At 37.8% G+C, this 285,189-nt stretch overlaps 3 protein-coding genes and 1 non-coding gene across 7 annotated transcripts; 3 read left to right on the top strand and 1 right to left on the bottom strand.

Moving 5' to 3' along the window:
- Nucleotides 1-16,940: 16,940 nt before the first annotated feature.
- On the top strand, nucleotides 16,941-19,026 carry LOC106668871. 2 transcript variants are annotated; one of them, XM_014398022.2, is made up of 2 exons: nucleotides 16,941-17,217; nucleotides 18,683-19,026. In XM_014398022.2, exons 1-2 carry the CDS (start codon nucleotides 17,210-17,212, stop codon nucleotides 18,978-18,980), a joined length of 306 nt encoding a protein of 101 aa, XP_014253508.1. In that variant the 5' UTR covers nucleotides 16,941-17,209; the 3' UTR covers nucleotides 18,981-19,026. The 2 variants fall into 2 exon arrangements, with proteins under 2 accessions (XP_014253508.1, XP_024081898.1); XM_024226130.1 differs by lacking the exon at nucleotides 16,941-17,217 and adding an exon at nucleotides 17,226-17,480.
- A 34,737-nt stretch (nucleotides 19,027-53,763) lies between these two features.
- LOC106668889 (paired box protein Pax-6-like) lies at nucleotides 53,764-264,957 on the top strand. Of its 3 annotated transcripts, none has more exons than XM_024226155.1 (11): nucleotides 53,764-53,798; nucleotides 144,996-145,127; nucleotides 182,409-182,574; nucleotides 187,591-187,771; nucleotides 219,682-219,830; nucleotides 219,990-220,090; nucleotides 262,284-262,457; nucleotides 262,623-262,705; nucleotides 262,771-262,955; nucleotides 263,016-263,227; nucleotides 263,285-264,957. In XM_024226155.1, exons 2-11 carry the CDS (start codon nucleotides 144,998-145,000, stop codon nucleotides 263,371-263,373), a joined length of 1,470 nt encoding a protein of 489 aa, XP_024081923.1. In that variant the 5' UTR covers nucleotides 53,764-53,798; nucleotides 144,996-144,997; the 3' UTR covers nucleotides 263,374-264,957. The 3 variants fall into 3 exon arrangements, with proteins under 3 accessions (XP_024081923.1, XP_014253529.1, XP_024081922.1); XM_014398043.2 differs by lacking the exon at nucleotides 53,764-53,798 and adding an exon at nucleotides 137,821-137,951; XM_024226154.1 differs by lacking the exon at nucleotides 53,764-53,798 and adding an exon at nucleotides 144,723-144,746.
- Nucleotides 115,181-115,253, bottom strand: Trnak-uuu. Its single transcript has one exon. It is a non-coding gene; the product is annotated as a tRNA-Lys (tRNA).
- Nucleotides 264,958-276,630: 11,673 nt separating the features above from the next.
- Nucleotides 276,631-277,632, top strand: LOC106668870. Its single transcript, XM_014398021.1, has one exon. The coding sequence runs from the start codon at nucleotides 276,631-276,633 to the stop codon at nucleotides 277,630-277,632; it is 1,002 nt and encodes a 333-aa protein (XP_014253507.1).
- Nucleotides 277,633-285,189: the final 7,557 nt, after the last annotated feature.

The following is a 285,189-nucleotide window of genomic DNA, read 5'->3' as shown; positions in this document are numbered from 1 at the left end:
TGTGTCTAGTGCCCATAGAGTTTATCCACTTCTCTCTTTCTTTTTTATTTATTTTTATCCATTCTGTGATGGAGCAGATTCTCTATTTGTTTCTGTTATCTCAAGTACCCAAGTATAGGTTCAGGGCCTTAATATGTTCCTCTGGCCAATATGTTTACTTTTTGTTACCCATAATTCCTTTGTGTCCTGGAACACAAAATACCATCATATTATTTTCTCTAGGTTTTGGAGATTTTGGATGCATTCACTGACTAGTTTTGATGTGATTGTTTTACACGCTAATGCTTTATTAGTTGCTTGACTATCCGATCTTATAAGGATTTTTTTTGCCAGTGTAACCTCTTTTAAGATTTTCTAGGACACCAGCAGTAATGCATGTGTTTCTGTTTGAAAGACCGAAGTGTACTTCCCTGATGAATTTGATGCTCATATTTTGGGATTGTACAAAAAACACCTGATCTGGTTCCTTTGTTTGTTTTGGAATCATTTGTATGTCATATTGTATCTGACACTCTCCTAAGTTCTTTGCCTCCTATATAGCCTGTTGAGACTTTATAAGCTGTTATATATAACGTTTCTGGGATCATGTAGTCAGTCTCCATTTCTAAGAATGGGTGTCTGATTTTAATTATTATGGTTGTGTGCCTGTATTGTTTAGTTCCCATCCAATCTGATTGTTTCTGAAGCCTAAATGAGTTTTTCCTGGCTTCTCCTTGTACGAATGTTTTTGGGATCATATATGTTCCTGTATTAAGGACGAGTTAAGAAGAAAACTTTCTTTTCTCTTATTTAAGTGTTTTAATGTTCCTACCCCAAATAGCAGTACATAGCTCCTAGTCATAAGCATTACATGCACTGCACAAAATTATGTCATTTTTTAAATATTTTGTTAATACATTTCACAAACAATTTTCATATTCTCATATAACTCAATAAATTTCAATGTAATAACAATAATATCATCTACATTGGGTAAATTCTCCTCAGAAAGACATAAAAAAAGGGTTGTTGAAGTAGAGGAGAATAGAAAAAACAAACTAGGATATAGGAGGAGAATAATATCAAAACAAGAAGAGGAAAAAAGAATTTTACTGTTTGCACCATAAACCTTGCATCTTTTGTTGTAGTATTGAATGCCACAATTTAAGTGCCGAAGCAGAAATTCATGGCCTGTGAGAATGGTTCAATTCAAAACACAACTGACCTAATTATGCAGATAAAATAGATACCCAAAAAATTATGGTAAAATGTGGTTAATCATCAAACAACTCACAGATTAATTAACAATGATTCATTAACAATCATTCATCATCTTTCAGAATTCATGACTGGAGACTTAGTTCCCATCAAGGTAGAGATACCAATCGATGGGAAGAGAAAAGAAGCAGTAGTAGCATCGGCATACTTCCCAGGAGAAGAGGAACACCCTCCCCCTGATGAGCTACGAAGTCTAGCCAGCCACTGCAGCAAGAAGAATCTCCCCTTGCTGGTGGGATGTGATGCCAATGCACATCATCAAATTTGGGGAAGCACCAACAATAACAAAAGAGGTGAAGCACTCATAGAATTTTTGGTGAAGGAAAAATAAGATATACTTAATATAGGATCAATCCCTACCTTTGTCACCAAAGTGAGACAAGAAGTACTGGATATCACCACTTGCAGCCAAGCCCTACATAAAGTGATAAAAAATTGGAGGGTTTCAAGTGAAGAGTCGATGTTGGACCACAGAATAAATAATAAGGTTCGACATCGAATCAGATAGGACAGACCCTACATCGTTCAGAAACCCCTGGAACACAAATTGGGCAAGGTTCACTGAGATGGTAACACACAGTTTAAACCATGCAACAGTGAAAAGAGTACCGAAGACCTGCAATGAATTGGAACTTGCAGTTAGGGAACTTACAGGGAATAAAATTGATGCATATGAAACAAGCTGCCCTGTAAAGGTCCCAAAAAGTAGACAAGAACCACCTTGGTGGAATGCAGAACTGGGCAAATTAAGAAAATAAACCAGGAAAGCGTTTAACAAGGCTAGACTAGGAAGTAACTGGGGAGAATATAAAAGGTTACTCACTTCATATAACCATGCCATCCGCAGGGCGAAAAGAGAGAATTTTCGCAAATTCTGCGGAGAAATCTCCACAGTATCCGCAGCTAGATTGCACAAGGCACTAGCAAAGGACAGATCAGACATAAACACTGCCTTAAGAAATGCAGAAGGCAAATACACAGAAGACATGCAACAAAAAGCAATGCTCCTTCTAAGTACACATTTTCCAGGTAGTACCTATGACATTTACCCAGAAAATGTGAGAGCAAATAATCCCAAGAAAGAAAATTGGAAGAAAGCAGCTGAAATAATCACAGCGAAGAAAATCCTCTGGGCGATTAACACTTTCAGCCCATACAAAGCACCAGGAACGGATGGAATCTTTCCTATCCTGCTACAAAAAGGAATGGATATAATCACTCCAATATTGCTACGATTATATAGAAGTAGTTTAGCACTAGGTTACATACCACAGATTGTATGGCAAGGGTGGTTTTTATACCAAAAGTGGGGAAAAAAGACCCTACATCACCTAAATCCTACAGACCAATCAGCTTAACATCCTTTCTATTAAAGACCCTTGAAAAGCTGATAGACAACTATATAAGAACGACAGCGCTGGTAAACAAGCCTCTCCATTACTGTCAGCATGCATACAGAGCAGGAAGGTCAACACAAACTGCACTGTACCAACTTACCAGTGACCTAAAGGAAACAATGGAAACAAAGGAAATAGCAATCTGCGCGTTTCTCAATATTGAGGGAGCTTTCGACAATGCATCTCATGTATCAATGGAAGCCTCCCTGGGGAAAAACATGTAGGCCAAACATTTAGATGGATTGGAGAACTGCTAAGAACCAGAATGGCTGAAACTGTGAAAATGTAGGAACAGACACTATAGAAATTAGCACAACAAAAGGATGTCCTCAAGGAGGGATATTATCACCTCTTCTATGGAGCCTAACAGTTGATGAACTGCTCGAAACCCTGGACCGCTCAGGAATAAAATGTCAGGGATATGCGGATGACATAGTCCTGACAGCCAGAGGAAAATTTGAGGAAACCCTCTGCGATGTATTCCAAGAGGGACTGAAAATCACAGAAGAATGGTGTAAAAGCGCAGGCTTAGGGATCAATCCAAATAAAACAACTATAGTCACTTTTACACGGAAAAGGAAACTTGATCACATGGGGAAATAACACTCAATAACACTGAGATAGAAATCAAAAATGAAGTCAAATATCTGGGCATCACACTAGATAAAACACTAACATTTAAGAAACACATCGGCTCTATCATCACAAAGGCGACACAGGCTTTGATGGTGTGCAGAAGAATAGCAGGAAGAAACTGGGGATGCAGACCAGAAACCCTGTTATGGATGTACACCATGATAGTAAGACCTTTACTTACATACGGAGCTATAGCCTGGGCTGATAAAGCAGTACAAATAACCAAAATGAAAGAACTCACAAAAATACAGACTTGCATGCATCTGCATAACGGGAGCAATGAGAACATGTCCTACAATTAGCATGGAAAAGATACTAGGAGTAATCCCCCTACATCACATGGTAGAAAGGACAGCGCAGAAAACCATCATCAACTTTATCAGAGAGAAACCTCCAACAGGAATAAAACTGAAATGGAGAAACAGCAACAAACTATGGAAAGGCCATCCGCCATTCATGGCTCCAAGAGACGTCATGAACAGGATGTTTAAATTTAACCAAAAATTCCGAATATATCTGGGTACCAAAAAAGAATGGGAAAGAAAGGGAAATAACTCCTTTAAAAATGGCACCATCCTCTGGTACACAGATGGATCTAGAACACAAGAAGGTACGGGGGCAGGAGTATTTGGACCCGGAACCAAATACTCAGAACCCATGGGAAAACACACCAGTATCTTCCAAGCTGAGATTCATGCATTTGAAAGATGTACCCAATTCAATCTAAATAAAGGGTACAAAAACAAGAAAATAGCTATCATGTCAGATAGCCAAGCAGCCATCAAAGCACTAAGCTCAAATATCATTAGTTCAAGGATGGTGCTGAACTGCAAAAGCAACCTAAATATACTAGGTACGCAGAATAAAGTCAGCCTCTGCTGGGTCCCAGGACACATGGGAGTAGAAGGCAATGAGAAAGCGGACACCCTTGCAAGGAAAGGGGCTGCTACACCGCTGATAGGACCTGAGCCCTACTGTGGCATAGGAATCCACACTATTAACAAATATCTCAGATAGAAGGACAAAAAGAAAATGAAGTAACAATGGAATTCATTCATTGGACATAGACAATCCAAGAACCTTCTAACCAATTTTGGTAAGAAAGAAATCACAGAATGTGTCAAAGGAAGCAGGAACAGACTGCGAATCCTAACAGGATTCCTAACAGGACACTGCAGATTAAATGGACCTTAAAGAAAATTGGAACAATCAAAGATGGCACATGTAGATTCTGCAAGGAGGCAGAAGAGACCCCAACACATTTACTAACAAACTGCGGAGCTACATTAGCCGCAGGAGTAAATGTTTTGGGATGTATAATGTGACCATAGAAGAGCTTCAACCACTGAAACTGGGCCTATTAACCAAGTTTCTTGATGAAATAGGACTCACCGATGTGCTTTAGGCAGAGAACGGGGGATACAATAGCTCTTAAAGGGCGCAGTATACCATACCCTGAAAAATTACATCTACATCTATGTATATACACATATATATTTAATATTGATTTTTAAACACTTGAAAGACATGCATTAACTAAAAAAATTCCTCTTAATTACCATATTATCACCATTCTTGATATTATTTCTACAGGGCCAATTCTTTAAAATTACTGTTTATTATATTAATTAAACAAAAATTGAAAATGCAATGGCCATTTTTGGAATTTGATATATCATCTTGAAATGTATAACACCCCAAACAATCAATTACCAAATGACCAATGAATATAAATGAAAAAATTTAATGGTAAACAAAACTGTGATAACCCCACTGTTGAGAAAATTCCCCTCTGTTAAGTGCATCAGTTTTCGTCTTTGTACTAGGAAACCTCGGTAGAGGATGTACTGGCAAAACAGTCATCAACAGCCAAAATCCTTCTAACTTGGATGCCCGTGCATAAAACATTGGATAGTAATGAAAAAATCGGTTAAATGAGAATCATCTACCCAAAATTAGATTTAGTGAATTTGCTTTTGAACAAAATAATAGTGATGATATGAGCCAGTCAAGACAGTCCAAGACCAGGCATTGTAAACCTGTCAAATGATGTCTTCTTTCATCCAAACTGGCTAGTAAATTATTCAAAAGAAACCATCTTTGGTTAACATGGCATTGTTCACTATCTAAGTGAACATATTTCAGCATTAACGATCTGCGCGTAAAAAGACGCATCTATTCACATATATACTAAACTGTGAAAAAAAATTAAAAGACTCAAGACAATATACAAACAAAATGCTTTCATAATGTCATAATGATAACTAGTGCTCTTATGGACCTTGTAAAATATTGTACACACTCTAGAACCAATTGACACTTGACCATCCATTTTTTATAAAAATAAATAGGATATTATTAATTTCAGAATAAATTTAATCAACATTCTGCTTAATTTTCATTATTGTTAAATCGCTACGTATTTTGGAAAGTTTTATGAACTGCCATGTATTCAAAAATCTTGTTAAATAAACTGTAGTTAATTTTGTAATTTGGTCATTACCGGTCATTTCGGGCTGCCGATTCTATATCTGTAACGATCAAATTACAAGTTCATCGAACCACAGAACATACAAAGAAATGCCAAAATAATACTTTTATGTTATTAATCAACACTTTCAATATAACAAGGGTTTTGTCAGTTATACATGGATCGAATGAACGTGGTTATGTAAGCTGTCATCTTGATTGTTTTTGGCCTGAGCAAAAATTGTAATTGACACATCAAGTCAATTTTTGCTTTTCGTATACAAGGATGATTCTTCAGTGATATAATGATGCTGCTGATGGCTGTAAGGAAAAAGAATGAAATAAAACGGGAGTAGTTTTTTCACCCGTTTTACAAATATCAAATTGGTTTTCTTCTGTTGCTGGATACCCCACAAGAAAAAAGAAACGCACCACTAACAAAGTAATAACTGTAATTAAAAAAATTGAAATTAATTACACAAATAGTGGCATAGGTGACATTTTAAAATAAACCACAGTTTCATGTAAGTGTGATAGTAATTTATACTTGGTTTAACTGTGTTTCGTATGTGATTTTGGTATACAAGGAATGCAAGGATGCTTGCTTCAATCGATTGATCTGCTGAGGGCTAAAAGGATGGATGGATGGCATCATGAGGCTAATAGGAGGTGTAGGTTTGGTGTTCCCTATGCACTGCAGCATGGTGGCTTATTGTAATTTTCCTAGGTCCTTAGTTCAATTGTAAGATGTAAAATATAAAACAGCTGCAACAAAGGAAGCAGGAAAAAACTCCGAATGCTGCACGGAAAAAGAATGGTATAACCCAACATGGCACATGCAGATTCTACAAAGAAGCAAAGGAGAAACCAACACACACTAACCAACTGTGGCACCACATTTACTTGCTGGAGAAATTGTTTTGGGATGTACATCATAGAAGAAATACAACCTCTGAAACCGTACGAATGATGTTTCTTGATCCGTTGGTGTGTTAAAGTACAGAACGAGGGATAAAATAGTTCTCAAAGTGGCTCAGTATATTGCACACGTCAAACATTATTGCATCTAGCTCAAATAATGCAATCCTTCTTTTAAGAAAGTCATTGACTGTTGCTTCAACCCTCAGGGTGTCGGTGTTTTAGGCAAAAAGCTCATTAATAAGTAAGTACATTGGGTTCGAATGCAGGGCCGCTGCATTCGAACCCGGGACGCCCTCATACTCAAAGATATGGATGGCTGTTTTTTCCTCCTCATTGCATAACGTACAATAGGGTCATTGTTGTGTAGGTGTTTCCTTAGATGACAGTGGCCTGTTCCATTTCCATGTTTGGCCCTGCTAGAACACCCATTCTGAAATAAAGGATTTTATATTTGACTTTGTTATAATAATTGATGAACATTCGTGCAGATTGCCTCTGCCCAGGTTGTTACACATCACGAAAATTCTCTTGTGTCATGACATCCATGATATTGTCAGATATGTTTTGCCAGGTTTTGGATACCTTCATCGACTTCATCTTTATTGGGTAATGTTTTTAAGGCTGATTAGCTTTCTGATCTTATAAGGATTTTTTTGTCAGTGATCTTGTGAGATTTTCTATGGCCAATTGCATGAATTTGAGCGTGAAAAACTGAGGTGCGATTTTCAAGTGAGTTATACTATCCTGACCCGGTTCCTTCCTTGGTTTTGGGACCATTAGTATATCACATAATTGATCACATTTGATTTTCTCCTGATACCTTCTGATGGCTAAAAAGGGGCTTAGCTCATAAATTAGCTTTATGCATCCGTTTTTCAATTACAAAATTTTAAATGTTTGAATTTATTTGAAAAAAATGTTGAAGGAGAGTTGTAGTTTGCCAGTTCAGGGAAAAGTGAAGTACTCGAGGGATTTATCTACCCCAGGGTAAAAATGTCAACAACTATTTCTACATTTCAATAACAAAAACATTTGCAACTTCTATAAATAGGCCGTAAATGAAATAAACGTTCAATTACAGAATCTTAATAATTGCTCTAATTGGTTAGGTCTAGAGGGTGTGAATGAATGTGGCGTAAAGAGATCCACCCCCGGCTCTTTGTGTCTATCTCTTTGATCAGATTACAAGCCAGCCAAGTTACGGCTCATTAGTCTTCTTCACACTCACGTGACCACAGCGCAACAAACTTTGTGCATGATTATCCCCTGCAAAAATAAATATCCTTATGTAGCTCCTCTGCCACTTAACGAAAAACACTTTCAGAACAATGGCGGCTTTTATTCAAACTAATATTGGAACAACAAATTTTTGCATAGAATCGATGGTAACGAAGAATTTTGATGTGTGAGGCGTTGGACGAAGGCAAAACTATTTTCAGCGTAGCCGAAGATAATAAAACGTTACTGGGTTTTTAACATCCCTCCTATTTACTTTCGAGCAATATTTTTTTTACCCGTGGTTGGCTATCACTTTTGCATAATTTCTAATTAAAAAAGCCTTAAACTGAGATAGAATTTATTTGGACACCGCGATGGCCGAGGGGTTAAGGCGTCGGACCAGTATTTGCCAAGCTTGTAGCTCTGGGTTCGATTCCCGTTATAGCCCATCGATTTTTGATTGATCATAATACGATTATGATAATATTAAAAACGTTTTGGCTGACGTGTGTGTAGAGAAAGTGAGAAGGATACGATTTTAATGGTGTAGCAAGAGAAAAAGATATGGGGAAGGGAAAAGTAACGCTTTAATAGAAATTTTCAATTCTTTCAGTATTTACTCAGTTTAAACTTTAAGAAACCATTAAACATCGTTGGAAAGAGGAATATTTTCCTACAAAATAAGCCTAATTTGAAACCAATTAATAATTAGCCCCAATTAACCAATTCTAACTTCTAATTAACCCTTTTTAATTTCAAAGTTTCACTTTTTCAAATTAACCCTTTTAACTTAAATTTCAAATTTACCCTTTCTTTAAAACGTTAAAAAACTAGGGAGAAGTTATATAGTATAAGCAAGTATAGTAAAATTTCTGTATATTTGCGACTTTTTAAAATGTAAAGCAATTGGACTCTTAGAAGACGATAGGGAAATTATTTACATTAAAATTAAAAATTATATAAAAATAAATCCTTCTCCTTTTCATTTATACAGGAATTTTATCTTATACCATTATATTTTCATACGATCTACTTTTTTTAGTACTTAAAGAAAAGGTTGATTTGGATTTAAAAAATGTTAATTTGAAGTTAAAAAGGGTTAATTTGACGGCAGTTCAATTTATTTTCCTCAATACAATGATACGATTTTTTTATAATAATGTTAATAATAATACTTATTTTATAGACCAATAATTTTTTATATTTTTTACTAAATATTTGACAATGGAAATTTAAAAAAATTCACAGGGGATCATCTAGAAAGCAACAGCATAATCCCTGAAAATTTCAAAAGACTCCGGCAATTTTTTTTGTATGTGTGTACATGCGTATGTGTTTTTATTCATTGGGGATCATCTAGAAAACAATCTGTGAAAATTTCATAAAAATTGTTCTCATGTTTTCGGAGTTTTGCCGGTTACAAGGAATTGACCACAAACAGACAGACAGACACGGATCCAAATTTGTACAGAAAGGTCTGAAACGCAAAATGCGAGAGGAAATTTTGATTTTGGAGGACAACATTTTTGTCGACTTCCCGCATGAATTCAAGGCTTTCCTTTGTAGGCCTTAGCATGCATGGTTTGACTTCCTAGCTCATCTGCAACCATTCTGAGATATATTCCCTTAACAGCAGACCGAATATCATCTTTTTCAAGACATGTCCAAATTGCAGCATTAAAGTCTGAAAAATGAAGCTTCTGCCGTTTCTTCAACAATTTAAGTTTTATGAGGTCATCAATACAAACAGGTTGTCAGAATGTCTAATAACCTCGTCATCAATGTACTGTTACTATGTATGCCATTAATAGCGATTATCCCTTGAGCGGATTAACGTTGAATGTTTTATTTTACAAATATAAAGAAACAGTTCACCGTTTATTGGGGTGGATTATATTATTAATGTTAACATTAAATGAATAGGAAGGTAGGCAGCATTTGGTCTCATAGCGGGTGGTCGAGTTACAAAGTGTTCAATCACTCATCAAAGTTGTGTCATTGTTAAGAGCAGGTATCACGGACGGACGACTACATTGACTAGTAACTAGCATGGGCTAAGGAATGGGGCAGATGGAGCGATCGGCCCCACAATATTCGACCATGGACCGGAATAATTTAACAACTGACGACCTGCTGAGCTGACCCCGCAGCCACAGCTCTCCGCCGTCCTCCGCCACAGCCGGAATAATTTCTTTAATCGGAATTCTAAAAAAAAATTGTGATAAAATCGAACGGGGCACGCGTCCTAGCTTCGCTCCATTGATTTTTCAAGCCCCATTTAGTTTTGTTTTTCACTCAAACTAGGCGGACAGTGCACAAAACTTCAATTGAGCCTCTAGATAACTTTAAACTGCTCTCAAGACTGTGTAATACCTGAACATGAAACGAAAAATAGTTGTATAGCGAGCGATGAGTTAGAGCAGTTAAGAGGATTCTATAGATTGTGGCTAGTATTGACTGTTCGCTCCATTAGCGATGAGAACTCGTCGACGAGTCTAGTCGAAAAAGTAAATCCCTATTTATACAAATATATAAAGGGCTGCTGCAGCTTGTTGGTTGCTATTTGGAAGTCCGAAGCATTGTTAAAACATTGGTGACACCTGATCGAATGCTAGCAAGCCACAGGTAGTCAGTTATCACAATAACATATTCTAATATGTGCGATGGCATGTTCTTTTGTTTTATATTCTCATGCAATCTGGCAGTTCTTAATTGTCCTGTCAGTTATACTCAAAATAAAACAATGACACTGAAATAACAGGTGGTGATGGTTTGGCAGCACAGGTCAAAAATAAACTACAAAAACTTTGAATGAAATTTTTTTGATCTGCTAGAAGCACCTTTTATTGATGAGTTCTTTTCATCGTCATACTGGCAAAAATTGCGTGTTTGCCCTACTCGGCCTTGACCTATAAGTATAAACTATTTGGTAGTGACCTTCTTTTGATGGATAAAGCCTTTTTCTGTTATTTGCCTGGTAAAAATTAAAATAACGCAGACTGACCACTGAAGATGGTGAAAAGTCGAAACGCGTCTGATAGACCAAAACAGCGAATGTAGGCCTACCAGAATCAATCAAGATACATCAACCAGGAGAACTCAAGAAGGAACCACACATTCATACATTCGTATGAAGCTTCGACCCCGAAAAGCTTTAATGCTATTTCTCGTTCAACCAATATGTGAATCTTCGTGGCAGTCCTACGTAAATAAAAAATAATCAACAATTGTGGTAATTTAGCTAAAAATGAAAAATGGTACATTGATAGGGGAAAAGAATAGAAGTAATAAATTAATGTTCCTTGCATATCTCCTTAACCGAAACCCTAACTTAACCCTACACCCACCTACTTAACCTAATCTTACATTACACGCCCCTAACCCTAACTCAAAACCTTATTCATCCAACACCCTATCCCTAACTGTAAACATACCTAATCTAGCTTAAGCCTCCCTCACCTTAACTCTAAGCATGCCAAGATATGTTTACTAGTTATATTTAATAACCTCGCTTAACCCATCCCTCACCCTTACCCTAACTCTAAACCTAACCTGTTCCTACGCCTAAACGTATTTAACCTAACCTAACCATAAACCTACATAAGCTAACCCGTTCCTAACTATATACATAACTTACCTAACTTTAACACTATATCTACTTAACCTAACAAAACCCTTCCGTAACCATACACCTACCAAATTTAACCCGTTTTAACCCTACACCTACCTAACCTAACTCGTTCATACGAGAATGGCAGTCATGTGGTCTCTCAAATCAATTTACTGTCAAGATGAATTCCTAGGATGCGTACGTATGTGCATAATTATAGTCTCTCCCAAAAGACAACAACTCTTGATTTGAGCTGGTTGATTTTCATCCTCTGTCAATGAACCAATCTTCTATTTGGTTGGGAAATTGCAGCAGGTTAGTTTGTTTGCAGAATTGCAAGTGGTTACGGAATTGGTGATTTTGGGAGGTCTTTGGCATAAACTGGATTGCATTGGGCAGCACTAGCTTTAATAATTTTGAAACAAGATTGGTGGTACTCTTTTTAGAGATATTTCAAGTGGGTATTTCACTACGAGGTTATGTGAACCATAGAGGTGCCGGTGTTTTTTTGTTGTTGTTGTTGTGATAGTATGTGGTAATAGTGTGTGAATGGGTTGAAATTGTCTCGCGTCGGATTGAGTTTTCTCCTGGGAATCCGCTATTTGGAGATCCGTCCGAAGAGATGGATCTACTTTTAAAGAAGGTAAAGGCGGCCGCCAAGCGTGAACTAAGGAGTCTGGGGTAATCCGTTGAAGCGTTCTGAGCTTACACCGGCTACTGGCATTAAAGCACACATATGTTTGAATCACAGCGGGCGTCGGGGGGGGGAGCCCTGCCACGGGTTAATTCCACTTTTGAGGCGATCCATTCAGGCAGATCCGCCCTCACAAACGCTCGTCTCGCACCCTCTCAAGAAAGGAAAACCCTTCCAGACGCGTGAGAAGTTCCTGGATTTCCCAGATATCTGTATTTTCAGGCTCGGATTAGTCGCAGTCCGTCAGCCACGTTCGATGGACGGGGGGGGGGGTTGCCCATCGGTTTAAAAATTCTTGGGTTGATCAGAAAGTAGAGGCAAAAATTCAAATTCGCTCTATTGTCAAAAAGCAAAGCTCTAATTAACCACAAAGGAAAATATCTGACAATTTATAGATATTTTTAATGGGCCTCTGGACTTTTTCAAATTTACCTTTGGGAGAAGATACAGGAAGGAAATACGACCTCCCACATTGATTCCGTTTGAAGAATCGGTTTTGGACTTTAAGACTCATTATATTTTCCCATTTCCTCGACCATTTCGAGAAGAATTATACTTTAATAGTGTGTGGATGGGTTGAACTTATGTCGTCACAACTCCTAGTTGTCACTTTCTGTGTATCAATTTGGCTTAGAAAAAACCTTTCCTAAACATGAAAAACATGAAAAAGTTCCGATGTTTGTTCGAGCAGGATTTTATCAAAGGTTATTATTGTAAATAACGCGGAACGTTGCATGTGAATGGACAAACGTGCAGTTTGATAAAGAGGGAAGGTATCGGATCGTTTCGCTTCGTTGCAAAATAATAATTTTTTTTTCAAAATTATCTCTGGATCGATTTTCATGCATATCCTAATCTGCATGAAGTCTGGTTATACGGGCTCCCCTGCAATACCCTGCATCACCAGCAAGAATAAACATAGTACGGTCTCCCTGTTTCACGTCCTCCAAACACGTTGTTTTCTGCCGGCGGAATTGCCGCAAAGGCCGATGGCGTCGACGATAATTTCGCTACAGCTGGTGAAACTGTAGATTTCTGTAGATTGCAGATCGTCCGGTGCAGAAACACACGCCAGCGGTTTGGACAAGGAAGACGTACGATTCAAAAATATTCAAGCGCTGTGTTTGCTCTTACATAGTTGTACAGTGTTGGCCAATCCATCCAAGACTCGCTAACTGCCATTTAGTCGGAATATTTGACTATGCTATTTTCATATCTCCCGTTTGAGACGCCAAACTTTGTGCACTGAAAGCAGTCTATCAAAAGTCGTAACGCTGCAAGATAGACCAAACCGACTGGCTTCGAATTGAAGCGTTCGTCGACGTTCAGTTCTAGATAATATATTTCATTCTTTATGCATTCATTCTTCTCATAATATATTCAGTGTGATTTTATAGTCGTTTCACGTCAAAAATCTTTTTGCTGTCGTGCCTAGTTAGTCTGCCCACTTAACTAGTCATTTTTCTACCGTTAGTATCTCAATGTAATTATTGATATTACATTGTACTTTTTGCTCTATCTAACTATATGCAAACGGTTAATAGGTATACGAATTAATCGTTAAAACATATTAATTTATTAAAGAAACAAGGATTTTCAAAGTGTATCCGTAAAAGTATGTTTAGTCGGGTCGTTACCGATAATTTTTTATCGGCTTATTTTCACTGCTCCTGCTTTTTGATATCAGTGCTAACCTAGCACTGAGGATGATGTGAAGCCAAGGAAACGACCAAGTACAGGTTCATTCCCCGCAAACCCCACAAAGAAATCTTACGAAAGTATTTTTGTATTGGTGACCCACTGTCGTCGGGTTTTTTCTAACCCTTACCCGGCCTATAAACTATTCCTAACTCTAGCCTAATATAACCTGGCCCGAACCCTAACCTAATACCCTTAATATAACCCATCTCCAACTTTAACCTCACATATCTAACCTTAATCTAACATCGCATAACGCCTCCCTAGCCCTATTATTACACAACATAACCCGTTCCTAACACTGCCTAACCTGAACCTTAAATCTACTGAAACTAATTCAAACCTTAACCTAATATAACCCATCCCTAACTTTAACTTTACCTAAACTATCTGTAACATAACGAAACCTAACCCATCTCTAACCGTAAACTTACCTACACAGAATCCAACCCGTCCCTAACCCTAATCCCTCCTAAGCCTTACCCTGCCGCAATCCTATTTATTCTTCTAACTCTGTCACTACACAACTTAACCAGTCCATAATCCTAACTGCCTATATGCTTCGAAGAAGGCACAACTTGTACCTTCCTCCATTTTGAAACCATCAGTGAAAATCAGTTGGTGTTTTGGCCATTTCTCAATGATTTCATTGTGGAATAAACAGTTTGCTGTGGAGTATCAAAATCAATGTGTAGCAGACATGTATTGATAGCCGTACACGAGGCTTAAACTTCGACCAACAGAATGCTTATCCTGAATTTCAGGTACTGAGACAACTTTTCCGTATGATTTTTGGTTTATTCATTGTTTTTGCACCATTGTACGATAAGTTTTCTATCGATATTTTTTTTTAAATTCTGCGTATTCCCCTTTTGTGTAAGCATGTGTAGGCACTGTCAAAGTTTATCGCAGTTTTCTCTTTCATGTGGGCCTGAGCAAACCACACATCTTAATGTGTCCTTGCATTGGTCTTTAATGTGCTAATATCGCAGGTATTTGTCAGTTTGAAGCACATTCTTATATTAATTCCCTAATTTACTCCTCTATTAGTGTGTAAGCCCTCACAATTATTCCTTCTCTCACAAGCAGCAAACCAGGGAGCTGTTATAGTTTTACTACCTAGGAAGTTAGAGCTCATCAGAATATTGGCCTCCTGACGTGATTTAAGTAAAATGTAATTCTATACTGATGACAAATTTAATGCACCGCTCGATTTATTTAGTTTAAAATTAAATCCATTATCTTTCTACATTACAGGTCATTAGGAGCTATCGCAGTCAAAATAAACAGTAAATAATGCTTTGTTTACTTCATTTAATTACTTTTGTACTGATTAATCTCATTTGCATAAAAAGTAGCATATGCCCTTCCATTCTGGTACGCATAAAGTTCGCTTTCAGTTAATATTTTTTCCTTTGTTGATTTCATTTGCTATTCCTATTTGTTATTATTCTTATTCCTAAACCTTTTTCAATGGCTCCAGTCAGGCATTTGAGTGATTATGACTAAGTCAGGGCAGTAATTAGAGGAAGGATAGAGCCAGCGCGAAGTCACCAAGAGACAGAGCGTAAATCACTCTACAATAGGAAGAGTTCTTCGGCGCTTCAGAGCTTCACACTAGAAGGCCAGGACAGGGTCGACCTAGGTCTATAGACGAGAGAGACGATAGATTCATCCATTATCAGGCCCTACGAAACCGCAACATTACGGGAAATGAGGTAAGAAATCTGATAAGACAAGTCCGACATGTTTCGTTTACCTCCAGGACTGTAAGAAGAAGGCTCACTGAAAATAACCTCAGGGCCTGGCACCCGGCTCGTGGACATCTCTTTACCACAACTCAGAAAATGGCCACACGTTAACACGTGAATTGGACAATCAATGATTGGGGACAAGTTCTCTTTAAAGGTGAGGTGAGAGTTGGCCCCAAATCTTCCGATCATTGGTGTTCTCGGGTGGCATTTCCTTGGACGCCCGCACCGAATTGGTTGTTGTGCGAGGAAGATCTCTAACTTCACTGAGGTACTTACAAGACATAATCGATGAACATGAAGTGCACTTGCTAATGCAGGATAATATTGGCCCCATAGAGCACGTTTTGTGGATATCCAATGAAGTTGGAATTGAGTGCTTGGTATGGCCACCTCAAAGTCCAGATTTAAACCCAATCGAACACATTTGGGACCAACTTAATCGACGAGAACGATGGCAAAACCCAAGTCCTGACACCCTAGAAGAGTTGGAACTGGCTGTTCTTGATCAATGGGAAAGAATTCCTCAGGATTTTGTCAGAAATCTTTTCCACTGAATGCAAAAGCGTTTAACGAACGTGATTCGTGCCAGAGGTGGAAATACTCGTTATTAAAAGGGACTAAAAACTTTGTTTGTAACATTTTGTAGAATATTTTGTTTTTTGTTCTTTACTAATTGTAATTAGAATTAGGTAGGAAATAAAAAATAATAATAAAAAATAATTTTTTTTTTAAATGTCTTGAACAACGAAACCTATTTTTGGTATGCAAAGAATGAATAAACCTAAATACATTATAATTTAATGATGGTGCGTTAATTTTGCCCATCAACTTATTTTGACCTGCTTTATCTATATTAAGGATTTTGTCTCTACTCAAATCTAAGTTCCCCTATGCTTATAGGATGTAATCTAGGTATGGAACGGATCTTTATCGTTTCGATGGAAAACATGTTGAGACGTGCGATTTGTTACAACAAAATTTAATTTTAGCGTTCTCTCTAAATGCTCGTTTTTATTGATGTTTCTATCGTTAAATTCTTATTTGAAGAAGAATCTTGATCAATTTGGATTGATACCCTATTAGATTTCTCTGAAGGTCGCCCTCCACTTTCAGATGGCATATTTGATTAGTTGTAATTAAATACAACTTACAAAATAAACCGACTTATTTAAATAAATATTGTTAAAATAAAAGTAAACGGATACTTGAGCAAACGTATCGGTGTTTTGTAGCCGTAACACTAGCTTTGGACGCCTTGGCAGTACGAAGGTCAGTATGTGTGAGACAGTAAACTCTCTCAATGAACTACGAGGCTTTTTAGAAAACAATACTCTCTTTAGTTGATCATACAAGTCAATTTACAATTTTGATCAGGACGACGATCCACAGCGTTTTGTATTTTTTTTAATTGACAAAATCCAAATTGTCTAAGAAGCTTGAGATACTACAGAATGAAAGACTGGGTTTAATGTATGTTGTGTGTCAGACTGAGTGTATAGAGGAGAGGGTTGGGATGAGAGAAAGGGTCTAAACATGAGACACATTTTCAAGCGGAATGAGCAGGTAATCAGCCGTTGTTCCTCCTCTGTATTTTCACTCCCGTCGTCCTACCTCGCCCGACCACATCGTGTTAACATAAGTTGCTATATATAACTTCAACATTTGATTGTGCGACTGGCAAACACAACACGAGTTTGGGCGGACGTCGAATCACTTTCATCCATGCCCCGTTTCTTTGAACCGTAAACCGTAAACTGTCTTTGCCATATTCAGGTTGGCGAAATGCCGAAACTCGTCCGACGGACGAGACAGACCAAAATGATCCGGTAACGACCAAATTACACATTTATATATTGATATAAAAACTTCAGGTGGAGAGTAAGAGATTGATTAATTGATTAAAGTTTTAATGATTAAATATAATTAACACTGTTTTTAAAGGGAAGTTTTGAGTAACACTTAAGATATTTGTAAAACCTATTCTGTTAACGGACTAAATTATGGTAGCTAGATAGATGAAATAAAAAAAATACTTCAAAAAGTAGGATCAGCCCAATTGATTTAACAAACCTTTAAAAAGGAACCGAACAAAAATCAGGAGCTGTTTTATAGAGACAGTGGTAGGGAGAGAAAGAAAGAGCAGGAGAGAGAGTGAAAGAGAGACAGTGGTAGAGAGAGAGAGAGAGAGAGAGAGAGTGAGTGAGAGAGAAAGAGAGAGAGAGCGAGAGAGAGAGAGAGAGAGAGAGAGAGAGTGTGAGAGAGATTTGCTACAAATGGTATCTCACCATTTTAAACTATTCAAATGTATAAACCGAATAAATTCTTGTTATCAGTTAAAATAGAATTAGTAATATATAAACAAAAGCAGTATATTTACGCAGTAACACCGTCTTGAATGTTTAACGTGCAAAAATTCATATTTATTTTTAAAAGGGAAATTTGAATTTTTTCTAAAAGTAAAATTAAGCCCTACATAAAAGTATTGTAGTAAATCCTTTTTGAGAAAAAAGAAGGTCAACGTGTAGTATATCCTGTGCGTAGGGCGTCCATAAAACACGGCATTTCTTTGTATGTTCGTTTTGCCTAATGTACTGGACTTTAGAAAACAACTGAAATGTACTAATAGATGCGACACACGAATACTTCGGACCTTCTGACGGTAACCGAACACAGGTGGGTGTTGGGCGACGTGGAGGCCGTTTTCCAAGACATCGGGAAGAACTATTTTGTCACTCGATAATGACACTAAATCGTGATTATGAAGGAAAATCTGAACCACCTTAGCCGTCGTCTGTTATTAGTCAGCTGAATTTCAAATAAAATTATGCTATTCTATGAAATTCTGATGTCTAAATAAAGCGATTAAAATCTTCCTAGGATCTGTGGTAAGAGTTGGAACTGATAACTCATGCCCTCTGGTGTTTTTTATGACAAATACTATCCTTACAAATGATTTACTTTTTATTTTTGAAAACTCTTGGCAGGATTCCTTCAGGTTTGAACTAATTAAGTGTTGTTTTTTAAACAGAAATATGAAGCATCTCAAGAGAACGGGGATGTACGGGACTTTGTCCGATATGCATCCCGCACTTCCAGTCCGTCCCGGGGAAATACAAAAGGGCCCACGTCAGGACGAGGACATATCTCAGGTCAATGTCTTCAGGAAGGCTCAGTTTAAAATCAAACTCGGTGAGAAAGTCCGACTGGCGAAGTTAAAACTGGCAGTCATATCCTTGGTGAATTCGCCTCAGAACACTCCAGATTGCTCGGACCTGGTCGAAAAAATGTCAACGATAAATATCGGATGCGATACTGATGTGGATTAAATTCCTTATAGTTTTCAAAATTTAAAATTAAAATTTTTATTTTAAATTGTTGCATTCCATTTCTTTACACATTCCCATTAGTATACTGTTTTGTGAAAAGTTAATTACTTAATTGATTAAATATAATTTTAATCTTGTCACAATGACATGACTTATCAATCAGTTTCAGCCGAAGAAGATGCCCAGATGGATATTCGGTGACTATGTTCTATTGATGCTAAAAGATCTGTAGTCTAGTGATCCCTGATTGAAAGTTCTCTCTAGTAACTTTTTTCTTTATTACACAGCTGGTAGGATATTTGTCAAAGGCTAGGGGTTATTATCTGCCTTGTCATTTCCCTCAATATTTTAACTATGCTAATTTTGTGTCCTTTCGTGAAGTTCGTCGACAATCAAGCCAGTAGCGTTAAGCATTTGGTTTTTTGAGTTCTCAACTAGTATTGCTACCTTTGAGTCTGCGTATTTAATACTACAAATACAGAAACATTTTCTCATTTATTTTGCTGTCATCATTTGTAAAAGATATCACAAAGTTCAAAAAATGTTGAGGTCATTTCCTAAGTGTGATTAGAACGTCCCATTTTTCCTTTTCTCTAGATTTTCATTGTGAATTATCTAGTTAACTGGGTTAATGAGCGACCTCTTTTATTTATGTATGTAAAAAGGAGGATTCTAAACAGGATTATTCTTAGCAGGATGCTAAGTTGAACTATTTTCATTCAACAGGTCCATTTTCTTATCCTACATCTTTGGACAAGTCTCTTCTGCAATTCCTATCTTATCTGACAAATTTTTGAAAATGCTTTTTGAGCATTTATTATATCATATTATCATTAGTAAAGTCGATGTGTGAGTTACACAGAAATTTTTCTTATATTATGAAACATTTTCGTGTTGAGCTGGAATACAAATGTCTGGAAAAATTTAAAAACAGCTATTATTGGTGATTTATAGTTTCACTGAATATTGATGATAAAGATAAACCTTTGTTTGAAAAAAATAAGCCCTGAACTTACTTTAGTAGTATAGTCAAACAAATAGCACCTACCCAAGGATGTTCCGTCGGTGATCTGGTAACATTCATAAAGGGAAATTCAAGGACACTGTGTCAAACGACATTCAAAACGCACTAAATATCCTAAATGTAGGAAGATGGTATGAGAAAAAGTGTTTAAATAAAAACCCTAAGAAAATATATATTTACAAAAAGAAGGAAGCTCAATCTAAAAAATCCCAATACAAAGAGTATCTTAACTTTCTCCATAGAAACAAAATACCTAGGGTATAACATTTGACCAAGGCTCAAATGGAAAAACACTTAGGCAACGTTTTGCATAGAAGCCAAAGCTTTACAAAGCATTGGCCACAGGTTATGCAGTAAAAACTGGGGAATAAACTCCAGGATGGCGTACTGATTTATACCACAGCGGTCAGGCACATGGCCAGGTATGGGGCTCTAGCATGGTAGCCAAAATCACTGAACAAGGAGACGCAGACCAAACTATAAAATCTACAAAAACTAGCCTCTCTCAATGTAACAGGGGCAACACATACCTGCTCCATTACAACAATGGAAACTGCACTCGACCTTCCATCTCCTTATATATTTATGTACAGAAGGAGAGAGTGTAACCAGACGCCTGAGATACAAGGAAATAAAGCCAGAACTAAGGAAGAGCACCCGGAAAGAATTAAAATAATGAGAATATCATAACGATATTTGACAAAATGAGAGAAAAACTCAACTTTGACAGACCCTCCCAAGTGGACATAAATAATAGAGACCATTGGAAGAGAGGCAGTCTCAAGTTCAGAAATAGGTTCTGGTATGGTACACAGATGGATGGAAGATGGAACAGGGAGTGTAGGGGTTAAAGGACCGAACTTCACCCTAGCAAAGCCCTTGGACTAATCCCAACAATTTTCCAAGGTGAGATCCATGCAATACAACTCTGTGTACAGGATTTAATAAAGAAAAATATGAAAGGTGCTCAGATTTACATACTCTCAGACAGCCAGGCAGCCATAAAGGCAATAAATGCGTACGCTCTAACTCCAAACTGGACTGGGATGGCTAAATTTCCTAAGGCTCAAGGAAAACACAACAAGATTACCTTAATGGGTTCTGAGGCATGAAGGTCTAGAAGGGAATGAACAGGCTGACCAATTAGGAGGAACGAAAAACATCGGCACATGTCCTTTGTGAATGTGAAGCATTAGACTGGTTACGGCAAAAAAGTGCACTTTCACTTTTACAGGGGTTCGTTAGATCTACATTGGTCACAGTAGAAGAAAGGATTTTTATAATTCCTAATCAACCCTCCAAACTAATAAAAAAAGTTTTATTTATTTTAAATAAACGATTCCACTCAGTGATTCACAAGCTGCAAAAGACGCTGGTGATCGTTCACCAGCCAAAAAAGGCCAAAACCTCCTATTATGAACACAACAGCTGGGAAAATGATGAAAAATTGCAAAATTTGTTTTGCAATAAAAAATTGATAAATTTAATTGCAGAATTAGAAGTATTCATAGGGAAACTAGAATCTATGTTTTATTCTGTTTCAAAATTGTCCAGATCTGGTGACGTTGTGGTAAGGGATTCGTTATCTATCGGTTTGTTGAAATTGAAATTGCTAGAATGGAAATATCAACAGAGTGAGCTTTCCACGAAATATTTACAAACAAAATACGTAAAAACACCCAATAATCACACCGGTCGCCGATCAGTTGACGTCAATTTAGAAGAGTTAACAAACACAAACAAAGCTGAGATTAACAAATATGTAACATGCTATTTGAACTGTTGTATATATTATATATCATATACCCAATTTTTTTTAATAGACAAAAGAGGGAAGTATAAAGAAAATACTTTCACTCATTAGTAGTCAATTAAATCAAGTCAATAAATTGTCCACTGATATTAAATTAACATAATTAATTCCAATAAAGTTAATTATATTTGAAAGAGTAGATCAGCTCCTCTCCCGTTGGACCCCGATCAAATCTAGACATTTTGGCAGCAGGAAGAAGACGTAAATTAGAATCTGTGAAAATATTTTTGAACAAACAAATTTTTTCTACTAAAAATGTCTCATAAAGAAAAAACTAAATCAATTCTTTTTACAAAATTCGGATAAGAATTATTTTAGTCTTCAAACCAGAAACATTATATGAAATAATACTTAAGTTTTGCAATGTACAAACACTTTTAGAGACTGCAACTTGGGGCCGGCTGACTGGTGTGTATCAGACTTAAAGAAAAAGCTAACTGTTTTGATTTGGAGCAGGTATTTTGCAAAAAAAGAAAAAAAATCCTAGTTCATTAATTCATTTAGTTTGATGATCCCGTCGTAACTTCCGTATTCCAGGTCTTCCTTTTCATTCCATTTGAATTTGTTGTTCATTAATTTGAGACGTCTGCATCAACTACCGCTTTGACATTTTTGTTCACCCGAAGGATCTCAGAAGCAGCTTAGACCTGTTCTTCCTCATGCTGATGGGAAGGTCGTTTGTACAAGGAATCCTGCGTTGTTGAGTTTTCTGGTTGCCCGTCAGATCGTCTGCTCCGAGGAAAAAGAGACTAGTAAAGTTGAAGAATTATCTTTTTACAGTTTTTTGTTCAGTGGAAAGACATGCAAACTTATCTCGTACTATAATACCCTTGGATATTAAATTTTTGGAGCGGTATTTGAAGTCCAAATTTTCCAAGCAACTTGTCTCGTTGCCGTCTCCTTTATCTTTAACATTTCCTTTTTTAAGGTTTACTTTTCATCACGAAGAATCCTGTTATCTTTTCTCAAAACAAAGGAAATCCTTTCTCAAAATCCGTTTTAGAGTTATTCGCGATTTTTGGGAAAAAAACTTGTTTTTTACATGCACATGGAAAAAACAAAGCGTTGCTGTTTCATACATTTCCGGCTAGGTTATTTCGAACTTCTCCAGGAGAATGTTTCATAGCTGTTGTTTGCAATAATTCGGTCTTTCCTCACTGGTTTTCTCAATACAGTACACCCCCAGTATCAGTGCTGACCCACCATTGAATATGGCTCATTAAGAAAAAAATTCACGAGCTGCTTCATCGGCGGCAAATCGTTTGTTTAAAAATGTGATAGATGTAGGTGTACCACAAGGAAGCATCTTAGGACCCATTCTTTGCACAACATATACCACAGACATATCTATCCTCCCTGTAACGATTCTACCTATGCGGATGACAAAGCCATCCTTTGTCTCATAAAGATCTCAAAAAGATCAGAAAACTACAAAACTTGAGGATTGGTATACAGGGTGGAAGATGACAATAAAAAGACAAAAATGTGAACATGTAACTTTCACCTCACAGTCGCGTTTGAACAGTGATCGAGGAAGGATCAAGACGTTACCTTTTGTTTTTGTTCCACTCGCAATTACTTCAATACGGATTTCAGAGAGTAAAATTGCATGAAATTTTATTTTATTTATTTTTCATTGTTTCTTCTGATTAGATTATTGCATGAATATGTAAATTATATATATGTATTAAATTATTTATTATTTATTGTCACTTATTTATTTTGTTAGGATAAGATTGTTGCTTCTCCTTTTTTACTGTCCAGTTTAACGAGATATTACCTCAAATATATTAGTCCTTAATTCAATATGTCCGAATTAAGTGGGGGGAATGACCCACCTGATATTACCAAAAAAGAATTGAGTTACAATTCGAAAACCGACGTTGACATGGTGGACTCTAAGGTAAATAATTTAAAGAGGCCAGCTAACAGCTAACAAACATTAATGGTCCTTCATTTGGCCCGTATACTACATATCAGGGCCTTCCGCAGGGAGGGATTTTGAGTCCTGTATTGTTTCTAATTTATGTACATGATCTCGCTAATACAATCTCCCCAAGCATTAAAGTTATACAATACGACGACATATGTCTTTATACGACTCGTCGATCGATTGAAGACGGGATTTGGCACTGGATGAGGAAATGGTCGCTTTTGCTAAATGGGCTATAAAGAATAATTTGTCAATATCAGCCTCTAAATCGTGTGTATGCCCCTTTACTAGAGGAAGGACGAATCCTTTGGGAGATTCGGTGTCCTAGGTGGTTTAAATTTTTCCGTCTGTACGTCAGGTAAATTTCTAGGACTCACTATTGACCGAAAATTATTATGGAAAAACCATATCGATATTAATAAAAGGGGAAAAGTATTTCAATTTACTGAGGTGTTTTTCAGCAACAAGACGGGGGCAGACCCCAATATATCTTTGATGTTCTTTACGGCGTGTATGCGGAGCACGTTGGATTTTGGTTCTATCTTTTATGGTAGTGCGAGTAACGTTCACATCAATAAATTAAAGGTGTTTAGAAACAAGTGTCTACGGAGATGTTTGGGCTGTTTGTCTGACACCCCAATAAAATTTTTGGACATAGAAAGTTGTGAATCTCCTCTTGAAATTCGGATCGGAAAGCTGGCAGCAAACTTTGTAGTAAAATTGATGGCAACAAATAGCACATTGTACAACAAAATAGCATTCCTAAATATAAGTGTCTTGACTAAAACATTCTGGGTAAAGAAAAAACTCCCCCCCCCTTAATACAGGCGTACCTAGAGACTGCTAAACTTAACTTTTCCCTGTAAAAAAATAACATCTGGCCAAGTTTTGTATTGGAATATGAAGGTTCACTACACCAAATTGTTCGTTGCATTACTTAGGGATTATTCCGAAATTCCTCTGGTGGCGGTGAATTCGGTCTTCCTCAGTGACATCTATGCTATATGTCCTTCAAACCCCTATTTTATTTTTACTGATGGTTCAAAGACTAGAGACGGTGTGGGATGTGCCTGGTTTGACCCACAGAAAAACAAAAACGCTATGATAAGGCTTCCTCCAGGGTTTAGCATATATTCAGCTGAACTTTATGCAATTTTTAAAGCAGTAGAATATGTAGGCGCTAATGAAGTCAATGGTGAGACCATAATAATTTTGTCAGATTCAATGAGTGCGTTCCAAAGCTTAGGGAACCTTAACTTAAAATCTGATATAAATCATTTAGTAATATGGCTAGCCCAAAAAGTATTATTAAAGTATTAAGTTAAACAAACGAAAAACATTGACATCCGCTTTCTTTGGGTTCGGGGCCATTCAGGCATAGAGGGTAATTCAGTGGTTGATAGTCTAACGAAACGAGCCATCAATGAAGGGACAGAGGCATTGACTCCTATACCCCTACAGGATGCAAGGAGTAAAATTAGATCCCAAATGATAGAAAAATGGCGTATATATAACACTGACACTCCCACGGGGGCTTTCTTTACTTCCATTAATCCCAATATAAACGAGAAACCCTGGTTTCACAACGTCAAATGGTCAAAGAAGGATTGTACTATTATGATTAGGTTAAGATCAAATCATGGGATCTATGGAGTATATTTAGAAAGGATCAAACAACGCAACAACGTGAAAAATGTAAGGTAACTGAGGATCTTGAACACATCATTATGATTTGTAAAAGATATTACAAGGAAAGGAGTTTGCTGTTCGATAGCTTGTATTTAATGAAAGAATTAGATAAACCGTTCACATGCAGATCGTTGTTACAAATGAAAGAAGAAAAGGTTTACATGTATATAGTGAATTTTGTGCATCAATGCAATCTACTTATATGACAAGATCGTTAAACGGCCTTCACTAAAAATGTAAAATTTAGAGAGATATTGGGAGGGAGTGTTGGGTGAGGTCTATGGGGAGGCGGTTGCTGCGGACGGGCGGAGGGTGGAGGAGGGATGTTCAATTTTACATTTTTTAATTTCAAATTTCTCAAACCAATCTACGTACTGTTATTCCCGTTTTTCGCACGTTCAAATTGAGCGCCATTAAAAAACCAGCTTCTCATCGGAACGTCGCGTTGGCGGGGGTATCGGCGCACTTCATGTGTTCACTTTAGCAATTCATGTCGGGAGACGTGGTTGTAGAAATCCTTCAACCTGATGATGAGCTAAGGGCTCGAAATCCGGATCGTTAAAAACAGCTTACTGTGAGTAGGAACTATCTTTAAAAAAAAAAAAAAAAAAGATTGAACACCGCACTCACTCCATCATTCATCATTTCTATTGAAAGCACTTTTCAAAGTTTTTTGTATTTCCCCAAAACTCAATAGTTCAAGAGCTAGTAGAGAGTAGTTTTATGACAAAAACCGTAGATAATTGTATTTTTTCCAAAAAATAAAATAAAATCTCGAACATCCGCGAAAGGGTTGATAATCGGACCACACCTCTACGAACGCATTTGCATTTGAGGTGTACCTATCGAACTCTGTCGTACGAGTAGTGAAAAGATCATTCTGATGATTAATTGCTGAGGAAAATTATCACTCTAATTATTAAGTGATGAATTTTGTACTTTGCAAATCGATACGGCTAATTAAAACCAATGAGATAATTTGAAAGGCCGACTTATCGAAAAGAAACATCTTAAACAGTTAGACGCGTAATGTACACTGGGCGCTGCGATTCATCATATTTGAATATGGATTATAAGACAATTTATGGAAATTTCCCTCGGAACTTTTTTTCCGTGCTGGCTTATTCTTTGAAGAAACCCTGAGGGGGCGGATGAGGAGAGTGAGGAAGAGGTCATCAATCAATCACCCCTCTGCACTCCATCGAGAGGATAATTATTATTGGCAAAGAATTTCCTTAACTCGGCTCCTTCGTTTTTTTCTTGACTATCACATTTACGTCATTCATATTATTTACGTCTGGTCAAATCATTTATTTTTCTTTCCTCGGTTCCTAGGTCAAAAATAAACTGCGAGATCAAGTGGGGTTTGAGACGTGATGGTCATGTCGTCGTTTCAGGTCATTTCGGTCTGCCTATTTTGACTGTTTTGGCCTCTCAGGTGCGTTTCACCTTATCGTCATCCTCAATTTTGGGCCTGTTTAAATTTTCCGTTGGCCCTTGTGATTTTCGGTTCTTTTCCATCTCCTTTCTTCGAGAGAAGGCCTTGGGCAAGTAGAGGTGAGACTAGACGGATCCAAAGTTGTTTTTTCCTTCCCATTTGGAATCGTAAGGATTTCTCCCCCTTGCACTTAAACTTTCGTCTAATTATTTTTTTTAAACAAATAATGGATTGGCGATTTACTTTTCAAACTCTAGCATGGTATGGTGTAAATATCTTGGTGCTGAACGGTGATTCTAATCTCATCACAGGTTGTAATTTTGTCGATGCATAAAGATAACGTGAATGTAATTCAATACCTTCTGTGATCTCATCGAAACTTGGACTTTCTTCTACAATTAACATTTCCATTGTGATTTCGGTAAAATTTTATATCCGGCTCAAAAATTGAACGTTTTCTTTCGATACGAGAGGTTTTTCTCGTTGACTTCCTGAGGAGCACTGGACCTAGGATTATCCATCCCCTTTTTATATACTTTTTTGACGTCCAATACCTCAAAGAAAATATTGAACTTTTTTTTTTAGTAAAAAAACGTCAATTTTACAAGGTTTAACAAAAACAATAAACGAAGAGGGCCGCAAAGATTAGTATTGGGAGTCTGATATCTCTTTTTGTTCTCAGTTATGCGACATTTTTCAGAAACCTTACGAGCTGAGGAAGAGGTTTTCCTTTAGCAGTGTTATCAAAATATCTCGCCCTTTTTCCAATTTTTTTTATAACACACCCAACGTGAACCGGAAATTTTGTTCAAATTCAATAGTGCCCAACGCACTCACCCTAGCGGTACTGAAAAACTTTGACCACGTCCTAGCAGTTCGATCGTTCCAGGATCACTCCTTAACTTAAAACCATTGTTCCATACGCGGAGAAGAAAAATAAAACACTAATACCAATATGTGTCCTTTATTCACAAAAAAAGCTTTCGTTTATCCACATTGACGCCTTAAAACGGCAGAATTTAAGTAGACAAAGTACTTCATGCTATTATGACTACGGACTGGAACTACACGGGACGGCTAAAAAATCATACCATAACATCTTCGTTCGACTCCTAGAACCTCCTAATACTGACCTAGCCAAATGTCGATGCCTTGAATTCCCCTCCAAATTAGCATATGTCAACTCCTTCAAGCGTTACCTTCGCCAAGAGGTTGACATTTAGCTTTCTTCACGACCAGCTGCGCAGATAAAACAATCCTTCGTGTTTATGTCATGCAACAATCAAACTGGATGGGAACTAAACACTTCAGGCACACACAATAATCATTAAAATACACCCATTAGAAATGGAGGCTGCCTACATGATCCCAGAAACACTTTTTACAACATCCTACAAAGTCTCAACAGACTACAAAGGAGAAGTAAAATTCAGGAGGAGTGTGTGGTGATTAGTGACCGTTTGTCGATGATTATTCAGAAATTGTGAGATGCGGTCTGGTGTGATGTAGGTTTCAGAAAAACATTTTCTTTATCGTGCCAACGTTTCGATCTTTATTGAGATCATCTTCAGGGCCTGGGATTTACAAACATTATTTAAATTTGACATAAACATGTAGGATGTGGAAAAAAATGAATTAATACAATGCAAACACACACATCCACGTAACGAAAAGCAGACGCACTGGATAGAGGAGGCTCTGCAAGATTGTAGGCCCTAAATCTATTCTTCGTATAACAAAAACAAAAAAAGAATTCTCCATCACTGAATGGATACGAAAAAGACAAAAGGAGAAGTGGATAATACTCTAGGGAAGCTGGAACAGTCCTTGTTTATCCTAAAACAACCCTCGTCAAGACAGGCAAACTTTAGAGGCTACAATCAGAGAGGACTAAACTCAGAGGAATGATAGTACTATCAAACGGTCACTGGCATGTGAGAAATCACACACAGATGACCTGGCATATGAGAAACTACATCTAACATGGCTACCTTCAATGATGACCCCCATTTGTAGGTTATGCAAAGAAGAGAAAAAAGCAGCCACTCATATCATCTTCGAATATGAAGGAACCGCTCAATGGAGAAATACCTGGAATGAAAAGAAAACTCAAGGAAAGGAATTTCAGCAACTACAGTCAACAATGTAGTACTTCTTACAAGAAGGATCGAGTCAATTGCACTGAACTAAGGAACTAGGAAATTACAATCCTCATTTCGAGTATACATCATCATCATCGCATGCAGTTGAAGAGCAATGACATCGATGGGTGGCTCACAGTGACGTTCAACAGGCCAATATCGTTTTTCATGTCACTTAACTGTATAGTGCATGAATTGATGCTGTTGTAGATTAATATTTACAATTAAATATGCAATTTTGGCCAAATGAGATAAGTGCAGATAGCAATAATTCTTTGAACCTGACGGTGTATAGTTGATAAAATCGAAACTAGTTAATTTTTAAGTGCAAAGGTAATTTAAAACTGCAATCTTGAAACGTTGTTTATTGACTTATCCAGAATTGACACCCCGAGGGTGTAGAAATAAATCAGCGTATTGCTTCAATCGATCACAAAGATGAAGGAGTAGGTCTGGAAAGTAGAGAAAAACACAACCGTTTAGGTTCACACAGTAAAGATGTTCACAAGTCGGAGTTGGGGAAAGGCGATTAAGACGATTATTTAGTATGTAATTAGTCGGTGCTTGATGTCCCGGGGCAGTAATCACAGGGTGTGGGACACAAGTAAACGTTATAAATCTACGGGGTTCCTCCTAAACAGTTTTCTTCTTCAATATTCGATTGTTTTCTTTGTTGTTAGCCGGAGACAATGGGAGAAGGCAAGGAGCGTCTAAAGCCGGCTGCCTCCTGGGAGCTTCAGACCTAAGGGCGGTACCGTACCCGGTCATGAGAACTGAGTATACAATTATTGCAATAGAAGCTGCAATTTGTAAGTTGGGCCTAGCGCCCTGCTGCTGAGAAAAGTCTCTTATTGTTCTAGGGCATGCCCTCTATTCAAGAGAGTTGACTATTGACGGATGTTTTGATTAGGGGAGTACAACAGCGCGCCGTACCCCAAAGGGCGTTTCCACGATGACCGCTTTCCCTCCTCCTTCAACGACACATATTATTAAATAATATTGTATTCGACAAAAGAACGGTTGAAGATAAAGGAAACGATCAAAATCAAACAATCCGTTCTCCTTTTTCAGGGCGCTTTTATTCCTCAGAAGGGCTGCCGTTTTAAATATTGAATTTCCTTTTTTCATAAAAAAAAGCCTTTACAATTTATTAGTTCAGTTTCAACTGCGACGTGTCGAGGGGGTCGTTTTATTACCTTTTTGAAACTTCCCACGTGTTGCACTTTGTTGTTTTACCCAACGAAAAATTATTATTACAATATAGGCATTATAGCAACATACTGAAACGGCATAGGGTCACTTATTGGATTCGCCTTTATTCAGTTCTTTTTCCAGTTGAACAGTTCCTCACTGAAGACGCGCTCTGCCGAAACGCTTTTGGGTAATTCAAGAAACCCGCGAGTGAAGACCAATAAATGACCCAATGCCGGTTCAGCGTGAGTTCACCGACACGCAGACCAACACGATCATCAAAAGCGAGGAACCCACCACTTGACGCAATGCAACGCGACGTGATGTACCACCACATGCCAATCCGATGTCTAATATTCCATAAGAATATATTATCTACGTTCACATTTGCCTAACGTGACGGAACTCCACTCTTCGCAACGTGTCGCAAACAAGATCCCGTTGTCCTGATTTTCGGCGGGTAGACGAGATAAATTTTGTAGTAGTTTTCTTGATCCGTTCCTTTATTGATCCATGCAGGTAATAAAATGATTGTTTCCAAGTTCGATCAGCATTTTTTTTTCTACTATAGAAATGAACGTACATTCGCCTTATACTTCTCTAGTGAGGTTCACTTCACGTACCCAGGTTTTTCGCTGCTGCTGATATTTCTTACATCTTCCTCAGAGCTATCCTTTTCGCGAATACTACTGTGATATATACTGTATCGTCTGTCGCGTGGCGTGTGCTTGCGTCGGGTGTAAGTGTAATCCTAACCTTGCCAAAGACTGTAACAGTATTAAATCATCATACCTTGATCCCCAGTGGTCGTGAGTACTTTTAACATTGAAAACAGAAACTTTATATACAGTGGATATCGTTTACAATACACCGGATATAACTTACAACCGGTTGTAGAATACATAATCCCCGGCACCGTGAAATGGTATGGGAAAAAATATATTAACACCGTTTAGAGCATACACTTTTCTGGGTCGGTGGGGGGGGGGGCAGAAATATCGGTTACAGCATACAACGCACGCAAATTCTGGCTCTGGGTCGTTGTGTCACCTTCACTTCGGCACTGTTTATATGCAATGTACGTATTCTTCAGAGATTGGCGGTATTTACTCGGAGCTGACAAAAGCCGTCTCTGTCATCAGTACTAATTGCCCCATCGACGATTTCGTTGAGGCGGACATGGATGTCGTGACATGTGAGGAATTGACGGATGAAGCTATAATACAGAACACTCCGGTCGTCGAAGAGCAACCCTCAGTATCCATACCCGAAACAGAAGACGACGAGGGCGATTTCGGCAAAATCCCATCGACTGCTGAAGCGTATGCAGCGTGCTCGACACTCAGAGCATACATACACACCAACGCGACCTCTCAGGCCGTCAGAGATCGTGTCGTCTCGTGAGGACTTTTGTACAGAATGTAAAAATAAATCTCAGAAGAAAATCACAGAAATCTTTACAAATGAAGAAAATATGTATAAAATTATGAAAATATACCCTACCTAAGTGAAAGAATGTGAATGTAGATTGAATATTGTATACATTGAAGGAGGTTTTTTGTTTCATTTTTTCATATGTATGTACATTCTATTTGGGTTATTATTCCCCCATCTTCCGCAACACATCCACTCGTATTACTACATATCGGACACAGCGTACGAAGACTTACGGTCCCTTCATGTACGTTGTAAATGATATCCACTGTATTATGAAATGAACGTGGCTAGGCTAAAGCCACACCAGGCACACAAAGTGAGTCGCCTGGTTATTTGGTGGTAGGTTACAAGTGGCCACACCGGGATGACGTTAGTAGTGCTTTGTGCTTTGTGTAAGGAAGTGCCCGAAATATCTCTCTCTAAATTAACTAGAAAACTATTGCTTTTCGAAAATACGAAATTGAATTATGATTTATTAGGGTATAAATCAAGGAGCTGGGTGCATGACACCAATCGGCGAAGAATGTTGGAAGGTGAATTCAAAATGTTGTATGGAAAATTACGTAGTTACGATTTTTGTGAAGATTCTCATTTGGATTCCATAGAGCAGGTCTTTTAAAAACTGCGGAAATAATAACCTCGTCCATCTTGAAATAATCAGAAATCACTACCCACCAGGTAAAAAAATCAGACCCGCTCGTTTTCTAGGTGACCCGCCTGGTGAAAAATCCGCCCAACCCGAACAAGCCACATATACAGCGGAAATGAACGGAATAAATAAACGACTGCTTGGATATGAAGTTGATAACGTGACTCTGTTGATCGTGTACGGTACAATGAAACAACTTTTCATTTTGTGTTACATTCCGTTACAAGGCAATGGAGGAGCAGAAGAGAAAGAGAGAACATTGGATTCATCCATTGAATACGAAAAGGGTAGCACTTGGTCAATTACACTGACGTATGGGGAACTTCGAAGCTACCCTGTCAAGTTCTTCCAATAGTATGGGATGACTAGAACTTCCACAATAAATTGGTCCGTCCATCCTAGATTAGCTTCACTTGCAGTTTGCGCGTCCGACTGCCTCTTCCGTTCTACGCTTGTCCGTCGTCAGTGTGGTGCACCCCACCTACTTTGCACTGTTTTGATCTGTTTAGACGGAACCCAGCGGAACATTCCGTCGACGGAGGCTGGTGCACCAATGGAGCTGGACGGAGACATTACGACGGAAATTTCGCTGGCTGTGTGTTTTGAATGTAAGCTTGTGCAGCGGAAATTTCCGTCGCGAAAACTTTCGTCGCATTCCGTCTAGTGTGGCGCCGGCTGGTTATATCGACGGGCTTAAACCTTAACGGATCCGCAGAAGGCAAAAAGCACGTCTACAGTGTGCGTTCGCCCTTCAATCCGACCACCTTATCTGCCAAGAACATTTACGGCCGGTTATTGTTTTATTTCAAGCGCAGATGATCCGTTCGGGAGTAAATGCGAAAAAAGAAAGGGTTTTGCGGGGATGCGCGATGAGGATCCGGCGAGATAGGATATAGGGAGTGAGGAGCGGCGGTATAAAAGTGTCGGCTGTAAGAGAGCTTCGGAAAAGCCGCTTCCCGGACCACTGGCTTTGTCAAACAAGCGGAAAATGAATTTTCATCCGAAGTTAATTTACGAGTGGTGGGGGGATGAATGGTGGAAGGCAGGGTGAGGGAGACACAAAGGAGCGGGGGCGTCTAATACGGAATCAATCACGGCGGATAGAATTAGCGCAGCCTTGCAGACAGTAGATAAGAGTGTTCATGGCCTCGCAACCCACCAAAGTTATTTATCCATTTAACTATATAGGTAGTAACCTCTTACACTAACATTGTACTCTCCACCCTTCTTTCCTAGCTTTTTCTTTTTTTTGTGTAATTTTATTTCGCCATACCCACTTCCTAACCACTCCCCGGCGAAAATGGGCGATAACGTCTTAGCTACTTGCATTTTCAATCGTTCTTACAAAGCTTAGGTAGTCAGGGCGGTGGACGCATCTTTATTTATTGTATTCACTAGTTTTCGTGGTCCGCTTGACCAATTAATTTAATTTATTTATTGTTTTGAGCTTTATTCTTGTAAGCTTGTAAGCGGGTTTGACTAATTATTAATGTGTAGGATTTACTGACCGTTAATTAATGATTATTTAGAGATCGTGAGATGCGGTCTGGTGTGACGTAGGTTTTAGAAAAACATTTTCTTTATCGTGCCAACGTTTCGATCTTTATTGACATCATCTTACTTGGCTTGGGATTTACAAACATTGTTTAAATTTAACAAATGCATGCAAGATCTGAAATTTTAACATGTTTTAACAATGTTTATAAATCCCAGGTCCTGAAGATGATCTCAATAAAGATCGAAACGTTGGCAAGATAAAGAAAATGTGTTTCTAAACCTACATCACACCAGACCGCACCTCACGATCTCTAAATAACCAATAAGTATTAATCTGTTGGTAAAAAGGAGGTTCTCGGATTGTATTGTAGCAATAGTTTATTAGAAAAAAAGTCGATAGTCGTATTTCGCACCCCAAAAAAACCCGAATACAAAGTTTTGTTAAAAACAAAAAAATCGTGTTTTTAGCCCAATCGTCCCTAGTTTATTCGAAAAACACAAAAATGGGGATAAATTTGACACAACTCCACCCGTTATGACAAAAACGTTGCCTTCTTAAATAAATTGGAACCGGAAATATAAAATAAAACGTTCGATGAGGTTCGCATTATATCATGTTTTGGATTTTGGATAAAATCTTGGGGAGTAATGAATTTTTAAGTAGGACAACGGACGAGAAAAAATTGTCCAAATTCCAATCAAGACCAGAATTTTTGTTTGATATAAAAATTGGTATTTAGGAACTTTAAAGCGTACTTAGAACGATTCTGAATGAACAAATTTTAACATAATTCTACTTTATTGAATGCGTTTACATGTGCTTTTTTAGAAATTTTATGTTACACTAATAATTCAATATGTAGACCTGGCAAAAATTTATTTCCCAAATTTAACTTAATGAAAAAAGCACAAAAAGAAAGATAAATGAAATAAGACACATTAAAAAAAGAAGAACATTAAAAGAAGAAAAATTAAAAAATTAAACTTTGGTGTTGTTCACGATGTTTAGTGTCTCTTTTTTGTTTGATTTTATCATTTTTAGTTTTAAATTTAGCAGTTTTGAAAGATTTTGCATTTCGTTTTTTTATCAAAAATTAAATTGAAAGTTTTAGATTAGGAATTTTTAGTATTAGAATTAGGTTAGAATTAAGTTTTAGAATTAGGTTCTTCTTAAACCTGCGAAAATGATCTCAATACAGAGCCGATTTTAACACGATGGCATACGGCAGTCAATCTTCTTTTTTACAAATTTTAAATTTATCAGTTTTTGAAAGATTTAGGTTTTTTAAATCAAAATTAAACTGGAAGTTCCAGAAGGACGCCTACTGAAAGGCAATTTAACACTCTTTTCAACGCTTTTTTTGGATTTCCGCAAAAACGAATAGTTCAAGAGCTACGAGTAGATTTATGACGAAAACCATACTTGGTTGAAAAAATAAATAATATATGAAATAAAATTCCAATTAATAATTCTTTTTATCTAAGGTTTTTGGTCGAGATGAAAAACCTTAGATAAAAAGAACAGTTATGACCACTAAGCAAATATAGATTAATAAAATAAAATGTCCAACTTTTGCTAAAGGGTTGAGAATCGGACATGGTTCATACGAACACTTTGCATTTGCATTTGACATGTAAAAGCACCTGATGAACTTTGCCGTACGAGTCGTGCATCACCCTGTATAAAGAAAAAATAATATTTTTCTACATGCATGCTTCTCCTTTTTTCCGAAAATCACAAAAATAATCATATATGTGATGTTTAGTGACCGTTAATTAATGATTATTCGGAGATCGTGAGATGCGGTCTGGTGTGACGTAGGTTTAGAAAAACATTTTCTTTATCGTTTCGATCTTTATTGAGATCATCTTCAGTGCTCAAAGTACGTGGGGACTCTCAACACGACACACAATAATGACACATTTGCACAGAAAACAAACACTTTGAGCCCTGAAGATGATCTCAATAAAGATCGAAACGTTGGCATGATAAAGAAAATGTTTTTCTAAACCTACGTCACACCAGAACGCATCTCACGATCACCAAATAATCAATAATCATATAATTGAAATTACTTTACCGATCTACAGGGAACTTCACCGGTCTATAAAACTTTATAACATACAGTACATACGTTTGTACATAATGATAAAAATCTGACCTCCATGACATAAATTGGAACCGGAGTTAAAAAATAAAGGTTTTGAGGAGTTATTATTTATTTCATTGTTACTTTTCTCATAGTGGCATAAAATGTAAATGTTGGCATAGGATGAAATAAGAAAAATTACGTTATCCAGCGGTTGTGATAACGTTGAATTTGGATAAAATCCAAAGGAATTATGAAGTTTAAAAAACACATGCCATCGGAGAAAAATGCCTCACGGCTGAACCATCCCAAAAACGTCTATTTTGTGTTTGCAATAAATAAAAATCTGTAGTAAAATTTTTTACGAGCTTTAAAGGTGCTTAAAACTAATCCGATTTTTTAAAACAAAAACACTGCCCATAAAAAAAACCGACACATGGTTTTTGCACGAAAAAATGGTCAATTTTGGAAATGCATATTTTCTCAGCCTTTTAAGTACAGACTTGTACTAAGTTTCCTTTTTTAGAAAATTTTACGCTGAACAAGATGTCTTTTTAAGATGTTTTCCTAGCTTCAGTCATTCATCAGTAAATTCAACAATTCGGGAACATGTTCATTTTTGAACTTTTTACAAAACCACAAATTGAGCTGGGGGCCAGGAAATCGTCCTGGAGCGGCCCCCTAGAGCTATCGATAGGAAATTTTATTAAGCTTTCAATTGGTCATCTCCCGCTTTGCCCTTTTTCTCAACCGTTTTCGAGTTATTCACGATTTTTGGGCAAAAACGTGGTTTTGTACGTGCTCATGTAAAAAACAAAGAGTTGCTGTTTCATACATTTCCGGCTAGGTTATTTGGAGGTTCTATCTAGGTCTATCCTCACTGGCTTGGTCTGTCAGTATCAGTACTGACCTACCATTAACAATGGCTTATTAAGAGAAAATTTCACGAGCTGCTTCATCGGCGATGAATGTTTTATATAAAAATGTTTGAATTTTAAAAAAATGTTTGATGAGAATTTTGAAAGAACGCTGAGAAACATATAATATTTTTGTCCTTGTATAACCTAGAAAAAAATTAAAATCTGTGATTTGTGTTTATATATTTATATTTTTTTCACATAGATATAGGGGTACCACACGGAAGTATTTTAAGGCCCATCCTTTGCACAATATACACCACAGACATTCCTATCCTTCCTGAAACGATCTCACCAGTGCGGATGACACCGCCAACCTTTGTCTCATAAAGATCTCATAAACACCAAAAGCCTATAAACGTTGAGGAGTGGTACACAGGGTGGAAGATGACAATAAACATATTAAAATGTAAACGTGTAATTTTCACCTTCGTAGAATAACCACCTTCTGCAATTGTTTCCCCTTCCCACCAGCTTATGTAGTCAGCTGCTTTGGGCAGTCCACTGGCAAACAACTTACGTGGAACCCACACTCACACGACTCAAAAGTCAACTAAACAGACGCTCCAGATTTCTTAAAACATTACTGGACAAACGATCCAAACTGTCTCTACAAAATAAACATCACATTTACATAATTATTTTGAGACCCCATATACGGCATCGAACTTTGAGTTCAACAAAATTTCAACTTTGAAAGCATCCAATCCGTACAATCCAAAATCCTTCGAACCATCGTCAATGCTCCTTTCTATGCACCGAATCTTACCATTTACAATGACCTTAATACATGTATTTACTTTGTCTGTTCATTTTTTTATGATCTAAGGTGTTACCAAATTTACTTAGCGCATCAATTGGCACAGATGTAAATAAATAAAGGAAAAATCTTTCGCTTCGACTTGTGAAGGTTATTAGAAATGCTTTCTTTGGGTTGAAGACGCTACTCAGTATTATTTATGTATATTTTTCATATTTTTCGTGTTCATTTTGTCTTGTTTCTTGAAGGAGGTGAATGTTTCTTATTTAAAAGAATATTTGTTTTGAAGTATCATCGTTTGGGATAATTCGGTCTGTCCTCGCTGGTTTGGTCTGTCAATATAAGTGACGCAGCATTGAAGATGGCTAGACGTCAAAACACATCTGCAGAATCGACCGGTAACGACCAAATTACAAATTTGTCACTCGATCAAATGCCCGTTGTGATCAACGGAATCAAACCTTCTTTTTTTTGAAAGCCGAGAAAAATACGCATCACCTGCTTTGTTTTTGTATAAATATAACGAACAGTATCAAATCAAGCATAATGGAACGATTTTCCAGAGCATCCGTGTTGGTTTGATCCGGTTAAATTGTCAGAAATAAATGAAATTACAATCTAATTAAAGGTTCTACTCCGCAGATAATACAGGGAAATCTCATAAACGGGGCAGAAAAGTTAAATAACAATTCCTCCTTTACAATTAAACCATTATGTTTATTAAGCTGGAATGAGCTGTGCAAATTATATCGATGCAATGTACTGCGAACTATATATAACTAAGTGTCAAATTCTGCAACGATGCAATTGACGTCAAAGGGTAAATTGAGTTTACAGATTCCCTTTACACGGCTTAATATCAAATGAGAACTCCGATATAATTAATTAATATATTAATCCGACGTATTAATAGGATAGACGGAGTGCCTGGGGCTTAATCAAATACAGTATAACGTATTGTGCTAACATAATAGTTGTTTTCCTTTCTATTTTTTTAAGTTTGTGATTTCTATTTTGGTATATCGATATTACAATGGTGTACACATATATACGTGTACTTTGCCTCTAAACAGATTTGATCAATTTTTGCCAAATTTTAATTTTAATTATAACTAGGAGATCCGCACCCCTGCTCGCATCGCCTCTCCCTTGTTTTATCACTGCCCTGTGGGGCGGCCCGGGGGTTGGTGAGCCGAGTCCCCGCTAGTGTTATACTATCATTTTTTTAATAAGTCAAAAAGTACTTCTTGCAAATAAATAAGCTACCTTCCTCGGATTGGGACTAAAAAAATCTCCACTTAATTTTTCTCACTGTTTTACCACTAAATATTTGTTTAGGCTATGTTATAAATTGGGAATATCAATTAGAGGCAAACACACTTAATCGTTAATCCAAAACAAGGATACAGGATTTTTCAGTTTACTTTTTGCGGAATTTAAAATGTATATTCAGTCTCATTTGACTTCTGAAGCAAAAAAACTGTTTAGTTTTCATATTTGTTTTCTTAATTTCAATTTTTAAACTTAAAAATGCCACTTAGTGCTGAGGATGTTGCGCGTAGTGCGGCACTTATTAATGATATATGCAGCTATTGCCATCGCAGTTCTCTAAGTAACTCTGCGAGACGTCATTAGGCGTTTTCGAGCAACTGGGTGCTATTCAAAAGCGTTTATTTGGTCTCTTTACAGTTACAGTTACATCATCTTTATCTTCATTTATTGTACATCGTAGGATTCCCGACATGATTAGTGTCGAACCAGGTTGCACTATTCACTGTTTCTGCTGCGGAGACCTCACGCACGCTAGTCTTCACGCTTTCAGGGTCTATGCCGTCATCCCATCGCCGTCGTCTGGTTGAATCTGCTCCAGGACGTATGGCTCCCTTGGAGCACCCTCGTCACGAGGCCGGCTAGTATAGGGTTGGTTATCCCCATGCTCCTAAGGTATTCCGCCGACGTGTGGCACACAACTCCTCTCCACGAGATGGTCAATGTGGACACCTCTGCTCCTCTCGTTCCCAACAGGTCCGCCGCCTGCCTGATGAGATCCTCGTTGTCGCGGTATTTCCTCTTCTTGGCTCTATGGAGCTCGTGTAATGATGGCCCAGCAGCCACAACCTGGACGTCCAATATGTGACCGTGTCCGTCCCTCGACACAAGGAGGTCTGGTTTGAAGCATCCTGTCATTGTTGTGAAGAGATGTTCCTTCCTGATGGTATAGCCTCTCTGCTTGAGTCCTCCAGCAAGCGCCGCCACCACTGCGTCGTGGCGGAGGATTCTGCCGCCGTGCGTGCGCCAACAGGTCTGGACGACATGGGCCGCTGTCTCCCTCGCCTCACACCCACCTCGGCAACGCAGACTCCTGCCATTTCCTCGCTCGCCTCTCGCCATCCTGGTGTTAGTCGGGAAGGCGTTTATCCACGTCCGGGTGTACTGGACGAAGTCCCTCCCCGGGACAGAGTTGCAATTCTTTCGGATCCAGGATGTCGAGGCCCGCTCCTTGCTGGCCTCACGCAGTGCCGCTCCGTCTTGGGTGCTGTGTAGGCACGCCGCCCAATAGCGCTTCCTTTGTTCTGCTGTCGGACCTCCAGGTACGTCGTCCCTTCGAATGTCCCATGGATGTATTCCGCCATTTTGACAGGTATACCTGTAGACGCCATTACCGCCAGCAGGCCCTCTGTGATGACGGAGTCAAAGGCTCAAGTCGAGAGTCGCCACATGAAGGCCATTGAGGCGTTGCATTGCGTCTCTGATTATCGCGTCCAAGAGCAGAATATTTTCAGCCGTTCCATCATCCCCTTCCTTGAATCTTTTCTGTTGTGGAACTTGCTGGATGGCTTTGGATAATCTCTGGGCCAAAATCTTGTGGTAGTGCCTTATAATGACGGACACCGCCGTAATTTGGCGATAGTCTTGAGTGCTAGGGTCCTTCTTTTTGGGGATGAGGACGGTTCTGCCTTCGATGAGGCAATCGGGCGGTGTCCCTATCCCTGGAGGAGTCTGTATAGCAGCACTCTGAGTTCGGTCGGTACTGCCCTCCACATCCTCTCCGTGACTCCATCTGGTCCCGGACTGGTGCGGATCGGCAGCCTCACCTCGCTCACCTCTTGGGCCGTGATCGGCTCTATCAGCGGAGTATGACTTTGAGTGGTCCAGGTGATGGTGCCTGCCCACGAGGTTGATCTTTTCTCCATGATAGGCCTCCACGTGGCTTCAAGCTGTGTCACATCGTGCTGCACACATATCCTCCCTTCTTCATGTATTTCCCGCGCCGCCCGCGCGGGGTCCTTCTTCATCATTGTTTGGACTCTCGCGTATTCCCTTCTTCTTAGTTTCCTCTTATTTGGGCTGCGGTTTTCTTGTTCCCGGTTTGTCTTACCGGATGCCCTCTTTTTTGGGATTATGTCCTTCGGTGGAAAGATCGTTCGGAGCCAGGCTCCTAGTTCCTCCATCTTCGGAGACTCTTCCAAACAGAAAGCAGTTGCAATCGCCCTTAGTTTGTGGGCTTGGTGACTGTTAATTCCGATCACTCCTTCCATTGCTTTTTAAATAGCCATTTTATTAACCCTTGGACGACTCGGTCCGGGGTCTCGGGGTATCTGCACTGCTGGGGCTTCTCTGAGTCGCGCTAGTGTTTCCTTATATTTGGCATTTTTGTTCCTCAAGCCTTTCACCGCCTCCCAGGTTCTACCTGGGACGAGGGGTAGTAGTCTCATATTAATTTTTCGTACGCCCTCTCTTTCGGCTTTCAGTTATTCCGCCAAGATGCAGGTCTCCTCCTCCGTCCATCACGGTTTAGTTAGTTGGGTCTTCCCTTCCGCACTGGTCTCAACAGGGTGAGCCCTTCTTTTATGGACGCCCAGGCCCGTGGCGGTCGTGAACGACCTGTCGCAGTATTCGCACCCGTGCGATGATGGTCTGGCAGCACTTCCCCTGACGCGTGGTACAGGGTCCCCATCTGAGGATGGGGGGTTATTATTATTATTATGTCTTCTTTGGTTGCTCGTGCCTATATTTTTGACGGGGAATGGGGTTGGCAGCCCCAGACCCCCTAAGAAACCTGAGCCATTGATTACTCCTACTTGCCATATTAGGCAGGTCGGCAGGTACATGGGAGGGCTGCTCCCTTAAGTAGGCCTCCCTTTCGAGAGGTGCTAGAGGTGTATGGTCTGCGATGGCGTCCGTCATAGTTGGGTAGCAGCTCTGTCATCTTCTCAGAGGGAGCCAGCACACCCTGGCTCATCTCTTGTGACCATATTTACTCTAACCGACATTGCCCCGTTAGTTATACCAGCTCGCGCGATCCCCCCCTCCCCGATCAAGTAGTGAATACACGTCAAGACCGAAAAAAGGTTGAGACGCACGGCGGTGTGCCGGCAGTACCACGAGGAGGTGGGGTTGTCTTGATCGAGAGAGGCTAAGTCATCGGAGATAATATGTTCGCATCAAGACCGTTTCTTCTCTATTGGACTCTCTCAGTTGACCCACCTGTCACTGTAGTAGCCCATCCCGGGGGCCTCGCTCCGTTACACCGAGTTAGAAGACTCGGTTCTCGACGCCCTAGGCCCTAGGGTAACAGAACCACAGGATTAGAGAGTTTGAGTATTGAGAATTTTGCGAAACCGGCACCGTACTGTTGTACAAACGATTCATCAGCTCCAGGAAGTTCAAGGAGCCCAAATTTCTGAACGCACTGCTGATGGCTTTTCGCCTCGTAAGGAGACCAGAATTGACCAGAACACACAGAGTTGCACTGCTCGCATTTGCTCGAGAACACAGCCATTGGTCTTTGGACGATTGGTCTGCTATACGTTTAACCGATGAGTGTTGATTTGCTCTATCATCTCCGATTGGAGTGAAAGAGTGTGGAGAAGGCGAAATGAAAATGAAAAGTACGAAGCGTGTAATTTTTCACAGAACCAACCTTTTCAACTACCTCAGTGATGGTGTGGGCGGGAATTTCAATGCAGAGTCGCACAAGTTGGTTGTTGTTCGTGGATAGTCTTTGACGGCCACTCGCTATGTGGATGAAATTTTGGAACATCACGCGTTGCCTATCCTCGACGAAATCAGCGACAATCATCCTTATTTGTGTTATAATTTCCGCGTTTCGCACGTTCAAATTGAGCGTCATTAAAAAAATCAGCTGATAATTGGAACGTCGCGTTGGCGGAGGTATCAGCTGGTTCACGTTGGCAATTCATGTCGAGAGACGTGGTTGTAGAAATCATTCAACCTGATGATGAGCTAAAAGGCTCGAAATCCGGATCGTTGCAAAACAACTTACTGTGAGTAGGAACTATCCTTTTAAAAAGTAATCATAGGGTAGTCTAATGCACGATAATGCCCGTCTACATGTCGCTCGTACGTACTTTCAACAGCATAACACCAGGGTCTTAGCTTAGTCAGCCCGTTGTTCAGATTTGAACCCCATCGACCATTTATGGAATAAAAGACGAAAAAGAGCACGTCCTCCACTTCCTGATACACTCCACGTTCTTGAAAGGACTCTTCGTGAAGGATGGGCTAACTTCCAGCAAAGACACATTTCCAGACTGGTAGAAAGTATACCGAGGCAAGAGGAGGAAATACGCCATAGTGAAATGTTAATTAAAAATCTGAAATAAAATTAAAACAAATTTTATCTGTCCGTCTTTTTTTATTTTTTTATTTTTTATTTTCCTTAGCAATTTTTCATTTTTTTTAAAACTTTTTTAGACAAAGACTCAATTATTAAACGTTAAAAAACGTGAAACTTAGATTAATATATAAAAACATATACAAATCAAGCTGTATTACAAGTGGGAGGAATTTTTTTGCTTGTCAGCGTATAATCAAGAGATGCACAATTTCTCCCTTTTTATTCCCAGTTAATATTTCGCAGTGTATGGTACTATCAATTTTTCTTACTGTCAAACGGGTCCCGTTACACAAAACGTCTTCTATGCACAAATTGTTCAATAGCATAACTATACATCCTGCTTCTGTGTGCAGTTCTTTCCCTTGCTAATGCACGATACAAAACATCTCTAAATATTGTATCGATAGTGGCTAATACTTACGGCGACAATTACTATCCAATCGACAAACTTCTCCAACAAACGATGCAGCACGACATCAAGAGCATATAACACTCATATCTCTTACATCAATATATTCGACATCGATCGTTGGACGATTCTGTGATGGTTGATTGTAATCATTCGAAATCATTGAAAACTAACACTGCATAGTGACCACGAAAGCCATGTCTCCGAATAAATTAATGAAAAAATCGGCCCAGATTCTATTATAGAGAGAAAAACTGACTCCTGAGGGTTAATCAAAATCGAAAGCAGAAAAACGTACAGCATACTACCAACTGTTTTACCATCTATGTTCAAGTTTAGCAAATAATTATTGAAAATAATGAACAGAAATTGGTGCGAGAACTGTGCCTTGGGGTATGCTTGAGTTTTTTTCCTGTTACATTGTTATTCTTAAGGTTTGGAAGCTCGAGGGATATCGAATACTCTGGAGAAGTGAAATTGACGGGCCTTCTATGTTTGTATTGGGTGGTGTTTTTTTGTAATTTATAGAAATGAATATAACTTATTAACGTGAAAGTAAAGGTTGTTTTGTTGTGATGTATATATGTATTGTATGTTTTATTCTGCAGTTGCCAACCTTAGGTACAAAGGGAGGCTAGCATATTAGGATATCGACGTAGTATACATATGAAAGCGGAAAGTTAGTAAGTACATCGAAACGCTCAAATTGCAGACCGAAAAATACGCGTGAAAGTTCAGAAAAGGAGATCTTTCTCATGCCAAAGGAGATCCACGAAAAGGCACCAAGGACAGTGCTTAATTTTATAAGGACTAGTGCACTTTCCAATGTTTGGCAATAAGCTATAAGGATTCCACAATAGAGCTGTTTAGGTCGCAGTGGAAGAAAGAGTATTTGGGTCCTCCGTTCCAATTTTTGGAGGAAACGGCTCTATCTACCACTTAGTATAAATCTCGTTGTGTTCTCTTTTGTGTATATTAAATGGAATGTATTTATTAGAGTGAAAGTGTAGTGTCAGAGGGCCGATGTTAGAATATTGAATGCCCCTTTGAACCTTAATTAGATTAGGATATATACACGTGTAGGGGCCCACCTGTTCTTGGTCTTTCGCTCCTGTTTCTAGAAACGCCAGTAAACAGGAAGAAATCTTTTCTTTCCCTCTCACTCGTATTTGTACTTAGCCTTTCGACTGGCGAGACTCACAGCGTATCGTGTAAAGGATGATGGAGTTGCTGAGTGTCTTTGGAGGTTGAAATGACATAACTGTCGACTTCTAGAACCTAACATCAGCGGCGGGACGGATAGGACACAGGTCTTACTCCGGACTGCCAAAACAACGAGTGACATGCCGCGATCAATCAATTAAATACATGTGTGTGTGTGTGTGTGTGTGTGTGTGTGTGTGTGTGAGAGAGAGAGAGAGAGAGAGAGAGAGAGAGAGAGAGAGATTGTACTAGGACTTGGATATAAATAGATAGGAATCTTTGTGTACTATAACTTTGAAACGAAGTTTAACTTATGAAGTATGTAAAATTAACGTTCATGAAATAAAAATAAAATAATATTATAACGATGAAAGATATAATTGTGAAAATTCAATATGGGGGCTGCGTCCGTTGTTTTCAGTTTATCCAGCCGGTGGCCTCGGGCTACTGCAAGAAATATTAATTATAACGTTCGTTGCATGTGTGCGTATTTCGTTAAAATTAATGCCAAGGTGTGGGTCAAATTTATATTTTGTATTTTGAGTATTTTGAGGTAGAAAATTGAACGGGAAGTAACGTCGGACGTTGACAAGACAGGGTGGAAAGGGGGGGGGGAATTTGGAAATTAGGCTGTTGGTAGGACAACCTTTGATGAAGTAATATAACAGAAGAGAGGAGATACGGGGCTTTTACAAATAATTTGCCTTAAATGTGCCCCGCGCTCACGGTAGATTGACCATTTAATCTGCCCTCGGGCGACTGTCGGTGCATTCACTGATCAAACTGCAAGTTCAATCAGGTAGAGAAATCCCTGTATTACACGCGTGTTAATTAGAGAAATCTACGTTTTGTGCCCTCGATTCGGTATATTTCCCCCCGGTTTAACTATAAACATAATCTTATTACTGGGATAATTTAGTGGATATGTTAAATAACCCTTAGAGTTACGAATCTAGTAACGGTTCGCTTGGTTAACAAACCAATGTTGTAAACGCTGGGTTCGTTCCATTAGCATAGAATATTTTCCAATTTTCTATTTCACAAAAAAAAAAAAAAAACAGACAATCTATTTGAAAACTCTAATTTTGTATAGCTTTAGTACCCAAGCGAAAACTTCAACTTCGAAAACCTTCAATTCTACAAAATACTAAATATGTGATATAAGAGGCGCAATATATATATAACATAACTAGGAATTTAGCTTGCTGGTTTATACAAATCAATATGGTCGCCTAGTCTCGCTGTTTCGGTCTGTCAGTGTCATAGCTTCTCTCCATCTTCCGGGGTGGGTGTTTTGTTTCTGCTTAATCTAGACCCGTTTTTGTATGTACGTTGTGAAATGTGTATACTGCATACCTTTTCTGATGGTTTCGGTTTGCCTTCCATCGCTCTATAGCTTTATCAGACGCATCAACTCGCCATCTTTAATGGTGAGTTTGTAATTTTATTTAGTCGTGTTGCACTTGTGAAATGCTTCTCGCCATCTTCCATGGTATGTTTGTATGCTTTCTTTAACAGTTATCTTTTACTAGTCGGGGTCCTTTTGGTAACCTCACGTTGTGAAATGCGTACACTGCATGCCCTTTCTGATCGTTTCGATCTCACTTGTCTCGCTTTTTAGTTCGGTCAGACGCTTTTCGGCTTCTGGCCATGTTCAGTGGCTGTTTGCATTTTTTTGTCTATCTGAATAGACGGCCTGAGCCCGTTTTATTTGAACGTTGGGAAATATGTGCAATGTATGCTCTTTCTTATCTCTTCGGTTTGTCTTCTCAGCTGTTTTGCCGTACTTGCAGACTGTGAAGTACCTACAAAAAGGACAAACAACGAGATAGCGCTCAGAGAACAAACCATCACAGAAGCAATATAAATTGGCTAAGGAAAGTTTGATGAGGTCCGCTATCTGCCCTCAAACTTCCAACGGCATACCAAATTGCCAAAAACTTAGATTCAGTTAAAGGGTTAACAATAAGTTCCCGGTTCATCAGAAAAGTACCCTAGGACAGCATGAAAAAACGTTCATCAACTAATGGCAGGATTACTAAGCCTACTCCGTGTATGACTAGAAGGATAGCAGGACTTTTAGGAGGCTGCTAACTCTGGACGCATATATAGTTCAGAGCAGCAGAAACAAGCCTGGTATTGCCAGAAACTCTGTTGGTATGAAGTCCTGAACAAAGCTTTGGGATCTAGAAAAAAGTCTTAAACTTAAAGAATACTTCTAGATAATAGTGGACATGGCACAACAGACCAATATTGGTGAGAGTGGCCGACTCCTTTTAACAATAACCTCAGTCTTAGAAGAATCTTGCATCAGTTTCGCAGCCTTAAAAGGAACTTCTAACTCACATAGACTAAATCGTGTGTAGATAGCTAAGAACTATTGTCGAAACTATAATTCACAAAAAATAAAGACCTGTCAGTAAATTTCTTTTTCGGGAATAGTTCTTGGACTAGTAAAACGAACTACACTTCTTTAGCTTATGGATATAAATTGCAATAACGTTACCTGTGAACACTTCCGTCATTGGTGTACGAGTTAGAAGGTAGAATCATCAAGAAAAGAGCTAACTCCCTGGGTAAAAAATTAAACATGCTATAAGAATGGTCCAACTCAGAGATGATAACAATTTAATAAGAAGTATACTTATTATTTAAAGCCGTGGAAAAGTTTGTGGCGAGAGTTGGCCGAGAGAGAAGTTTGAACTAATTCGGAGAGAAGAAAACCGCTGTAAGGGACAAGTTGGGGCAGTAATTTATCTAAAAGTGGGACAATATACAGCTCGGCGGATCTTCACAATACATTTAACTCGAAATGTAAGTGGCAATAGTCTGTCACAACACCCAATTTTCTCCAGTCTTCTAATGAATTGTTTACCGCACTTATCCCCACTACACAGAACCATATTTTTACTTATTCCCCAATAAAAATTTATAAGAAGCTGAGTAGTTTCAAAGATAATTGTAAGGTTTTATATGTTTTTAATGTGGGCAGTGAACGAGTTCGAAGGGGTTTTATCGTTTTAATACTATGATCACTTTTATTCGATATGGCTCTCGATCGGATTATTTGCTCCACGAGATCCCATCAAATTTTACATACCGTTAAATTCACTAGTTTCGTGGTCCGCTTGACCAATTAAATCATTACAATTAATTAAGGTTTTTAGTTAGATGAAAAAACGTTAATGGCACGAGAGGGATTCGAACCCACGACCTTCGGCTAGATACGCCGCTGCTCTACCACCTGAGCTATCGTGACCTCGATCCACTTGGACATCAACTCCCCATCTCAACTCATAAGGTGGGGTTGAGATGGGGAGTTGATGTCCGAGTGGATCGAGGTCACGATAGCTCAGGTGGTAGAGCAGTGGCGTATCTAGCCGAAGGTCGTGGGTTCGAATCCCTCTCGTGCCATTAACTTTTTTCATCTCAACTAAAAACCTTCATTAATTGTAATACCGTTAAATGTACGAACTCTTGGTATTCGAACATGGATACTTTTAAGCATAAACTATTAGCAGGTTGTGGTATAAAAATGCTTTGTCCAGACGTACATTGCCAAATCATACGGTTCTTTCATTAATGACATCACCGACTCTTACCTGTTCGCATATTGTCCTCTCCCCCCATAGTTCGCATTCAAGTGACCATGGAATGAAAATAGAAGAAATCGTGAGCTGGGAAAAAAAAGAATGAAAAATCCTAAAAACAAAATGATTTTTATTTATAATCCTACTAATTTCATTAAAAGTAAGAGCTGTTCATTTCGACACTAGTAAAAGAAAAAGTTGGCGAATCTGAACTCCTATAAAATTGTGACCCTAATGAAAAATCGAAAGAGGTCCAAAATAAGTTTCAAGAAAAGGGTAAAATTGCGGGACTGCATACTGATACAGCAACTGTATGGACCTGGTAGAAGACATTGACAGTGACCTGACGTGGGTCTCTGGACATTCGGGGCATAGAGGCAATGAAATTAATGAGTTCAAAACGCAAGGTTTACAATACAAATTCTGGAGGGTAACCGCAACAGAACCAGAATTCTGTATAAACTCCTGATAGGGCACAGACTCCTAAGAAGGCACGCGCACCGGATAGGAGTACAGACAGAAGAAACACAGTGCAGATAATGAGGAAGAAGAGAATACAACAGAACAAGATACTAACCTAACCATCCCAAATCTTAGCTTGGCCAGCCCATTTTCCACACTTGATCCTTATCGAAGAATTATGGGTTAACCTCAAAAGACGAATAAGAGAACGTCCATCACGTCCTAATACACTCTAGTAAAGAGACATTCCAGACCGGTAGAAAGTATGCCGAAGCGCCTTCGAGATGTAATTAAGGCAAGAGGAGGAAGTACGCCATATTGAATTGTTAATTAAAAATCTAATTAAAACAAATTTTATCTGTCCGTCTTTTTTTTCATTTTTCATTTTCCTTAGCAATTTACTTTTTTTTTAAACTTTTTTAGACAGAGATTGAATTATTAAACGTTAAAAAACGTGAAACTGTGATTAATATATAAAAATCAAGTTACATTACATATAATAAGTTCCATACTTTCTCAAGATTTATTTTATGATACATGATATCACTTAATGTAAAAAATATTTCGATAATATTTGTGACTATATTGATGTTTTTATTGAAGCTACGTGGTGAATAATAATAGAACAAATGTATAGCTTATTTAGATATTTGGTTTTTTATATAAATTTATAGGGAATTTATTGTTTTCATCACGGTATATTAACAGACCAAATAAAAGGTACGCAGCTATTATGCTCACATTCAATTGTAACTTTAACAAACCTAGATCTCCTTCAAAATTAACTCAACATAACTCCTATGTATCGACGAGATGGTGCCATCAACATATATTTTTAAAAATTGTATTTTTAACTTTGTTGAAGGTAAAAAGTGTTGTAGAAGCTCGTTCACATCAGCCACCATAGGGGACAGGCTGCCTCCCATGGGAAGCCCCTTTTTTGTTTGTACAGCACCTCGTCAAACACAAAATACAAGTTATTTATATATGTGTCCAATGCATCAAAACACGTAGTGTATTTGAAATCGGTACTATTTTTGAATAATGTTCCATTATTCTTAAAAAGTTCTATAGCTTGTTAATCCATACGTATGTGAACTTGGTCTTATTGCCAATACTTATTAATACATGTTCCTTGTTACGTGGTATATCGTTCAGAATTTTTTTTATTTCTAAAGAGTTTTTAACAATAAAATTTGGGGGCGTCGGTGGCCGCAACGGTTTAGTCGTTGACACTGCGTTCATCACTGTAAGGTAAAGGTCCCGGGTTCGAATCAAGCGGGCCAATAGCGGGCCGAGGATCCAAATAACCTAGTTGAAATACCTTCGAAAAAAAGTTGTATAATTTAGAAATCATAGATAAATGTTTGATAACATCTGCGAGATTTGGTATACAGGGTGTCCTTTCTAGATGTCCCGGCTGTATTTCTCTTGAACCAATGAAGCTATAAAAACAATAAAAAATACGTTTTAATATTTTTTAGTCTTTTATTTTAAACGCTGAAAACAATGGTGCAATCGGATTTTAAATTGTTTTAAATTCATCAAAATTGACAAAGTTATGGCAAAAAAAAACAGTCATTTTGGTTTGCTATTTATTAATCACATTTCATGTTGGAACTGCATGCCTTGCTGCGTAAAGATGCAAACATTTGCTCTTTTTAATAACCTAGTCCTAGTTTAATAACCGGTCCTCAGAGCGATAGAGTCAGGGGAGATGGAATGACAAGCAATTTCTTTTCTTTGCCGCAGTCATCAACTTAGGCTGTTGGGTTATGATTGGCATAGACACGGCATTTCTAAATGACCCACAGAAAATAGTCAAGTGGAGTTAATTCGGGTGACCGAGGAGGCCAACAGATCGGGCCATCTACCTATCTCGGAAATGATGATTCAAAAACTCCTCACCTGCAAAGACTTGTGTGCGGGGTATCGATCAAGCTGGAGAATCATTCTCAGTCGTTGTTGCGAAGGAACATCATCTAATAGTGTTGGAAAAACCTCCCTCAAAAAATTGAGGAACTGAGCACCGTTTAAATTATTTTCATGGAAATAAGTCACTAGGTCAATAAGATTGCACCATTGGACTCATCGTAAAAAATCCTTCAAAATGATGTGTCAGGATGGAAAGAGTCGTATTTGAACTGTTGAAGTTGAAATGGATCTTAGGTACCCTGTGTAATTCCCCCCCCCCCAAAAAAAAAGGGAAAATTTGAAACTAGACTAAAAAATATTAAACATGTATTTTTTTTTAAAAGCGTCATTGGTTCAAAAGAAATTCAGCCGGGCTATCTAGAAAGGACACCCTGTCGAGGTGAATCAATGGTAAATACAGCGGGCCTATTTTTTTTATTTATTTATTTATTTTTTTGTTTTGTTTTTATAAGTTACATACATATCACTATCACTAACACAGGCGGGCCTAACGTTCAATTACCTTCGGGTATCGCGAATGAGGGGGTCAGAACCTCTTTACAATGCTTTTTTCGTACTAATACCAATTAAAATCCACGTTTTGCGTCGAGGTTCGAACTCAGCACCCTTGGGTGGCAAATATAAGTCGGAGCCCATCTGTTTCTCAGCATCTTGTTATACTTGCCGATGAATTTTTCTATCGAGAACGCGAACAAATGTTCTGCAACAATGTCTTTAGCTACAGCACACGTTTTTCCGGTCTGTTGTCCAAAAGTCGGCCATGAGGTGCCTAGAGAGGCACTAATAACAACTCTCTACTTCGGAGAAGAAATTCGATTTGAAGAAAGGAAGAAGGAGACAAAGAAAAGGAGGAAGCGAGTAGGAAGAGAAGTTGAAATTTGTTTAATTTTCCTCTTCCTGTTAAATCATCGGTTAGTTAGAAGGAGGTCGTTTAATTGGATAAAGAATCTTATAACAGATGTTTGTCATAATAGGAGTGATAATGGGCAACTTGTTCCTGCTCCCTCCTCCCTAATAAGTTTGTATTATGAGAGTTTAGGTCTCTGAGTTGTTTACCCGTTTCATAACCGTGTTTCGCCCGGCTGCCCACTTTTCTGTCTCGACAGTAATCAGATTAATTTTAAATTTCACGAGAAGGCTTTCGCTTGGCTACTCTCCACGGAGGAGTCTTCTCGTATTTAATTTGCAAACCTCTTCCCACTCCCCTTTCTCCGCCCCCGACGGAATACGAGGGTAGCTTTGTGCCCAAATTAGCCACCCTTTTTAACCCCTTCTACTGCCGACAACACCTCTCTGATATCAGAGTATAAAACGAGCTAAAAGGTGTGACCGATTCAATCACTTTAGATTTCATTACATGTCTAGAGTTTAATAACGCTCCAGTAAACCAATTTTATTAGACTCGCTTTCTCGAATTAATTGCAATTTGTTTCCCACTTTCTGTATATTTTCCTAAGTTCGCGAACAAATAATTTAAATCACAAGGAGACAACGAATATTGAATTTTTGATTCGAACTGTCTTCATCCTTCCTAATGCTTTTCATTTAGACCTAGCACAAAACTAGGAAATTACACTAATAGTCGTATACATCAAGGATTAACAGTTTAACCCTTCTTCACCCGACGTTGCCAGGGAACAGCAAATTTAGCAAACTTCCTAAAGCATAGCTGATCCACGAGTTATGACGTGTACAGAGTTTTTTCTTCGATGTTTCAACCCTTCTTCATTGGTTGGCAACATTGATTTATTTGGCGCCAATCTAAAATCTCCATCTTGTAATCTTCTACTGCAGATCTATTGTTAAATTTGCTTGTTAAATTTGTTAAAACATAAAATTTTTTACATCCAGTTTATAATTTAACACTTTCTTTCCCAAAGTTAATTAGTTAGTTAGTTAAGTTCAGAGTAATGACAATATTAGCGTTCTCCCTGCTTGTTTCTGCCCGTGTGTTGGCAAAACTCTTTTTTTAATTAATTCTTAAAATCTAAACTCCTATATACCTAAACTCGCGGGATATCCCGCTAACTAATTGCTAAAGTTCGTCTTGCTTACAACATTAAGCCATACAGGGTTAAGGTACGTTGTTATTTAAATTAGAAAATTATAATAATCGCAATATCAAAATAAGTAAATATCTCATTGTATGATCAGTTTATGGGTAAGGCTGAAACATTACTACTACACACACGAGAGAAATAATGAGTTTATTAACCAATTTCGAAACAACTAACAAAGATCTGACAATTGTCGTTCGAACAAAAGATGAACAAATAGCAAATCAAACGTGAAAAGAAAAATGCAAGCTACAAACGATCTTGGAAGATTGTTCCGTCCGATTCGAGTTTGCCACACTAGCAGTTCTGGGTTCGAACCCCGGCGTCAGCCATGAATTTTAATTGGTATTAATATGAAAAGAGTATAGCAAAGTTGTTCTTATGACAACCAATGGTTAGTTGGACGGTAAGCCAGTCCGTATGATAAAATTTACTTATAACGCCCAAGGTAAAGCAAAGGTGGTTTGGGTGTCCGTCTCACATTTGCCACGTTAGCAATTCTGGGTTCGAATCCCGGCCTAAGTATTTCAACTACGACGTTTTATGATATACCTCGGGATGCCGGTGTTTTTGAAAAAAAAAAGAAGCCCATTTGTAAGTATGGAACCGAGGCCCCAACACCTTTACGTTTAGTGGATGTATAACCCCCTTACCAAAGTTTGCTATTTAATATATTAAGTGTATTTTTGGAATATCAATAGTAATTGTTTGTTGGGAAATGGTAAAAGAAAAGAAGAAATCGAGTAATTTTTGAAAAAAACATCAAAAAAAGACTGCTGAATCGACTGGTCATGGATGTACGCCTTGCTTACGATTTTGATTTGTTGGATCAAATATATTGTATTAGCCCCTCAGTTCTCTCATTATTTCCCTATTTGTCTATAGATTTCACTTTGTTTCCAGAAGAGACACCGTGTGGAGAAAATCCCGCTGAACCCGAGGGTAAGTTTCATCTCGCCCTCAAAAGATTGCAGCATCTGTACTGATGAATGTAAACAAGTCCGAAACAATTGTGATACTTAAAAGAGGGGTCGATTTTTTGACTCATGGAGGAGGTTTAATCATTTGGATCAAGTTAAAGTAAGCTGTACGGTAAGTATTTAAAAAAAAGGGTAGAACAAGGCATCGACGATTTTTTTTAAATTGTTGCCTTCACTTGCAATGCACTCAGCCAAATCTGATCTGTTTAGAAGACGATCTTTGGTCGATGGCAGAATAGTTAAAGTCAAGAGGATGCAGTCACATAGTTTGTCCTGGGCGTAAAATTTTCATTAATTTTATTTTTTTCATAGTAATCACCCTCAAAGAAAATAATCTAGTGGGTTGAAGACTGTTTTTTCGGAAGAAAAGCTGTTTAAAAAAAATATTTATTCAACTCCATTTTGATACACATTTTCTTTTCCTGGAGCGTCTTTATTTTCTGCTTACACATCAAATTCTTAAATTTACCGAATTTGAGTAAGTTTTTAAAGGTTGTTTTGTGTTCCAAAGAGAAGCAGAAAAATTGCCAATTTTGCGGTATCGTTTTATCAAAATCTATCTCGGTCAATTACAACCAATGTTTTTTGTTTAATTTGCCTTAGTCTAATACGATTTCATAGCTTGGCTGTAACTAAAAAATATTTATCCATTAGTAAATAAAATATTTATCCATTAATAATCTGAAAGTTGTGACACAGTAATACAACTTTTTGTAGATGCAAAACATTATTTTTTTACTCCTGCGTTTTTTAATTATTTTTTTTAACCCTTGCTACGATTTTATGCCTATTATTGATATACAAAATGGAAAAATAATAGTTTCAATATGATGAACAGTTTTGGAGAAAAGTGTACCGAAAGGTGAAATTGATCAGAAGAAGCGATTTTCAGTTCGAACGCGAATTTTCCCCTTTCACGCCCACGTTCTTACTAGTTGATAGACTGTTTTAATTGTAGAAGGTAGTTTTTAACCATTTATGGTCTAATGTTGACTTAGAGCAAGACGACCTTTAGCAATTTTGTTAAAAGTTTTGCGGAAAATCCTGTGAGTTTAGTTATAGAGAGTTTTGATTGCCGCCAAATAAATCAGTGCTGCCAATACAAGGGCGGAAATAGCTGGATCCGTCCCAAACTACTGCATTCCTGCTACCCTTAAACAAAATTGCTTTAGTTGGCATTGCTCTGTAGCAACTTTCAGCAAGGAAGGGTTAAATTTAACTGAGTTTGAAAAATTTAGTGTTTGCCAAATTCAAAATCGATACAAGATGCAGTGGTGGGGTTGAAGAGCCATGTTGGAGATAGAAGATTCCAACATGGAGATTTTAGATTGGCACCAAATAAGTCAATGTTGCCAACCAATACACAGGATGAAATATTGAAAAAAAAAAACACTGTACTCACTACCCTAAACTCATGGGATGGGCAAGTTTGCTAAATTTGACGTTGCCCTGAGACAACGTTGAGCAAGGAAGGGTTAAACATAGAATATAAATAACTGTCTTGTTCTGTCTTCAAACGGCGTAATACTTCGTAAAACGCAACATCAAGGGAAGATGTACCAACTTGACTCGCAACTTTCCAAAAATTATTTGAACCACTTGTAAAGTACGGAATCTCATGGGACCTGTTTCTTTCTGTGCAAAAAGGTTTTAGTTTAACGCTCGCTATCTCCATAAAAGGAAAGGTTTTCTTCTCAATTTAGCTTGGTCGTTTCACGGCAGTTTGGACATGGACTGCGTTTCGGCTTCTCGCCACCTTCAATCACTCAAACCCACTACTAAAGATGACCGGCGGACCTACAAAAATACTAGTTCACAATGCAATCTCACAATTCATATTTTACTATTTTCTCAAAATGCGGTCTCTATTATAATCGATCTTTTTTTATTTTATTTTTCTCAGTCTATTATCTAAATCGTAGACTAGATTATTTTAAAAATAGTGCATTAATTTTCGGCTAACTGTTTTGACAAAATTTTACGACTTAAAAAAATTATAAACGTACGTACTGGTCACACTTTTTATTATTTACGTAAATTATGCACTTAGTTTGTGTCGCTCTCTTCACTTTAAAGTAGATCTCTGGGCCATCGCTTTTTTACCTTCAGGTAAAACGAGGGTTTAACGAGATGAGAGATGAGAGCTGTTGAAGCAGTGGATTAAATGGTGATTTGTTTCAATTTACGGTATTTGGTTCGGATTGCGTCATATATAAATGATAAGATTTAGATCATTGGATTGCTTAACTGAATATGTAGAATAACCCATTTAGAATTTTATCTGAGGAGCTTTGACCGGATTGTTCGAATGTTGGAACGTTTATCCGAGCCCCAAATTTCCAGACCGTGTGACCAAGTACATTTACCAGTATCGTGCTCGACCTTTTGTCAAGTAGCCTTGGAAGGACCATGCATCGTCTTATCAATTCTTGTCTTGGAAATCGCGTGTGGGTATTCTAGGTTAGTCGTTTGTCTAGGTACATCTTCAGATATTTCACTTGGTTTGCGATTCGAAGACAGGTTTTTCTACGGAGGGTGATACTCACAGATTTTTCTGTTTTTGGATTATTTTCTTTCCATCATTAGGTTAATATGTTGATGCATGTTACGGGAAAAATTGGAAGTAATGACAGGCGAGAATTATTATGTCACAAGCAATGGTAATAACAGAAGTGTCAGGAAGTTTTGGGATATCAGTTGTATATCTAGTAAAGGACAGAAGCTAAAACACTGCCTCGTGGAACTTCAGTTATATGATAGTATGAGGAAAGAGCAGTTTCATCACTGACGGGTTTCTGGAGCTCCTTTGAAGTGTTAGAAGTATCGACTACATTTCAACTCTATATACTCAATAATCTAGATCAAGGTCTGAATGTTGAAACAAATTCAATTGTTACTGCCAAATTTTCGACCTATCAGGGCAAAACAATCTTAAATATGTCTATACATTGACATGTTAAGTTTTTAATAGACGGTCGAGGTTGTTTTAAAAAAAAATTAAAACCACCTCTTAAAAGCTTAATTATCCCAATTGTTAGACACGTTTAAGATGTTTTGCCCTGATGATGACCTTAAAATAGGTCGAAAACTAGTCGGTAATGATATAAAGAAGTAAAGAATTAAATAGTTTTTCTCCATCCAGAGATTAAGAAATAAGTAAAAGGATGTTTTTGAGCAACGAGAGCAAAACGGGGTGGCAGATGTGGTCCTGGGCAAAATCAAGCAATGCTTCTGAGCAGTACTCTTTCATTCCGAGAGGTGTAATGATACACGCAATGAAACTTTTGTATTGGGGGGGGGGGTTAAATTGGTGGTCCAGTATATTATTCTAGAGAATCTAGGATAGGTAGGTAGAATACATTTTAGGATGAGACCACGCTCTACGATTTTCCCTTTCCTTTCCAAGATTTGTAATCAACAAATGGGTCTGTATATTATTATTACTTTTTTTGGTATCATATGGATGATGTAGGTTTGATTCCCAAGTTTCTGTTTGTGATTGTTTTAAAAAGATTTCTTGCTTTGATTGTTTTGGCTATCCAAAACCACCATTCGATGTGGTGAAGAGTTTTGCAGAAAATTGTACCGAAATGTGAAAAAATACAATTTTTCATGAGAAAAGATTTTCATAACGAGCACTGATTTTTCCCGTTACCACCGGATTAACGCCGTAAAGACGTTACACTCTGTTCCTCCTGGTTAGTTGATGTACGGTGTAGTTTGGAAGTGCATAGTTTTTGACACAGAATACACATATAAAAAGGTCTTCAGATTGCAAAATCGTTGACGAGTTGCAAGTTTGAGACAAGATACACCAGAACTTCTGCAGCTTTCAAAACATTATATAGATGAAACCTTATTACTGCTTAAATAAACGGGAATACCATGACCAAAATAAAAATTTATTTTTCATTGTTTTGTTTATTAATAATTAACTGGTTTCTATGATTCATATTTTCATATTCGAGCACATGATAAACATTTTCATCAAATAGGGCTTTTAGTTGAGATAAAAAGAGTCAATGGCACGAGCGGGATTCGAACCCACGATCTTCGGCTAGATACGCCGCTGCTCTACCACTTGAGCTATCGTGACCTCGATCCACTCGGACANTGTGTGTGTGTATGTGTTTAGGTTCGATGGCGGAATATTTGTAACCCCATCGACCCTAATTTGGATTAGATTATTAATACTGTGTGTAGATCGATGGATGAATATCGAGTACTCCACCGACCAATCAGAGTGAGTGCAATGTACATAGGTGTGAATTTATTTTATTTCTGTGTCTGTATTACAGAGGTGAGTTAGTTGAAGGCTAGATTATAGATTGCATGCGTTTGGGGCTGAGATCACCTAGGGTTCGAAAGCCCCCGTTGGAACCCAACTCCCTTGGTCAGGAAGCGACGATCTCCTGAGCATCTGGCGTAAGGGAAATATTACCGACCCAACAGCATAACTGGGTTGGTGAACTCTCCTGAGGTATACACCCTTGGGCGAGCACATCGGGGAGCGAAAAGACTTCGGAGTGAAAGCCCAATAATAATACATTTTTGAGAAAGGTTCACGGATTGGAACAAAATTTAATATTATATTAGGGGGGGGGATTAACACAATTCACTGACATAAGATAATTAAGGATGTATATAAAGTTAAATTAATTTAAAATGAATAATTATTTTTTTAACAAAAAATTTTAAATTTCAATAATGCATAGTTTTTAACCCATTTAGCATGTATTTTTTGCTTGAAAAGATTTCATATTGCTTTGGATTAAACGCAATTTTTGATTTTCGCGATCCCTACCTCGGGTTTTAGCAAGCGCTGTCGAGAAGGTTTAAAAAAAGGGGATAAAAATAAAAACCGAGGGATAGGTCCGACGTCAAAAGGGTCATTCGACTGAAACGCTTATCACAGGGGAATGGTTTTAGACCACCGCTAATACACACAAGTCTCCATTTGATCTCTGATCCTTTGTGCGAGGGCATTAGTTCGAAGGCTTATTGTGCGTTTGCCCAACATTCGATAAAGATTTATTCGTTCAAAAGATAAAACGGCACCAAATGAATACAGTTGTTTTCACACCGGATTGTCAAGGGAATTATTTGATTAATTTTTAATTTACACTGTACATTTGTGTCTCTTTTTGATCATCATACGCGGGACGTGGTTATTTTGTCGTTAGTTATTTAGCATGATTTTGTATATTTTTCATTTTTTATACTCAGTAGTGACAGTCCGATGTAAGTACAGACATCACTTGTCACTCATTACCATGTTAGTTTGCCTAAACATTCCTGTTGCGATTATTCGGAAATCGTGAGATGCGGTTTGGTGTGATGTAGGTTTCAGAAAAATATTTTCTTTATCGTTTTTTTTCATTATCTTCTTTGATCATCAACAAACACTGTGAGCCCTGAAGATGATCTCAATAAAGATTGAAACGTTGGCACGACAAAGAAAATGTTTTTCTGAAACCTACATCACACCAAACCGCATCTCACGATTTCCGAATAATCATCGACTAACTGTCACTAATCACCACACATTCCTGTTATGGCCTGTCAGAAGCATTGCGCCTTCTCGTCATCCTCATCGATCGTCGGTCCTTGTCTAAGAGAGAGATATTGGACGAGTCGGAGGAAAATAGACGGACCCTAAGGTGTAACGAGGTTCGAGAGGGGATGAACTTGTACTTTGGTACTTTTCAATCATTTTGGTCTGCTTAAATCTTGATGCTATGGCCAGGCAAAAGCATTGTGCCTTCTCGTCTTCCTCAACGATCGTCGGTCCTTGTCTAAGACATATTGGACGAGTCGGAGAATTGAGACTAAGAATAAGAGCAGGTAATCTTTACAGCATCGACACAACCGCCAAACAAAATAAACTGTGAAATGTGGTGAGGTGACATACTGAAGATGCCGAAATTTTTCCAGTATGTTGAGGACTACTTAAGTGAAGCTGAGGAAAGCCGGGTTACTTAGAGTAAGCTGTGAGTAAGGTAAGGTTAGGTTAGCAGGAGCCAGCCTCCTACGATCTTGCACACCTTCCTTGTGGGCCCAGGCAAAGTCCGACATCAACCCTGGTGCCTGGGGGTAACCAATGATGGAGGCAAAATTCCCTGTTACGCTCCTTATCCTTCCTTACCCCTTTCCTATGTATGGATGTTCCCTTTTCAGGGCACTTCTGAACTTGGTTAGCATTGCTCCACCTCGCTAGCCAAGGGGTGTGACAAATCCATGCATGTAAAATCTTCCTGGTGTTCTCTTTGAATACGTACACTCGAGGCACTTTCCTTATTCTATTAAATATCACGTAAAAAAAGATGTTCTTGTGATAGTTGATTGATTCTTTATTGATGAGTCTGATTTTTTCGTTTTATGTATTTATTTTTTATTTCAAATTCCAATTATATGAACTATGAACTCTCGGGGTGCTGGTGTTTTTGAAAAAAAAAAAAAAAAGATTTGTAAGTATCTCAGGTTCGAACAAGGGACCTTTACCTTACAGTGATGAGCGCAGTGCTACCTCAAAACTGTTGCGTCCACCGAAATGTTCTTATGATGGTGGCGAGAGGTGAAATTAATGAAATTAAGTGTGAGATAAAGGTTATTAAATTATTGCATTTCAAGGGGTTTTCTCTTGAGTTAACGATTTTTGGTACAATTATAGGGAAAAAATTAATTTGTTGTTTTCACTTTCCTAATCATAACATTGATCGTTCACTTTACTTGTAAACTATCGTAAAAAGATAGGAAGTACTAAGGTAAATCAATAGTCTACAGATGTGGTAAAAATTCTTTTCATTGATTTATTAAGGAAGCTTCGGAATTTCCCAAGGTGGTGCGGGATTGTAATTTATAAGCGTAAATCGAGGGCTTATCCCCCAATTACCCAGAGGAATATGGTATACTCTAGTGCAGTCCGAATTAAGACTGATGTGTGAATGTAATTTATTAGCGTGAATGGAGGGGCTTACCCCAATTACCCAGAGAAATATCAAGTACCCTGGGAAAGTGTTAATTTTTTTAAATTAATTAATTTTTTAAAATCTCGAATGGAGGGTCTTCTTCCCCAATTACTCAGACGAATATCGATTACTCTGGGGCAGTGAAGGAAGGCTTGTATATGTAATTTATTAGCGCGAATAAAGAGGCTTATCCCCAATTACCCCGAGGGATATCGAGTATTCTCGGCCAGTGTGAATGAAGTCTAGTGTGTGGTTGTCATTTATTAGCGTGAATGGAGGGGCTTGTCCCCAATTACCACGAGGAATATATGGATAATGTGAATGCCAACTAGAATATCATGTTTAACCTTGTTTCTATTTTATGCGTATCTGTGTAAGTTATTTGTTATATTTTATTATAGGAGGCTAGCATTAGGATAAAAACTAGAGAGAGTCGGTTACCGTCCTAACTGGTCTGATCATTACTTGGCTGAAGAAACAAGAAAATAAATTGGAATTAAAGCAGGATTAAAATGCGAGAAAAACAGGAAAAGAAAAGAAAACAACAGCCGGACCTAAAACTACTAGCTAGCATCTTTGGCGTCTCGACAGTTTTTCCTATACCCTTTTGGATTCCCAACATTCTCCATCCATGGTGATTTTGATGATCGATATAACCCTCTGGTAAAAAAGTTATGATTATATCCCACATCCAACATAATTTTGATTAGGTGCTTCATATCTTAGTCGGCACAATATGTCCGGACGGACGTGTGTCGGAAAGTGATTTCGTATGGGATCTGTGTCAACAACTCTTCGATTCCGGTTTTCAACGGCTCGCATGGCGTGACAATTAACAGGGGAGTGCGGTTGGTCGAGGTACAATGCACAAGATGGCGGGTTCCTCCCCCAGCGAGCAGATGATGATGATAGGGGCGGTGGGAAGCTCAATCCCTAAACACCCTTTCAAACGGTAAGCGTAGATATAATGAACGCTAGAGAAAAGGAGGGCATTAATAAATCAAATTAGAAACGACTCGCCTCCCTGCCCCTCGCCGCTCCATCGCCTGTGTCATTTGTATATTTCATAATAACCATTTGAGAGTGCTTGAGAATGTTTAGCAAGGCCGATTGGTTCCATTCTTCCTCGCCCTTTCGAAGCCGAAACTTTACTTCATTCGATTATTTCACAAAACATTACCGCCCTCGGCAAACATTTTTATCGCCGTTTGACTCCTTTCTAAAATGGAGGATCGACTCGCGAATCAAGACGTCGCACAGTGGTTCAGAGGCGGCAAAATCCTCTTTGGCTGGCGCATTTTTTGTCAACTATGTCCATTGTTCCATATAAAAAACTCCACACCTCTAGTTTTGATCCAAATTCGATGTTATCACAGCCGTTAGTAAGGTTTAAATACTCTTCTTACAATATTTGCCAACAAGGTTTATGACCGAGACATAGCAAACCAAGTTAAATAATTTTTTAGCACGAAATAAAGTTGATATTCGTTTTTCACACCCTAAAAAACCCCTGAAAACAAACTTTTGGGGAAATCAAAAAATAATTTTTTCCTCGAATTTTTACCATTCTTATGCGTTTGATTTTTTCCGAAAATCACATAAATGGTGATACTTGTGAAATGACTACCGATCTGAACAGCAGCTGACAGGTCTTCAGGTCTATAATGTACACATAGTGCCACACAACCGGGGATATAAAATGAAACGTTTGACAAGATTTAGCCGATATTCTTTTTTTTTCTAAATTATAAAGACATAAAATCTAAATGATGTTATCATAGGCTGAAACACGAAAGATTCAGCTTTCCAGGGGAAGGCGAATTCGAGTAATAACATCGAATTTGGTTGAAGTCCAGAGGGGTTATGAATTTTTATGGGAAATACCGGATATCGACGAGAAAAAAGGCCCCACGTTATCTAGCCCAAAAAAGTGTTTTTATTTTTTTAATATTTTTATATATATATTTTTTTTTTAAATTGAAAATATAATTTTTAAATAAAAATATCGTATTTAAAAACGTTAAAGGATTCTTAAAACGAATCCGATCTTTTTTTCAAAAACAAATATTTTTTGACTATTTTGTATATCGTATTCTTTAAACTATATTTAATCTCATTTAATACGACTCTGCATTTTTCTTTCGTATCCTAGGTAAAAAAACGAGTCTTTTGACACTTAATAAACTTTGAAATACATGCATATTCGGGACCGCGGTGGCAGAGTGGTCAGAGGGCAGAATAGTCGGGTTCGAATCCCGGCGTAGCCCATGGCTTTTTAATTGAAAAAATATGAAAAAAGTATTGTAAAGTGGTTTAACCTTCGTTTCCAACACCCAACTAGTAGTTGGACGTTAAACCCTCCTGTATGACAGGAATAACTTTACCTTACATAAACAACATAGGCAGAAAACAATATTTAAAAAAAATAAATTACTTAAAATATTTTTTCCTCAGCTCGACGCGTCCATTGGCAAAAAAGATGGCACACCTATCTAGTATTGGTGAATCTAGTAACGAAGAAAAATGTTCCATAAGGAGAACTTCTCTTTGAAAAAAAGAAAAAAAGATAGGATAGGAGATTTCACAATGAAAAAGAACCAGAAATCACTCCAAGTTTGTATTTTTTGGGACCTTTTTGTGCATTGAATTAATTAGAAGTTTGTATTAGGACGAATGGGATGAAAAGAAGAAAAAATCGCTAAGATTCGTAATTTTGAAGGTTTTATTTTAACAAAATTGTTTGTAAGAGGATGACAGAGTTTAAAGAGTTCTCACAATGAAATTTGGCAGATATTGACCTTTCACAACTTTTATTGTATTAGCATGACCTAAAAGAATGTAAAAGGAAAAAAATCTGTAAGAGATTTGAGAGCTTTTCGTTAAACATAAGCGTTTCTAACAGGATGACAGGAGTTAAAGAGCTTTCACAATGAAAAAGAACCAGAAAATCACCCAAAGTTTGCCGTTTTTGGGATCTTTTTGTGCATTGAATAATAGTATAAAGACCTCTCATAATGAAAAATACCCTGATTTGGCAGACCTTTCAATAGTTTTAATTGACCAGCGATTTTATTAGCATGACAGGGAATGAAAGAACCTTTAAAAAGAAAAAGAATCAGTAAAATTCATAATTTTTAAGCTTTTTCTTTTAACATAAGCATTTCGAAGAGGATGAATATGAGCTTTCACATGAAAAAGAACCAGAAAATCATTCCAAGTTTGCAGATAGTTTTATTGCCTATTTTGTATTTATTTTTGTCCTATTGACCTATAGTGTAGTCTGCACCTGGTTTCTATTTTTTTTATTTCATCGGGGTCAGTGTTGACTGTTGACTTAATTTTCCATTCTACCACTGCGACCTAAAAAGACCTGTGGATTTTTTTTCTATTTTAATATTTATTTTAATTGTTTGTTTAACAAACGGCTTATTAATATTGTTATTATTACTAACATAATGACAAGATTTAATGGATTTCTTTTGTGATCAGTAAGCCAAAAAATGAACTTAACGGCTCCGATGTATAAACATAAATATTCAAATAAAATAATTCCGACCGTGATTTACCACGTTTCGAGAATAGGGCCGTACAAAAGGATTTAAATAAAATGTTCTTTTAGTTGGGGTGTATTGTTCCGCAAAGTAGGACAAAGGGGAAACAAAAGAGCGACATATCACTGGGTACCGGTCAGAGTCAAAGAGGGCCATTGTTAAAAACTGTAACGTAACATACATAGTACATTATACTTATAACAGAGGAGGGAAGTCATTTTCCTACTTTGTTCACTCACGGTTTATCGCACGACGAAATGATCGCATTTCATTGTTCACTGAAACATTCAATGTACTTGAAAATTCGCCTTCGCCCACACCGCAGAGTCGACACCGTTCCTTCTACTTAATCAATCCGGGGGTTAGCCTTTGAACCAAGATTTCTCATCTGTCATCACCTTTCACTCCTAGTTATATTTCTAAGAGACAGGAATTACATTAGTATTTTTCTTGTAGTATATATTCATGGTGGAAATTTTAACACGATGATGATGGTGATGGATACTAGGAAGTGGGGTTTTTTGTTCTCCGAGCACTGCACCCTTCTGCCTTATTTTACTTCAGTGATCGATTGATTCGATACTTCTTTTAAGGAGTAGGTAGATCTATGGTCTAGTCACTGTCAGTCACACTAGGTCATTGAATATCGTTGCTGCAATTCTATTCCCTGGGTTTTCTTTGAATCCCAGGTTATTGAGAGGTTGCTTCGCATTTAAAGATACAGTTGGCCATTTCTTCTTGTTTCATCTACAGATGATCTCGATATTGAATATGCCCATGCCGTGTAGATGTTTTCACAGACCTGAACAACGTATAGTATCTCTTAATTCTAGAAATAAATTTCTGGATATTTCTCATTGTGAGATATTTCTTATAAATACGCCTCCTCGTATATTTGCATTTTTGTCGGTACTGGATAGACCAAATACCAATTGGTTTTTGAATTCTTCGTTTTCGCTAGATGGTAGGTAGCTATACTTACATTTTTCAACTATAATGACATAAAATCTAAATGTTGTTGAAACAAGAGATATTCAGCCTTCCAACTGTCGGTTGTAATATTGTGGGTATTGGATAAAACCCAGAGGAGTTTTAAGAACACCTGATATCATCTCGAGAAAAAACCCGACGGATCGTGCCCAAAAATTCTGTTTTTTGTTTCTTATAAAAATTCTTATTAAGGAAAGGAGTTATTACAACGAATATAAATTTTATTTTCCAAAACAAATTTTTAGGCATACTTTAATACTTAGTAGCGTCTATTAGATTCATGATTTTTTATACATACTGTTTTTTACATAAGCTTTCCGCTCCTAATTTACCAAAATGATATCCATCTTGAACAAAAGAACAAAAGAATTGATCAAACAAGTATATTCTTAAAATGTTTATTAATGCCGCTAATTGTATTATCAAAGATGTTGTTGATTTCCTGTATTTTGTCATGATGGGTTGGTCAACAATCCACAAATTGGCATAATCGTCTTCTCTGGCTTCTCGACCAATTTAGCCATAAATGAGTATGCTGATGATTAAATGTTTACCTGTCGTGATCCCTATGGAAGGATTGATCGACAAGCGTAATCATGTTTTCCTGGAAGTAAGATGATAATCAACGACAAAACAAGATGTTCCACCGAGGTATTATTAATTTTACCCATTACTTGTTCTGTAACGAGGTCTTTTATTTTTAGCATCGGTAATGCTTGCTTTCTCGTCGAGTCCTTCGACGTCGCCAATCGGCTTAAACGACAGTCGCCAACACTTTTTTCCTCCTTGAACTGTTTTTTAAAAAGTATTTTTGCTCTTATTTTTATGTATAAGTTTCTAACAAGATAGGAGATTTCACAATAGAAAAGAACTAGGCAAATCCCTCAAATTTGCCAGTTTTCAACCTTTTTACACCTGAAACTTTAAAAGCCCAAATAATAAAAAACCGATTAGCTTAGATTTGTAATTTTAACGATGACAAAAAGCTGGAAAATAGCTCAAATTTGGCAGTTTGCATATTTTTCACGCTTGGAACTAATAGACGTTTGCATTAGGATGATATGAATAAAAAGGACCTATTTTTAGGGGGGAAAATGAACCAAATGGCTTAGATTTTTTGTAATTTTAACGATTATATTTGAATCTACCAGATTAATTATTACAAAATAGAAAATAATTAATCGTAGCTTTCCCTTACTAGTTACAACATGTAGTTGCCGTTATTCACCAGAAAAGAAAAATTCAATGGGGAGACGTCTTCCGAGATTCCAATCAAGTACGGAGTACGACATGGTTCCATGTTTGACCCTCTCTTATTTTGAATATATATTACAATTTCTGGGCGTCGGTGGCCGCAATGGTTAAGGGGTTGACACGCCCATCACTAAAGGTAAAGTCCATCGGCTCTGCATTCTAATCCAACAAATATTTTTCAAAAACATCGACCCCCTCTAGGGTTGGTTGATATGACCTATGCTGTAGAACCCTCGCAAAAAAATTAATGTTTTCGTACTGAACGCTGAGGGCTTATATTTTTATCTGTTTGCGGACGACGCTTCGTTAATCGCCGCGGGAAGTACTGCTGTTGAGTTATGGCTGAAAGCTTGCTTCGAGAAGCCGCCGTCTTGCGTTTAATAGAAATGAAACAATAGCTCTCAGTTTTATCGATTCCCTTGATTTTTCGTCGGCGGGCATTTTGGTAGATGGCCAGAGTCTCTAATAGACCCAAACTCACGGTGTTGGGTGTCTATGAAAGCAAGTTAACATGGAAGGGACTGACTTTAAACTGAGGAAAAAATATGCTACAGTTTTCCACTCAGAAATTATAGCAATTGAACACTGCACCAGAGAAATAAAAAGGCCAAGATCACATTCCAGCAAGATAGCCATTTTCCCTGACAGTAGGGCGACACTTAAAATTTTATCCTCATGCGATTTAAAAGCAAAACGGAGTATAGAATTGTATGGAATCCCTGGCAGAATCACTTACACCAACGACATGAGTGCCAGGGTATTCGGGTCATAGAGGCAATGAAAAGTGGACATACTGGCCCAAAAAAGCCAATATGAACTCTCTCGGCCCGAACCCTATTGTGGCCTAGGCACCATGCCAGAAAAGGACACATCCAGGAATGGCTCCTTAACAAGTCCAAAACCTGGTGGAACAACACCCCAGATGAGGCAACAAAAAGAAGGCACATGTACCGAATAGGAGTACAGACAAAAGAAACACTGTGCAGTTACCGTCAGGAAGAAGAGGAACATGTTTTATGAGAATCTATGCAGGTGTACATTGTTGGAACAAGGAGAGGAAAAGCGTTAAGCAAGATTCTACACTAAAGACCTGATGGCAAGGCTATGGAGGTCGATTAACAACCTGAAGCTGGCCAGTACATAAAAATAGAGGAGTACAGGATATCTCCTCAGATCGAGGAGCAAAAGGCCTTGTGGCCACCACTTTTATACCTATCTTTTCCTAACATGGGAGGAACAAATTTTCCAATGTAACCTAAACTCGGTCGACTCTGTTATGCTATAAGAATGTTTAGGCAATTGTCAGGTGTGAATGCTATCAGATTGGTTTATCGGAGCTGTTTCCTACCACTCCTCAAAAACCGACTGATTTTTTGGTGCTGGAGCCAATTTCCTGATGACTTGATTCTAAAGATAGTGATATCATGTCTTCATTTAAGCGTCGTTTTATTTACATTTCATTTATTTATTAAAACTGGTCATGGCTTTGTTATTTTTAATCTGACGGTGTTTCGGTTATGTAGGAGTTTGGTCGCTTCCACATTCTCGTGCTGGCTGAGGCGAGTTTGATGTTTGGCAGCAAATCTTTGTATTTCTGCCGTGATCTCAGGGATCTTAAGATCCCTATGTAAGTCCTTCTTCCTTACGTACCAAGGTGCATTGACCATGTTATGTAAGATTTTCTTTTTGAGTGTCTGTATGATTTTGATATTGCTGTGTTTGGTACAACCCCATAGATGAATACCTCGTTAGGTAGGCTTTAAGACTTGTTTGTCTAATACTTTATTTTGTATAGTAAGGTTGGAGCCACGTTCTATCAACCAGTATAGTTGTCTATATCTTAAATCTATTTCTGTACTTTCCATTTCAGCTTTGCATCTAAGGTCATTCCCAGATATTTAGCTGTATCAAGCGTCGTTCGAAGGATTTTCTAGTTCAGATCTCTTTTCACAGTGTAAAGTAGTTCCTGAATTTTCAATACGCAGTATTATTTGCAGGCAGTTTATAAATTATATATTTTAATTGGTGTATTTTTTATTTTGGAGCAATAATTTTTTTAAATTTATTTATTATCTTTCTAGTTATATTTTCACTTGTTCCAGAAATAAATTCTTTGGAGAGATGAAAACGAACATCATGAGGGTAGGCCAACGCGTCTGAACCCTAAAAAACAAATTAGGCCCGGAATATAATGAAAGGTTTATACAAGCCGTCTTTTTGAGTTCTCCAACGCCCTGCGTAAATTTAGCGTATGTTGAACCGTTGATCCGAATCCTCTCTTCAAAAGGTTCAACCGTTTTAATGGATTGGGGGCGAGGCGGATGTGCGCGCGTTTAAGATCAAAGGGGTGTGGAATATGCAGGGATTTTAATGAGTGACCTGTGCGGAGAGTGTTAGCGATCTATAAATTAGTATGTTGTTCATGGAAGGGCGAAGAGTGGATAAGGAGCGGCGGGGCTTCGCTCCGTCTCCCACCCGGTTCAAATGAGTTACATTAGATTTAGATGAACACTTTCCACCCTCCATCGCTCGCCCTCTTAACTAGAACACCCTCCCTATCATTTAAATGCAAATATTCTACCACGGAACTGATTCATCGGCGAATAAAAATCTATACGATAATTACCCTCGTGTCAACTCCTTCTTCGAAACCTCTTTGCCCGTTCATCCGTTAACGACCAAATTGGAGTAGGTATGGGCGCTTCGGGTTGTTTTGACTCGAACGCTGATTACATTGTTATTTGCGGCCTGTTAACGTGGGGCGACAATGAAAATAACAATTATCAGTAATTAAAGGACCTAGCGAAACCATCGGGAAAGAGACAACTGTACGAATGGCCAGAATCACCGTACACTTTACTTTCTTTAATATTTGGTAATTTGCAGTTATCATGGTATACACTGTAAAACTGTAAACGTAGGATCCAAATATGTATTTCGTGGTCATAACTGACCTATTACATATTTTAATTAACTGCACTTTGAATCTAACGTCTTGGTCGATGAAAAAGCAAGTGACACGAGCGGGATTTGAACCAGCGATCTTCGCCTCAATAGGCGCTGCTAACCACGGGAGCTACGGTGACTTCTATGACTCATACCGCTCGTGACACTTATTTTTGAATCAGCTTTTAACAGTATCGTTTCATCCATCCATCTTGGTACACTAAAAATTTATTTTATTTTGTTTAGTGGCATTAGTGCGGCATTTGAGTGAGCACAATACAGAGGAAGTGTACAGCCACCACAAAGTCGCCAGAATAATGGGTGTACGTACATCTCGTCTATAGGCTCGGTTTGATGCTGAATCACAAAACTAAACTAAGTAGAGTAGATGAGAAGAGTGCAACCAAGGCGAGGAGAATGGATGTACATCTCGATTATGGTCAGGGTGCTGAATTTCAAAACCAAACTAAACAGATAGAGGTGCATAAAATAGACTCTACTGAGTACCAGGACAAACAGAAATCAACTGTGTTCTAGTTGTTTTTGTAGCAATGTAATTGTTGATTTTCTGAAGAAGTCCTATTAATACATTATTATTATTTTCACGTATGTATTTTTTTTTGGGAGATGAAAAAAATCACTTTTCACTGTGAATTGTCTGTTTTTTACGAGGATTCGCAACAGCAGAGGTTATATGAACCCTCGGGGTGCTGGTGTGCTTGATAAAAGCCCATTTATAAATATCGGGTTCGAATGCAGGGCCGCTGGATTCAACCCCGGGACCTTCACTTTACAGTGTTTAGCGCCTTGTCAAACCATGGCGGCCACTGACCCCCCTCCCCAGTTTTGTAAGTATATAAAGTAGGGCTGAATTTAACTTAAAGGTCTCAGAGTGTTGTACTGAACGTCACTGGCCACTTCGTGCTATCGGACCGTTCAGTTTTAATCTGAAGATGGCGTGAAGTTGCGTGTGAGTAAAACGTAAACCAGCGAGAAAAGACCATAATCACACCAGCATTGAAACAAATTTAATATCGAAGCGAGAAATTTCTTTTATGTGAACAGGCTCGGAAAAAAATCATTAACATGATCCATGTTCCATTTTGCCCGATCGGTGGGAAAAAAGAGACGTCCTCTTGGATTCGAAGAATATTTTTTCTCTCGTTTGAATGAGACATAGCCCGAATTGGTCGGCCGGTCCTCTTGTTGAGAATTTGTCACGAGGAGATCTGGAAAGATAGAAAAAAGGCGGCAGAGAGAAGTGTATCAGGTAATATAGGTGTAAAGGCGAAGGACTCCTTTGTCGGGGACTCGCCATTGTCCCATCCCCTGTCACAAGTCAAACCAATTTACAACTGGTCTCATTATTGTGCGTCACCCTGCGGACTTGTTCTCTTTATTTATCGCTCTCGATGAACAACTGCCAAAGATTTGTCGGCTTCATACGTCCGTTTGTGGAACCCCCTCAAATCCTTAAGAAAACCTTTTGTCCCTCACAAACCAATATTTCTTTCATCGATTCAATAGACCCTGAGCGCCGATATGCGAGCCCTACAGTTTCTAGTTAATCGATTTTCTAAAACCGTCCTATACGTCTTTGATTTGAATCGCGAGATTTGGAATGCTCGACCGAATATTCTGATTTTCCAAAGATTAAAAGAAATATTGAAGAATTAGTTTTTTCAATTTATTCCTTTAAAACACATTTCTCCCATCGAATTGAGTGTTTTGAATGGCCTGAAAGGGACCGGAATGTGTGGTGCCTCTTCGAGATCCTGCCAGAACATTCCTCCGATTTTTGGCCAGTTTGGTTCGCTCGACCAGTATCACGGAGTCGAATGCCTTCCTAATGGGTCTTCTGCTTCTCTCTTTTTTCGGTAAGCTGCCTTAACTTCCAGAAATGCACAGTAGTAAGCGGCATTGATCGTTCTCTGATCATTTGTCGAGAAGCACACATTTAAAGTCCCCCAAAAAACCAGCTGGCAATCATGTTTTGGCCTCGGCAGGGCCGACCTCTCCTTTTTTCCCGTCTTTCCATACTCGACACCATGCTTCAGAAAATTACTGGTGGACCCAAGTCCCATCACGAGTCAATGCTGAAGAAAACTTCCTTCAGTACCAGTGGTCAAGGCAAACAATTTTTTTTTGTTTCGTTAGCAGGCCTTCCCAACTTTTTACCCTTCTGAGAACATTGTAAAAAAAACATGTGATTATCATATTAACTTTATTTACAAGATTCAGAACATAAAAATCAAATTAGACAGTACGGAATCAATAGGTGGGTGAAACTCAAGTCAATTTCAACAGTAATAATTTGGACATTAATGATTAATTAATTAATGGGAAGAATGAGGATGCTTTAGCCTGCACAATTTCGATATGTTGGGTTTAATGTTAGATAGCTGTGAGACGGATCTAACCAGCTTCGGTATTGGAGCTTTGGTGGCTGTTTAGACTCCTGATTCGCAAGGTAATTTGTGGCAAAGAACATCGAGAGGTTGAAAGTTTTTGTTTTCCAGACGAAGTCAAAAAGAGTTTTCCAGTCATCTGTATAGATTGCAGACCATGCTTGGCTTTATTGATACTGAAAACGGTTTCGCTACCCATTCACAACCCGTACATGGTCTTGTAGTATTGTATATCGAGATGTTGGGAAGTAGTGCACAAAGAACATCTCCACACTACTATTCACATATTTCATCAATCAACGCGCGTTCGCGAGCTCCAGGTTTTTGTTTAATCATTTAACAGAGGAAAACACTTCACCTCTTCCTACTCAACAGGTTCAACCCAAAACTGGACTATTCTTTTGAAGGCGCGAACTTTATGTATATTACCATCGAAAGTTGTGATACTCTTCTCTCACAAAGAAATACTCATTTCATACCTTTTTTTAAAAAATCTGATAAATGCGATTTATGATCATTGAAAACATTGTGATCCATCAATGGTATGGTCAGACGTCAGAATGTAATTCTTGTAATCGTGAATGTGCTTTCCCACGAGACAGCGAGAGAAGCGTGGAATGATGTAGCCTCCCCTTATCGTCACACGTGAAACGTCTTGAATTACCACAACTTGATCTTATTAATAATTTGAACAGACTCATCAAAAACTTTCTTAAAAGAGGCTGGCATTTGTATTATAGCTAAAGTTGTGTGGTGTTTAGTGACCGTTAGTCAATGATTATTCGGAGATCGTGAGATGCGGTCTGGTATGACGTAGGTTTGAATAAATAATAAAGTGAATTTATGCAATGCTAGAAAATGTTAGACTAATTTTTTTAAATCTAAAATTTTCTAGCATTGTATAAATTCATTTTTTTTCCACATCCTACATGTATTTGTAAAATTTAAACAATGTTTATAAATCTAGCCCCTGAAGATGATCTCAATAAAGATCGAAACGTTGGCACGATAAAGTAAATGTTTTTCTAAAAACCTACGTCACACCAGACCGCATCTCACGATCTCCAAATAATCATAGCTAAAGATGTTGTGGAGAACACCATGGCTGCCGCTGCAATCCTTCGATTTATCTTTTATTTTAGTAATCACTCCGATCGTTCGGCCATTCATTGCTTTTGCACCATCTGGCCACACGTCAATGCAATTAGATCATGGAATTTCGTTAGTTGTAAAAAAAATCATCATACAATAATAATATTTCGGCCTGTTGTATTTCCAGGAAGTGGTTTGCATGTTTGCATAAGAGAAGATCCTCCTCAAAACACCCGAGTATTCACAACGGACAAAAGCCAATAAAATAGCCAACCCCGCGACGTCAGTTGATTCGTCGATTTGGAGAGAAAATGAATTGTGTTGGAAGCGATTCTTTCACATCATTTGATAAATCGAAAATCCGTCTTTTGATAGTATTATTTGATAATGCGACCGAACATATAAGTAGACCTGAGTAGATCTATTGTTCTCCTCTAAATTTATAACTGAATGGTCAGCTTCAGGATGTTACTCTGTTACTGTTAATGTAGGATATTGCGACTTTTTATTTACTCCTAGCAAGAATCTACACCTACGTAGACCTCCCAAAAGCATGAAACGTGTCCTCCCGTCTCTTCTTCCTGGACGAGCGATGTTTCTTCTGTCTACACGCCCTTCTATGAATATCTTCGCGTGCTTCATTCCTGGGGTATTTTTCCACAGGTTTTGTTTTCATTAAAGAACAATTCATGGCTGTATACTTTTTTTTTGGCAAGATGTCAAAATCTACAACTTTCCTTTACAGCTGTACCTGTTTCTTACGTAGAAAGTCCAGTTAAGGTCTTGTATTATATACAGCATATACAGAGCTGGACCTTCTATGTATGAAATATATACATTTGTGTAGGAAAGTGGTAGATTTTGACGCACTTTTAGATTTCCCTACCTGCACATGATGCGCTTTTATCCAACCAAATTGAACAGTCCATACAGGTTTTAGGGTAAGAACGATTGCAAACTTGATTTCTGCTGTTTCTCTATGCTACTAGTCGTAGTCTACTGGCTAGTGGTCAAAATTTATTTTTCAAGGGCCGTTCATTAGTAAATGTGTGTGGACTTGTCAGGTGGACTACGAAGGGAGACGTAGGTGGAGGGTCGGGCGATTGTGATTTGTCATCAAGAGGAAAGTGCCCAAGAGCCTAACAACGAGTTCGACTGACTTGTTGGTCAAAAAGGAAACCGATATGGACTCTCTAGGTCCCGAACCTTAATTTTGCCATCATCTTGCCACAAAAGAGGATACATCTTAAAATGGATCCTTAATGAGTCCAAAACCTGGAACAATACCGCAGGTATGAGGCACGCGAAGAGATTCATAGACGGACCATCCGCAAAACTTACTTAATTACTGGAAGGCATCCGCAACCGAACCATTCTGGTTGGATCCCTGACAGGACACTGCCATCTAAGAAAGCACATTCACCGAATAAGAGTTCAGACAGAAGAAACATTGTGCAGATTCTACCAGGAAGAGGAGGAGACCGCAGAACATATTCTGTGTTACTGTGAAGGTGCAAGTTCTTGCAACTAGAACAAGAAAAAACACAAGCAAGATCCTACACTATGGAGCCGCTGGCGAAGCTGTGGAGGCTGATTAATAAACCTGAAGCTGGCCAGTGAGTTATAAATAACAGGGGAGCACAATATTCAAAAGCACAAAATAATATACAAAAACACAATATTCAAGAGCACAAATTCATGTCAAGGTGCAGTAGGCCTTGTGGCCGCCTCTTTTATCCCTATCCCTAACCGTTTAAATAAAGATGTAAAAGTTGTAAAAATTTTCCTCTTTCAAATGATCGAGGACATATTTTCGAAACGTTTACATTCGACGTTAGGTCGCTTGAATAGCTTCCGGAGTCTAACGATCACATGAAATAACACCAGTTTAAAAAAAAGAACGCATGCCTCGAAAGGAACAGTTGGACGTCACCTTTTGTGATAGTTTCGTCTGGCTGTGTGCATTGCGGTTAACGGTATCGGAAGGATAGGCGCGGTGGGCGTGTAAGGAGGTGGAACCGCCTAGGAAGTCTGGTGCGAAGGGTGGACCGGACAATGGGAAATGCCTCGTTTCTCCCATGCCATTAGTTGAAACATATCCCCTGATTTGTGTGTCACACGGCCACTAAACACAGGTTCTTTCAATCTCAATAGTCGCTTGTACGAGTAATAGCCAGAAGCGGACCCCTCCTTTTAGATAAAGAACCCCTTACGGTTTTCAATTGGCAGTACCTCGTTTAGATCTATCTATTTGATTCCACTTAAAACCCAGCTCACTCTTATCGCAATAACACCGCAATAAATTTTTATCGAATCTTTTTTTATTTGACCCGGTAACTCGGCATAAACGATGTCAACATCACCCGTCGACCAATTTCGCCAATGACAAAAGTTCATTGGGAAAAAAAGGAATTTTACTGTTCATCATTTTTTACGATAGTGAGTAGTATTTGGGCCAAAAAATGCAAAGAGTAAATTATTGTTGATGTTAATTATATTATTATTGAATTAAGAACCATTAGCAATATGGTGAATCTCTTTATCTTTCACTGTATCTCTCTCTCTCTTTCTCTCTCTCTCTCCCCTCTCTCTCTCTCTATGTCTTTTGTGCTCTCTTTCTCGCTCTCTCTCTCTCTCTCTCTCTCTGCCTTTTGTGCTCTATTTCTCTCTCTATCGCAACAATAATGATAAAAGACCCCCAATTTATAGACAATCAAATTATATTCTCTAATAGTTTCCTTAATAAAAATATAAGATCTTCTCCTGACAATTTTATTATACCAAGACATAGAACACAAAAGTATATTATTACATAATGAGATGACTTCAGAATTAAGAAATGTAACAAAATTGTGTAAATTCAAACTAATATACAAATATTACTTAATGAATAAATATTTATAATTAAAACATTTTTTTTAAATCAAGAATGCATAATGTAAAACGTATGAATGAATATGTATTAATGAATAAAGTTTGTTGTCTTTTAATTAGGTATTTGTATTTACCATTATATATATTGTTTTAAAATATATATTGCATAAACTTATTTTTTCCTTTGTCTTTGTTTAATGCTTTGTTTTCTGTTTTATTATTACTTATTCAGAAAAGTATTCCTAACGATGGTAATAGAAGTTTTTGCATTTTAGTAATATAATTGTCAAAGATTGTAATTTATATAGAGCAAGTATAAATAACACCTAACAACGTACCATTTGTTTGTTTGTTTTTATGTTCACTTTTTATCGATACGTATGTTCTACAAATTTTTAAATTTACAACAAAAAGAAAAAAAAATAAATGTATTATGTATATATAAAATATATTACATTATCAACTTGTTAGTAAAAACAAATTTAAAAAATGTTCTCTTCATTATTAGCTATAATTGTTCATTACATTGTAATGGCCAAAGGAGTCTGAATGATTATAAATGTATAACGTAAACTAAATACCTCATGTTAAGTGTAGGAAAGGTCCAAGAGACCTAACTTTGTGTGTTAAATAAAACCATCAATTAATCAATCAATTTCTATCTATCTCTATCTATCTATCTATTAGCCTATCTAATGAGCATAGGTATAACATAGGATGGTACTCCCCTGGCAATACTTGAGTTTCGGATCGACAAATTCATGGTATCCATTTTTCCCTGTCCAATCGCATATTGGGTGACATTCCTGTCACATCGAGCAAAATCTCTCCGCTTGCCGGACACATACGCGCGCTTTGGCCCAAAAGTGTCAACCTCGCATGGTCTATCCTTAATCGGGTGAGGATAAGTCAGACCCTCCGAGGGCCATCTACCAACAGCACAGTTGATACGCGAGAGCTTCGTTTTTTTGTTTTTTGGCGTTGTTACGTCCGGAGATCCGTATGTTCAGACGTTAGCCACCGCGACCGCTTTTTCGTCCCCCCCATGAGCAAAACGGTGGTGGTTGTCTGGGTAACCAGAGTACCCAGACAACCACCACCGTTTTGCCGAGACGCTCCAGTTCGTGGTATTTCTCCAACAAGAGCACAACGAGAAAGTCGACGCCTATAATTATTACTTAATTAATTTATGTTTAAAACGGCAGTCCAGTATGATAGCTTCGTCACCCAGCAGACTTTAAGAAGTAATCTCATAGTTAAATTTAAGTTTTTACAAAATTTCCACTGATTTGGCCCCTTTCTTTGCTCATTTTTACCAGTTTAGCATATTTTTATTCAAATTTATCATACTGAAATGGTACTTGGTAAAGTCATTTTGTGTTTGAAGATTATACGGGCTGAAGAGGGGAGGCTTGTGGCCCTCGGAAATCGATCTCAATAAAAGGATATGGAAGGTCGTTCCTGAAAAGCCCAACAGCCAGGAAGAAAGGAATATAGAATCAAAAAGGGCGTTTAAACCAAATTTTTGACATTTTTATGATTATAATTTACATTTTGTATCACAAGTTTTAGAAAAATAATATACATGTGGATTAAACAATGAAAAACATTGTAAATATTATTTTAAATTTAATATTTTGTTATTGTTTGATATTGTGAATTCGTTGGAATAAAATTTCGATTTAAATAACAATTTCCATTGAGGCACTACCGCTGGCAGTGGCTGTGTACGTTCAAAGGCCAAACAGGATTGATTTCCTGCCATTTGCATTTCGAGTGGTGAAAGGGGATTTAATCATAGGTCACTTAGTGTAGAAATGGAACATCCAACCGAAATAAACGATGCAGGCTAATTGATAGTGAGTAGTGGGAAACGGGCGACGATCATCCGAGTGCACTTATTCCGGATAGGACGTTTACCGGATTAATGTAACGGTAAAACGATGAAGTAGATGATGCAAATTTTCACTATTCCGGTCCAAATGGCCTTTTTAAATTAATCGAATCACACGTTATGCTAATCCAATTCTATTCCATCCTGTACACTCGTTTTGAATGGCTGTCGAAAGTACAGGAGTCGTTAACCAAAGAGCCATAAGTCCCACTTTGTTCATTTCAATTTATTGTTTAATACTTTCAGGAAGATGTCCTTAAAATACATGAACTGAATAGCGTATCCAACCCAAAGAAAACATCTGTAATAACCTTCACAGGAGGAAGTCAAAGCTATTATTTCCCTTTATTTATTTACACCTGCGCCAATTGTTGCGCTAAGTAAATTTGATAAAAAATTAGAGCGTAAAACAAAACAAAATGAACACACAAAAAAGCAACAACATAAACCGGATAAAAAGAGGAACACCTCATTAGTAGTCACTCGGATATATTAGAGTTAATCACTTTCACTGTCACTTAGGAGATCGCGATGCCAGTAGTGGAAGTTTCAAAATTTGGATTTGGATTTATAAATCAAATCAACATATGTACGTTCTACATACAAACATGTGCCAAGTTGATCCTATTCGCTTCCCGTTCCAGCTTTTGCCATCTACAGTAAACCGTGGGCATACTCGAGAATCACCCACCCCATATGTTGGCAGTCCGGGGTCAGATCTCGGTCTTATATAATAATGGAAATGGGGGTAAAAGGGCCGAATTACCCCAGCAAAACCTCCTTTGGCTGGTTCCAACTATCTTCCGAAATCAGGTTCATGCGATCCAACTCTGCGCTCAGGAGTTGATAAAGAAGACAATGGTGCACGGATTTACATACTGTCGGATAGCAATAAAAGCATTGAATATTTGTGTTTTTAGATCCAACTAATCTGGGAATGCCTATATTGCCTAGTGGCCCTAGTAAAGCACAACAGGGCCTTGTATGGAAGGAAGCGAATCGCACAACCAACTACTCAAATAAGGGTGCCCTCCCACCTATCGGACCGGAATCACGATCAGACCATCAGAAAGTGTGATAAAGATGGCTCTCAGCCGGCATGATTTGAGGAAAATAGTAGGCTTCTTTACCGGCCACTGCCTTCTTACCACTTTAAAAAGATAAGGAAGCTAAGACAGAAACAATACTAGAATTATCGGGACATATCCTTTGTGAATGAAAAGCACCGAGGAACGTGTTTTGTGGGAAAAAACGCACTTTCCACGTATGGTCTTAATAATGCGGTTCCTCAAGTAGATATATATAGTTTGCAGGGTGGTTAGAACCCCTTACTTAACTCCTCCTCTCACGCCCCCAAAAAAGTTTAAAAATATAATTTCTGTCCATCAATTTTCACAACTGCCACTCAACTGGCTATAACTATAACAATGTCTTCTCGTCGTAGACAATATTTCCTTCTCCCTTGGGTCACTAATGTCATGGGTGAAAAAAAAATGCTCAAAAGCAACCTATCTGACCTTCTACCTACAACTGCACAGCTACTGACCGGTTTTCCCGGATCATTGAAGGCCCTCTTCAATTATTGTCATCCTACGCATGGTGTAAGGCACTAAATACATTATGCTTATACATAGCTCCAGACTACTCTGGGAATGCCTAAATTGCCTAATCAAAAAACATAACGCCAACATGAGATGGGTTCTGGGGCAAGGAAACAGGCAGTCTGATAACTCGTTCTCTAACTCATGGGACCGGCCCGAACCACAGCTAGGATGAAGCTGGGAAAATGGGCGGAAGCATTACGCAAACTAAGAATTGAGCAACTGCCTTACTAATCACTATCCAAAGAAGAGATATCGTACATGCGGACACTGTCAAGGGAAACCAGAGACAATGGCACAAATCCTTTGTGGATGAGAAGCACTAGCACGTACAGCCACTTACCTTCCATGGTCTTAATCGTAAGGATTCTATAGTAAAACTGTATAGGTCGGAATGGATAAAAGCATGGAGTCCTTACTTGACCCCCCCCCATAGAAAAAAAAAGCACAAAACACAGAGAAGCGCCATTGTTTCTCTTGTCAACTCGTAATAACTGGTTAAAAAATCATCATAGAAAAACATATCGCTCATTCTGTCAAGAAAGGTATTTTAACTTATTTAAACCTATTGCATATAACAATAAAGGAGGATTGGTCTGCTCCTGTCCCTCGTCCTATAGAGCAGCAATCCTTGCAATTTTACAATACTGAACTAAAGCATGTATAAAACTCTAACCTAGATACTTAAAAATGTATTCGGCAATGTTTATACGTAATAAGAACATAATTAGCATAATTGCAGTTAGGTCCAAGGCGGCCAAAGAACGTCCAACATAGGACGAATTCTACACTAATGGACAAATTTAACGCACCACTTAATTTATTTAGTATAAAGTTAAATCCATGAACTTTCTACAATAGTTACATGTAATTAGGAACTATCGCTGGTAAAATAAATATTAAATAATGCAACATTTACTTCCTTTGTTTACTTTTATACTGATTAATCCCATTTGCCCAGTAAGTACCATTATGCCCTTCCATTCTGCTACGCCTAAAAATCACTATCAGTTAATTTCTTTCGACCTAGGTCTACAGACGAGAGAGACGAAAGATTCACCCGTTATCAGGCTCTACGAAACCTCAGCATTACGTGAAACGAGAACGAAATCTGATAAGACAGTATGTATGATTTCTCAGGTTGCGTTCCATGATGAGTCATTGATGTTCTGGGGTAGCATTTCCTTGGACGCCGGGACCGAATTGGCTGTTGTGGCAGGAAGATCTAACTTCACAGAAGTACTTAGAAGACATAATCTAAGGACATGTTCGGTGAGAGATTCTTGCTAATGCAGGATAATGCCAGGCCCCATAGAGCACATTGTGGATGGAATTGAGTGCTTGGTGCGTCGAGCTCGAAGTCCGGATTTGAACCCAATCGAACACATTTGGGACCAACGTAAGCGACGAGTACGACGCCGAACCCAGGTCCTAACACCTTAGAAAAGTTGGAAGTGGCTGTTTTTGATGAATGGGAAAGAATTCCTCAGCATTTTATAAGAAATCTTTTCCAATGAATGCAAAGGCGTTTAATTGACGTGATTCGTGCCAGAGATTGAACAACTCGGTATTAAAGGGAAAAAGTTTGTTTTTTACTTATTTGGTTTTTGTTCCTTACTCAATAATTTTTTTAGAATTAGGTAAAAAACATTTTCTTTTCAAAAGTCTTATTTTTACAACCAAACTTATTTTTTGATAAATGAATAAACCTAAATGCATTAACCTTTTATTAGGTTTCGTGGTCAGCTTGACCAAATAAATTCTTTTCAATTAATTAAGGTTTTGGCTGAGATAAAAAAGTCAGTGTCACAAGCGGGATTCGAACCCACGGCCTTCGGCTAAATATGCCGCCGCTCTACCACTTGAGCTATCGTGACTTCGAAAAATGGCAAAAAGGAGGGAAAATTTAAAAAAGTGGGGTTGAGATGGGAAGTTGGTGTCCGGGTGGATCGACATTACGATAGCTCAAATGGTAGAGCAGCAGCCTATTGAGCCGAAGGTCGTGGGTTCGAATCCCGCTTGTGACACTGACTTTTTTATCTCAACCAAAACCTTAATTAATTGAAACCAAATATAATAAATTTTAAGTTTGGTGCGTCTATTTTATCCATCAGTGTATACGAATCAAATCATTCAAAATTGCACTTTAGCCTACCTGTTCTAGCGGAAAAATAAAACCAAGAAGACGTGAAAACGACCAATCTTCGATACAGGCTTTAATTAGGTAAATAAAAGCATCGGAAGCAATGAATAGTTTGGTAGCTACCGACCGATGTTTTAGTCTGTCTGCCCTCACCGATGATGACGAGAATCCGAATCGCGTCTAACAGGTCAAACTTAGAATAGCTCCTATTTTAATTAAAGCGTGTCTAAGAGATGACTGGAGTTTAAAGGGCTTTTACAATGAAATTTTACAGAAAAATCGTACATATTGCCCAAGTTTCGACCTTTTTATGCTTTGCATGACAGGCATATTAGAACGACAAGAATAAACCTTTAAAAAGGAAAAAATCGCCAAGATTCGTAATTTTTAAGCTTTTGTTTTAACATGATTTTATGAATGATATCCTAGGTAAAAAATCATATTGACTGATATATATCACAACCTGAATGTCAATGCTCGTTTAGTCATAATTTGATTCATCGTTAATATCTACTAGTTAGTAAGGTATTACAATATGAGAAGTATATTTAGTCAAGCTATTCGTGTATGTGTTTGTACTTTATTGTTGGTTAATAAAAAGACACAGACTAGAGGAAATATCGACGTATTTCGATGTTCAAAGACCAACAGCTGTGAATTGTGTGAAAAGCATATCTCCGTTGATAAAAGGGACGGCCGGGGGACTCAATAGATTTTGCACGGTGTTCAAATTCCCCCGCTCTTCTAAATAATGACCGATCCTCGATCTTCATTTAGGGAGGGATTTGATCTCTCACTCTTTCCGGCCTTGGATGGATCCATACTCGAGATACTATTCCGATCGGTGAAATAAATTCCATGTTGATACGTGGGCTTATTGTGTACATAAAACTACTTTAGAAGAAAGGAGACTGAAAGATCAAATTTTTGAGACAGTTGTCCTTTGACTTTAAACAATTTGGATTACTTGCATGTGGAGGTCGTGAGATTTTAATGAGAATGTTTTGGTGATACTAGATCGAAAACTATTAGACACGTCCGAATATTCTAGTGATTAACCACAATTTATAATGCCTTCCTACGAACCACCGACTATCCTCTCTTAGAAATATTCCGTCGTTAGTCTCATCCCTAAAGCTGACAAACCTTCCATATCTTTCTACAGACCCATCAGCCTTCTTCCTGCAATGTCCACAATTCTCGAGAAACTCATTTTAAGGCGATTAATTCCCATCCTAGACACTCATAAAACAATTTGCCCTTACAAATTCGGCGTCCGTCTACATCAGTCTAAGATCCAACAAGCTTTCAGAGTTGTCGACACTATCTTCATTGCTCTACAGTACTATATGTATCTGTTTAGTGCGTTTCTAAATGTACAGCAGGCTTTTGATGTCTGCTCTGCCATCCAGACATGATTTATAAACGTAACCACTACCAACTCCTTATCATCTTATTCTAAAATATCGCTGCTTCAGAGTGAAGTGCGGCAACGAGTTCTCGGAAATCAGACCGATTCAAGCCGGCGTCCCACAAGGGGGCATTCTTGGTATCATCCGTACTGCTGGCCCTGCACACCCCAATTCAATTATCACACCTACGCGGACGATACAGCAATTTGGTCCTCTAGCGGGAATCCTAACCAAGTTACCTCCAACACCCAAGAACACTTTGAGGTTATCGAAGTCTGGGTGCAACTGAATGAAAAAGAATGTACTCAGTGAACGTTCACATTGAAAAAACAATCTTGCTCTTCAATGTACATCGACAAGAAATGCCGACTTCCAGTCAAGTCAAATACTTAAGACTATACCTAAACAGCTCACGTGGAATTCCCACACAAGACATAAGAGACAACAACAGAAGACAAATAAAAAAATCCGTATTTCTCAAATGCCCAATCAGTCTGTAGTGTGCTGTTAAGAATTCTGTCAGGATTCAATGTTTTATCCTGCTTCCTTTAATGTTTCTGTTCTTTCTTTCCTTCTGAAAGACACTAGAAGGTATTATTTGTGTCCAATGAGCGAATTCCATTGTTTCCTCATTTTAATCCTGTCTTTTTTGTCTAAAATCCTCAATGATAGTGTGAATTCCTATGTCGCAGAAGGGCTCAGGATCTATCAGCGGTATAGCTTTCCTTGCAAGGGCGATAGATCTCTCGTTGCCATGTCCTGGGACCCAGCAGTGAGTAACGTTATTTTGGATACTTAATATGTTATATTTTGCAATTCAGCATCATCTTCAAGCTAATGTTGTTTGAGCTGAGTGGTTGAAGAATGCCTGGCTATATAGCATGACATTCTTTTTGTTCAGGTTGAATTGTGTACATTTCTCAATTGCGTGGACTTCAGTTGCAAGATACTGGTGTATTTCCTCATGGGGGTCTGAGTATTTGGTTCCAGTAGAAAACACTCCTGCCTCGTACCTTCTTGTGTTCTAGATCCATTGGTGTACCAGCAGACGGTGCCGTGCGAGTTATCTTTCCCTTTTTGCCCATTTGGTACCTAGGTTTGTCCGGAAATTTTGTTCATGTCATCCCTGGGGGGCATGAATATCGGTTGTTCTCTAATTAGTCTTTTATTATCTCTCCATTTAAGTTTTAAACCTATTGGAGGTTTCTCTTTAGCATTATCAATTGTGATTTACTGTGCTGTCCTCGTTAACTTATGACTTTAACTTTTACTTATCGTCGATGATTTAAGCAGTCGAAGCCTCACGGTTAAAACTTCTTCCTTTGTAGAGGCAGAAGAAATAATTCCTATTGGACTCGTAAAACTACATGTAGTCAGGGTGCAATGATATTCTCCCATTATGTATTCTTCACTAAACATATCAAAAAACGTTCAGTTGGGCCGTTTCCGATCATCCTGGTCCGTCAGACGAGTTATTTGGATTTCACCTTCTTCCGCGGTCACAGTGTGGCTGTTAAAGAACATACTTTAATAATATCGGAGCTACATTCAGTTATGAAAAGCACCGAATATTGAACACTAAGATTAAGGTTAAAAGGATCCGCTTGCTTAAGGCATTGAGCATCGTGACCAATATTGTGTCTGTTGAAGCTACCTACAGCTCTTCGTTAAGATTAAGATTTTTCACTACTCATTTCAGAACTTGACTGTTTTTTCCTCTCCCAAGAGTACATGTCTGAATAAAATGGGTTTGAGACTGGAAGATGCATTTTCCCATGGGTTCTGAGTATTCGGTTCTAGGTCCGAACACTCCTGCCCCCGTACCTTCTTGCGTTCTACAATCATTAGTGACCTGTGTACCAGCAGACGGCATATCTTTATAATTTTTTAAAGGAATTGTCTAAAAGATAACTCATATAATATTTACATCAAAATGACCAGGAAAATTCAAGAAATTCTTTAGGACAATCGTCAGTTTAAGGAAATAGTTAAGGTGGAATGAGTATATCAGTTAATGGACTGATTGGTCAGGTTTTTGTAAAAACAATTCTTATAAATAGATTCAATATTTCAGTCCGCCTGGTTATAATGGGGAAACTGTTAGAAAGTAAGACTGAATGTGCACCTTCGAGCCGGATTATTTATTCAATTTTTGCAGGAATCTTCCAATTGGAGGAATTTTTCCTAAGCGAACTTGTACCGATCAGCAGTAGGTACGCGACTATAGAAAATTCCCGTAATTTCCAGGATATTCTTTATGTAGGGACGACAATGAAGACTGTCTTAATAATAAAGGGAAAAACAGTCCTTTTTGGTCGGTCTCGGGAGGGGGCATCTCTTATGTGAAAGCCGGGAGATGTTTTTGCCCTAGAAGTCTGCAATAGAAAAGCCCCTCCTTTTCGCCCCATTCATAAAACATCAAATCCGGCAATTTGTAAAAGGCATTTTTTATCGTTCCTAGGGTCTGAGTGTTTATTGTGCCCTCGAGGGATTTATACAGTGGAGAAGGTGTAGAGCTGGAGAAGTCTTTGTGAGATCCCGAGGCGGGCCGCCCTCTTTCCTCTTTGTCCGAAAGCCAACCGAGGAACGACCGAACGTCTCGCATAACACCGGGGGGCGGGGATCTCCACTCCGATTATTCGCTATTATCGCTACAACAGAAAAACTGGAGTGGCGCAAAAAAAGAAAAGGCGACGAGAACTACCTGGCATCCCTGTCAGTTCGGACAAACAAATCGTTCATCACTTCATTCAGGGCTCTTGATTCCGTGTCTACATCTGTAAGTTACGACGCGTGTCGACCACTCTGAAAATTACGACGTGATATACGAGTGGATAACCACCTGGCCCAGCGGATACACCGAGTCGCAAAAATTGCACGACATTCCTATTGGGTTTGTATTTAGAGTCGGTCCGCGATTTTCTTTATGATTTATCTCGTTTCTATCGATTCCAGTGAGCTTTTATCGAGTGAGAAACCCGTACTCTGAACTTATTCCATTATTGTCATAGATTCCCCGAGATTATGCCGTCCGAGGAGGTCTCACAATGACAAATATCCAGAACATCTTTCAGATTTTCCATATTTCGAACTTTTCGAACAGGAATGAAAAGATACTTTCAAAAGGACAAGAAAATCCTTTTGTTGTGCAATTTTTTAACCATGTTCAACCATGGGTGTTTCATCTATTAAGTTAAGAGATGTGTGATGTGTCGGTGGATTTATGATCATCGTTCCGTTTCCTTCTCAATTTGTTTAGTGTTTTAAGAAATTATGTAGTTGGGCTGGTGTTAATTTATGAATTTTTATTGCTCAATGTTTCTGTATTTCTAGTTTTTCGAATATGTTCGTTTTTCATTTGTCACTATTGTGAAGGTGCGTGGTAGTTTTTCAGTTATGTGAGTCTTTTGTCAGTCATTCTCCCTGAAGATTATAAAAGGGGATATAGATGTTCTTCACGGTCAGGTTATACCAGCAAAGATACCTCAATTAACCCGTTCGCTTCCAACTTCGCCAGTATTCAAGGCCTAGCCCACTGGGCCGAGCCTGAAAATAACAAAGAATTGGCCAATTTTGTGAAAGTATTTGGAATTGCCTGTGCACAATTTCATGACTAAAGACTTGCCTATTCGCACGAAAGCCACGGACAATGTCAAAAGAAAGGACTACGTCGAAATATTTTCCTCCTTGGATAAATTGGCTGAAAATCTCAAAATCGCTTTGAAACTCTAACAACAGCAAATATAACGCATAAAAAAATAACAACAGCAAAGATTACAGAAAAGAGATTCTTAATTCAACAGTTAATCTATGTGAGAGAACGGGATCTATATTGGACCACAGGATAGCATTATAATCTGAAAAAGTGTGTATAAATGAGTCGGGATGGGTAGGTAGATCAACGTTGTACATTGAATATTGGATGGGACCAAGGGTACTACCATGTGAGACTCCAGCCTTAACATGATAGTAGTCAGAGTTTTGAAAGAAGGGAGTCAGTCAGGTATGATCGAAAGGGTGAAGGGTTCCTCAGCAAACCCGAATGGCAGACCCTAACAAAGGCTGAGCCACAAAGAAAGCACCCGAGCAGAACTGTTTCATCTCAAGAGCGGAACAGATTGCGTCTAAAACATAGCGGCATTGCTGGATTGTAGAGTAGTTTTAAGGAAGGCGAAATGGTGAGATGGGATAATGTTTTCTTCAATTAGGATGGTTAGGATTCTTTTCGATTGAGGCATGTGGTTTTTAGGATCCTCCTTATAACTGAAAACTTCCACTATTAAGTGATAGTGGGTAGTTCTTAATACTGCGTAAATATTAGGAAGGAAGTTTTTTTAAGGAGGGCATCGGTGGCCGCAACGGTTTAGGCGTTGACACGGCGCTCATCACTGTATGGTAAAGGTCCCGGGTTCGAATCCAGCGGCCCTGCATTCGATCCCGACATACTTGCAAATGGGCTTTTTTTTCAAAAACACCGGCACCCCGAGGGTTGATATGACCTCTGCTGTTGCGCCTATTCTGGGTTGTTTGGTTGGATAGTTTTGGGGAGCGTCTACTATCTTGGAGCATTTTGGTTTTTGTAACCTGAATATTATTATACTTGGAATATTTTGTTGAATCTCACAGTTCTTTCCCATTGATCGAGAACAGCCGTTTCCAACTCTTCTAGGATGTTAGGACCTGGATTTTGCGTTCGTACTCCTCACTTAAGTTGGTCTGAAAGGTGTTCAATTAGGTTCGAATCTGGACTTAGATTGGGCCATACAAAGCACTCAATTCCAACTTCATTGGATATCCATAAACCGTGCTCTATGGGTCCTGGCATTATCCTGCATTAGCAAGTGCACTTCATGTTCTTCAATTATGTCTTGTAAGAAGCTCTGTGAAGTTAGAGATCTTCTTCGCACAACAATCAATTCGTTGCTGGCGTCCAAGGAAATGCCACCCCAGAACGTCAATGACCCACCATGGAATGCCACCTAAGGAAATAAACAGCATGGAGCGTACATTTCTCCTGAGTGTCTCCATACAAAATTATGCCCATCAGAAGATTTGGGGCCAACTCCCACCTCAATCTTCCAATGGCCAAATCACATGTTCCCGTCCGAATTAAAGCCTGGCTATTTTCTGTGCTGAGGAAAGGGCCACAACCAATGTGCTGGGCCCTGAGGTTATTTTCATCTTACAGTCCTAGAGGAAATTGAAACATTTCGGACTTGTCTTATCAGATTTCGTATCTCATTTCTCGTAATGTTGCAATTTCGTAGGGCCTGATAATGGACGAATCTATCGTGTCCCTCGTCTGTAGACCTATGTCGACCCTGTCCTGGTTGGTGTAGCCCTGTTTCTCTAAAGCGCCGAAGTACCCTTCTTATTGTAGAGTGTTTTATAGTCGGTCTCCTCGCTCTATCCTTCCTCTAATAATGTTACCGCCCTCATACTGTCATACTCCCTCAAACGAAATGAATCCCAAATAAAAAATGTTTAAGGATAGGAATAGTATCAAATGAAATCAACGAAGGAAATTAAGTGATAATGATCTTGTAGAGTAGCAGAATGGAAGGGCATAATTGTACTTATTGAGCAAATGGGAATAAACAAAGCATTATTTACTGTTTATTTGCACTACTAAAACTCCGAATTACCTGTATCTATTATAGAAAGATAATGGATTTAATTTTCAACTAAATAAATTGAGTGTTGCTTTAAATTTGGCCATCAGTGTATATTTTATCATATTAATGGCAATTAATTGATTAAATTACATTATTTGAATTTGATTTCTGTATGTTCAAGGTAACAAGTGGAATGGACTGAAACCGAACTAACGTTTATACAGTCCTTGGATTCATAGAGTCGTCGTCCTGCTGTGGTCGGCTCCCGACAAAAGTATGCTCCGTTCATCCGTGAGGTTTTGACGTAGAAGTGTAATTTGACGTGAAACGTATTTGCAAGTTTGTCGAGTCGCCCAGGATCTGCCCAGTGTTACGATTCGGTATTAAATTAACAGGGTCACACAAAACTGGCTTAGACTGCAAACGAGATGGCCACCGGAGTGTGATTAGAGCGTTCCGCTGACTAAAAAAGCCATATTTTGCGTTTGTGTATGGCATTGATTCAACCGGAGTCCGAGGGTGTATCTTGGGTGGCGATGGCCGGCGAGAATAATTGCGGTTTTGACAAGATACGAGGGCGGACAAAAGGGCTTCCGCCCCAAATGACCGTTTTCAAATTTAGAGTCACAATAAATTCTTGTTATCTGTCTCGTACGTTGGGAAAAACCTGAGTCAATGGGGAGTTATCGGCCCCGAAGTAACATGGTGACAATGTCCTCAGGAATGTGTGTTAATTGGCGTGTTTTAATTCGCAGTCGGACCCCCGGTGACAAAGGGTTTACAGATGGGCAGTTTGGCCCGTTCGGACGGAACTGACCCCGGCGCGCATCCTGATAACTTAGCTTTCCCCTTTTCCTCTTTTTTTTAGGGAAAGGATCGCACGTCCTCGTTGGTCACGCGACCTCGAACAATATTAACAAAAGACCTGAAATCACCACCTAGTTACGGCGCGGGACGGACACCATGTTAATTATTCTCAACCGAACCAACCCCTTCATCCACTCCGGCCCCTAATAGCACCCTTTTAAGAACCACCCGTTTTGACGAACGTCCACTTACACTCTAGTTAACAAATTACACCCTTTACAATTATTAATTATTAAACCTTTGAAATTACAGTACTGCTCTTGATTCTTAAACAACAAATAAAGACTGAATAATTAAACTGTAATAGAACAAATTAAACAGCCTGATATAAAAACAAATGGATTTCTACGTAATGGCTACAAAAGGCCACGCTAAAAGTTACTAGTCCTTCATTTCATAATTACCATATTTCGGAATAGAACTGTGTTTCTTTTTAGCCGCTGGAATGCCAGTTATGTAGATCGTGAGAAATAAAATTCACACAGTACTCAGAAGAAAATCCGTAACCGTTAACGCGGAACGCAACGCAAGGCGACGTCTTGTCGCATGTTGCTGGGGTGTGAACATCTGTTTGACGTAAGCACAAGCTATGCGTCTGAGGAAACAGTATATATCACAGGAGTATTAGCGAAATGGATCGCTCTGAGAAGAATATGAAGATGACATGGAATGGAAGCAGCAGCGTATAGTCGATCTGCTTGCTTTCAACAGCGAACAGAAAAACTTGGGTTCATGAAGTGAACCTCACTAGAGGTGTACCTAGAGAATATCATTCGTTTTAAGTTTCTAGGTTTAATACTACATCGAAAGCTTTAATGGAAAAAATATATTGAACATCTAATTGGCAATGCCGAACAAATGTTTAACGTCCGACGATGCGTTTCAGCCTCAAAGTGGGGAGCTGACCCGAGTATTTACCTGCTATATTCTAAGAAATGTATTATGAGTAGACTGAATTTTTGGTGCAATGTTTTATAGCAGTGCATATAAAACTCACTTAAATCGAATTAACGGTTTTCGGAAAAAAATAAAGTCTAAGAAAGTGTCTTGAATTGCTACCGGACACTTCGAAAAAAGTTGTAGGTAATGAAGGCTGTGAACCCTCACTAAACTTTTTTTAAGGTCATTAAAACTTTAAGGTTTTTGACCTGATGATGAACTTAAAATAGGTAGAAAGCTTGGCAGTAGCAACTAAATTTGCTTTCTTCTTCAAGACCATACATACCTTGATCTAGAGCAGTGATTCTCAACCACAGTGCCGCGGCACTTTTGTGTGCCGCGAAATTCTTAAAGTGTGCCGCCAAATTTTGGAAATGTATATAGTAAAAATTGTAATGCTTATTTTATTACGAGTAAAGTTTAAATTAAAGAAAAGTACTTGTAAATATGAATATGTTAAAATTATAATATTATTAATTATTTGTAGCACATGTTAAAGAACTAAATGGGGATATATTAGTTACCCATTGTTTCTTGCATCGAGAAGCACAAAATATTTGCCATCAAAATTGAAATTAGTTCTGGAACAATGTGGTTAAATGGTTAATTATACTGGATAAAGGGACACTGAGACTGTCCACAATGAGACTGTCGATAATAGAGCACAAAGAGGCTTCTCAAGATGGGGAAATAATTGAAGCCCTTATTCCAACTCCGGAGGCGAAAAACGCCATAAAATTTAAAATAAAAGAAAAGTGGCAAAAAATGAAACAATGCTCTGGTCACAGATTTGTTCTACTGGACAGCATATTTCCGTGACTACGATAAAACGATGAGGTTATGAGAGCTGTTTGTTTTGTAACCAGCGAAATGAAAATAAATTTAGGGCGTATTAAGGCATATTGATCAAATCCATCTTCTTTTTTGTAACTATATATTGTTGTTTATCGGATAACGTGCGAGCAGACGGAATTTGCTAGTAAGGCGGTAACGGATGTGTTGGATTTTAGCAATAAAAATCTATTTTGTGCAGTGGTGTCGGAGGTGAATGGAATATTCCTCAGGCGGTGCCCTATTCCCAGCACGTGGGCATCCCTAACTGGGTGCCTCTCGGCAATCTACCTTAGCAAAACACTCACCGCATCCCTGTTTGTTTTGACCCACGCCGAATTAGAGATCCACCCTTCCCGCCCTTCAGTCAATCATCCCGGGGGATTCGCGCGCTGCAATGTAATACACGGAGCACAATTCCACCGCAACCACTTGCCATAATGCATCAGACAACTGACGATTTTAAACAACAGAACACTTTTTTTTTTTAAATAAAAGCTTATCCGAGCAAGATTGTGGTGAGAGGAAAAACTTACGTCTAGACAGAATCGAAATTGTAAAAAATGGTTGGATACATTGTTAAAGGAAGTTAGAGGTTTTTTCCGACAAAATAACCAATTTAACTTTAATTTTAATCATTTTAAGCTTCAAATTAACCATTTCTAATTTCAAATTAACCCTTTGAACTAAAATTAGGTTTTTAAATTCCGATTTTACCATTTTTAAATCCAAATTGACGCTTTTACCTTCAAATTAAACGATTTCAACTTCAAATGTACAATTTCAACTCTAAATTCACCTTCTTTAGCTTTTATTTTACCATTTTTTACTTTTAATTAACCATTTTAACTTCAAATTAACCATTTTTAATTTCAAGTTAACACTTTTGAACTTCAAATTGATCTTTTTATTTTCAATGTTGCCATTTTTTAACTCCAAATAAACCATTTTCTATTCAAATTAACATTTCATTACATTTAATATCAACAATTTCTATCATCAAATTAATCATTTTCAATTTCAAATTAACCATTTTTAACTTCAAATCAAAAATTTATAATTTCTATTTAACCATTTTTAACTACAAATTAACCTTTTAATAAATTTAATATCAACCATTTTTAACTTCAAATTAACCTTTTATTACATTTAATATCAACCACTTTTAATTTCAAATCGATCATTTTTAATTTCTAATTAACTGTTTTTAACTGCTACAAAAATACTATGATTTGAATAGTGTAGCATGAATGCACAAAAAATTCATTAGTAAGACAACTTAATAATAATAATAATAATAGTATGAAATACTTGGTTCAAAATTTATATTTAGATCTTAAACTGATTTTTTCAAATCAACACATATTTTGTAATTTACCCAGGCCCTGAAGATGACCCGAATAAAGGTCGAAACAATGGCAAAAAAATGAAAAAGGTGTTTTTCTAAATTACCTCATTCTTCTTGACCGCTCATCACGACTTCAACAGAATATGAAACAACAGGTCACTAGTAAACACACATTTAATTTAATCATATTAAGCTTCAAATTAACACATTTTAACTTGAAATTAACCTTTTTTAACTGAAAATTAAACGTTTTTTTAAAGTGTTACTAAACTAAAAAGATGGTATGATCACTCCGTCTCATCCCCTAGTGAAAAAGCAAGCAGGCAGCTACCCTGGGGCTAAATATACAAGGTAAAAAGTACAGTCCTCGCGGAACTCTTTCACAATTTTAATCCGAACAAAAAACATAAACTAGTTAACTTCTGATTTAAAATAAATCCTGATAGGAATTGTTTACAAATTCAAATGAGACATATTTTGTAGAAAACAACGTTCCTCTTTCCAACGATAGTATGAGATTGTTTAAAGTTTAAACTGAGAGGTGAGAAAAGTGAAAAATTCTATTAAAACGTTACGTCCACCGTCCTCCTATCTTTTTCTCTTTCTACACCATTAAAATTGTGTAAGGCCTTCTCCACTCACACTTCAGCCAAATTTTTTTAATTTATAGAGGGAGATGAGTACTATATTATCCCCCTACATTTTTTTTATTGAAATAAATACCCCCTGTGTAAAATTCTTTTTTACTTCTTACCGAATGAAGGTAGTGATAATCTAGTACAAGTTGAAAATAATCAGTTTGATAGGAATTAAAAGTCGACCTCCTGCGTTAAAAAAGGTTCGTCGCTCTCGAAAGGGTACTGCGTATTATTATTGCATATTATTGTATACAATATTAAGGAATAGAGCGTTGCGAACTTGAGACGTACGGATGGAAATTAAAATTTTCACTGTTCCCTCTCCGGTCGGCAAACCGTCCCTCCATCCAGCCTCATGAATATTGCTGAAAATATGCACAAACTTCTTCCTCCTATCTTCGCACATTAATGTTTTCTAAGTTTTCTCGCAATCACTTCCAAAGTCTGTGAGGCGTTTCACCCCTCTCGTGAATTAAGCGCGCAATGCCACGCACATAGGCCCATGAATCAACTTTTCCCAGTTCTTCTGGGCTTAATTTTCCGCCGGGGGAAATACGGATTAAAATAAAAACATTTGAGATTCAAAATATTTTCCTTTATACAGGGTGTTCGGCTACTCGTGTTACACATTTTTCCAGTAGATTCTGAGTTCTTAGATTCGGAGTTATTCCACTTTTTCTGATTTTTTAACATTTCACGACCTTGCGTCAAATAAACAATGATAACTCCAAAGCTAAACGTTTTTAGACAAATTCGTTGACACCATTGAAAACTACGTTAAATTTTCAATAAGATGTGATCAATATTAAACTTGTAAACGTTAATAAAATAAGCGTTTTAGTAGCCAGAACCTTGAAAAAAAAATTCTCAAAGTTGAAAAACCTAATACGGTGATTCTAAACTACTATTTCCAAACATACAGACCAGCAAATTTCAGAAAACGTACTTCATTTAATATCCTTTTTAGTGGTGTAATTGCTTTTTTAATTACTTTTTTCAAAGGTGAAGAAATTGATAGAGGAAAGGAAAAACCGTGGCTGACTGATCGGTAAGGTGGAAAATAAAAAAATAAAAAACTTTAGAAAATGTTGAATGAATTTTATTGAACGTTTTTTTAATTTGGCTTCCAAACCGAAATGTTTACTTATAAGTGCACGACCGCAGCTTTGATTAAAGGATTATTGAATTATTATTCTCCGGAATAAAATAGTTTTATGATTCAAAACATTTTTGGTTATCTATGTGATACCTTGTTAACACTATGGCTACTTTTTTTAATGAAGAATACGCTGATACACATCTTATGTACGGGTTATGCGGGTTTAATGCAAAGGCAGCGTGTCGAAAATACATTGCAGAAGGTGGAGAGCATTTGGAATCAAAATGAAAAAAAGTTCAATAAATTCATTAAAAATTTGCTTAAGGTTTTATTTTTTTATTATTATTAATCGTTCCACCTTACCAATCCTTCAACCATGGTTTCTTCCTTTCCTTAATCATTTTCTTCATCTTTGAAAGAAGTAATTAAAAAAGCAATTGCACCATAAAAAAGGATATTAAATGGAGTACGTTTGCATAAATTCGCTGGTTGCTACGTTTGAAAATAGTAGATTAAAATAATCACCATAGTAAGTTTTTCAACTTTGAAAAAAAAAATTCAAAGTTCTGGCTACTAAAACGCTTATTTCGCAAACGTTTCGAAGTTTAGTATTGATCACATCTTATCGGAAATTTAACGTAGTTTTCAATGTTGTCAACGGATTTGTCTAAAAACTTTTAGTTTTGGAGTTATCATTGTTTATTTGAAGCAAGGTCGTGAAAAGTTAAAAAATCAGAAAAAATGGAATAACTCCGAAACTGCTGATATTCGGACCATAGGTAATTAGGACTTTTGGGCTCCATTTTGAGTGTAGAATCTGGTAAAGTTTGTAACACGAGTAGCCGAACACCCTGTATACAGATTTTTTGGCCAAAGGGCGAGGAGTGTTTAAGCTATAGCTTTGGTATTTTTTATGCTTCTGACTCAAAAGATATTTTATCAAGGATCATTTTTAAGAATATCATGTACTAATATTTAATAGCCCTTAATGTGAAATGCGTAGACGCGATCGCCTGTAAAGATATATTGCGGTTTTTCTAATCTCATGATTTTGTCTATCTTTAGATATTTATCTTTCTCTCGTTCCTTCAAAAGGCGCCGTTCTCTCACTCAGGAACGTAAACACGTGTTGATAGACACACATACGCACACACGCTCACAAGATACGCCACACGTGAACACATACGCAGAGCTCTTTCTTTTTCCTCCCTCTTTGTCGCTCTCCTAAAGGACTCCACGTGTGAAGTCTCCTCGACTGTAAACACGTACCCAACCGTGAACATTTCTCTTTAGTATTATAAGTTTATATTAAAATATCGTCCCCTTAATTTAGAGACCCCCCTCTCAACGCTCGCTCTCCAACCTGAGGAATATTAATTAATTAAAAAGGGGGAAAATACGTTTTTCGGCCCCTTCCTGTTTGTTAAAAGGATTTAAAGTGATTATTGAAGAGAAACGTAATATTATTTTTTCACATGTTTTCCCTCCGATTTTTTCTTTTTTTTTGTGTGCGCATTAGGCGTAAATGCTTTGTCGTCGTCCAAAATCATACCTTGTACATTCACAATAAAATCTTTCTAAAAAAACACGGAAAAAAACGCAAAAATTTATATCTGGTCGTACTTTTTGGAAAAATAATGTCATTTATTTGAAAACGTATAAAAAAATACTTAGCCACGTAATTTGCATTATATTATTATCGTAAAGTCGTGTTTGCGGGCTACACCTCCAATAAGATACCGTATGCCCAAATTGGTATCAGAATGATGATTGAGGCCTCGCGAGACCAGTGATGGCTTCAATCGTCAGGGTTGATCATCTGGAAGGGTGGTTTGACAGGATAACCCTTTTGAAAATGTTTTCTGCCTTTTTTCGCTACTTCGATGACATATTGGATATTAATGTCGTTGGGAATGGTAAAGTTTTTTGTTTTTTTTTGAGGCGACGGTGGGAATCGAACCCACGACCGCGACGTGAGAGTCTCTCATGCTAACCAATCGGCTACCACGGTCCCAGAATGGTAAAGTTTAATACATAGAAAGGAGCACATACGGTTCGGAGGATTTTACTGATTGAATCCCAAAGTTTGATGCCATTTTTTTGCCTAAATCTCAGAATGGTAATACAAATTAGGAGTTTGTTGAAGAAGCCTGTTAGTTAATGTATTTGGACTCGCGCTCAAGGTAGCGGACTATATTAGCTGATGGTAGAGGCATCGTAGTAGATGGGAGCAGTGATTTTTAGTTGAGATGATGGGATATTTATGAGAGCAAAGCATGGAGGAATTATACGCATAGATATGCGATGTATAATGTGAGTAGAGATTGAGAGGATAGAGAGGATCCAGCTATGCTTAAAAGTATAGTTCGGTTAAGAAGGATAGGACTGTCACACGCTTCCAGCATATCTCCCAGTGTCATCACTAATCTAATGCTTTCACATCTATAAATGCACAGGAGCAATCCTTTCAATCGTAACCGGCAGCGATGAATACTAAAATCCGATGGTATTAATAAATAGTGGAATGCGGTTGAAGTGAACCTAATAACTGGAATGAAGTTTGGGGAGAACGTACTAAATAGGTGGGAAGTATTGCTCGGAAAGGTCGGCAGTGTATACTGTGTGTGGTCAGACCTTGCGGCACCCTTCCATCTGTGCGCCATCCGGTTGATAAAGAGGATCCACGGGAAAGTATCTGTCGGTTAACTAGCATTTTAGAATTAGGTAGTAAGTAAAATGGAAGATATGCTTCCAGAGCAGACCTGAGTGACATCCCGATTGCTTCCCACCTGGGAATACCTAGAGTACTTTTTTAGGTCAACAATAACGATGATGTCTATAAAGCGATGGCATTGCTGAGATGGGGATAATTTGCTTAAGCAGTTTTTCTAGGATTTTCCCATTACAAACAAAATGGAAGGAAATACGTTTTAGGCTTTTGTTTCATCAAATGAGGGAAAATTTCCATTTGGAATCCAATGTCGAAGGATTTTTGCAGTGATTAGGTCGATACCAGGAGCTTTTCTTAAAAGTAGCTTTTCTTGGTTTTTTATGGCGGTTCAGTATTTTACAGTAGGGTTTTGGTCTTGTAAATAAACTTTGGGGACTTAACATCCCCTTGAATACTTAATTATGAATACATCATGTTTACAGAGATTCAGGCCTAACAAGGAGGCTTACTTACAAAATTATATGAATATATGGAAGTGAAAATGTTTATTTTGTTATGAAAATTAAATTAAACGAGCAATTAAAAATCTTCGGTTCCAAGTTTTACGGACAAGAGGTAATAAAGAACTGGATTTAAAGGGGTGGTGCTAGGCGGATAGAGCGAGGAGTTTGGAAGCACGGATGAAGCAGGAATGCAGTAGTTCTGCTCTTATGACGATAACGATCAGAAGGGTGAGAAGTTGATGATGATGATGAAGGTGATACTAGTAAAAACATCTGTCAGAGGACGTAGCCAAGGAATTATTTCAAGTCGTTGTTCAGGATAAATCATTACCTCTTTGGGGAGCCGAAGACAAATAAATTCATTATACGTTTAAGTTAATCTCGAACCTCCCAGTCTTATACTGTTTGTGATATTACTTCACCATGCTAATCTCGGAAAAAAGTGGTAGTTGTCAAGGTACCCGGACACGTCAGGCTAGAGTGCAATGAACATGAAGACGAGGCGGCGAAAGCTGAACGTCTCGCCCTCCAGACCGCACTACCGCCATCAGGCCGGTGACGCTGTACAGTAAAGATTTATGTGAGAGAGTGTCGGCATTGTCAGTGGGCCGGGTCGTCCGGGAAGCTGCTGCGAGTGTACGACTGAACAACGGCCCTCCGAGAGTCTGAAACGAAAGGGAAAAATTTTTTGCGTGAAAACCAGCTCAGGTGTCCCGCTTGTAGAGGAAAGTCGCTCAGTGTGTCACACTTAGCCGAGGACCTTGCCTCCTTACAGGGAGCAAAAAAAATAAGTCCATGAGCATAATATTAGGATGTTGGATTCTCTGTTCCTAAAAGGGGTTTCCTTTAATTCCTTTTTTTAATCTGTCTTTATCGTACGTAAAAATTATATTTTTTGTTCTACAGTTTGGATGAAAGAGTAGGTAAGTGAGATTGCTGATGGCGTAAAAAAAAGGACGACTACAAAGGAAGAATAGTGAAAGTAAACTGGAATATCGGATGTATATTGTAATAGCAATGGACTAAGGACGCTTCCTTGAGATTTTTTTTTTAATAAATGAAGTGGAAGTGATCTTTGGCGGAAATACCGGAAGTAAGTGTTTAGGGCAATTTTCTCGAGTGGAAACAGTAGACACAGTGGTGTAACGTAAAAGTAAAAACAGAAAACTCCATAAATATGGTGAAGAGTGTGTAAATTACAAGTGGCTTATCGACGATAAGTAGCCAGATTTGTTTTCTCACCTGGATTTTCCTCTTTCACCCCGAGAAGGATCGCTCCGATTAAGGCAATAATTAATTCGACTGCTGAAACTCTGGAATTCCGAAAATCCCTTTCACGGAGCAGAACGAGATTTAACGCTTTTATAAACCCGGCGCCCTTTTCGTGAACAATGGAATGAACGCTCCGGAGGAATTAGAGAAGGAGAAATAGAAATATGATTAGGGCGAGTAATATATGAATGGAGTATTTACTTAATGAAAAACAAACGGAAGGAGGACAAAGGCAAACGCCCACCCCTCGATAATTAACAGTGTCGGATTGAGATCGTGCCGTCTCCCGCCAATCTCGACGTCGCGGCAATAAAAAGGGCGCCGAAAGAGACAAAAAAGTAAAATCGTTTAATCCAGTATTGTTGAGTCTAATCCGCGTGGCCGGGGGAATCAGTGCAACGCCGAAATAGTTGAAGGGAGGTGACATCAGCTGTTACCTTCACTCGACTGACTCTAAGGGGGAGGATGAGCGAGGGAGCGAGAGGGAACGATTGGAAGAGCGAGCGAGAGAGGGCATTATCCCGCTTCTTTGCTTCTACAGATGATTCACACCGAGCAATAGGGGGATCAATACACAATATTCACACTTCTACGGGACTATTAGCGTGTCCAGGTACAAGGAGGCTCCTACCTCGATCGTACAGCAATCCTGTCCTATCTGCTCCACCTGACACGGAAAACGCCCATCCTGGCTAATCGGACACAAATGGCATGATTCATTTAAAACGATTTCCAATAGAAGAAGTCACACATTTGGAGGGATTTGCACAAGCCGCGTTATAGGTGAATCGATTCTCAGTGGCACATCCGTTACGGTCTCATGTCGGCAAATATTCGTTGTTGTTCTGTTTTTTGCCCACCGTGGGATTTCTACCGTAAAACTTCACCTTTTTCAATAGTATAAGACTTAAATTGTAATGCACCTCTTATTTGATCCGCCTGTACCAGGTGAAAAATCAAACACATATGATAGATCAGATTAGTTTTTCATTTTTTCGGCAGCATAAACGATTGTTGAGTGTTAAAATGCCTTCTGATTATGTTAACTAATTATATGTACCCCCGGGGTGCCGGTATTTTAGTGCAGGGCAGCTGGATTTGAACCCGAGTCCTTTACCTTACAGTGATGAGCGTCTTGTCATCGCCTAAACCGTTGCTGCCACCGACGCCCCAATCTAATTATTATACTTTATTTGTTAATGATTATTGATTCAATGAATTAAAGTGTTTCCGTGGATTTGTTAACTTTTCCTCCGCCTCATCTAATCATGGACAAAGTGCGTGATTTTTAAGAAAAGTCTGGGGATTTAGCCAAAATGTTAGGAGGGAAAGCTCTAAAAGAATTTGAAGACATTGTAAATATATTTCTAAAATTACATCACACACTTTATATACAGGGTTATTCACTCAAATATAACAAAACGTTTCGGATGAACCATGGCTCGATTCTCAACTTTTCGCAGATACATTAGAAAAACACAAAAAGAAAGAAAATGAAATAAAAAACGTAAAACGAGAAAATAAACATAGCAACAACCAAAGCAGAAAATTTACGTTTATTTTTTGAGCTTTTTTATTAAGTTAAACGTCGGTTTTGTAACTTCTGTTTTGTTCTTTTATTTTGTTTGCTTTGTGTTTAGTGTAGATATTTTTCCCAATTTTCTGCGTTGTTTGTTATCTATGTTTATTGTCTCTTTTTCGTGTGTTTTATTTCATTTTTATTTCTTTTTGGGCTTTTTGCCCAAAATAATGTTATATCTGGGAAATTAATTTTGCCCAGGGCAAAAAGTTGATTTACCCCCAGTAACCCCACTCCCCCTTTTTCACACTGTCACCACTTTTTTCCATTTAGCACAAAATTTCTTCATTTTAGTTCAATATACTTAAAACCTAGGGTATGTCGCTAGAAAGCTTATTAAACCAAGTTGTTATGAATTTTTCCAACGAGGTTGCAAATGCAGTTTTTTTACAAATCTTAAATTCAGCATTTTTTGAAAGATTTAGTGTTTGTTTTTATTTTAAGAAAAATTAAATTGCAAATTTTAGAAGGGTGCCTTTTTAAAGAAAATTTAATTTTTTTAATTACTCCAAAATTGAATAGTTCAAGAGCTACGAGTAGATTTATGACAAAAACAGTTGATAGTTGAATTTTTAAAAAAAGTTGAATACCTTCGAAAGGGTTGTGAATCGGACCTCGGTTCAGACGAATTTTTTTGTTCCATTTGAAGTGTAGAAGCACCTGATGAATTTTGTAGTATGAGTAGTGAATCACCCTGCATGTATGAATTATCATATGATAAAAATCACTCTTTAGAAGATGCCTGCCAAAAGAGGAAAAAAGTAGTGGCACTACTGTCTCTTCGCAAGAGGTTTCACTCTTCCGCTTTATACTCTTGATGTGTTGTCCTGCAGCCATTAGTATGAAGAACGGTTAAAACTGTACAAAATCGCACTATGTTGATGGGGACGAGTTTCTTGTGGAAGGTGATAAACGTCCTCCTGTCGACAACTTCTCAGTCAGATAAATTTCTGTGCCCCTCCTACAGTCATCAGCGAACACAGTTTTTACACCTACGAAAGGCCTATAATGAAATTTGTGACATGCATATTTTGGATATATTTGGAACGGATTAATATGTTGAAAATGAAATATGTAACTGCTTGTCGTTGTAATTTTAGATGTTGTAATATGTCTGGACTGGTTAGGGAGATGACCCACTACAATGTGCTAAAAACAAACCCTATTTGAGCATTTGGTCAAGGGTATTGACGTCCGACGTTGTTTACCCTCCTTTTTTCTACGAGGTTTAAATTGAATAAAATCAATCAAAATCATCAATGAATTTCACGTTTATGATCAAACGTATATTAACATTGTGTTAATTTAACGTACAAGAAACACAATCGGCGTGAAGAAGGACTTCCTAGGAAAAAAAGTACAATGCACCCTGAACGGTTGTCCAATTCAATAGTTTCTCCCGTTGTAGGTAAACAAAAGAATGCGGACAATAGAGAAAACAAAATGTATTGAATATTGAATAATGAATCTAAAACGATGTACAACCGAACACAGAACATACATAAACCTGGTACAGAGATTTTCGTATTGTTTCATTTCTGGCAAAGAGGTTAAACACAAAGACAATAAAAAACTTTGAATCGATTGGATTATCTTAAAACTTGTAAGGAATCATTAAGCATAAACAATTTCAATGCGATGTATATGGGGATTTTTGTGTGAAACGATTTCTTTTTCCGATTCCATTTGAGATCGCCGGTCGAAATAAAAGGTTTAAACAAAATAAATGAACGAATATAGCTGGGTAAAACGGGATTAATAAACAGGCCGTTTACTCGGAGAACAATTAGTATCGGCATAAGCGGCGATTGGGGGAAAAAAATATCCAAAGTGTGATATGATGTATTGTAGAGGGCGATTCTCAAAGGGGTTTAGTCACGGAGGGGTGCGGTGAATGGCTAAATTCGTAGATAGCCATCGGGGAGTACGGAGAAAACTTTTAAATAATCGACGTTCAATAAAAGGGATTTGTTTGTTTAAGAGGGTGAAGGAGGGTCGGCGGTTATCTGACACGAGATCAAATATCTCGCACTTGTAGCATTCGGGGATTGTCCGAGAGAGGACTAATGCGGCGATAGCCATCTACATTGAGGAAGCAATCATTTGCCCTTTCCCTCCCGCAGCCCCTACGCGCTTCTACGATAACGTCCGCCCTGCGTTTACGTCCAGTCCGACGTATATACATATATTTATAATGATGATGATGTGCTTCGGGTCGGCGGGGGTTTCGTTTAACATGACACAATTAGGGTTGTGCGGGGAGGGTGGCGACCGTCGGAAGTTCGCTTCTGTTCCAGACAACTGCAAAAGTTGCCCCTGTGTACGAGGGAGTGGTCCAAGTGGAATCTCTTCGGAATTACTTCTACAGAAAATTGGATTAGCCGGCGTGAAAATATTTAACTCGGTGCTTTTCTCCCCCATGAATCATTTATCGTAATTGTTAAAGCCGAAGGGAGAAGCTCTCGCATTTCAGCCCTTTTCACATTTCTTAACAATCAATTATATATTACGGATGCATCATACGTAATGTTGTAAGAAATAGCATTTTTTTTGTTAACACTCACGAACGTGGTGATCAGATATTTATCCGAATCAAACCTCCATGGTACAATGGTTCAAATTTTATTTTAATCACCCATTGAACCACTCACTAGCTGGTTCACTTTCTCACTTTCTCGCTCTATCTCTTTCTCCCTCACTCAATCGCCCACCCCCTCTCTCACTCTCTCTCGTCACTAAATCAATAGCTCACTAACTCATTCTCTCTCTCTTTCATTTAATCGCTCGCTCCTTCTCTCACCCTCTCACTCTCTACTTTTCTTTCACTTTTTCTCACTCGCTCACTCTCCCACTCTTACTTTCTCTCTCTCTCTTTTTCTCACCCGCTCACTCTTCCACTCTTACTTTCTCTCTCTCTCTTTTTCTTTCTCTTTTTCTCACTCACTCACTCTCACACTCTTACTTTCTCTCTCTCTCTTTTTCTTTCTCTTTTTCTCACCCGCTCACTCTTCCACTCTTACTTTCTCGCTCTCTCTTTTTCTTTCTCTTTTTCTCACCCGCTCACTCTTCCACTCTTACTTTCTCGCTCTCTCTCTTTTTCTTTCTCTTTTTCTCACCCGCTCACTCTTCCACTCTTACTTTCTCGCTCTCTCTTTTTTCTTTCTCTTTTTCTCACTCGCTCACTCTCCCACTCCCACTTTCTCCCTGACTTACTTGCTCGCTCGTTCACTCACTTTATCTTACTCACTTCACTGTTTCACTCACTCAGTATTAATATAATTATTTACACTTAACATCAACATAATCTCTCTCACTCTCTCACGTTAAATGAAAGTAAGACCCGTAAGAACTTTGCGTGATTAAAGTAAACGATCAAATAACCAATCAAGTTTTTCCCGACAAACAGCAAGGTCATAATTGCCTCGTATACAGGTTTTTGCCCCTCAACGTTATTCTCCTCTGCATCTTTTATCTTCGGACACTTCCCTTGCACCCATCGCATATTATCACATCATCTACTATATATTGGTACTCTATATTCCGATGATAACCGATCGTCAATCACACGAACAGCTTAAAAATGTACTGGGTACTGTACCATACATCCATCATCTTTTTCGCAGAGAAATACAGTTATTCGAAAATCTACCTAATAAGCGTATATATACTAAACCATTAACAATTGAAAACTTATAAGGGGCCAATTACAATATTTCGCCAATGGCTACTCCTCATACATACTATACACCAATAACCAGACAGTCGAGGTGTTTATATACTTGGTCGAGAGGTCTGTTTTCTTTCATTCTCATTCAACCATCATTCTCGTTAATAAATACACACATCCGTAATTTATGAGACATGAAATATGTAAAGAGGCAGATTAAATTGGGCCATATGCGTTGACCATTCTCAGATATTCGAGGTTTTCCCTGTAATCACTGAAGACTTTTTTTTCATCTGCAAGTAGTGTGAGACGAGTATGGCCTATATTAAATATGGTTGGGATATCGTTCTCTTTTTTTTAATTTTCACCACAGGCCACAGTTTGACTGAACCTTATATATTTTTTAGTTCAAATTTTATTCTGCATTTTTTGGCATATTTGAAGAATATACAAATTTGAAACATTTTTGATTATTTAAAATAAAAATAAATTGGGCAACTAGGACATTAAAATTGTCTGATTTGGGAGTAAGTGATAAATTGGTCAACATAATAAAAAAAAAAACTATATGAGTCCGACGGACTTAGTATAGAATCAGACGTTAGCCTATCAGATCCGATTTCCGAAAGGGAGTTTTGTGTGTGAAAATTGAAGCGCATTCCTTTTCTCACTTTTTGTGGCAGATATAATTAAATTCTTCCATAACCGTGGTGCAGAAGGCTTATCCTAATGATTCTGTACGCGGATGATGCTATAACTGCCCATTCATGGAGCGATGACCAATTCAAACTGGATCTCCTACAAAAATACTGTGATGTGAATAGTCTAGTATGAATGCACAAAAAAATTAATTATTAATACGACTTAATAATAATAATAATACTCACACTTTATGTGATTATGAAATACTTGGTTCAAAATTTATATTTTCATCTTAAATTGTATTTTTTCCTATCAGCATATGTTTTGTAATTTACCCAGGCCCTGAAGAAGACCCGAATAAAGGTGGAAACATCGGCAAAAAGGGTGGTTTTCTAAACTACCTCATTCTTGACCGCTCCTCACGTTTAAACAAATTATTAAACAACCGGTCACTAAAAAGCACACTAAATAATAATAAAAAATATAATGAAATGCATGAGTGTATTTTGTCCATCTCATTTTGATATATTGCATCTCATTTTGAAGTATTGTCTTATCTTTTGTCGCATTTTATACGCGCATTCTTCCGGTCAAAAATATGACTTGAGATTTTTACTTGGGAACCTGTAGCTTTGTAGATCTGTCAGTTTATGTTTTAATGATGACTGCAGGTGACGATGAGCCAAAACGAAGTTTTTAAAGAGCAAAATGCTCCGACCCAATTAAATTAGAGAAGGAAACTCCTTTCAAGAGAGGCAGCTACCGTTTTTCGGACCAGAAAACATCATTTTAATATAAATATATTTTAATTAAAATGCAACTTTTTTTAACAGAATGAAACCGGTTCCATGAGATTAAGAGCATCAGAAGCGGTTAAAAAAAATTGAAATTTGCGAATCAAGTGTACACTTTTCTCCAAAACCTTTCATCATAGTTAAACGATTCTTTTTCCTTTTTTAGAAAACTAAGACGCAAAACAATCGTTTCTAGAAATTAAGAACAGAAAAAAACCACAACTAGAAAAATAAATTTTTAGTATGTATAACAAAAACTGATAAAATTTTCTCATTACTTTAATTTATTACTGAAAATTCTGAAAATTAGCTCATTGGTTTTTTTTTTTTTTTAAACAGCCTAGCTATGAATTTGCAGTAAAATAAGACAAATAAAAAAGAAATTTGTTTTTTAATATATCGAGATTTATTTTAAGAAAATGGTACCGAAAAATGGAAAACACATGGCTCATCTTCAGTGGTGGGTTTGGGTGATGATAATTGCAGTTCGCGAGAGCCCAAAATTGAGAGCGCTCGGAAACGACCTAGAATAAGCGGAGAAGGAAAACCTTTCCTTTTTTAATATGCAAACTTTTTTGACAAAACTACAGCCTTTTTGTACTAGTAGAAACTTTTCCACGATATTCCGAGCTTTAGAAATGGGTCAAATAATTTTTTGAAAGTTGTGAATCGTGTTCTGGTGTATCATGCTTTGATGGGCTTGCAACTTGACGAAATCCTGAAGTCTCTTTTTCAGGAATATTCTATGTCAAAAACTACTTTACACTAAACATCACCTCACACGAGGGATCTATTTGTTTTTATGGCATAACTGAAAAAATTCCACCTCGATCACAAAATATCTTCTGATTTTGTCGTTTTCTTGCTTGTTTCTTCCTTTCCGTGCACTTTTTTCCAAAATCCTTCATCACACTGAAACGAGTTTTTTAATGTGATATAGATAAATAGCATAAATAAAACCAAGAGCGGAGAAATAAATTTTTCCGCGTAAAAAAATGCGTAAAATTTTGTCATTAATTTAGGTTGTTGCTTGAAATTAAAAGAACTGAGTTAAGAAATCGTTTGAGATGGAAAGAAATAAACAAAATGTTGTAATAGGCCGAATAGATTTTGAGAAAATAGTTCCGAAAAAAATTTCAAAGTAAAAAAAAAGTCATTCTATATTAATGACCTTGAAAAATTGATCAAATACCAAGTTTTTGAGTAAATGTTTAAGCAGAAACTCCAGAATTGTCCGAAAACGTAATAAAGTATATGGAAATGTAAAAATAAATGTTACTTGTTTTCTTTACACATTGGTGAAACGTAGGACAATTTATTAGAAGTAAGTAAGCCAGATTCTGAAGAAGAGATTCTGTTGATGTTTATCATCCACTGAGATGGCACTCGAAATGTCCTAGTCAAAGGTAATTCTTCTTCTTCCTTACCTTCAAATAGCTGTTAAGGGAAAATATAATCAAGCAATGGACTGTAGATGCAGGGAGTGCGGACAAAGCGAAACGCCTCTCTTATTGATGTTTCGGTTCAGTGGTCATATTGAGGCTACAAGTGAACAAGGACACTTAGGCAGCCCCCTGCATGTACGGAAATTAGCAGCACTCATCCCGACTGGAGTGGAACGACAAACGAACGACATGCCACACGGTTCGAGAGTCACTCGAGATCCTCACCCGACGCCTCGTTTCGGCCCAATTGACGGGAATCCCTTTATTCCTCAAGATAAACATATTCAAATTTTTTTTTTATTAATACGTACTGTAAGCATATGCTTTACATCGCTTGACTATTACTGATGTAAAATAAACGGCGATTTTAACGATTTCGGAGAGAAATGGTAATAAATATACAAAGAAAGAAGATGGAGGCGAGATTCAACTTGTGTGATTGTTTTGTGACAAAATAAAAATTTATTTTTACTCTCCAACTTACGCTACGAAGTAAATTTTTTTTTAGTTTTTCAAATTTGATGAAGGGTTTGGGAGATAATGTACCGAAAGGTGAAAGACGTCTCAGGAGAAGAGACTTTCAGCTAAAATTTGTTCAGTTCAGGCAGGATTCACGCCATAAAAACGTTATAAGCAGAACTGTGTTATTAGATGATAGACGATGTTTAATGCAAGATTGTTTTTGATATAGACTCAAAAAAGGAGAGAGACTTCAAGCTTTAATCAAGTTGTGAGTCCATACATCAGAGCACTTGATTTACAACTTTTGAAAAGTGTTTTAAACCATTTCTACAGCTCGGAATCTCATGGGACGAGTTTTGTTACGTGCAAGAAAGATTTTAGTTAAATTTGAAAAACTTACATATTAAAAAAAAAGTTTTTTGGTCGGAAAAACAGTAGCTAGTGGTCTTAAAGGGAAAAAGTTTCCTTCTCTTCTTAAGCTTGGTCGTTTCCGGGCGTTTTGGTTGGACCGTTTTCGCTTTTTTTTTCATAATCATTTTTGGTTTCTCGCGACCGTCAAATATCATCATCACCGAAACCACCACTGAAGATGAACCGCCACACCTACAAAGTTACAGGTTCACCAGGTAATCTCACAAGTCATACTTTTGCTATTTTCACAAAATCACTCGGTCTATTAAAAACCAATCATTTTTGTTTTATTTGTCTGAGTTTACTATAAATTGGTAGTTATTTTCATTGTGATGGCTATATTTCTTAATACAGTCGTTTTCTCTATTATTTTTCTAGAAAAGATAAAAAAGAATCGTTTCAATGTCAAAAATTTTTTCAAGAAAAATGTACACTTGATTCGCAAATTTCAATTTTTTTTTAACCGCTTCTAAAGCTCTTAATCTCATGGAATCGGTTTCATTCTGTTAAGGCAATGTTTCATTTTAATTAAAATATATTTATATTAAAATGATGTTGTCTGGTCCAAAAAACGCTGCCTCTTTTAAAAGAGTTTCCTTCTCCAATTTAATTGGGTCGGAGCATTTTACCCTTTAAAGACTACGTTTCGGCTTCTCACCACCTTCAGTCATCATCGAGACACAAACTGACAGACATACAAAAGTTCACCAAGAAAAATTTCAAGTCATATTTTTGACCGGAAGAATGCGTGTCCAAAATGAAAAGTGTGAAAAATATAATACAATACTAATTTTTCTATATACTTAAGTGAGATGGTCAAAATACTTTACGACAGACAAACATTACGCGTCGATTCCTCTTGCTCCTTTTTTGTTGATGTTTTAGCTTGGAGCTTAAATGTAGGGACAAGAACATCACAACCGATACTCATTTCTCGTAGGGACGACATAAACAGGATACCTACTTGAAATTTAAGTAAAACATTCGAACAATGCACTAGAAAGGTTTTTTTTAAAACGACCTCAGTCAAGGAAGAAACTGTTTATGGATACTCTGATGAATCTAGGACGCAAGAACGTACAGGAGCAAGATAACCCGGATAATCCTATGGCCAAGCTCAGTATATTTCAAGCTGAAATCCGATGAAGGATTATCAGCCCAATTAAAAACAAAGACAATGCAAAACTAAACAAAACAGAAACCTAGAACAGAGGAAATGGCGAAATTGAGGAAACGATTCACTCACTGGACCCAGATATAAAAACTTCTTGGCGATAAAAGGAGAGGAGCAAAATAATGCATCAGTGGGATTGTTGGGCACTTGAGGAAGATTGACATCAACCAACACGGTGCAGTTTCTGCAAATAGGTTGAAGACATGCCCACCGCACTTACAACACCTCTTTACAGTACATCTTGTGAAAATTTTTCTACTACCTTGCCAACTGCTATCTAGGCAGGGTCATCTACAAAAATAGCAACTTTGCGGGGCATCCTATTTGTAAATGATATAAATTGGCTTGAGTAATCTTCTTACAAATAATAAAAACTCCGTTCATTTTTTTGTAGTTCTTGGTACATAAAAACTAACCATATTTGATATTAATGAGTGATATACGATGGTGTGATTTATCATCCGCCGTTCCCTCTGGTGATGCGAGGGAATTGGGTCTGGATTTTTATCTCCCGGTTTCACCAATTTTAAATTCATGAGTGGGACGGCGGAGGAGATTTTACGTTCAACCGAATGGGCAAAGCAACAGCGGTCAGAACGAGACCGAGGTGGATATACAACATAAATATCTAAAATGAGCGAGGGAGGAACTGAATAATTCTTGGGCCGTGGCCTAAACACACTATTTATACCGCCTGTTGATATCCACCCATCCTATAAACATCTATTCCTTCATATATGTCCGTTTGTCCAACTGGTTTTTTTACGGTTATCCCCTGAGGAACATTTGTGTTGAATTTTAAAATGGCAAATTGTAATTCAAAGACATACAACGACGTAAAACCCGACTTTTTTTTTATTTTATGCGTAGAACAACAAAGTCATCGCCAATTGCGACAATAGAACGGGTTTGAAAAGTAAACATCCAGAACCATAGAGACTTCTCGTTTATGCTTTATCTCTCTCTGCCAGAGTTCTGTTAAATAAAAATCTCCGCAGAAAAGCAAGCTAAAACTCAGGCGGTATGGTGACTGACCGATTGAATACTTGATGGGCTTAATAAAGCTGGATTTTCGGAATTCCAGAGCTTCAGAATTAATTGTGGTTCGGAAAGAAGAATACAGAAAATCCAGGTGGGAAAACAACTCAAGCTTCTTACCGTTGATAAGCCACTTGTAACTCACTCGATACGAAATTACGTAGTTTTCTGTTTTTACTTTTACCTTACACCACTGTACATGCTGTTTCCACACGAGAAAATTATTCCAAACACTCATGCCCCGTACTGCCGCGTTAAAAAAGGCCACTCTCTTAATTTATTCCGATAAAATCTAGAGACCCATAAGGAAGCGTCTGGTCTATTGCTATTTACAATGTACACCACCGCTTTTCCAGTTCACATTCACACTTTTATCTCTATCTTTGTTTTCGGCATCATCTGAGGTAATATCTCTCAGTATGGGACTGCTTGAACACCCTGGGAGGAGTAAGAATAGACAACTAACTGCCTGAGACTAGCAAGGGATCCTCAGCAGCATCAGTAAGACCAGAACTCTTCCAATTCCAGCCATAAAAAAGAAGAAACTGCCAAATGGATCATGTTAAAAGTCAAACAGGTGGAACATCATCCCAGGACGTTATTCGTTAATAAAGTCTCGCCTGAACTTACCAAAGACCTTCAGGGACAAATAAAACCAAATTCTCTTAACCATCACCATTAACCATAAGTCACCAAGCACTTGGTAATATTAGGAGTAGAAAAAGTGTAGGTTCTGCCAAGAAAAAGAGGAAACCTCCGTATGTATTACATGATTACATGCTGCTAAGCTCTTAAAAAAGCTCCTAGTATCGACCTAATCACTGTAAAATTCCTTTGACATCTACCTAAAAAATCTGCAGTTTGACTTAACTTACAATTTTGCCCTTAAAAAGTATTTTTCCCATCTAAATGGAGATTTTCCTTCATCCAAATGGGTGTAATGGGAAAATCCTAGAAAAACTCTTAAGCACATTCCCCCATCTCGGCAGTGCCATCGCGTTATAGACATCAACGCCTACCGTACTTGAGCGAAAAAAGTACTCTAGGTAATACTAGAAGTGAGGCAATCGGGTTGTCACTAGGGGCTGCTCTGGAAGCTTACGACAGTCTGCACTTTTACCTACTACCTGATTCTAAAATCTTCTTAACCGTAATTTCCAAGTCATCAGAGGCTTCTCTTTACCAGCCAGGAATCTTACAAATGCTAGGGCACCCCAAGTAACGTAAGTTTTTGGAGACTATACTTATCACCTATTTAGTGCGTTCTGGTCACTCATATTAGTTTGGGCTGTAACCTTCTCATTCCAATAGTCAGTACTGTCGTAGGGGGCGTCATCGCCTACCGTCCTGAGCGAAAGAAGGGCTGTCTTGTAGTCCTAGATCTGATGCCTTTGTTTGACACTCGGGGCTACTTTGGAGGTTCTAGACAATCCTCAATATTACACGCTACTGTGAGAGCCTGACAAGGAAAAGCTTTTCCTTAGCGTTTCCCAAAGAAAATATGAAAATTACTATTTCTCATGTAAGTTCCACAGTTTATTTTGTTAGGAGGTCGAGTCGACGCGAAATTGTAAACACCCGTCTTTACACTTTGGGTTCATCTAATCACACTTCTCCTTCTCGTCCAAGTCTATCTCTCAGAAATAAACCGGCGTTCAAAATGGCTAACCCAAAATTCACACAAGCCCAACATTGAGAATGGCGAGAAGGTGAAAACGCACCTGCCAGCCCAAAACAGCTAGCATAAGCAGACCAAAAACGATCGGGAATGACCAAGCTATAGGTTCACACCTCATATCTCAAGCCAATAAAAGCAAATCTGTTAACTTTCTATTAATGTTGTAATAGTCAGATAGTCCAAGGTAAGTACTATTGGTACACCAATGGAAAAAGAAATATCTTTTTCTGAGGTGAATATCCCTATAATCCGTTTATCGTCCATCGATTGTCCCAGAAAAGGACGAACGGAAGCCAGATCGGTCGGACGTTTAACGGGGCCGCACTCGTCTCAGCGATCGTGGTCTATTTAACTCCTGATTTGCTTTAGGACATTTAACTCCGGACCCCATCTCATAACGGGTAGTCGAATAATCGGGAGATGACTGATGGACGGACATATGGGCGGCCTGTTAACATCGTTCGTGACAAACTGGCGGTCATCATCGGTGTCGTTTGTTCCCCGGATACGGACACGGTTTATTTGCCCTCTGTTAGGGAAATGCTAAATTGCCGGTTTTGCGATTCATCAATCGCTCCCTATAAGCCTTTCAATTACATTCATGTCATTACCTTCTCCGATGATTCCGCCCCCTATCGCCACGGCCCTCTTCCCTTCTGCCCGCTCAGAACTGATGAAATTTTTCATCTGATCACCTTACAAGAGGGACCGAAGGATCCCGACCCTTCTCGGATCACCACATGAACGGTTATTTTCACAAGTCAGCATACAGTTTGGATGAAGGTGCCTGGGAAAAAAACGGATTTTGAAAAACGTAAGAAAATTTGTTTATTTGTCTGTTTAGAAAGTAACTGATAAACTATAAAGGCTAAAAATATAAAATAAAAAGGCAACTTGCCAAAGATTTACTTTTACATATATGATAAGAATAGATGCGTCCAGCGGATTTAAAGCTAGTTGTTTCAAATGTTGTAAAAGAAGAATGGAGAAACCACCGGCAATAGTGGCACTTTAAGAAAGGCGTCGGTCCCTGCTCCACGGAGAACGGGTCGAAAAGGGCAAAAGTCATACTGACAAGACTACGTGTAGGTCATACAAGAATAACGCACGGGCACCTTCTGCCCGGCAAGCGACCGCGAAGGCTGCCTGATATGCAGGGATAAAATAACAATCGAGCACCTTTTTAATTTGTTTATTTTGTTTTTAATTGTAGAAGACTTGAGGTAATATTTTGGCCCATCGTCACACCTGTGCGTAGTCGATGGGCATTACAGCGGTACTTAAGGACTGTAGATTTTTAAATGTATGTGGTGTTTGTGTTGTGTGTATGATAATTTATTGGAATGAACGTAATTTATTAGCATTAAAGAAAGGGGCTGCTTAACCACACTCCGAGGATCGAGTTCTCTGGGGGAGTGAGTGCAACCAGACTTCTATGTTTGTATTGGGTGTTGTGATTATGTTAATTTACGGGAATGATGTAATTTATTAGCGTGAAAGGAAGATGTTGTTCAACCCCGCCCCCAGGAATACTGTGTACTCTGGGGGAGTGAGTGTGACTAGGCCTCTATATTTTGGTGATATCGTACGTTTTGTATCTATTCTGTAGTCAGTAGTTTACAACCTGGGTACAAACGAGAGTCTAACATTCTAGGGTATTAAAGTATATTCATATAAAAGCAGAGAGTCAGATCGAGACTCTCTAATGGCTGCAGTTTGAAATAAAATACGCGTGAAAGACCAGGAAAAGAAGTACTAACATGCCCATAAACCTTCCACGTCATATATATATACAGGGTGAATTGCTACTCGTGCTACAAACTTCTCCAGTAGATTCTTCACCCTAAAATGAACAAAAAAGTTCATATTGTNTGGGCGGATTCAGTTATAAATAATAAGAAAATAATGGCAAAACTGCAGTGAGTTCAAAGAATCATAGCTGTAAGGATAATTAAAGGATATCATACTATTTCATATGAAGCGGCTTGTGTTGTTGCAGATAAAATGCTTATACGAATAAAGAAAGCTCAACTTAAAAAATTACACGAAATAGTAAATAATGGTAATAATGAGCTTCAAGGCACAAAATATGATAGACCTCAGCAATATAAAGAGTGGAAACACATGGCAGATCCTATTAATATGCAGTATAAACCAGTATACAAGTGTACTACCGAAATGGCCGATGGTGATTATATGTATTTATATACTGATGGAAGCAAGTCAGGGAACGGTGTATATAGAGCTTTTATATGTTTCCAGAATGGTTCGAAAATTTATTAAGCAAAATACAGACTGCATCAGGCATGTTCTAATAATCAAGGGCCTTCCAAAGAGCCCTTGGCGATTCTAAAGAGCTTGTGATGGGTTATGAATAAAAAAGCAGAAGGGAATATTGCCAAATTTATCATTTTAAGTGACAGTCAAGTTCTTTAGAATCAATTATTAATTATGATAATCATGGTTTTTTTGCCTGAGCAAATAAGGAAAACTATTCAAAATCTTGTGAAATACAATATTAATGTACTACTAGGTTTGGTTAAGGCTCATTGCAGAAGAGGTAAATGAAGAAGCTGATAGACTGGCCATTAGCATCTACTGACGAGAGTTTAAATTTGGCATACATCAAACTTCCAAAGATATCAATTATAAATTAGCTTTTCGAATGGGAAAATATTTGGTCAAGTACAAATAATGGAAGGCAGACAAAAAAGTTATTTACCAAAATTGCCTATAGATTCCGACAGCACATCCAACTATCCGCCAACCCACATCTTAAACGAACACAGCCCAAACAACAGCTGATTTTTCCGCTTTCGTCTAAAGGAATCCTAATCATGCTCCAACATGTCAAATTTCCCAGTAGAACAAACCATAAAACATCTAATATACAAATGCCCACTAATAGAACAACTGCGTAGTGTTTGAATACGGAAGTGCCTACTGCAAGACAAGAAGTGGCACCTGATGAGAAGGGCTCATGAAAGAATATTACGAACCTTTTGACACATTCATCAAAACAATAGATTTTAACGTGATTACTTAAATGTTCGGTTATTTGCTTATTTCGTTTTTAATTAGTTTTCTATTTATTAACGTTATTCATTACTATTTAACAGTTTTGAGTAATTGCCTTTTCGCCTTAATATAAATCTTATATCCCTGTATGTATAGGTACTGGTATGTATATATGTGTATGTGTGTGTATGTATATGTATGTATGTGTGTTTTATATATATGTATACATTTTATATTTATGGTTATTGTATTACATGTAATATTTTGTATGAAGCATGTAGGATAAAATATTTTTAAAAAAATGGGGTGATCATTTTCATCACAAATCAGAGACCACATGTAATTGTGTGATGAGTTGGCTTGTCAATGTTGATCAAAATGGGTCTATTATGTTCCCCCAATTATGCCAAGTACAGTTAAATTATAAATAGTAATTCATTTATGTTTTAGTGGTCAATTAACTTCTTTCGGTTAATTCTTCTTTTTTTATGAAGGTTTTGGTTAAGATAAAAAAAGTCAGTGTCACGAGCGGGATTCGAACCCACGATCTTCGGCGAAAAACGCCGCTGCTCTACCACTTGAGCTATCGTGACTTCGATCCACTCGGACACCAACTCTCCATCTCAACCTACAACCGTTCGAATTTTCCCTCTTTTTACCATTTTCAATTATTGAACGTTGAACCTACGGTGTCCGAGTGGATCGAAGTCACGATAGCTCAAGTGGTAGAGCAGCGGCGTTTTTTGCCGAAGGTCGTGGGTTCGAATCCCGTTCGTGACTCTGACTTTTTTATCTCAACCAAAACCATCATAAAAAATTAATTGAAATTATAAATAGTACTAATAAGTCGCCAACCTGTACATATGTACATCTCGATGGGTCTGAATTGAAATGTACAAAACTGCGTCAAGGCGTCTTGACAAAATACCCTTGTTTACTCCTTTTAACAAATTCTTCAGGTTTAAATACCTTACAAGGGGGGATGTCGATGAAAGGGCGAGTCCCTTGCGTTCTCTCCCCGCAGTGTGACAGCTGATTTCCCGATCGACCGGCCAGGACATATATTGTGCAAAATATGGCCATTTTCAATTAGGGAAGTACAAGCCGCCTGTTCACAAAAGGGAAAGCGGGGATTAGTCTCACCTTTTATAAGAGTCGGTACCTATGTAAGTCCTTATTATTAGACATAAAGAGCCTGTTGGTCCTTTGCCTCATGTTCCCTACGGGCAAGGCGCTTTGTCCGTGTGCGACGTCCTCCACGTCAATTAGTGCTTTTAATCTTCGCCCCGAGGCTATATTTAAATGTTAGCTCTTTTGAAAAAGGGTGAGCCCAAGCGTAACCAAAGTGTACCCACTCACTCGTCCTATACATTAAATACATTGTTCTCATAATTTCAATTCAAAAAGCGTTTAATTCGGCAAACTCTCCATGAGCTTTTACTTCAACAAACAAGCTCACGGCAAATTATACGTTTTATTTCTCATTTACACTACTAAATTAATGAAACAATTTTTATTGCATTGGCTTTTCTAGAGATGTAAACCATCCTATCTTTTTTTCACTCACAACAGTTTACTAGCCTAGTCCTTTACAAAGAGTTCAATAACCTCTAATTAAAAAGCGGTTCGCTTGTAATTAATTAATTTCTCTACCGCTTTAGCTTAAAAAACAAAGGTGTGGATTTATTCATGGGGTCTGCTGGGTGGTGAGTCTGCAGTTTGGTCGTTGCCGATCATCTTCGATCATTCTTCATTGGTGGGATTTGTACGTTTTTGTTAGTGTAATTCTGTGAGGAACAACTTTTCTTCTTGACGCTGGTATAACGTGGGCAAAGTGAGAAAACCCATCAGTCAGATGACAACTCTTATTTTGTTGGTATGTAGATAGGAAAAGGTAGTAAGGTAGACCAAACTGGACGGACAAAATTGTAAAAAGATGTTGGTAAGGACATTCTTTATACATTAAGAGCGAAGATAAATTGTAGGACTAAAAGAAAAAATAACTCCACGTGAAAATTCATTGATGCGATTGTCACCTTCCTACAGAACCGAACACTGGAGCAAGACTTTTGACCGTTGATCGCACAAGGGCCTTATTTATAAATTAATAAAAAATAATTTTCAATGCTATCTGATAAAAAATAATTGTGGCCTATGTCAAAAACACCAAGGTGCTGTATAAAGTGCATACTACTGCCTATCATTGCTGTTTTGGCCGATCAAGTACGTTTCTACTTCTCGCCATCCTCAGTATTGGGCCCGTGGTTCGGTTAGCAACTGTGAACGTCGATTCCTTTCTGAGATGCAGATGATGATGATGAATATGGAGACTAAAAAGATTTTTTTTCCCATAGCAATGCAGCCTTCGGGCTTATTGTACTTTTCTTTTTTCCTTAATTCAGTGCAGTCGACTAGAAATTCTTATACTTCTAAGAAGAAAGAGTACTTATAAGAATAACTACTAATAAAAAGTACTAGTTCACTGAATGTTGTTGCTACAACTTCTTTCCCAGGTTCTTTGCATCCAAGGTTACGTCTTCATTGAGCGGATGCTATCTAACAGTAGCAGTGAAATTTCCAGTCTTAGTGAGGGCTGTTTTAACATAAGTTTACTGTGTCAATCACCTCTAGAATTTATCTGTTTCTCCTTTTGTCTTTTTTGCATCCGTTCTCCAAGAATAGGTTCAGGGCCTATGGTCTTGCAGATCCTCCTCTGGCCAGCGTGCACGTGCTTTTTTCGTTACCAAATTCCCTTGCATCTGTCCCTTGTATATATGCAATCACTAACTAATTTTGATGTGATTCTTTTTTGCGTGCTAATGCTTAAATAGCTGCTTGGCTATCCGAACTTTTGAGGACTTTTTTTTGACAGTGTAACCACTTTTAAGATTTTCTAAGGCACAAGCATTGATGGCATGTATTTCAGCTTGAAAGAGTGAGGTATTCTTCCCTAATGAGTTTGATTGCTCATGTTTTGGGCATGTGCGGAAAACGTCTAATCCGGTTTCTTTCGTTTGTTTTTGGAGATATCTGCATACCACATCATCATATCTTATACCCTCCTCTTCTTCCCCTTTGCAGTCTGTTGAGACTTTGTAGGATGTTGTAAAGAGTTCTTCCGGGATCATGTAGTCAATACCCATTTTTAAAAATACGTGTCTGATTTTATTGATTGTTGTTGTCTGCCCGAACTGTGTGGTTCCCATCTAATTTATTTGTTTCTGGACCCTAAATGAGCCTTTCCTTGCTTCTTCTTGTTAAAATATTTCCAATAGAGATGGGTATAACTGTGTTTCAAGTGCAATTGTCGGGGTTGTTTTCATTGCTCCTAAGTTATACAGGTTTGCCAGTTGTTCGTGCCAATTGTTTGCGTAACTTGTTTTTGCTGAGCTTTGGTCCACCAGATTAGTTAGCCATAGGATAATTTGGGTCTTATTACTGCAGTTTATAGCCAATGGGCCATTTTTAGGGGGTTTTAGTCCCCGAGGTTTGCCTAGATCTGAGAGAGATTTTTTATGAATAGGAGAATTGGGATTAGACGGACTCAAACGACATTTGCACATGAAATTCACTATAAGTAAAAACGTATATCAGCATGAAACAGAAGTGGTTTTGTCATTTTTTCCATGTACTTGGCTCGATTTTCACAACATTTTAAATTAAGTGTGTGTGGTGTTTGGTGACCGTTAGTCAATGATTATTCGGAGATCATGACCGCATCTCACGATCTCCGAATAATGATTTTTAATTACCCTACTGCAACATTGAATTTATGTTAACGGGCCTTGAAAAAGGGAACAAAGATTAGAAATAAGCTAGATTCGAGTATTTTAACACGTTTTTTGTGGCTGAGCGGTCAGAACCACTCGAACGTCGATGAAATCTCATCTTTGGTTATTCACTCACTTTCCCCTTGTATGAGACGTCATAACACCGTCCATAATTTTTCTTTTGTCGTCATAACGGTTAAATAATTGAAGAGGGAAGCGAGAATCTTGCCGACGATAAATTCGAATTATTAGACGTTGTCGTGTGTGATGTTGGCGAACACTCCAAACACGGATTTAGCCCCAGGGGTTAAATGCAATGGACTCGATCCAGGATCACAATAAATGGATGTGACAAAGGCTCCCCGGACCCCGACGACTAACTGACCCTCGACAGTCATTCAATCGCATTCTTTTGATGGGCCGAAATTTTTTTTTTCCCTACTCAGCTTCAACATAAATCTGAACCTTTATATTCGCGGAGGAGGGGCGGATCCCGATTCCAATAAAAGACTATTTACCTACTAGTCGGACCATTGTACATGGGGTCAAGCGACAACTTCGGACCACTCGGATAAATGCCTTCTAAGGGGTTTGTTCTTCTCAATGGGGGTTGCTAGGTCTTGTCCTCCCTTTTCCCATTAAACGAACGGAAAAATAACAATAAAACGTCATTTTAAAATGTTAAAATAAATCATTCGTATTTCGTTACACATATCATATATATAGCAAGTAAGAAAGCAAGTTTTATTTTTTTCGATTTCACCACTTGATTGAAAACATGTTGAGTCGAATCAATTTAGTTTTTGAAATTAATAAACTTTTTTAACAAGGGCTGGACTAGGAATCACCGATTTTATTGATTTTTGAGTGATACGAAGTCCAAAATATAAGAAATGTATTTTCTGCGTTTATGATGCTTGTATTTCAAAGTCATTGGTTTGTTTACCGAGGATAATCAAATAATATAGACGCTCGTATTAAGTGATATTAGATATATAAAAAATTGCAAAAACCAAAAGAGCTTCCAGTAAAGTAGGCCCCTAGTATATATTGAAATACATAATTTCTGGCCTAGTATCGTAGTATTTTTTCTACTCTATTAGACATCAAAGATAAATTTTCTTTTTGCTTACTCTAAAAGATCTTACAAGATCGGCGGTTAGCTTGTTGTGGATACCGTGTCACTGTCGTATCCGTGGCAATGTGTCTAGCGGCATGTGTCGAAGGGTATTTCCGTTGTGGAGGTGCATTGCAGAAATTTTGCAGTTTGCCTAAAAGGGAAAATTTAGGACCTCTGGTAAGTGGGGTGGCGAAACATGGAAGAAAATAAACTCAGAGAAATAAAGGTAGATGCCAAACAATTGGTTATAACGCAAATATCGCAGAAAGAGGAACTGTATTGGCCAGGATTAGGATAGGTTTCACAAGATTAACGCACGGATGGCCGGAGAACCTGTCCAGAATACACAACCTGCGGTAAAACAATCATCGAGCCTATTCTGACACCATGTAGAAACTACGAAGACATCAGGGTCAAATGCAGCGAATAGCATAACTCAAAGTTTGAAAGTTACCCCATCTAGCATCAAAAAGCTGTTTGAGTTCCTAACTGAAACTGGTTTGACAACTAAATTGGAGATTGGATTCATGTCCTCTTTACAGATGTGGTAATGTCATATGGAGACGCTCAGGAGAAAGGTTCGCTCCATGCTGTATGGTTCCTCAGGTGGCATTCCATGGTGGGTCATTGTCGTTCTGGGGTGGAATTTCCTTGAACGCCGGCACCAAATTGATGGTTGTGCGAGGAAGATCTCTAACTTCACAGAGGTACGTACAAGACATAACCAAAGAATATGTAGTTCTATTTGCCCTCCACATCGGTGAGAGATTCTTGCTGATGCAGGATAATGCCAGGACCGATAGAGCACGTATTGCGGATGACTACCTGAATGAGGTTGGGATTGAGTGCTTAGTGTGGCCAGCTCGAAGTCCGGATTTGAACCCAATTGAACACCTTTGGGGGCAATTTTTTCTGGCTGTTGTTTGTGTTTTCACGTAAAAATTACTAACTCTTCAGGATATAATCCAAATTCAACGTTGTTACAACCGTTAGAAAGCTGAATATTTTCTCTTTCAAGCTATGTCAACAACATGTAGCTTTTACGTCACTAAAAATGAGAAAAATAAGGAAAAACAAAAGCTCGTCAAACGATTATTCTATCTCCTTTTCTAATTTATATACCGCGACCACGTGCCATTGCGTGAGGTTGTATGATTCAAACTGCCTATAAAGTTAACTCTCGATTGGGAAATTGTGTCAAAGTTATCAGATTTTTTAAATTAAATTTTCTAGCATTTTTTTCACATCCTACATGCATTTGTAAAATTTAAACAATGTTTATAAATCCCAGGCCCTGAAGATGATCTCAATAAAGATCGAAACGTTGGCATGATAAAAAAAATGTTTTTCTAAAACCTACGTCACACTAGACCCCACTTCACGATCTCCAAATAATCATTGGCTAACGGTCACTAAACACCACACACGTTATCAGCATTATTGCGTTTTTCGAACTAAATCAGTAGTATTTAGATTGCAAAAATTCTGCGTGAAAAAATAATTTTTATAGTTTCCTACAAATTTTGTATTCGGGAGATTTTCAGGGTGAGAACAACAATATCAACTTTTTTTGTTATACAATTTTTTTAAACCTAGTTTCCACTACGACATCCCAGAATTTTGACATTAAAACATGACTTTCTTGCCTACTTCATTGACAGATTTGACTAAGAAAAAAGGAATAAGGGAGTGTTTTAAGAGTTTGAGAGACCGATCGGTATATAATGAGAAAAATGGTAAATAACGAGACTCGGTTGTGGAAAACATTAAAAGCGGCATCCCACAGGTGCAGAGTGCGGGCGGAGTCGGTAGCCTTAGCCCTTTTACAGGGATTATCCGGGTGGTGGGTTTTCTGAAAAAGGGAGTTAAATAAAATGAGAACTGTTTGTTACTTTGGAGGTAGGGAAGAAAAAAACTAAGCTCACGTGGAAGTAACGAAGTAATGGAATTATCCGTGTACTAGGTAGAGGCTTTGGAAGCAATCCGTTGGTCACACGAAAGTAGATCTGGAGACCAAAGAACCACCCGAACAAAAACGGCCTTTTAACATTTGCCGACATTTTTCAAAGCGACCTCTTCGCTTTAGTGCTTGTTTGTGCCAGCACCATCTTCCTTCGCTTTTCCAAACGTTTCCGATGGGTCGATGAAGCAAAAAACCGTCTGGAAAAATGGGTTTCCGTTCATCAAAACTGTCCCAAAATTTGTTTTGTTATTTGCTTTTCGACATAAATAATCTAAATCACTTGAATTTTCTGTTTGACCAGTTATGTACTAAGTATGCTGGATTTTAATTATGGCGTTTAAATTTCGAGATAATTTATCATGCTGATTTGTTGAAGTATCTCAATCCTTTTGAAGTCTCGGAACAGCCAGAAACCAAAATAATTAATTTTTCCCAAATAAGAATTCAAGAGGTCACCAGACTGCTTGACAGATTGACCAATTAAGTCTAGTATGTTGAACTTTAAGCATAGCTCCCAACTTCCATAATACTTTATGAAGATGATTTATTGAGGTTTTGAAGTCTCCAAACAGCCATAAAATCCAGATTTTGTGTGTTGCACAGTGGGGCAAAGGAGTTAAAAAATCGATTTCCTAATAATTGAAATTTTGATAATCTAATTCTTACTGTATTTGAGGCAGAGAATAAGGCTGTAATAATGGTTTTACTGTTAACAATTGATCAAAACCAGAATCACTGCTGAAACCTGAAAATTTCTTTCTTCTGAAATTCTATTTAGTTGAAGGATTGTGCCTTTTTTTTCAGTGTATAATCCGAATCAGATATCGGAAATATCTTAGATGTATCAATGTATAAGAGATCATAAATTTTCCTTTCATTGCGGACGAAGTGAGAAAAGTTGTTGACTTATGTAGTAGGTACATATTTATAGTTATTATAGTTATTAGTTGTTAGTTTATAGTTATTTAGTCAGTTCAAGTGTTTATTTATTAGGAAACATTCTCGGAATAACAAATCAAAGTAAGCGATCAGTGTTCTGTGTGTGTGTGATTCTAATTGCCTTCCATTCACACAGACACAGAAGTGCTACATCGCATCATTCACAGCACTGATAGTTTTGAAATTTTGAAAGTATGGAATGTATGGTGTTAGTGACCGATAGCTAATGATTATTTAGCTTTTCGTATAATTTAAACAATGTGTGATGATTAGTGACCGCTAGTCTCTGATTATTCGGAAATCGTGAGATGCGGTACAGATTAGGCGTAGGGTTAGGAACGAGTTAAATGTTAGGTTAAGTAGATGTAGTGTTAAAGTTAGGCTAGGTATGCGTAGGGTTAGGAACAGGTTAGCTTATGTCGGTTTATGGTTAGGTTAGGTTATGCAGAGTTATGGCTAGGAACAGGTTAAGTTTTGATAGGTTTAGTAGATTGTAGTTGATATGGCTCTACTACTGTTCCGAACCCTCGTAAAAGCCTAAATTAACCGCCGGTGATGTAAGAAAAATTGCTAATTATGAAGTCAAATTTTAAAAATTCTAGAATCGTTAAAAAGCAAGACTTAAAATCCAAGAATTTTGTAATGAATAAATGTTGCCCGTTCATTTTTTTTTTGCTACTAAAAGAACATCCGTGTGCTTCCACACCCTGATAACAACCTCGAAAAGATTGTTTTCTCCCGGTTGGATGAATCGAGTTATTCCGTTTAACTGGCCGGCGACCATGGGAAATTGTTTTTCTTTGATTGTACCGATACAGGTTTTGAAAGCAAAAACTCAGATCTAAGACGCAAGACCTGGCCTAGTTTGTAAATCTGCTCAAGTACCAACCAGATTTGACCGATTTTGGGTGGAAAATAATACAAATGTGATGACTTGTTAAGAAAAACGCTCAACGCTCTTTATCGATTAAAAAACATGCCAAATTCATTGGACAGACAAGTCCAAAAACCTAAAATCAGAATAACAAAATCAAACACAGTCTCTTCTATTGGTTTGTCCGGAAAATAATGCACGTTTATGATTATAAGATAAAAATATTTAAATAATTGATTTTAAAGATTTTGCATCAATTAAAATACCCTCCATCACTCGCAATAAACTTCTCCAACGTTATGGCAACTTCTCTTTACCCTTTGAAAAGAATTTTGACTATTGGTACCAAATTCTGTAAACGTCTTTTCTAACGACCTGATAAATTTTTTATGGTATAATACGTTGTCCAGGGGGCTAAAAAAAAAGGTTGTCGGTAGGCAAAACGTCTGGAGAATAGAGAGGGTGAGGCAGAACCTCATAACCAAGATCCAACAGTTTTCGTGTTGTCACATGTGAGACATAGGGTCGAGCGTTGTCTTGTAGCTGAATCGACCTTTTCCCATTGTCCAAAAATGGTTTGAAGTGCCACCAATCACGATGATTTTTTTTACCAGTCGTTTAAGGCATGAGGAACCCAACGTTCGAGCTTTTTCACCTTTTCAGTTATCTTAAGGCGGTCAGCGTAGGTCGATTTTCTGACTGAAAGATTCTCTGCAAGTTCTCGAACAGTTGTTTTGGGATTTTCTTCCACCATAGCTCGCAGAACATCATCATCATCTAGGGAAGATATCCTTTCACGATCTTCACTGTCTTCAAGGCTAAAGTGGCTCTCTCGGAATTAGGTAAATCGAAATGATATTCGAGATGAGGTATACAAACATTTTTGTTTTGAAGGGGATTAAAAATGGTTGACATTCGTACAAAAGAATAATCCATCAAACGTAAACAATTTATTATATAGAGTGTATAATTAAAAATACATAAATAAAATAAAAAAATAAAATAAAACTTGAAAACCTGTGTTATTTTCCGGACAACCCAACAATCCGTGTAAAACCGTTTCTATTCTCGCAATAGAATTGTAATCAGTAAATTGCAAACGGTCCGCTCTTTTCGTCATTTAAAGCCAAATTATCCCGAAACCCTCTCTATTCTTTAATTCTAAGTACTAATCCCTAGTTGCTAAAGCCCTAAGGGTTATTTTAAACCAAAAATTAAAACTCCTTCCCACATAAACCACATTGATTCTCAAGCTTATAAATATATTTGTTCGTTTTTCTTCATTTTACAACTGTATAGAAAATGCAACAACAAAAAGTATGGTATGTACATAGATATACATATACACATGCACACATACACAATATTGTGTATACATTTATATGTCTATGGCGATTGATCTGAATGGCCACCATCCAGTGAAAGTAGCCGTAATTGGCCATTATGGCGTGAAGTCAACAGTAGAATTACAGTTGTCGAAGTTACACAATCAGATGGTCGCAAGGCCACCTGCGCTTCAGTCTTCTATGAGGATGGAGGAAGGGTTGAGCTGGACAGGCTGCGAATCAATAGATTGCCACGAGATGATAATTTGAGGTGAAATTTATTGTAGCAGGAGTGGGCCAGGTTTGGGAAGAAGGGTTTGTTGAAATCGAAGTGGAAAACTATGTACTTAGATTTTTGATTGACCTTGATTCTCCATAGTCTGAGCCAGGTTTCAAGCATTTGAAAATGGGATCGAAGGTTGCGGATAGAAATAACAGGATCCATGTTTGTGGGGAGAATTGTCCTGTCATCGCCGTATGTGAATATTAAGGTGTTGGAATGCGATGAAAGATCAGCTGTAAAGAAGGAATAAAGTAAGGGGGACGCTGGTTAAATGGGAAAATAGACGAGGAAGAGGTGCCCTTGGGTTACTTGAAGGTATCAGTTGGTTAGGAACGATTTGAGTATAAGGTCGTATGTAAATGGTGGATGTCATTTAGCTTCCACAACAAGCCTTTGTGCCATACCCGATCAACGGCATGCGATATGCCAAGGAAAACACCCGAGCGTTATTGTCCAACTTCGAGTGGGACTGATCCCAACCTTTACGTCTTGACCATTGTTTTCATATAGCAAATAAGACCAATGGTTGAATACTGTTCTGTTTGGTATCCCTACGCTGCTAAATCGATTCACCAACTTGATTCCCCTGTGACCGTAGGTTCTAGGTTGTCTAGATATTCAATACATTGGAATTAATTAGACTAATTGTAAGCACTTTAGCAAAAACAAGATAATTTTATTCAACACAAACTTGAGATAGGTTATATTGTTGCATAAATAAAGATCCAAGGGCCGTCGGGGTCGGACTAGCTATTAATCGGATTTAACTCCTTGAGACCGCACGCCAGGAGGCGCTTTCATTAGCAGGGCCTTCATTGTGACTGCAAAGGCGGGCCATTGTGACGAAGAAATCCTGATGTTTCGTTCCGCTTTGTTTCCCTCCTCTGCTTGTTTTCCCTTGTTGTTCGCCGAGGTCTATAAAGAGCGAAAGAAGGGGAGATCGCAGATAAGAGGGGAGAGCCAAGGTCCCAATCTCACCGCTGCACCCTTATCACACGGCACCAAGTAACACCAGGGAAAAAGCACAAATATTTGTTTTGCGGTCATTTAATGTACAAAACCTACATTGTATTCTTTTGGATAAAGAGACTGTATTTAACCTTTTTTTTAAAAGGGGTTTAAAAATTACATAAGACAAAATGGTTAGCTCATGCGCAAGAAATCGTGTGACCGAGGAAGAAGTGTTGAAAGCATCATTGTAAAGGTCGCCCCTGAACAGCAAGAGGCCACACCCCAGGCGAGAATTTATTCAACCGCCAAGTTTTTAGGGCCCACGAGGATCTAGGCCCTGAATATTTTTGCGGCATACCAAATTACCAAAAAATAACTACTCTGTGCAATGGGAACTTCAGGACAGAAGGGTAAAATTGATTAAAGGATCATCGCAGAGAATAATGGCAAAACTACAAAACCTAAAACGTGTTTGGACTAGAATGATAGTAGGACTGCTTACTGGACACTGATGACTCCGGAGGCATATAGGCTTGGAGCGGAAGAAAAACGCCTGTGCAGAGAAGCAGAACCTATACTCTGCCAGTGGGCCTGTTCAGAAATTCCTACTCCTGGAAGAAAAAAAGTCAAGGCCCGAAGGTACACATGAGTCCCTTTAGGGATCTAATAAAAAGCCTTAAACAACGAAGAGTTCAACACAATGGACATAGCACAATATTCTTCAGGGTCATAAAGAGTTCGATTCCTTCTAACTCGTTTGACCGATAAAGGTCGATAAATTGATTCAAAGTTCAAATGAGGACACACATCGGCTCCGTTTGCGGTATACCAAACTGGACATGGATCAAACAATGAATTTAAAATAATTATGTACTCTGTTCAGTAGGAACTCTAAGACAGAAGGGAAAAAATTCATTGAAAGAACATCGCAGAAACGGCAGAACTACTAAACTCAGGACATGTTAGGACTAGGCTGGGTATTACCAATAAAAAACAGTCATCAAGTGCGACTGTTGTATACATCCGTAAGTCCGAAGCAATTTGAAACTGCAATAAGGCCCATTCAGGTATTGGGTAAAACAGTAAAATTACCCTTGTTTGGGTCCCAGGGCATATCGGCCGGGGAGGCAAACAGGAGGTCTAGAAGTTGAAGCCTTTTATGGCATACCAGCCAAAAACACAGATCCTTCAGAAAATGGATTGAATAAGTGTTCAATGAGAATGTATTTCAGGACACAGGCATGCGTTCATCAAAGGATCTAGGACGATACAATGGTTAAAAAAACTGGTAAAAAAAGGAGGGAAAATTCGAAAAGTGGGGTTGAGATGGGAAGTTGGTGTCCGAGTGGCTAGAGGTCACGATAGCTCAAGTGGTAGAACAGCGGCGTTTTTCGCCGAAGATCGTGGGTTCGAATCCCGCTCGTGCCTTTGACTTTTTTATCTCAACTAAAAACCTTAATTAATTGTAGTAAAAAAAAACAATTCTGGACACTGCAAACCATAGAGGAGCAGAAAAAAAACCTCTGCAGATATTTCCAGGACGAGGAAAAACAGCGGAATATGTGCTCTGACAGTGGGAAGGCCCATTAAGAAATTCCAACTCCTGGAAAAGAAAACAGCCAAGGCCTAAAGGTACCCGGTAGACTTAACAAAGCTTAGGGATCGGATAAAAAGTTTAACGAAGAGCTCTGTTAAACAATAATGGGCATTGCACAATATTCATCAAGGTCATAAAGAGGTCGGCTCCTTCTAACCATATACCAAATGTGTTTGGTAGCTCCACAAATCATACACGTGCCCACTCTTGAGTAAATGACTCTGCCCTCTGCTAACTTTTGCAGATTAAGCTGAAATACTACGCGCACTAGCCAGTTTCTTTTGTCTCGATATATCACGAAAAGTAACGAAAGAGTGAAATCGAGTAACAAGCTATATATCTGGGATATCGACTAAAGGACAGTGATGTTAGTAGCTTGCGAAAAGAACTTTCGTTTCTCTTAAGAATATCTGTTCGTCTCTTTTTCCTATAAAATCGGCCGAAGGAAAGAGGAAGTTAATTGAAACAACTCCTTGTATTAAAATCTTATATTAAATAAATTATATTATCTCATGATCCTTCCACCGGTCTGTTAGATCCGCATGACCCTTAATCTCGAACCTTTTAAGAAAGGAGAAATTAAAGAAGAAATTCCGGCAAAATAGCCGTGATTTAGCGGCAAACAGGACGTGTAGGAGGATAAAAGCGAAGTCATTTGGCTCCTTTGAACGTCAATGGCAGATCGGTCAATTGATCGTGTCACCTCGTAGTCGCTCCCCTATATCCACATACACTCTCTGGGCCCTCTTCCTTATTCTCGGTCAACCCACATGGGACGGACGGAACTAATGAACCTCGTCCTCCCAATGCTACGGACATCACCCTCCTCAAAACCACAGGCCCGTTTCCGATCTTATTTATCGCTCCGGCCTGTCTCTTTGACGCCAATTATTTAAGAAGACACCAAAATTACTCGTTTGTTGTCAAATATATCAAACTGAACGAGAAATTTATAAATTTTTAAATAAATAAATTTAAAAAACAATCCACACTCCACGGGCTGTAATTGGTGCCAATTGGCCGATTCCACGTGGAAAGATTAAATCGCCAGTTGACCAACAGCCCATCGGAATTTATTTATTTGCCTATTGTTTGGCGTAGGAGGGAGTTCATCAATCTCATTTCACCCCCTTCTCCGCAAGGGTGATTTCACTAATCTCTTAGTCACCAGAGGGCAACTAGGGGTTTTTCACCCTTCTTGCCCTCATCGCCATAAATACAGCAAACAACTGCTCATAAAGAGACCTCTTCGTCAAAACTGTCTCAATCAATTTTCGGTTTCGCCTATTTAAAAACAAACTAGCAGTTGTTAAATATTCAAAAGCAGAAAGCTATTTACAATCTTTTAATTGGGGCTGTGAACCATCTATTCCGACGTAACGGGTTGTTTCACGTCAGATTTTTATCATTTTATAAATTACATAAATTAGCATAGACTAAAAGACTAAAAATAAGACAGAAACCCAGTTAAGCCCTACTGTATAACTGAAATCCCTTTACAGACAATAGATTGATTTTCAACTAATTTCTTATTGCTAAGATAGAGGTTGAGTAACCATTTTCCCATTCGTAGCTCTTTTGAAGTCATGATTGATTCGATTTTCCTCTAGGATTCCTCGAATGTCTTGCCGCCTGTGAGACCGGATACTTCTGCTCTGGATCTAATCAAAAACCTATCAGAGCTTAGCTGTTGCCAGGCGAGTGTGTAATCATCGCCGGGCAAACTTGTATTGTGTTCGATAACGGGCACGTTTGTTTTCAACTTTAACTAACTAAATTAGTTCAAGCAAATCCAATATGGAGTTGAATGTATTGCAGAAATTCAAAGGTCACTTGAGAGGATTACACCCAACACAAATACATGTTTGGTATATTTCATCCGAACTTTTTGCACATGTTATGTATCGAGTTATTGATTTAAACTAAATTTCACTGTATTATTGATTTTGAACCGGTCAATTGATCCACCTGTTGTCATTTGGCTGTTACTGATCATGTTGGTCTGCCTGTCCTCTATGTGTCTGTCGGTCAGGTGCGTTTCTTTCATCTTCACTGTTGGCTCAGCTTTATTCACCAAAGACCCGACACCTTCACCACTTGAAAAAAAAAGAAACTTGACTTCACAAAATTCGCCCGGACCCAAAACTGAAGATGTGGACTCTTTTCTCAACTTCTCTCATTTTTTCCTTGTGGCTCTCGATATACTGAGAAGGACGGAAGGATCTTTTGATACCACATCTGCCCCTGGGACATTTCGGTTAACCATTGTAACGGCGCTTCTGTGTCTTCTCTTCCTTGAGAGCCAGTGGGAGAAGTGAAACCAGATAGACCCAAAGGTGTGAATTTTTAAAACTGCGTCGATTCGTCCGCCAAACAAAAGAAAATGCAATCTAAGTGTATCTTTCACTCTCGTCTCATTTGAGAAGTTATGAACATGTAATTTGGTCGTTTTGGATCATTTTGATCTGCCTATTCTCGATGCTTTGGCCTATCAGGTGCGTTTCGACTACTCGCCAAATTCAGTGTTGTGGCTTTGCAAATTTATGGTTAGGCGAAACGCGTTTGACAGACCATTATGATCGGTATCGACGAAATTACGGTTTACTCTCAGAGTTCTGTTGTCTCCGAGGACTTGTGTAGGACTGATTGTTGGTCGACTAGCTGTCTACTTCTCGTTTTTCGTCATTATTTTCATATTTACCTTAAACAACTGGTTTTATCTAAATCCGAAACCTTGCCGGTTTTAATCGGCTCAGTTTAACAAGAGCCCATTTTTAAAAATATTTTTTTCACTTTTGGTATCATCGATTTGAACCGATCACCGTCGAAGTCATGAAACATATTTACCTCGTTTGTTCAATTCTATTGAATCCGTTTGAAAATGGGCCAGAAAAAAAAGCAAACATAATTCGACCCCCTTGATAGTTTAATGTTAAACCAGGTGAAAAACAAAATTAGAGGCCCGGGCTTTGCGCTTAGTGAAGACTTCATTAGATTACGACCCTTCTTTTACTCAATTGATTTTGGCCAGGCACACAAGTTACAGGTGGTTTGTCCAGTCGGCCATTTACTTTTTGTTAATCGCCTCTTTCGCACGATTTCTCCTCCTTGAAGGACGCCTCAACGATTTTTCGGTCCGTTCGTTATAGAAGCGAGAATTCAAGAGATCGAGGACGACCTGCGCATAATGCATTTATTCACATCACTCCCAAAAGAGAGTCAAGTGCTATTTAACAAATAATAATATTCGTACACTTTTAATTTTTTCAGTTTTTGGTTTTCAAAAAGGAGCTTAAACAAGAATTACCCAAGAATTCAGGGCTGTATCTAGTCAATTTTTGTGTTTAATGAACAAGGCTAAATATTTGTTCTTGGTAAATCAACTATCACATATTTGGTGCTTTTTAGTAAGTTTATTAATAACTACAGAAAGTGGTTGTCATGTTGTTTACGCGGATCTGTCAAAGCCATTTGATTCTGTCAACTACATGAGATATTAAGTTGAATTGTCTTTATTAGGGTAAATGTTTTGAAATGGATTCGTTCTTTCTAACCTATGTGATTTGCCATCTTCCCTGACAGTTAGGGGGCCTTAGCCTCATGTGAGGTAAATGCAAAAAGCGTATGGAATCCCTGGCAGAAGTAATAACCAGACCCATGGGTGTGTCCCAGGGGCATTCGGGGCATAGACGCAATGAGAAAGTGGAAATGTTGACCAATAAAGGAACCAATATGAATTTGCCAGGCCCCCAACACTACTGTGGCCTAGCATCTTGCCATAAAAATGGATCCTTAATGAGTCCAAAACTTGGTGAAAAAATATCTAAATCAGGCATGAGGCACGCGAAGAGATTCATAGAAGTGCCACCCACAAAACCTAAAGAAAATACTGGAAGGCAACCGCGACAGAGCCAGGACTCGTGACCGCAGTGCCGCCTAAGGAGCCACATGCACCAGGCAGAAGTACAGACAGAAGAAACGCTGTGCAGTTACTGCCGAGAAGAAGAGGAACGCGTTTTATGTTTTTATGAGGGGTCTATGTAGGTGTAGCTTTTTGGAACTAGGAAAGGAAAAGCCACAAGCACGATCCAAGGAGCCGCTGGCACGATCCAAGAATCAAGTGAGTTAAAAAATTAAAGGAGCAGAATAGATATAGTCAGGTCGAGGTGCAGAAAACCGTGTGGCCGGCTCTTTTATTCTTATCCCTACCTATGCGACAGAAAAATGAGTTTTTTTTGCAATGAATTTTCCTGCGATATAACTCTGTCTTCGGGGGTTCCTCAAGGTTCCCACACCGGCCCAATATTGTTTATACTGTATTTTTACGATCTCTTTGATTCTTTGAGTCTTCCACGGCCTTGCCTTTTGCGGACGATGTTGAAATACGGTCGTTAACTCTATCGATGACTGTCGTGTCCTAAATGAAGATCTGTGTAAATTGTAAACTATGCGATAATCGTTTATTACTAATTGAAAAAGTTCAAGAACTTAATATCTCATACAACCTATAAGTTTATTTTTTAAGGAAATAAACAATAAATCTTAAACATTCTTAGTTTCTTAAAAAGAAATCTATTAAATTTAGTTTAATAACTTAATTTATGTCAAGGTTTTGTAATCTAGTATGATAAGTATTGGGTATCGACTCACCTGTCTGGTCAAAAATTATTTTTAGAGAGCAAGATCGCATTAGTACAAAATATTTTTACATCGTTTATCAGTTAAAATTAAAATTAAATTTGAAAGCTTTAGTGATTTAAGTGTTGAAGAATCTCTTGAAGAAAGGAGAACAGTCTGTTATATTTGGAGCAATCGACCTTCGGCTGGGGGTGGGTTCGAATCCCGCTCGTGACACAAACTTTTTCATTTTACTCTAGGCCTTACATAAAAAGAACAATTAATTGAAAGAAGTAATTTGGTCAATTAGACCACTAAACATAATGGACTTATTCATTTCCTTCGTTCCCTTTCGTCCACAGCGACTTAACACATCTATTGTGGAATTCACGAATAATCTTGATCTCGGTATGGTCAACTGGATGTAAAAAGAAATTCAGTTGTTAACAGACGAGCTTTTGTCCTATTGTAAGGTCATCATTAGAGCAAACCAATCTTAAAGATGTCTACAAATTGGCATAATTAAGTTTTTAATGAAGAATTTCAATTTTCTTTGGAAATATACTCAGTACCAACACTGGCAATGACTGTAACTCTATTCTCCTTCTTGTGACCCTAGAAACTTCACTATCTTTAAGAAGCTAGTGTAGCCCTTTCGACGTGGACGTATCGTTTTGCAGTGACAGGGCATGTTCCGATGTCTGTGCGGTTGCACGATAAAGTCGGCAGGTTTCTACCTAACTTTTTCCATTTATTTAAAGTGGTTGTTAAATTGGCAACGACCAATATAAAGGATCGAATTTTGCCTGTAGTGAGCTAAACTGGTCATTTTTGATTGTGACCGCATGGATCGGTGTCATACAAAAATTTTATTTTTTCCTAATTTCCTCTCTGACTTCTATGAGCTCGAATTTAGTAAACATGCTGTGTAAATCAACAATTTTTATGTTTTATCTAGCATCTCACGTTTCCAGAAGATACGATCCCAGGACAGATCGTATGGTACCCGCCACCTGTTCTCCCTGCCCAATTCAGGGGTCTTCTGTTAATCAAGATAGTATTTGTACGTCGAGGAAAGCCTATAACTTCGATAATTATCGCAACTCAATTCTTGTAAATTAGTCACAAGCTATCTCTGGTGTTTTCTCCCTCAACATAAGGAAGATATTCTACTGTAGCATCAAATTTTAAAAACACTGATCTAATTCAATCTTTTTCGAATGACTATTCAGGTGAATAAATTTTATCAGTTTGTACCCAAACACATAGGTAGGGAGGACAAGGAATAGCCGGACGAGACAACTAAGGCAGGGTTGTTCCGATCTCTCAGGACTTAGCCAACAACGCAATAAAAAACACGATTTGATTAAAAGAGAAGCCTTTGCGCATCAACATCACTGTCCATAGATGGCCCTCGGAGGATCTGAATAGTAGAAGGGTCATCCTCACCGGACTAACGATAGGCCATGCGAAGTTGACATACGGAGGCATACGTTTTGGGCTAAATTCCGCGGGTAGAAAAAGGTTGCTCGTTGTGACCCACTTAATACAAGGGTATCCGTTGCTCCGTATAGAGAGCGGGCAGGAATACCTTCCGATCGAGAATCATGCTTCAACACGGCAGCGAGTATCTGAGTTCCCTGTTCCGATTTTGGGAGGAAACAGGGCTGCTTTATTGTATAAAATACTTATACTTTTGTGTCCCTAGCGAGTGTTGAGAGTATTTATTAGCGTGGATGTGTAGTGTGAGAAGGTCGATGGCGGAATATTGAGTACCCCATCGACCCCAATTAGGCTAGTTAACATTTCTAAAGGGTGATGGAGGAATATCGACTACACCACTACCGTTACTGAGTGTGTAATATGTAAATAGGAAAGAATGTATTTAGGAATGAATGAGAGTGTGAATGGGTTTGGATCTAGGAACTGTATATGTTGGGTACACAATAGTAGAAGGGTGTTGACAGCACTCGGAGTCCATCCTCGGCGGCTGGACGGATAAGACCGACGACTGCCAACACCCGGGGTGACTTCTTTTCAAAAAATGTGCAAGTATTTGTTATAAAATCTGAATATTTTGGATTTATGACGGTTTCCATCTATCTTGGTCCGCTTAGTCTCGCTGTTGAGACGTTTTTCACTTTAGGACCGTTCAACGGTCGAGGCTCAGTGTCCATTTGACCCATTTTTTCAAATGTTTAGGGTTGTTTTAAGAGAAGTTTTTTTGTTTTTAGTTTGCCCCCGCCAATAAAACCGATTTCACATGGCAGGAAACTCCTTTTCGCTTTCTGGCCCACTTTTTTCCTTATGGATTAATGTTTTCAATGGAACGAGTCAAGCGTCTGCCCAATCTCTGGTCTAATCCGGCTAAATACTCCTAAATATCCCCGTTTCAGGTCTGCTGAAACATGTTTTGCACTGTTCATTTCTGTACAAAAAACCGTCAGATTAGATGTGTAAGGTCTTTTTTAAAAATATAGTAGATGAAAGAATGATTAGTTTATAAGGAGAATAATAAAAGAAACTGAGGCTCTTTTTATTTTTCCTATACGAACAGACAATTAGACGATATAAAAAACGTTAATCTCGCTTTTGATAAAGACGCAAGGAAAAAACCCCATATATTTCTAGTAAAATTCTTTTCAAATAATAAACGCTATTTTAAGTTTCGAATTGTAAAAATGGAATAACAAAGAGGACCGAGAATTGTCGAATTTTTCTATACGTCAGAAATGCCTCCTTTAGTCGGTTTCCAAAGGGGGGAAATTACTCTAACTAATAAAACTGAATACTTTTTAAAAAAGGATAGTTCCTACTCACAGTAAGTTGTTTTGCAACGATCCGGATTTCGAGCATTTTAGCTCATCATCAGGTTGAAGGATTTCTACAACCTGATGATGAGCCAAAATGCTCGAAATCCGGATCGTTGCAAAACAACTTACTGTGAGTAGGAACTATCCTTTTTTAAAAAGTATTGAACAGCACACTCACTCCATCATTTATCATTTCTAATCAAACTGAATATTTGGGAAAAATAAAAGAAAAAAACAGAATTTTTTTCATAGTTAAAAATTCATAACCTGAATTTTAAACCTGTCCAAACACAGATCAGGCCTTATTTAGCTAAATTGGGTTAATAATTAAAACGACGTCTTTGTAGTAATTTCTCGACCATTCTCATGGTACTGTTTAATCCACTTTTGGCCTAGAATAATTGGATTCGTCACATTCAGACTTTTTGTCTTTCACCTTCTTCCTTTCTTACCCAATGTTTGGCAGTTTTAAAACATAAAATTCAGAAAAAATGAATTAACAAAATTTACGTAATTAACACATTAAAAAAGCAATTAGAAAAGTAAAAAATCGATGAACTATTGTGAACGACAGTGTATAAAAGAACGAAAAATGTATAAATTAGAAAAAGTTCTTTCATAAGCACTCATCGCTGCATTTTTTTACATTCCTCCGTTAAAGCACATGCTATTGACCGACCCTCCGTCAATTTCACTACATGCTTTTTGGATCCTTTCACTTAATTCAGCCGGCTGTTTGTGGGCTGTAAATTTCCATAAATTTGATTTTTAAGATAACTCCCCAAAAAAATCCAATGGGGTTAAATGAGACATGCTGGCCAAGCAAAGGACCTTAAGTGCCTATCTTTCCATAGGGAAGGGAATCGATGATGCAAAAAATACTTGAATACGTTGGAACACTGGGCCATCTATCGAGCTGAAACCATATCACAGAATTTTGTGTTTTGTAGGGATATTAGTATCATACCATACAATATTTCTACAAAATGGATTTGGGTTGTTAATCTCTTAAAATATTTTTCCATCGTTTTTACTATTTCGTTGGTTAAATAAGTAAGGCATACTTGTCGTATTGTGCAGGTAATTTCCAAGCTGGGGCGGCATACAAAAAGTTTTTTATTACGATTTATTTTGTAAATGAGGATTTTTTTCGGCATAGGATTGAAAATAGGGATTTAATAGCTACTTTACTCCGATTAGCCAAATTTGTGTAAAAAATGTGCTTTGAGAAATATTTGTTCTCTAAAGTTAAACCTAAGCATTTAACACTTTCTCATCAACTCATTTAACAATCATCAAAGATAACAAGACCGCTTCAGTTTTCTCTGTATTGATTTTTAGATTCCATCTTTTGCAAAAACCGTCGATAAATTTTATGATTTTTAATAGCACAGCGGTACGATGTGATGAGCTGCAGAGAACGATGTCGTGGCTCTTTCTTTTTGCATATTATGGGATTTATATAAAGTGAAAAAGTATAGAACCCAAAATTGACCCCTGGGGCACTACAGCTGTAATCGTAAAAGGTCTGGGTTTCATTCAAAGATATTGAGAAGGTTCTTTTTTTCAGGCATGGGTAAATAATATTCATATAATTTGGAAATTTATATTTTAAAAGTCTGTTAATCATGCCACACAGAGTCCAATGACAAATAAAATAAAAATGTCAAATCAAAACTTTACACATACTTAAAAATAAAAGAAAAGGGCGATGTCCTTTTTTTTATATCTTGTTTCGTTTACAAAATAATGGGTTGGTCCATATGAAAAGGGACACCCTATTTATGATTGTTGAAAATAAATAAATAAAATTGACATTTTCGATCGTGTATTAGACGTTTTTCGGTTTTGATTTTTTTTTACTATATGAAGTCGTAGGGATTAGTACTTAAACTAAACTGTCGTCTATTGTGCTAATGGATTTCCTGGAAGATTTCCTTATCAAGTATATCTCAATTGCTGTTTTCCATTCCATAACCTTTGCCTAGCCATACGGGGCACTTGCATAGGACTGACATAATCGATATTGGTCATCTGTTAATATTTTGGTTTTAAAGGTGTTTCCTCTTTCTTCCATTATTTTTGCGAGTAGAGTTTTAGCTCATGCCTGGTTTTAGCTGTCAGCATTGCTGTGTTCTTTAGTTACCGCAATTTCTCTTTTAATGTGGCTGTAGTTTGTGCCACAAAATGGATTTGGGCTTATGAGTTGTGCCTTTTTTAGCAAGTGTATCTGCTGCCCGTATTACCCTTTTAACCCGGGACCTATTTATTCGAAGATTCCAGTTTTTTAAGGTGTTTTGACAGTTCCGGCCAAGATTTGAGGTGATCTCGTTGGCTCGGGAGCTTGTTAGACCTGTCCGGCTTGATAATTCTTGAGCCAGACAGAATTGAATTTGACGGTTAGTTAGAGACAAGGATATAGCGGATGTATCCCGGCGAAAAAAAAAATGTAAACACGGCAGTTTTTAAATCGTTCATGGGAAAGAAAACCATTTAGGAGTCGGTATGAAATTTATCGTGTCGGCGAAAGGGTGGTAGGGGAGCCGGAGAGCGAGACCGGACGGACCCAAGCCGTCCTTTGTCCTTGGCTTTAAACGCGGACGGTTTTTGAATGGGTTTCGTCGGACGGGCGCGGAGGGGTGAGAAAGGGCGGCGAAGAGGGGGCGAAGCACGATCCTCTTCCCTCGCCGATGGAAGACTGGGGGGCGAAGGCGAGCGCGTTCCGCACGAATGGCCATCGTGATCGATGTAAACTGGGAGGCCGATTGGCCCCGAGACGGCACCCGAGCCGACGGATTGGCGGCGAGAGGGCGAAAAGGCGGGACCGGGCGACGCCACGCCTCACGCAGCCACCCCTTCCAGCGACAGCAATGGCATAAACGGCAACAGACTCAGTCTAGTGCTTGTGGGGAGAAGGTAGAACCGCCAGGACACAACAGCATCCTCAACCACGTGGTTCGTTACGCGATATGTGTTCTAGTGTTCAGTGGACCACTTCCTAGCGAATTTTATCAACACTCCTTTATTTCTTTTAAATAAGTAAGTCCAGACATTCATCATATATTAGAGAGAATCGTTTTTCCTCCTTTCCTCCAAAACACTTTTCCCCTTTTTGTTTATCTTTGACTTTCGGCGGGCGATTTCTTCGACTGTCACGACGTCCTTTACCGTATCATCCCCATGGGGTCCCATGCTTCGGCACCGCACTACACTCGACTTCCGCGTACTCAAGAGGGTACCATTGCTTATATACACCTAGTTACAATGCTACCCTCGTATTTTTTTTTTTTTTTTTTTTTTACATCCCGGTTCACTTTTTTCTTTTTACTTTTTATTTCTGATGAGTAAATTTTTGGAGCTGGAATATATCATGGAGTCTCGCTCCTTTCTCGAAAGAGGGAAACATATATTTTGTGCAATAATAGAGCCGAGGGTTATCGTAGCGTGAATTTTAAAATGAATGGGAAAAGGGTATCGGGGGCTATAAATCGGAGTCCGGGCGACCGCGGTAGGAAGGAAGTGGCCGTGTAAACAGGGTTGTACCGCGCCTCCGGCTACCGGATGATCCACCGGGGGGTCGGACCGTTTGTTTTCATCCCGTTCCTTAACGACTTAATCCAAGGGATCGGATAGGCAAATTGGACACCTCCCTCCGTCCACAGACCAGAACCATTTCCACGACCAAATCAGTCATGAAAAGTGGATTCATTTTTTTATAAATTATTTTTTCTCCTTTTTTATCCGATTCGACTTAATACCTTATTAATCCGATTCGATACCGATAAAGAACTTTTATCATGCTACTAACTACTACGACCCCATGGGGAAAAAAAAACTACAATTTGGCTCCACATTATTTCTCTACGTGCGATTTTTCATGGAAAAATATAAATTCACTTTTAAAATACAACAAAAATCTTCCGACGCGATTAAATTATTTATTTACACGTCAAAACCTTTAACGGGTCTATAAAACATTAACGTTTAATAATTTGAATGTAAGGATAAGATTTGTAATCTATTTTACATTTAATTTCTGTTGTGATTAGCCAAGCTTCCAAGTACCATTGTTTTACATTATTCTTGTTTACTTTCATCCAATTTTAAATGATAAAAGACTGATTTTAAATGGATATCCGAACTTTTGCAGGAATAAATTATCGAAAATGTGATTAGCCCTGAAGAAGATTGAATATGTGAACTACAGCGATAATTACTTCTAAAATAGACAAATCCGATCCTTACGTTCTACTGTTCGTAAAAATCATAAAAGTTGGTCGATCGAATCCACATATGACTTTTAAGAGCATTGGTCACGAATAATCTAGACCTTTATGGTATGGATGTTGAACCAAATTCAATTCTTTCTGCCATGCTTTCGACCTATTTTAAGGTCATTATCAGGTCATTTTAAATAAAACTTAATTATGCCAATGTGTAGACATCTTTAAGTTGGTTTTGCTTTGATGATGTCAGCCAAGCTTCCGGCTTACTTTAAGGTCATCATCAGGGAAAAACAATATTAAATATGCCTACACATTGACATAATTACGTTTTATGAAAAAAAAACTTAATTGTGTCAATGTGTAGACACATTTAAGTTTGTTTAGACCGGATGATGACAGCTAAGATTTCTGCCTATTTTAAGATCATCATCAAGGGAAAACAATATTAAATATGTCTACACATTGGCATAATAAAGGCTTTATTAAAAAAAACAACCTTAATTATGTCAATGTGTAGACATATTTAAGTTTGTTTTGACCTGATGATGAAGGCCAAGCTTTCGGCTTATTGTAAGATCATCATCAGGGAAAACAATAACCTTAATTATGTCAATGTGTATATATATTTAAGTTTGCTTTGCACTGACGATGATAACCTAGCTTTCGGCCTATTTTAAGGTCATCAGCAGGGCAGAACAATAGATAGACATAATTAAGTTTTTACAAAAAAAATATCTCGATGTGTTGACACATTTAAGTTTGTTTAGATCGAAAGCTTGGCAGTAACAATTGAATTTGTCTCTTCATCGTTCAGACAGTACCAAGTTCCAGTTTATTCTTGAGTAAAAAAATGGTCGATACATGTAACAGTTTAAACAGAACCATCGGTACTTAACAATAGTTTATTTTTTATTTGATTATTTGTATGAAATTGTAAAATGCCAGCATTCTCTTTTTTTTGGAACTTATTTCTGATTGTATTGCTTATAAATAGTTTTATAATAAAACATAATTTGAATAATAAACAATTTCGCGAAGGTACGTGTTTTTACATTTTGATAGAAAGTTTTTTATAGAACACACTTTATCAATTCACACTTTTCATTTTGTCTATACGCATGTGAAACAGCTTACTAACCTTTTGAAACATTTAAGATGAAACTTTGTCATGCACATAAAAAAAATTCAATTTTTTATAATTATTCATTTTTTTATAGCCATTTCTCTCTCGAAGCCTCCATTTTTTATTTAATTCAGTTTTTATCCATTCAATAGAAAACTTTGACATTAACAGTCTTTCGTTTACAAACAAATATACACACAATTTTTAAAAATTTGTTAATATCCATTTTATACCGGACTTGTCACAGAAGAAAAATAACCCGGTTAAAATTGAACAGTTAAAAATGACACAAGGATATTTTTTACTCGCCCCATAAATTAACATGTATTTAGTCGTGTATTATTCAAATCCAACAAATTCAGTAGTCCCCAAAAATTTTACACAAAACCAATATGACACCACAAGAATCGCACCACACTTTATGCCCTGAAGATGACCGGAATAAAGGTCGAAATTTCAGCAAAAAAATGAAAAAGGTGTTTTACTAACCTTCCTCATGCTTGACCGCTACTCACGACTCCAACAAATTATTAAACAACCGGTCACTTAAAAAAAAAATATCTTTTGCCATTAAGGGTATCAGAAACATCAATTCAGCATTTTTGAACATTGCTGTCGAATTTAGATATAGAGATTAGATCGAGTTGACCATTATTTATGTTAATTATTTAAAAGAAGTTTAATAGATTATAAAAAGGAAAATCAACCGTACAAAAAATACATGAACCATAGCCACAAATCATTTCATTAGTAATTAATGCTGTGTTATAATTTATTGAAATATTTCGTAATAACTGTGAATACTGTACAAGTCGCATAAAAAGTTTGTAAACTGTTTTGAAACAAATTCTTCCTCATTTTCGTCCATTTTAAACCAGTGTAGAAGCCAATTATCTAAGCATTAGGGTTATCGGGCCATAGAAACTCTTGTTAACATGAACGGTTTATTATTGCAGTCATTAGAATTTTTAAAAAGACTTAATTATTCCTCTTGTGTTGTAACATAAGATTAAAAGTGGTAGCCATAGGGCCTTCTGCACCTCGACCTGAGCAGATCTACTGTACTCCTTTCATTTTACAAATCACAGGCTAGGTTCAGGTTGTTAATCAACCTCCATAGTCTTGCCAGCGACCCTTTAGTGTAGGATCATCCTTGCAGTTTTTCCTGTCCTAGTTGCAAGAACCTGCACCTATACAGACCTTCACAGAAACATGAAATGTGTTCTGCGGTCTCCTCTTCTTCTTGGTAGTGCATAGTGTTTCTTCTGTACTCCTATCCGGTGGATGTTCCTTTTAAGGCGGCAGTGGCCTGTCAGGAGTTTAATCAGAATCCTGGTTCTGTTGTTCCTCAAGTAATTCGTAAGTCTTGCGGATGGCCCTTCTATGAATCTCTTCGCCATATGCCTGGGGTTTGTTTCCACATACTCTTAATGGAAAGTTGAACGATTGTATTTTAAAGTTTTCTCACTTGTCAGTCCAACGAGATGTCAGAACTAATTAAAATTCCATGGGCAGTGCCGGGATTCGAACTCAGGACCTCTACCATGGAAAGTACGCGGCGGACGCCCCGATCGGTAGGTCACAGCGGTGGTTATATTTAAGCAATTATAAAATATTGAATGAAATAGACTTATTGCACATAAAAATGTAGCATTTGAGTTGTCAAAGTAATTTTGTTTTTATTGGTAGGAATCGATTTTTAAACCTCAAACTAATCCGTTTAAGCGCTTTTGGTCTTTCAGTCCGATTAAAAATGATTGAAAAAATTACCGCGCCCTAATATACGAAAAGTGGTCTTTGCGTCGATTTTTTTCGAGAAAAAAACCGGTGGAACCATGGTCCAAATTTTGAATATTGCCTATAAACGGATGTTGTCACCGTTGTCATAAAATTTAGTTTCGGTGAGTCTTGTTAAGCCTACGGTATTTGCGTTTTTCTCGAAAAAGCTTCTTATATTTTTTTAACGTTTTGTCAATATAATAACTTTTTTGTACTAAAACGAAAGGTTTATTAAGTTGAAATACCATTTAACGATGGCTTAAAATTGAAATTTTAACATTTTAACTTCAACTGCAATAATTTTTATTTGAAATATACAATCTATAAAACTTATAGGCGAGTATCTGATCCCGTTTTTAATGTTACAATGTTGAATGCTTTTAACTAGTTACATCAAAGAGGGTATATTAAAATATGCAAATGGTTGGTTATCAATATTTAAAAAGAATGTTTCAAAGTTTCATAAAAAAGTTTCAACTGCTTATAATCAAATAATTGACAATTCAGTTCGCTTTTTCACTATTTATTTGTTGTGTACATTTTCCCCTATTAGTGTTACTGTATGTGAATAATTTTTATATGATTTGCTCTCAGATTAGAATTTGTTATGTGAGATGGAACGGCCAACGATGTTCTGAGTCGTGTCCGTCAATCGTTCTCGCTAAGAGTGTAATTAATTGTATTATTTACGGCCGGGAAGCATTTTATTCAGCTCATCTTTATGGATCGGATCAGAGCGAGGGCCCCCTACGCTTTCATTAAGCGTTCAAATCTAATGCTTCGTTGGAATCTGTATGCGTCATACCTTGGCCGGCATTTTCCCCTCTTTTCTGGAACATTTCCACCTTTTTCAACTAGAGACGGAAGAAGAGATTGAAATTTGTTCGCTACAGATCATTTTGGTCTGGCAACACTAGCAATTTTCGGTCTGTCAGTCGCCATCTGATTATTCAGTCCCGTTGTACGGACATGATCAAATCAATGGATTTCCACGTGGAGTTGTTCTATCGCCTCTTTAAGCCTAAAATTAGTTTTGGCTTTTAATATTTAGATATTGCTCTTGTTGACATTTTTGAATACAGTAATTTGGTCGTGTCGATCATTTTAGTCTGACAATTTTCAGTGTTGGGTATGGCCACACAAAAACAAATAGATTTTTACGTGACGTTTGGTGATATTAGGCCTGTAATTGGTTTTCATACAATAATTTATTCTCTTTAGAAAAAATAAAAACAAAAATAAGCTTAACTGACCAACCACAAGAATACAAACTTGATCACTCAAGAATCATCGAAAATGATCGGAAACGACCAAACTGCTCATCACCCTGCATACGCCATTAATTTTCCTTTTTATCTCAATCATTATACCAACCTCTGAACTTGGCGAGAAGCGATCATGCATAATAACCTAAAATCAAATACAAACCTTCTGGTCATATGTGTGGTGATTAGTGACCGATAATCGAGACCAGACCGCATCTCACGATTTCTGAATAACTGCTGGGCATACTTTCATAAGTCACACAGCAATTAAGTTTCCAGTCATGAATTTTGTATGTTTTCAAAACATTTGAATTTTTTTAACTTAAATTAATATTATTTAAAAGATAATCATTAAGGGTTCTGCTTAAGTTAAAATTGGTTAAATAAAACATTTAAAAATAATCATTTTTCGTTGTTCTAAGTCACAGTTGCAGGCACGACGTGAATAGTCCGCAGTTTCGGTACGATTCTGGAAAAAATTGGATGCTTTCCCCCAGTTGAATGGATCCGATAAATTCAAACGATTTCTCGGCTGAGGCTGCCGTAACTTCGCGAGCAGAAAACCTCCGCGCCCTTTCCACCCTCTCTTCTTTCTCACGTTCATTTATCAACGTCACTTACCACTCATTTCACCCTCGGAGGAGACGATTTTTGATGATTCACCGATTTTATTACTCGACAAAGAAAAAGAACGGTATTAAAAAAAAAAGCTCCGCTTATAAACAACGGTCGCTTTCGGATGACAATTTCCCGATTCCGTCGAAAAAGAAGAGAAATATTTTTACTACCCTTGCGGCAAAATATGAGATCTGCCGATAATTATACTTAACCATTTTTTGTACAACTTTTCTCAAGACAACACCAAATTTAACGATTTTGTTTAAGGCTAGCAGAAAACCCTGTGAGATTAGGGCGGGTGCATGTTTTAACTCCAATGTTTCATGCCGTGTATTGGCAACACTGATTTATTTGGCTCTAATCTACAATCTCCATATTGAAATCTTCTCCAACATGGCTATTCACCCCTCCGCTGCATCTTGTATCGATTAGCTAAACATCAATTTTTCATATCCAGTTTATAATTTAACCCTTTCTTGTCCGAGGTTTCTCAAGACAACATCAACTTTAACGATTTTGTTTAAAGTTAGGAGAAAACCCTGTGGTTTTAGGGGGGGGGCAGTGTTTTTTCTTCGATGTTTCATGCCATGTATTGGCAACACTGATTTATTTGGCTCTAATCTAAACTCTCTATCACTATTGCAGGATTTAACCTTTTAACCAAAATACTTGTGTTAGTCTTGCTTTAAGACAGTATTAGGCCATAAAGGGCTAACATAACAAACTTGTCCCTTCCGTTATAAAATTGTATGTTCCCATAAAATAATGTTCTGCGTTGATTCTACGATCTTAGGACAAAGACTGCTAAGTGACTGGCTGATTTGTAAGTACCTAAAGGTCGATGTGTTCGACAGTATTTTGAAAATGACCGCCGATTAGCACTATTTTAAAGATAGTATGGTTAATCGTAAAGAAAAATATCGAGTTTCCTATGCCATCCTAAAATATTCCCCCTTTCTTAGATGCACAAAACGTCCTAAATCGCTTATTTTGGTATATCCAAAGAAAAGAAATTTATGTGTGTCCGGCGGTAGAAGTGTTGGGTGGTAAGAGCAGTGTTGTCTGTCTGCAGGGATGCTGCAAGGACTGTCCAGGCCCGAGCAGGGGCTCATACCTCCTCATCACCAGCCTTTGACTCATCACGGCCTCGGCCACGCGACATCCTGGACGACGTCATCGCCGCCCGACGACCTCCCGCACAAAGGTAAAGAAATTCGTTAAATACTTATTATTAACAAGCTTGAAAGCTAATAATTTACGTCCAAATCACTTTCGCCTGTTTGTCTCTCTATCTCTCTCTGTCCTTTTCTTCGTCGGTCCGATTCCCGAATTAGGATGGTTATGAAGTAGTGTTGGGAACGTAGAGGTCATACAGTCGATTGTTGATAAAACACTTAATCGACACTTCACAAGACAGATACATGAACAAAAGTTATTCCCATCACAGAACAATTTAAAATTCGGCACCCTCATATATTTATTTCATTTTAATATTCAGAATATACGCTAATAATAAAAGTCAATTAACATTTCCTGTATTAGCAATTAGTTGCTTACTTTATATTTCATTATATGTATACTTTGATTAGTGTTAGAAAATCGTACATGGATTGTTGCATGCGAGTAGGCAGGAAGAAAGGTTTATAGGGTAGTAACCCTTTTTCAGACCAAAACTTGCATTTTATGTTATTAAACTACAACATTTTTTGTATAAAATGAAAATGGTTCCGTGAAATTCGAAACTTTAAAAGAGGCTCAAATAATTTTCTGAAAGTTCAACCTGTTTGCCTTGATGAACTCTACGCCTTCACACCGAAGGCTGTCGTCTTTTATATATGATATTTTTCAAAAATTATCTGCCCAACTAAAACACCGTCTATTTACTGAATAGAAGAGTCTGTCTGTTTTTATATCGTAAATTGGTCGGAAAGCCAAAATCGGCAGGAAGTCACAAAACCCAGTAGTTATGTCTTTAGCTTTAAGGGAGTAGCGACCGTTTTTGGGATCCGAATGATAATTTTTAAATTAAACTACAGCCTGTTTTCCATAGAATGGATTTGGTGCCATGAGATGCCAAGCTTTAAAAATGAATCAAATACTTTTTGATAATTACAAATCAATTGTTTTGTGCCTTGATGAATGTATAATTCGCCACTCCTTAAGCTGTTTGAAGACTCTTGTTTTTACATTCTGTGTCAAAAACTACTTTCCAAACTTGCATAAATGTATCAAATGGCAAGAAGAATCGGTGTGTAAGGTTTTTATGTTGTAAATTGGCGATGGGAGTACGCCGAGTTAGATCAGAAAATCCCTTCTCCTGAGAAGTTGGATTTTTCAACTTTTTGGTACACTTTTCTCTAAAACCCTTCGTCATATAGAATGGATTCTTGTTTCATTTTGCGGAGCAATAATGGGTAAATGATCGTTTGTGAGAGTTTTTTAAAAATAAAAATATCCAGGATCGGAGAAATAAATTCTTTTGTTAAAGAAAAGGTGTAAAATAAACAGCTTCACATTTTTGACAAAAATTAACACTTCGTTATTTTTGAAAATCCAGCTTTCGAATTTGCAGTATGTAAAGAAGAATTCAATTAAAAAGTCTGTTATAATAGATCAAATAAAGTTTTGAATAAATAGTACCGAAAAAGGAGCAACTTTTTGGCCTCCCTTTGAACAACTAATACCTTGAAAAACTGCTGATCTATTGTAACCTTAAACTTTTATACTTAAACAGAACGAAGAGACTCTTTTCAAAATGAAATGAATGTCAAAATTAAAATTCGTATAGTATGGATTTAAGTGGTGTAAAAAAATAAAAAAGGGAAACCACCCCTTAAAACGGTATCTTAGCGAGTAAATCTCAAACAGAACAAGTCGGTAAAAATTGAAAAAGAAAAGTAGTGCTTTTTGCAGAATTGTTTTCTCAATCAGGAAAAAGGAAGTTATTAAGCAATCGGACTTCTGAAATTTCCAAAATAGTCGGATGTTGTTGCATTAGTCGATCGACAAGGCGTATAATTTTTTCCCTTAAAATGCTATACTGAAAGTCTCTAGATTGGGGTGGCTCATAAGCCGAAATCCGTTCGTCGTCTGTTGAATCGGGGCCCAACGGCGGTTTTGCTGCACAATCAGTCGCTGTCAGGACATCTGATTCCGTATACACGATAAGCGGCTTACCTAAGGCGAGAAGGGTTGGACACCCTTCGATAAAATCATCATTTCTAGTTCACTAATCAATAAATGACCTGTGTATTTCCAAATACGATTTTCATATTTTCAAATCATCTGTATTCTCAGTTGTTGAAACTTTTCCCATAGACGATTCGGGAATGATTTTTCCAATCAGTCGATCACCCTTTTTGCCGGATTTCCAAGTTGAGAACGGTTTTGTGCCGAGTAATTTCACGCGCTACGGATAATCGCCAGGCGTTTACAGTTATTCAATATGAGAATAAGCCATATTTTCGCCAGATGTTTTTCCTTCCGCAGCACATGCAACACCAAGGTCCTTTATTCAGTTGCATCTTTTTTCTTTATGTTTCAAAAGTTATCGCTATGATTTGTCCAATTTGAAATCTCTAGTTACTTTAAAACGTTAAAGATTGCCTAGAGCTTCTGTCCTTGAGGCTTTTTATCAAATCGTACAGCTTTATTAAGGTCTCCCGTGTAGCCTTCAGGCTTTTTCTTTTCCAGGAGTAGGAATCTCAGTAGAGACATATTCCGCTATTTCTTTCTCTTCTGGAAATATCTGCACAGGCTTTTTCTTCTGGTCCGAGCCTATACGACTCCGTAGTCATCAGTGTGCCGTCAGTAGTCCTACTCCTTACACATCTTAGGTTTAGTATTTGTCCCGCTAGTCTCTGCGGTAGTGTTTAATTAATTTTTCCCCCTCTATCCTGAAGTTTTCATTTTAGAGAGGACTTATTTTTTGGTAATTTGGAATTCCGCAAAAGGGTTCATGGCCGATAGGTATCCTCGTGGTTTCGTTCTTTCTCTAAAAACTGATGATCTACCCCCGAACGAAATATGAAGGCAATAGTAGCCCAAACTTTTAAAGTGTGCTAAAGAAATTGATACATAAAAATCAAGTTTTGAAACAAATTGTTAGATTGGTGAGGCCTATTAGGTGATGAACCTGTAGTTCGGTAGCCATTTTTGTCGCCTACCTGTTTCTCAGTTGTGTATTTTGTTGGACTGATACGACCAAAGTAACAGTGTCGAAACATCAAATAACAATTTTAGTACCAGCATATATCCGATTATGTCGTCTTCTTTGTAATGATATCTTATTGTGATTGATATCACTCTTAATATTATAGGGTTTTTTCTGCTGCTACGAGTCTATATGTGTTCGTAGTTTGCGGTATACGCACTTATACCATTTACGCATTTTCTTATATTACCACATTCGCAAGTCTGTCCTAGAATAGATTCCCATTGAACTGAGCACTTATTCTCTCAATTTTCTTTGGCCATTTGATATGCTGAAAAAGAGTTCAGGACCGATATCCTGACTGAACGGCCCTCGGTTAATTTCTAGACTTAGAGGTTGCGTCTCTGGCCTAGATGCCCTGTGCCCAAACCATTGTTTTACCCAAGGTCTGAAAAGGCTTTAATGCGTGTCCAAATTCGCTAAGGACTTAACGATGTGGTAGTCGCCTTTGATGACTATCCTTTTGTTGATAAAACCCAGCCTTTTGATGCGACTCAGCTTTCCATGGACACAATCTCCGCCGGAAATACAGTGGTAACCATAATTTAGTGGTTTCCGATCATTTCGATCTGTCAAACGCCATCTTCAATGTTGGGTTCTGTGATATGGTAACGAAGAAACTACGGATTTTCACGTGAAGTCATGGCTTGGACAGGCCTGTGTATTATGCCGCCAGCTTCTTCCTGGATGAAGATATGTAGTGGTGGTAGATTCAAGAAGACTTCAAGGGTAGCATTGGGGAGTCCTCCTCATTGCTCCGGAAACGAACAGGCATGCCTGGCCTCATGAAGAATCCTCCCAACGCATTGTTCGCTCTTGACTATGTCTTCGCCCACCGAACTACCGGTAAGTTATCATCATTCGCTGACAGAATCTCTTATTTACGGCAAAACGGGTGTCATGTAATATGCAAGCCACACGTTAACTTGATGTAACGGTGATTAATGGGATTTCATAGCGAGTACGATATGTGATGTACTTTTTTTACCAAAAAGCGAAAATCGAGGAGGAGAACTCATCTCATGTCAGAGAGTGAGAACAACCCAGGCGTTTTGTTATGTTAACTAATGTCAACACAAATGTCTGCTACTTGCTTAAATCTTCCCAACAATTAAAAAATATGTAATGCTAATATTTAATAGATCATCCGATTGGTCATTCATGGATTACATAATACAGAAATAAATGCTGATCAGTGGACTTTCTTTCAACCCCTCCCCTCATTGATTATAAAATTAAAAATTACAAAGCGTCAAAAATGGGTCTTGAACCGTGGGAAAAACGGCTCGTCGAGACGGGGTGTGATATGATTCGGTGGGTAACTCCAAATGAGTTTGAGGACATTTAGCCTGCGCCTGAAGCGTCTGAATACTGAGAGGGTGAAACCGGCGAAACAAAACTCTAGACAACTAATTTACCCGCTCTTTATAAATTAATTAAAACCTCACGCACCGGCGAACAGCTGTTGTAGAACAGGGTCGGGCATTTCGAGCTGCGGTGCCCCCAGAGCCTTCAAGTACCACTTGCTCCGCGGGTATCATCACAACGATGCAAGTACAACCCATTTTATATGTCAACGCTTATAATCCCACCACAAAAGCGTGTACAACAAATGGCAATTAAACTAAATTTACTTTCTTCCGAATAGAAATAAAAAGCTTTACTTAAAACTATACTTTTTAGTTTTCCTTTCCCACCTGGAAATAAGTTATATCATTAAACATTATGCTGAACATTACAAACACTTAAATCCTCTTGATTTTACTGTGATAAAAAATCTGAGGCTATAACGTTCAGGAAAAATTTTTCCACTCGACTTGGGACGGGGTAGCTAGTTTTTCAGCGGCTGATTGTACAGCAAAACCGCCTGATTCAACGTACGACGAAGGGATTTCGGCTTATGAGCCACCCCCAGTCTAGACACTTTCAGTATAGCATTTTGAGGGAAAAAATTAAACGCCTTGTGGGTCGAATAATGCAACAACGGCAAACATACCTTTTTCACAAGCAATAGAGTATTTTGGCAATTTCTTAAGTCCGATCGCATAATAACTTCCTTTTTCCTGATTGGGAAAACAACTCGTCAGAAAGCACAACTTTTCTTTTTCAGTTTTTATCATCTTGTTCTCTTTGAGCCTAACTCGATAAGAAACCGTTTTAAGGGGTGGTTTCCCTTTTTAATTTCTTTTACTCCACATAAATCCATACTATACGGATTTTAATTTTAACTTGCGTTTCATTTTGAAGAATCTCCACGTTCTGTTTAAACATAAAAGTTTAAGGTTACAATAAATCACAAGTTTTTTAAGGTATTAGTTGTTCAAAGGGAGGCCAAAATGTTGCTCCTTCTTTCGGTACCATTTACTCAAAAATTTATGTCATGTATTACAACAGATTTTTTAAATTTAATTCTTCTTTACATACTGAAAATTCGAAAGCTGGGATTTTCAAAAATAACGAAGCGTTAATTTTTGTCAACAACCTAAAATTGCGACAAATTTTTCTTTTCTTTAACAAAAGAATTTATTTCTCCCATCCTGGATATTTTCATTTAAAAATCCTCACAAACGATTGTTTACCCATTATTGCTCCGCAAAATGAAACAAGAATCAGTCACACCACCATGAAGAGTTTTGGAGAAAAGTGTACCAAAATATGGAAAAATACAACTTCCCAGGAGAAGCGATATTCTGATCGAGCTGGAAGTCCTCCCATCGCCAATTTACAACATAAAACATTACACACCAATCCTTCTTCCTAGTTGGTACATTTATGTTAGTTTGGAAGGTAGTTTTTAACATAGAATATAAATACAAGAGTGTTCAAACAGCTTAAAGGTTGGCGACACCAAATTGATTTGCAATTTTCAAAAATGGTTTTTGTTAAATTTAAAAATTATATTTGTGGGAAAAAAGGTTACTAGTCTTGTCATATTCACTCCTCCAGAGTACTAGATATTCCTTGGGGCGGGTTTGAACCCTCTCCATTCTCGCTAATAACTTCCTTTTACTCTCCAGATGTCGTCCACTCCCCCAGTACCCTCGATATTCCACGGGGAACTGGACATATAAATTAATTCACAATCGTTATCAACAGTCGAATAGATTCAGCGGAATTCAATTTTCAATTGATGTTATTTAAAACAGCAATATCGTGACAATTAAAACAACGCATTGATCAAACACGAATGAATCGGTTTAATGTCATGTGATTCTGTGGTTATCATCACCGTTGTGGTTGGTTATTGTTAAACCAACTCACCCCCTTTTGAATATTATTGTTAATCGGTCAATTATTATATTGACAAAAATTATCGTTATAATATCTCATTACATTTTTTTAAATGGTTCAACCCTTTTGAAGCAGGGTTTATTGTCGATTCGTCCGACTTTTAAACGGTAGAATTGACGGATCAGTAGAGCAAAAAAACTCATATATCATTAGTTATTTTTTTCAATTTTGTTATTAAAGATATCAAGAGATTAAGAGTAGGTTTAATAAATGTCAGGAAGAGGAGGACGTTTTATTTTGTTTCATGCCTTAAAAAGGGAAATGAATAAAGGAAAAGTTCCTTTTTTATCCGGAAAAGAGTGATGTCAAGCCAAACGGAAAAGAAACGCAGTAAAGTGGGAAGGTCGGTTTTCCTTTCCCAGGGCCGACAGTGCTCAGTTTATCACTGTATCTAAATACGAAGGAAAAAGTAAAAAGGCAAAGAGTAATGCAAAGATGGTCGGGGCTGGAAGATCGGTATTATTTAATGGGGCAAAGTGTAAAGAGTGATGTGTAGAAGGAAGGAGTCAGATTTCCAGTTTTTTAATATCCCTTCAGTCGTAACTTAGGACGCTTTTAGGTCCGACTGTCGGGTTGTGGAGGAAGAGTACTTATTTATGTAGGGCTTTCTCTTCCCCCTGGGACTATGAACTGGAGCAGAAGATATTATTTACTTTTAGTCTCTTACCTCCATTCAGTTTCGGTGGGGAGGGGTGTTCTTTCTGTGTATCGTCCTCATGAGGACGTTAGCCCTAACTTCGCACGTATATAAATCAGACAACGCCCCCTGGGCTCTCCGCCCTCGCCCCCGTCTGGCACAACTTACAAATATTTGCTCTGACTCGTTGTAAAAATATCGGAAAACGGTTTGTCCCACTGCCTTTACCCGGATGTGGAAAATGTACAAATTGAGAATCTTCCTACAGAAACAGAGAGGCAGAGCAAATGAGATCATTCTTCTGTTTTCCCAATTAAAATTTAATTAATCATTTATCTATCCCTAACAACCGACTCAATTTTGATTCCATCGTAAACACAGACGTTCATACTTTTGATGTTTTACTAATAGTCTCGTAGCAGACTGCTTGAGAGTGAGGTACATCAACGAATTTTTGGGAGTCAAACAGTTACAGCCGGCATCCCACAAGGGAGCATCTTTGTCCCACATTTACACACTTTACACCCCAATATCATCATCCGCATCTACACAGACGATACCGCAAGTTTGTCCTCTAATTCAAATTCTATCCGAGCTACCTCCATCAACCAAAAACACCTTAGTCTTTAAACAAGATTGAATGAAGTAAAATGTACTCAGTGTACGTTCGAAATGAAAAAACAGTCTTACCCTCCACTGTACATCAACAACAAAAGATACCGATTTACATTCAAGTCAATTAATTAGGACTATACCTAGACAGCAAACTCACGCGAAAGACTTAAGACTTAAGAGACAACAATTTAACAGAAGACTTTGTCATCTGTGAAGACTTGTAGGACCAGAATGACAACTGCCATCACTAAACTAACCTCATAAAAGACTTTACTGTGACCACTTTGGGCATACGGAACTGTGTGGTTCTTCAAAGCCATGTAACATCCAGCGCATCCAATCTTCCCAATCAAAAGTCCATAGACAAATTGTCAAAGCTCCTTTTCCTGATCCATTCCCTGTCCCAAAAGTTTCACGCCACCCTTTCGATACGTTCTAATACTACTGCTAGAGCACATGATGATGTCCTCGAGACCTTGCCCCATAATCCCTTTTAGAGAATGCCAGCATTGGCTGGTTTCTCATGGCATGTGTACTCCGGGTGCAGTGCGGTCAGTGGTGTTAGTGCTGTGGCCGTGTGAAAAAACATCATGTGATCACATTTGTAACATATTCTTTAAATTCACTAATAGTACACTTCACTAAAGCTCTACGTCGCCATTTCAATTGTCGTCGAGAATCCAAACCGATTACACGACATTTGAAAAATGGCAAAAGGAGGGAAAACTCATAAGGTGGGGTTGAGATGGGGAGTTGATGTCCAAGTGGATCGAAGTCACGATAGCTCAAGTGGTAGAGCAGCGGCGTATCTAGCCGAAAGTCGTGGGTTCGAATCCCTCTCGTGCCATTAACTTTTTTTCATCTCAAAAAAAAAACCTTAATTAATTGTTTGTAGAATATGCTAATAGTTTCAACGTCAAAATTTAATTCGAAACTTATCACCCTGTCCGTTTAATCTGGCTTGTTTACGTCATAGGCGAAAGGCTTTTTAAATAACACATAAACTAGCGAGATTAAACGGTCGCGGTGATCAGTTTCTAACCGTCCACACTCTCAGATCAATTGCAATTGACAGAATGCTTAAAATGTGCTTCTTGGAAGTCAAAAAATACCGGAAGATTTTTTCTTTGTATTAAATTTGACCTGTCCAACGCCCCAAAATGAAGTATACTTTGGCCAGATTATATTTAGAATAAATACAGTTCTTTATTGTAAGAAATAACCTATGATCTTATCAATTGTAAATAACCAGTGTCTTGAAAATATATATTGTAGATACGTATATAAGCAATTCTATGTACAAAAAACACATCTTTAGAGGGAGGCCGTTTATTACGAAGTTAAGAAGATAAAATATGAAGACGAAGGATTTGGCAGAGATGGACAAAGCCCCTCGATCTGTCTGACATGTTTACAGCCGTCGACCCGCTCATTCCCATTATTTAATAGTACGCTCAGGGAATTTGTTTTCCCCGGGGGTAGAATAATTTCCACGGATTTCCGATTCCTTGACCGGTTTAGTGAGAAAAGACGTGTTTCCAAAGTAGTGTCGTATTTGTGTACGTCCAATCGATTAGGTCTGTTTTATCTTTGCCTTGAGCACTTGCTACTAATATAATTTACATATTTTTACGCTTATAAAGTTAAACTATGTTAATACTATGTCAATGATCATATTTAAACATCTGTACCGATTATTTTTTTAGTGTTTTTATGTTTGAACTTCGATTTGGGCTATAATTCCAGACTTTTCGAACAAACAATTGTACTTTGTTTGGTTAATCTGCTGGAATACATACAAGGGAAGGCTATGGGCGTTGGATCATGATTTTCACGATTTTTTTTATTGTTATACTTGGTAGAAAAATATTTTAGACACGTTTTCGATCGTAATTGCCAATGGAACCTAAGAGCCAAGAAAAAAAAATTAAATTAATTTATGTATCCCTATATTGTTCATATAAGATGAAGTAATTCCTGTCATTCAGGAGGGCTTAAACTAACCCGTCGGAAAGGGGCGTCTGTAGCCGCAACGGTTTAGGCGTTGGTTGACACGGCACTCATCACGGTAGGTAAAGGTCCCTGGTTCGAATCCAGCTGCCCTGCATTCAAACCCGACGTAAATACAAATGGGCTTTTTTTAAAAAACACTGGCACCCTGAAGGTTTATATGACCTCTGCTGTTGAGAACTCTCGTAAAAAAGAAAGAAAAAACTAACCCGTCGGGTGACACGGGCCAGGGGTCAAACCACTTTCCAATTTTTTTCCCATTATTTTTGATTAAATAATAAACAATGATAAAATAATAAATTCATACTGGGGAGACTGCTTAATTAAATTATAATTAATTAACTTAACCTTTATTAACTAATTATGATTTAGGTAATTTTTTAAATTCAGCTCTTGGTTGGCATATTTTTCAAGGTTATTATGTATCATAGCATATAAAAGATTTTAAAAAAACCCGCTATAAGTAAAATTTTTGAATGAATTGTTTTAAGGAGACTTTCAAGCCTTTAAATATGAAGTTTTACAGGAAACAACAAATAGAAACTTATGGACGGGTTAAATTAGCCGGGGACGTTTTACTTCTCCTATGTCCACTGTTCCACATAAAATTCATAACTCCTCTGTATCATTTTGTTCAAATCCGACGTTATTAGAATCGTCACTACTTTCGGAGTTTATAAACAAGGTTCAGATTTTGTGTCATTATAAGTTAGAATGATAAGGATGAACTTAAGAAAAACTTCTCGGACGTTTCAGTTTATTCTTTTTTTATTTATGGAAGTCAAAGTTATGCTATTACCTACAGTCTATATAAGGGTCTAAAGTTCTACGAAGTTTCTTGTAGATCAGTGGAGCCGTTCCAAAGTTATCACTGTTTTTGTGATTTTCGAAAAAAAAATTACAGGCGAAAAACAATTTGACAGAAAAAAATATTATTTGCTTTTCAAATTTTTGTTTAATAATTCAGATTTGTTTTAACCACCCTTTAAATCTTTTTTTTTTAATTGATAACTCCTCTGGATTTTATTCAATATCTTCAATATTATAACCTTTGAAAGATCAATATCTACTTTTGTATCCTACGTCAAATCAGCAAAATCATGTCGAACGTAATTTGATATCCCCAGTCCTAATTTATTTACAAAGGCCAGGTTTGAGCATTTCGTATAGGTTATAAGGTTCTAAATTTTCCTGTAGAGTTGTAGTTCCTTTTGTAGACAGTTGAGTCCTTTCAAAGTTATGACGATTTAAGTGATTTTACCCTAAAATGTGTATTCACGGTTTTCTGAGGTGGAGAAAGCGAATACCAACTTTGTTTCTTGCTGAAAAAATATTTTAACCTACTTTACGCTCGCGAGGAAATTTTTATCTATTGAACTGCAATATATAATTATTTTGTGAAGAAAGAATCAAACCGGGGCGAAGATTATTTTCCTTGGCCTCTTAAAAAAAAACCGACCTATTCCTGACATATTCCAGTCCATATTCGAAAGAATAGTGACACTTATTTGATGGTGTTCATATGCCGAAACGTGTCTGGCAACCGACCCAGCGAGGATAGGCGGACCAAAGTGATCTGTAACGATCAAATTACATGTTCATCAGCACATAGATCACTATTTAGGCTTTTTCTTTCCCCGCGAGAAGAAACCTTCACAGTAACATAATAATATGTACGGTTCCTTCTTGATATAATTTATTGTACCTTCACTCCATTTTCACATGCTTATTGATACTTTCAACAATATTTTTCCAGCTTTGCTGCACCAGATTTCTGCAGACGTTTGCTCTCTCACCAGGGGTGTTGTATTTTTTGGTCTTGGGGTTCCATTAGGAGATTTATTAATTAAAAAAAAAAGTAAATATGGAGATTAAAGATGAGATGATGTATCGACCTGCTGTTGAACAACTAGGAAAAAAGTATCTTCGGTGAGGTCTCAACAGAAAGACAGTTCTTTAAGTTTTTGCCGAGCTTTCGACGATTATATCGTCATCATCAGGGCCTATTAATTTTAGGAAAATATGCCGTTCAGTTGTGACCTCACCGAAGATCCTTTTTTTTCAAGTTATATATGAAGATTGTTTATGAACCCTGGCTGATTCATTGAGATAGTGTTATTGATTGCGAAATAAATAGTTTTATTGTTTTTAATAGTTTTTTATTTGCTATATACTGCACCCTATAAAGGGGAGAGATTTAAATAGATGGGTTGTGTTGGATTGTACAGACATATAAGTGGAAGATGGAAGGGGGAGGTAAAGGTAAAATGTAATGCCCGGATAGGTCGTGCCGTCGGGGAGGAGGATAAGAGATGACGGTGGTTAGTGTAGGCCGTTGGGTGGGTTTTGGCCTGGGGAGAGATTAAATTAAATTTCCATATTTAGCTCGGGTGGTGGAACCGGTGTTTGGGGAGAAACAGGCGCCTTGAGTAAATGACTAAGGGAAGAGAAAGGGGTAGCGAAGTCGGGTGGTGGCGGCGGTAGGGTTGGAGGAAATGTGATTAGGTTGCTCCCCTTTGAAGAGCGTTAAATGAGATCTTGCTTTCCTTCAAACACACAAAGCTTGTGTTTACACTTAGGCCGCAGCCTCCCTTTTCCCTTATGTACGTACTCCCGACCGTGCACCTCTCACTTATCCCTCCTAAGCCTCTATAAATATATATGTTTGTATTTTTAAAGCAATTTCGCCCGGTGGGCTCAGAGGTGGGTGGGACTTTTCTCTTTTCTCCCTTAGTTATAATGGAAATGGATAAAGGGCTTTTTATCTACTGGAAATACATACTTGTTTATTCAAACAACCACCTCGATTATGGACTTTTAATATAAATACTTTCTTTCAAACATGAGATAGTCATGTATGTACATATCTTTTAATTATTACACCGATTCGACGAACTAGGAGAAGAAATTTTAATAGAGAAAAACTTCCTTCTTTAAGTTCCTGCATGATGATGATGATGAAATTCTAGGAAACAGTGATTTTGTACACCCCGAACACGGCAGCCATCTGGCTTATTGTATTTTTCCTACTTCCTTAGTTCAGTTCAATTGAATCGATCCTTTTCTTAAAAAGTATTAAGACATTGACTGTCATTGCTGCAATTCTTTTTCCCAGGTCTTCTTGATATCGAAGGCTACGTCTCAATTAAGTCGGGTTTCTTCCTACAAATATGTTCATCACTGAATATATTTTGTGATGATGCCGGTGACCTCTATTTAGTGTAGATGTTGCAATGTGTTTGTCAGTTTTGGTGAGGTTTCTTTAATCGAAATCATTTTTAATTATCGTACCTGGCACCCCTACGGTAGTCGTTTCTTCCTCCTCATTGCATAACCTACAAATTGGGTCATCATTCCGTATATACTCATGTTGTATACATGTTTTCCCAGATAAAGCCCTATCACTCCACTAACTCTATCTATCTGTAGCGAGTGCCAGCTTTGGCGTGGGTTCTGGTAAGTGTTTACTGTGGTTTGCCAATTCTGGAGTACGTCAACTTGTACTTTTTTTATGGAACCATTGTGAGATGGAGGAATCTGTATTTGTCCTTGTTATCCTCCTAGGTTCTGGGCTTATGGGTCTTGCAGATGTTCTCATCAGTTTTTTCTGTTATTACCTACAATCCATTCATGTCCTGACGCTCAAGAAGTCAGATTTTTGTGTTTCGTCAGGTTTTGGAGTTTTGGATTGATTCACTGAGTATTTTAGACCATTTTACGTACTACTGGTTACCTTAACCTAATCTCTTTTAATATTTTTTCGTAAGCGTTGATAGATTGTATTTCAGCTTGAAAGACCGAAATGGACGTTATTGAAAAGTTTGATTCCTCATATTTTGAGCTGAGACAGAGTTAACCCAGTCCCTCCATTTGCTTTGAAACCATCTGTGTACCTCTGGAGTCGGTACACTTCTCCTTTTGGTTGTTATGTACTATCAAGGATGGAAGATGTATTTATCCTTGTTATCATCGTAGGTTGTGTGCCAATAGGTCTTGCAGTCCTCCTCTGGCCAGTTTATCACTTTTTTTCATTACCCAGAACTGTGTCTGTGTCCAGCCACCGAAGATATCACCAGGATACTTTTCTTCATAGGATTATAAATTAAAATTCATTAGGATTTGCCGGGATTTGAACCCAAAACTGCTAGGATAGAAAATAGGAATCTAACTCATTATCACAAGTACTAGTAAATTAGTAGAATTTTGACAAACTTTCTCGATCGATTTAGTGAAACTTTGTACACTGGTGCCACTGGCTGATGATATATATATATATATAAGTACAGCATATTTTATGTGCATCACATTTCGCTAATTGAAATCTAGTTTTTCCATGAAAAGAGATCGGTTAATAAAATACAAACAAATATTGATTTTATTTTACACTCGTTCATGAATATACAATTTCAATAATGGTCGGCGAAAGTGGTGCGAAATAACCATAAAAACGAGCATAAAAATGGCCTCTTCCTATTGTAAACCGAGGGGTAATGAGATGCGCGTGAAAAAGCGAGCGTCGTCAGCCGATTGTCGTCCGATGAATGCCATCGAGGATCAGAGGGTAGAAATACACATGTAATCACATTATAGCTGGCCGGATGGACAAGGGTACGAGGCAGGTAATAGTTACTGGCCGTGGAGTGGCGTTCTATGCCGTAGCATTGTCACGGCTTTTCTTTTGTTGAAATTCTCCCCCATTACATGGGGACAGAGCCATCGTTCTCTTCCCCGTTCCATCGCTTTCACAGCCGACACCCTTTTCCCCCCTTTTAGGGAAATTCATTCAAATCCGAGCCCTCCCTTATTCCTTTTTCCCAGCCGCCAAACACCCCCCTCTTCACTTTCCCAACGCTAACATGTTCATTATTTCCCTTAACTCTAAATAATAAGTAACGTTTAGGGTCGCCACATCCTCCTGAACGTGTTAGAAAAGCATTACAGGAAAAAAACCATTTTTTTCAACTACAGAACTTTGCAAACAAGTTCATTCTAATTTTATTTATAAAGATTAGATGGATTAAGCCAGTCAGTAGGTAGATACATGGCTTTTGTTCTTCTTAAATTATATTATTACATAGGTTAAGTGGACAAAAGTTTGTTTTAAGCATGGCACTTTGCCCTCATAAAAGACATTTTTTCGTTTCTACACATATCAAAAAACACAATAAAATCTGTTTCATTAGTAAAAAGCGTTTAAATTCTAAATCTCAAAAAATTCCGACCTCCTCAGGCAAACTTAGAAATGTTTCTTCTCTTAAATTTGTCTAATTAGAGGGGAGTTCGGCCAGCTTAGTGGAGGTCCTTAAGAAAGACGTTAAGGTTAAATTCACCTAAAAATATTATGAATCAAATTCAAAAAGCAGGAACCCTCAATATTATTTGACCTCTCCACTCTCCAACCTTGGATCTTGCGACCTGTCCCCGACATACTTACAAATGGGCTTTGTTTCAAAAACACTGGCACCCTGAGGGTTTATATGACCTCTGCTGTTGCGAACCCTCGTAAAAAATAATAATAATAATTAAGAGGTGTGAGTAGAGTGTGGTTACTATCAATTCTGCCATTTCTGTCGCTTAAATGGATTACACGTCAACCTTTTTTTATCCTATGTATGTACAGTCCCAACTATTTCAATTAATTTATTTAAATGGAATTCGATTCAGATAAACAGGATGGACTATTTTGTGTTTGAGAGTAAAGGGCACATTGGAATTTGTTTTCATTTATTTCTACTCTCCATTTAAGCAACTATGGTTCTAAGGTCGAGGTGGTCCTGGAGGGATTGAACTGCTAGAACAAGACGAGAGGATTGCTGGATCGTCAGCAAAGGTAAGGGTCTGAAGAGAGGGAATTTTGTCGTGCATATGCTGAAAAATAACCAACTAGGAGGACCCTTAAGGAAAACTAAAGCGGATGAAATGGATAGAAGAGGTTGAGGTTTGGTAGATAACAGAAAAAACGATCAGATAGGATTTTAGAATGGAATAGTATCCAACATAGTATCCAACACCTCGGATGCAATTTTCGTTCTATAAACGGATTTATTATCCCTAACATAAAATTCACGCTTACTGATTCATGAAATTGTTAAACAAAAAAAAAATAAAATCAAACAAAATCTCTCATACCAACCTGTTAGAACCTGGAATTCAAAAAGAGAAAAAGAATTGTATAGATAGTTATATTAGCTAAATATAAAAATTTTCATATCCAGGTTATAATTTAACCTTTCTTCACCCAAGTTACATTGAAGCAATGATAACTTTAGCAATTTTGGTTAAGATTAGCAAGAAATCTGGTGAGTTTAGAGTGGGCGCAGTGTTTTTCCATCAATGTTTCTTCCCTTGTATTGGCAACACTGATTTTTTTGGCGCCAGTCTAAAAATTCTTGGAATCTTCTATCCCCAACTTGGCTATTCACCCCCATCACTGCATCTTCTATCAATTGTAATATTTGCCAAACATAAAATTTTTATATGCAGTTTTATAATTTAACCATTTCTTGTCCAAAGTTCCTTCAAAGCCATGCTAACTTTAATTTTGTGTAAGGTTAGCAGGAAATCACGTGAGTTTATGGCGGTTTCTGCTTTTTCTGCACTGTGTATTGGGGCCACTGATTTATTTTTCACCAATCGATACTCCGTATCACTAAACTCACTGGATTTCCCGTTAACATTCAAAAATATCGATGAATTACGTCTTGCACTAAGGCACATTGGACCATATAGGGTTAATAAATAACCATTCGATAATTTGCAAAAATGTGGGTAGAACATTATTTTTCGGGGCGCAAATAAGTATGTTTAGACTTCACGATTATGATTGAATTGATATTTTAGGACTTTGATTAATTTTCGGATCCACGCGATCTCTGAATTGAATCGGACTCCTAGTACTGTGACAAAAACATGTTTGTATGGCTCGCCTTTATCGATTGGAAACTAACCCTGTCACAGATCCATTGGTGAAGTTCCTCTGTAATTCCGATTTGTATCCAACGAAAAACTGTCACAAAACCGGTTTTATTTTTATGGTTATGAAGTTAGGATGATGTCGGGTGCGATTTGGGGGGGGGGGGGCGGACTGCAGTTTACCACTAGGATGGCGTCGCTTAGGGGACACCCATTCATCATTTTGTTGGGAAGCACCGTTAATATTATTAGACGCACGCGTGCGCGCACAAATATAAAAGCGGCAGATGTGCTTTGGGATGCTGCGTCGGCGGCGGCGGTGCTGGCAAATCTCCCGCCGTCCCTGGAAAGAAAGACGTTAATATAATCAGAAGGAGGTAAAAGTAGGTAAAGAAATTTCTACCGCCGGTTATTGTGCTGGTAGAACGAGGTTTATTATCCGTGGGGTCAGCAGTAAGTGGGCCACCTGTTAGTTTGTAAATAGTGACAAGGTAAAGGGAGGATTCACGGATCGTTATCCACCAAACGGTTCTCCTTTTCAGTCCTATTTGCCCGGTTACAAGTTTCAAAACATACTTATCAATTGTTAGAGACCATCTCGACAAAAGTAGACCGTACCGGCGGTTCTTTCATCCTCAGGCAGCCCCTTTCCGCAGGCGACCCCTCTCCATGATCTGCTATGATGTTATAATTTCCAAACCCCTCCTGACTCAAGTGGTCTCCTGAGGTTCTTTAATAGATCCGCTTAGATTTATTGGAATATAACAAGACTCTTCATAAACTCCTGTCGGCGGTCTTCATTTAGGATTATTACAAATAGGGTCTTAATAAAACCCTCTCGTTCTGCTTCGATTGAAATAAAAAGGGGATACAAATAAAAAGAAAATAGAAGGGAGGAGAAGAGAAAAAATATAATTCTTTTATAAATGCTCCTTTTTCCAACCAGACAAGTTTGATGCGAAGAATTTTGAAGAAGAAAAAACCATACACAAATATTTAAATTCTACTTCATTTCCCGCAGAAGGCGAAGAGAATATAAATTCGAACTAAATAAATACCAAATATAATTTTAAAATTTTCTTTTAGGCTAAAACACTTTGTCCGGTAGTCATTTGAGTAGGAAATATAAAAGCTCACAGTTTTATCGCAAAACTAGTTCTCTGCTTCAGAGTGAGGCAACGTGTTTTCGAAAGTGAGACCGATCCAGGCGGACGTCTCACAAGGGAGCATTCTTGATCCCATCCTATATACAATTTATACCGTTGACCTGCTGATTCATCCCGACACCATCCTTATATGCAGATGATACTGCAATTGTATCTCCAAACCCAAATCCTAGCTAAATAATGGCAATATCCAGGAGCATCTTAAGCTCATTTAAAAATGGTGGAAAATGAAACTGAAGTAGGACAAATGCACCCAAATTACATTTATGTTAAACAAACAGCCTTGCTCGAATCTATGCGTTAGCAATAAAGAAGTATCGACATCTAAACAAGTAAAATACTTACGGCTATACTTCCACGAGGAATCCTCACACAAGGCTCCAGCGTTAAGAACTAAATAGAGGATTTGGACAACTTCGAAGTCTTATAGAACCGAAATTAGACACGACCGTATAGAAAAAAATCTGTACATTTTCGTCCTATTTGTACATACGGAAAGGACCAGTGGGGTACCACCAAGCCATCTAACATCCAACAAATCCAAGCATTACAATCGAAAGTCCTCAGAAGAATTCTCCAAACACCTTACTATGTCTCCAACCTCACCATACACAATGAGTTTAACCTTCGTCAAAGAATTGATCCGAACCCGCTTCCTCAAGTTTCACTCCAGTTTTTCAACCCATCGTAACCCTGCTGCCCTCTCTACTTCTTCCCATCCCAAGAACCCTCCAAGTCAAACGACGATGGCCCCGGTTCCTCCTCGTCTGAACGTCCTGGCTGGCTTTTTAGCTTTCCTCGTGTATTGCACTGGCCGTAGTGTTAGAGTGTTTTGCCCGGGATTTTAGTCCGTTAAGAACATTCTGGAATGTGTACCAAGTGCGATAGCCAAAACCTTCCTGTAAACGGAATTAACTTTGAAAAAGTATGTCCATTCCAAAATCACACATAAACGGATTAATCGTTGAATGCGCCAAGGAAAATATTCTTTGACACTGATGATGAGGTTCAGGAAGAAACGAACGTTTCATCACTATAAAGGGCGGAAGTATTTTACGCTCGATAAATCCGATTTCTCTCCTCATTGGAATAAAAACCACCATGTCGGCGGCTACGTTTAACCGCGTACTAAACTAACACCTTGAGACCGTTCGGGCGTGGTTTTTGACAACGAATTTTCAACCGAAATGTCATTGTACGAGTCTTATAAAGTTTGTCTTCGTGAACCTTTCTCCCCCGACTTTCAAAGAACTTCAGGGGAAAGTTGGGCAAAAGTATTTGACGAAAGTGAAGAGGATATGCATGCGGACAAAGCGGTTTGAAACGCCTGGAAATATTAAAGTATTAGTATTTAGTATTTATTATTAGCATTTAGTAAATAGTAGTATTATTATGTCGAAAACGTTTGCAATTAAACGATTGTTTAAAAAATTTCTATAAAAACTTTTGTTAAATTATTTTTGTTCCAAAACCCCATAAAACCCTTCGTACGTCATCCCTATCAATTTAATGCCATTATTTGACAAAACATCCTATCGTCGAAAGCACCAGAATCATTCATCATCACACTTGAGTTGAGTTTGTCACGCGAGCTTGCACTGAAAACACAAGAGCATCCTTCCATTCACCTAATCGCTCATCGTAAAGTTAGTAGGCACTTTTAAGTACAAATCGGAACTCATTTTCCCCCATCCTAGGCCGAAGGAGGTGTCCGCATACTTGGTACCGTCTTTGCAGGCATATCTATCTCGATACTCTTCAAACTCAGTGGTGGCCTGCAGAAACCTCTGGGACATCTTGTGTTTGGAAGAAATGGAGAACCAGACTCAACCAACAAACAATTGTTTATCCTCCGCCGTATCACCTTTCGACACAAGTCTTACTTGATACCCACAAACTCAACTTAAATAACTGATTGATAAACTAACCAAAAGAAATCACGGCAAACACTTTATTTGCGGAGTCTGGACGTACGAAATTGAACTGTGGGATTTAACCAAGCGTTCTAACCTCCAAAGAATCTACTCCAGTCAAAAATCTTTCGAAACATTGCCCAACCTACGTATCCAACCTAATCCACACCGACCTTCAGATCTCATATGTACTCGACACCGCTAGAAATCGATACGTTTCCATAAAACCTTCATCAACTCCCAAATCCGAACCTTTCAACCCAAATCCTTCCCTATAATTTTCCAAGAAGCCTAAAGCATCAAAGGCCTCGTGATTCTTCCCTACTGAGGGAGTTGTTAAACCTTCCAAGACTCCACAATCTAATCTAAGGAGAAATCAGAGCAGCAGCTCATAGGTTCATAAATGTACAACTATCTGTAAGGATAGGCCATGTCAAAGAACAATGGAAACTGAGAGAGTAGATACAGGTAGATGCCGTACGTTGCAAATCGATGTCACTGTTCCAAAATATAACTTCACCAAAAAGTACAAGGTACTTATATCAGCAAGGGGAGAGTAGGCCAAAGGCATATTTCTGAAAGCCAATTCCTACTGACGACTCAAATAGAGGCATGGGAGCTGGAGACCTCGAGGTGAACCCGAAGGCCGAACTGACTTTAAACCGTAACTTAGGTATATGCCCAGTTTTCCAAGCTGAAACCATCGAAATTGAACAACCCGCCAGAAAAATAAAAAGGCTAGGAATACATTCCATTAAGATGGAATTGCATTGAATCCCTGGTGACACCAGTGAGTGAGTGACACCAGTGACCTGTCATTGGCATGGGTTTCAGAATAAATGGGGGACATTCGGGGCATCAGCGCAATGAAAAAGCGAACATGTTGGCCAAAAAAGGAGCCAATATGAATTCTCCCCGAATCATTCCGCCAATGAGATAAAAGACTAGGAACATTTTCTAAGAATGTAGCCATTTTCTCTGACAATCAAGCAGCTCTATGCCCTTAGCAAGGCAAAAGCAAAAAGCGTATGGAATCCCTGGTAGAAGTCAGTGACATCAATGACTTGACCCTGCATGATGGCATGGCTCCCTGGGCATTCGGACGTAGAGTCTATGGGGAAGAAATGTTGACCACAAAAGGAGCCTAATTCATTCTCTACTCCCCGAAACGTATTGTGGCCTAGTGTCCTGCCAGAAACAAGAATACATCCAAAACCCAGTGAAGCAACACCTCAGTCACCTGAGGCACTTGAATAGATTCATGGAAAGGCCAAATGGATTCCTGGTTGAAAGGGCAACAGGACCAGAATTCCGGTCGGACTCCTGAAGGCACTACCACCTATGAAGGCACATGCATCAGATAAGAGTACAGACAGAAGAATCACTGTGCAGATATTTCCAGGAAGAAGGGGAGACCTCAGAACACGTTTTATGTTTGTGTGAGAGTCTATGTAGGTGTAGATTCAGGCAACTAGGGGAGAAAAAACCGCAAGCAAGATCCTACACTAAGCAGCCGATGGCAAGGCTATGGAGGTTGGTTAACAACCTCAAGCTGTGCAGTGATTTATAAATAAAAGAGAGGAGCACAGATCGAAGTATAGAAGGCCTTGAGTCCACCTCTTGTATCCGTGGGGATGAAAGTGAATAGTGTTGTGATGAGAGTGTAAGCGATGTTTTGCTTTTCAGGGGAGCATCCTAGGCTTTCTCTCTAGACGGAAAAACAGAAACACGTTTCAAAAACAAAATTCATTTCCCTCTCCCTTTGCGGCGTAATGGACGACAAAACTAGTGTCGAGATTTTCTCAATCCCCAGTAACTGGTGTAGTCATCGGATATGAGCCGAGACCACAAATCCCCGGGGGTTGTTTGATAGCGGCCTCCCCCTCGAAGTGAGAAAACAAGTCCCAGTTCAGTAGTTTAAAGTTTCCGACTGAATTGAACTGACGGTTAAATACCGGATCAAGTGTTTCCGTTCGATAAACTCCATTTCGCTCATCAACGGCTCAACAAGGACCCGTGTCGTTCGTCATCGGGTTTAATTGTTTTACTCGCTCTTTCCGAATATCATCCCAATTTCCAATCACGTTTTTTTTTAACTTCTGTTTCATTGCTATAATTGATTTCCACCATAAAATTACTATTGTGCTAAATTGTCCATAGAAATCACATGGCTGATTATGATGGCATAGTCTATAGTGTGATTTGCCAAATATTTGTGGTACTTGAGTCTCAGATGCGACAGCAGAAGTTAGTCGAACTGATTAAGATTTAAATCTTAACTTGACGACTATTAATTTTTTTTTTCAGGAAAATTTCGAAATCAAGTTAAAAGCGATAAAAAAAAGCGCATATATCCTCATAATTCCCCCGTTCTTCATAATCCGGATTTGTGTCAATCCAGAAAGTTGGTAAATAAAATTCTATGTATCGTGGTTAACAATAAAACATCATTTATTATTGAAATGCGTGCATGGCCGGTGAATATTATTTTATTCCAAATTAGAATGTTTGCTCTGGCTTATAAGTTATAAATGTGAGACGAAATAATAATTTTTTGTTCTTGTTTATTTTATTTCAAAAAATAAATAATAATCCTTGCAAAGTGTATTAACTGGCTGACGAGAAAATCGCGGTTGGTGAAAAATCGAGCCCATGAGAAACGAGCGAGGTCGAAAAAAATATAAACGTTTTGTGTTTTTAAGAGCGATATAATGAACGAGTAGGTTCTTCATTAACCGAATAACCTCAAATGACCGCGTACAAATAAAGTGTTGCAATTAATTACGTAATTAATCCGGCCAGTGTTTTCGGCGAGGGAAAAGAGTGAATTTATAACGGAACGATTCTCCGTAATTGTGTAGCGGAATAACAAATGCGCAGAGGGAGGCGGTATGAGATGTAAGCCTGTTTGCCTCTTATACGACAAACAAACCGTGTCGTATATAATCTCGTTTCACCGTTCAAGGCGGTAAATAATAAAAAGAAGAAAAGAAAAGAAAGAGGGCCGAGTCGTGGGGTGAGAAGAGGGCCGAGAGAAGAAAAGTTGCAGCGGAGAAGGAAAAGGGGCACTACTGGCGGGCTGGAAGCATTTCAAATCTCCTTTAGTCACACATAAAATACCCACAACACTTAAATAAAGTCCACACGGGGGTGGTCGGGGGGTTGTCATTCCCACAATTTCCCTTACGCGCTTTATAGCCGCCGGGAGCTCGGGACTTACAAAGAAAGCCACGGGTTTATCTCCCCCACAGCCTTTTTACAGACCTTAACTTCTCCGAGTAATATATTTAATTCATCTCCACGTCAGATCCACTCTTCCCTTAGGCTATACCACTTTAAACTTGGAATTTAATAGCCGAATCCTTTTTACCGATACACCCTCCGCGGATCCCCTTCTTCTTTTATTTTTATAAATGATTAATCAGAGATGAAATAAATTACTGCAATAAATTTTTCTTATAGGTTTTTAACTCTTCTCGGCCGTTTTATCCTGCGTTTGTTTTTTAATTTTGTAAATTAGACAAAGTCTCTGCTTCTTATCGGTCCTAGTTTTTCTTTCATTAATGGCCCATATCAAACGTTGATTTTTTCAAACTTTTTATCTCTCCAAGGCCAAAACAAACGCGAAGTAGAGATGCTTCGTTGTGAGATCATACCTGGTGTCGGGACTTAGTGTGTTATGCCTTTGCAACATGGAGAGATTTTGTATAACGTCTTCTCCATTTCAAGGTTACCGTTATATTTTATCACTTAAGCTTTTTATGTAAGGTTTTGGTTGAAATGAAAATGTTAGTGTCACGAGCGGGATTCGAACCCACGACCTTCGGCTAAATACGCCGCTGCCCTACCACTCGAGCTATCGTGACTTCAATCCCCATCTGAACCTACAACCTTTCGAACTGTCCCTTTTTTTGCCATTTTTCAAATGTCGTGTAATCAGGATTCAATTTTCGGCGATATATGAAGTGGCCACTGGGAGCTATACCTCGTTTTACTTATTAAATCCATTATATTTAGAAAGAAATAATAGAAAAATGGCAAAAAGATGGACAATTCGAAAGGTTGTAGGTTGAGACGGGGAGTTGGTGTCCGAGTGGTCGAAGTCACCTTAGCTGAAGGGTTAGAGCAGCGGCTTATTCTGCCGAACGTCGTGAGTTCGAATGCCACTCGTGACACTAACTTTTTTCATTTCAACCAAAACCTTACATAAAAAGATTAAGTAATTGAAAGAAGTAATTTGGTCAATAGACCACTAAATATAATGGAGTTATATTTTATGTCTTTCAAATAACGTTGACGCTGTTTGAAGACTTTTTGCATAACGGATTTTGGTGAGTTTGTAGTGGATAAGGTGGCAGTCTTGGAAGCTTGTAAACACCGTTCACGGTTGTTATGGATTTTTCTCTTGATTGCTGACGATAGTTTGGCAAGTTCTGAAGACCTGATAATGGCAGACGTTCTAACGTACAGAATAAACATTACCGTGCGAATCGGGGCAAGTGCAGTTTAAATGAAATTGAGGACGAAAAGTGTCAAAAACCGTTAGGAAAAAAGCTTTAGCTTAGTTTAGTGATTTTCGGAAAAAGTAATATATAACAGTACAATTAGTTTACCATATACGTACTCTTTATAGCCATATTTTATACAAGTCTCTTAGAATTTTACCGTTTAATTTTATTTAGGCGGTTCATAAAAAAAGGTCTGTTTTAACCCATTGTTCTGGCTTTATTGATGTATAAGATTGCTGCATTTCTAGCTGTCAGTCCTGCTTGTGTATAAATAAAATATTAGCTATAAAATAAACAAATTTATTATATTTTTATACATGGTGTCCTTTTTAGATGGCACGGCTGAATTTCTCTTCAACCAATGACGCTATAAAAAAAAAATATATATATATATATATATATGTATGTATACGTTTTAATATTTTTTAGTCTAGTTTCAAATCTTTACAATTTTTGGAAAAAAAATTATACGGGGTACCTCAGGGCCAGTTCAACTTTAAAATTTCAACTACGACCCTGTACATCCTGGCACATCATTTTAAAGGATTTTTTTACGCTGAAAACAATGGTACAATCACATTTTAAATTGGTCAAAAAATGTCAAAGTAATGGCAAAAAGTAAAAACAAAAACAAAAACAGTCATTTGGTTTGCTATTTATTAATCAAATTTCACGTTCGAACGATGCAAAGATTTGCTCTTTTTAACCAATCTTCACCGGTGCTCAGAGCGACAGCTACCGTCATTGGTTCAAGAGAAATTCAGCCAGGCCATCTAAAAAACACCCTGCAAGTATGATTTTTTTTTTTTTTAACTACTTTGTAGACTTTACTGCTACCCGTTAACAAGCCCGCTATTCAAATATCGTAGGACACTATTTCAGATAGGGTTCCGTGCACATCAATTAATTTGGCGTAACCATTCACGTAACTTCAATTATTATGAAGTATATGGTAGTAGTCGTATATGGTAACTATGAAGTATTATGAAGTAGTACGATTTGAAAAATTAGTGCGACGAGCGGGATAGGGGATTGGGATACTCAACTCAACAATACTTTGCAATAATAATCAAAGTAATCACTTTGATTAATTGTCCCAACTAAAAACATATAATAGATTAATAATCTTCACGGTAACATTATGCCGAATCTCCCTATAAGCCGTATGTCGACAGATAGCCTCGAGACGTCCTATCTCCTACTAATCTCTCTTCCCCCATCATTTCCAAATATGCCATCCTGGTCTGGAGCCGGATTAATACTTTTTCTTCTGCATACATCAAAAATGCGTCGAGACCGTCATAAAAAATATATCGCCGTTATTTGAACGTTCTGACCAGTCTGCCTTTCAAAAGTTAATAAATCCGTTCCTCCCAACGGGATGTAACGAATTTATTTGAAAAATAAATGCTACCTTTAGAAAAAAAAGTGCTTTTTTTCATATGAGTATTTCATGGACTAAAACAGGATTCGCTCCGCTTCGTTTAAAAATCATTCGCTTCAATTAAGCTGTAAATTATACGCGGGAGGGAAAATTATTTTTATATTGGTTTTCCGACCTCCGAACTAAAAACGACCTTTTTGTCATTATCCGATCGGAAATAATTTTATTATGGGATTAGACTAAAACGGGATTTTTTTAACAACAGGGACATCGACTGGATGGAAATTTACATTCGTCCGCTTTATTGCATTTTTATCGTTTTAATATCAAGTAATCCTCGAATTCCGCCGATTGCAGTTCCAAGACCTTCGACTACAACCGGCTGGATTTACCATTTAATAAATATTTAAAATTTTCGAACTCCTAGATGACAATAAGGGTTGACACGAGCAGGGGGTTTGTTCTTCCTCAAGCAACAAACTTACTCGCTTATTTGCTTCTCCTATTTCCTCAGTTTAGATTAGATTACTCAATATACTCAATTAGATCCTTCTTTTAAGAAGTAGAAGATTATTGACTGTTATCACTGCAATCTTTTCCCTGGGCCTTCTTGGTCCCCTAGATTATATCTTTATATATAGCATTACTTCACATTCGAAGATGGTGGCAGTTTCTTCCTCCTCATAGCATAACATAAAAATTGGGTCATCATTGAATATACCAATGTTTTATCGATGTGCCTTTATATAGTCTTATGACTCCGTGATTTTTACCCTGTTAGCTGTAGAAATGCGTTTAACAACCTTGGCGAAAATTCTTAAATCAAGAGTTCGCTCTGTCTGGCACCTCTAGAGCGAGAGGCACCTCCATTATGCTTTCTGTCTATTCTGAGATGGTTGAGTCTACGTTTGATCTTGTTCTTCTAATAGGTTGTGAATATTTGGACTTGTAGATCCTTTGGCCGTTTTTCTGCTTTTTCATTACCCAGAACTCATTTGTGCCCAGGCACCCGAGATGTCAAGTTGTTAGGTTTTCCTAGGTTTTGGAGGTTTTAGGTGCATTCGCCAACTATTTTGGATGTAACCTCTTTCCATGATAAAGCTTTTAACGGCTGTTTGGATGTCTGGTCTTATGATGATTTTTTGTCAGTGCATATTTAAAGTATCTAGAAATCCTATAGGATGATAATGAGAGTATCAGTAGCGGGGGGGTTCGTTAATTCCTAAGCACTGTAACTTTCTTGCCTGTTTACTTTTCCTAGTTCCTCAATTTAGTTCAATTAAATCTTTCTTTTAAGAAGTAGTAGGTTATTGATTGCAATTACATACTTTTTCCCAGGTCTTCTTAGCAACCTAGGTTAGGTCTCCATTGAGCGGTTCCAGTTTCTTCCTCATCACTGCATAACCTACAAATTGGGTCATAATTTCATATACCTTTGTTGTGTAGGTGTTTTAAAGACTGCACTGAATTTTACTCTGTCTAACTGCAGCAACTTGCCTGCTTTGAGGGCTCATTAATTACTGAATCATGTTTACTGTGTCCGCCACCTCTAGCGTTCGTCCGTTTCTCCTTTTGATTTTTTGTGGGCCCATTCTGAGATGGAGAATTCTGTACTTGTCTTTGTTATCATTAGTATAGGATCTGGGCAAAACACACAATAAAACCATGAACATATATGTCATATCTTCTGTACAACAGTTTTTAATATTTTTATAGTTAAAACGAAACTTGTGCAAAATCAATTTTAATCATCTTCTCAAGAAATCATTTTTACTCTAAATGCATAGTACAGAAGACAAAATTTTCAATAGAAGTTTCGATTTCTTAGGTGATCGATCTTAATTTTGATCCAGCGTGCTAAAAACTCGGTTATTTCTTCTATCTCGGTCTGGATATTTTTTTTATATTTTACTGAATCAGTGATTGATTTAATCAAAACAATCCAGAACTCAATTATTCACAGAAATTTACGCTATTTCAATATTTATGATACGAATCTAAGGCTACCTGCCAAATAAATTCTAATATTTTGATGTAGTGACGGAACGACGTAGCAAAGCAGGGGGTAGAGGATTTTTCTACCAAGAAAGAAATTCGCATTTTTCTATACCCACACAAACCCTGGATATACATTTTTGGTTAAATAAAAAAATATTTTCTACTTTTTTGCCTTTCGCTTTTGATTTTTTTTTTGAAAGTTACCAAAATAGAAATAACTTTGAAACGATATGACTACTGATTTACAGTTAATTTCACAGAGCGTTTGATCACAATAAGCAACACGTAATGGCATAAATTTGGCTTCGGTACATAAATAATTACCAAAGTTATAAAATAAAATGATTTTTTTTGCTGAATTCATCTTTATTTTCATCACCTATACTGCCATATCAGATAAATGGTGTTGACGTAGGCTAAAACAGAAAATATTCAGATTTCAATGATATACAGGGGTTAGGAATTTTTATGTGAAACATTGGGATTAGGAAATGCGAAGAAAAAAATGCCCTAAACTTATCCAGCTCAGAAATATTTATTTTTATTTCATATAAAAATTCGTACTTAATTGTTTTAAAGGAAGCTTAAAACAAATCAAAATTATGCTTGATACATAATCTGGACAAGTTCACACAAAATTTGATTCATCGTCAAAAACTAACAAAATCGAATAAATATTTTTTCCTTAAAATTTACCCAATCCTTAAGCCTCTGATTTTAATTCTAAAATTACCGAAATGATAATAACTTTGAAACAACTCTGATCCATTGTAAACTTAAAAGTGGACCCTACAAACTGCACGTAATGTCTCAGATCTCGTCGCGCCATTAAATATTAAAACCGGAGTTATAAAATAAAACGTTTATCGAGTTTTTGTTGATTTCAACCTTATTTTTCTCACTAAAAGAGTAAACTTTTCAACGGCAGAAATACCGTCGATATTGGATAAAATCCGCAGGATTTATAAATGAAACATCGGATTTGGTGTAAAAAAATTACTTCTGCCTGATTCTGCATGTATTGTTCATATATTCATATTGTTCGCTTTCCAAATGCCTTCATAAAAAATATAATTTGACTTATATTTAATATCATCCTGCATATTATTTTCTCAACCTAGATTAAAATAAAATCGGCTGATTATATATATATATATATCTTTGAAATACATACAACAAAGTAGAAAAAGTGTATCTTAAATCCTATGTTCTTTTTTTTATTTTCTCTGCTCCTAGGGCAAATTGGCAAGAAAATTCAGACACATCTTTAATATTTTTTGACCTGCCATTACCAACTTTGTTAGTGTGAAATGTTTTCTGTATATTATTATCTAAAGTGGGTTAAAACTTTAAAATTACAAATCTATTTAAATGAATTACTTACTAGGACCAACTAAAAACATACGGAACATACGGGTTGTCAAAATAGTTTTTACTTGTTAAATGTTTATTTGGAATTCACACATTTGAACACGTCGTTATAAATGTATGGTAATGTAATGTTAAACATCAAAAAGCCTAGTTTTAACTGAATAATAATAATCAGTTTGTAAATGACGAGCCCTTGTATATAAAGGAACGTTGTGGATACTATATTTACAAATATGTACGTGCTTTATACGTTGACAAGTGTGAAGATCTTGGTGAAGGGCGAATGGAAAAGGGCCATATTTCCGGTAAGGGGTCGAAATGAGGTCGGGAGGGTGGTAAAATCAACAAATCTGTTTGTAAGGGACACGTCCAAAGGCTTAACCGAGTGTAGGTGGAGGTGGGGGGGGTTAACAACTTCGGCGGTTGAAGGGTTGACGGGGTTAGTAATTACGATGGATTCGGTCTATGGGGTTGAAACCGTAGACCCACAGGTGCGAACAGGCCAGGCTACATATTGACGACTTATGGCCCGTGAAAAGCCCCGTGCGGATCTGATTCCAGGCTATCGAATATCGGCCACCCGCACGACACACGGCCTAAAAAAATAAAATGACGTTTTTATGGTAAGCCAATATTCTGGAGATCCGATCTCGTAACACAACCTCCGCCTCGGTGGAATTAAAAAAAGACTCGGGTGGAAAAACGTAACCGTCGCGGAGCCACTCTCTCTGAGTTAAACCACTTTCAACGGTTGACTGATCGCTAAATGATTCCTTTTAGTCATCAGTCAAACAAACCCTCCGGAGGTTAATATAGTATTCATTGAAATGCAAGAGCTCTAATCGGACTTCAAAGGCGAAAAGAGGGCGCTCAATTAACCCGTTTACCTAACCGCCGTGTACAAAAGCTCGGCAGGGCTTTCGACAATCGAATTTGACTTCAAATCCGATTATTCGTTTTAGTTAATAAGCATCTTTTACATTTTTCTATCTTTTTATTTTAGATTAGATCCACCTTCCTACAAACAATTGAGTAAAAATACTTTGATTGCTTCTAAAAATTCTAGCATGGTATAAATTCGTTTTTTCACATCCTGCATGTAGTTGTATAATTTAAACAATACTTATAAATCCTATAAATCCCAGGCCATGAAAATGATGTCAATAAAGAAGGAAACGTTGTCACGATAAAGAAAATGTTTTTCTAAACCTACGTCACACCAGACCGCAACTCAAGCTCTCCAAATAATCTTCCTTCAAGCCCGGAAATACTCTTAGATCAGTTCCGAGACGTTGATTCTTTTACAAACAAAACTGTGAAACGTCAATCCGGTTTTGATTTGACCCTCACCATTTCTGATTTGATTTGTATAAGCTCAAATCTGTACAAGCATGAACAGATTTGAGCTTAACACTTCTCGCAGTACACCGGAAACTCCACCTTTTTTACTTTACATGAACTCACCGGTAGACAGTGAGAATCACTCACCTTGGATGTGAAGATTCCGGGGTCTAATGTGTGTTGATAGTGAATGTATTTATTGGCATGAAACTGTAGTGTGAAAATTGAGTACCCATCGACCTTCAATTAGGTTATAAAATAGGTGTAAAGAATGATGGAGGAATATCGAGTACTCACCCATCTTAACTTATTGAATGGTATGTATAGGAAAGAACGTATAACTAATGGCGTTAGGGGCTGAAATGACTAGAGTACTCGATATTCTTTCATCACCCTTTACACCTATCATAAATCTAATAGAGGGTCGATGGAGTACTCAATATTGTGCTATCGATCCTCTCACACTACACATTCACTCTATTAAATACACTTTCTCTCAATACTAGGGTTACAAAACTATCATTACTGTATACCATAAAACATCCCTCTTTCTTCCAAAAATCGAAACAGGGGAGCCGGATACTGGCTGCCGTGCTCAAGTGCGATTCGATGGCGTTCCTTCTCGCTCTCTATATGGAGACAAGGAATACCACCCTTCAATTAGGTGGCACATACAGACCTTACTCTGCCGGACACATACGCCGCCTTTACCCAAAAGTTTAACTTACTGATTTACGAGAAATATTTTGATTACTTCAAAATGGATTAACGTCTGGAATGAACCTTTAACTCGGTACATCGAAAATTTGATACTGCAGATAACTCACGCCTACCTAGCTTAACCAATATGTATTACTTTTATGTTTTGACTCGTGTTTATATTTAGAATGCATTGAATTGGTTTCTTCTACATGTAGAAATTCAAGGCCGAAACATTTCTTTCTCACATTGGTAAAGTTTAGACATGTAGGAAAAAAAGAAAATAGGTATCTTTTCATCAGTCAGGCATAACGTATACGGCATTTTCCGTGTCTTAAAATAATAACTTATTTTCTTTAAATTTATTGGAACATATTTTTTTTGCAGTATAAATGTATAAAGTTTATTTTATGAAAGATGAAAGTGGACAGTTTATGTAGCGATTTGCTTAATGTCATAACATGCTATATCTCTTTTACATAAATAGTCATGTGTATTAAAGTCAGATTATTATTATAAAGTTACGAAGTGGAGGATGAAATTTACCGTGTGACGGGGGTGGGAATCATTTGCAACCCGGAGAAGATAACAGCCCGATTCTCAGCCATTTCTCGTTACAATGGACGGTAAATTTTCAAAAGCGTCTCCCGAGAGCTTTTAGCCCAGGGTGGGTTGGCTCCTTGGCCAATTTTTATCTACCCTTGCTTCCGCTTTATATCAGAGTGGTCCCCCGTCCTCACGTGGGGGCCCGACCGTTCGATAAAGTCGGCTGAAAATTTTCTTTTAAAATGGCAACAGGCTCGTTGGCAGGGAGAGGAGGAAATATCGGGAGGATCTTTTACGACGCCATTGTGCCTGAATTCACCGGAAGGGACCTAAAAAAAAATTCTAATGAGGTCTTTGCTTACATTTTGACCAATTTTATTTATGCAAATTTTGTTCGTGATTAATTAATTTTAATTAAATTTAATTCTCCCTTAAAGTAGTTACATTTCAAAACTAAACTGCCAATCTTTCATTTATAAGTATTTAACATCTGATTAAAAAGAGAAGTAGAAAGTTGCTTTATTGTTAAGTTCGTATACAGTTTATGAATCTTATTTTAAATAGTAAATCATTTCATGGTGTCAGGGAAGTTCTGTTTTATTGAGAAAAAGGATGTAGAACCTAATAAGCAGCACGTAATGGCATAAACCAAGCCTCTGTACATAAATTAGAACATTTTGCACACACAACAAACAAGTTGTTTTTTAATTTAAGTTTAAAGTCATCCTTAATTTTTCTGATTTACACTGATGTAACATATAAACGTTGTTGACTTAAAAGAGAAAATATTCAGCTTTCTAACTGTTGTAATACTGTATGGTGATTTGAGAGAGTAGAAATGCTTTGATTGAATATAAAAAATATTTGTGTGGAGATTAGTGACCGTTAATCATTAGTTATTCAGATATCGTGAGATGCGGTCTGAGACCGCATCTCACGATATCTGAATAATTAATAAAAAATATTTTTTTGCATTGTATAAATTCACTTTTTTCCACATCCTACATGTATTTGTTAGATTTAAACAATGTTTGTAAATCCCCGGCCCTGAAGATGATCTCAATAAAGATCGAAACGTTGGCACGATAAAGAAAAGGTTTTTCTAAAACCTAGTCACACCAGACCGCATGAAATACAAGGAATTTTGAATTTTTATGTAAAACATTGGGACATGGAAGGAGAAAACAAATGCCCTCGGCTAATCCAGTTCAATAATATTTATTTTTGATATAAATAGTATTTAAGGGCTTGTTAAAAGAAATATGAATTGTTTGTTTAAACAAAAATTTGAAAATCAATTTTTTTAATCAAATTGTTTGCTTTCTCAATGCTTGCGATTTTTTTCGAAAATCACAAACCTTGAAAATTTAAGGTTAATTAATTTAATTTTTTTTTTTTTTTAAACGAGGGTTTGCAACACCAGAGTTTATATCAACCCTCAGGGTGCCGGTGTTTTTGAAAAAAAGCCCATTTGTAAGTATGTCGGTTTCGAATGCAGGGCCGCTGGATTCGAACCCGGGACCTTCACCTTACAGTGATGAGCGCCGTGTCAACGCCTAAACCGTTGCGGCCACCGACGCCCCAAATTTAAGTTGAAATCACAACTTTGAAATTATTCCTCTGATGTACAAGAAACTTCGTAGAAATTTAGACCCCTATAAACTAACACATAATCACCTTGAATGCAAACACAAAGAGAGCAGAAAACTATATTTTAAAAAAATATTTAAACCCTAATTAGATAATACTTAATCAGTCTCTTCAGTGTGGAATTCTCGGTAGAACGGAATCATTTTCAGTCAACCGGGAGTACGACAAAGATGTCTAATTAGTCCTTTCCTATTTGCATGATTCATAAACTGTTTAGAGGATGAATTAGAAACTGAAACACAAATGGGAAATCAAATATCAAAATTATTCTCTAAGCTGATGGTTTAGTTATGATTAAGGATTAAGCTTTCTAACGGATTTAATAGGGTGGACAATTGATGAAATCCTAAGGTGTTACGAATTGGTGGTGAACACACCAGGGCAAATCCAGCCAAAAAATGTATATCTTTAGATTCGGATGACAATTCGTATTTGAGATCTTTAAAGAGTGCTTAAAACAAATCCGAAATGGTTTTTGCATGAAAAATTATTTTAACCTACTTTCCTGAATCAGGACCAATTCGATAAAGTCGGCTGAAAATTTACTTTTAAAATGGCAACAGGCTGGTTGGAAAGGAGGAAGAAAGATCGTCATTCTTCTTAAACCTCTTTTAATTTATACGACATATATTGAGTCCTCTTTGATCTGGCGATCCGTGTACGATTTTTGTTTGTGTCTTGATAGATAGTGAGTTTGACCAGGATCTCATCAGTACGATATGTCAGTAGTGATGATCGTCGAAATGCGATAACTATCTTGTCACGATTAAGTGAATATAATACATACACATTTACACGAATTTATGCAATTTAAAAATGGACGTAACGAATAACTTGACAAAAGTGAGTTTATTCTTTGTGTTAGTTGATAGTATATTCAGGGTTATGATACTACAGAATCATAAAATTTTGTTTCCGAAACGTTTTTTTCTTCTATTTTAAAAGACAAAACACATAAACAACAAACCGATACATGACACGAGACAGAAAAGACACGTACAGAATGCCACTGTGGCACAGAAGAGTAAAGACATGGTCGCATAACAATGGAAAATATAAACAACAAAAAACTAATTTTTTTCTGAAGGTCAGTTAAGAAAATTGGTTTTTAGGGTTCCATGGGAGAGGGGTAGGGGGAAGTAACAATTAGGTGTAGGCATTTGTGATAGTTCGAACGTGTATTCTGTGTTTGTGTTTACTTTCTCTGTTTTCAGGGTACTCCTACATAGCTGAAGGTATGCCGAGTTGGTGGGTCTACAGTGGATTCGCGTGGGGCGGCCCTTCTCCGGCCCTTCTTAGCCCTTCGAAGGGCCGCCCCACGCGAGTCCAAGTCTAGGCGGGGCCGCCTCCTGACACAATCATTTCTTAGCTAGCCTCACACCGCTCTGATCTATTTTCTATTTAACATATCTGTTTTCACACGAATACATCTTTCTTTCTCTTCCTTTTATTTAAAAATAAATAAATAATAAAATTATTGCTTAGTATGTCAATGATTCAACGAAAATCTGAAAACCCTTTGAGCCATTTTCCAAAATGGGAAGTAAACTCTCAAACGTTAGTGAAAGTTTGAACTTAAAGACTTTTTTAAAGATTTGACAGCACTCTTCTCAAACTTGTGTCCAACACTTTTGATCCATGTCTTAAAAATTTCCCTATTTAAAAAAAAATCAATAAACCAAATCCTCCAGTTAGCGATGGAGAATCATTTTAGTATATGCTGTGATAAAAGGGTCATCGTCTGCCAAAAGAAAACCCATAATGGTATTTTGATGCAAGAAATCAATCTTCTACGACACCCTTTTTTATTAACTATCTTGTATAGTTCGTTAACTCTTTATAGCCTAATGTTGTCATAGAGCAAGATGTACTTCAGCTCTATTTTTAAAAGGTTAGCTGGACATTCAGTGAGATTATTGATATAGGAGTTTAGGTTAGTAAAAAACAAATTAATGTTCCCATTCCCGCGGAAACTCACGCGATTCCCTGCAAACCTCAAACAAAATTCTAAAGCTGGCATTGCTCTGAAATAACTTAGGGCAGGAAAGGATTAAATTATAAACTGGATAAGAAAATTTTTATGTTTAACTAATATAGCAATCGATAAAAGATGCAGTGGTGGGGTGAATATCCATGGTGGAGAAGATTCTATTGTAAGATGGACATTTTAGATTGGTAAAAAAAATCAGTGTTGCCAATACACGGGATGAAACATTGAAGGAAAAACACTGCACCCACCCAAAACTCACGGGATTTCCGGCTAACTTTGCAAAAAATTGGTAAAGTTGACATTGCTCTGAAATAACTTAGTGCAAGAAAGGGCTAAATTATAAACTGGATATGCAAATTTTTATGTTTAACTAATACAACAATCAATACAAAATGCAGTGATGGGGTGAATAGCCATTTTGGAGAAGATTTCAATATGGAGATTGTACATTAGAGCCAAATAAATCAGTGTTGCCAATACACGGGATGAAACATTGAAGGAAAAACACTGCACCCGCCTTAACTCATAGGATTAGCTAAGCTTTAGTATATTTGATAAATTTGGTATTGCCATGTGACAAGGTTGGGCAAGAAAGGGTTAATCGGAGGTATACTGATTAATTATTTACACTATGCAACAAACGAAATTCGAAACGTTTGATTTGAATTTCAGACTATTTATTGTTGCTTGCTCCTTTATTATAAATATCGTCTGGGCCCTAAATTGTATTAGCGAACGTGTTCTTTCATGTTAGGTCTATAATAGAACTATTAATTTTAAACTTAGTTTTTATAATTACGACGTCGATTGTCCAATTTGGGAACACTTTAGCCCATCGGATCCTTTGGAAATGGCGAGAAAAGTAAAGTAAATCCTGGTATACAGGAGACGTATGGTCCTACCCGTTGAATATCGGACTAGAGGTCAAACTACTTTAAAATACTTTTTGACAAATTATAATCTTTTTTTTTATTAGGCTGGGTTTCATTAAAAATTGTAAAAATCCTTTCATCCACTGCGACAACATAACAACTTGACAGTATCTCGAGTGCCAGGACACAAAGAAGTAATGAAAGAACAGTCAAATTGGCCAGAGAGCCTAACTCAGAACTTATTGGGATAAAAAGACCAAACATAAACTACATCTCAGAATGAACAGAAAGCAAAACAAGAAATCCTGCCTCGTCAAAACTGACAAACGCATTGCTACAGCTAAACATGCGAATTACACAAATGGCTGTACCTTAATTTATAATCAATTGAATTCCACGTGCTATGACGGGATTCGAACCCAGAACATCTAGTGTGGCGACACGAGAGTTGGACGCTCTAACCAGAAAGCAGGAATATTGGATTATCATCGAACAAAAACAATTAAAATCCTTTTCATGCCTTTTCCATTACTGCTAACTGTAAATAAAGACAATTGTTTATTTTGTCCTTTGATAGAAGTTGTTCAGAGTAATCAAGATCAGTGTTGTGATGTTTGTAAATAGGGAAGCAAATTACGTATTACCGTTGAATCATTGATAATTGATTAATTAAGTACCTTCCAGTTTAAACCAAGTCCGAGTTGCGAAGAAAACAGAATTTCTATTGATAAGACCGAAATTATAACGAGTGAGAGGAAATGTTTGCAGGCGCGGTGGAGTGTGAGGAAAAGGGGTAGAAGAACGCACAACAAGCAAAGATTAGGGGGTCTGGCTACATCAATGTAACGTTTAGTAGAAATACAAATAGGGTCTGTGGGGGTTGAAGAAGATTTAGGACTTAATTGAAAGGGAGCCCCCACTCCCTAGACCTCCACCAATAATCGAATCTACTTGTTTGCGTTTGACTCCTCCTCATTGTTTTACAACCCACACGCACACACCAACAGAGAACGCAAACACTAAAACGCCCGATTACACGGAACATTAAAATAACACCTACAAGACAAGATAATAACAACAACACACAAAAAAACGCGCATTTTTCTCTTATAGGACTTGTAACTACTTCATACACCATACCTAATTTAGGCAACCCCCTTTAGATAGGATGTGCACCCATGTTTTAATTGAAATTTTGTAGAGAGTGTTTTATTTTATTTTTTAATTTATTTTTTGAGATTAGATTTAGTTTGAATGTAACGGCTCGACGTCGAGTGCGACTCGTCTTCGACTTCGAGTCGATTTATTGTCAAATGATTGATGAGGATTAGGCTGGTTCGCTAACGTTGTTGGGTTTGGTGGGCGGTAGGTCACAGTGGTGTGAACCAGTTAGGAGGGGTCTTTGTCAGTGGACGCCCCTTGCCGGACTCTACGAGGCAGAAGATCGTGGAACTGGCACACTCCGGAGCACGGCCATGCGACATCTCGAGGATCCTCCAGGTCTCCAACGGGTGCGTCTCTAAAATCCTTGGAAGGTAAGAAAACACATTTTTACTCTCCTTGTTTTAGTAATAAGAAATCATTATTCATTATACAGTAGAAACAGAAAATAGAAATTGGGGTTTTAAAGTCTCTCGCTTTTTTTATTTTTTTTATTCCAGTCAGTATGGATCATATAAGTCCATGTACTATTAAAAACCTATGCTAATTCTACGACTGAGGATAATTTACTCTTATGCCAAATAATAATAACACAAAAATAGACATACCAGTATCGTGTAATTTGGTCGTCAGGATTTCGCCATCTTCAGTGAGTCTTGGAACAGCTCACTTACATAATTTACACAATTCGAAACACTACCAGTCAAAAAAAGGAAAGACAATACAAAGATACATGCACCTCACCCTTCTATATTCTTATCTAAAAGCATCTTATAAAAGCGGTTTGACGTCAGAAAATTCACAGACATTGAACATGGCGAAATGCATAAACGTGCCAGACCAACCCAGCGAGGTAGGCAGACCAAAACGATCAGTAACGGCCAGATTACAGGTTCGTTGAAATAATATCGAAACGGTCTTTCGTCAAAAATCGATTCTGTTAGGTCAATAGTTGTATGTGCAGATGCCACCCGTAGTTGAAATTCAAAGAGGAATCTAATGACTGGAAGATTCGTTCATACTTAAATGAGCACGATAAACGGTTTAAAAACTAAACTTCGTCGAAATTGACTTCTGCCCTACTGCGTTCCGCAAGATAATTACTTAGGTGCGGGTCTATGAAAATTGAGCGTCAATTGGCGTTTTGTAGGATAGTCATATAGCCCGGTGGGCACCATTTGACATCGAGCCTAGCCCAAGCACCCAGAAGGGTGGGATCACAAAAATGACAACTTTTATCTTGATTGCAGTGATGTGATACGGTGCCATCATCGAGTCAAGTAACCCGTTTGAACCATTTTACATTACCTTTTACATTTTGTGACCAATTAAAACCCAAGAGCTCTACCGGGATCCGAACCCAAAACCACTAGCTAGGCAAATAAAAGTAGAAAATTTGGGAAGTTTGAAAAATACGCAATAGTGATGTCTTAATTTTACTGGCAATTAATTGAGCGTTAGGTATAAGTGAGAAGGCCACGAGGCTTTCCGCACCTCAAACTAAGTAGATCTATTATGCTCCTATATTTTTTTTAACTCACTGCAAGGTTGAGGTTGTTAACAGTTGTTGTTGATAGCCTTGATCGGCTGCTTAGTGTAGGATCTTGCCTGCTGCTTTTTCTCCCCCGCATGTATCTACACCTACATAGACCCTCACAGAAACATAAAACGTGTTCTGAGGCTTTCTTATTGGAAATGTCTGCACAGTGTTTCTTCTGTTTGTTCTCTTATCCGGTTCATGTGCCTTCTCAGACGGCAGTGCTCTGTTACGAGTCCGACCAGATTATGGTTCTGTTGCTGTTGCCATCCTTTAGTGCCTCTATAAGTCTTTCGGATGGCCCTTCCAAGACAACCTTTTCGCGTGCTTCATGTCTGAGGTATTGCTCTACCAGGTTTTGGACTCATTAAGGGTCCATTGTTGGATGTATTCTTGTTTGTGGCAAAAACTAGGCCACAATATGGTTCGAGGACTAGAGAACGAATACAGACTCCTTTTTTGGCCAATATTTTTTCCACATAGCCTCTAGGTCCGAATGCCCAGAGAACCTGCCATCATGCATGGTCAAGTCACTGACTTCTGCCAGGGATTCCATACTATTAGATACGGTTCTCCCTCTTACCTTGCACGAGGCTAAGACTTCGAGCTGCCTGACTGTCAGAGAATATGGCTATGTTCTTGGAATGTGTTCCTAGTCTTTTTATTTCTCTGGCTCAATGCTCAATTTCTTTATTTCAGACTGGAAAACTGTAGCGTATGTACCTAAGTTAAAAGTTAGTTCAATCTTCGGATTCAGCCCGAGGACTCCAGCTCTCGTGCTTCTATCGGTTTTTGAGCCGTTAATATACCAGTAGGAATTAACCTTTAGAGGTATTCCTTTGGCCCACTCTTCTCTTTCTGGTATTCCTTGTACTTGTTGGGTAACTTGTGTTGGGGTGTAGTGGCATCGTTTGGCATACCTAGTATGGCCTCGTAGTGCAAAGGGGGAAGATTTGTGTGAACAGGGGGATGAAAAATTTAGTCGTTTTCGTTTAATTTGCCCCTATTGTTTTGATTGTCATTGGCATATCGCCATGTTGAATAGGGACCTGTGACGTATTTAACTAAAAGGAAAAACACTCGATGGCACCGCAGAATTAATCGACCATTGAAGATAAACCGAAGCCGGTCTGACATAACAAAATAGTGTCGATAGGCATCTAAAAGAATTCTGTACTTATTTTTTAGGTCGTTACATTAAATTAGAAGATGCAAAATGTGTTGGTCTTCAACGAATCGTGCATGGCGTTGTTACGACGAAAGGGTCGGTGCTAATTTTAAAATCGTTTGTGTAGAGTGGGGTTTAGGAGAGATATCGAGCCCTTATCACATAGCACGTCTGTCAAATCGGCTGGAAATTAAAAGGCCCCGTTATTACCGAGGCTAGTGGCACACAATTTGTCCACCCGCTTCATTAACCCTTTCCCAGGCTGTTATACAATATTAAACAGTCCCTGTCCACCTAGCCTCCTCCCCCTTATCTTCCTCACAATTCATTACAATAAGCGACCCCCTTCCCGATTTATGTTCACAGCTCCTACGTCCTTTTTTCACGCCCATCCATAATAAATTACGTCCGAAAACTGGGGGAAATAAGCCATCCTTTGTACGCTTCTGTTTTTGTTTTTCTAAATACTTCTTGACTGATTGTCCTTGTCGAGTTTGCTCAAATCACTTAAAAATAAAAAAATGTGAAGGATTAAAAAGTTCAAATTTTCTTCGACGTTACACTAATTTACCAGCGGTGTTATCTAAAGAAACGAAAGAGCCAGGTGATAAAATCAAATTGTGATGTTTAGGCAGTGAACCTTGAGGGTATTCGCCTCCTTCCTTTGCAAAAATTGACTTTGGGAATGTTTTGAATTTGAGCTGAGTGGTTTGTTATCCGATGAGCTTTTAGCAGTGGTTTTATCAGAATAAATCTGCCCTTGCCCGACTATTCTCATTGGAAATGAAACACATTTCACTCAAATTCTAATATACGATGGAGTCGTTTTTAGTACAATATTACTCAATCTAACGACCGTTATAACTCAATTAACAATTACTGTAAATAATTATGACAACACGATTCTATTTATTCGAAACGGAATGACGGTAATGCCGGGTTTTCTTTTCCGAAAGCATCGTCCATTAATATTCAACATGTTGAGAGAGGCATCAAACCGTCACCGATTGAAGAATCGGTGAGTTTCCGACGGAAAAACAATTTTCCAGCGTTGTTAACGAAAAGGTAAATCCGAGGAAGGAAATCACGTTTGTTTGCGGAGGGGCTGAGGGAAGCCGGCATTAGTAGTCCGCCTCCGTCCGAGGGCGGCCCTCCTGGGAAAATCACATTAGTAACCATTTATACTCCCAATTGTTTTCACGCAAAACCCGACGGAAAAGGCACGAAATCCTCCCTCATTAACGATGACGTGTTGATGAAGAAATCCTCAAATCCTCTCGACTCGCTTTTTATACGCCAAAAACCCCTGACAATTTATAACGTCTTACGATTATTTAAAATAAAATTTAAGTCTCTCGGCCTATTTAAATTGATCAATTACAAGCGTATAAAACAAATTTTGAAAATCCTCGTATTTAAAACGAAGATGCTGGTTAAAAGCTGGGCCTTCGTTTTTTTAAAAATAATAATACCAGCTCTCTTTTCATGCAAGGACGACCTGAGTGCGCTAAAGTCTATCAGGGGGAATTGGACGGCTGGGCGGATCTTGGTGCCACAGACTACAGAGTATAGAACAAACTTGGCGATTGGGTGGGTAACCATTGGCTCTCTGATTCGTGGTTGTTCCGTCAAGAGTCATCATTCATCAACGCCTTAGAAATGAGGACTCTCTGGGTGCTAGCGAGGCCATCAGGAAGACGGGTGGTAGCATTCCAGCGGAATTTGCGAAAGGTGGTAGTGGCCTCCGTGGTTCGGAGTATCAGGTCGAGCTCGAAACCTCTATAACCCTACCTGACGGCACCAGGCTCAGGCCGGATGTCGAGGCCACGAACGAAGACGCGGTGACTGTCCTGGACGATGCTGTGGCCTATTAATCGCGGGGTATTGCAAGAAGCATTCATGGCGACCTACCAGAAGCTCTATTTTAGGATGGAAGGTGTCGTCGTGGGAACTAGAACTATAGAGTCTCTCTCAAATCTCATTTCTGATACAACCCCAAGATGCTCCTTATCCTGTCCTTCATACCCCTCCGTTCGTTGCAGGGGATAGTGTACGGCCACATGATCGGGAGAGAGGCTACAGGCGATCCGACCAACAACAGCGCCCCAGGAAGGGCCTGGAATTGGACGATAAGACCGAAGGCGAGGAAACGGACACAAGAATGACCTGATAGGCGAAAGTTAGAACCAGGAAACCCGCACCACCTTGGTTTTTAAGGGTACCGGGCTATTCCCGGATAGAGATGATTTATTTAATTGGAAAAAAAATGAATTGTTAACATAAAGCAAATGCAATAAGTTAACCTTCCATTCAATGACAAGCAGATAACTATAATGAATCATGAATTTCTTTAATGTTTGCACTGTTGGGGTAAAATGAAAAATTACCTATGAATATTAATTGATTCGAAATGGGACAAAAGTGGACGGAAAAGAAATGAGCAAAATAAAAATCAATAGACATTTGGAATTGATAAGAACTATAATAACCAAGAGCGCAGTTGGGCAGAATTCGAGCTGACATAAGCCATAATTGACAGTTAATTCAGATGATTTCCCCTTAGAAAGCTCTCCTAAAGCTACCTTTTGTTTCAAAAATCTTTATATGCCTCCGTCTCATCAATGTTTTTTTATTTAAAATGTACATAAATAGAAGTTTTAATTTGAACCTCTCGTCGCTTTTCAGGTATTACGAGACGGGATCCATCAGACCGCGGGCGATTGGCGGATCGAAGCCGAGGGTAGCGACGACGGAGGTCGTTTCCAGAATTTCCCTCTACAAAAGGGAATGCCCTTCAATCTTCGCATGGGAAATCAGGGACAGGCTCTTGGCGGAAGGGGTCTGTACCAACGACAATATCCCCAGCGTGAGTAGACATATTAACTTTCGAAATTTCCTTCTCTACCTCGGTCCCTTCCTCTTTCCTCGATTCTCCTCGCTCGATCCCACTCTGCCGAGTCGGTATTGAGCCGCAAACATTGGACCGAGGGGAGCCCACAGGATCCAATCAGGGTTGAAACAAATCCCACAATCGAACTTCCTCCTTCCCTACCCACTTGTCTAGAGCAACATGGCCAATAAACTTTGCATACAATGTTTTATTGGAATGACACGCATAACTTCAAATAAACAGGCGTTTCCGCCTTACGCACACCACTCGATTTGATTCACGTACTCTTTTTCTTTTTTTTAAGCGCACGATGAACAGCTCGAAGAATGATAACAACGCACATTTTACAGGATTTTTTTTATCCTACGATTTGATTTTGTTTTAAGCGATTGATTATATTCAGTTAACAATGCGGCCCTTTTTGTTAATAGCTCCTCACTGAAGACGGTACAATGCCGAAACGCGTTTGAGCAATTCAACAAACCCGCGAGTGAAGACGGACCCTTCGTTCGGTTCGTCGCATTCGGTGACTAAGACCATTTATTGGTTCGTCACAACGATTCTGAATTGATTCGTCACAGTCAACCTACCATACTTTTAAATTTCTCTCCTGAATGTACCTACTCAGAAAACCTGGACAAATAAAAATTTCAAGGGGGTGAACGTTGGTCAAATTTGTAAACGAAGTTGATTTCAGTCATTTAATATGGAAATAATCTAAGACATGTCACCATCAAAATAAAAGGTTACGTCTCACAAGTTTCAATGGTTCATTTTTCTTTTCGCCAACCTTCCTGACCAACGTCGTTAAAGAGGGTTTAGTATTGGGTTGTCCGGAAAATAATGCAGGATTTTAAGTTTTCATTAAAAAAAATCTATATAAAATATTCTGTTTACGTTTACAGGATTACTCATTTGTATGAATGTCAACACTTATTAATCCTCTTCCAAATGATATTGTTTGTTTACCTCTGTAGCATTCCGCTACTTGGAAATAATTCAGTCATCCTTATAATGTCAAAGCGAGAATTTCGTACGATTTTCTTTTACGAGTTTAAACTCGGCCGAAGCGGAGCCCAAACGGCTAGAAACATTAACCAAGTCTGGGGCGAGGGTTGTGTTAATGAGTGCACTGTGCAAAGGTGGTTTAAAAAATTTCGGGAGGGAGATTTCAGCCTTGAAGATGAAGAAGGTCGTGGAAGGCCTTCCTCTCTTAATGATGATGTTCTGCGATCAGTGGTGGAAGAAAACCCCAAAACAACTGTTCGAGAACTTGCAGAGCAACTCAAAGTCAGTAAAACGACCGTCGCTGACCACCTCAAGGCGATTGGAAAAGTGAAAAAACTCGAAAATTGGGTTCCACACTCATTAAACGATCGCCAAAAAAATCAGCGCTTTGATGTTTGTGCATCACTTCTTTGTCGAAACAAAAATGACCCATTTCTGGCCAGAATTGTTACATGTGACGAAAAGTGGATTCTCTACGATAACACTAGACGTTCTGGACAGTGGCTCGACAAAGGAGAAGCTCCAATACATTTTCCAAAGCCCCCAACTCATCAAAAAAAGGTAATGGTTACGGTATGGTGGGCTTCATTTGGTTTAATACACTACAGCTTCTTAAATCCTGGCGAAACCATCAATGCTGAATCATACTGTAACCAAATTAATACCATGCATCAGAAATTGGCAGTAATGAAGCCCTCTTTGGTCAATCGGAAAGGGCCCATTTTGTTGCATGACAACGCTCGACCACATGTGTCACGTGTAACGTCACAAAAATTATTGGAGCTTGGCTATGAAACTTTGCCTCACCCACCCTACTCTCCGGACCTCTCGCCTACTGACTACCATTTTTTTAGACACCTGGACCACTACTTAGAACACATAATATTCAAAAATCAAACGGAACTGGAAAATGCATTTATTGACTTTATCAATTCTAAAAATTCTGAATTCTACTCAGACGGAATTAATAAGTTACCAACACGTTGGGAGAAATGTATTGAGAGTATGGGAAATTATTTTGATTAAAGAACATTGCTTTAAAGTAACTAGTTTCTTTTTTTTTGTTTAATACCAAAATCCTGCATTATTTTCCGGACAACCCAATATTTCTTAGCGCCTTGATTGAATTTCAGCTCTTTGGCGTCAGTTGAAATATAATTATCGAACACGTAATCGGCTCCACACGATATTACTATTTCATGCGCGCAATTTGGCGAATTTATTTATTTTGACTTAACCCAGTGCCACGTTTGGAGGGGACCACCTGCAGGTTGGAAGTGATTGTTAATACTATCTGTGGCCGTGTCGTTTAATCAAACGTACGAGGTGCAGTCATACCACCGACTTCATTAGCTATTGAACGGTTAACAACGAGATACCGGTCTTACAAAAATTACAGTTAAAACAAACAAAATCGTCGGGAGTGACGAAACGATTGGTGTTGACCAAAACTAGCATGTGACGAAACGATTCAGAAATGCATCTTTTCGGAACAAAAGAATGTGAATGTGAAGAAGTAAGTGACGCTATGCCGGTTCAGCATGAATTCACCGATTCACAGATCAGCACCCATAATCAACTTTTGATAATAGACAAGAAAAAAAAGTGCGATTCACAGATCGAATGTTTCTTGGACAAACTGCTAAAAAGAGTTGTAACATTACGTACGTACAACATATTCCGATTGATCGCCAACTCTCTCGATAATAGGGAGATTTTTCCTAACGTTAGCGTGAAGGATAACGCTAAATTGATTGATGTGCGCATCTGCAGATTTAACGGAACGATATCTGAAATAGTGTCCTACGTTACTTGACGTATTGTTTAGATAGCGTGCTTGTTAACGGGTGACGGTAAAGTCAACAAAGTAGTTTTTTTGTACGAAATATTGCACAATTAAAAAAATAATACTATACATGCATAAATATAATTAAATTGTTTGTTCAATAGTTAACATTTTACAATTTGAACAAGTTTTCATCAATCCATACTCGTAAGAATGTACATGATTTTGGTATTCCAAGATTAGAATGTTTAGCTGTTTTCTTTGCATACAAGCAGGACAAACCTTATGCATTCATTCAATAAATCCACAGCGATTGTGTAAAAATGACCATTTGATGAACTGCCTAAATACAATTTAAAAGTTAAATTCTAAGAGACATATATAATGTGGTTGGACACATAGTGTGTATGTATATGCTTATCTTTAATGTACAAGTTTAACTAACAACTTTTATATTTTAGTTTTTCCTAATTCCTAAGTTAAGCTGGAAGCTTTTTTCTTAAGAGTTTTTGACACTTTTCGTCCACAATTTCATTTAAACTACACTTGCCCCGATTCGCATGGTAATGTTTACTCTGTACGTTAGAACTTCTGCAACTATCCGGTCCTCAGCATTTGCCAAACTATCGTCAGCAATCAAGAGAAAAATCCATAACAACCGTGAACGGTATTTACAAGCGTACAAGATACGATTATAACCTGAACTACTTCATAAAAACTCCCCAGAAAACGGCCAAATCCGTTATACGTTATTGTCAACGTTATTTGAGCGACGTTAAATATAACTTTTTATGGAAGGTCTTGATTGACCAAATTACTTATTTCAATTAATTATTCTTTTTATGTAAGGACTTGGTTGAGATGATAAAGTTAGTGTCATGAAACCCCTTGAGATATCGTGAATAGTGGTTAGAGTAGCGGCGTATTGAGCCGAAGGTCGTGGGTTCGAAAACCGCTCGTGAAACTAACTTTTCATCTCAACCAAGTCCTTACATAAAAAGAATAATTAATTGAAATAAGTAATTTGGTCAATTAGACCACTAAACATAAATGGGTTAAATATAACGGTGACCTTTAAATAGCGGAAACGTAATGCAAAATCTATCATCAGCATCCAAAGCGCAATAATCAGCGCATCGAAGTTCATATGTTAAAAAGGGGTTGTTTCATTGGGCTGAGCAGAGTTAGAAACGTGACTTAATTAGTATTTTTTTAAAATAACGATCGATCTTCGAAATACGTAAGAAAAGAATCCTGTCTAATTGAATTTTAATTTTTCCTCGCAAGACAAATTGTCGGTGCAAGATTTTTTTCATGTGCCCTTCTGAAAGGTCGGTGGGAGAGAAAAAAAGGCTTATACACCGAGGGATAAGAAGCCGATAAAGCTCATCAATGTCTAAAGTGGAAGGGGGGTGGATCGGCGGCAAAAATGGATGGAAATTTATTCAAATTTATGGAAAACGTTTTGTCATTATTAATATCTCTTAGTTGCCTCGGCTATCACCTCGAATTGTTGGCCGCCATTATATTCCCGCTTCATTAAACATACAAACACGTTTTGTTTCCAAAGAGAGGAAGATCCTTTAACGCTTCGCCCTCCGACAACTGTTCGATCCGATTTAGCGTCATTTCATCCACGACCCGGTTTACGCTTTATTAATCCGCGATTATAGCAATCGGAATTAGTAAATCTTTCCGTAAGAAAGAAAAAAAATGTTATTCGCCGAGGATCAAGGATTACGGAAAGCGAAAAAAAAAAAATCATTGCGGGTTAAAAGGAGCGTGACGGAATTTATACTTTCCGCACGGGCGGCTTTATTAATTATCATCCCGTTAAAAATCCTCGATAATTTCTTGGAGGGAACTCTCGTAATGACAATATTTGTCCAGTTCGCCCTCACCGGCGGACACGACCCTTACCAACGGACCGTTAAAAAGTTCAATTTCTCCAGTGAGGCGAGGAGAGGGCTTCCGTTTATTGGATGTATGCAGATCCCCATAGCAACGGGGGCTCCCTCCTATCTCTACTTATTGCTCCTCATCACACGCTCTTACACGCACTTCCTCGGCCCACCGTCGCACCGCAATTCCGATCCAGATTCGCCGGCACTGACGGGCTTCGACGGCAAAATCTCTACCATTTTCTCGGAAATGACATTAGCATGTATTTCAAATACGGCATCCATCGGCCTTTGCAATGTTTAAATTATTCAACCATTAAATTGAATTCATCAAAATTGAATTTTGAAAAAAAAAAGTCGATTGCATTTGACTACTTTTCAAAGATCACTCCTACAATCACAAATTCTTCATAACTAAAGTGACTTTATTTACTCGGCATAAGGGAACCACAACAAACATGCCAAAACAATCGTCAAAAATGCAAATCCTCTGTAGACACGATTGAAACGAAGCTTCGTTACGGTTTTTGGTCGATTTTTCCTGAGTAAAACTTCCAAATCTCTATCCATTTCTATCCCCCTTCGTTTTAGTGATAATTAAAATATTTCATTCTAAGCGAAAGTCCTAAATCAATTATGCTTAAATTAACTCTGAATCGAAATCTCACCTTAAATCAGTAAAAGGTCTCGTTGAAATGAAAATTAGGGATTGAGTGAAAAATCAGCGAAGCGAAAAAATGAAAATTTACACCGACTTTTTGTGTGCCTTTGATTTATTATTTAATCTCGAATCGATTCAGCTTCCCTCGAAAGAAAAACGTGATCTCAAAAATGAAAGAGGCACTAATTTTCTACTCGGCCGATATCGCGACATGCAGCCTATTCATGTAAAATGAATGACTGCTTGTTTCATTATGATTTCAGCTTCTACTCCAGCGATACCGAATCGCGGCAATGTAAAAGGATGAACGTCTATCCATGTAAAGTCAAGACTTTGAGGTTAGTTGTCAAGTCTTTGAGGTTAGTTGAGGTTAATCCAAAGATAGAACCCATTTGTTTATTTAATGGTTGAAACTACATCCTGACAGTCATTCTAAGTATACGACGGTCATGAAGAAATCCTAGAAATGCGGCGTATTGGTTTTTCGATTCGAGACAAAAACAACACTTCCCTCTTTATGTATGAAATTTGGTTTGCTTGGATTCGGGCCGTTAGGAAGTGAGTCAATGCCTTTTTTTCTCTCTCACGTCGTAACGCTGGATGCGTGAAAAATGTTTTGAAGGAAGTTATATTACAATATGAAAGAAGGGACACCACACGCTTTATAGAGGCCGTCTCGCATTTTTTTTTCACACTACATAGAGCACGGGGGGCAATGACGCTTCATTGAAGCACCCACCCCAGTGGTCTTCCCTTGTTGGATTTAAGGAAAAATACTGTCAAAAAAGCGGTTTTCCTTTCTTAATTTCACCTCCTCCGTTTAGTCCAGATTTAGATGTAGTTCTTATAAATTATCAATTACAGACCTATGAGATAATTTCGATGGGAAAGCTAGGTAAAAGCTCAGCAAGACTAAAGAGACTAAAAAGACTGAGGTAAATTCATTAAAATGCTGTAAAAAATAAATCGAGAATTTGGAGGAAAAGACTTAAAAAAGGATAGGGAGTCGTGAAAGAATTTAAACTTAAAAATTAAATTTCTGTATCAATTCCTATCTGTAATTCCAGGCTTGGGCGGGGCGTATTCAATTAATTATTTTGGGCTGCTTGTACCATTGGAATAATTAATTAAAGAATATTTCGATAAAAAGAGCTCTAATAGACTCGATTTAAATTTTTTTATCAAAACGAATTAAACTTCCCCTTCTCTTTTAGCTAAAATTACCCAAAGAACTAAAATTGCCAAAATTTAGTTCACCCCTGTGTCATAAAACCAACGTTGACAAATTTGTGGTCGGTGGTGTCGAGGACCATAACCTTGACTGCTAAGGCGATTAGGTGGGACTCAAAGACAAGCGACAAGTGTCACTAGAGCCATGAGCACAACGCCAACTGCGGCCACAACACTTTAAACCTCACCACTTCATGTTCGAATCCAAGAAGAAGAAAAAGCAGCGGCTCCCATGCTCATAAATGAACAGCCAAGAGCAAGGCTAGGCTATATAAAGGAACAATTCAGACATATGCCGCACTAGGCATGCCAATCGACTTCACTAACCAGTATAATGCACTTATACCAGAATGTGGAGAGTGGGCCAAAGGAATATCTCTGAAAGCCAACTCCTACGGGTATACTGACGGCTCAAAAACGGATAGAGGCACGGAAGCTCGGAAGCTGTCCATCGGGGTGAATGCGAAGCCTGAACTTAATTTAAACTTAGGTAGATACGCTGCAGTTTTCTAGTGTGAAATCGTAGCCATTGAGTACTGTGCCAGGGAAATAAAACGACTAAGAACATTTTCGAGGAAGATGGAATTGTATGGAACCCCTGGCAGGAGCCAGTGACACCAATGACCTGACCTCGGCATGTGTCTGGGCATTCGGGACATAGAGGTAATGAAAAAGTGGACATGTTGGCCAAAAAAAGGAGCCAATATAAATTGTCTAGGTCCCGAACCCTACTGAGTCCTAGCACTCTGCCACAAAAAACGATATTTCCTAAAATGGAACCTTAATGAATTCCAAACTTGGTAGAGGAACACCCAAGCCATGAGGCACATGAAGAGATTCATAGGAAGGCCGTCCGTAATATTTACAAAGGAACTACAGGAAGGTAACAGTAACAAAACCAGCAGGATTCTGGTTGGACTCGTGACAGGACACTGCTACCTAAGAAACAGAAAACACAAATAGAAGGAATGTGTGGATACATCCACGAAGAATAGTAGACCGCAGAATACATGTTTTTCTATTAGGCGTAGATTCTTGCAACTCGGAGAGAAAAGTTGTACGCAAGATCCTGCATTAAGGAGCAACTGGCAATGCTATTGAGGTTGATTAACAACCTGAAGCTGGCCAGTGAGGAGGCATAAGAAAATAGAGAAGCCCGATAAATCTACTAAGGTTGTCTCATTTATCCTTATACTTATTCTATCCCCTTCGCTTAAAACTTTGATTTTCCCTTAATATATTTTTTCCATTTTTATTTTATGGTTGGTTGATGTTTATTATATTTAAGAAAATTTTAAAAACTTAAATAGAAAAACAGAATCGTAAACAAATAAAAACTATCAGTTCCGTTGTGAACCGTCATCATGTGGATTTCGTCGGGTGTGAGTTCGAAACTCGCTGTCACTCAATGAGAGATAGATTACATAACCAGCATATAAAACAACAAAATCTGACTTTCAGGTAGAAGTGTTGTGATATTGGGCGGAAATCGAATACTGTCAACAGATTGCAATCTCGAACAACAGGATCATCGACTCTCCGATTTAGAATCGACGTCGTTCTTCATTTTGCACGGGGAAAACGATTAAAAAATATCAAACGGGAAGGTCGCCGAAAAAGGCATCCTTTATATATAAACTTTTAATCGAAAATCGATAGAAATGGAGCTTTTTCGAGAGCGCTTTTAAAGCGAGTGGGGCGTGAAGACATTGGTGAAATTGCGTTTTTTTTTTGGGGGGGGGGGACGTGTCGCACCAAGGAGGGAAACCAATAGTTCCCGTTGGGCCGATTTTTTAACCACCACGGCGCTCAGTAGTCAAAAAAGGCAACAACATATTGTCTTCAAATATAATCATTAAAAAGCTATGTAATGTCTACAATATAGTATAGCGCAATAGACAAATTGTGAGCTGGGAAATATCACGGTTATTTATAGAAAGGTACACGACATACAACAATAGGCTGGATCGAGAGGTTAGTGTGAAACTTTTGGAATCGGGAACGGATCAGTTCGTTAAAATAAGGTATGTGGTGGTCGTTATGGATAGTATGGTTAGAGACGTAGTAAGGAGTTTTGACGATTTGTCTGAAGACTTTTGATTTGACGAATTCGATGCGCTGGATCTGGTTCGTTAGATGGCTTGGCAGAACCCCACAATTCCACTCCACATGTCCAAAGTGGTCGCAGTAAATTCTTGTATGAGGTTAATTTAGTTTCGACGATTAAGGCGGAATTCGGTCCCTGAAGTCTTCCTAGTTGTCCACGTCTTCCGTTAAGTTGTCTAATTAAAGTCTTGTGTGGGGATTCTACGTCAGTCTACTATACTCCTAAGTATTTGACTTGAATGGGAGTTGTTGATGTACATTAGAGGGCAAGATTGTTTTTTCAACATTAACGTATTTCTTCATTCAGTCTCGTCCTCCACTTTTTGCACCAGTCCTCTATAAGCTCAATGTGTCTTTTGATGGTGAAGGTTGCTTGGATAGGATTCGAGCTAGAGGACAAAATTGCTGTATCGTCCGTGTCGGTAGTGATGATTGAACAGGTGTGTGCAGGTATGCCAGCAGTGTATATGATATATACGATGGGACCAAGAATGCTTCCTTGTAGGACGCCGGCTTGAATCGGTCTAATTTCCGAGAACTCGATACCGCACCTTCCTCAGAAGCAGAGGTCTGTAAGATTTCAGGATAAGATAATAAGGAATGGGTACGAAGCGTTTAAGTTTATAAAGCAAGACCGAGTGCCAGCCTTATGAAAAGCTTGTGCTAAATCTAGGCACGCACGCAAGCACCACTTTGTTCTGTAAAGCAGGGGAGATTAATAAATTTATAATTCATGTTCCATTCTAGTCCATAAAAAATAATGATAGACCCTGCCAAGAAAGTGTTTAACCAGTAGCATCCTTGTACTAGTAAACTTCAACGGTAATTATAATTAAAGGTCGATAAAACATTGAAAAACATTGTTCTGCCGACTACCCGATTGTGTGAATGTATTTATTTTCGTGAGTGGTTGAGTGTGTATGGACATGTGAGGAAAATCGAGTGCTCACAGCCCTGTCGAACCAAATAGGTTAACTTAGAATAGTGAATGCGTGATTTTTACTCTGTGCGAATGAATTTATTGGCGTGAAAGAATGAAGGGCGTTAAGGTTAACCTTGTCTGCCAACCGACTTGCGGCCTCCGTATATCGAAGACTCTCGAGTTCAGCTTAACTTACATTACGGAATCGTTTAACAGGATGTATTTAATTGACTTAGGACATTTTAATCACGAGGGGAATGGTTAAACATCAAAGATAGATAATTTAAAATAAATGGGATGCGATTCGACCGGGGTGGGGGAATATGAAAAAATCCAATTTAAAATGTCCACCGAGAGCTTTAATTAACTAACAATTGTTTGAGCATGAAAGAGTTTCTATTGGAGTTTAAAATACGCGCGGGGACAAACAATTTGGGAAATAAAACTTTTTATTCAATTAAGAACTTTGCGCGGATTCCAGACCGGCTGGAAAACAGTTTTCCAGCGACGTACGCGGGCGGCTCTGGCCGAGCCCGTGATAAAAATTGACATGTAGTTTTCCCGAGTAGTCGTTGGTTGGGAGGTCATTACCTAATAGGGTAGCAGCGGATGGAGGGTGTGAGCAGCGAAGCGCAGGACTGCCGACTTCCAGTTGAGTGGGGCGCAACTCGCTTAATCAATGCGCGCCACACCCACACCCGTCCTAACAATACCGCGACTTGTGGTTTCACCTTTTCTTTTCACTTTTATCTTTTCATTTTTTTTCAATTTATTTATTTTTCCTGACCTGCCGCTCCGCGAAAGAACTTATTGGACCGTCAGATGTGTGAGGACAGTTCAGGCGGTCATGCGCTAATCCTAATCCAAACTTTTATAAAATATGTTTTAATTATTCCAATTATGAGCCTGGTTAATAAGGTGTACTTTCCCACTACAAGCGGTCAACAGGTGGTCCTGGAGCTGACCGGGGATTCATTGCGGTCTTTAAGCCGATCACGCGTCAATTAGTCGAAAACTCTATCGCCCAGACGAATCATACGCAAATTAATAGAATTTTCCGTTTTTCTCCATTTCCTTTTGTCGAGATAATTCCGCAGCTAATTAAAAAAATTGTTCGGCTTGACTCTTTTAAACAATTTGATTTTGCACGAAACTAGCACTTGATCAACAGGTGATAGTGTACTTAGGGGCTTTTATTATTCCTATGTAACTCTACCGGCTGAGAAGTAAAATGAGGGTTTTCATGAGATTTAACTTAATTTGTTTTAAATTATCACTAACGACCAATTTATAAAAGTTCATCGCCACGTAGAGCACACGGAAAAATCTCACAAATCCTAAACAAAATTTACAAAATAATCATTACCTCAAATTTTTATTTATAGTTTTATAATTTTTACCTTTCCCACAGATAGGAGCTTCGTGCTTCGTGTTTCACCAAAGGACCTTACATTATTACATTGGCCTTTATTTAACAATAATTTGAAAAAAAAAGTATGTTAAAATGGTTCTGACCTTCTTATGCGACACCGGGTAGTTGGACTTTAAGCTCTCTTGTATGGCAGGAATTACTTTACAATTAATTCATTAAAATATATATTCAAATCTGACAATAAAAGTATTTTAAATATAAATTCAATTTAATTGATATCGTAGGAATTTAGAGAAAACATTCGTTATACAGACTGTGTCAAACACGATTTATGTGAGACCCTTTTTCTCAAAATCAAGAATATTTAGAACAAAATTATAAATCGTACCTACCCTTAATTTTTATCGTAGAAATTAAATACGTAATCAAATGCGTAATTTTTATACAGGTTTTTATCGAAATCTCGCGTAATTCTTTTATTTCACAATAGCACCCTATATTTTTCTCTTGAGTTTATAAAACTAGATTTATTTCTACGAAAATTAAAACAAACTGAAGTACCAATTTTTATTTTTAATTATCATCTTTATTTGTACTGTATACATTCAGTTTTCCAATCCATTGGAATGAATGGGAATTCGAAATGAGAACTTTGTGTCATGGTCAAGTCGTTCGATTGGTTGGTATTTATTCAAAGGTAACGGGTTCGAATCACGCCTGTGGTACAAATTTTTCATTTCGAAAAATCACGTATAAAAAAATTAATATGTATATTGAAAAATTGCCTAAATATCAACAAGAGTGACTGAAAATCAACAAATCTGCCTGTTTATAGTTTTAAGCATAGGAATACGATTATGCTTCTCGTTCCAAGACCTGTTTGAAAATATCTTATTCAAACATGTTTTTCAATATGTAACTAATGTATTACTATTTTAAATAATTATACTTTTATATTTATTACTCACATCTTCATCATTGCAGCTTTTAAATAGAAAATTGCTCTCGGACTCAGGCCACAGTATTTGCTGCAAAAAATCTTAAGTTTTCTCCAACAATAATTCCATATATGCTAGAAAATAATTCTTTCGTCATAATGGATTGGTCGTCATCCATGAACAACTAAAATTTTTAAATTTGTAACACTCCCAATGTATCTTCCTTACAACCCAAACCTTTTCTGCTTTTGATAAAGAATAATCTGGATTTTTCGTCCGAAAAACGGTTTCAAGCATTTGATCTACATATTCTTACAAAAGTTACAGCTTCAAGTCCCACCTTGCAGCACTCGACATACGTATCATACTGATTTTTAATGCTAAATCGCGCCGTTGTCACAAAACATTTTTGAAAGACACAACGTCAAATGAAATTTAAAAAAAAAGTAACGAACCTAGAATAAAATCCAAATGCAGAATGTAAACAGGGCAACAGTTATCGTAGTTGCTATTAACTAATTTGAAATAGGTTGTCAGCTTATCGTGTTCCTGGAGGTCTTGAAAACCTGAAAATTTACCTAAGAGGCGCCTCCAGATGGGACAAGCTGAAACTTGGTATAGTAAGGAAAAACGCAAAATTAAAAAATAAAAAGCGTGTAAAGTAAAGATTTTGAGCCCCACCCAGTAAAATTTTTCCAACCTTCAAGATTCAAACCTTTCAGTCACGCAGATTCCGTCCAATTTATAATTTTGTCCCTATACTCAATATTAATTAGGTTAATTTCCTGGTAGACAGATTATAACAGAACAACTTATTTGATCAAATATAGTCTGGTTCAATTTTCTTCAGAAGCAACGGTATATTGTAATTAATGAATAAATAAATTAATGAACCAGAAGCAACAGAAAAATGGGTTTTTGTGCAATTCCAAATGCAACAAATGCTCTAAATTTTATAATTTTGGAAGTGAATCAAAAATCCAAAATATGGAAACCTGGATCAAAATGCGATTGATCCGTACGGAAATAGCATAAATGAAATCTTGTTTAAATAGGTTTTGGGAAGAGAAAAATAATCTTGATATTATTTGCTTTTAAAACATTTAAAAACAAACAGCCTTTGTTAATGTTCAACCAGTGTTCTTAATTTTTTTTAAATTGAACTTATTGTACAAATAAAAACAGAAATGGAGGATAATATCAATGAAAGATTTAATTCATTAAAGAAAACAATAACGGACACTTTACTGAATTTTAAACAAAATATTACGGCGAATTTTACGGCTCTCGATCGTAAAAATGGGGATTTAGGGTAATTAAGAGTTTGCAAGAAGGAAATAAAATTATTCAAAAAATGTTGGGCGTTCAATCAAAAATAACAGTTTAAAGGGACACATGTAAAAACACGAGAAACAAAGATTATTAAAAAAAATTTTAAAAAAAGGTCATCATTGTAATTCATTCTCTCGTAAATTGAAAAGTTCGCCCTCAGAATCAACGCAATCACAAAACACGTTGCAAATGCTTGAATGAAATCTTGTTTAAACAGGTTTTGGGAAGAGAAAAATAATCGTGACATTTCTCGCTTTTAAAAACTTTAAACGGCCTTTGTTAATTTCCAACCAGTGTTCTTGATTTTTTTAAAAATTGATTAGAAACAAATCTAATTTCATACACTCCAGAGAAAACTATGGAATGTCATTTGATATAAAAGAGCTGAGTATGATTTCGGTAATACCCTGTATAAAAACGACAGATTCAATTTCTACGCCAAAAGTAAAGGGGGGTAGGGGGTTAACCACCAAAAAGAGGTGTGGCATTATGTTTCTAACACAATGTATAACGGGAAGAACAGTTTTTTCCCTAAATCACTACGATATTAAACAAATTTAATTTAAAGAGGACTGTCTTTATATCGGGTTCCATTCCTACTCGCTCCCTGTAAGGAACCAAGGCTTGGCATCCTCGACCAAGTGTGACACACATCTTTTCTCTACAAGCGGCACATCTGTGCGGGGTTTGCCCCAAAAGCAGGTGTCCGATTGTCAATCCAGTATGGCCTATCCTCAAACGGTCGAGCACGATCTCTTCCTTACGTTTCAGACATTTGGTGGGTCGTCTGCACGTTCGTCACCTCCAGTCCAACATTTCCGGGTAATTTATAGTCTAATGCTGACTTAGAGCAAGACGACCTTGAACAATTTTGTTAAAGGTTTTGCTGGAAACCCCGAGCTAAGTGATAGTTTAGATTGGCGCCCAATAAATCAGTGTTGACAATATAAGGGCTGAAACATAGCGGGAGCAATACTACGTCCGTCCTAAACTTAAAGAAAATTGCTATTGTTAGCATTGCTGTGAACCAACGTTGAAAAAGAGAGGGTTAATTGTTAAGTAATTCCTGCCATAGAAGAGGGCTAATTACTTTATTACACTAATTTTCACAAATCATTCTCAAATAAAAGCCAATGTAATAATTTAAGTGACCTTCGGTGAAACACGAGGTTCGAGCGTTTCAAACAGAGTAATAAACGGTTATATCAATTTAAAAAAAGTTCATTGGCGTTGTTTCGATGAAAACTGTCCTCACTGACGGGGAACTCAATAGAGTGTTTTTTGTTTTTGATTTTTTAACCTGTGATGCGTTTTACTCAAATGATGTTTTCTCTCATTTCGAACGGGCTGAAGGTCAACAACTGACCGAATCTTTTCATATATCAACGACAATACGTTGCCAATGTCGATGGATAAAACGGGACTGTTTTCATTCCTACTCGAAATTGTAAAGTAAGATCGGACGTAGGGGCGGGTTAAAAATTTACCCAACGCTGTTTGCTTAATACGTCCGACTGGATCAGATTAACCGTGTCTTCCCGTTAAAAGTGATCACAATTGCTAATATTGTGGTCTGTGTCTGTGGCGTGTTGTTTGCTTTAGTGGCGGTCGCCCTGCGGCGTCGGCACCCTTCGAAACAACCAATGTCCGGGCCCGAGGGCAAAAACTTTGTTGATATTCACGAGGGGTTGAAGAACTGCCACCTTCGGTTGATGAGGTGGACCTTGTAATAGACCTTTTTGCCGGTCCCTCTCAAAATCGATACAAACTAACTTGGATCAAACCTGGAGAGTGAGAGACCCTCTGCCAACGACCCTACTCGTGAAACGCCGTCTGTTTTGAACCGAGATATGTTTTACTACTTTTTTTTCATTTAAAATTCCTGCCCCTGAACCAATTTTGAGCAAATTGTACAATTCAAATTACCATCATTAATTTTATACTGGTACATGGAACTTTTTTGTAGAGATGGAATCTCTCGGGCCAACCTTGGCCAAGACTATTGGGATGTTGAGAGACAGGTTACTGCGAAACACGGTAAATTTTTGAGGAGCTAATTTTTTATATAAACTGAATTTTAAAGTCGAATTGGTGACGTTGGATATAGTAAAGTTAAGCGGTTCCCCACTGTTCTCTACGTCCAAATAAGTTGTATCTTTGTAGATTGTGGTAGTTTTTGCTTGGATTGTCGTTCTGCAAGTTTGTTGTTACAAGTTTAACAAGTTGTTGCAAGTTTAGTGCATGCTAATTACATGTTAATCGAGGGTCTATATAAAACCCAATGAACAGTCAGATTTGGGCATAGGAACATTGTAGTAAGTAGATTATGAGGTGAGATTTGTTCTCGGAACAGCGGTGGCCCAGTGGTAAGCGTTTCTGATGCGTATTTGCCATGCTAGGGGTTCTGGGGTCGAATCCCGGAAATTCCTAAACCTTGTTAACCTTTTATGGCCTAATTGTCTTACCCCAATACCTCTTCTTCATTTCACCTCTTACACTAATTCAAAGAATATTTACACTCCTGCCGTTTATTTATTAAGTCGTGGGTCTGGAAAGACAAATCAATTTAAGTGTGATCAGTTTATTCGTATGTTAGTAGATAATGGCATTATGATTTTAACTCTTTACGGCTTAATGTTGTATTAGAGAAAAACGAACGTTAGCAATTATGTTATAAAGTTAGCAGAAAATCACATGAGTTTAGTGATCATTTAGATTGGCGCCAAATAAATCAGTGTTGCCAATACGCGGGCAGAAACAACACGAACAACACTGCGCCCTTCCTAAACTCACGGGATTTCCTGCTAACATTACTCAAAAATACTAAAATTGACATTGCTCTGAAGCAACTTTGGGCAAGAAAAGGTTAAATTTTAATAATCTGGATATGAAAACTTTTATGTTTCACTAATGTAACAGTCTCATAAACAAGATATAGTGGTGGGGTGAAGCACCATGTTGAAGGGAGGATTCCAAGATGGAAGTTTTTAGATTGGTGACAAAAAATCAGTGTTGCCAATAAAAGGGATGAAACATTGAAGAAAAAACACTGCATCCTCCCTAAACTCATGGGATTAGCCAAGCTTTAGCAAATTTGCTAAATTGGGTGTTGACCTGTGGCCACGTTGCACAAGGAAGAGTTAATTTATAATGGTGTGAAAAGTGTACTGTATTGGTTTACACCCTCATCCGCTACACCCAACAGATAGTTGGACATTTGGTCCTCCTGTAAGCTGTATGACTTTTTGCTTGAGAGTGTAAATGTGATTTCCATGTCTACGTATCTGCTATGCATGAGATGTTTGCATATCCTCTGAAGCAACTGTACAATCGTGGTCGGACTACTGAGTACTTTTGTGCAGAGTAGTACGGTTTGTTGTGACATCTGCGGTATAAAATATATAGACGATTGGTCCAAACACATTTTCCAGCTGAACTCCCGGTGACAGAAAGCAGTCCTAGATTCAATAGGAAGCTCAATAACTAAATAAACACAAAATATAGACTATGCAGCATACAATTATTCAATGAAGGTTCACTGTGTGAGATCAGTAACGGTTCAAGGATGATCGTAGCAAGGTCGAAGATGAGATTTAGGCATAGAAACCCCCGGTATCCCATCGTACAAACTTCAGATTATACATCATCAATCTGATGAAAACGATGGCAGTCCATTTATATTATTTGGATCAAAAGGTATGAAACAATTGACGCTGCGAAAGATCGTTTTCTCGGAAATTGTTAACAAAGGAGGTCCAATTGGAAAATATATCGGAGAAAGATACTGAGCAGCTTCCTTAGGATCGTCAGAAGAAAAAGAGGACGGTTATTCATGCAGCCTTGATTTGTGCAAATGATGTCGAATATTCTTTAAATGTGGATGAAGCTGACCCAATGAGACGAGTAAAAAGTACTTTGGAGGAAATATTTAGTCTTTAGTCCTGTCACTTGTTTATTTTCAAAATGTCCGAGCTCGTCTGTTATAGGATGAGGATAAAATGGAATGATTTTTTTTGTTCCTCGGCCTCTATCAGATAACTCTTTCTTCTTCTTTTTTGTGTCTCGTTGCAAGCGACACTTTTCAAAAAAGATCGGCTAGGAAATTTGAGATGGCTTTTTTATTGTAGTGGGTCGCCCGAGGCCTTGTAGATCTCGATTTTATTTTATTTCGGCTGTAATATCTCCGGGGTTCTAGTTTTAGTAAAGACGTTTCGAACGGCGTACAACTGCCTTTATCATCATTTGCTCCCTTCCCGGGCGATATCACATCTCGAACAGGAATTCCCTCACGGTTGGTTGGGCCTTCTGAGTCGGCGGGGAGCGGTGGAATTCTTCCGCCGCCCGCTCCACCCATCCTTCCAATACTTTCGCCATAAAATTAACGAAGTAAAGACAATTCCGTCGAAACTATTTACACGGCGAGATTCGGAGAAATTATTATTTCAAGAGGATCGGTAATCCGCGTTATCTCGTTTGCAACTTTTTAAGACGTTTACGAACAAATTCGATTAGGGAGAACAATGAATTAATCCATTATCGACGGTTTATGAATGGCCGACAGTTGCTAAAACAATAATTCGTTCATTTTATAGATTCAGCTTTGTGCAAAGAAAATTAATAAAGAAAATCTTGAAGTATATTATACAATGATAATCGCTTCCTCACGTAAGGTCTGTTTTTACAGTGTAGTAGGACACAACCGAAAGATAACGGTTGAACTTTATACTGGGGCTTAAAACCTCCTTGAATAACAAAACTACATGACACAGCCGTACTTAGCTCAACACAAACACAAAAAAACAATTACAATTACAAATAAAAAAAAAAAAACTATTACAAAATATATACATTTTAGACTCATAATCAAAATGTAGTGTATAATAGTACGGTCGAGATTAGGGATGCGGTCGTCAAAAACGAGTAAGTTTTGTATCCTATGCCAAGCTTTCAATCTTTATTGAGGTCTTCATCAGGGCTCTACAAGTAATAACAACGTTATTAATTAATAAATAACAAGTAACACAATAATTCTCAAATAACAATGGATAACTTATTATAGTGGTTAAAAACAACAATATATATAGACACACACGACACACACACACACACACACACACACACACACACACACACACACACACACACACACACACACNAAAGGACTAAATTAGGCAGTGCAGCATTTCTTTTATTAATCTTCTGTCCAAAATTTTCTCAATTTTCTCCCAGTCAACCACAACCACATCATGAAAGTTTATTTCATGATGATGCCTTGACAAACTGTTCCTGGCCTACTGTTGTCAGAACAATCATATCTGATATCAAGCTATTGTTTGGTCTGATCATAATAAACCAAGGGGTTATCTCTACACGGGATAGAGTAAACTAATTTAGACAATCTTAAAGACGGATCAAGACACTTTATTTTTTTGAAAATTTTCTTACCAACCTTATTGTTATATTTAATCACAACTTTTAAATTGTTTACCTTGTTCTCCAACATAAACTTAATCTTTTTAGAAATGACGGGTAAGTTATACATTGTTATCTGAGAATTATTGTGCTACTTATTATTTATTAATTATTAACGTTGTTATTACTTGTATAGCCCTGATGAAGACCTCAATAAAGGTTGAAAGCTAATAATTTAATAAAATAGTAAAGTGAAGCTGTTGTGAAGCGTGAACTTCAATGTCAGGTCGGGTTGTCGAAAACCGCGATGATACGGCATATCTTGTACTTTTTAACCCAATCCTCATCAGGAACTTTATCTTAAATATAAAGTTATTATCCGAGAAGGGATCTAAACTGGCAAAGCCGAAGCCGGGAGGGAGACGTAATATTATAGACATGTTCGTCGGAGCGAAAGAAGGGGGTGCATGTGAGGGGCTCGTCCTCCTGGCAGCTATTGACTAACTAGTTAGCTCACAGTCCGAACTAGTAGAGAAGGCCTTTTTCTCGTAAACATAGGCTGACAACTCCTCCAACGGTGTCACCTGGCCTCCTCCGCCTGTCTCCTCTGCCCCGCCGATTTCCACGACCCATTAAATTGGATTTAAGACCCCCATCTTCTCACCGCGCCTTTCACTTGACCGGGAATCTCTACTACGACCTATTCCGCTTTATTTCCCGATTGGTCAATTACGACTTGGACCCCCGTGTAAACCATTTTAAGCCGCTATTATACCCGTGTAACATATTTTAAAAGTGCGTCAAGGTCGTTCACAATTTTTCTCTACAACGCATATTTCAGTTCTCAGTTCTGAGAACTCTTCAAGTTAACTGAACATTACAAACAATCTGTAGCCACAGTGATACCGAAAAGTCGTTTATCCGACTGAGAGATAACATGCTCAAACGTGGACTCCGAACATCACTACATTACCTTAGATCAACACCAAATTTAGTAAAATTGCTAAAGCTTAGCTAATCCCATGAGTTTAGGGATGGTGCAGTGTTTTTTTTTTTTCAATGCTTTATTTCTTGTTTTGGTAATATTGATTTTTTTTTGCGTCAATCTAAAATCTCCATCTTGGAATCTTCAATCTCCAACATGGCTCTTCACCCCACCAATGCATCTTGTATCGATTGTTATACTAGCTAAACATAAATTTTTCATGTCCAGTTTATAATTTAACCCTTTCTTGTCCAACGTTTCTCAAGACAACACCAACTTTTTTAAACGATTTTGTTTAAGATTAGCAGAAAACCCTGTGGGTTTAGGGCGGGTGCAGTGCTTTTTCTTCGATGTTTCTTGCCGTGTATAGGCATCATATCCTGTTTATAATTTGACCCTTTCTTGCCCAAAGTGCACAGCAATGCCAATTTTAGCAACCCTGTTTAAGGATAGCAGGAAATCCCGTGAGTTTAGAGCAGTACCTGCTGTTTCTGCCTGGGTATTGGCAACACTGGTTTATTTGGCGCCAATCTAAACTCTCTGTCACTGCTATTTCCAGCTAAACTTTTAACAAAATTGCTAATGTTCGTTTCCTATAATTTAACAATAAGCCATGAAGAGTTAAAATCATAATGCCATTATCTATTAAAATACGAATAAACTGATCTCACTTAAGTTGATTTGTCTTTCCAGATGCCCGACTTAACAAATAAACGGCAGGAGTGTTTGAATTGTTTGAATTTGTGCAAGAGGTGAAAAGAAAAAGGGGTATTTTCCATCTATCGAATTCCGCGGACCGCAATAACACTATGTGTCTCGGGCGAGAGAGAAAAAAACGAAGAGAAGAGAATCCGGCTGACTTATTGAATTGAATTATGTAAATAAGATTGTTGTAGGTGTAGTAGGTGGGGTCTTCAAGAGTTTCTTGCGCTCCCCAACTTGTTTATTTGCAAGTGCTAATTTTTGTCCGAGGGTTAGGGCGACAGCTCCTCCTTCCATAATGCATGAATCCCGGAGATCCACTCTCCTCCTTACATCCAGTCGTTAAACCATCAACTTGTTACTAGTCCCCTCCCTCCATAGGGGTCTCTTTCCTTTTCTTTCAAAGACATGGAGAAATTGTTCATTCTTGAAATATACACTCTAGCAGGTGATTTCTGTTACCGCCTAAGATGCAAATTCTGAAATTCAAATCCCTGATCCAGTTACAAGAAAAATTTGAAAGAGTTATTTTTTCCCTGTTCTAGGGTTTTCATAAAATTGAGTATTGTGGTATTTCATTATTTCATAATGGTGAGGAGGTCTCGAGGCCATCAGATTTCGCTCGGGATAGAAAAGTGTAAATAGAGCTTAGGCAGTAAGGTTAGGATAGATCTATAGTTTTGGAGTGGAACTTTCGGAAGCGGGATCGTATCATTTGGCTCTCAAAAAGTTATGATGTTACTGACGTAGTAAGAAGCTATGACATTCCCTCTAAGGATTTTCGATAAAACGACTTAGACCCGCTGGGTATTGTAAAGCTTGGCAGGATCCACAATTCCATTCTATATACAATTCACAGTAATATCATGTATCGAGTTAGTTGAGTTTTGACTATCAAAACAGATTTTTGTTCTAAAAGTTTTCTTTAAGTCATTGTTTCTTTTGCCTTGTGTAGGGTCTTGTTCCTAGGTCCTAAGTATATTCCCTGAAGTCGATGGCTCATTATATAGTGGAAGTTTTTTCACAGTACAAGTACACTGTGTGCATTTTCCTCATTCGGTCTTGCCCTCCCCTTTTTTCATCAGTTTTGATAAGCTCAAGGTGTTTCTTGGATTTTGGAGGATTCAGTCAAAATACTGCGGTGTCATAAAGTGGCAATACTTGTGTTGTGATGTACAAGAAAATCTGCAGTAGAAATGGTAAAAAGAATGGGACCAGCAATGCTCCGTTGTGAGACTCATGCGTTCATTGATCATACATCTGAACCCGCACCTCTGAATCAGCGGTTAGTGAATGATTCCAGGATAGATAATAATGAGTAGAGAGGAATTGTGTAAGTTTACGGATCCCTCGATGTCACACCCTTGATCAAAAGCTTGGTCGGTTGATCCAACTCCAGGAACGCACCTAAGCAATATTGTTTTGTTTACCAGGAGCGGAGGAAAGTGTGTCAACTTTGAAATCTGCTCGGTATGGGATTGACGAGAAGAAGTGATTTTATTCTAGGATGGATATTAAATGTTTCAACAGAGGTCTTAAAAGGATTTTGGACAGGAAGAGGGATGATTGCGAAGTTCGGAGGTTTGTGAGCTTTAGGAATGAGGTTTCCAAGTTAACTGATGGTAATTAGTCCAGAGGATTTTTCTACTCGGAGATTTGTGTAAGTACGTAACTTCAGAGGGAAGGAAAGGTCTATGAGAGAGATGGGCGTTGTTCTTAGATGTTGGAGGTTCATATTAGAAGTAAATATTGTTGTCGGGATGTATAGGAAAGTCAGCAGTATAAATGGTGTAGAGGATGGGACCATGATTGCTCCCTTGTGAACGCCTGTCTAATAGCTAATTACTTGTGAAACATCTCTGAAGTAGCGATCATTTGAATATAATTAAGATAAAGAAACGAGGCTAAAAATCGTTTAAGTTTATAGACTACGATTGGGTGCAAGACTCTATCGAAAACCTAGTCAGTTATTAGTCATTTAAAAACTGATTGGTCTCATCTGAAAAAATAAATTTGACTCTTAATTAGAAAACCGAACAGTAAAACAAAAATTGTTAATTTTACAATTCTTTATTTTCCTTGGATTTTTTGTAATAAATTTAGAGAGTAAATATGTGAAAGGCAAATATGGTTTGTAAGTGTAAAAAGGGGGCCCGGAATGTTGTATAAAGCGAAGATGAAGGTTGTAACAGATGGGCCGTACCAAGTCATTTCTTGAGGTCGTAAAGAAACCAAGTTAGTGGAACCAACTTGCTGAACAACAGCCCCGAAATACATCAGACCTCTTAACTATATAACGTACCAAGGGGAAAGAAAATTAACGATTCTTTTTTATCAGACTGCTTTTATGTTAACAAAAATGTTACAAAATCTGCCTGGTGGAAGAGACCAAGATGTCGAATTAGTAAAATGACAACCGGCTTTAACTAACAACTATAATGAATTAGTGCTGATTTTTCTCATATGAATCAAATTTGAAACCTAAAATTTAACATATTTGAGTTTAAAATACGCACTTCCTATAGTTGATAACAGAAAGTTCGACTTTCAAGTTAATTGATTCTAGAAAGAATCATTCAACTCGATAAAATGTTATTTCAAATTAAAAAAACTAATCCTTAATTATCTTATCGACTTGGTATTTTCTGCAATGCAACGACAATATCAAGTGAACGTTTGCACAGCCATCTGTTTTCAGCGAGACTCCTAGCAAAAATGGAATTCACAACGACGGACTTAGAATTTATCAATTTTTCTGGAAATGGCATGAGAGATGTAAGAAAACAAAATTATCTTGCTCAGCCACGTTTCCAACTTAATAAAGTATAATCCCTGAAAATTTCATAACAATGCCACCAATGTCTTCGGAGATATAGTTGTGTACGGGATAGAAAGATCGTTGGGAGGTATTTTTATCCTATTTATTTGAAATTCCTTAGATATACAAATTCGATTAAGCTAAAGCGTTTGTCCGCCGGTATGGGGTGTTCCTCAGGTACGGCGGGGTGGTGGAAAGGGTAAAAAAAATAGAAATAAAATTGTGTACGGGATTTTACATTTCCGCAGGGGATACCGTTACTCAGATTGGGATGAAATTCATACGAGACCATCTAGAAAACGGCCTGCGCAATACCTGAAAAGTTCATAAAAACTGTCTAATGGTTTCCGAGTTATGCCGGTTACAAGGGATTGACTACACCAGACGCGGAAAATTTTCTTCAGAAAGGTCGGAAACTCAAAATGCGAGCGGAAATTTTGATTCTGGAGGAGTACACATTAAATAAGGACGAAGGAGGAATATAATAAATTGTTGAGAAAGTTCTGAAACGCAAAATGGGAGTTGAAATTTTAATTTTGTAGGAGAAAAATTGTCCCGACTTCCCGCATGAATACAAGGCTTCCCTACCTTCTGTAGTTCGGAAGAAAATGTTTAACAGATGGAGGCAACTCTCTAGTGGGAAAACACCGGAAAATGGAAAAAACCTACCATGTACCTCAGCAATACCACTTAGTTATTTGTAATGCCAATTCCCACTTTCTTTTTCGTGTTAAATTGAATGAAACAATTTTGGAGATTATAGGACCAACTGGCTGCATGCTATAAAAATTTATTCAACGTTAATACCCATAAAGCATAAAATGTTTTACCTATTTTAATATTAATATTCTTTTAAATTTATTTTACTTTCTTAATCTAACTATGTTTGCCCTACTAGTAGGAACAAATATGAAAATACAGTTAAAATTTAAAAAAAATTATTGTACATTGGTTTAAATAAACACACTATTTTAATAATAGTTTTGCTATACTTGGTGTCTTTTTTTATGGCCTTCCTGAATTTTTCTTGAACCAATGACGCTATCTAAAAACAAATAATACGTGTTTAATATTTTTTAATCCAGTGTCAAATTTTTAACTTTTTTGGAGAAAAATTGTATAGGGTACCTCAGACCCAGTTCAATTTCAAAATTTCAAATACGACCCTATAAATCCTGACACATCATATTTTATACTGAAAACAATGGTGCAATCTTTACCTAGTGTCTTGCGTACCGTATAAGCGTCCAGACAACCGAACCCTACAAAAATATATTAACCAAATATAGTAAACTTTCCTTTGTTATGGCGAAACTATCGAAATACCCATATTTAACTGGATACCCATTTAGCAGAGGATGCACCGGCAAAAATTAAAAACCGCCAACTTGGATTTGAGTGGGAGAACATGTTGGCTAACCAACGGCGCCCATGTCCTAGAGTTAAATTTCGCTGCTCTGCTTAAAATGTTTAGACATGGTACCACTTCAATCCTCTCTCCTACGAAAAACCGCCTGTAAGAAGATTTCAGACGTTCTCCCGTTCTAAAGACTACTATTTTGGACCGTTATTTTTCATTGCTGAAAGTAAAACTCAGAAACTCCTTCCTCCCCCTTTTCAGATACCCTTGACCCTGTTGCGGCAAAAATTGATCTTAATGTGGAAAGAAACTTAGAGAAAAAGTCTAGGTTGTTTAATTTTAAGAGCAATCCCATCCGGTCAACACTATTAAAGGCCGATTTTAAATATAAAAAACACAGTACACTTTTGGTTGGATTTCGTCCTTGAAGAATAGATGAATAATATTATAAACAATTAATTAAGGTTTTTAGTTGAGATGAAAAATCAATGGCACGAGCGGGATTCGAACCCACGAGTGTCCGAGTGGATCGAGGTCACGATAGTTCAAGTGGTAGAGCAGCGGCGTATCTAGCCGAAGATCGTGGGTTCGAATCACGCTCGTGCCATTGACTTTTTTATCTCAACTAAAAACCTTAATTAATTGTAATATATTAATTGGTCAAGCGGACCACGAAATTAGTGAATTTAAGGAAGTATAAACAATTTATAATCACAAATAACATTTCTATACAAAAAGCCTTGGGATTTTTCTTTTGGTCTGGTTTGGCTGTTATTGGCCAAGAAAAGGTCCAGGAAAGAAAGGCAGAGATATATACTACAATAAAAATCAAAACCAATAATTTTTAAAAATATTTGAAAATAGTTTTATTTCCACTTTTGCTCCACTGTTCGCCTGAACAAGGACGACCTTTGTGCTGAAAAAATGGTTCACCAGCTCGTAATAGAACTCCGAGAGTGATCTAAGACCGTTTGATGATTTAACCACAGGACTATTAAAGTGTCCGAGTGTAATAGTGGGTTTTTAACCGGGAGCCATGATAGTAATTAAGACGAAGATTACATCTCCCAAGTCCGTGGGAAGGGGCAGCACATGGTGCCACCTGCTAACAACGTTCGACACCGACAGAGATTTCTTTTCCAGGCTGAATAGCCGCATGTCAACAAAGGCGGGACAGTTGGTGAAAGCAGCCGATAAACCTTTTATTCAACAGTCGGCCTTTCCGCCGCCCGCCGAGGATGTCTGTTAGTCACTCAGCGACCGTCTCCCCCGTCGGTTCGCTACAAATCCGGAGAGAATCGAATGAAACGGACTATTCTTCCATCCGCCCCGAATACAAACAAGAGAAACAATGGGCGTGTTGTCGAGATTCGCGTAACTAATTATAGTGGGGGAGCGGGCGAGGCAGAGAGGAAATATGCATGAGATACAAGGGTAGTTATTATTATAAGGTAATAATCCAGTAAACTAGAGGGTAGGAAGGGTGTGAAGGCACGCGCCCTTCTGTCGACAACTGTCACCACCCTCTGAGATCACAATTAAAACTTGCTCTCTCTTTTCCTTCACTGCTGATACAGTTTCTCGTTTTATAATCATCCCATATCTTAATACGTACAAGAAAAATTAAAAAGTCTCGATAAATCCCGCTAAATAACTACGGATGTGAGAACTGGAGTTCGGCTGATGTTTCTAATATAAAAATGAATAATAATTTCAATTTAAATTCCTTAGAAAAATAATCAATTGCAAGACAAGCTATTTCAAAGACTTGGTCAAAATTATATCTATACCGGCAACACGTCTGTGATCGTGCGACCTTCTGGACCAGTGCTTTATTCATTGAATAATATTTTGTGTGGCGAAATTCATTTATTAACACGTTTACATTGCACATTCGTAAATAAATTCTTCCAGTTTTTACCAAAATAATTCGTTTTAATTCTCAGAGTCCATTTAAGTAGACGATGCATTGTTTTTCTTATGACGCGTCGAAAAATGCACCGTTCTGTATAGTTTACTGGATAATATCTTCAATTAGATATTTTAATACTAAGGGAGTTGTGCAGTTGGGCATCCATTGTGTAGTTCCTTCCAAAAAAAAACCCGCCATCATTTTCCACCCATACAAATTATTGTACAAAACAACTGAGATACAGGAAAATAAAGCTAGATCTAAGAAGAAGCGATCATAAAATTCTGGTGAGAATTAAAATAAATGAGATAGCTACATCGGTGACAGAATGAGAGGAAAGCGCAAATTTGACAGGCTCTTCCATGTGGTCATAGATAATAGAATTGGAAGAAAGGCAGCACCCAGGAACGTCTATAAGATCGAAACGGTACACTGACGGATAGGGGCTAATCCTAATCTTCGCTGAATCCTGAATCTCGCCTAAGCTGAGGTTCATGCAATCCAACTCTGTGCACGGAAGTATAAATGAAATTATGAAAGGTGCATAGATCAGCACACTTTCGGGCAATCGAGGCATTAAATGCGTATGCTTTGAGCTCAACCTAGTCTGGAACCCCTAAGTTGCCCATGGCTCTAACAAAACACAAGGTTACTTTAAAGTTGGTTCCGAGACATTAAGGTACAGAAGGAAACAAACAGGCAGCCCAACTAACCTCCAAAAGAGGCAGCCCTCTCAACCACGGGGCCAGAACTATAACTAGGTGCACCAGACAATGTGCTAAGTTGATGTGGGAATATGGTTTGATGGATTGAGAAAGAAAAACTCAAGCACTGGATAAAACATCAGGTATGAGGCAAAAGAGATTTATAAATGTCTCCAAAAAGGAAGGCAAAGGAATCTCTCTCCCTCTCTCTCTCTCACTATCACTCTCACGCTCTCTCTCTCTCTCTTTCTCTCTCTCTCTCTCTCTCTCTCCTCAGCAGGCAGGATTTGAGAAAAATGGTAGGCCTCTATACCAACCCCCTTAACCAACAAAATATGAGCAAAGCAGACAGAATCATGCATCTTCTGTCAAGAGAAATCCAGACATCCATATTAGCTTGGTTACGATTCTAGCCTATCCATGGCCTCCTAGTCTGGGAGTGGCTAAATAGTATAATGGTCATAAGAAAACGCAACAAGGCTACTTTGAGATGGGTTCCAGGACAACGTATAGAAAGAAACAAACAGGCTGACCAGCTCCCCTTCTCACCCATGGGACCAGAACCACAACCAGGCATACCAGAAAATGTGCTAATGATGGAGCTTGCAAAATGGCTTGAGAAAGAAAAGCCCAAGCACAGGACGAAAGCACAAGGGGCAAGCTAAAAGGTGAGCCACTGTCTTCCTAACTACTGTCTAAAGATGGACAAAGACAGAACCTTGCCGACGCTGTCAAGAGGAACCATACATATGCTTTGTGAATGTGAGGCACTAGAGAAAGGCTATACTAACATAAAAAAAGTCTTATAGGAAAAAGTGCTCTTTCCGAGGTATAGAAATGATTTCAGGAGTTTCACAACAGACCTATAAAAGTCACAGGGATAATGACCCTCTCCATAAAAATATATAAAAATAAAAATACAAAAACAGTCGTACAGACGAAATTGATTTTCTTCTACATCAAAAACGTACTTTGCTGAGAGTTGAAATGACCTATGTGTGTTATGCCTGTTTTTTTATATAGAAAGACTGTATTTGTTGACAAACGGTGTTTACAACTGCGTGGCTCGTGAGGATTCGATTTCAATCCGTCGAGGCCCGGACTGCGTCGACGCTAGAGTTGAAAAGGTCATATCAGGTGCTACAGAGGAATGAAACCGATTAGACGAACACAAAGGGACGAATGGAAGAGGCGGCAGATTATGAGAGGCCGAGGAAAAAGAGTCATTACAGAAAGGTACAAAAGGGCATTGAAGTCTATTTGGACAAAAGATTTGACTCCTACGAGAGTATCTGTCGAACAATATGTCGTCACTCTGAGTGCAGAGGCCTGGGGGCCACTCAGCGAAGAACGCTGAAAAAACAACAGGATGAGAAAGTTAGACAATACGATCCCCATATAGGCTTGACGGAGAATGCCAGATGTCTTCCCAGCACGGTTTCCTGGATCTTCATTAAAGCTCAGATCTATCCCGCTGGGTTTTCATCTCGCGCTTAATCGTCTCGCTTGTTATCCCCCTTTTCAATAGGCACACGCCACCCTCGTAAACGTTATGATCCCAGCAAACAGCGATGTCAATCCTTCCAAGTTTTAACACATTGTATAATTTATTGAAAATTATTGGAATTTGAAAAAAAATTGAAAAAGCTCTCAGCAGACGGAAATACAATACGAAAAACCAAAAAATTGAGTACGTTGAAAAAATTTTCAATTTTAATACAACCCTCTTGGCAAAAGTTTTGCCCTTTGCGGTTCAGTTTCAAACAAGATTGAATCAAAGCAAACCTATCACCGCATAACTATCCGCAATTATCCGTCGTAATCGGTGATAAATCCCTTTGAACATTTCACATCGAGATACGACGTGAAATACTAATGGATACTTTATTGCCTAGAACGTGATCCGGCCTAATAAATACGCCAAGGGTATATGGTAAGGGGCGCGGGGCGGGGGGTTGATTAACCATCGTATACCTATAGTGTATCAACCAACCCTTCTCCTCTAAACATCAACCCCCCTACAAGCTTTTCATTATGTCCTCTTAACTCGGGCACAACTAAATGAAACGCCTCAGGAACAGTTATTGCATCAACGGGAGTAATTCCGGTCGAGTAATCTCCTCACACGGGGGTGGAGATCCAGTACTTACTCACACCCGAAGTTTCCCATCGCCCCACACTCGATCAACACTAAATATATCTAGTATTCGAGTGTAATCCGTCTCACGAACCTTCTCATTCTACACTCTCATTGTTTTTATTTTCTACCGTCCAAAGGATACAAAATTTACATTTCGTGGGACTTTTTGTTGGTTGATGGTTGCAGCACCTTTATTAACTCCATCTGATCTTGGTTCTCTTTCACCCTAGCTTCTCTCCATCAACTCTTTTTTCAACCAGACAGTCCTCCATTTTCGAGAAATAATCTTAGTTTTATAGCATTTGCCAGATCTGGTTTCCTGCCAGGTTTCCTTATTTCCTGGTTTCTCCAGCTACTCTCGAACTGTATGAACGTATGTAAAAATACGTATTTTTTCTTAAAATACTTATATCAATAGTGAGATTACAGATTTTAATGAAACTTTTTTTGAAGATTCTATATCGAAAATATTAGATATGTGTCCGAGCGTTCTTGCTAATGGGGCCAAAGAGCCAAGAAAATATATGTTAAGTAATTTAAATAATTTTTTAAAATATGTGTTCCTGCCTTTATTGAGCACGCATTTCTAGGTTATTATATGCCTATATATTTTTTTTATGTAAAATAATAAAATATTACGCATTGAATGAGTGAATGCATGAATTTATTGAATGAGATCAGATATACATATAAACAATTACAAAAGCCTGAAAACGCTTTAAGTAAAGTAGGCCAAAATATTTTTTTTCTCGAAAAATACAATTTGAATTCGTTTTAAGCATCCTCTAAAGCTCCTAAATACCAATTTTTATGCCAAACAAAAACATTTTTTGGGCTGGAAGGGTAGGGACGATTTTTTATTTTTCCGATGCCGCATTTTTCAGTTAAAACTTTAACTCCTCCGAATTTCGTAAGAATCCGGTTGCATTGCAATAGTTAATAAGCTGTATTTCTCTCATTTAAACCTATATCAATTTTGTAATGTCATTATCATCGAGAAAATTAATTTTACATTTTATGTAAAGTATCTTCGGTTGTGACATAAGTTTGTAAATCTTTGGACAGTTTCCTGTACATCGGTCGAGTCATTGAAAGTTGTCACTATTTTTGTGATTAAAAAAAAAATCGAAAGTATTTGAGAAAATTTTTTCCTGATTTTTACAAAAATTTGTGTACAGGGTTTTTTGAGGTTAAGAGTAGGAGTATCAACTTTGTTTCTTGGTAAAAAAATATTTGAACCTGCTATGCGTCGTCTGGTGACAAATTATGTATTTCAATATCTACGATAACCCTATTATTGTATTTTCCTTCAAATTAACCCTTTTCATGACAAATCTACTAGTTTATTACTGATATTGCGTTGATGAAGTTTTGGATGTGTACTTTTTAAAATAAAAATATAAAGTACGCCGTTACGTACTAGGGCAAGGTTGTATAGCTTTATTCCCTTTTAAACCCTTTTTACCTTCAAATTAATCTTTGTTAATTCACAATTAACCCTTTTTTATTTTCAAATTATCCTTTTCCGATTTGAAGTTAATACTTTTTCTCGTCAAATTAATCTTTCTCATTTCAAATTTGCCTTTTTTTAACTTCAAATGAACCCTTCTTATTTTCCAATTGTCCTCTTTTTTAAATTAAAACTTTTACCGTCAAACTAACTCTTTTTGATTTAAAATTAGCCTTTTTTTACTTTCAAATTTACCCTTTTTAATATCAAATTAACCCTTTCTTTACAACATCTTAAAACCTTGTAGATGGTATGACATATTAGCAGATGAAATAAACTTCCTTCATAATCCTGAGTTCTTTTTTATTATTACGATTCTTCTTTTAATTGTGGTTTTTTTAGATATAAAATAATTGGACTCTTAAAAACTATATGAAATTTATATAATTACAACTAGAATTAAAAATTATATAAAATAATTTTTTGAGATGTTTTTAAGTAATAATATAAAATAATTGTCCTCTAAAAAACACCATTTTTCAAANGACTCTTAAAAACTATATGAAATTTATATAATTACAACTAGAATTTAAAATTATATAAAATAATTTTTTTGAGATGTTTTTAAGTAATAATATAAAATAATTGTCCTCTAAAAAACACCATTTTTCAAATTAAAAAAAGAATCTTTTAATTTTATGTTTTATTTTATATCATTCTCCATTATAACTGTATGTGTATAATACTTTACGTCCTTACATTTCATATACCTCATATGTTTTTTGACACGGTAAGTTTGAAATTAAAAAGAGTTAATTGGATGTGAAAAGGGGTTAATTTTAAATGGTAAAATTTACGGAAAAAGCTGTATTGCGAGCTGCCTAAAACAATTTTGATGTAGTGTCCGAGCACTACGTATTTTCAATTTTCTTATTTTATATAAAAAACAAGTCGATTAATATATAAAATAAACAACAAAGGCAGAATATTATATTTGAAAAAACTATTNCTAAAAGCCTTAATTAATTATAGTCTTCATATTTAAAGAATAAACGTTATCTTCTCAGTCTGATTTACGTCGATTTCAAAATATTCTCAAGAGTTCCATATATTAACTGGAATTTTCGACGTTTTCCTATGTTCGCAGGTATCTTCAATCAACCGAGTACTTAGGAACCTCGCCGCCCAAAAAGAAGTCCAGGTGCCTTGTGCCGTCTCCCCGAGCACGGATATCGTCTACGACAAACTGAGGATACTCAACGGCCAGTCAACCTCGTGGCCCAGGCCGACCCACTGGTGAGTATCAAGTCCGGTTATCTCTGTCAAAACTCCGCCGATGACTGCGGGATCCGGCTTCGGCTAGGACCCGCAGGTAGCGTCCGGCGTAGAAATTGAATCGGCATCTTAAGTAGCGTGTAACTCGGGGCTGAACAATGGGTTTTGTTTGTTTCCCAGGTATCCAAGCACAGGTGGAAGCCCCTTTTCATCAATTCAACCGACTAGCGTGAGCCCTTCAGTTCTGGCCGATGTCACAGACCTACCCTCGTCAAAGAAAGGTAGGTTTAACACCTTTTCCGTAGACGGTCATTAAACGTTATTGACAATTCGGATTGACTTGTTTGCAATTCGATACGTTTTCCCACTCGACTACCAGAGTTTTTTTTCTACCGGAAAACATTTAAAAATGACTTCTGCAGCTCCACCACTCGAGAATCGAACATAAAATTGTTGCATTGCATGATCGACGAAGTCGAAGGGACGGTGAATCGTCAAACAAGATAGGAATCACTTAGAACAAAAACTCTCTTAAATTATTGTTGAATAATTTAACCCACCCTGACAAATTTTTTAATGATTACAATAATCTCTGGTTACACATTATGTTATCTTTAATCTCCTTATATCGGTTGATCATTAATTCTAAATATTTTAAAATTATCATTGTCCATGAAAAATTCATTATTTAAAAAACTTAAGACAGGGGTGTAAATTTATTACATTTTGCAATATGCACCTCTTGATTTTACCTGATTTTATACAAAAAAAGAAACAAATGTCCGTTCGAGAATAATTCTCTTCTCTTCCGAACGGAATATTTTTTAATAGATTATACGCTTTGTGAGACAAAAGTATTCTATATTAAGAATTAAGATTTTAAAGTTTCCTTTTGATATGGTGCTGGGAAAAGTGGGAAAAGTGGACGAGCTGATGGACGAAAGGGTGAAGGGTGACCACGTCGTGAATAAATCAGGCGAGGCAATTGCAAAACGGTCGTTAAATAAGGGGATGCCGGACAATATCATTTATTAAAAAAAAGAGAAAAAAAAGAATGAATATATTAACAGAGCAAATAAAAAGTGCATCTCCCGGGAAAGCACGAAAGACTACGAACTTTTTTTTCCATAAAAGTCCCTCATATTAACTTTTCTCTCATAGGAAAACAATTCTTCAAGTTTGGTAAAAAATCGGTTGGAAAAGTTCTAATAATCCATTTTAATCTTGAAAATTATGAACCATTGGAAACGAAAGGGCCACGGCCTCGGGGTATATTTCCCGTGACAGGCTTAAAAAAGCTTAGCGTAAAAGCCGTATCGCTCAGTCGTTGCACTGTAAGGACACGTGTCAGGACACGTGTCTTCGTGTGACGATGGATCGGGGCTGATGTTGCGACGGCCCGGAACGGATCCGATCGGCTCGCCTCGGCGTCTACAAGTGGGAGACGAAAAGTGATGTTTCCGCTACGGAGATGAGGTCGGTTGCCTCGAGAGAAATATATTGTACTAGGGACTATGACGACAACAAGTGGCTTATTACCACTACTTTGCATTTTTACGTCTTGTTTTTCGAAGTGGATCGGTTCTTATACCTTTCCAGTTATAGCATGTTCAACATTTTTATAAAACAGTAAATGGACAAATTTTAGCTCAACTGGATTCTCAATCATTAGGTCGATTGATTTCGAACCATACAAATTATTCGGCAGTCTAAAAAACTATAAAATTCGAAACAAGGACTGATATTCAAATTCCAAAGGTCTGACCAGTCAAAAATCGATCTGTCACTTCCGGCTTGATTTTATCGCCTGATTATCGGATAAGGCCGAGGAGGTCTCGGGGCCATCCTCGTTTGGGGCGACATGCATGATCAGTTATTAAAGGGAATATAAGCCAATATATATAAGCATACTACGTTTTCAACCCCACTATGAAAGAAGATCATAACATTCCCCTAAGAAGCTTAGAGAATTCTTCTGAGCACTATTGTTTGAAATACTTAGACCGCTAATTAGACCGCCGTATGTCCAAATACGTTTAAGTAATATTTTGTACAATGTTAGTTGGTTCAGGACAGTCATGTCTGATTTCGTTCCTAGAACGTCATCTGTTTAATTTTGTCGCTTGAGTTTTGTGAGACACATGTCACGTCTAAGTATAGCCTTAGGTTTATAACCTGTGTATATATCGGTAGTTTCTTGTCGTAAATTCAAAGAGGTGGTCAAATCTGTTTATTTAACGTGAACGTAAATTGGGTGCATTTCTCCTCGCTCTATTTCATTTTCCACATTTTGCACAATTCTTCTATGAGTTCAAGGTGCTCCTGGATACGGTAGGTTGTTCGGGTAGGAGATAAAATTGCGTAGGTTGCAAGCTATTGGGATGTACAGGTCAGCAGGTAAATAGTAAGATGGGACCAAGAATGTTGCCTTGTGGGACGCCAACTTGGATCAGTCTTGTCCGAGAGAACTCATTGCCGCACCTTACTTTGAAGCAACAATCTGTTTTCTTCGTTGAATATTTTAGGATTAGTCAATAAGGAGAGATTAGGAACTGTTTCAGTTTGAAAGAACTCTCCGGTGAAATACTCTACCAAAAGCATGGGAGTCTCTTTTCTTCAAAACAGAAGAAATAGTGTCAACAAGCCTGAGGCATTGCTGTATCGTAGGAAAGCGTCGGAAAAGGAATTGATAAGACTGAATGGTTTTATGTAAGCTAGGATGGGTATTAGGCGTTTCAAAGTTAAATCCAAGGATTTTGGACATTACAAGGCGAAGTATGCTAGGTCTGTAAGAGGTTGGGAAGTTTGTAAGGTTTATGTCTGAGAGTGACTATGGCATATGGTGTTCTTTGGAAGATATTTACCAACCATACGGTGTGCAGATCTATTACTTTGATAGTGATTGATTGATTGATTTATATAAGTTTGATTCTGCACATTGGCGTCAGTCCTCGATTTTATCCGTACCATCACCGAAGTACTCCGGTTATCGACAACAAGATCATTTCAGCCCCCAATGCATGCAGTTTTAACCTAAACACACTCACTTTCGTTCTTAAATACACTCACGTCACACATACCATTCACATAAAGTTGGATGATACTCGTTATTCATCTTTTATACACACAAACAACTGTACTCTAAGGTCTAATGGAAGACGATGATATACTTGATCGACGCTCTTGTACTACACATTCACGCTTATAAATACTCTCTCACGTAACAGTTAACATAGAATCATCTATCACACCATTACTTAAAGAAGAAAATGTACTTTTGAAATTAAGGTAGTCGAATATTTGATTTTTTTGGTAGGTCATCATGGACTTGTTTGAACTGTAATTGGAAGAACGAAGCTTAAAGTTAAATTTTCTCGACAATACTCAATTTTGATCAATACTCAGTAACTTAATCGCGACTTGGAATTTTTTAACATATGTTTTTCGTATTAGGCAAGTGAGAGGCAAGTTGTATGCAAATTCGCCGTGAAACTGGAATTTCTAATTTTTATGCAAAGACGGTTGAGAAGAAAAATTGGAAATAACTATTAATAGTAAACCGATAATTAATTAAATAAAAACTGGAATTGATTGATTTAGCGAGAAAAACCACATCGAAATCGAACATAACAACATTCCACTCACGTCTTTAGTTTATGAAATAATTCCCCCGCTGAGAATATTCCAGGAGCGATGGTTTCCAGTCAATTAAATGACAAAAAGAGTCGGTCATGTCGGGGGAGAGCGGAATGCCAAATAGTTGGAAAACTAGGAGCGGATTGATCCGTGTCAATGGCACGTCCCGATCAGGCATTTTGAACTCGAAAGGGTTCGAACGGAATATTTTAAAAAAAATCCCTCAAATCCTGGTCCCCTTTCAACTGTTTTGTTTGTGACGTGATATTGTTACTGTTGCTGATTCGCCCCCGGCTACGCGTTTGATGCTACTTTGTACTGTATCTCTTGCATTCACTAGCTCTCTCTCTCTCTTTCTCTCTCTCTCTCTCTCACTCTCTCTCTCTCTCTCTCTCTCTCGCTATATCCCTCTTTTCTGCCTGTTCCGGGCCTTCCTAACCCCTCGCGCTCTCGCTTTCCATGGCTTTACCATAGCCTCCACACTCTCCCCCTCGACAACTTCGTTCTATCTCGTCCGATACAATGTTGCAAATGACACATCCCCTCTCCCCTTAGGGCTTATCAATTATCAACTGCATTAAACTAAAACCACAATCGACTCTACTTCCCCACTCTTATTCCGTGTATCCCTTTGTGATACATTTATGGTACAATTCACTAATTTCAGTAATACGTTCATATGAACAATCGAAATGATCATCCCCTATTTCTGGAAAGCTGAAATTTTAGATTACTTCCATTACTGTACTAGAAAGCCAATACAATTAATTCAACTATGTATTAGCGCAATAGACAATATTGTGCATTTTAGTAACTGTTTTCAATCAAAAGCAGGTTATAGTTAATGTTTATTAGTTTTTCGGAGGTTTTGTCTAATACGAATATGCCTGAGGATGACGAAACGTACAATTCAAATGTGAGGTTTGTTCGTAAAATTGATGCGTCGATTAAGACAACCTGGCGGAGTAGAGATCTTTCGAGCAGTAGGGTTAGGATGGATCGAGATGCTAGCGTGAAAACTTTTGGAATCGGGAAAGGATCAGTTCGATGACCAAAGGAATGTTGAGGTCGTTGAGGATATTGAGGTTAGTGACGTAGAAAAGAGCTTGAACGATTTCTCTGAGAACTTTTGATCGTATGGATTGGATATGGGGATACATTTAAATATGTTAATACTCCGTTCACCAGGTGACCAATATGAGCAATTTTCACCAGCTTGGGTGCCATAAACTCGGGCCCATCTTGTGAAGTGAACAATTTAAAAAAAACGCAATAATACAGTAAATTATTGTTTAAAAAAATTAACAGTTTTTGACTTGTTTGAAATATACAAGCCCCATATTTAAAAACATATCCGCTGGAAGTTAGATAGCTTGGCAGAACCCCACAGTTCAACTCCGTATGTGCAAAATGGTCGCAGTAAAGCCTTGTATGAGGTTAGTTTAGTTTCGACGGTTAAATCGGTCCCTGAAGTCTTCGTAGTTGTCCTCTTTTAAGTTTTGTATTTGAAGTCTTGTGGGGATTCCACGCGAGTTTGCTGTCTAGGCTCGACTGACTCTGACTTATGTCTTAAGTATATGATTTGAAGTCTGTATCTCTTTGTGGTTGAAGTAAAGTACAGGGCAAGACAATTTTTTCAATGTGAATACATTGATTACATTTTTCTTAATTTACTCTTGTCTTCCACTTTTTGCACCGTCTTTGATAAGCACAAGACAACAGTATGTCCTTCTTCCGAGAACTCGTTGCCGTACCTCACTCTGAGACAGCAATCAGTTTGTACATATACAAATATGTGGCTTTAGGAATGAGAATAATGACGGAATATTTCCATAAGAGAGGATAGTGAATGGTTCATCAGATGGCATTACATGTTTTGGTTAAGAACACTATGGCCTTTTGTGGGAAGTTTCGAAGTACTTACTAAGTAGTAGTAGGTGGAGATAATTAGATCATGTCCAGAGGATTTTCCACGTGGGGATTTGAGTTTATAGAAAAGTAAAAATTAAATTTTCTAATATCTGCTTTTTTCATGATATTGACGAGGAACCAAGGTAGCACATTTGAATAAATTTTGTTTCCCTGTGATGTACGATGTTTTGACTTCTAAAGGTTTAAGTTGTATATTTCAAACACATCAAAAACTGTTAATTTTTTAAACAAATGATTTACTGTATTATTGCGTTTTATTTAATTGTTGTCATCAAAAGATGAGCTCGAGTTTATGGCACCCAAGCTGGTGAAAATTGTTAATATTGGTCAGCTGGTGGTATTTAAATTAACATATTTAAATTCAGGAAGAACTGCAAGATAAGAAGTAGTGGAAATGGGGAAAAACCCACAGTCAAGGAAGGTTTGTTGGTATATTGGTGGATTTAAATAGTAAGAAAATTTGACTGGTCTTCAAAATTTAGTGTATAGAACAAGGCATGTGGCAAATGACATATATTTCATGTCCATACAACTAACCGACTCTCTCAAATCAATCTGCACAAACTACAGGATGTAACAAAGCAGGTAGAGACTTCGAATGTTGACGAGAGCACTGCAGACGTAATAAGTATCTAAGAAAGATCGGCATCGTCCGTCAGGGTGTTCAGATTCTTTCAGCAAACAGGGTTCTACACTTTGTAGGGGGAAAAAAGTAGAAAAAGACCGTAAAAGGAATGCAACCAAGATGGATCAAATTCCTGTATGAATTAGAGATAAAATAGCACTTAAACGACGCAATATAGAAACTCCCTAAAATTACAATCAATTGAAATATCAATTAAACAGACAGGTAGGTGTCAAAAAAATGTCTCGGTATGCGACTCGCGGCTATCAATCTCAGTTAAAGGGTCGGTTTTATCACAGGCTACGGTAATAAAACAAATTGGATTTAACTTCGTCCGACCGTGACAACTGTTGAGGATCAGGTGAGATAAAACGAGGTGTCGGCGGTTGTGAGGGGAATACGTGTTTTACGTACGTAACAGGTGGATCCCATTTCCTTGGTTAACTCATATGTTGTGTTTTATTGGAAATGCAAGGAATTCTCAATTCAGCCTATTTAAAATGTACAGAAAGGTAACGTCTAGCGTGAAATGTAAGGAAATGGAATTTTTTTTCAAATTCAAATGGCTCAGTTTGACGTCGATTGAAGTCATCATCGAGGACCATAATACAATAATTTAGCCCGAGTGATTCGCCATTCTATCACACTAACATCCCATTACTACGTCCACCGATATTCGGTAAAATATTTTAAACCAAGAGATTATGATCATCAATCATCACCAGGCTCAGCAAAAACAAGCTACCCATATATTAGGCAGCATATAGAGACTGGCAAATCTACTTATCACAGGAGAAGCGAAAACAACCCCGTCGATTGCACTAGAAACACTGCTAAACCTGCCTCCATTTGAAAGTTTTATACAAGGAGAAGCGAGGAAAATCTCCATTAGCTCCAAAAACAATCAGATTGGATGGGAATTGAACAATTCCGGTATACAAGAATAATCACTAAAATCAGTCACTCATTCTTAAAAATAGGGACTGACTACAAGATCTCGGAAACACTCTTACATAATCCTAGAAATCTGCAAAGGAGAAGAAGAATTCAAGAGAGGATCAATGATATTGATACCGACGGCTCCAAAACAAATGAACGAATCAGATCAGGAGTTTTATGCCCAAAATATGATCAATCAACTCATTAGGAAAGAATACCTCGGTCTTTCAGCTGAAGTACAAGCCATCAACCTTTGTGCCTCAGAAAATATTAAAATAGGTTACACCGGCAAACATTACTCCATAAAATAGAATATCCAAGCGGTTATTAAAGCATTAGCATGAAAAAGAATAGATTAAAACTAGTGAATGCATCGAAAATTTCCAAAACCTGGGGAAACACAACAATCTGATGATATCTTGGGTACCTGGACAAAGAGGAATTTTGGGGAACGAGAAAGCAGACAGACTGGCGAGAGAAGGATCTGCAAGACCATACATAGACCCCGAACCTATACTTGGGATAACAAAAACAAATATAGAATCCTCCATCACAGAATGGATCTAAAAATGGCAAAAGAAGAAGTGGATAAACACTAGAGGTGCTAGATACACTAAGCTCATGTTAAAACAACCCTCACCAAGAATAGCAAACTCACTGCTAGGTAGAGAGGGCTAAAATCCATCGATAAGGTATAATCTTCCTCCCCATTGATAACCTACAATGGGGAGGAAGAAACAGACATATCTTATTCGGGAAGCAACCGCTCAATAGAGACAAAACTTGGTATTCGAAGGAAAAGGAATTGTAGCAACGACAGTCAATGACCTAGAACCCAGGAGAAGGAACGAGTCGACTGAGTGAACAATACCTCCACTTCCTGGTCTCCTTTCATCATCATCATCATCATCATCATAAACTTCTGACATCCTGTTACAAATAGCCAACGTTCATTTATCCTCAGTTACAAAAAAAAAAAATGTCAGTGACGGAGGGTACAGTAGCAGGATACGAGGAGAAATATCGCGGATAAAACAAGCATCAAAAAGGGAGAATAAAGAGATATGAAATCTTTCTTTCCCTTTGAAAGAAAAAAAAGGGAGAAAGAAAGAGAGAGTGCGACAGCTTGAGCTATTATTTCGCTTTATATATGTTCAGTCTCATTTTTATAGACAGAAACGATTAGAAATCGATTTTATCAACTCGTACAAAGAGAATGAAAAACAAATCATAATGGACGTTGTGAGTATGGGTTAGTTTTGTACCTTTCGTATTGACAAGATTTTTATGGACCTCGTTGGAAATCGTTTTTCCGGAAGGATGACCACCGCCGGACCTCTAAAGTTTAATGCGAATCGAGCGAAAGAACGAACATAGCTCGGTTATCCACGGAGCCCTTTGATCTTTTCCCGTGATCTACAAATCCAATCTGAGAGCTGAAAGAGAAAATAGTCGTGCGATTTCGGCCATAATTCCGCGTCGCTTGTTTTTGAAAAGGGAGAAATTTTCAAGTTTTTCCAGGCCGAATTCTACGAACATTTGCTTCGTTGAACACGTCGAGAATGAAAGTTGAAGCAAAGGAATGCTTAAACCAGCTTTACTTGTATGTCAAGATGGTTTAGTGGTGCTGACCACCATATTCACAGGAAATTACTAGGTTGCTCACGATTTGTGCTAGATGTTACCGCTTCTTAAATCACTCTACAATGGTTTTTTACACAGTTTTGTCTAAAAATGTTCAACCAATCTAGTTTTTCTTTTTTTGATTTGTAAAAAGAACTATTCAAAGCATGCATTGATGAAGTCAATGGTACGTCACCCGGTTCAATTTGAACAGTTTAAGATTATTATGGAAGGAAAAATGATCGGATATCGAAGGTCCTGGTAGGAGAAGAATTTCATGACTGAAAAACCAAAGGCAGTGGTTCAACCAAAGCACTGAATCCCTCTTTCGAGCTGCGATGATGATAACCAACGTCCCGATAGGATACACACAAAAAAATATAACACAAACAAAACTGTTCTTATACAGCATTGATTTCTAAACAATCTGCTGGACCTGATGGTTGAAATTCACTGGAATAAAATACACTATGAACATACAAGAGTAATAAATAAAAAATTAAATAAGGAAAATTAACTTAAATTTAAAAATATCATTGCTTTCCAGTATAAAATTAAAAATTAAAGAGTTTCACTCTCTGGTGTGTACTCGAGTGCTCTCTTGCAAAACCGAGGTCTGAAAAAACGAATGAATTTTTCGATCAAACACGTTACTAAAACTCATGTAGTTCCCAAAAAGACAACCCTAACTCAGAAACAATGGAACACAGCTAAAAAATGAAAAAAGATCTTTTTTCGCACAAAAATTACACAATGATATCTTGTATAACTTTGGAATAAAAAAAGGTTTTTAATATAAAAATACCTTATTAAAAATAAAGAGTTACTACGATTTAACTTCTTTTTTTTTCTTTGCAATAAACATGTCTGATATGAAAAGGGACACCTGGTATATCAAAATGACCAGGAAGAGTTGTAAAAAGTTTTAAGAATTTTTTTAAATTGTTCAATGGGCTTGACTTTGCAAAATTGGTCATCGGCTCCAATATTGGGACGGCGGTGAATTTCCGCTGTTTTTCTACCTTTATGCAGAGCAAGCTTGCGATAATTACACTCTTGTTACGCGGAGGGAAGTCTGAACTGACGGTTTAATTAGCAATTTGATTTTCGTGAGTTACATGCCTATAGCTACAACACTAATTACCGAATCACATTTGATTCCTAAAGCCGCGCTAAGTCCTCTTAAACGCTCGCTTGAACGATCACCCGTTTGTGCGCAACGCCAAGTCGTCTGTGACTATAAATTAAGCAACTTTTAAAAGTTCTAATTGGCTCGACTCAGTTAGCAGTTTAAATTAATCCTGCCGTGTCTATCTGAATACGAGGATAAATATTTTCGCGGTGTATTGTCTTTTTCTTAGCGAAATCAGCTGTTTTCCTATGCTATTTTTTCAATAGTTTTAGTGGGGCAAACTGAACTAATAAAAAACCAATACAATTCAGTTCTATTTAGCTTCACCCCTTCTAAGTAGGTGTAAAGGGTGTTTTCCCTTTAAATTATCAAGCCCACACATTGTATGTCCTAATCTCTATGAGTATCTTGCATATTAATAACGTAAATGACGCATATGGCATTTTGATCAGTCGAAAAAAAAAGAAATAAACGGATCAGAGCGATTAGTCGGACAATGGTGTTTGTGATTGAAGCCGTAATTGGCGAGGGGAGCGGCTCCTGACCGGAAATCGAAATTGGATCCCACTTCTAGATGTCCCGCAGGTGATAAAACGCCGATCAGTTGGACACCCGGGGCGACGCCGACCCGGAAGACGTGGGAACGACAGCGGGAATCCACTTTTGAATATCGCCTTTACCCATTGATTCACTCTCATTAGTAATCTTTTAGATCCCCCTTTCGGGAACGCCTCGCTCACGGCTATCAACCGACCCTGTCCCGCGATACAAATTCATTTTTTACATATACAAACACACGCTCCAAAAAAACCAACGATTAAATTTTGCAAATCCAATCAAAACATAAACAAGATTATGCTGACTTGATGTAAACATAAACATGCCTGGTTGAATGTAATAAGGACGAGTCGTAGCAGCAATGTAAATATTTACTCACAATATTTGAAATTAAGGCTTCAATCATAATAAATTTATGAGTTTTGCTTAGTAGAGTGGATGAGATCTATCACAAATACATTCTACATAAAAAATTGTAACCTCCATCCTGTTATCCTATCACATAACGCCAACATGTTTATCAGTTTATCCTAACCTGCAAAGAATAATAATGTTGGTAATAATATTCACATATTCAATCCAAAATAAAAAATTATTCTATACACACTTTTCCGTCAAACTGACAAACAAGATCCCACCCAATTGATTTTTTTTTTTCATTTTTAAAAGAAAATTCAGCCTTTAATTTGTCTGGTTGTTTTTACCAATAAATATTTGTTTAAGCTATGTATTAAATTGGGAATATCAGTTAGAGGAAAACAAACTTAAGTCTTAATTCAAACCAGGGATAAAGGATTTTTCAATGTTTACATTTTACGGAACTTAAAATGTTTATTCAGTCTCGTTTGATTTCTCAAGCAATAAACTGTTTAGTTTCACCTTTCTTTTCTTAATTTCAAATTTTAAACTTAAAAATTCCACATAGCGCTGAGGATGTTTTGCGTGTTGTGGCACTTATTGATGATGGACGTTACATCAGCTATGCGGCTATGGCCATCTGAGTTCCCTAGGAAACACTGCAACACACCGGTAGAGGACAGGACCGGTTTTCGAGAAACTGGGTCCTACCATAGAAGGCCTGGTTCTGGACGAGGTTAACAGGACCACAGGATGACCGTTTACTGTCTTTGAGAATTTTGCGAAACCGGCACCTTACTGTTGTTCAAGCGATTCATCAGCTCCAGGAAGTTCGAGGGGTCCAAGTTTCTGAATGCACTGCTCGAAAAAGATTAATTAAATCAGTATGAACTGATGGCTTTTCGCCTCCTAAGGAGACCAGAATTGACCAGAACACACAGAGTTGCACTGCTCGCATTTGCTCGAGAACACAACCATTGGTCTTTAGACAATTGCTGTACTTTTTACAGATAAGTGCAGATTTGCTCTACGATCTCCAGATGGGCGTGAAAGAATGTGGAGAAGGCGAAATGAAAGGTACGAAGCTTGTAATTTTTCTCAGAGACAACCTTTTCGTTGGAGACCAGTGATGGCGTCGATGGAAATTTCGATGGAGAGATGCACACAGTTGGCTGTTGTTTGTGGAGGGTCTTTGTCGGCCACTCGCTATGTGGATGAAATTTTGGAACATCATGCTTTGCCTATGCTCGATGAAATCAGCGACAATCCTATTCTAATGCACGATTAAGCCCGTCCGATTATGTCGCTCGCATAGTACAAACATACCTTCAACAGCATAAAGTCATGGTCTTAGCCTGGCCAGCCCGTTCTCCAGACTTGAAGCCCATCGACATTTATGGAATAACCTCAAAAGACGAATAAGAGCACGTCCATCACATCCCGATACACTCCACGAAATTGTGAAGAGTGAGCTAACCTCCAGCAAAGAGACATTTCCAGACTGGTAGATGGTATGCCGAGGCGTCCTCGAGATGAAATTAAGGCAAGAGGAGGAAATATTCGATACTGAAATGTTAATTAAAAATCTAATTAAAACAAATTTTATCTGTCCGCTTTTTTTTCATTTTTCATTTTCCTTAGCAATTTACATTTTTCTTTTACTTTTTTCGACAAAGACTCAATTATTAAACGTTAAAAAACGTGATTTCTATCTAAAAATGTATACAAATCAAGTTATATTACAAGTGGGTGGAATTTTTTGCGTGTCATTGTATATTGGGGAAATAAAACGTATTGTCAGAAACATATCCTCAGGTAATGCATAGAATAATTTACGAAAGATCAACACGATATATTGTCAGTAACGTTAATAATTTATATATTGCAACTACTATTGATGTACCTAACAGCGTAGCTGCTGATAATTAATTAGCATGTACTATTTAAAAGCAGACTACAAGAACTAAGTACGGTGTAGCGTTTAAGTATAGGAACAGTCGATAAAAGCGTAATTAACAATATATCTAGGCACAAATAGGACGCCGGAAATTCGGACAGTCTCCAACACAGGCCACAGTTGATAGGGTTAGTGTAAAACTAGTGGTGTGACAAATACGTGGGCAGTTGGCTCGTTTGCCGAGGACACGGCTCTACTCTCTTCTCATTCCAACCCATTGTAATTTGGCATGTGTCACCTCACCCTATAAGAAGAGTGATACCGCAACTGGAGAATCAAACTGAAGGAAGCAAATGTTCCCATGTAAATTTCGCACTAAGAAAGTCACCATGCCTTCCATTACGACTGAATGATTACTAAAACCGACTGCTGACATAGTATGATACCTGGGACTGTACATTGATAAAAGACTGACGAGGAATCCACACACTCGCCTGAAATGGCAAGACATGAACCGCCATTACGAACAATACCGAGACTACTTTGACCAACGATCTCATCTAAACGTAAACAACAAACTGACCACATACAAAACTCTCATCGTCCGATATGGACCTGCGGAGTGGAAGTTTGGGGCTAAACCAAACATTCCAATTCATCTCGTATCGAGTCTCTCCAATCCTCCGAAAAATCCTTAATGCTCTCTTCTATATCTCTAATAAAACCATTCACACAGACCTTGTAAGACCGTGTTATCAGAATTATTTCCGAATACCCGAAGTGATGTTCTTGTGTGTTCAGTGTGAGGTTGTGTTTACTTATTATAACTAAATTTGAAGGTGTAAATAGCAATAATTTTTTAAAAATTACACAGCGTATCAACCTATTAGTGACCTTTTCTGGTTTGCTCTAAAACTATTCAACGTAGAAAAAAAGTCACTATTTTTATCATAATAAGCTCTACTTACAAACATTGCAATAATTACAGTTTTTAAATGTCTTTAAAAAGTTAAAGAATGAAATTTTCGTTTTCAATAGTAGCATACATACATTTTCATTTGGGGATTCTTCTGGTTCATTGCATTTTATGAAAAACGGCGAAAACCATTAACGAACACTTGTAATGTAAGTTGACACCATAAATATCTAACATTTTATGAGCCCATTTTAAATGCTTTTCCCCATTTTTCATAAAATCGAATTAACAAATCGAAAAAGAAAAATTTTATTTTTTAACTATTCTATGAAATTGATCAAAAACTGTAATATTGCAATGTTGTAAGGTAGAGCTTATGCTAGAAAAAATACTATTGGCTAGGAGTAGTTTTTAAGATAACCAAGGGGAACAATAGTAACTTGACACCCTGCTTATCTAACGTTTTTAGGAGCCGATATTTGAACTGTTAAATGGATATATTTGTTGAATTTTTGTAATATTTGCCAACAGTTTAAATAATTTACAAATAGCTTTAAAGTCTTGATGAACGATATTCATCGAATGCTTCATGAAGGAACTGAATATTTCTTTCTTTCAAATTCGCCTTGATCTTTTGTATATCATTTTATTATTAAGGGCTGATATCAATCACATCTACTTAAAAGCGTAATGCAAGAATAGTCCATTGTCTTCGTCAACCTACAAATGGAAAATCAGAGGTTGAGATTTTTGCAGTCCGATAATAAATTTAAATCGAGGCTTGGTGGTTTTATCAACTGAACAAAATATTCAAGATTGTGGCCAAAGAAATGTTTTACGTTCATTTTAGCACGATTGGATTATAGAAAAAAGGAATATTGACTCGAGTTTTAGGCCTGTCTAAGAATGGAAAAATTGTATTTCGAATCTGGTTGATCCCGAGTTTGTCCCGTCCAATTTCAATCCAAATAAATTAATGTGAGCGTGTTAAAATTCGCGGCTCAGAAACGCGTTTGAGGGTGTGCGGGGATGGTAAATATTGTTAAGGAGCCCGCTAAATACCTTTGAGAATTCTCCCCGCTCGTTAATGAATAGTTAATGTCCCCGTCGAGACAGAGGGCGAGAAGGAGGGTCGGGCCGAGTTAAGCCCCTTGAATAAGTACACCTTAAGTTGAGTGACAAGTTATTAAAAGTGGAGAAGATTAAGTGGCATCACCTGGGCCAACTAGCGAGGAAATTATAAAACTTGGGGGTGGCCTCCACGTTTGCTTAATGCACGCTCGCAGTCTTCCGTTTCGCCCCTTTTCCGACGACCCCCCTTCTCCGGGGTCTTCCTTTTCCTCCTTGCCAACGCCTCACACCAACACCGTCAACTTTCTAATGGAATTTCACCAACTTAATATTCTCTCATTGCACTCTTTGTCACCGAGTTTTCACCGTTTCCTTCGCCTTCTGTTATCTTATTATATCCCTCCTTCATGTACAATTACATAATTGTGATTACCGGTCGTAAAACTCTCAAATTTTCGGCCTTGACCTCCATCCCGTTGTCAAATTTGAAAGTTTACAAAATCGTTCTCTCTGGAAAGTCTTATTCCTGTTTCTGGTGATATCATTAAGTCAAAAACGTAAAAGTACATCTACCTAAAACGATTTCTTTTCACCCCATGTAATGCAGTCTGGATTATTGTACTTTTCCTAGTCCCTTAGTTCAAGGGACTCTTTTCAGAAGTAGAAGGCCAAATGCCATCGCTGCCGTTCTTTTTCCCAGTGTGTAGGTTATGTTTGCAATGGGTGGCAGTTTCTTCCTCCTCATTCCATAACAAAACAATTAAAGTTATCATTGAATATACCAATGTTTTATAGGCGTGATGCCAATAGTCGTTATAGTTTTTCCTTGTTTAGCTGTAGCAATGTGTTTGACAGGTTTGGCGAGGATTCTTTAATCGTTAGTCTTTTTACCATACCTTGCATCTCTAGAGCGAGACGCACATCCATTTCTCCTTTTGCTTTCTGTTCTTCATTTGAGATGTAGTTTTTGTTTGGTCTTTTTATCCCAATAAGTTCTGAGTCTAGATTCTCTGGCCAGTTTGACTGTTTTTTTCATAACTTCTTTGTGTCCTGGCACTCGAGATAATGTCAAGCTGTTATGTTTTCCCAGTTTTTTGGATGTTTTAGATGCATTCACCTATTATTTTGGATCTAACCTTTTCCAGAGTTATTGCTTTTATATCTGCTTGGCTGTCTGATCTGATGACGATTGTTTGTCCATGAAATCTCTTTTAAGATTTTCCACGGTACAAGCATCGACAGCATGTATTACACTTGAAAAAAGAGCTAATGAGTACGACCTAATAAGTTTGAGCGAGCCTATCCTCGCTGTTTTGGCATGTCAGGTGTGTTTCCTGCCAATCTCAGTATTGGGCCTGTGTGAATTTTCGGTTGCCATTGTGAACGTCCGTTTCTTTATGCGAGGCAGATGACGATGATGATAAATAAGACTAGGAAGAAGGGTTTTATGTTCCCCAAGTACTCAGCCTCCTGGCTTATTGAACCTTTTCTTGTTCTTAGTTCAGTGTAATCGACTCGATCCTTTTCTTGAGTGGTAATAGGTCATTGATTGTCGTTGCTACAATTCTTTTCTTGGGTTTTCTTGGTGTTCCCAGGTAATGTCTTCATTGAACTATTGCTCCTTAAGTGTAACAGATAGTTTGCCAGTCTTGTGTTGTTTAACATAAGCTGTATCTAGAGCCTGTAGAATTTACCCACTTCTCTTTTTTGTCTTTTTTAGATCCATTCTGTGATTGAGGATTCTATGTTTGTTTGTTTTGGTATCCCAGGAATAGGTTCAGGGGAGGTATAATATGGTCTTGCAGATCCTCGTCTGGCCAGTTTGCTGCTTTTTCGTAACCCAAAATTCCCTTGTGTCCTGGAACCCAAGATATCATCAGGTTGTTCTGTTTCCCCAGGTTTTGGAGATTTTTGATGTTTTTTTTTTTTTAATTTTTTTTTTACACCTATTGCTTTAATAGCTGCTTGGCTATCCGATCTAATAACGATATTTTTGTCAGTAACCTCTTTTAATTTGCCTCTTTGATGAAATATTTAGGAGCCATATGTGTTTCAATATTGTATTGGTTTTTGTCCTGATTTATTTTTTTCTTTTGCAGTCTGTTAAAACTTTATAGGGTCTTGGAAATGATGTTTCGATTTCTAGGAATGAGGGTCTGTCTGATGTGCTTTGGTTGTATGTCTTGTGTTTAGTTTTGGAATCTGTATGAGCTTTTTCGTAGATTCTTCTTGTATGTTTCCAATGGAGGTAGGTTTAACGGTGTTTCTAAAGAAGCTGATGGGTTGTAATCATTGCCGAAGTGATACAATTTTAATCGTTTCACATAACTGGTTTGTGGTACCATGGTGAAACCAAGATGATTTCTGCTGGATATCATATCTAAAACTCCCGGCAGGAAGTATACTTTCGATTCTCTATAATGTTAATTCGCTGTAGACATTTTCCAAGTCTTTGTTCCATTATATTTATTGGTCTGATTGACCAAATTACTTCTTTCAATTAATTAATCTTTTTATGTAAGGTTTTGGTTGAACTGAAAAAGCCAATGTCACGAGCGGGATTCGAACCCAAGACCTTCGGCTAAATACGCGCTGCTCTAACCACTGGAGCTATCGTGACTTCGATCCGCTCGGACACCAACTCCCATCTCAACCTACAACCTTTCGAATTTTCCCTCCTTTTTGCCATTTTTGCCACTAAGGAAAAGCTGTCGTAATGTAATGAAACCATTGAATGTAATCATCAGATCATAAGAGTACTAACGCAATTATGGAGATTTTTGAACTTTTCGTAATTGTACCAGCCGTTATTCTGGCCAGTTCAATTTCTAAAATTTAATAATAAATTTTTTTGGTTAAAAGGTTTGTTGTTAATTGCTTAACGCATATGCTTTGCGGCCTGTTCCAGAGGCGTTCAGGGATTTTAGAAGGTAGAAAGCTCAAAAATATCTTCTCGTTGCGCTTACAAACAAGTAAACGCCCTCTATTAGTTTAATTATTAATATGATAAATTAAAAGCATACATGGTAAATAAAATGAAAGTTGCGTCGAATGGATTGAAATTTGAGGTTTTCCACTCTTGAACAAAAGCGTCAACAATCCTTTTGTTGTGGCAAATAAAATCGGAAAAAATACATGGAGAAAGAGATGAAACTGGATTGGCCGGCCGCATAGGGTAAATATTTCACCACCGGGAGTAGAATGTAATAAAAGAGGGTAAGTGTGGGCGTAGCCGAGTTATCATTGGGCCCCCGTCCACGCCCTCAGGAGATAACTATTGCTCATTGCAAAACTTAATAATGTTTAAACTTAGCCGGTGGGGTAGAGGCTGCCATCAGGCTCAAAGATCTTTTAATATTTCTCTACAGAAGGGTGGCTTTGTCCAACCGTCGGGTGGGGGTACCCCTCTCGTTTCCAAAGCGATATTAAATTTGTGGAATTTTGCGGGCTGGTCTGGGTTCGGGTTATGAGTTTCCTCGCCCTTCAAACCCCTAACCACTTTAAAACTACCAGGCAAACTAACAGGGGATTTATATTAAAATCCTTTACGACCTTAGCCTCCCCACCGACACTTATCGTTTTGTCAGTGGAATCCTTTTTTTTTCGGAGAATTTACTAGATTTAAAAGTTGGATCTTACGAGATTTATGTACTATCTGATTGATCTTCTCGGACATGAACCAAACACAATTCGCAAATTTTAAATAAAAACCCCCTAGGCATTTTATATCAGTGGGTACCGTATTTCACAATTCAAAAACATCCCTTATCAAAATTGAAATCGGACCAATGGGGACAAAGTTATAGTCGTTTTTGGACATATAATCGCTATTATACGATCGAGAGCTTATACGGAGTGCAAACTTATATAGGGCCTAGTGCCCTGACAAAGAATCTAGCATAAATCAATGGAAGATGGTGTTACAGCGTATGCTTTTAACTTAAGGGCCCATTTGCACTACCTGCGATGCGATAGGCGCTGAAATATCAAAGAAAGGAGCTGTCATTCACTTTACTTATGGTTTTACATTGTACGCTATGTGAGCATGCGATATGTTTATACTGTATGTATGCGGAAGTGCGTCAGCTGAGAGCATCTTGAGAATCAAAACGTCCGATAAGGCCTAATCGGCTAAGTGCGGACGTTAATGATCTGTTATACGGTACAGTCAAAATTCATAAGGAAAACAAACCTACAAGACCAGTAGTATCCTTTTATAATTCCCCATGCCATAAACTTGCAAGTACAATTGACAAAAGAATTAAAACCCACACCAAATTCAAACCTACATTCGGTATCAACAATTCTTTAGAACTGATAAAAGAATTAAATAACACCAATGTACCCAACAACTGTGTTTTAGTATCATTTGACGTTACTGATTTATTCACAAATATCCCCGTTGAAGAATGTACTAAACTCATAAAGCAAAAACTTACCGAGAATTCTATTAACGAATTTGTAAAAAATGATATAATAGGCCTCTTAAATATATGCCTACTATCTAATTATTATAAATTCAATAATAAATTTTACGAAATGAAAGGGTTACCAATGGGGTCTTCATTATCCCCACTTTGTGCTGAAATATTCATGGATAATTTCGAAAAAAATCTTTTCAAATCAAAGAACAAATTAATTAAATCTGTTCATTTCTGGAAACGCTATGTAGACGATATTTTATGCACATGGTCGGGAACATTAGAGGCTCTCAAAGAATTCCAACTAATTAATTCTTTACACCGTAATATAAATATTACATTGGAAATTGGCAAAGATGGTTGTTTGAACTTTTCAGACCTAAAACTGTCCATAATAAACAACAAACAATAGAAATAGACGTATATAGACAACTACAGACACTATGATACCAGCGGATTCTTCCCACCCATGGTCCCAAAAAGCTGCTGGTTTCATTTGGCTCATAGACCGACCGGATGTTAAAACCTCCGCTAACACCTGATAACTATAAAAAAGAATTAAAAACTATTAAAACCTTAGCAAAAAACAACGGGTATCAAGAAATATTTATTGATAGGTTGCTAGTTAAAAGAATTAAAAAATTAACTTTAAACGAATCAACAATAGGACTCAGCCACCCGACCACAAATGAATCATTAGGTTTCCGCTGTTTGCCATTCATTGGTGAATTATCGGAAAAAGTTAGTAAAATTTTTAAACAAGAAGGTTTTAGAATAGCTTTTAGAAGTACGGGTTCACTTAAAAACATCCTCTCAAAACCTAAAGACAAAGTAGACAACTTGGCAAAAAGCGGGGTTTACCAACTCAATTGTAATGATTGTGATATTAAATATATAGGACAAAGCGGTAGAGAAATAAAAAACAAGAGTAAAAGAACACTTGCCTAAATCGAGCAAATTTTCGGAATTTAAGGACCATCTAAAAGAAACAAAACATAATTTCAATTCAAATCTAAATACAAGAGTGTTACATAGTTTCAACAAAGGGAAAGAACTAGATTGGTTTGATAAATTTGAAATTAAAAAATGTAAAATTGAACATGGTCATAAACGCATTAATAATATAACAGATTTTGATCTACCTCCCATTTTAAATATGTACATAAATAATATCAAACATCCAAATAATTGAACTAATTATTTTAATTGTTATTATTTTTATAGTAATTTAATAATATTAAGTATTTACTAGTATAATATTTATTTGTGTTATAATTTCCGCGTTTCGCACGTTCAAATTGAGCGCCATTAAAAAAATCAGCTGCTAATTGCTACGTCGCGTTGGCGGAGGTATCAGCGGGTTGTAGAAGTCCTTCAACCTGATGATGAGCTAAAAGGCTCGAAATCCGGACCGTGCAAGACAACTTACTGTGAGTAGGAACTATCTTTTTAAAAAGGATTTAATGATCCTCATTGTCCTTTTAAGGACGAACGAGTAGCGGCAACCTCATGTACGCTATGTGGTACGATACGATATTATACATGCTTACTAAAAGATAATTTAGGGCATTTCACTACTAATCCTAACTTCAGAACACCATGATTTTTCATCTGCTCATATTCATCCTGCCCGAAAAAGAGATATACTACCAACGGAATTAATCATTCTCTGTAATGAACTTGGCGCGGAGGCAATAAGTACTATCCTCATAAATATAGTTTCATTTTATTAGAGCCAATGCGAAAATTATGAGAAGATCATCGGGCGGAGTGCACAACCTTGTATCACTCCCATATTCATATTAAACTATACTACTTTCTCTCATAGAAATGTATGCTTACTGCGTGTGTAAGTGCAGTCTTAAACGGCCGGACTGTCTTTAAAAACACTCAGACGGAAAAGTCGACAAAAACGTCCTTGGCAGCGGCTAAGATGTTGACACGACGCTCATCACCATAAGGTTAAGTTCCCGGGTTCGAATCCAGCGGCCCTGCATTACTCCACATACTTACAAATGGGCTTTTGAACCCCGAACATCTACATCTACCTACCGAGAAGAGGTCTCGGAGTGCCTTGTACATTATTGTATGATAGATTTTTGTTATTTCTTGTAAAGTTTTCTTAAATTTAGTTACGGTCTATTACAACTACCCTCAATTATCAAGCAACAATGAATATACAACAATTAAATAAAGACAAGTGGAGATACTACCCATTGGCAGTACTCCTACGAGTCCTAGCGTTCCCAATTTAATCGATGTTAGTGTCACTATCACTGGAAAGGAGATCTCTCGGCCATTGTTTTTTTTTAATCGGCGAGGAAGGTTGGAGGGATTTCGTCGGTATGAGTTTTTGTATCTGAGGATTTATAGTCGTTGAGAGGTTTGCATGAAATTGGCGATAACGGGAGTGGATTATATCTTGAACAAAAGGAATATTTGATCTGTATGGGTAGTTTCGTTGGACACATGAAAGGGAACATCAAAGATTTTTCTGAAGATTATGGATTGGATTCTTTGGATGCGGAGGATATTGGAATGTTTGGCTGAACTCCACGCTCACAGTCCATAAATCCACGTCGGCTTCACAATGGTGTTATAAAGCAGCCTTTTGTTTGACAGAGGTAAGTTAGAGCGTTTAAACCTTGTCAATGTATATAGTCCTAGATATTGTACCTTGTCCGCAGTTGAGAGGGTTGAAATAGACTGGAGGAGGGGATCTTTTCGCGGAGAGTGAAAGTTGTCTGGGTGGATTTTTCTGGATTAAATTTTAGTCTTTCTTATAAACGAATTTTCTTTCTACCTGTACGTACGATACATAACGCATTCGTCCCAATTACCGCACTTCTAAATATGTAGGTATTATTAATTATGACAATAGACACCGTTCAAGGATAGTCAGTTTGCCAGGAGAGCGTTGATCCTGCTCTTAAATTACATTAGATTTGCATATCAACGTCACTTGTTTAAATCTCCCTCGGACAGCCTACGTACTTCGTTTTAAACTTCGGAACCTTGGAGCAAAGTTTTCAAACCGCCAACTGGTCGTTTAAGGTTAGTGAGGACTGGGGCCATGGTTAACCAGTTTTGAAACAATCAGTTGCTAAAGAAGCTTAAAGCTTGCTAAAGATTGTTTTCATTTTCTAAACAGGCTTAAAATAAATATTATAATAATTCAAAAAAGGAAACTTGAATACAAAAACAAATTGATAACAGATGGAAGTAAACTGCTCAAAAATGAATAGGGATATTGCCAGTTTTGTATTATTTACTTTCCCTAGCATTTTTATTTTTTTATTTTTTTTATTTTTTTTAATTATTTTTTTTTTTATTAACCCCGCCCCGAGGAATATCGAGTACTCTGGGGGAGTGAAAGTGACCAGACCTCTATGTTTCTATCGAGTGTTGTGTTTGTGTTAATTTATCGGAATGAATGTAATTTATTAGCGTGAAAGGAAGGGGTTGCTTATAACCCCGCCCCGAGGAATATCGAGTACTCTGGGGGAATGAATGTGACCAGACATCTATGTTTGTGGTGATGTATATATATGTATTGTATGTTTTGTTTTTATTCTGTATTTGACAACCTGAGGTACAAACGAGAGACTAGCATTCTAGAATATCAACGTAGTATATATCTGAAATCAGAGAGTCAGTAACCAGATCGAGATGCTCAAATGGCTGCAGTTTAAAACAAAATATGCGCGAAAGGAAAGAAAAAGATGGAAAACACGTAGAGGGCCGGCGATGACCTCAGCTGTTTGTTGGCCCATAAACATCCCACTTATTATTATTATTATTATTATTATTATTTTATTTTATTTTTATTATAAATTTCATTCAAATGTATTAGCAATTATTGTTTTTTACTGAAGTAAAATTTAGCTAACGTATTTTGAAAAATAACAGAATAACGGGTGTATAATTTTGTTTATTGGAAACAACAATTTTTTAAACAATTAATACCGTGTACGATATTATGTTAGTTAAAACCTCTGTGAACCTGTTAGACATTCTGTTAATAAGGTTGTCACTAATTTCATAAGGAATTTCACACCATAAATGTTGCAACGCTGCATTCAGTTGTGCAACTGGCAAAGTCAACTGGCTGCGGATGGAGATTGAAAAGCCTTCTCTGCAACGCGGCTCACATATGCTCAATGGGATTGAGGTCTGGAGACAATGATGGAAGGGGCAGATGGGAAAATTCCAGGTTTTCTAAACAATGATATAAAACTCTGCCTCTGTGAAGTCTGGCATTGTCATCCAAAAATCGAAAATCCCTGTCAATGAGATCCATGGTTTGAGGGATGTATTCCTCCACAATTTATTCGACATAACGGTTGCCTTCAACAGTATGGAGCCCAGTTCGTCCTCTGTAAATCCCAGCTCAGACCATGACACCGCCACGTCCAAACTGCACTGAAGGGAGCAAGACCTGAGGCATTGTACGCATCCCCTGTTCTCAGTTGACAATTCGGCGCCTGCTATCACAGACAGAAACGCGACTCGTCAGTAAACATAAAAGCATTCCAATTGGTGTTCTCTTCTAGGCGCTCGCTTCACCATATTCTGTTGGGTTGCTGGTGGCGGGCTGTTGCTACAGGTCGTCTCAATGTGGAATACGATGTGAGGACCGTGTTGATAAAGACCTTGCCGAAACATCTTTTACTTCATTTAGGATCTTGTGGGCACTATGGAAAAAGTTCCGCCTTGCAGGGATGACATATTTCTCTCCTCCCTTTGCGTAGTAATGTGCTGAGGTCCACTGCCAGGCCTCCCATTGGCACTTCCAGTCTTTCGGAATCAGGCTAAAGCCCAGGAGACGACTCTCTGAGAAACGCCAACTGCCTTTGCTATATCCACTTGCCGGTGACCTCGATGACCCATTCTCACAATAATATTGCGAACTTCTAGTTCGCGTCTTTCCATAGTTAAAGAGAATACAACTGGATTAAAATGGAGAAAAGACGAGAAAAAGTGTTTGTTTACAAAATGACTAATCTTCATGTTTACTATTCTTGAGTACATCCAATATTAAAAAAAGAGGATTAACATTTATTTATTTTTGGTTTGTATTTTCCATTTTGTTTTATCCAACTAACAAGAACATGTCGGTTAATTTAATTAAAATTAATAGAATAAGAATAAATTACCAATATTCGTACTCATTTTTGAGCAGTTTAGTAGTATTTTAAAAATATATTTTGTAGGGAAAAGGAAAATTCCAGAATTTCCAGACATGATTTGTCCTACAGTTATCTCTTTTATTGACAAAAGAATACCCATCAATGGCACTTGTAGAAATATGACTAGTAGTCAATGAGGAAAGGTCAAATGGGAGTATTAAATCGATTTTAAACTAGTTTAAAAAAAAAAAAGTCGGCGTTTAGAGTATGTGGGTATTGGAGGATGTGGTACTGCGGGTGCGGACACAGTATGTTAAGTGGGATTCACCTCAAAGGCTCACCGTTATTGAATTCCACCTGACTATTCGATGTCTCTTTGTACGATTATCTGCGTATTGCACACCCACCCTTCATAATTGAATTGAAATGCCATTGCCATCCTCCTTCCCTCCCTGTTTACCCATTTATCCATCTCCCTCGCACTCCATCTCTCTCCCTCCCGGCGGCTCTGCCGTTTTCCTATTCGCCTCTCTTTCTCCCCCAGTTAATTGACTTGGTCCCTTTTCCTCAGCCTCTCTAATTCTTCAATCACTTCTTTTGTTTCCGCAAAAGGCCGCTTCTCCCCCCTTCTACTTCGCGTTTCCTACGCCCTGCAGCATACTTTAAGGGCTCCCCTTCAACTTTTCATCCGGGACGTAAGAGGCGAAAAACAATTTAAATAGATCTGGATAAAGTCGTAGGTTTGCGTTTAGCTCCACCATTTTCCAGTTGCAGTAAGGGTTAGAAGCCGAAACGCGTCTGACAGACTAAAACAGTGGGTATAGGTCGACAAAAATGACCTAAAACTACCAACAGACTTCATCACCCCACAGACCGCGCAAAAGATCTTAAGTTAAATTAATTGCAATTCATTTATTAGATGTATGGCAGTTTCCGATAATTTAGATGCCCGACGCTTCTCGTTATCGACGTAACTTGGTTTGTCTTGCTTCCTCATGAGCCTGTCCCTTTTATAGATACTCCACAGACAAACCACAAGAATATGTAATGCTTAGCAGCCGAAATTGACACACTTAACCAGTGAGGTCTCAAAAAATTATACTTCGTTTCCTGGCATGGTCCCATCTTTATAACATTTATACTGAAGACTTTCTTATACATCAACACCATCCACCTACCGCGAAGATTTAAGGGACTACAAAGCCTTCTGAGACCAAAACTTGTTACCTTTTTAAAATACAACTAATTCTACCCTGCGAAATGGGCATATGGACATAACTGTGTGGGTTCCGCCAAGCCACCCATTTCCCACAGCATCCGATCCCCCGAATCAAAAGTCCTCAGACAAATTCCTTTTGTCAAGGAACTGCCAGAGACTTTTATCCACTTTCCCAAGAACCTGCTACGTCGCCTTTGAACGACGATGACCTTGAGATCTCACCCTTTAATCCGTCATATTGAGTGAAGACTAGTACGTTTAAGATGTGCCCTTCCCGTACAAAGCTGGCTATAGTAATCATGAAGAGAAAAAAACCATATCCGCTACTATTTTAATTTATTTATTTCACCGTCTGATATTGAATCTTGAGGTATGAAAAGTCGAGATATCCGTGAACGATTGACGGTGAAATAAACCGAAAACACTTATGAGGAGTGGGTGAGGATGAACAAATTTTTTATAGCCTCTGGCTGTTATTGGATTACAGGATCCGCTCCCTCCGACGACGTTAATCCCTCCATTCAGAGAATGGATTTAAGCCTATGGTTAATTCTTCGGATTAAAATAAGAAGGCTGGAGGTGGCTAAGTGTATAAAACGAGTTTCAAATTTGCGGTATATCTTCCGAAAATGTAAACTGGGCCCGGGAGAAGGAGAGTTGAAAGTTTGGCCGGGTGATCCCAACTAATACGCGACAGAAATAGGAAATTTTTTTGAAAATTATATTGGAGAATAAAACCGGTAAATGTCAACTTCTAAAATGCACCCCCAACGCCTCTCCCCGCCCTTAAACTCACCCTTCGCCCTAGCATCTACACCCCTTCAAACTTATTACTTCCACTAGAGAAAATTTCGTCGTATCGCCCTTTCGTTACGAATTTTACTTTTATTATTTAACATACTGATAAACCGAAATAAAAACGGAGTTTGTTTATGGCGATTTTAAAATTTTCCAAACACAAAAAGTTTAATCAAAGCTTTTCTGTAAAATCTTTAGTAAGATTTTAACATCCTTAAAGGGGTAGCGACCGTTTTCTCGTACGAACCGTCGGTTCTTTCTTCATATTTATTTTTTTAATTCAACTTCTGCTCAATGGAGTTTAATTTTGATACCCATTTCTTATTCAGGAGAATCTGTACTTTTTCATTACGCCTCAAATTCTTAGAATGTTGCCATATTTCTGAATTTTTTGAGATCATTTAGTTGTAGGAAGAGAGGCCAAAAAGCCGCCATATTTCGACTCTACTTTCTCAAAATCTATTTGGTCTATTACAAACTAGTCATTTTTCGTTTTATTTCTCTTAAACTATTACGGATTTTTAACTGAAGCTCTTACAAATAGTGAATCGTAAATTTTGAGCATTAACCTCAATTTGTGTCAAAACTTTATACCTTTTTGTTATAAAACAAACAAAATTAATCGCCTGGGTGTTTTATAGAAAAATGCCTATTATTGCACTACAAAATTAAAACAAAGAATCGTTTCAGTATCATCATTAAAGAAAAGGTGTACTTAAAGTTGAACAAATACAACAGTAGAATTTTTTCTCTTTGCTCTTGCAATTTACTCCATAAAAAAACCGGCCTATTCCTCTTGCTAGTTCAAATACAATATTTCTTTTTGAAATGTAGTTTTTGACCCAGATATAAAAGACCAATGTTTTTAATCAAAGTGAGGGAAGGCGAGTTGCAAGTTCATCTAAACAATAAGTGCATTCACAACTATCAATTGTTTCAAACTTAAACTTTTCGTAAGCTCGGAAATTGACAAGAACAGTTTTAATCTTCGTGAAAAAGGATGCAGTTAAATAAAAAAATATGTTTAAACAAAAATGAATTTTTATCCGAAAAACGGTCTTAATCGTTAATATTGTTTTTTTTAATTGGAAGTGTAAATCTTTTCATAGAATGAATGGTATTTTTACGTTTTTCATCCACTTTATTATGAATACTGAAGAGCGAGTTAAGCTCCTTTGAGTATTGAACAGTTAAGTACCAAGGGTAAGTGACGCTATAAGGCAAAGAACAACGCCTCGGAGGCATTGTGTCAAACAACAAACGACATCGGATCAGGACTATTGTATTTATTGTTAACACGTTAATTGTTTAGCGAAATAGGCTTCGTGAGTTTAACATACAACTCTTTGGGTTGAATAAGATCAGTATGTTGGATTTGCATGAATGTCAATTTTATGTTCATTTCAATTTATATGGAAGTAAAGTAACCGCGCGACTGTTTTGATACTTTTTAATTACCTGAATAATACAAATAATACAGTACCACTTGTGTAGGTCACTTCGCCATCTTTTTTTCTTTCTTCCTCTCTCCTTTTTCCGTACCTTGGAGCGTCGTCGTTCGCACTTCTCGACCTACTCTCGGCCATGCTGCAATGAATCCATTCGCCTCGAATGCGCCCAAGATGTCTTCATCCGAGGAAGAGTCGCTGTCATCAGTGGATCTACAGCCGGTCAACTTTTCATCAAGGCTGTAAGATGTCTTTCCCGTCCAACGGTCTCCCTTGACCCCGTTTCACGTCATGTCCTTTCCTGTCGATTACTACGAACCGTCCCATCATATTTTTCCTCGTTTTTCATCTCAGGTCGATCTGAGTCTTTCTTTCAGCCCTCTAGATCCCCTATGTTGTCCTTCGTTGATGATTGTCTTCGCGTATTCGCTTGACGTCTTTCTTGTTGAGTTTTCAGAATCTGTCTCTTTAGATCCTGTCTTCTCTATCATCGCAAAATTGCTCCTTTATTTACATTTCGATTATCCCTTTCAGGACGTTAGTACGTCCCGTTGACAGCTGTTTGTACTTTGCATATATGTCTGTACCAATTTTCTGGCTTTTCCAATGAGTATATCGTCACGATTGGGATGATCGTTGCATTAACACGATCGATTTGAACGTTTCCTATACAGGAATTCTTGCACAACCGTCGTCATGTGGTTGAATTCAATTTCGTTTTCCGAACAAAATTTTTTGAATTCCTTTAAAGTGAAGGCAACACTTCTGTCACAAATAAGTCGATCTCGTCGTCCGAAATTAGCGAAAATATGCCAAGTTTCGATACAACTTCTGTCGAACGGGTACTTTACGTCAGGTAATACGAATGTTGCGAAGGTGTCAGTTATAACTAATTTTTTTTTAATTTGTAGCCTTTTCTTGTCGATGGTAGTGGTCCTAAGTGATCGATGTGCATCGCCTTCAGCGGATGTCCTCGACCCGCCACCTACATTTATTTTGATTTTTTTAATTTTTATTTAAATATGAAAGTCTTTCATAAATATGAAAGGAAAGAACTTGGACTTCAATTGAATGATTCAGCTGATAGGGAAAAAGACTCGCGAGTTCAATTATCAACTTCGTGCGTTTTTGTTTATGTTAATTTTACTGGACAACGTGTGAATAGTCTGAATAAACTGGCTAAAAATTGGAAGAGAATATGTATTAATGGGCGAATTACTTTTACGAATGAATTACTTTAACTGACGCATGTTAAAAATAAGTCTCCTTGCCACCTTACAAATACATTACAATATTAATACATAAAATACCATAAATTTGTGTATCTTCTGTCAGTAAACAGGGGGCTCAGAGTTCCCTTCCAAACCCACCCGCTGTGTCTGGAATATCAACTAAGCACCCATTGAAAATTAAATGGCAATTATCGAGGAGTTTGAAGCGGGGTGGCAAAAGTGCCAAAAGTCATCCCAGTTCCAGGGGCTAAACGTGCGAAAAGTCTCGTCGATTTTTGCAACCTCAGAAAAATATATTTGTGTCGAACGACGCCAGATGCAGTTTCACCGTCTCACTGTCGCATGTTGAAGGTAATTATGAAATGGCGGGTAAACATGGGGTGGCTACCGGCTCCCCCAGCCATGGAAACAGGGCGAAGGGGGAAAAAACCAGGCGCAATGTTCCCTTCCTTTGTCCTCATATTGAAATAGAATCATTTGGCTGTGAGTAATTTGGTTTAAGGCTCCCGACAGCCCATCTGACAAGTTATTAGCACAAAGTCTCCCCTCGTCCTGCTACTACCGCTTACTAATATATACAGCCTGCTGAAGCACTAACTATGGATCAGCGGTTTTTTCTTAGAAACCTTGCAGCCATATCTGAAAAATCTATGGTCCGTTTCTATTTCCCATCACAACAACCGCCTTCACCAAACTTTCGCACTCCAATTCGCAGCATTTTGTTCTACAATAGAAAAAATTTCTAATTATTTTTATTAGACTGTTTAAAAAAAAATTCTGACTGTAACTGGGTCATGTGCAAATAAAGAAATGCATAAAAAATTTACTTTATTAAATCTTTAGATGTTAAAAAATACCGTCGCTATTTATGCAAAACCTACATTAAATGTCCCAACATTGGGTACAGAGATAAATTAATTATATTTTATAATCGGTGAGGTAAGAATAGTACAACAGTTTGTTTTATTAGCTCTATATTCGATATTTTATTAGCCCCTTCCTCACATCATTAAAATATTCTAATTCAATTAAAATACACATTCATGATATTTAAAGGCTTATCTCACCTAAGTTTAGCGGGTCTCAAAAGTTCACGATATACTGCTGAGTCCCCACGCCAAAACTACGCCTTAACGTACTTTGACCCCCCTCCCTTCATTCACGCCAATAAATACTTTCACACACATTAAAAAGCATGCACTATCCTAGGTTAATGTAATTGGTTCGACAGGTCTGTGGGTACTCGACATCCACACAGACAGTATCGATATACTTAACTACTCATGCAAATAAATACATACAGACAAATGGGTAGTCAAAGGGTTTTTGATATTGCGCCAGTGACTACCCCCTTACTGCAGTGCGAATAAAAGCAAATAACCTTCACTACATTTGTGTATTTGTGTGTTCACGATATTTCATCGCAAACACATCGAAACACTATAACTTTCATGCTAATAAATACATTCATTCCAATTAATGATATTTCAACCTACGTATGACACGGCTTCCTTTATAAATGTTGAACCATGGTATTCCAGGAAGAGAACCATGATATTTTCGACCTTATGATTTCCAGCGCAGTATTCCTGGGAAGGCGGTGGTTGGGAAGGTTTAGGGCCATGCAGACTTAGGAAGTATGTAAATTTAATATAAATTGAAACAAAAGTTAAACTGAGGTCTCAAGGTAGATAGATCATTTAGTTAGGGGTGAAAGAAAGGAGGTGATATATTGTACAGATAAAATAGTGTTGTAGGGATTCAATTGTTTCTGAGCGTAGGAAACCCCTTGCCTGGAAAGCGTAGGACATATTCAAGCGGCAAACAGCTATAAAACACATAAACTTTATATCATTTATTATTTGGATCTTGACATGGTAAGATGTGTTTATGAAGGGTACGGGGGAATAGAATATAAAACAACAAGTGGACTTAATTTTTTTGTCTCTTTGGATTTTCAAAACAAGTCATCCATTTGAGGGTGGGCGCTAAAGCAACGTTTATTCACTTTATATAACGAGATATTTTTGTATGATAAAGTACAATATTTTTTATGAGTGGATTTTAAAAGAGCCTGGGACAGATACTTTTCGAAGTTTTTTTTTTTTTTTTGAGGAAATGCAATTGCTCCGGACGTCGCCTCGTTTCGCCGGCACGATAAATAAGCGACATAAATTATCATTCGGTTATTATTAGGTGTATTACGAGTGCGTTATCTGGGAGAGGAGTATCGCCTCCCCATCCCACAAGATACGTTGCTGGCATCGTGTTTTGAGGTGGAGCGTCGAAGCGAAAACCGGGAGATTGGAACGTAATGTGTAGTCACAGGGACGGTCGCCGGTCCTTCCCTTGATTAATCGACCGGTTTATCAACATATCAATTAACAGTATACTTTAGAAACTATAAACCCTGTCGGTTTATCAAAATCCGCCCTCCGGACCATAACCATCCGACAAAAAGCAACGGAATGATTCGTTAGAAGTTTTTTATTTCTCAGGACAGTCAATAGTTTTCCCAAAGGCATGGAATATTAAGACGATGTTGAATTTTTTTATTATTTTTGATACGAAATTTTTTTCAAATTTATCAACAATCTAGGTACGCATGGGTGTCCTATGAACAGACGTCAATACTTCAAAAGATTATCTTAAATGCCAAATTGGTCCCTGTTATCCAAAGTCTTGTTCTAAATTTTATTCGAGATATTTCATGTGTTATATCAACCTTTCACAACTTTTCCCCATAGAGCCCCGCATCTCATAAAATCCTATTACATAAATGAAAACAGCTTTAAGAACCCTATTAGAATATTTTTTTATTGAAACCTTCTATAAACAAGGCAGATATAGCAACAGGACTAATGGATGCTTTAATAAAAATGTACTTAATTTCTCAAAGGTCAGTTATCATTAGTGTACGATTTGCTCCTATTTCGACATGAAGCATTCGGTTTCAAATTTACAGTAAATATCTCTTAAGGATCATATTTTTATTACATAAACTTTTATGAATATGCAAATCCTATTTCTTGCTTTTTAAAACTCCGCTAAAACCTGCAATTATATAAAAAACATTTCATAGATTTAATTTAATTTTTTTTTGTTAAACAATTTTGTAAACGAATAAGAGAAAATTGTATGAAGTAAGAGATGGTAAATCCGTTTACAGAACAGATCGTTTTTGTACGCCAGATGGCGGCAGATAAACGTACTACAGAAGGTACATTTACTTAAAATATAAAATTATTATTTTTTATTATACAAAAATATCAGATTAATCAAAGAACCATTTTTAGATAAGAACCCATTTTTTGTTCTCAAATTAAACGAAGAATACTTTATTTTTATATTTATAATTATATTATTTTTACTTTCAATTGTAATTAATTTTTCATATAATTTTCTAACAGCCAAATTATTTTTTATTTCAAAAAATTACAAATATTCAGGAATTTTACTTTACATGCGTACATAGAAATAAGTTTTTAGGTCTTTAAATAAAGAGTTAATTTAAAAATGAAAAGGGTTAATTTGAAATTTTAAAAAGTTAATTTAAGGTTAAAAAAATGTAATTAGAAATTTAAAAAAACAATTTGAAGTTAAAAATGGTTAATTTGAAATGAAAAAAAGGTTAATTTGAAGTTAAAAGGGGGTAGTTTGAAATTTCAAAGGGTTGATTTGAAGTTTAAAAAAGTTATTTTAAATTAAAGAGTACTGTAAAGTTAAAAATAATTAAGGTGAAGTAAAAAAAGGTAATTTGAAGTTAAAAAGAGTAAATTTGAAGTAAAAAAGGTAATTTGAAGTTAAAAAGAGTTAATTTGAAGAAAAACAAAGTTTCATTTGAGATGAAAAAAGGTTAATTTGAAGTTAAAAGGATTAATTTGAAGTAAAACAAAGTTTCATTTCAAATGCAAAAAAGGTTAATTTCATGTTAAAAAGTGTTAATTTGAAATAAAACAAAGTTTCATTTGAAATGAAAAAATGTTAATTTGAAATTGAAAACATTGAATTTTAAGTTAGAAAAGGTTAATTTAAAATGGAAAAAAGTTTAATTTGAAGTGAAGCAAGGTTTCATATTAAATGAAAAAGGGTAATTTCAAGTTAATAAGGGTTTATTATTACAGAAAACGCTGTAGTCTATACCCTGAATTCTTTTATGTCCTTTTTTTCTAAATGCGCTCTTTTCATCTCCGTTTGGAATCTAGAGTCATTTCCTAGATGTTTAGCTCTATCGCTGTGAGACATAGATGGTGAGAGACGAACACGGCCCGATTTTTATTTGTAAAATTATGTATACAGATTTACGCAGATTTTTGTCTATTTATTTTATTCAACGTCTTTTGAAGGATTTTGTAATGGTTGATGCTCGTTCTACTCATTTCACCGTTGTATCATCGGTAAAAGTTGCAATTAATACGCCATTTTCGGAAAATCACCGATACATAGCAAATAAAATATTGGGTCTAGTATGCCCCCTTGGGGCAGTCTTGCTTTTATTTTCTTAGCCCTGAATGCCTTTTCTTGTTTGACTATAAAATAAAAAAGAAAGAAAACAAGGCACAGTAGTTGTAAAATTGGTAGCATAAATGGCAGCATTTATTATGTTTTGACGTTTCTCTTGGACGAGAGTATTTTCGTGTTGCTGATCCGAGATGTGGCACATCGTGACGAAACTTGACGCGGGGGCGCCGTTTCCGACTGAGGCCGGCTTCGGCTCCAGGTGGCGAATTAGCCTCGGATCTGACTGAACCCGAACAAAAGGTCACATAAATAGTGACATAATGGAGGACAATGTTAACAACGGACCGGCCCGCCGAAAACAAAACATTGCAGCGGCAGTGCCATTGTCCGTCGGTTTCCGCCATCTTAACACGACTAGGACCACCCCTTGACACATTGTACCGCACTCTTCGGTCGGAAATGATTCCTTTTCAATCAACTTTCAACATTTCTCTCTTTCTCTCCTTCCTTCTTTCCTCTCGCTCTTTCATTACGTGCCCGATACACAGCTGTCTCGAATTACAAGTCAAGATGTCCATTTGAACCAAATGATCCGTGTAAATCGATTTTTAAGAGACAAAGAGAATAACTGCGATCACCAGGGCGGCCACTCGCGTCACGAGTATTTGTCCTCATCTTAATAATGGCAAGGATCTATTTGTTCTTAGGCCAACAAAACAAGAGAAGAATTTAGCCTTCACAAGATATCGGAACGTTTGAGAATTCTTCACATTCACAATTTTACGTTTCAAGTAAAACGCCAAAACAAAGTCAAACCAGACATCAGAAAACTATTGAATATAAATCTTTTTTTTTTAATTATTACATTTTCAAGAATTTGCGGTGAAATCTCAGTCTTTAGCAGTCCTTCCGTTCAGAATGACTAATGAATTCGTTTCAAACTTAAATAGTCTGATTCGAGTGATACCTCGTCCGCTGTACGTTTGTGAAATATATTAAATGTATCGGCGGGTGGAGGGGGACGGGAAGGGGTAGTATTTTGACTCTCCACTGAGGCAGGAGGATAAGGGTGGCAATGGCGGCATAGGTGGGGCATCTGTCCTGGCATCACCTGCCTCCACACCTTGGACATATGTTATTGGGCGACAACAAACACGGATTTTCTATGGTCAGGAGGATAAACGTTGACATCCGTGACTGCTAAATACGCCGGCCAAGAATCGAAGGAAAGGGAGGAAAAATGAATTTGGTCAATACCTGAAATAGTCGCCTCAATCCCTGAAAAAACTAACGACGAATGGTTTCTCGGTCGAGTGTTGTATATCGTCTTTATACAGGGTGGTGCATTTTCTAGAATTCCGTGCAATTTTGTTAATCACTAATTAAAGCGAATTTCTTGGTAAACCCTGAATAAATTTAATTCCAATTTTGCAATGTAAAAGTGAGAAATGAATTCCGACAAAAAAAACCTCATTCTGTAGTTAAATGGACAAAAAAATGCAGCAACAAATTCCACTGACAAGAACTGAAAACGTATATGTGTTATACACATACGTATATACACGTATATATGTGAAAAAATATTAATTTCGTTTTATTTAAAAGACCTCATGAAAATTAATTTCTATCAAAAGTAAAAGTTATATAAAATAATTGACGTATAAAACAATTATTTTTTATTTTCAATAAATCTCGAATTAATAGAAGAATCGTGTTTTTATGTTAAATTTAAAACGCAGAATTTCTTCTAAAACATCTAAAATGTATAGAAATAATAAATGGTAGAGTGAGTATGTTGTTCAATCTTTATAAAATGATAGTTCCTACTAACATTTAGTTGTTTTCAACCATCCGAATTTCAAGCTTGTAGCTCTTCATCAGGTTGAAGGAATTTACAAGTTTTTTTACACACTTTTACAATTCAAGTCGAGAGACGTGGTTGTAAATTCCTTCAACTGATGAAGCTATGTTTGAAAAGCTTGAAATCCGGATCGTTTAAAATAACTAACTGTGAGTAGGAACTATCTTTTTATCAAGATCTAAAATTGTTTTCTTATCTAAAATACCACAGTAAATTCAATCACAATTAAAAGTATATAAAATTGACTATTAAAATAAAGGATTTGTCTTTTAATTTGAAAATTTAAAAAAATAAAAATTGGGTTCTGACATAAAATACCACATGAAAATTAATTACAATATCAAAAATAAAAATTATACAAAATTAAATATAAAAACAAAGGGTTCTTCCATTATAAAAATAATTGGTGTATAAATAATTTGTTTATATTTTAAATAAATCTCGAATNATTGGCTTTTTTATCTCAACTAAAAACCTATATTAATTGTAATTTTATTTAATTTTCATAGGTCTTCTAAGAAACCGATTTTTTTATATTTTTACAAAATTCTCAAATATACAGGAATTTTACTTTGCATGAGCATATTTCATACCATGTAAGTTTTTTAATAGTTTAAAGAAAGGGTTAATATGAAATGAAACAAGGTTAATTTGAAGTTAAAAAGGGTTAATTAGACGGAAAAAGATCACTTGGCCTAGTAGGCTAACGCTTCTTGAAAAGTCATCACGGTGTCAGTAACTAGTTTAGTTATGAAGTTCACCCAGATTCAAAGATGGCCCGCATAAAGGTCGAAACGTAGTTAAAAAAGGAAAAAAAGCATTTATGTAAAATAATCCATCCCTTCTCCTCACTACTTCAAAAAATTATTGAACAACGGTCGCTAAATAAGACACGTTTTCATTTGAGATCAATGTTTCGTTATTTTTTGGGGGTAATTTCAAGCTTGTCTGTATTAAATTCACTAATTTCGTGGTCCGCTTGACCAATTAATATATTACAATTAACTAAGGTTTTTAGTTAAGATAAAAAAGTCAATGGCACAAGCGGGATTCGAACCCGGTTGAGATGGGAAGTTGGTGTCCGAGTGGATCGAGGTCACGATAGCTCAAGTGGTACAGCAGCGGCGTATCAAGCCGAAGATCGTGGGTTCGAATCCCGCTCATGCCATTGACTTTTTTTATCTCAACTAAAAACCTTAATTACTTGTCTGTATTATGTTATTTCCGTCATTGTCCCTAAATGATCTAATATTCTTTGCATTTGTCTTTTATTGTTTGCACGATGTGCTTTTCACAGCATTTACATGTAGATTTAGATGTAGATGTATTAGTCGGGGTGTGTAATGTACTGCGCCCTTCAAGGGCTATTGTATCCCCCATTCTATGCCTATAGCACAACGGTCATTTCACCAAGGAATTTGATCAGTAGGCCCGGTTTCCGTGGTTGAATTTCTTCTACGGTCACATTGTACGTCCCAAAATACTTCCTCCTGAGGGCAAGTGTAGCACGACAGATGTTAATAGTTGTGTTGGTGTCTCCTCTGCCTCTTTGCAGAATCTGCACGTGCCGTCTTGGGTTATACCAATCTATTATTTCTTTCCTTCCGAAATTGGTTAGGAGGTTTGGATTATTTGTGCTCAATACTCATTAATAGTGTGGGTTCCTATGCCACAGAAGGGTTCGAGTCCTATCAGCAGTATAGCAGCTCCTTTTCTTGCATGGGTGTCCGCGTTCTCTTTGCCTTCTACTCCCATGTGTCCTGGTACACAGGTATTCTGCATACCTAATATATTTAGTTTGGTTTTGCAGTTCAACCCATGTTTGAGCTTAGTACTTTGTTGGCTACTTGGTTATTTGACAGGATGGCTTTGTTCTTGTTTTTGCACTCTTTATTCAAGTTGAACTGGGTACATCTCTCGATTGCGTAGACCTCAGCTTGGAAGATACTGGTGTATTTTCCCATGGTTCCAGAACCGAATACTCCTACCCCTGGACTTTCTTGTGTTCTATTGTAGATCCATCTGTGTACCAACAAATGGTGCCGTTCTTAAAGGAGGTGTTTTCCTCTCGTTTCCATTATGTTTTCGTACCTAGGTTTATTTGGAAGTTTTGATTAAATTCAGACATCCTTTCTTGCTTTTCTTTTTGTTGGGTATGAATGAAAATCTGGATTATAAAGACTTCGTAAGCTTTTCATATATAAAAAATAAAAAGTTGGAAAAGCTTACGAACTCTTTATTATTCAGATTCAAACATACTGTTCATGTCGTCCCTTGGAGCCATGAGTATCGGATGGTCATTCGTTATATTGTTGCTCTCTCCCCATTTTAGTTTTATTCCTGTTGGAGGTTTGGTTGTAATACTAATAATAGATTTCTGGGCTGTCTTCATTATCATATTGTGTAGGGGAGCATTTGCATAACACTGTATACATACCATTTTTGTCTAGTCGGTTAATCTGTTTTGTCTCGGTAGTTGTGCAAATATGTCTTTCGTTTCGGCATTTTGCCATCTTCACTGTGTCTGTGAGGTTACACATCTGCTTAAAATTGAATCATCCATACTGGCGGTATAGTCGGATGTCCATACCCATAAAAAGCACATATATAACTGTGTAAAGTGGGGAGTTTTTTCTATTCCACTTATATCTCGTAAAAACAACACGGCGATCTGTCCGTTTCTGTCTTGCAGCCGAATAGAGCGCAAAAAAAACAATCAATCGTCCCTTGTTGAGAGCGAAGTGAAAAATCTTTCCCAAGGCGAGAAGAACGTGAAAAAGTTCGTTTGTAGGTGAAGTACAAGGGATAGGCGGCTCGGCGGGATCGCGCTGAATAATGGCCGGGTATGTTTTTGAGGGAGCGTCTTCCCCGACCAGCCAGGCACTTTGGCTCCTTATCGCCAAGTTTCTGGGTGAGCGAGCCCGGAACCCCCCTTCCTTATCTCGCCCTTGCCCCAACCCCCAACACCAAACCCCGTCCCCCCTCGAGAGGTGGTGTCTCCTAATGGAACCCTCTCCTCTCTGATAACACCCACCCCTTTACCAACTAGAAATAACACAAATATTAATATTTTAGAGAGAAACACGATGTGGACCCACTTCAATGAATCACACTCACCCCGGCTCTCTTCCACTCCCCCGTCCTCAACCAGTCAATTTTAATCAACAATTTAACAATACAACTGTCAATAATTCACTCAATACCGCACCTGAAGATTTGATTTCAATTTATTTCAAAAAGCTAATGACTAGTAACCCAAATTCTTTCTGTCTAGAAAAGTGCACGGTCTCTGAAACATACTGGCACCCCCTTTTTTTTTTCTCAAAAACAATATTAAACTAAATTTGAAACAACCTTAATTTTTGGCGTAGAAATCGATTCGATCAAATCTGTAATTTTTATACAGGGTATTACCGAAATCATACCCGTCTCTTTAATTTTAAATGGCATCCAACAATTTTATCTTGCGTTTATTACACTAGATTTGTTTCTAAAATAATTAAAACAGAAATGAAAAGATTGATTGAAAATTAACCAAGTTCTGCTTGTTTAAAATTTTTCGCATAGCATGTCACGATTATTCTTGTTTTTCCAAAACGTATTTCCAAAAAATTCTAGCGTGTTTTACCATTGCGTAATTAACATATTAATTTTTCACGTTAGTTTTTTACATTTATTACTTCATCATAGGAGATGTTTCAAACTACAAACAAAGCGTCGCTCTTGGACTCAGTCCACAGTATTTGCTCCAAAAATCGTAGTTTTTCATTCAACAATAATTTCCTTATTTGCGAGAATAGTAATCTTTTTGTCATAATCAGGTGATCGTATGAACAAGACAACTAAAAATTTTAACCCCGTAAATTTTTAAAACACTCCAAATTGTGGGTCTTTTTTATAGCCCAATACGTTTTCTGCTTTGCGTAAAGAATAATTAGCATACTCTCGTAAATTGAAAGGTCATCTCTTAGAATAATTGCATTCTCAAAATTACATTGCGAAAGTCTGAATGAGATTTTTTTAGAAACAAATCGAGTTTCATAAACTCAAGTTAAAAATATGGGGTGTCATATGAAAATAAAGAGTTAGGTATGATTTTGGTGATATCCTGTATAAAAATTGCACATTTTATTAAGTATTCGATTTCTACGCCGAAAATTAAGAGGGGTCATCGTTTAAAATATTGTTCCAGCTTTCTTGATTTTGAGAAAACGGGATGTGACATTTAACAGCTGTTCGGAAAGTTGGCATCCACGGTCGTGGGTTCGACTCCCACCGTCGCCTCTAAAATTTCATATCACGCTCCCCCATATAAATCAACCAGAACAAGTACCGTCCTATTGCTAATGTGGAAAACCATTTGGCTTTTCGGAATTTCTTGATGAAGTTGAGGTGTCCTTAATGGATGTGAGAATGTGGAATCTTTGATGTATCGGAGGTTTTAATGAAAACTCCATTTCTGGTAAAAACTGCGAAGAACTCTCTTTTTGTACGTTGTTGGCATATTTAAGTATGTGACGGTAAGTCACATACTGCAATTGAAAGATGTATCCAATTCAATCTAAATAGAGGATACAAAAACAAGAATATAGCTATCATGTAAGATAGCCAAGCAGCCATCAAAGCACTAAGCTCAAATACCATTAGTTCAAGGATGGTGCTGAACTGCAAAACATACATATTAGGTATGCAGAATAAAGTCAGCCTCTGCTGGGTCCCAGGACACATGGGAGTAGAAGGCAACGAGAAAGCGGACAACCTTGCAAGGAAAGGGGCTGCACACCGCTGATAGGACCCGAACCCTTCTGTGGCATAGGAATCCATACTATTAACGAATATTTCAGACAGAAGGACAAAAAGAAAATGAGTGAATTTTGGAATTCACTTATTGGACATAGACAATCCAAGAATCTTCTAACCAATTTTGGCAAGAAAGAAATCACAGAATGTGTCAAAGGAAGCAGGAATAGACTGCGAATCCTAATAGGATTCCTGACAGGACACTGTAGATTAAATGGACATTTAAAGAAAATTGTAATAATCCAAGATGGCACATGTAGATTCTGCAAGGAAGCAGAAGGGACACCAACACACTTACTAACAAACTGCGGAGCTACACTAGCCCGCAGGAGGAAGTGTTTTGGGATGTACAATGTGACCATAGAAGAGCTTCAACCACTGAAACCGGGCCTATTAATCAAGTTTCTTGATGAAATAGGACTCACCGATGTGCTTTAGGCAGAGCACGGGGGATACAATAGCTCTTAAAGGGCGCAGTATACTACACCCTGAAATTACATCTACATCTACATCTAAGTCACATACTTATGAAGATAGAAGAGCCAAATATTTTGGAAAGATTGTTTTCTTTGGCGTATTTATAAATGTTTTATTAAAAAATTGTATGTCTCATTATATATCCCCCTTATTTTATAGAATCCCTTCAGTATAAGATATTCTGTAATCTTTAGAATAAATTATTTTAAATAAAAAGGGAATTCAAATATTGGACTCCATCTTCCAATATTTCATCATATTTTCCTTTAGAAGTGTACTTTAATTGTATTGTGTAATTTTATATTAAGAACGAGTTCTGAGGTTCACTCAATATACAGACCGTACAGACTTATCAAAGTCTTATGAAAAGTTTAACTTTATGGACTAATTAAAAAGGCTTGGAGTATACGACCCACTTCTTAGTTGACTACGATCCTCCCTTTTCTCGGAGATCTGCTGTGGTGAAATTTTGTCTATTCGGGTGTTCCCCAGGGTGGACGCTGAAGACAGTACGATCTTTCTTGAACAAATATCACGTTTATGTGACTGCGTCTCGAAAAGGAATCTTCTCAAAAATGGTGCATGAAGTTAATAAGTCATGTTGAAAAAGTCTTGAAATTTTCAAAGAGAAGATCTTCAGTACATTGATTACAGCGTAAAGGGCAAACATGTAGAAGAGGTCTCTTCTTCAGGAAGGTCCTGCTGAATAAACCAGTGCTCTTGATAGCCTTCGTTTCCTTAAGAATCCGAAATTTATCCTAACAACGAACAAAAGAAAAACAAAAAAGATCATTTTTTCCGAGAGAGTGGACCTGAATATCACTCTGTTCTAGATTTACTAAAAGGAACTGCTTGCAAAAATCTCCAATCAACCCGATTAGGTCCAGGTCTCCAACTTTTCTTCGTGGCATCTAACGCAGCGAATCTTTACATCCAACCTATCACCATATCCTATAATTATGACATTGATATTATTAGACGCTCTATTTCTTCCTCTTACATATATGTCTTTGGAAGACACAGGGACTCACGACACTCTTTTTAACACCTTACTCTCCTCAGATAATTTTCAAAAAATAATTCACCCTTAAAAACTGAAATATCAGTACTATAATATACAACATTTATAAATAATAATAAATATTAATAAGAATAAAATATTTATATATCGAAGATTATTACTGCAGATTAGCCAAGATTCAGATCTTAGAGAAGAAACTGACCGGTAAACAACAAGATAATCACAGAGCCGAATTTTCGTTTCTCACAGCACGCAACCAGCTCCCATTTCCCACATATATCCGTGTAAAAAAATTAATTATAAAAAAATTAAAACCCGAAAAAGCAACGTCCTACCCTCCATACAATTCTCATCTTTAAGTCCTGGCCGACAGGTACTTTGGAGTAGACCCATGCTTCTCCTTTGCACAGGGTGGATGCTGGAGTGCCTCAGGGTAGTCCGTCACTGTACTCATATCCTTTCTCATCTCGACACCTTTTCCTAGCATACACTTATGACACTCCCGTTCTATCCTATAACTCGCCGTCATAGTTCACCGAACCATCCAGACACACCAATGTGGACACGCCCAAAAAGGCAAATCAAACTAAACACCACAAAGTTCCAAAATGTAACCTTCACCTTCCATATCACTCTACGTCCAAACTATCATAACCTAAACTTCCCCTCCACTGGATTCCTAGAATTCACTTACACAACTTAAAACCGACGATACTGAAAACAAAATGGACAACTGGAAAACACGGGGTTCAACCATGGTTTTTCATGGCACGTGTCCTCCGGGTGCAGCGCCAGCATTTGTTTTTAATTCTTCTATCAAATAGCAAGACGTCCGTTGAGCTCATTGATAACTCTTCTACTAGGGATAATTTCAACCGAGTTTTCATTTTATATTGTAATATATTTTATGGTTTATTTCAGTGGCGGAATTAGACGGGGTTCCTTCCGATGAGACGTGCACGTCAGCCGGCGACAATTCCAATCCCGGATCTTGTGTCGGAGTGGAGGAAGACCAAGCTAGACTTCGTCTGAAAAGGAAACTTCAAAGAAACAGGACTTCTTTCACAAACGAACAAATAGACAGCCTAGAAAAAGGTGATTATCGTTGAATAAACTTAATATATATTTTGGAACAGTTTCGTAAGAGACTGCACGTGAAAATCCGTAAGATAATAGAAAACAATTAAAATATACCAGCAATAAAGATACGAATAATCCACTCTAATATGATACATTCTTAACAAGGGATTTCCATTGCAGAATTCGAGAGGACGCATTATCCGGATGTCTTCGCTCGCGAGAGGTTGGCGGCGAAGATCAGTTTACCCGAAGCGAGGATTCAAGTAAGTAAATCGTCTGTTCTTCAAGTATAAAATGCTGGCATAAACTGAACATTTTACGATTGTAGGTTTGGTTTTCAAATCGTCGGGCGAAGTGGCGAAGGGAGGAGAAGCTGAGAAACCAAAGGCGAGGAGGAGAGCAAACCGTATCCACAGAAGGACCCGCGTCCCCGGCTCGTCTTTCCAATTACACCCCCAACCCGATGTACCACCCGTCCATCCCGACGCCGATATCAATGAACGATTCATACAGGTCAGTATTTAAAAATATTATTAGTCCGTAGTTTTGCTAACGGAGGATATCTGATTCCAGCTCGATGTCAGGCTTCAGTATGGTGAGCAGCGGAGGCATGAGCCCGACTGGAGGGCCGGCCGCCTGCTTGCAGCAAAGGAGCGAGTATTGCATGGGAAGAAACTACGATCCGATCTCATTACCGTCTTATCCTGGGCATAGGCATTCACCGTGCAGCCCAAGCCAAGCTCCATACCAATCGCAGTATTCAGCAAACACAGTTTCATCCACAGGTAGATTATATCTCTAGACCATACAAATGAAAAGATATTGATGATTTTTTTTTTAAGGACTGATTTCTCCTGGCGTTTCTGTGCCGATCGCCGTCCCTGGCCAAAGTCCCGAGATGGCCTCGCAATACTGGCCTCGTCTTCAGTGACCATGGTGGCCATAAATCAGTTCAGTCAAGTTTTCACGTTTATCGACAAACTAACTCGTTTTGTGTTAGCTGTCGAAAAATCAGAAACCGTCTTCGCTGGTTTTTAATTTTCAAAACGATAACATTGCAGTATGTGAACAATTTATATGTCGTTACAAGTGTATTTGCTCAAACTGATGAACACGTGGAACAAACTGATTTGTTCTCAACAATGCTACGTTTCTTGCTCAGTTCACCCGACACTTAGGCGACTGGTGTTTGTATTATTATCGTTCCATCATATCACAGATGTATTTTCCTGACATTTGAGATGTTACCGTAATAAATAAAAATAATTAAAGATTCGAATCTCATCCGCGTTATACGCAGATTATTGTTTCCAACTTTCAATGCATTGTCGGAATAGGAGATCCCTATACAATTGTCGAGTCAGGAGGCTTTCACCGTACTGATTATGAGTCGAACGGGCGTTTCAAAAAAAGAATTTTCCACATTTTTAAAATAAGTGATTGGAAAATTTCATTCTCGCCAGTTTGAAATTTGTTTTCTGGTCATTAATGTAAAAATAAATAAGGACCTTTCGACAAAGAGTTTATATGTAAAAAAAAAACTGCATCCCAGGTTTAGCCCAATTCAGAGGAAATAATTTTTTTTCTCTTTTATGCAATAAATGTTCTCTTCCATAAATTAGTATCTAGTCTTTATTATTGCAGTTTAAAAGAAACGATTATATTACACAAATGAATAATGCATTCCTAGATAATATTCTCTAATTTTACTAATCTTAAATCATTATTTTACGAATTTAGTTGTTTTAATTGATGTAAAATATTGAAGTAATTGTAAATATTTATGTATTCCGTTACCAAAGTATTTTTTTCTCTAATTTATTGTGAAAATCTGCTTGGAATATAACACTACTTTTTACACGATTCTCCTGTAAAACTGTTGTTATAACAATATAATTAGTTATTTTCGGTAGCCGGTAGTTAGCTACTATCTGTGTATATAAAAACCTTTACATAGGTTACTGATGACATAGACGTTTTTGTGTATCTGTATTAATGTATTCTTGCACTCGACGATATTTTAAATTTGCCAGTTCAAGAAATGTTGCCGACTCCTCTTTTCTGTAATATCGTAATAGGAAAATATAGATTAAGTAAGTTTTTATTTAAAAAAGGCCAATTTTAATGCACAGATTAAATATGGGACTCGGTGAAATTGGAACCCGAAAAGGAAGAAGTTCACCCGGTTCAAACTTCACTAAATAATAAGTGTTTTGATTTTCAAACTGTAATTGAGAAATCAGTTCGGTTTCCTGAGTCATAAGGTTAACCTTACAATTAGTACTGATTATCTATGGGCATGTAAAAAAATAAAACAATTGTAAAGTTATATAAGAAAAAAATCATTGTGAAAATGTATATTGAAATGGGAAAGTAGAGTGGCAAATTATAAATTGTACACGAAATATTTAATTAAACCATATGACCATAAATGTTAATTTCTAATGGCATGTGTAATGAAAAATATGTATATAGATTCATATGTTATTTAAAGCTATGTGTGTATTTATTAATAATAAAATAATGTTCCATGATTCTATGTTTAGTTTATGAATGACATGCTACTTATTTTAAGCACTGGTAAGAATCTCACTACTAATTCGGAAGCTGCCATTCTTAAAAAAAAAAAATCCTTGGTGCACAATCCAAGCAACCGTTAAAGAATTTAGAATTCAGCGCCTCTGGAAAGAAAGCATCTAACAAATGCCATACCAAAATCATCGACAAGGTTAAAATGACGTACATTACTAAAACCTTAACCTCCATATCAGAAAAAATTAGTACTTCGAAAATCCATTCAAAATAATTATCGAAAAAATATCTGATTGAAAATAAAGCAAAAGTAGTTAAATTCACTAATTTCGTGGTCCGCTTGACCAATTGAAAAATGGCAAAAAGGAGGGAAAACTCATAAGGTGGGGTTGAGATAGGAAGTTGGTGTCCGAGTGGATCGAGGTCACGATAGCTCAAGTGGTAGAGCAGCAGCGTATCTTGCCGAAGATCGTGGGTTCGAATCCCGCTCGTGCCATTAACTTTTTTTCATCTCAACTAAAAACCTTAATTAATTGAAAAGTAGTTAAACTTGAAACTTGTTTGTGGTATAAGAACCCAAAGGTGTGATACGGTGGCAGTGCGCAAAGGGGCCTAAATTTTAGCACCTCTCACAACCATCGCAAACCGAACAGCCACGGAAACATGTACATATGAAATAAACAATAAACACCTCAAAAGTGCAACAATAATAATTCTTTCAGACAGCCAGGCCTAAAGGCTCTCCAAGCTTACGAGATCACCTCAAAACTTGTCAGAAACTGCCTAATACCCTAAAAAATTTGGATATTCAAATAGCTAAAGGGGGTCCAAGGTCATGAGGGAATTACAGGCAACGAGGCAGCAGATACACTTGCTAAAAAAGAAGGAATAATAAAGGAACAACTCATAGATCCAAATCCGTATTGTGGCATAAACTACAGTCGCATTAAAAGAGAACTGGAATCTTGGGTAACTAAAGAACACAACTAATACTGGGAGCTAAAACCAAGCATGAGGCAAGCAAAAAGACTACTCGCGAAAGCAACCCAATTTCCCAAGAGAAATCCTTCCCTCTAATATCTAACTTGTCTCGTAGGATATGCTCTAGCTTAAAAAATGGAACTATCAACAGATGACCAATGTCCAGAAGAGAGACGACAGAACAAATCATATGCGATAGCTACGAAAAGGCTATGGCACCTGGGAAGACCGCTCTTGAGCCATGCCGATCAGAGAATAATTAATTCTTTACTTCATTAAAGAAATGCCTATCTTCGGCTTGATTTAAATTAAAGTACTTTTTTGTTAAGGCTTTGTAGGGGAATGACTTGGTATCATCCCGTTTGTGGGTAGAAATCCAAGGTGAAACTGACAAGACCTTTATTGCATCAGCCTGATATGATATATGTTACACTACAGTATTATGTCGTTCTCATGGATTATATTTTTGGTCTCCATAGGACCCGTCAGGCTTTTGCAGCAGGCAAGGAGTTTGGCATCACGTGGCCCTCTGCCCCACCACTGCCATGAACATTTGCACTAAAATAAACAAAAAATAAAATAATTCCTGTCAAACGGGAAGGCTTAACATCCGACTAACCGTTAGGTGTCACGGGCGAGGGGTCAAACCACATTACAATACATTTTTCATACCAATATCGATTAAAAATACATAACTCTGCCTGGCATGGGCATAAAGGAACCTAACTAGAGAGACGACACATGGCCCCACAACAACACGGCCATAGAAACGTGTGTACATTAAATAAATAAGAAACACCTCAAAAGTCCAACAATAACAATTCTTTCAGACAGCCAGGCCTAAATGCTCTTCAAGCCTATAAAATCACCTCAAAACTTCTCTGGAACTGCCTAAATACACTTACAAACTTGGATCTTTAAATAGTCTAACGCCAAAGTCGGACGTAGGTCAACGAGACGGCAGATTGACTTGCTACGAAGCCTCGGAACAACTCAAAGACCAATATCCATTTTGTAGTATAACCTACAGTCACATTAAAAAAGATCATGAAAATTAGGAACACAAACGAAAGAAACACAAAAAATACTGAGAGCGTATGCAAAACAAAACTTCTATGGGAGAAAGAGGAAATCCTTCTCAACAGAAAGGAATTAAAATAACTCTTACTAGCATATTTACAAGACCGTACTCCTTTTATGTATCACCTAAACAAATGGGGCAATCATCCTATGATGTCAGAGACAGGTACTACTGAACATATCTTACTTTGCTTCTGACTTTTGGTGTGATGTAGAACCCCTTGGATAGTTTATAAACTTCGCTTCATACTCACCCTTTTTTAATTTATCCTAGAATCCTATACAACTGACTGCATCATAGTGTGGTGCAATAACGACTAACTCAGGTATCAGACCGATACAGGGCCGCGTCCCACGTGGGAGCATACTTGGCCCCACATAAAGTGTGGGGCTATAAACTGACTTTTCTATTCATCCCAAAACTACCATTACCACCTACGCCGATGACATTGCTGTCTTATAACCCGAACCTCTAACAACCAAGAACAACTTGAACTTATCAAATACTGGTGCCAAAAAAGGAGGTGAAAAGATGTAGTCGCCGAGAAAATACCATATTCCTATAACTCGCTATCTTTATGGATACAAGGAATATCACCCTTTAATTAAGTGGGACACATCAAGCAACCTTTCTCTACATACCGGACAAATACGCGGTCTTTGGTCCATAAGGTTCCGTGTGTCGACTATGTCCAATTCTTAGTCGAATGAGTGTGATCCCTCTCTTGACTCGTAAGAGCTTCTCTGCCGATCTGGCCCTCCAAAACTATCTCTGCCTTTTAATGATTTTTTTATTTCAGTTTTATTTACAAGCGACCGGAGGTTCATTTGTGTGTAATATTCCAAATTGTAGTTTTATTTAAAACAAAATCGCCAAACAGATATTCGTGGTTTAATCGAAATGTGGAATTCCTTTCATGTATAGATTGAGATAATCCGCTCATTTACACTCACTCAGAACAAGAAACTAATTTGATTCTCCTACGGCCGAATAATCAAAATGGGTTTATTCGATAATTAATCCCTTGCCTAATTGGTCTGACCCTTGTAATTTAAAGCAATACAAGTTAGACATTTATGAAATTTACCATGCTTTCATACCGAAACAACACAGGCAAAAACTGCGAGAGCAGGTGGACCAGTTTGATCGCTGACTCTCAAATTTCACCACTTCGCTGCCATACCGTTTCAAAATTTATCATGTAAATACAAAATAATTTTAAAGACTAATTGCGTTAAATGTTTTTAAACAAAATATTCATTGCTCCCTTTCTTATGTATTTATGGCTTCGACAATGTTGATCCACCAAAATAAGGCATCGTAGTTCTGCCCTGTTCATTAGAAGGAGATAAGGTATATATACATATTTTCGCAGACAATTGGTCGCCTAATAGACTTGTGCGCTAGTTAACGAATGTTAACATACAATGAAGATGATTAGCAAGCTTGTTTGTACAAGCCGAATCCAAACAATGAAAGACTAGGGGGAAAGCGTGTGCAGTTACAATTGACACCTCGAGTTCAGTCAGTTGTAACAGAAGAATACTCTCCTAATAGAAATTATTCCTACAAGCTTTGGTTGATATGAAAGAGCGTCGTTTGCTTCTAAAATCTCACATCATGCGCGGCGTCCTGCGACGTCAAGGTTATAAGCAGGGAGAGGCAAGTAGCTGTTACCTTCCATTTTATTTTTATTTATTTTTTTAAAGAGGGTATTTCAACTTCGCGGTTATATGGACCCTCGAGTTGCCGGTTTTTGAAAAAAAATTTGTAAGTATGTCCTGGAATCGAACCCGGGACCTTTACAGGTCCGCTACCCTATACCTTAGAGTGATGAGCGCCGTGTCAACGCCTAAACAGCCACCGACGCCCCATCACATGCTATTTCTACCCACCTAGTAAAATGCAAAAGATGGTAAGGAAAACGTTGTCTTGTAATATTTTTCTATTCACGTTTTCTGGATGAAGAAGTACGAAATTTTTTCTGAACGGATCTACCATTAAGAAGGGTTGGCTTCTTCAAAGTATTCTATGTTTCAGTGGAGATAATTCTTTAAAAAGCTGGGTCACCTTTTGGATTTCAGTGCTCACTTTTGCGGTTTGTGTCTGTCGGTACCTTAATTGCAGATGTGTTTAGTAATTGCGGCTGTAATTTGTTTTGGCTGATAAAAAAGTGAGGAATTTCACTCGTAAAACCCCATGTCAGCTGCCCTACAGCAAGGATATAAGCAGGGAGAGTCAAGACGCTGTCTCTTTTCTATTACAGTAAAATTTGACGCTCAACTTTTTCGAGTTGTAGCAATATAAGAGCAAACATCGACGCGCCTTTTTGTGTGGGCTTCTGGATAATCCTGAAGACCTTATCTTGCAGCAAGTTGCTTGCTCTTCAAGTAATTCATGACCTAATCTAGACTATACTACATTAAACAATTTAAATAAACCGCTGATACTGTTGAACGTACCTCAGGTAATTCCAAATATTTTGTATGTAATGAATGTACTCAATTGAACCTGAAAAAAACAAGAATGTAGCTGTCAGGTCAGATAGCCAGGTCGCCATCAAATACTAAGTTCAATACAATACAATTTATCTAATTATTCATACAATTCACTATCAGATGGTGCTGAAAACTGTATTAAACAGATTAGGTATGCAAAAAGAGAGTGGATATTCTTGCAAGGAAGAGAGTTGCTATAATGCCATTAGGTCCTGTGCTATTCTGTGGTATTCACAATATCATTGATAGTTTTGGACAAAAAAGACAGGTTAAAAATGAAGAAACAGTGGAATTCACTCATTGGACATAAGCAATTCAACAACCTTCTAACTAATTTTGGAAGGAAAGAAACAACAGAATTCATCAAAGAAAGTAGGAAAAACTTAACAGGGCCCTGCAAAGTGAATGGGCATTTAAGAAAGATTGGTATAATCCAACACTGTACAGATTCTGCAAGGAAACAGAGGAGACAATGCACCTACTAGCAAACTGCTAAAAAATTGCTTTGGGATGTGAATAAAAGAATGGGGGATAAAATAGCTTTCAAATGGCTCGGTATACTACACACCTCGAATAATGCATCTACATGCTAAATGATTTCCCATTTCTCAAAACCAGGTGAAACCAACAATTTAGACTGCTCGACCTACCCATGGGATGTCCTCCTGTGGTCTGCGGGATGTACCTTTAGCCTGTAATTTGATCATTTCCTATTTTGGGCTGGTGGTTCATCATCTTCAGTGGCAGCACAATTTCATTTTTAACAAAACCAGTTTTACATTATGATAATTATACTCTTTGATTTGCCAATCCCACTGAACTCAACACTAAGATGGCAAAATATTAAAACGTATCTGACAGACCAAGATGATCACTAAAGATAAAAATTACATAATTTATTGACTATAGTAGAATACAAATTTTATTCTTGATTTCATTATTTATATCAGAAAGATGATAGAATTGAGGCAAACATGTTTCATGTCCACTGCAAAATTATATTTCTGTTTTAGCAAGTGGTCTTTTGATTTGAATAAAATTAGTTAGAGTTAGTAGTGCTAGATTTATTGATCACTTTTTTACTCACAAATAATCTGTATCTCGGTATGGTATGGATTCAGATTTTTTTCAAGACTTAAAAACTCAGTCCAAACATTGCCAAGTACTGTAACAACGAAATACCTAAAATGTCAGCCATTTATTAAAAACTAAATTATGTCAATTTGTAGACATCTTTAAGTTTGTTTTGCCAGATGATGACTTTAAAATAGGTCAAAAGCTTGGCAGATAATAATTAAATTTGTTTTCGTCCAAACCATACTGAGATTCAGATTATTCATATTATAATATTCTCAAGATGTCATTGACAAATTAACGTGATTATAACAATTCCACTGTATTTTTAGCAGATGGTTTCAATTTAACTCTTGCTTAATAAATAAATTAATTCGGGAAAAGAAATAATTTTCAAACTCATCAAGTCATCAAAATAACTCTATTACTCATGCTGGCATTACCTGCTCAGAGAAACTGGTTAGCATATTTAAAATTTTACTTGATCATACAAAAAGTGTATTAACACTCTCATACACAATTTACTTACTGACATGTTACGCTGTCCATGTCAGGTTCTCCAACAACCCTCTCATTGTGGTCTTGTTGGAGAAATTAAACAAAAATTAAATTAAATTTTTAAAAAATCTTGGCAAAATGATGGTTGTTGTCCGAGTACCCAGACACAAAGACTTGGAGAGTAATGAAAAGAAGGACAAGGCAGCTAAGGCCAGAATGCCCCAACTTCCGAACTTAACCACCACGATCTGACCCCCTGACGCTAAAAATCCAATGAAAACACGATTAAAAGAGTGTGGCAGTGTCGGTGGCCATATTGGCAAAGAACCTCTTAAAAACAATTTCAATAGATAATCCTTGGAGAGCCTGACTCATTTAAGAAGGGCCTCTCTCAATTAAGAATAGGCCATGCAAGGTTGGTGCATGCACAATTACTTTTGTGCCAAAACCCGTGTATGTATGGCATGTAGAGAAATGCTGCTCGATGTGTCCCACCTAATTGAAGAGTTCAATTCCTTGACTTCATATAGCGAGCCTGTAAGAATGCAACTCATATGAGAATTTGCATGAGCTCGGCAGTGAGTATTTGTGTCCCTTGTTCCGATTCTTGAAGAAAACAGGGTTGTTTTTTTGTATATAGCGCTGTTAGGGTACACAATGTAGGCATGTTGAGAGTGAATGTATTTATTAGTGTGAATGTGGAGTGTGCTCCATGTTGAATACTTCATCAATATCATCACAGTCCCATCGCAGAAAAATGTGGGGGACCACAACGGTAAAGTGGTGGTAAAGTAGTGGAAGAAGCTGTGATAAGGTGCGCTGGGCTAGACCCTTCAGGTGTATCGGGGACTGAACTGGAGTGAAGATGGCACTACACCCTTGTAAATATTTACATGCTTTTCAAACCATTGATTGCCTCAATTTATTTTATTAGTTTATAAGATTAGTTATTGTTTTAATAGCACAGGAATTTATTTCTTTATTAATCTCCATTTATTTTTTTGTTCTATTATTTTTATTACCAGAAGAAATTATTTTGTTTTAATTTGGTGTTGGGTATTTTATAATCAGGGTTTAATTAATTTTTTATTGAGGACTGTAATCCATTCCATGTCAGAAATTATGGTAATGATAATAGATTTATGTTCGAAATAACTTTTTGTTTATTTTGAATCTTCCTAAATCTAACCCTTTTAGGATCCCTTGCAGTGGCTTCCTGCCTCTAAACAGGGAATGGTCGCACAGATCAGCAGAGCGTGGTGTATCTATAAATATCTGTGTAACCATCCCCCGTTTAGAGGCAGGAAGTCACTACAAGGGATCCTAAAAGGATTAGATTAGGAAGATGCAAAATAAACAAAGTTACAATCGAAGAGAGCATCCGGAGCCAACCCGGTGGCTGTACAGAGAATAAGTTCGAGGACTGACCCCTGACTACCAACACCCATGGGTGGGTGAATCTCGATGCCTGCTAGTAAATTACTGTAAATTTCAATATCTGGAATTACTTATCAAATATGATTTGGTTGTGCTGATTTAGTCAGTCATGAGAAATTTAAATATAACTGCCAATTTTTATACATAAGACAATTGTGTATATTTATACAATTTATCCTGTCATAATTTAGCAATTTAGTACTTACCTTGTTGGAGAGGGAAAAGGTGGAAAAAAACTGTTGAAGTGAAGTCAGATGGCTCTCACTCTCTTTTAATATATTTTTTTACAAGGGTATTTCAACTACGAGGTTATATTTACCCTCGGGGTGCTGATGTTTTTGAGAAAAATCCCATTTGTAAGGATGTCGGGTTCGAATGCAGGGCCACTGGATTCGAACCCGGGACCTTTACCTTACAGTGATGAGCGCCGAGTCAATGCCTAAACCGTTGCGGCCATTAACGGCCCCCCATCCCTAACCATCCCGTTCAAATTCATTAAATGTTTGTCATTTTGATCTGCTACAATCGTTAATTTTGTAAATAAAGTAAGTAATATTTAAACGTTAATTTTTCAGTCATTTATTAATTGAGTACCCCATAAACCCTCTAATAGGTTAGTTATATAATAACATATAGTTATACAATAATAGTTATATAATATATTAATTATATTTAGTTATATAATAATAATAGGTTAGTTATTATATAACTAACCTATTGAGAGAGTTGATATGTAACTTAATAAAATATTATATAACTAACCTATTATAGGGTTGATGAGGTACTCAATAAAATATTTTTAAAAAATTCTTAAAGTTAATTTTAAATAATATCAAGTGTAAAGGGTTTATTATAGTAATACTTATAGGTGTAAAGGGTGATGAAGGAATAACAAGTACCCCACCACCCTGAGTGAATAGTATGTAAATAACTATGTAACTGCAATTTCTAATTAAAGCATGTAATTTGCGTATTACATAATACAGCTAGTTACATATTTACATTGAGAGGAGCAAATAATCAATATTCTCCCACTTCACTTCACAATTGAAACTTAACTATTGGATTGTAAGAATCGGTTCTATCAGACAAGGCTTGGGCAAGAGTAATGTTATATGGTAAAGTTTATGTGGAACACGGTATATTTTTTGGGAATTAATTTTTAGGTACGGACATTGTGGAGGGTAATATTGGGAAATTATAATTGATCTGAGGACTTTAGATTGAAAAGATTGTAGACGTTGGGTATAGGAAGGTTTAGCAGTTCCCAGTTCTATTCCATCTGTCCAAATCAGTACGTAGTAGCATTTCGTAGACTGTTTGTTTTTCATCGATAGCTTAGATCGTTGTCCTATAAGTTTGTAGACCGTAGCATCTGTTTAGTTGTCGTTTCAGTTATGCTTGCTGATTTCAAGTTAAGCTCGAATCTAGGTTGAACTCAAGGTAACGAATGGAGTCAGATTTCGGTATAGGAGTAGTGTTGCAGTAGAACATTAGAGATTTGTTTCAGAGTGTAAATGTGAGATGGATGGACTTGCTTTCTTTTATCTTCATTTTCCATTGTCTAAATCTGCTATACATATTTGTCTCTGAAGATCTCCTGAAGCAACCTTAGGATAAGGATCAACAGATAGTACAGCTGTGTCAATGGCAAAAGATGTACACAGGGTAGTAGACATAGGGCAACATCTGCACTATAAAGGATATAATGGATTGTTAATTGATTATTTATTTAATGGGCAGCCATGCCCTTTTTTTCATATGTACAACTTGTAGAAAAATAACAGTTACAAAGTAAATTAAAATTTACAATTAGAAAATATAGAAAATATACAACAAATAGAAAAGTATATTTATAAAATTTATAAGAAATAANTATTTTATATAGATTTTTTTTAATGAAAACTTAAAATCCTGCATTATTTTCCGGACAACCCAATAATATGTAATAATAATAATATAATTATAATATGTAAGACTGAATATATGGAAAGGTAGTAAGTGACTAGAGGATAGGTTTTAAAGAATTTCTGAACTGATCGAGAGAGTTGTTAAAGAAGTCGATATTAATTTTGTATGCAAGTCTAGAAGAATGGTACAGGTATTTGGAGATAGAAGTGGAGAAGAGCGAGCAGAATCAGGTTCGGTTAGTGGGATAATTAATTAGTTGAAGTAACAAGGGGTATATCTAGGAGTATATGTTGTTAAGGAATTTATACAAAAATAGAGCCTCAAGTGTAGTGTGTCAAGATTCAAGTGAACGCTAGCAATACTAAAACCTACCAGGACGACCAGGTTGATGAGTCACAGATTTGTACCAAACTTTTTTTGGTGATTCTACACTCCAAAATATTGCACACAGTGAACAGGCCTTGGTTTTGGAAAAAAAATGAAAGTTCAAATTTCCCTTTTTTTTTAATTTCTATTTTGGTGTTCTACTTGCATCAAATCAATTATGTGAATATATCATTTTACTGCATTTTTTATTTAGATTGCAATAAAATATAGTAAAATCTATCAAAGTTTATCAATAACAAAAATTTCTAAAAACCAAATATTTTTAACCCCTAAATTTTTTTTTATTTTTGAGAAGTAATTATCGTAATATCTGATTGAAACGGCTATAATTCAAAAATGGCTAAAAGGATTTTAACATCAAACAGACAATTTGAAAGAAGATCGTAGCTTTTTAACGACGAATGTACCATAAAAGTTTTCTGTAAGAAAATACACAAAATAGGAAAATTATTTGTCAGAAATTTATATATATTACATCGTCATTAGGCCTGGAGTCAACTTAATAAATGCTGATGTAAACTATCGAGCTAAGCATCAAGACCCTTCTTTTACTTTAGATCCACTCGGGACTCCAAACTAGATACATACTTCATTAGAACTCTTGTATTGAATGTGTAAAAGTTTGTAAGTTTATATTAAATAAATGTTTTTTGTAAAAACTTAGTTTCTCACATCAAAACAGTAACTTGCGCAGTCCTAGGACACCTGCGGAGAAGATTAGGGAATATAATTTTCAATTTAATTGTTCACCGCAAGGACCCATCAATCGAAGAGATTCTACACAGGTATTCACATGGAAGCATGTCGCCTAGTACTGTGAGTTGATTAAAAACTTTTATCAATTTTAGCATGACATTACAACCAACAAAATAGGTCTTATAAAAAATTTAAGAAAACAGTTTTTATGTAATTTTAAGTAAAAAAAGGAGTTGAAAAAACTTGAAAAAATTAATTAAATTATCAAAAATAATCATTAATTAAATGAATCCCCCATTTTCAGAAACATTAAAAAGCAAGTATGATACCTACATTTAAGGGTGAACCTGAAGTGTTAGCAAGGTTTATTAGTATTTATCAAAAATCAATTGACAAATTTTACATAGTGGCAAATCCAGGAGATTTTCAAAATGAGTATTTGTTGGCAAGTATCAATTCGAAAATTCAGGGACCGGTGGCGGAAATAGCCTTCAAATCAGGCGCAAGTACTTGGCCAGAAATAAAAAATGCACTGTTAACCAGTTACTCAGACAAGAGGGACATTTACACCCTAGTCCTTGAACTTGAGGTTCAAAGAACAACCCCGCTTCCAAGTAGTGAACCCCGGGAAACGTTCGTCGCCGTCCTGACGGGGGGATTCACATTGATCCCCACGGCATGGTACGGTGCGAAAAGGCTAAAGGGGCTCTGGTGTCCTATCCCTAAGTGAGGTACTCGCTTTCCTAACCACTCCTCACTAAACAAACTCCTACCACCAACCCCTCTCCCTCCATCCTATCACCCCCTAAAAAGAGTCTTGGGCTTGACAGAAAACAGCATCCGCCACAATCAAAGGTGTCATGCGTTCCGTGCCGAGTGAGTTAATGTGGCTGTCTTGAACGGAGCCTCTCTGACACCGGGCGACATCAGAGAGTAATTAGCCTTACTCCATCATGCGGGGTTCTGATGGAGCGGACTTTATAGTTCCCTAGCTACTCGTGGGAATTACATGAGTATAGTAAATGAAAAACAAAACCTAGAGCAGGATTTCATTGCTCCAAATACAACAAGTAATCTGGGGATTAACCCCCAGATGGACACTCAGTCCTTAGAAACAAAGGAGAGACCACCTCTCCCTTCTAAAGAAAAACACCAGTCGCAACGTGGGAAATTCAACACCACACAAACGAAGGGTTCACTACCTTCAAGTAGCGACACTAGAAGATATAGACCTCCTCTTGGGAAACCAAAAGGAAAGAAAAAAGTCTTCGCCGAATTACCAAAGCTGGGAGAACCAGGCGGGAAAGTCGACCCTCTCAGGAAAGGTCTTAGCGGTGCTATGACCAAATGGTACCTGAGATCAATAAAATCGGGGAAAACACCCGAAGAAGCAAGGAGATTAGCCGACGAAAGGAAGGCTAAAATCCAAAAAGAGAAACTGGAGGTACAATCATCCAGTAAGAGGGCAAGAGAGCAATCTCTTACCCCTAAGGAACTGAGAAGAGACAAGAAAGCAAAGCCTTCCACTCCTCAGGCGCAGTTTAAAGCCAGGGAGGCTGCTCCAAGCGTAAGTTACACTGGAGCAGTAAAGATCATAAGAGTGGCTTTGCTACCGGAGGAATACCCTCTGGTAACTCTAACAACAGAAGAGCTGACCCATCTGGAGGAGACCCTCATTGAAGAAATTTTAAAAGGATGGGAAGCCAAAATACAGTTCGAAGGCATACACTTCAGGCCAGGTATGATGGTCTTAGACTGTCAAGATGGCAAAACTGTTCAATGGCTGCAGGAAATAGCTCCCAAACTGGAGCTAAATAAACAAAAGAAACTAACAGTCAGGGTTGGGGAGGATGTTCCCAAACCTCACTTGATAGTAGTGTTCTTCCCTAGGACAAAACTAGGCGAAGAACAAAGAACCAAAGAACCGCTGGTCAAAGCGCAGAACGATGGGATCTGCGCTGAGGAATGGAAAGTTCACTCAGTGAAAGCGGAGGGGCCTAGGATTGTCATGATCCTGAGCATCGACGACATCTCAGCAGAAACGATAATCTCAAGAGGACATACCCTCAATTTTCGTTTTGGAGATCCCTGTTAGGGGCCTGAAAAAGGGAGGGGGGAGGAGGCTCCAAAACGAGAGAAATCTCACACCTCCACCCCAATCACCCCCCATCAATTCAAACGGAGCAGGCCCCTACAGCGACGCCTCCACCCACGAAGATTACCTCCAAAAATACTGCTGAGATGGAGGTTGACCAGGTTATCCTGGAGACCGGGACCCCTCCTCCTCTACAGACGGAGCCAGGAGTGCTCACTGAGGAGAAGCCATTGGGAGAGGAGACACCTCCTCCTACCCCAAAAGAATAACCATACATGGAGGAAATGAGAATGGTCCCATCCACCACGCTAAAGCTGCCTCGGCAGTAATAGCTAGGATGTTCACTGTGCAACATCTATGGGCAGTGGAAAGGATAAATTAGAGGTTTGTCCTTTAAAGACGGTAAGACTGTATGGGATTCCAGACAGGAAAATCCCTGTGCATGTATACTGATTAGGAAAAACATCTCTGTCTTCCAGAATTCATGACTAGAGATTTAGTTCCCATCAAGGTAGAAATACCAATCGAGGGAAGAGAAAAGAAGCAGTAGTAGCATCGGCATACTTCCCAGGAGAAGAGGAACACCCTCCCCCTGTTGAGCTACGAAGGCTAGCCAGCTACTGCAGCAAGAAGAATCTCCCCTTGCTGGTGGGATGTGATGCCAACGCACATCATTAAATTTGGGGAAGCACCAAAAACAACAAAAGAGGTGAGGCACTCATAGAATTTTTGGTGAAGGAAAAATTAGATATACTTAATATAGGATCAATCCCTACCTTTGTCACCAAAGTGAAACAAGAAGTACTGGATATCACCACTTGCAGCCAAGCCCTACATAAGTGATAAAAAAAATTGGAGGGTTTCAGGTGAAGAGTCGATGTCGGACCACAGATAATAAGGTTCGACATCGAATCAGATAGGATAGACCCTACACCGTTCAGAAACCCCCGAAACACAAACTGAGCAAAGTTCACTGAGATGGTAACACATAGTTTAAACCATGCAACAGTGAAAAGAGTACCGAAGACCTGCAATGAATTGGAACTTGCAGTTAGGGAACTTACAGGAAATATAATTGATGCATATGAAACAAGCTGCCCTGTAAAGGTCCCAAAAGTAGACAAGAACCACCTTGGTGGAATGCAGAACTGGGCAAATTAAGAAAAGAAACCAGAAAAGCGTTTAACAAGGCTAGACTAGGAAGTAACTGGGGAGAATATAAAAGGCTACTTACTTCATATAACCGTGCCATCCGCAAGGCGAAAAGAGAGAATTTTTGCAAATTCTGCGGAGAAATCTCCACAGTATCCACAGCAGCTAGATTGCACAAGAGGACAACACAAAGGACAGATCAGACATAAACACTGCCTTAAGAAATGCAGAAGGCAAATACACAGAAGACATGCAACAAAAAGCAATGCTCCTTCTAAGTACACATTTTCCAGGCAGTACCTATAACATCTCCCCAGAAAATGTGAGAAAAGATAATCCCAAGAAACAAAACTGGAAGAAAGCAGCTGAAATAATCACAGAAAAGAAAATCCTCTGGGCGAAAAACTTTCAGCCCGTCCGAAGCACCAGGAACGGATGGAATCTTTCCCATCCTGCTACAAAAAGGAATGGATCTAATCACTCCAACATTGCTACGATTATATAGAAGTAGTTTAGCACTAGGTTACATACCACAGATTGTAGGGCAAGGGTGGTTTTTATACCAAAAGTGGGGAAAAAAGACTCTACATCACCTAAATCCTACAGACCAATCAGCTTAACATCCTTTCTATTAAAGACCGTTGAAAAGCTGATAGACAACTATATAAGAACGACAGCGCTGGTAAACAAGTCTCTCCATTACTGTCAGCATGCATACAGAGCAGGAAGATCAACAGAAACTGCACTGTACCAACTAACCAGTGATCTAAAGGGAAACACTGGAAACAAAGGAAATAGAAATCTGCGCGTTCCTCGATATTGAGGGAGCTTTCGACAATGCATCTCATGCATCAATGGAAGCCTCCCAGGGGAAAAAACACGTAGACCAAACCACATCTAAATGGATTGGAGAACTGCTAAGAACCAGAATAGCTGAAACAAATGTAGGAATAAACACTACAGAAGTTAGAACAACAAAAGGATGTCCTCAAGGAGGGATATTATCACCTCTTCTATGGAGCCTAACAGTTAATTAACTGCTCGAAACCCTGGACCGCTCAGGGATATGCAGATGACATAGTTCTGACAGCCAGGGGAAAATTCGAGGAAACCCTCTGCGATATAATCCACGAGGGACTGAAAATCACAGAAGAATGGTGTAAAAGCGCAGGCTTAGGGATCAATCCAAATCCACTATAGTCACTTTTACACGGAAAAGGAAACTAGATCACATGAAAGAAATAACACTCAACAACACTGTGATAGAAATCAAAAATGAAGTCGAATATGTGGGCATCACACTAGATAAAATACTAACATTTAAGAAACACATCAGCTCTATCATCACAAAGGCGACACGAGTGCAGAAGAATAGAAGGAAGAAACTGGGGATGGAGACCAGAAACCCTGTTATGGATGTACACCATGATAGTAAGACCTTTACTTACTTACGGAGCTATAGCCAGGGCTGATAAAGCAGAACAAATAAGCAAAAGGAAAGAACTCACAAAAATACAGAGACTTGCATGCATCTGCATAACGGGAGCAATGAGAAAATGTCCTACAATTAGCATGGAAAAGATATTAGGACTAATCCCCCTACATCACATGGTAGAAAGGACAGCACAGAAAACCGTAATCAACTTTATTAGAGAGAAACCTCCAACAGGAATAAAACTGAAATGGAGAGACAGAAACAAACTGTGGAAAAACCATCCTTCACTCATGGCTCCAAGAGACGACATGAACAGGAGGTTTGAATTTAACCATAAATTCCGAATACATCTGGGCACCAAAAAGGAATGGGAAAAAGAGGGAAATAACTCCCTCAAAAATGGCACCATCCTTTGGTACACAGATGGATCTAAAACACAGGAAGGTACGGGGGCAGGAGTGTTCGGACCCGGAACCAAATACTCAGAACCCATGGGAAAGCACACCAGTATCTTCCAAGCTGAAATTCATGCAATTGAAAGATGTATCCAATTCAATCTAAATAAAGGATACAAAAACAAGAATATAGCTATCATGTCAGATAGCCAAGCAGCCATCAAAGCACTAAGCTCAAATACCATTAGTTCAAGGATGGTGCTGAACTGCAAAACCAAACTAAACATATTAGGTATGCAGAATAAAGTCAGCCTCTGCTGGGTCCCAGGACACATGGGAGTAGAAGGCAACGAGAAAGCGGACACCCTTGCAAGGAAAGGGGCTGCCACACCGCTGATAGGACCCGAACCCTTCTGTGGCATAGGAATCCACACTATTAACGAATATCTCAGACAGAAGGACAAAAAGAAAATGAAGGAACAATGGAATTCACTCATTGGACATAGACAATCCAAGAATCTTCTAACCAATTTTGGCAAGAAAGAAATCACAGAATGTGTCAAAGGAAGCAGGAACAGACTGCGAATCCTAACAGGATTCCTAACAGGACACTGTAGATTAAATGGACACCTAAAGAAAATTGGAACAATCCAAGATGGCACATGTAGATTCTGCAAGGAGGCAGAAGAGACACCAACACATTTACTAACAAACTGCGGAGCTACATTAGTCCGCAGGAGGAAATTTTTGGGATGTATAATGTGACCATAGAAGAGCTTTAACCATTAAAACCGGGCCTATTAATCAAGTTTCTTGATGAAATAGGACTCACCGATGTGCTTTAGGCAGAGAACGGGGGATACAATAGCTCTTAAAGGGCGCAGTATTCTACACCCTGAAATTACATCTACATCTAGTCCTTGAACTTTTAGAATTAAAACAAACTAACGAGAGTCCGTTTCAATTTCTCGAAAAGATTCAAAAACTTTTAAATCTACCTCAAAATTAGCTACCTCAATAATTTAATACAGAACGATGCTGACACTGGATGACTTCTGCAGGAAGTTAGGTTTAAGGATTTTATTAAAGGGATAAAAGAGCCTATGAGTTCTCTTTTGCAAGCTAGGTACCCCTCAGATCTTAATGAAGTGCTCAATATGCTTACTAATGATTTTCAGCAACAATCTGCTCAAGGATCCAAAAATTTTGGACAGGTAAGGAACACAAAAGTGTATTCACCTATACCATTCAGATACCCACAACAACACCCACTATGTTCACCACCACAAAAACACAACCCACAACAAAATTTTGTACACCTTAATGAAAGGAACTATAAACAAGGAAACCCAACACCAATGAGTGTTTTCACAACACACTCACAGTCCACACCACACATTGCGAAAAACTCACACCTACATCAAATAACGATGAGCGAGGAGCAAAATAGGTCTCCTAAATCAAACTCAAGTCCAAAAACTTATTACTCACAAAATGTAAACCCAACCCTCGAAAATCAGTCAAATACACAGTATTTTAGGATAATGAACCTGTCCAATTATATATAATGAGGGTACGTATAAAAGTAAAGTGTTCTACCAACTATGGAGAAGTCTTACAACGTCCCAATGAAGCTGAAGGAACACTGCCCCAATCTGCTAGTGAGAATGCCTCTAGCGCCACGAATATATTGATATCGCTCCAGACTCTCCTGAACGAGTCATAACTAATGAACCCCAGAATGAACAGACCACGAATACTAATAGCACCTCATTAAGAGTAGCCCAACTGAATTACCATGGCTCCCAAACAGTTAGCGATGAGGCCTGCATCCTTACTCATGACCAGCAAATTGACCTAGTGTTGGTGCAGGAGCCTTGGAAGAAGGGAATTGACAAAGCCATGAGGCTAAGCGAGTAGTGAGGTCAAACACGGCTGAAACCCCACGTGCGGCCATTTATGTTCTTAACAACCTGGCAAAAATTCTAGCTCTACCTGAATGCTACGCTGACATAGCTTGCTGCCTTCTTCAATGGGAAAGTGAGGAGATCCTGGTGTGTATTGTGACAGGTGGTGCAAATTGAGGACCTGGCGATGATGCGGAGCTTGATCGCTAAATTTGCTGGCCGGAACTGTCTTTTAAGTGGAAACTTTAACGTGCACAGTCCTGAGTGGGAGAGATGACCACTTGGATGCAAGAGGCAAATGTGTGCTGGGGTTGGTGAGTAAAGAGTGGGTTGATCTAGTACTCGGAACACTCCCCATCCATTTACCGTGTGCTGCGCAGGGTTAGTCAGCCATCGACCTCATGCTTAAGTTGCCGCCACTCCGCTGTTGCATGACACTTTTCCGTATTGATATCAATGCCACAACAAGTGACCATGCCTGACGGATCCGTGCTGATCTTCACCTGCATGCCAAGCGTTCCTGTAACATAAGGTAAGGTCAATAAGATTATCTTGTTTGTCTGGTGAAGGAAAATTTAGTGGAAGAAGCTGACACCCTCCTGCGGCCTGCAGGAGACTGTGCAGATGTTGACAAAGTTATGACCACTTTTCTGGTCAGAGACATGGAATGACAGCCTATGTGCAGCCAGACACTCCGGCCCTGCGAGGTGGACCACAGAAATAGTTGAAGTGAAGACAATTGCGCAATCCACTAGATACCGGTACCAACGATGTTGTGACATGGATAGAAGAGATGAACTCCTATTGGCTTACCACGATTCCAAGCAACGCTTCAGATGCAAACTACGCAATATGAAGAGGGCCAGCTGGCAAACAATTTGTTGAAGAACAAGACCAAGTTAACAGTGTTCATGCAAAAGTGGCAATGGGGAAAGTCACTTGTAGGATGGCCCTGCAGTCTTTTGGCTGGGAATGCATGGGTATAGTGGTGGCAGGCCAAGCCTTATTAAGAGCGACCATCATGGAAGATGATCCTACCACAGATGACCCAGACATGCAACCTTGAGAGTTAATACTCGTAATATTACTGCAGCATGCTTTCCACGTAGCTGGACCAAAGAAGAAATACAGGCAGCAATCAATCATCGGATGAGTAGCGCACCGGGAGGTGACTGCGTGGAAGCTAAGACCATGCAAATCTGCGCCCCAGAGATATCACCATATGTACAACAGCTGATGACGGACTGTCTATACCTAAGCTACTTACTACCCAACTGTCTGGAAAAGAACATATGTGTGCGCTTTTCTCAAAGCGGGCAAGCCATCTAACTACCAAGGGCGTACTGCATGATCTCGCTCTTGCCAGTTATGGGAAATGTACTTGAACTTCTTCCCATAACTGGCATCTTTTCGCGGCTGCGTGACTCTGTTCTTCGGAATGGGGAGCGCTTGTGCGATCACAGCGTGCTGCGCTTTTGCCTATTACAAGAGCATATAGGACAGTTTCAACAGATGCTCTCCAATTACTAGCAGGACGAGCCCCGGTAGACCTACAGGATTCCAATGTGCCAAATGGAGACTAGAGAATGGGAAAAGCCCATGTATCCCAGTAACTACTGTGAGCGAGGCGACAGAGTGGCTGAATACCAAATGGCAACAAAGATGGGATGCGTCAACAAAAGGGAGATTAACATATGCGGAGTTCCCAAGAATAACTAAGAGATTAAAGCTGAAACATTTGGAGCCAGACCATTATATGTCCCAGCTCTTGACGAACTATGGGGACTTTGCTGGCAAACTTCCCCTATTTAATCTCAAGGATTCCCCTGAATGCGAGTGCGGGGAGATCGAATCAGCATTTCACGCTGTCTTTGAATGCCAAATTGACGTACGAACCCGTATCAAATGGATGCGTGAAATTAATAAATACAATGCAAGTTGGGATACTGTGCTACCCCTGAAGGCTACAGAGCAACTGTAAAAATGTGGCAAGTATTATGAGAAAAAAAGGATGGCCTGCATAAACTACTTTTGAACTTTTTTTAAACAAGGGCTATTCCATGTTCCAATGATATTGAAGAACAAGTAGTTCTACTTTTACATAGTGTGTATTTAATATTTCAGCAGTTGTATTAGTCATAATCAATATAAATCAGCATTCACTGGCCCCCCTCTGACATCCCGACCGGACGCCTCCGTGCGGCCCATCCTGGGGGTGCATTAATAGCACTGCAAAGATCCAGTGGAGGGGTACAAGATGATCACTGGGCAACGATAGCGCCTACCTCTATAAGGCTCACATAAAGGGCTTAGAAGCAGAGAAAAGACTTCTCTTTAGAAAACCTAGCAGTTAATACAATTCTCTATCCCTATTACACAATACACAACTTAACTCTAAATAATTAACTGATACTACTTATAAATTAACTAAATACTAAATCTTGTACTTACAGTACTGGAATGCCGGTATCGGTCCTACCAACTCCTAGCAATCTTCTGGCCAACTCCTCATCAACTCCTGGTCGACACCTGGCCAGTTCCTGGCCGACTTATCCTGCCTCCTGGCAGACTCCTGACCAACTCCTGGCTTACTCCTACTGCCCGCAACGACGGCTCCTACTTAAACAGCCTGACCATGACAGCTCTACTCCGACTACCTCTTCTCTAC

This window comes from Cimex lectularius, unplaced genomic scaffold, assembly GCF_000648675.2.
Source record: "Cimex lectularius strain Harlan isolate CLEC.00 unplaced genomic scaffold, Clec_2.1 scaffold66, whole genome shotgun sequence".
Taxonomy (NCBI): Eukaryota; Metazoa; Arthropoda; class Insecta; order Hemiptera; family Cimicidae; genus Cimex; species Cimex lectularius.
The sequence above is the reverse complement of the archived record's forward strand: the minus strand, read 5'-3'. Positions and strand labels throughout refer to the sequence as shown.

Excerpts from the sequence above, each read along its gene's own strand:
- LOC106668889 (XM_024226155.1), top strand. The coding sequence starts at position 144,998 with ATGCTGCAAGGACTGTCCAGGCCCGAGCAGGGGCTCATACCTCCTCAT. Across the intron at positions 262,706-262,770 it reads TACCCGAAGCGAGGATTCAA|GTTTGGTTTTCAAATCGTCG; the intron begins GTAAGTAAATCG and ends TTACGATTGTAG. Across the intron at positions 262,956-263,015 it reads TCAATGAACGATTCATACAG|CTCGATGTCAGGCTTCAGTA; the intron begins GTCAGTATTTAA and ends ATCTGATTCCAG.
- LOC106668870 (XM_014398021.1), top strand. The coding sequence starts at position 276,631 with ATGGACACTCAGTCCTTAGAAACAAAGGAGAGACCACCTCTCCCTTCT.
- LOC106668871 (XM_024226130.1), top strand. The coding sequence starts at position 17,437 with ATGCCGAAACTCGTCCGACGGACGAGACAGACCAAAATGATCCG. Across the intron at positions 17,481-18,682 it reads AGACAGACCAAAATGATCCG|AAATATGAAGCATCTCAAGA; the intron begins GTAACGACCAAA and ends TTTTTTAAACAG.